This window comes from Nipponia nippon, unplaced genomic scaffold (genome assembly GCF_047370975.1).
Source record: "Nipponia nippon isolate SJK-2023a ecotype South Korea unplaced genomic scaffold, ASM4737097v1 scaffold_3, whole genome shotgun sequence".
NCBI classification, from domain to species: Eukaryota; Metazoa; Chordata; class Aves; order Pelecaniformes; family Threskiornithidae; genus Nipponia; species Nipponia nippon.
The window spans coordinates 106,294,497-106,561,403 of NW_028262347.1; the positions used below are offsets into that span (position 1 = coordinate 106,294,497).

The 266,907-nt window shown below is 41.3% G+C and overlaps 4 protein-coding genes across 14 annotated transcripts; 1 reads left to right on the plus strand and 3 right to left on the minus strand.

Annotated features, from left to right (window-relative positions):
• The first annotated feature begins 451 nt into the window (after positions 1-451).
• WDFY4 (WDFY family member 4) lies at positions 452-147,342 on the plus strand. 5 transcript variants are annotated; one of them, XM_087764449.1, is made up of 62 exons: positions 452-559; positions 5,392-5,665; positions 12,569-12,683; positions 13,291-13,394; positions 14,821-14,967; positions 15,352-15,541; positions 16,693-16,882; positions 18,964-19,124; positions 19,474-19,926; positions 21,552-21,656; positions 22,538-22,728; positions 25,343-25,953; positions 30,354-30,447; positions 36,891-37,105; positions 39,243-39,355; positions 40,312-40,519; positions 40,794-40,870; positions 41,583-41,801; positions 43,123-43,307; positions 45,805-46,036; positions 48,385-48,536; positions 49,077-49,188; positions 49,302-49,492; positions 51,140-51,292; positions 51,731-51,804; positions 52,642-52,803; positions 54,496-54,587; positions 55,612-55,711; positions 56,526-56,731; positions 57,346-57,515; positions 57,923-58,048; positions 58,518-58,679; positions 58,792-58,989; positions 60,520-60,637; positions 61,202-61,359; positions 61,807-62,045; positions 64,490-64,599; positions 65,555-65,746; positions 66,316-66,455; positions 83,715-83,792; positions 84,719-84,922; positions 85,746-85,797; positions 87,220-87,386; positions 96,984-97,132; positions 98,270-98,390; positions 100,808-100,893; positions 102,323-102,385; positions 116,208-116,250; positions 117,047-117,166; positions 117,735-117,852; positions 118,557-118,666; positions 123,988-124,141; positions 125,748-125,839; positions 132,074-132,286; positions 132,822-132,969; positions 133,838-133,995; positions 135,360-135,518; positions 139,447-139,626; positions 142,516-142,698; positions 143,327-143,414; positions 145,657-145,768; positions 146,854-147,342. In XM_087764449.1, the coding sequence occupies exons 2-62, from the start codon at positions 5,405-5,407 to the stop codon at positions 146,918-146,920; spliced, it is 9,591 nt and encodes a 3,196-aa protein (XP_087620575.1). In that variant the 5' UTR covers positions 452-559; positions 5,392-5,404; the 3' UTR covers positions 146,921-147,342. The 5 variants fall into 5 exon arrangements, with proteins under 5 accessions (XP_087620575.1, XP_087620577.1, XP_087620576.1 ...); XM_087764451.1 differs by having other exon boundaries at positions 472-559; positions 5,404-5,665; XM_087764450.1 differs by lacking the exon at positions 452-559 and adding an exon at positions 784-992.
• LRRC18 (leucine rich repeat containing 18) lies at positions 104,862-107,270 on the minus strand. Its single transcript, XM_087764461.1, has 2 exons — positions 107,171-107,270; positions 104,862-106,776 (listed from the first exon to the last, which is right to left on the minus strand). The coding sequence occupies exons 1-2, from the start codon at positions 107,209-107,211 to the stop codon at positions 105,897-105,899; spliced, it is 921 nt and encodes a 306-aa protein (XP_087620587.1). The 5' UTR covers positions 107,212-107,270; the 3' UTR covers positions 104,862-105,896.
• VSTM4 (V-set and transmembrane domain containing 4) lies at positions 120,253-196,522 on the minus strand. 7 transcript variants are annotated; one of them, XM_087764455.1, is made up of 9 exons: positions 196,390-196,522; positions 190,435-190,833; positions 182,590-182,655; positions 181,021-181,128; positions 176,823-176,856; positions 171,668-171,774; positions 170,771-170,832; positions 122,039-122,103; positions 120,253-120,274 (listed from the first exon to the last, which is right to left on the minus strand). In XM_087764455.1, exons 1-9 carry the CDS (start codon positions 196,442-196,444, stop codon positions 120,268-120,270), a joined length of 903 nt encoding a protein of 300 aa, XP_087620581.1. In that variant the 5' UTR covers positions 196,445-196,522; the 3' UTR covers positions 120,253-120,267. The 7 variants fall into 7 exon arrangements, with proteins under 7 accessions (XP_087620581.1, XP_087620584.1, XP_087620585.1 ...); XM_087764458.1 differs by lacking the exons at positions 120,253-120,274; positions 122,039-122,103 and adding an exon at positions 137,698-137,869; XM_087764459.1 differs by lacking the exons at positions 120,253-120,274; positions 122,039-122,103 and adding an exon at positions 155,023-155,911.
• Positions 196,523-216,258: 19,736 nt separating this feature from the next.
• TMEM273 (transmembrane protein 273) lies at positions 216,259-240,389 on the minus strand. The gene is made up of 6 exons (XM_087766067.1): positions 240,260-240,389; positions 234,840-234,890; positions 233,881-233,991; positions 231,643-231,667; positions 219,339-219,365; positions 216,259-218,561 (listed from the first exon to the last, which is right to left on the minus strand). The coding sequence occupies exons 1-6, from the start codon at positions 240,312-240,314 to the stop codon at positions 218,516-218,518; spliced, it is 315 nt and encodes a 104-aa protein (XP_087622193.1). The 5' UTR covers positions 240,315-240,389; the 3' UTR covers positions 216,259-218,515.
• Positions 240,390-266,907: the final 26,518 nt, after the last annotated feature.

The window sequence follows — 266,907 nt, forward strand, 5'->3', positions numbered from 1 at the left end:
CCTTGACCATTTTAGTAGAGAGGTCAAGGACTTAGCATTACCTCAGCATTCAAATATATTTATTTTAAGGGTACTGCATTTGAAAAAGGACTCCAACTGTTGTCTGTCCTTTGGGCACAGGTTGCACAGAGAGCATGAGCTTTGTGGTGCTGTATTCCTGTAGTAGTTTGGTAAACCTTAAATTTAAAAACAAAATGAAACAACAACCCCCATACACACACTCCTTTTCTTTATGAATATGGTATGGGGGAAAACACTTGGTTACTCTTGACCCAGGGAGAAGCACGCAATGCCTACCAGGTTTATGCGTAAGCTGAATTGTTCTAAGTTGCTTTGGGAGGTCGGCGGGTCCTAAGCATGTGCTTCTTTTGCTTTTCACTTCTGCTTTCCTCAGGAAATAAGTGCAGCAGCTAATCAGGTGATTCACAGTGGAAAGTTTAAAGAGCAGAGTGGGAGCCGCTGCACACACCAAGATTCCTAGTAGGGCAGAAGCAGTAACGCTTATTTCTCTGGATGTGGTTATTGACTGCAACAGGAGCTGCTGAATCTAGGAGCCCAGGTATGTCAAGAGATTTGCTGTGAAAGCAAAAGGAACAGACTGTTAACTGTTGAAGGAAACTGCAGTATTATCTGCAGCTGGTTTGTTATGGTAGGATCATTTTCAAATAGCAAAGGTTTCGGTCAAAGTTCATCCTAAACTGCAGTACAAGGAGGAAAAAGGACCAGCAGTTTGCTTGTATCCTTGAATCTAGGGGTGATAACAGTATTGCAGATGTGAGGAGTATATCTGTTGCTGCTGCTAGTGGAGACTTGCTAGATTTGGTTTAACTGCATGTCCTTACCTAATGAGCTGCTGTTGTGAGATGATCAGAATTGTCCTGGTCTTGTTCCTTTGAGTTTGCTGCAACTATATTGCCCATGACTGACCAGAAGCATTGTTCGCTCTAGAGATGGGGGCATTACTTCACTTCCAGGAGGACCACATCTCAAAAGCAAGTATAACCAATATCTGTGCTTCTCTCTTGGTTGCAGTAGGGGTATATGCAAGTCAGAGAAGAAACTGTTCCCAATTAGATATTTAGAAGCTTCTTTTTAAAACAGAAAAAATGAAGAGAGAGGGAGATGAGGGAGATGAGGGAGAGCCTAAGTCAGTTTTATAGCTACTTTTGGATTGCATGAAGATGCTTTTCAAACAAAAAGAGAGAGAAAATGCAGTTAACTGTTTGAAACTGAACTAATGATTTGTGAGGTTATACTGCAGAAATGCCTTGTCCTACTTAGATGTACTCAAAAAGTAAATATATACTTGGACAAATGAAGTCCTAGTGTAAATGAATGCAACTCTTTTGGTAGTAATAGTGTCACAGCTTCTTGAAACAAGCTGAAATGATATTTATATTGCTGAAAAAGTAGGAGGCGTGTCCTACTGAAATGCCACTTGTTCTTTGAACAGTATTCATCCTTCTCTAAGCTGACAAGTGTTTTAAACCCCCTCTGTTATTTGTGTTTTGTCAACTATTTGTATTTCAAGGGACCAGCCAGGTTGGGCTCTTATTGTATAAAGCGCTGTGCCAGAACTTAGGAAGAGAGAGTACCTTCCCTGTAGAATTTACAATTAAATGGACCTGGCAAGGGTGGGTAGGATATTGAATTTTGCAACTTGTTTTAATTCATTGCAGTCCTTGTATTGGAGAAGATAAATACAGTGGCATCAAAGTGTTTGATGGTGTTTTTAGGTTTACCTCATGAAATATGTCAAGTATGATTACTAGACATAGGACTGATAGGTGTAGATAATTTAAGAAAGGCAGAGGGAGCTCAGGGAGGAAGAACCGAGGTGATTAGGAGGGACAGAGGTAAGAAAGTATTAGATGGACAGTGTCTGGCACAGTGTTTATTCTGAGGTACTGTCATTTCCTGTGAGCACAGAGTGGTGTGAGCCACAAAGACGGAGGTCGTGATTGAATTGGGAGAGAACTAGAATTTGTGAAATAAGATGGTTCATAAAAGAAATAAGTGATGCCTCCTACTGCTTGGGTCTGTTATGGCATCAGACAGCTTTCCTGGGGAGGTAGTGGTGTCCGTGGTTTTAGTGTTTAAAATGATTGACTGGCATGACTGTTTAATGAACAGATTTATCTTGGCTGCCAAGGAAAGGAAGGGAGTATAAAGAGGTATCATACTGGGTTTTTGGGGTGCTGTGAGCCATGTGTTTCTGATAGCCACCAGAATCCTGGGTTTTAATAGTTAAGAAAGGGCTACTAGGAGAAGAAATATTTAAAGCAGGTAGTCCTAGTACTAGGGGTCTGATATTTAGTTTAATATGCCTCTTGTCATCTGGACAGTTGGAATAAATAAGGAGGGAAATTGTAGTCCTCATTTTGCTTTCATGTACTTTTGGTGATGAGAGATTTCCAGGTAGACTCAAATATCTGACATTTTTTGCTGATACTTACCATAAAAAGTGGATCAAACTCTGAAATTTGGTATGAGACTTGATTATGTTTTGGTCAACCATCTTGCCATGAGACCCTTCTCTGACAACAAATGATTTTTAGATGTATAAGTAAACTTCTTGATCTTGGTGCAAATTGGGATTTTGTAGCTGTATGGGATCATTCTTTGGACTGCTGGAGGAGTTAATCCCAGATAAATATAATTAAAATGTCATTTAAAAAATCATGCTTGTTCAGCCAGTAAGCTTTTAGTATCAGCGTTCTGCTTGTCTTCCTGCCAGCTTTGGTCAGGCCTTTCTTCCCTTTTTTCTTATCAGTCTGAAAAGGCGTAGCCACATTGCAGTGTGATTTCACACAAGCTTCATTTAGAACAAAAGGGAAAATACATGAATAAGTTCCACTTCCTCTCTGTTACCTGACGCTACTTGCTGAATGATGGCATCAGATTTATTTGATATATTTTCACTTTCATGTCTTTTAAAATCTTTATTACTTAGACTTTACTTTTTGTATCATTGTGATATTTATAACTTATCAAAACTGAAATAAGCCGTTAATTTACACTGAGGATAAGGACAAATGGTGGGATGTAGAAGAGAGCCAACATATAAGACCTTTTCAAAATATCTAAACTATCATTAATACCAAAGATACTTGAATGCTGGACCCTGTGATATTGTGATTGGTCTAGAAGAATCGTTATTGTCCAAGAGGAACAGACAACGCAAAGGATTTAGAAGTCCAAATGAAATTGTAGGTGCAAGAAAAGGCTGTTAGGAGGAGGAATATTTAAAGCAGATAGTGCAAGTGGAGACAACAGACTAATACTAGAGGTCTGATATTTAGTTTAATATGCCTCTTGTAGGCTAGACAGTTGGAGTAAATAAGGAGGCAAATCATAATCCTCATTTTGCTTTCATGTACTTCTGGAGATTAAAGATTTCCATGTACACTCAAATGCCTTACATAGTCTGTTACAATTAGGTCTTCATTAATGAAATTGTGTGTGCATATCTGGTTTTAATATTTTCTGTGGAGAGAGGAAGAATTCTTTTACTACATAGATTCATAGAGTGAGAATTTTTTGAGTGACCAGCCCTGCTTGCCTTAGCTGTGTCACCAGTAAGAAAGGCCTGCTAAGGAAATTATGAATAGAAAGAGAGAAAATTGGCAAACACATTTGCAGTGCCATTCAGTGCAGTGCAGTTCAAGCAGTGCTGTTGACTGGTCAGTCACTGACCTTGTGAGGCCAGTGTAAGCACTTCATTTCACCTCTCCATGCCTCAGTTTCACCATCTGTAAAATACCTGTGTACAAGATTTTGGGCTGCTCTATACAAATGACCAAGGTGAATGTAGGCACTGGGAGTGAGTTACTTGTTACTTAGCACTGATTTAGGCTTAGCAGAGTAGCTTCCAAGGTGAGAGATTTCCCTTAGGAAGAGAATGGTGCCATTTGGGATGCAAGAGCAGCCTCATTGAAAAAGTAACTCTCACTGAAGACCCTAGAACCATACCGAGGTTTTCTCAACACACTGTACAGCTTCACAATGACTCAAGTGGGCCGAAATCCCATACCAGGGTTAAGTATAACATATGACAAATGTAACTCCCACACAGTCATGAGGAACAGAGTCTTCCTGTTTACTCTGTGCAGACAGTCATCACACTTTTTCTGCTCACAGGGCTGTTGTCTTAACACAGATAATTAAGGAAAACAACAGCAGCGTAACACACAAAATGTTGTTGAGGTAGGAAGTTCCAGGTTGACATCGCTGGAGACTGATAAAAATTTCATAGTGTTTCATCTCCTAGTGAAGGACAGAGTATGGACTATGGTAGAATAAGGAATAAGTTACCCTCTGCTGTAGTGTGAAGGATCAGCATTTGCATCCAAGCGTAGGTGTCTGCTGGGACCATCAGCTTGCTGCAGGTGGTGTGGTGTACAGTGACAAGATAATGTCACCCTCTTCATCTCTGCAGTATGGAGCTACTGCATGAGTGTGGAAGTGAAACTGGTTCATCTGGCTTGCAGTGGGCAGGATGCAAACAGTAAGCAAGCTGCATAGCTGATGGATGGCAAAGGAAGAGAATCCCAAATATAGTATTAGTGTTGGCTCATAATTTCTAAACCAGGCTCGTAATAGTCCTTTTTAAAATGTATTTTAAGGGGTGTATGTATTGGTAGTGCAGGAGATCTGACTCAGTGTTTTAGTTACATTTGCTTTTTGGCATTTTTATTGACAGTCTAGAATGGCAATCAGAGATACTGTAGAGAACCTACTTCCTAGAAATGGAGGTACATTGGTCTTTTTCTTTGAGGGGGTATAATGATGTGTTAAAGATTCTTCTAGGCTCTTAAAGGACAATATACTTGGTAAGTAAAGTAATGAGCTACATTCATCTTGGTGACAACTCACCAGCTGCCTGCCCACACTATGATAATTTATGTGTGTCATATTTTGAGTAGTCAGACAATGTCCTAGACACCAATAAGCATTTGGATGATTTTGATGGAAACTGGAGAAGCCTCATTTCCATTGGTGTAAACATTGGATTATATTGGCTCTGGGTAGCAGAGCAAGCTCACAGAAGGCAAAGGAATAGCGTTGCTGTGGGATCAAGGCTGTGTTAGTGACTTCCCAGAAGACTATGGATGAAAACAGGGCTGGAAAGTAGATGAGAGGACTTGGGGTTGAGATGAGGGTACCAGAAGAATTCCTCTACCTATAGTGCAAGATTGACCCATTGTAGGTTCAATTTGATGAAAATGAGGCTGCTCATCAGAATTGGAAAAGAGCCAGTGGCTGCCAGCATTTCTATGCTTCTAAACTCCCCAACTCCAATAATTAAGACTGTCAGTGTCTAGTTTCATGGGACAGTTGGCTGGTAAGAGATGATGTTAACTGTAAATAACACAGTATCTTTAACTTCAGGTCTCATTTCAGCATGGACAAAGCAGCTGACCTCACGTGGCAGCTGGAGGATTCACCTGGCAAAGCAGGACAGCAAGAGCAAAGCCCTGATGATGGAGACAAAGCAGAAGTGCTGGGACAGCCTGCACACAGCAAGGACAAGCCACCTCAGAGCCATACCCTCCAGTGGGAGACTCTAGGCAGACAGTTTGTAGAGTATGAGCAGGTGGCTCCATTTCTCGTCCCAGAGGAGCAACAGAGAAGGCTGCTGGACTTTCTTCCCCTCTTCTTAGAGGTTTGTTCTCCTTGTTGCCTTTGGTGCAGATGCCAAGGATGTAAATTAGAGTTTCTGTTGCTCTATCTGTTCTGTGGTCACCCTAATTGCCAGTGGAGTTAATTGAAGCATGATCCCTTTGTCTAGGTGATAATTACTTTTATTCCACTGGGAGCCTGGGGAAACAGTTTCTTGTCCTTCTTTCATCTAACTAACCTGCTATGTTAGCATGAGAAAAGTGTATGGAGGAGCACTGCTCTGCTTTCATGAATGGCTAAATTCTATTCGTGAAGTCAAGGGATATATTGATGAGACAGGCATGTTTCAAAGTGAGTACCCTGTGAAGAGGTTACTTCATGTCTGCCTCATCTGTTTTATTACTCAGTTGGGGGCTGAGCACAGTTTCAGTCTGGGAAAATGTGGTTGTGGCACGCAGCCAGCTAGGGGAAATGCAGGGGTACAGTCTTAAGATGGAATTTTTGGGTTAATGGCAATGCTGTTGTCTACTTTTAGTGCTTGAGAGAGGAGCTGTGTTATAGATGGAGAAACTGTGGCATGAGGAGAGGAAGGTCATACTGTGGGTGACGGACACACCTGAGACCTAGAACATTTTAGTTTGCAGGCTGCCCTACCCCATGCCCTAGAGCTTCCATCAGCCAACAATTTCTGAGATGGCCATATTGAAAGGTGAGACTGGCAGAGCTCTGTAATGAATGGGTTGGGTTGGTTTTCTAGAGTGTATGAAACATACAGGGATCTGTTTGAGTGGACCATACTGCAAGAGAATGGCAGAGCTTAACGTTGAGAGGAGCAGAAAACCTGGCCTATCTTTAAATGTACTGTGGCCGTGTTGTAGTACAGAAGAATTGTTTTTCTTATGAATTACCTTGGGTATTTATGGGTATGGAATCTCCGTTTTTACACTCTCTCACTATGTAAGTCTTTCAGAAAGAAAATAAAAACTTCTTGGTGAAACCATATTTTAATGACGGAATATTTCAGCCATCTGTACTTGTGAGTTTTCAGTGCTTTTGAGTGACCAAACTCAGATCCATCTCTTCCTTACCTAGCTCATCTGGTTTTCTAAAAAGAAGTTAGTGGGTAGGTGAGGAAAAAAAAAGTCAATGACATGGTCACTCTGTTTATATGGAAGCATTATGGGACATAAAAAGCGATACTCTGTAGTGAGAGGGACATTTTGAACTGTGTGTTCAAGGAAATCACTGTGCTCAGGGCTATGAAATCTTTGGTGTCCATGACAGTAAAGGAGGTATAACTTCCAGATAGTCATAAACATTTCACTCAGCTGGATGGAGCACGAACATGTGAAGCTTGTAAGTCTTGCTGCAGAGCAGGACTTTGAAATTGCTGTAGATACTGGTGTCAGTTTACAGCACTGAAACAGGTCACCCGTTGGTGTCAGTGTGATGCAAACAACTGAGTTGCAAGTAGGATCTGGTGATGCCTGTGGTGAAGAGTTTGCTGTGTTTGAGTACAAGCTTGCCCTGGTGCAAGCCAGTGCAGACAAAATGAATGAAAGAGTCTGAAAAGGCAGTGAGTGTATAGCCTGGAATCTCAGAAGGGGCCTTCTCATTTAATCTAAATGGCCCTACAGATATTTTATGATTACTGAACAAAGCTTTCACTTTTCACCACTTCCTCTCAACGTCTGGATTTGTTTGCATAGAAGAGTGTCCTTTCTGAACCAAAGGCTATATTTGGACAGAAGAGCTGTTGCTCTCTGCATACGTGCCTGTCACTGGAAACGAATCTCTCTCTGCATATGGCACTACATGTGCTGGGGCAGAGTTCGCTCTCTTGGGAGCTCACCACCGCTTTATCATCTCACAAAAATTCTGGCGTTGCAAAGGGGCAGCGTTCCTTGCGCAGCCTTCAAAGAATGCTCTTCAAAGTCAGATAAGACTGATAATTTGGCAGTTTTCTGTAAAGAAGCACCTTCTTGTTCCATGGATCTGCTTTTTAAATGGCTTGCTGAAAATTGCACTGTTCTTTTTCTGAGACAGCATAGCAATAAGATGCAACCTTTTTGCTTGGAGCAAAAACCATCTGTTCTGCTTTTCCTAGAACTGTTTTCAGATTTCCTGTCTTCCTTCCTCCTGAAGCTTCATGGAAAACATACGTGCTTAATGCTTTGAGGGTATAAATTCATCCCAACAAAGATAAACTTTGTTGTGGAAGATAGTCTCTCCAAACTGCTCCCTCCTGCTCTTGTAAGCAATGTATTGCAGGATTTTTGTGAAATTCTTCTGCTAAGGTTTTCCTTCCTCAAATTTACAATGAAATTGAAAGTCCCAGATCTCAAGGTTTCTGAGTTCTCTTGCAACTTTAGCTTTTGAACACCATATAGTGAACCTGAAGTAAGCAAGTCTTGGTGAGATGAGATTATATAGAACAACTTCAGATTTGCTGATCATTAACTAAATATGAATAGCAAGAATGCCTTTCAAGCAAAGGTCATTTTTTGGAGTGAAACTTTCAAAGGACTAAGGAAATTGTTGTTACTGAACAAAGGTGACAAAACCTATAAACTCTAGAAATCTTAGGAATTAAAAATTGAACAGCAAAGCAGGAAATCACTTATTTGTCATGACAGAGGAGAACTAAACTTTAGTACCAGTGCATCAAAGGACAGCTATTCCCCAGGAGGCAAGCTGAGTATTGCTAAGGGACTGGCAATATTGTGCATATGCATATCCATCATGTGTTTCCCTTCTCTAGGGCTGAATGTCACATGCTTTAAGGTTGTAGAAAATGATTTCCTGAATTGCAGTAATGCTCACAAAGAGGGGATTTTAAATTCGTAAAGGGTATTTTGGCTACAGAATATATTCAGAATGGAGATGCGAATTTCTCATTAGCTTAACACTTGATTTTGTGCCCTAAGAGAGAGATTCTTCCCCTTCACTTTTCTTAGATATATCAGTGGAGCTTTGCAGTGCTTAGTGGGTCTTTAGGTGCAGATGTGTGGTTAGAGCATTTTGGCCTTGCATCATTGATTTAGGAGTACATTGTGGAGGATCTGGCCCTTTAGCTTTGAGTCATCATGTCCCTCCCCATATGACTTTTACTCCTTTCATGTACCAGCCTTCTGCTTTGTGCCAAGCCCCTGGGCTGGCTTGGGCAAATGCATAAGCCCTCTCCCTCCTTTGAGGATTTTCATCTCTTGCTTTTACTTTCTTTGTTTGATCATGCAGATGCCAGTGCATCTCTTTTTGTCTTACAGTGCTTTAGCTGTTACTCAGTTGGATGGAGAGAGAGGGCACTAACTAGGAGCCACCAGATGTGGGGGCTCATTACTCACTGATACTCCTTGATGTAGAAGGAAAAGATGGAGGAGGAAAATGTTAGTCATCTGCTTGTGATTCAGGCCTAGGCTGGGGGTTATTTTAATGTGCCCTCTGTATTTTCCCTCTTGGTGTCTCAGAAAGTATCAGAATGTACTATTACATGGCTGGCTTTTGAGCTAGCATCTCTCCATGAAGTATGGAATAGGAGGGACAGATGGCAACAGCAAACACAGGGAACTTGTGGCAGAATCTTAAACATGTAGAATCAGGCTTAAGAGAAAGAAAGAAAATCAGATTACATTGATAATGTATTATTTGAGTTTCCCCTGAAGGCAGATGTCCTGGAATGGAGTCAGGTTGGTATTCTTCCAGATACAGATCTTCTATAGGCTCAAAGATGAATATGGAACTGATTATGTCTGTTCTTAAAGGAGAGCGTATTCTAGAGGTTGGTGGCTGACCCACAGGAAGATCATCTGTAAAATCAAATCAGAACATTAGTGGCCTGGTCTGTAGTGAGATGGACTAGCTAAATTTTTGCACAATGGTGGCATTGCTATGAACCTTTGATTACTGCTCTCTGCTGTGTATGGTCTGAACTTCTAAAATGCGTCCTGCTCTTTCTGTTAGCAGAAGAGTGAGTATAACAAGTCCTTTCTGAATTGTTCAGAGGGTGTTCCTCTTTGAGGCAGAGGGATAGGAATCTATCACTGCTTTTTTTCTGAAAAAGGGTATAGCTTAATGACAAACATTGTATATTCTTAAGTGGCTGTGTGGATTTCTTGTCGTTGTGTTTGCCCAGCTGGCTTCTGGTCTTTACAGATCTTCACTCACTTCTGCATCAGAAGTGGAGGAATCAGTGGACCTTGCTCCTGCAACTGAGGGTCTCTGAAAATCATTTATGGTCAAAATCTGAAAAAACTAGCTTTTTTTTTTTAATATTGTTGATTGATTGAAAATTAATTGATAGGCACATTGTGCAATTTTATTTCTCTCTTGTAGCTGAGAAAAAAGAGTTGGGTGCAGTTCCAGACAGGTCAGTGCAGTAAAATGAAGCAAAAACCGGGTGCTTGCCTGATTGCTGACAGGCAACTGACACTTTGCGGGGAAAGAAATAGCTCGTCCACAAGCTCCCATCAGCAAAGAAAGAACAAGTAATTGAAAGCAATGGTAGGGAAGGAAATAATGTTTGTAGAGTATCTTCTTTCACAAAGAGTTGCACTGATTTCTTGGCAGACAGTATTATGGGTTGTCTGCTCCAATTATTTTAGGAGAACAGATGCGTTATTATTTTTGTTACCTTCCTTTCATCGTCTGTCCTTAACAGCTTGATTTTCCTGAACTTTTAGAAGGAGGAGACTTTTGTAAAGAAAATTTTCAAGGTTGCTGGGGACAGAGGTGTCTCAGCCTGGTATTTAGAGGTGAATGCTGCACTATTGCTAATACATTGATGTGTGTAGCATCGGATGTTCTATATAAAAGTAATGGTACCTTATTCTCGGAGGCCAGTTGGGTGTGACAGTATTAGTCTACTGGAATATTTTTTTAATTTGCTTTTGATTTTTTTTTTTTCTTCCCAAAGTCAAGGCAAGGAAACATTTGAGAGGGCATCTGTTTGTCAGACTCAGAGGAGGGAACCATCGAGTCCTGCTGTTGTTCCTCTTGTCAGTTTTGCATTTAATTGCTTGTCCATTCTTCAACATTCTTCTATATGGCACTAGGGAAGTGATCATCCCCCTGTACTTGGCACTGGTGAGGCCGCACCTCAAATACTGTGTTCAGTTTTGGGCCCCTCACTACAAGAAGGACATCGAGGTGCTGGAGCGTGTCCAGAGAAGGTCAACGAAGTTGGTGAAGGGTCTGGAGAACAAGTCTTATGAGGAGCGGCTGAGGGAACTGGGGTTGTTTAGTCTGGAGAAAATGAGGTTCAGGGGAGACCTTATTGCTCTCTACAAGTACCTGAAAGGAGGTTGTAGCGAGGTGGGGGTCGGTCTCTTCTCCCAGGTAGCAAGTGATAGGACAAGAGGAAATGGCCTCAAGTTTCTCCAGCGGAAGTTTAGATTGGCTGTTAGGCAAAATTTCTTCACTGAAAGGGTAGTCAGGCACTGGAACAGGCTGCCCAGGGAAGTGGTAGGGTTGCCATCCCTGGAGGTATTTCAAAGATGTGTAGATGTGGTGCTTAAGGATATGGTTTAGTGGTGGACTTGGCAGTGCTAGGTTAACAATTGGCCTTAATGATCTTAAAGGTCTTTTCCAACCTAAATGATTCTATGATAAACTTATTTATAAATTGTTTATAAACTTGTCTATAAATTTGTTTTCCTTGGGTAGCTATGCATTTAGGACTATGCCTTCCTATTTAGGGGTGCTTATTATAGCATAGGAAATGTTTAGAAATCCTGATCTGGTAAACATTTACTGTCATCATCTCAGCATTTTAGAAGTGCATTTTTTGCTACATAAGCACCAATCTGTACTCATGATGTAAGCTGTCTTGTAATGTTATAAATTCCTTGTCAGGCAAGGTTGTCACTCCAGGTCTGGCAGCCTACATCTTAACCTCATAGGCAGTTGGATTAGGCAATTCATATTGCTGCAAAATCACATCCAGTGCCTTTTCGGCTAGAATATTGCTGTATTTTCAGCTCCTTTCCCCATGTTTTCTTTTATTTCCTTAGTTTGCAACAAAGATTATTTCTGTCTGGCAAGAAATGCTGATTTTATGAGCCTTACTTTCCTCCCAAAATAGAGTAGAATGGAAAGGCAAAAACTTTATGAATGTGTTAAAAAACAACAACAAAAAAAACCAAAAAACCCACACAACAAAAAAACCACAACCCCAAATGAAAAAAAAAACAAAACAAAAAACCAAAGGATTTTGCTCGTTTGTTCTTTCTGTGATTTTTATAAATTTATTGACTTGAAAGAAATAGTTCAGTTTCAGGTGAATCTTGGCCAGTATACTGCTAACTGGGAGTAGTAGTCCTGTATTACCATGGTTTCTTTTTGACAGATAGGTTGCAAATGCTCCATGAGAGCAGCAGTTCCAATTCCATTTCAGTCTCTAAGTAGTTGAGACTGTGCAATGACTTGCTGAACAGAGAAAATACAATTTTTATTTTTAATTTTTATTCAATTAAATACTCAAGTTCTGTTTATGACTAACTTTCATTTTGGGGAGACCAGTTTTTGGAGAAGGATATACTTTTACTGAAAAATTCTTGGACAACTGTAGCTGTAACCTCTTCAGGGTACAGGGTGTTTATGTTGTATTTCGAAAGGGACTAGCATGCTTTTTGATACAAATAATTAATGGCGCAGGGGGTATGACAAACATTTACATTGTTTTGATTGTATTCAATGGAGAAAATAATGTCAATGCTCTCTAGTATGTGCGTTACATGATTCAAAAGGTAGTTCCAGGTTGAGTTCTGTATCTGTAGTGTTAGGCTCCTGCCTGCCTGGCAAATACTGCTTAATGGACTATGCTGTCTGGAGATGGAATTTTGCAGGGGAATGTTAGATTTATGTTTGTTTATTTATATTTATTAGTACTTCTCAATCTACCAAAGACATGCTGTATCAGAAAGACTTAACAGTTACACTTGGATTTCAGGCCTGGGAACAGTCTTCTGGAGTGATCATATTCCCCAACATTCAGCTGTTAGCCAGTGAGGTTTCCAAGCTTCTGACAAAAGAAATTAAGAGGAACCTCAGTGGCAAACCTGCAGGTAATGATCCCATACCATATTCACTGGATCCACTTATTCTGGGAATGTGCTGTCATTCAGCTGTCCTCTGTGCTTACCATGACAGGAATAAAGGGGGAACAAGAAAATACTAAATGTAGCAAGCCAGATCTTTTAGTAGGTGTGAGCTAGCACTGGTTTTGGATGATTGCACTGAAGATCTGGCCTTGTATGCCATGCTGACCTTGGTTTTGGAACTTTTGTATCTGGAAATGTATAATACTGCAGCTATGCAGTAAAAGAGTAGGCTACACACTATTCTGAGGAGCTTTCTTTAATGAGAAAAATACTTCTAGCCACACATAGCTTTCCTGGTGGCTGTTGTACATTCTTTCTTTGCCCTGATCAGCTGGCAGGCTTAATGAACTGTGCTGGTATTCCCAGTGAAGCTTGTCAGTTTGAAACATGTCCTTTATATAAACTGACCTGAGCCTGATGCTGGATCAAAATCCTTTTAAGTCCTTCTATTCACTTCAGTGGACTCCTGCTACTGTAAGTTTGTAGATTTGTCAGATCTGTTAAGAAAGGATCAATGCAGCATTTTCATCTTTCATTAAGGAATTAAAGTTTAATGTGTTTGTGGTAACAGAGGAAGCTCGTCTGGCTTTGGAGCAATTGCTACAACAGAAAGGGGAAGCAGAAGATGGCCGTTTGCTCCTGAAATCAGTGTATCTGCTCTCACAGACTGACTTGGTAAGAGAAATGAATACAAAGGGGTATTTTTTTTGTTTTGTCTTGTTTTTGTTTTTTCCTTTTTACTTTAGAGAAGCTGGGTAGCCACCCCAACAGTGGAACACCTAAGCCTCATAACATTTGCGTTATCCCCAATGCTTTGTGCTTCAGCATGCCCAGGGTATACAGTCAGATAGAGGACACATCACCAGGTTTATAGTCCAAGCTTTTCTAAAAGAGGGAAGTAAGTGCTCTGTGCTTTCAGATACCCTTTCTGTTTTGGTCATCAGGCAGCTGTTTTTTCTAGTGTTCCTCTGATTTATCTTTTTTTCCCATTGTGTATCACTGCTCTTCAACCTTTCTTTGTCACTCCAGCTTACATATCAAAAAGATGACTAGTGAGGATCTGTCTGTCTGGTAATGCAGTGGCTGAGTTTTCCATCTTGATAGCCTCTCACTTTGAAGCATTTCAAAGCATTTCACAAACTCTACTTGTACAGCCATCCTGAATGCAGACTGGCATCAGCAGCGCAGCCTGCTGATGGGCATCAGGGGTACGCTTATCCCTAACACTGAGCTCAGCAGTTTGTCTTATCATTATTCAGATACATGAAAATAAAATCTTACTGTCAGCTTCTAGTGGACATGTTCTATGTTGTAAGGAGCTCTATAAAATTATATATAGTTAGTCACAGCATGAAGTTCCTGATGAGGTTTGTGTTTTTCACAGATTGAAGACATTGCTAATTTTTGTAGCAAACACACTCACAAAACTTCATATCACAAGCCTCACTCTACAGTTTAATTTGCTGCTGATTTTTGTTTTGATTATTGTGTGCCAAGCAGGCACACTGGAACTGTTAAGTTGTACACAGCCGTAGTGAAGATGGGAAGAAGTGTTGAGAAACATTGTGGAGAAACAGTGTCTCTTTTATTTATAAAAGCTATAATTAGAAGTGTGTGTGCAGTTATTCAGTATGTTACAAAAGCAAAAGCATTATAGTTAAATTGCTGCTGTGCTGAGTCAAGGAGGGAATGCTTTTAATATACCAGGCCTCTATAGCTGCAGGGTGTCCTATGAACTAATGATAAAGGAGGCACTGTCTGCCCCTGGACTTACTGCTGTTTTAGCTGCTAGTTAGTTTGCAGGTTGTGTGCTTTGTCGACTGTAGGTCTCCTTATGCAGGACATAGTAAGTATCTCTGCCAAAGCTGGAGTGAGAAGTCCTGGAAATAGCTATGACAACACATGGTCAGTGTGTTTACTTCTGCCAAGTGGATTTGTACAGCCATGCTATATGACTGCCGTGCTTGTGTGCCATAGAGTACTTGTAAGGATAAAATGCTCAAGTAGCTCCTTCATCTGCCATGACTACACTCAGTGTGTAGAAATACAAGAAAACTCTGATCAGCTTCTGGAGGGGCTGATTTTTATTTTCCTTACTTAGAGAACTATGTGGAACATCATTGGATCTGGCCTTCCAGCTGCTCTGATGCAGTGCCTGTACCTTTTCTTTACTTTTCCTCTGAAGAAAACCAGTGATGATGGAGAGACAAGTGAGGATGACACTCAGACTCAGGAAATGCTTGTTAAGGTGAGATGCGCCTCTGGGAGTTCATTTGCCCTGACTACTCAGATGTTCACTTAGGCTTTTTGCTGGTGATTGATTCAAACTGCCAAAAAAGGAGTAAATTTGGACTGAAAATGATTGAACAAGCATCAGGAGCAGTATAAAACAATCTGAGATAATGCCACTATATCCCTTTTATCTTTTTGTTAAACAAAAGAACATGACTTTGTAAGTGGGGAAAAAAATCCATTGAGAGTATCCTAGTGATAGTTTTGCATGTTCATTTCACTGCATCCTTTCTCCTGGCATTAGTATCAAACTATAATGCCCCCCTCCAAATGAATTTTTCTTCATCTCCCAGATATTTGTAGAAGTGTTTATTGTAGCTAATGTTTGTTTGCCTTTCAGATAATGCTTAACATGTACAGAGAGGAACAAGGTGTAGAGGAACTTCTGGCAGCTGATAAGCTTCAATCATTAATTATAGCAACTGCTTCCCTCTGGGACCAGTGTAGCCACTCGTGGAAAGTACCTACAGGCCGTGTGCTGAGAACAATTTCAAAGGCTCAGACCAAAAACAGCATTGTGTACCTACAAGGTTTGGTTTAGTAATTTGGATTCTCCTTTCCTCGTAGCTCCGCTGAGAATGAATTCTCAAGAAGAGTCTCCCTGGGATAGATTTTTGTTTCTACATCATCTGGTAGTCAGTCAGTTGCAAAGTATGGGCTCTTGGCTTTCTAGACAGGAGCTTTATTTAGTACTGATAGCCATCTGGAAACTGAAGTTTTTTCTACATAAAAAATAAAATTACAGGCAAGAGCCAATCTCACCTGATCACACTGATGTAGGCAAGGACAAGATGTATTATGTTTTTTTTAAGTTGTGTGACTCAATGTATGAGCCTAAGGCTCATGCACACTCTAAATACAAGGTTGAGGGCACTGCCAAAGGAACAGTATCTTTTGGGACAACATCATGATTGGTTGAGTTACATCCTCATTTCTTCCTAGGCTTTATTAGAGTAAGCAATTTTTTTGTTATTAAGAATTGCAAAGGCCATGAGTCTCAATTTCTTAGAAGGAAAAAAAATAGTTTTATAATTCACACTTTACTGTCAGTATTCCTTGTTATGGAGTAACTGCATAGAGGTATTTTTATTTTTTAAAATAAAAATTTGGCTTCCTGGGTGAGATTGAAAGAATGGAGAATAATAATTCTAAGAGTACTGAACTGTTTAGATATTTTGAAGCTGTCCTGGAATGACTGGCCATCAGATTAGGCAAGAAAACTAGGCTTCATCGCTCACAGCAGGATGTGTATACCCCATTACATATGCCTCATTGAGCAAAGAATTAATCTGTGAACTCTGCACAGAATATGTGATTGACTTAGTACAAGACAATTAAATATGTCAGCCTCCACTTACCTTGTATTCAGGCAGCTGGATTCACTGTATATGAATCTTGGTGAGTGTGTGGATTGCAAGTTTGTACTCCTGAGACTGAATCAGCTTCTGGTGGTTAAGCAAAGAAATGCATGCATACTTTAAAACCAGAAATGTTCTTCATGTAGCTTCTGAGATGAGTGTGGTGTTCATATATCCTTTTGTCTTTTCTTTCTAGAAAAAGAGTGAAATGACTCCTATTTTATTGGGAAATAACTTTGAACTTCTTGTTCCATTTTTGTTAGCAACTTTGAACTTGTTTGACTGTCAGTTCTTAAATACCTGCTATTTTTTTTTCCCCACAGCTGTGGACTGCATTAAAATAGCTATTCAGAATCTCTTTAAACTGGCTGATACCCTGCCTGCTTGTGATGTGTGTGAAGCTGCTAGTATTGTCTTGTGCTTTGTGAAAGATTCCTATCCAATATCACCAGCTTTATTAACAGAATTTGAAAATAATGATGGCTACCAACTCCTACTAAAAATTTTACTCAGGTAAGTAGAGAGGTTTTTGGTGGGGTTCTAGAGGATGGTAAAACTTTGTTTTCAGAACGCTTGGTGGTCTGTTTTAAAATATGAATCATGTAGGTAATTCGGTGTGGATGCAAAGCCGGTAATACCCTGATACTGGGTCTTTCATTGCTGTTTTAAGAAGGGAAGCAGTACATAACTTCTTCTACTGAAACCATAATGGAAATTAATGGTAGAATAAGTTAGTCTACCATTAAGGTGGGATAGGGGCTTACCTAACACAAGACAAAGGTTCTTCATCAATTAATATTAGAGGGGATGTAGGTCAGAGACATTTGTCTCAGTTAACTCTTGATGCAAGAGTGCAGTCAGCTAGGGAGGGAAAGCTGATCTCCTTGCTGTGCAGAAAACAAACAAACAACCCCCCCCCCCCCCCCCAACTTATATCTGAAATGGTTATGTTCTTCAGAACTGAGAAGAATATGAACATATCAGGACAAATCCCCATTAGTTATCCTAATCAAACATACAAAGTAGAATCTTTTACTCTCCTTGTCTCCTTGCATTGGCTAACCAGGCTCTGAGTTGCTGTGTCAAAACAGTACATTATACCACTTCCCCAGAAGCACTGAGGGGCTTTTTTCTGGTTTTCTTTAATATCATATGAAGAGAGCATTTCCAGTTCTTCTCAATCTGTTGTTGTTTCCATTCTGGCTTTGCCTTTTCTTGTACTTCTCCAACACTTGCAAGAACTTTTGTCCCTGACCAGTATATTACACTGAGGGGGGGTATTTTGTAATGTGGATCTAGAGGATTATCATTTCAATCATGAATCCAAAGATATCCATAGATGAGTATGATTTCTGATTATTTTTGGATGGCACAAAATTATTAACCTACATTGGATGAAGTTTTGTCTTTTTCTGGCAGTGTTTTTTTTAGCTACCATAGATTGTCTCACTTTCCCTTATAAATAAGCTGTGTTGAGAGTATATTTCTGATTAAATTCTATCCATATAAGGGCAGAAACACCCAGTCTTTATCAGTAAGGGCTATGACTGCCCCCGTCCTTTTTGACTGATGTAACTAGGCTAGAGAGACAGAAATAACATACAGGTGCTCAGGGCTTCAGATTAGTCTCCCTTCCCTGACAGAAAGGGATAGACAGAGCGCCTCTTCCCTGAACGCTTTGTGTGACCAGGTTTCCTCTTCTCTGGTGTTTGGAATTTCTTTTTCAGGTAAAAAGAATGTTGCTGATTTCATTCTTTTCCACCAAAATGGATACTAGCATTTGCCCTGGCCCCTTTTTTTTTTCTTGTTTAGATCAAAACAGAACATATTTGTTTTGTTTTCTTCTGAGATTTTCCTAACTTCCAGTGTCAGTCTATTGCTCTGCTGCTAACCCATACCCAGATGCTGCAGTTTTCCTTAAGAACTGACCCCTCTAAGCAGTACAGAATAGGACAACACGACAAGCAGCTCTCTGCCCTTTGACAGACTCTCACTTCAGTCTAAACTATGGCAAATCTGGGGTTACAGTTCAAACTATTTCCTTATGTAGGACAGACATGCCATCTTCATGTCTGATTCACAAAGTACAGGCAATACAATATTTTTCCCTTCCTAATGACTAAGATTTTTCTGTTATTTATCTCAGTAAGGCAAGTCCCTTACCTTTCCAACCTTTATGCCTATCTTTTAATGTGAAGTATTAATTTTTTGATCTCTCACAAAATTTAAACTTTTACTCCCCAAAACAAGCATTCTTTTGGAGAGAATTACTTTTTTTTTTTTTTAAAGTACATGTAACTGGACTGAACTCCAACATTTATCTTCCTTTTCTTCAGAAGAATCTTACAGTGTCACTTCAGTTTTCTTCTTCAGTTTGTAAGTTTTGTTCTGATTCAGAATATGCCACCATGGTGTGGAGTTACTGTTTGTAAAGTAGTTAAACAAGTCACAGAAATAAGACAGACAGTAAAATAGACTGGGGAGGAGTGGGGAGTAAAATGGGTAGCTCATGTGTGCTCAGTACCTGGTGATATATCCAAAACGTTTGTATTACTAAGGCATGAAGATATGACTATGCCAAGTTTTGTTCCTAGATGTGAGGGGCTGCAGCAAAATGAAGGAGACCCCTATCTGGATGAGATCTTGGACATGCTGACTTGCCTTACAACCTGTGGAAAAACTGAACTGAAAGTTTCTGGCAATATTGTACACCCACAATTACCGCACTTTAATTTTGAACAGACACGGTCTTCTGGTACAGTATATATATATATATATATATATATATGTGGCTATGTAGACGGGTCATAGAAAAATGAAGTTCTGATCAATATGTGTTTTAAGATGGAGGAAGGAGTATGAGATGGCATCTTCTGATCTATGTGCTTAATGCTGCAGGAGCCTGAATGCTACTTACATCAAACTGAACTGACCGTGTCAGCTGTAGGGTCTGATCCAAGGTTGAGAACATGCCTCCCAATCACATCCCTCATGTCTGTGACTCCTATTTCCACTCTCAGAAATAATTTAACATTGTAGTTATGGTGCTTACAGTCTTAAATAGCATTGATGTAAAAATGATCTCATCTGGTTTTACCCCACAGGAATGACAGTGAAAAACCTCCAGGCTTTTCAGGTGTTGCAGTCCATTTTCCAGAAAAGTAATGATCAGCACCTGTGTGGAAGAATCTTGGCAGCAATTGGTACCATATGGGCCTGGGACACAGTGAACTTCTTTCTTCTGGAATGGACACTACAACCTATCAACCAGTTTACTGACATAATCCATTTCAAACCACACCCAGTCCAAGTCCAGTTCTTCAGACTGGTGGAGTCCATAGTGCTAGACCTGTCCTATGTCCCTCATGAAATTTTGAAGAAGGTTCAGTATTTGATAAAGGAAAATATAGTGCCATTCTGCACCTTAACAGCTCTCCGGTGCCTTCTCAGCATGACCAAGAAGGACCTGTTATTTAGCGACATATTCCGTGACTCTGGGCTCTTAGGCCTGCTGCTGGCACTTTTGAGGAAACAAGCCAAGATCCTGAGGAAATCAGGTACAACTTAATGTCATTCACAATGACTGTTGAAGTAGGCAGATCAATAGGAACGAATGAACCTCTTTCTACGGGCAATTTATAAATTTTATATGCTGAGTAGCTAGATTTTGTCTGCAAGCCAACTGGCCTAAGTTTATAACATACCAAGATGGGTCCTCTCTGAAATCTTAGCTGTTTATCATTCTGTTTGCTAGACTAAACATTTCTGGGCTATTCTTCACCATGAATTATTCTGGGGGGTACCATTCAGCCCACACTTTTAAACACGTCTGAACTTGGGGTTCTCTAGAATGCCAGCTTGAGAGTAGAGGAAGAAAGAGTTTTCCACAGTGCTTAGTTCCTCTGGAAATAACACTTAATCCTGAGGACTGATGATGGAAAGCAGTTTCTTGAATTTTGGCCATGTACTACCCACAATTACTACCACCCGTTGTCATCTGATGTCATCATCATATCTCCTATTATGAAAACAGGAAGGTGATAATCCTGGTGTGGTAACTGTGGGGTACAGCTGACTTAGGCGACAGGCTCACATATTTAAAAGTTTATAACTGCTATTTTAAAGAAAGAAAAATGCATAATAACATTTTCTGTGCTATATGAATTGGGAAAAACGTTTAAATTTCAGTGCAACAGTTGTTTAGTAAAGGAGGAGGGACCCAAAGTACTGGGTATAACTTCTGATGCAGCAAGCACAAATGAATTATTTATACACATTTATTTCAAGCAACAGAAGGAATATAAATTGCACCAGAAGTTCCAGAGTGCAGACATCCATTACCTGCAAGGATACTTAGATTTACATTCTTGATATCAGAGAACTAGAGTTTTGTACAAGAGTACTTGGATAAGGATTGTCAAGATAAACACCAAGGTTTTTGAAAACTTACATTCTGGTTATGAGCTGGTGCATAGGGGCTTTCTTCTGTCTTTGCATTAATTTCACTGCTTTAGGTCACTTGGTGATCTAAATGTTATAGAATGAGTGATTGAATAGCTATGTAATTTGTAAATTTAGACACACAGACGAAGAGGGACAGGTGGAAAGATACTGTGTGAAGTGATCACTACTTCCCTCTCTTGGTTTCCAGAAATTTAGCCTGCAAAATTCAAGACTTACATATAAAAATAACCTACCTTACGCTGTCGGGTCCTGGAAAGGTTTGCCTTTGAACCTGCCAGGGGTTTCTGCTCTTCACTTCTAGTTTAAGTATTTAAGTACTCCCTGTTGCTATAATATTTTACCACTTCATAGCTCATAATCTGTAAAGTTCTTTTATTTGTGTGTGTTCCTACCAGGTATCACTAAACAGGTAACTCTACGTCACTTGGGAAGTGGAAACACCACTGTTACCAGTATCGCCTATAGTTACGTGGGAGATCTGGGCTGCAGAGCATAGAATCAGACCTGTGTTTCCCAATCTCAGACTAGACCCTGATGACTAGACAATGCCCTATCTGTATTTTGTTGTTCATTTTAAGGTTCAAGTAGCCTGTAAGTAACATTTAAGAGAAAACTAGAACTTGCTGGAGAACTGGTTTTCCTTTTTGATTTAATATATTTTAGCTACAGTTAACCATGTCTTGTATAAATTGTATTATGACTTTTAATATACTGACAGCCGGAACCCATCTGCCCAGTCTGGAAGAAGGCACTGAGAAGGAATTAAATGCTGTGATGCTGAAGATGGTGGCTGCCCTTACAGTGGGGTCTGTGAGGAACACTGGTAAGAAATGACATATGACTGCATTACCTTTGTGATATTTGGTGGTAAGTGGCCGTGATGTCTTTTAAGGAGCAACAACAAATTTTCCAGCTTTTGTGCTTCAGTGAGAAGTGGAGGACAAAAGCTAGAAGTGTAGGCATAACAGTATTACACCAGGAAGAAATGTGGCAAATATATTCTCATCCTGCATAATGAGCCTTATCCCAGTAGTCACCCTGCTTCCCTCATCAGTGTGGATACTCCTGAAGTGTTTACATGGAAAACACAAACTTACCTTGTGGAAAACAAAACTCTTGTGTGTGAGTTTTGTATTGTTTGTTCATCCAGATTTTCTTTCATGATATCTATTATTTGAAATCTTGATGGGATCAGATGCATGCTGGGTAACACTCATATGTTTAGTATTGGCATACCTAAGAGGTGTATGTGTGGGAAATCTTGTGGAACATAGTAATACAGAAGTGAACTTTTCTGAATACTGGAATCCACTCACTTAATTCACTCTTGAATCCTAGAATCATCATGTTTGCAGCATCTTACACAGTGCAAACATATTGCCACAAATTATCAAATAGTCCCCTTCATAAACTAAAGAGATGTTTAAGCTGAAAGCTAATAAGGCGTCTTTTCCTTTTCATTCATTATTGTATTGGGAAGCTGTCATCTCTGATGATTACAAACCATGGTCGTCCAGTCATTTTATCCCTAGTTGTTCTTCTGCTGTTCAGTTTGTGTTGTCTTTAGCTTAACGAAGTCTTCTTCTTGCCTCTCCTGCTGTATTTGTAGAAATTTTGCACTTCACACCAACACTGAAAATCTGCCTGTGAAAACTACAAGTAAAGGATAGTTTAAGTAACAAATGATACCTTATTTGTTCCCAGTTGTTCTGAAGGACTACGGAATGGTGCCATATATCAAGATATTTTTGGATGATGAGTGCTACAGGACTGCTACTCTCAGCATCTTGGAGCAGCTCTCAGTCATCAACTATGAAGAATATATGAGCATTATTATTGGGGCCCTCTGTTCTTCTACTCAAGGGGAACTACAGCTGAAACGAGATCTGCTGAAGGTAATTAATGTGGTTTCTGACTTGGTTGTTGTTTTCTTGGAAACTGCTTGGCTTGTGGAAAATTACTCTTAATCTCATCCCTAGCACTGTGTTTTTTCCAAGAAGGTAAGCAGAAGAAAAAAGAGCCTTGGGACAGTTTTTGATTCTCGTAAATTGGGCGCTGTGATTTTTAACGATGTATGTATGGTCAACGCCTTCACTCAGTATCACATTGTGAAGCATTTTGAAGCCTTAAATAGTAATGCAGGACGGAGAAATGGAAATGGCAAAGGGCACAGTTGTATGAGCATTTCTATGTAACATGACAGAGAAAGGAGAAACAAATGTGAATGAAAGTGGAGGAGATGTGGAGAAGCATGTAAGAAGAGGTAAAGGAGTAAGATTGGAAGGGGTAGGGTAGGCATGAGATGAACAGCTTGATTCTGATTAAGTTTCCAAGGTTTAAACTTTACGGTCCTTAATTTTGTCATCTCTCACATACACCAGTGTCGTGGAAAAAGAGATGTGAGGTAATGGAAAGAAGGAGTCTTATGAATGCTTGGAGGAAGAAACTAAAACTATTCATAGCCTCTATTGTGTTTATAGAGGGTCTGATCCATAAGCAATGGAACGGGGTAAAGAATCAGTGTGCTTTATTTTGCTTTAGATCATAGGCATCAAATTGAAAAGCAACAGTGTTGTAAGCACTAATTTAGAGTTTCATTCTACCTTCTCTACCAAGCGTGAACTGAATCCACCTTTCAGCAGCTGCTTCTGTGATAAAAGAACCATGCTACTTTAAAAAAACAAAAATGTGAAAAAGTTTATAGCTTTGATTTGAAAAAGTAAACTTTAACAACATTTGTGTAAAAGTTGAGTACGGTGTCCAAACTAATATGAAAATAAATGCAGCTTCGGTGTCTAATTTTGACAAATGATAACTGTATTAAAGCATAATGTAAGCAAATGAATTTATTATCTGCATCCATTGGGACTGTGATTGTGTTACACACAAATTCAGATTGATTTGCTAATATATATTTAGCTGTTAAAGCCCGAGCCCAAATGCAATTAGCACTGCCGTATTCCAGTGTGGCACATGGGCAATTATGAGGAATAACAAATAATGGAATGTGAAATAAATTCTGTTAACGTTAACCGAGTTAGGGGGTTTCCAGCAGACATCAGTTTTATAGATTCAAGACAGAGGAATACTAACTCATAGGCGATTAAATTCTAACTGAGTTAGAGCTGGAGGAAACGTGGTTACTGTTGACCTTCTCTGAAATGTGTTAAAGCCATCCTGATAACTTCAACTCTGAGTTATTAAATTTACTCCCTGTTCAGAAGTCTCTGCCTGGTTTGATACATTATCATACAAAATTGAATGACAGTAATAGAGTTTTCCCCTCCCCCCCCCCCAGTTCTGGCAACCCTTTCTCACAATCCTAGATCCTGTTACGGGGAGATATACTTATGTTAGAAACTGTTCCTCTTCAGCAGGTTGTGAAGTGAACCTCTTTCATTGGATATCTGTTGGGAAACTTCATATGTAAAATTAGCCCTTTCCAATGTGAAAAGTCACAGCCTCAAATTTGAAAGTTCCCTGGTGCCAGAAAGAACATCATATTTACGAAATGAATTGTGTAACATCCAAAAAAACTGGGATGGATTACATTCAAATACAGTAGACTGTTTTCCTTGAAAGCTCTTTTTTCTCACTAATTTTACTTCCACCACTACAACTCTTAATAGCTTTTCTAGATTTGTTTTAAAATGGCAAGCCCATAGCATTCAAAATTTACAAGTGGCATAGGTTGGTTTTTATGCATGTGTAATAATTGTCAGGTGACATTCATTTATAACCTGCTTTAAGCCTACTGAAGTTAGAGAAAATCTAATGACTTTGTTATCTTGGGATCTGACTCTTTATGACTTTTTACCTCCAAAGTGTTGTGCAAACTTTTTAAAAATAACTCTACTGAGAAAGGAATTATTATTGCCTTCCTTAATGAGGAGAGCCTGCTGCTTGCAATATTCTTTGGACCATCCTGTGTCACTGCTTTTTTGGAAAGGGTCTGCTCAGTCCTATGAGCAAAAGTCTAGTGTGGCTGCTCATGTGTATTCAGGGCTGTAGGAAGATTGGCCTATAGAGAGCTGCGCCACCTTCTCAGTTTCTATATGAGGTTATTTACAATTGAATATCTGCTTTCATTTAATTAAGGCAAAGGCAGGTTTCTTGAGAGAGTCTGAGAAGACTGATGAAAGAATAGCCAAAGGTCTGAAACTACCTCTGGCCAAACTGACTAGGATATGTAATGTAGGAAATTCGATTTCTTTGCTTATTCCTGTGAGTACTATTCCCTACCTGTCAGGCTGACTGCATGGGTTGCTCCTGAGGGTGCATTCAAATCTTGGTTGTTTGACCCATTGGGTATAAGGGAGAAGGGAAGAAGAGAAAAGTTGTGCAGTAGTGACCTTTACTTTGACCAACTTTTTCTTTTTTGCTTCAAAATTTCACTGAAATTTCAGTGAAAGAATTTTGGTGCAAACTTGGAATTTTAAAATAGTCTGAAGCTTCTTTTTCCCTTGGTTTAAGCACTTCTTTTGTCTCCTTTCTTCCCGATGTTTGTAGTCACTGCTGAGGATACTGGAGAGTCCCAAGAGCCATTCAGCTTTCAGAACCTGCAGTGGATTCAATGGACTCCTGTCCCTTCTCTCAGACATGGAAGGTGCACTGCAGGACCCTCCATCTGGGCTGTGGACAGCAGTTGGGCAGAATTGCATATTGGAGCTTGTTTTCTACACACTTCAGGGGATAACAGCAGCCCTGCACCTGGACCCTGTCAACAGCAACTTCTTCCAGAGGAATGGTCTCTTTGAAAAGATGGCAGAAGATCTCGGGTCACTTGGATGCTTCTGGACACAAGGGGAATGGCAAATCCCTCTGAGCCTTGAGAAGACAAGGACGTTTGCAGAATTCTTGGATGCAGCTTTCTGCTCTTCAGAACCTTTCCCAATGTGGCTAAAGAACTGCATATGGATTCTAAATTTTCTTGATCACATGGTCAAAGGAACCCTCCATCTGGAGAGCTACTTCAAGGAGAGAAAGCCAGAGATGGGAGAGGCATCAAGAGATGATCAGGAGGCACTCCAAGCTCAAGAAGAGCACCCCGTTGTTTTCAAAAGACCAGGCAACAAATTACCTGCCTCTGCCTACAGGCTAAGGGATAACCCTGAAGAGAAGTAAGTCTTTACTTACTACAGGAAATATAGTGGTAAGACTGGTATCTGCATTTTATATGGTAGTAAACTGAGGTAAGGTGTGACATAACCTGCCTAGAACAAACAAATCAGTGCCACAGTTCCAACTCCCAGGCCTCCAGACAGCAGAAATCACCTCTTTTGAAAGGTAAATGATGGTAAACAGTGGGGCATAAGTGTTCAGTGGAGCAGTGGGACACAGAGCCTTGAGAGCTGCAGAGTTTGTGCTGAAGGTTCTGACACATGCAGTGTGGGAGCAGAACTGGGCTCTAAGGAAAGAGTTGCTGGGACTTGAAGCTTGCGTTTAGTCTCTGCTTGAATCTGCCCCGATCAATTTTGACTTTTTCAATTATGTGGAAAACTGTTTCCAGTCACCTGATACATTAAAAAATAAAAACTCTTTTAAGTTATTTTAAATTCTCCCTTGTGCTTTTGTGTCCAGGCACATGTGTACAGACACACACTCTCACTCATTTACTCATACAGCTGAAATCGAGAAAATTGGAAAAGGGATAGTAATGCTGCCTGCCTTATATAATGAAGGATTATATCAAAATATATATCCTTTGCAGGAAGGAAAGACTACACTAGAAATCAACGTAGCTGTCAGCTGTGAGTCAATTCTGAATAACTTAAATTTCATAACTTGTGAAATCTTCTGCCCCTTCATGTGTCTGTAGCTTTATCTTGGATCTCTCAGTCCTTTTCTCAAAAATGTTTCTGATTGGAGTTATGCTTAAAAACGCTAAGTTTATAACTGTGAGATTCCTTCAGCCCTTATTGTAGGTTATTCCACAGTCATCTTCCAGGTTTAAAGACCAAGTCATTAGGTCTGCCACTCGTAGCTAGCAGTCACTGAAGTCAGCAGAACTTTTTTCCCTGAGTACAGAGACAGGCTGAGTAAGTATTTCTGGTCATATTTGTACTTGTTCGAAGCAACTAGAAAAACCTGCAGTAGATTTCTTTGCTCCTGTGTAACTGATTTTAAAATAGTCATGGAGATGTTTGCTCCCTGTTACCACTCTTCAAATTACACTGGAAGCTTCTGGTTAGATACTCAGTGCTGGTGAGAGGACTTGATGGCTGAGGAGGAATGAATGCTCTTTTCGAAGTGGATCTTCCTAGCCCCATTTGGGAGAACGTCAGTCAGTGTGCAGAGAGCGTATGAATGGTGGTCGTTGTGAGAAGTCCATAGCCTGTAGCTTAAGTGTGTGTATAAGGGAGGCCCAGGGAAGATAAGGGAGAAAGAGTAGATCAGTGCAATGCTGGGAAGGGTATGGCTCTGTCTTCTGCTTGTTTTTCTTAAGTTACTAGATCTGAAACATAAAGCAAGGCTTCCTAGGTCCTTGTGTTGTTTTGCCGGCTAAGCTGTGAGGCTGTGCAGTAACTGAATGAATACCACTTATAGAGAAATTAATCATGTAAATTGGGATCCATTCAGTTCACAGTGTCTGGTTTGGGACAGTTTGGCTTTGGTTCTGGGATGTGAAGGCACAAAAGGAAGCCAGATTAGCTAGAGGTGGCTGAAGAGTGTCCAGGACAAGTGTATGCAAACACAGCAGGGGAACACGTACTGGTAAGCTGTCAGTCTTCAGGCCACACAGTCCGCATCCTTTTCCAGCAGTAAATTTTCTGAAAATAAAAATAAGAAACCAAGTTCCCAGAGTTCCTGCAAGCCTGTGGTTCCCCTGATGCAGCTTCCTCTTAGCTGTGCTCCATGCTCACACTTCCTCCTGAAGAAGGCTTCAGCTTGGGGCTCTGCATCTCGAAAGGAGGAACTTCAGTGCAGTCAGTGTAAGTGGACTGTGATGCCCCATCCTGCAACATGTATTTAACATTCCTGAAGAGGGGGAAAGGAGGTGATCCTATGGGAGCCTGTGACTGAGACACAGGAAAATCAGCATTTTAACTGGATAATATTCTAGCCCCTTACACTGTCCTGTGGTCAATGATGATGCAAGCTGCTGCGCCAAAGGGGAATCAACCCTTTCATTCACATCTAAAAAACAGCCCTCTGTGTTCGTGCTCCTGCATGAATGTTTGAAACACCTTCTGTGACAGATGGGGTCTCTGTTTTTCCTTTTCCTCCTGGTAATTAGAGGTAGCTTGTTGCAAGCTGTGTTAACTGAGGCTGATCTCTCTTTGGGAGAGAAGCCCCTGTTCGTGCCCACCCTAGCAGAATGGCTGCTGCAGCTGCTGTTACCACAGACTCACCATGCTAATGGCTCTTCAGGTTCTTTGCGGAGTCTCATTTTGTCCCCAAACCCTCTTATTTGTCTTATTTTTAAGTAGCAGCCAGTGCAGAGCAGATTTGGGATTCACACCATGATACTGGTGGGGTAGATGGAGTGGAATCATGGGGTTGACAGGATAGCCCTGAGACAGGAGTGTGAGAGATGGGATATTTGGAGGAGTGAGGAGTTGCTACATGGAAACAGCTTTTTGTACTAAGACAAGCCAGAAAATGAGGTCCTCTTGGAAAACCACAGAGAAGGCTGGAGATAAGGCTTATATAATATTCTTAGAGGGGAGCAAGTATGCATTGCTGGGAGGGAAGTTGAGGTGTAGTTTGATGCTGGTCAGGGACTCCGGGTTTTCCTTCTTTGTTCTTCCTTTTTAACAGCCCTGGAGAGTGCTAAACCTGCCAGGCAGTGCCCCAAAATAAGAAAACATCTCCTTATAGTTATGACGTCTTCACCATTTCATGATTCTATTTATTTTTTTAAAGGATCACTTTCTATTATTGTCTTCTGATATTCACATTTTGTTAGCTCACGTTTTACTTTTACTACACATCATATGGGTTATAAAAAAAAAATTGTCTATATGAAAGAAAAATTTTGAGGTTCGGAGGTAACCATATTTCTTCATTGCTTAAGTCTTTAGGAAGACTGCTGTGTGTTAGGAGAACTGGACACACTGCCTGGCAATGTATTTTTACAATGCTAGAGATGGAAGTTTGAATTGAATTGAAAGTTTGGGAAGTCAGTCCTTGAATACAGTGGCTTAGTTTAAAAATGAACTTGCTCTGGGGAGCACAGCCGCAGCAGGAAAACAGACTGAAATTTCAATGCTATTGATTCTAGTGGGCCTGGATTTCTCTCTTTAAAGGTGGTTAGGGTTTTTTGGGAGAGATGGGAGGAGAGCATATTTTCAGTCTGTGCTTTTTTCTTGTTTGGCATTTAAAAACTCACCCAAATTCATGTCAAGTACAGGTGTATGTGTCCACACTAGAGCCACTGCTGCAGTAAGTATTTTTACCAGATCCGATTTTGGTTCATTACACAGAAAATATTGCAAATGGGCAATTTCTTTGAAAGTATCTTTCTTGAGGGTGCAGTAAGAATTATTTGTCACTGTGTGGCAGTGTGCTACACATTACTCCCTGCTCTGATGTATCAGGTGAGCCTTTTTACAAGTGGCTAACATGTTAATTACAGCTTTTTTACCCTCCTTTCGGTCCCTTGTAAAAGCTTTTTTCTATATTCACTTTTACTTGTACCCTTTGTTTTATACACTCCATAAAGCATATCGTGCTTTATTTTTCCAGTGTAATTATGGCTGTTGGATATTGCCTTCGCTTTTCTCATGAAATCTGTTTGGGACAGATGTTTCTGATAGTGCACATCATAACTCCGGTTCAGAGGTGCACTCAGAAATGCTGATGATACTCTGAACATGTCGAGCCTGCAGTGCCTAAACTAGAGTTGGTGCTATGCTGTGGCTTCATTTTGAGATGTATCTGACCTCTAGCCTGCATCATGGCATAAGCAGATGATCTCTGTGGTAACTCTGATCTCTCAGTTCCTTCCTGTGCCTGAATGTACAAAGGTGATAAGTGGCAAAAATGAAAACTGGTGGGGAAGCACAGATATTTAATTTTCTTTTACTAGTTTAAGCAGGTTCTGGTGTTGGAAGGGAAGGGTGGCATACTGATTTCATCAAGATTGTCTCATCTTTGCTTATTGCTATTATGGTTTGAAAGTACTGAAGTTATTGTCTGATTAAAGTTACAGACTGCTTGAAAATAGAAAATATAACACTAGTTCTGGGCTGATGCATCAGAGAGATCCCTCTGGTTGTCTGTTCCCTGTGCTGCAAGTACCTTCAAAGGCAAAGTTTGTTTAAAGAGGCTGCTGCACATCTTTGAATGTACAGGTCTCTGAAATGTGAGCTCATGAGCAGGTTATGTCCTGTCTTTGTTACTCTAAGGAGGCTTCCACCTGTTCCAGGTCATCTGTATTGTTTGCTTAGTTTCAAATGCTGAGCCTGGTTACTGCTAGGAGGATTTAATGCTGCACTCTCCTGGAACATTGCTGGACCCTCTTTGCTACTGTTAATGATAATTATGGTGATAAGTCTTATGCGTCTTTTTCCTGCAGGTGGCAAATGGGAGACTGCGCCATTGTACATCCAGGTGCTGTCTGTGTTATGGTGAGGTTGCTGCCAAAGCTGTACAAAGAGGGACACTCTCAGGTGAGTCTAAACATATCAAAGTGTCATCTAAACAGTGTCTACTACTTTTCTGTAGCTTCATTTCCAAGAATTGCTTACTCTTTGCAGCTGTGGAAGTACTAAAATTTACCTAGAACACTGGCAGGAGGAACAGCACAAATTTCACTGAGTGAACAGATATAAGAAAAACAAAGGCTCTTGGCTATCAGTTTGACTAAGTGTTTCTATACCTGTCTGATGCAATGCATGGGTCTTGGTCCCAGAATACTTACTGCAAAGGCACAAGTGTAGAAGTCCCTTGAAAATTGTTTAAAAGACTGCTAATGGACCTAGCAACCAGAACAGTCTGGCTCTTGAGGCCTAACGGTCCATAAACTTTCAGTGAAGCTTAGAATCTGCTTTGCTTTGTCAAACCTTCCATACACACACCTGCTCTGAACAAGCATATTGTATCTGCTATCTGATCCAAAATACTTGAACACAGTTAAAGTACATACGGAGGGATTGAAATAAAAGCAGATTGTTCATCCGGAGCTATGGAAGGTGGGAATGCAACTAACTGCTGGCACATCCCAACACTGTGTAGCAGAACTAAGCCATCATCTAGTGAAATTTTGTTAATTACAGTAATTAATTTCTGAAAAACAAGTAGAAGAGTTAATTGGATGAGAGAAAATGTCATTAAGTAACTACTGGAGTTAGCTTTAGGGCTGAGCTCTACGAGAAAGTCTCTCAGACCCCCACTAGATGGCAGTGTTCTTAAAAATATGAAGTGCTAGAGCACAAATTCCAGCAATTTCAGTTCTGTATTTAATTGCGTTAGTCTTTTCTTCCTTTCTCACTCCTTTTTTCTTAGTCAACAAGAAATTATTACTGATGGTGGTTTTTTAGTATTTCTGTTGTGAATAGGATTGCCCCAGGTAAAATGGGACCACTGTCATGTGGGGTCCTGAGTCAGACTCCAGCTAGAAGTTAACACATGTCCTGAAGAGTTTTTCATCAAATGACCCACAGAAAGAATAGAGGAAAAATAGAATTTTTCTGACTAATTCTATTTAAAAGTGGGTGAGAGAATGAGTGTAACCTCATGTCCCATAGCTTGGGCAGCTCACTGATGCTGTCAGCTAGTGACAGAAAAGGCTGGACTTTAGTACCTTTAATCATAACATATACTACTGCATGAACCCTTGTGAAACAAGATGCTACTTGGCAGACGGGAGTCAGGCAAGATCTGATGCAAAAGGTAGACCTCAATGACGAGTGAAGGGGAGGTACTTCGTAGAAAGTAATAACTGAAGGAATTTCCCTTTGAATAGATATATTCTGTCCCAAACAGGGTACTGTTCTTTCTTTTAGTGCAACAGTGTTTGACAGCTATATGAGAGATGAAATAATTTCTTTGTGGATGGAGCTTTTTTACTGCAGACTTTCATTCAAGGGCATCTTGCTCTGAGTTTAATACTGAGTCAAATAGTACATTTTTTAGGAGCAATGGTGAAGAACAGACAGTAAGTCGTCTCTTTCTGCTTGTTTTAATGATATGACAGATCTTTTAGGCCAAGGTATTCAGGGGTAATCTGGAAAAATCTTCAGAATCAGTTCAGGTCACGTACAAATCCTTTGCTTTCACAGAAATGGCAAAGAGAGAGCACTGCTTTTACAGAAACATTAATAGAACTCAATAAAATTAATTTACTTTGATTCTTACCCTCAGAGATAATATCCATTTCCTGCCAAATTTGCTGCTTCTCAGTGACCTTTGTCAGAACCAAGAAGTGATGGGCTGAAGCAATGCTGAGCCTGTCAGCATAGAAAAAACATTAGCAGACAGTAAAACAGGTGGTCTTGCATTTCAGCCATTTCTTCTGAGTGTCTACAATGACAATTAAAAGCTGAGGAGAATAGATTTGTGATTGTATATTACTGTCATTGCTAGGTATGATCAAAAATCATTTGAATGTCATATGGGTATGAAAATTTGCTTAAAAGCCTTAAAACCCCCCAAGAGACAGTAAACTGTATTTAGAGGATATTGCTCGTGTTCATGCCTAGGACTGGTACTAAGCCAGTTCGCATCAAACTGCATACAGTTTGACCAAATACAAGGTGGATTTTCCTTTTATTAATATGCTGCCTGTTCAGTGATGAAAGATGAGCGTTGTCACGTGTTTCAAAAACTAAGTACAAGTGAGACAAGTTAACATGCACTTTAGATATGTGGCTCAAGATATTCACAGATTCCCCTTAGACACATCTCATTCTTGTCTGGCATTTTGGAACTGTGGCTTTTAAGACTCCAGGGTGTCGTGCCAGATCTATTCCATTTGCAATGTCAGACAAGGAGATCTCCTAGATCTGATGAGGTTGGGTAAGGAAAGAAAAGAACTTTTGAGAAGAGACTCAAAGCATGATTCAGTTCTCTAGCATCACCCTGACAGGTTTCTTGTGAGTACGGACAAAAAAATCCTCACATGATTCATTATGTAAATTATCTGTACTTTTGTTAAGTAATATTATTGCTGCTACAGTTGGATTTGTCATCTGTTTTTATCTGTGTCTCTCCTATGATGAACTGCTGTCATATTCACTGTTGTAAAACTAAAACATGCATCAATAAGTACTTTCCACCCTTTTAAAACACCTTTATCTCTGTTTTAAATTTAGCCTAAACTAGTTGTTCTCACTGCAGACGTTAACAGCATAACACTTTCCAAGTATTTGTACTTCTTAAAAATGTAAATTCTTTCTAAACTGAAAAGGTCTCTAACATAGTTAGATATGGCCCACAGAAGACCCCGTGACATTTGAGATTTGTCTGCCTTCAGACATATAGTACTAATATCACTGCTAATGTAACTGTTAATATCACAGTGAATTCCTAAATTACTGCACTGCATTATCTGCACGAGGAAATTCTTTGGGTATTTGGCCAGAGCTTAATTCTCCTTGGGTTGTGCAGCCAAGGCTTTGGGAGAAAGGAAAGGAGAATGGACAAGAACTCTGGTAGGAGGAAGGGAACTAGAAACACCCTGGCAGTGGGTCCTCCAGCCTGGGCTGGTAGCTGAAGGTCAGGTCTTTCCCCTGAGCACTTTCCTGCAGGCTTTGCTCCAGCCTTGTCTCCTGGGGGATTTTTCTTTGCTGAGCCTGTTCTGATTACAGCACAACTTTTTTTTTTTTAAAAGAAAATGCACAGCCTGTCTGCTTGTTCTTTTCCAAGGTTATTTTTGGGCTTTTAGTAAGAAGTTGGCTTGTTCATTGATCAATCAACTTCTGAAGCTTTCACTGTTTATACAGACCAAGCAATTTTCCTTCTGTGCTTCCAACTCCACAGCCTGCCCTTTTATTTGTCCTCTTTCTCTTGCTATTCACTTTCTCCTTAAAAAGCAGCCAGTGTCTCTGAAGTTGCACTAAAATCTTGGTAATGTACCCTGGGTTGAAGAGATAGGAACTCTGCCAAGAATCCGTGGCTAACTATACTGAAGATAATTTTCTACTTTGTCTTGTTTTTCATGCAATCGTATCATTTATAAGGTGGCACAAAGAGACAGCTTTGCCTTCCTCTCAGGTGTCTGATGAACATCATATTATAGTACTGCACAGTAGCTTAGAAAAAGGAGAAGGAGACACTACATTCAGCTAATACTGGGGAAAAAAAAATACTGCAACTAAATGTAATTTGGCAAGCAGACAAGAGGTCTGTCAGACCACAGAATTAACAAAAGGATTCTTAACGTTACAAAGAGATTTTGTTGCCTGGCTTCATATGGTCAAGACTTGCTAGTATATTTTCTCTAGAAGGCAATAGTAGCCCTGGTATTCATACGAGGAAAGCTCTGTAGCTTCTTTTACACATAAGCTGTACCAAGGGAAAATGTGAAAAGCCTCATGGAGATGACATAATTTATGTGAGGCATTTAACTAGGCCCTATCTAGGTCATGTTTTTGGAAAAGCAGAAACAGTTCACACAGTTCACAGTGCTTTTTTCCCTGTGTACTTGCAAGGAGTGCATGAACACAAGTTATTCTGTAACTCTGTAAAACCAGTTATACATACTGTCAGCAAAGTAAGTTTTGCTTGTTAAGGGCAGTGGCTGAGAGTTAATCAGCAAAATATTGTGACAGAATGGCAATGTGCTTGCAGCTGGGACCTATGCATCAGGAATTTGGGCCGTGATGAATTTATGAATTATTTATTTTTGATAACATTTTAAGGAAAAAAAATTGCACAGATGATTTTCAGAAGTGAGGCAAACTCTCTACAGACAGTGGGTTTTAAGCTGATGGATGTCTATGTTTTCTTTTGAAAGCATGATTTAAAATCCTGGGTCACTTGGAACTTTTTGAAAGTGCTACTTTCAATGCCTTGATTTCTTCATTAGTAAAATGAAATCTGTGTGGTATGTTAGGTTAATTCTAATTTTCTATGAAGGGCTGCTAGCTTTTCAAGTGAGAGGTGCTCCTGAGACTGAAAAGTAAGTTTGATTTTTGCAATTGCACACAGAATTATTATTATTATTATTATTATTATTATTATTATTATTATTATTATTATTAAACCCAAGAGAATTACATCCTTTTGAAATGAACCCACACTGCCAAAGGTTCAAAGTTCTTGCTCATCTTAAACATAGCATAAGCATTTTGAAGACTAATAACAGTGAATTAAATTCAGCTACCAAGTTTTGAAACTATGGGCTCTTAGGAGCAAGAATCTGGGAACTACGTAAACAGATTGGGTGAACTGCTAGGTGACATTTTGCCCTTAAGACTCTAATCTGAGGCAGAGCTGTGAGCCCAACTACATTATAACTGCACCTTCAATATCCTGACTCATGGTGCAAGTAATATGTGTTAGGAAAATCAATCCATGCATATAGAAACACACAGCCTGGTTTCCTGGCCACCATTAATATTTCCACTAAAATCTTATTTTACTGGAACTAAGATCCATGAAAACAGCACGTTTTATTCAAAACAAGGCAATACTGGTATTGACAAAGCTGCTAAGCTAATGAATATAATCAATTTTTTGTATGCCATTATGCTTTGATTTATTTTGGAGTAAACCAGTAGTTTCACTTAGTCAAGACCTATGTCTTTCTCTGTTTTCATGTGGTTTTATACACCCAGATACTTTCCTGCATCCAGTCAAAAATGGAGTAAAATACTAATTAAAAGATCCAAAAAGTTATAAGTGAGGGTTTGATACACTGTAGCAATAAGTGCCTCTCCCTGAAGAATAGTGTAGTTCATTCTGGTGGGTGATTTCTGTATGTAATGAGATGCACAGTGAAATTGTGTCACTGAGAATGATGTTATCCAAAGAACTCGCTCTTCAGATATCAAAAGTAGTAGTTGAGTTTACAAAAGTTTACAAAAGCAATTTGCATGTTACCTTGGATGTGCTAGTATTATTGTCTAAGTGTTGCAACTGGGGCTTTTGATTGCTATGCACTTTGAAAACAAATTGCTTGTTGGCTTTGAATTTGTCCTGTATTGGTTTTGAGTTTGGTCTGGATGCAAAAGAGCTGAATTCCTCTTTACACTTAATAAGCTAGCTTATTCTGAATCCAGTGAAGTTGCTTCTCATTCATGTTATAAAATCAAATCCCAATGTCCTAATCTGCATGTCTGCCACCATTGTTGTTCTTTTCTTTAAAAGTTTGCGTAGCTATTTCCTAGAAGATCATATGAGAAAGCCAAGGAGCTCTTGGGGGCGGGGAACATTTCATCTTTGTAAGATTTGTGTTTAAGTATATGAGGCACAGTTAGATTTATGTGAAATCTAGTTAGATCAATGGGGTAGGCTCCATTCCTAATTGGGAACAAATTGCTCTAAAGATAATTTTTGAGAATTGAAATATTTCTTTAAGACCATTAAGAAGCAATAATGAAGTAAAGCTTCAATTCAGCAAAACATAGAATCATAGAATCATTAAGGTTGGAAAGGACCTCTGAGATCATCGAGCCCAACCTGTTAACCTAACTGTCTGGTCCACCTCTAAACCATGTCCCTAAGCACCACATCCACACATTTTTTGAATACTTCCAGGGACTGTGATTGTACCACTTCCCTGGGCAGTCTGTTCCAATGCCTAACCAGTCTCCCCATGAAGACTTGTAGAGAAGTGTTTAAAAAAAAACCAAAACACTTTAAAAATAAGTGTTTCATGACATTGCTAGATACAGTTTTGTTTAAGAACAGTGCTTTTGGAATGAAGAGTAGATCATGTCAATATGACTCTCCACATGCTTAATGTTAAATATATTCTGAGTTACTGTGTTGGTCTTGGAGCTTATGCCTAATAACCTGCCCTTGGTGATGGTTCCTTCTTTTGAATGAGAGCCAATTGTTCTCTTCCTTCACTACTGTAGTGTTCTGGCAGGAAAGCTGAACTGGGGATGGTTGCACCATGTACAGTTTCAGTTCCAGCCCACTGACTTCAGTTCTGTGTCTGTTTCAGCTTTCACAGGAAATCCAATGTGCTGTCGTTGATCACATCCAGTCCCTGGTGAAGTCAGAGAAGAGCCGCCAGGTGACGTGTGGATCTGGCTTGCTGAGAACCATCATAACTTCCTGTCAGGATGCTTTCCGCAATGAGAGCCATCCACTGCATCTGCCCCTCACTAGAGTGTTTGAGAAGCTTGCATCGCAGGCTATTGAGCCAGATGTGTTAAGGTATCAGATTGTATCTAATGGAACCAATTTGCTTTAGCGGAGCAAGTTTTTTGCAAAGTTTGTGTAATAATCGGATACTTCATTTAGTGCTCTGATTCAGCAAGACTCTTAGCCTTTTGTTTCAAGTCTCAGTTAATACTACTCACATATTGATCACAGGTTATACGCTTAAATGACTTACTGAAGATGGTATGAGTCCGTAGTGTTCTGCTGCATCATCTCTGCAGGCATTGTAAAGCCATTTATGAATGGTAACTAATTAAGTAATTGCAAAACAACTAGGGTTATTCTTTCCTGGTATTCATATGGAGAAGCTGTTTCTTAAAGAGTAAAAGTGACTTTCCCTTAGCTCAGATCCATGTTAATGACAGATGCAGAAATAAGAAGTGTAGTCTTGTTTCTCAGTGTCTGTTGTTTCTACTTTGAGGATGTATTTTCTTCGTTAATGCTAACAAAAGCTAGGCATGAGAGTACCTAATAGAGATCAGTGCAGATGAAGTTGTGTAAAATTAAATTTATTTTACTCAAAAACAGAACAGAATTTCTTTAAAAAAAACCAAAACAAAACAAAAACAAAAAAACCCCACCCATAGATTTTTTCTGATAAATTATTAGCATTCAAAAGTATTGCTGAAGAAAATAAACCTTTGATTTTTTTCAACAGGAAAAAAACCACTCCCCTTGAAAGGTGAAGTGTAATGCAAAACAAATATTTGTAATGATACAATGGAAATCATTCCTTCTGGTTTATTTGAGGTGTCTTTAAAATTTGGTATCCAATAAGAAATCATATAATCATAGAATAGTTTGCGTTGCAAGGGACCTTTAAAGGTCATCTAGTCCAAGCCCCCCTGCTATGAGCTGGGACATCTTCAACTAGATCAGGTTGCTCAGAGCCCCATCCAACCTGACCTTGAATGTTTCCAGGGATGGGGCATCTACCACCTTTCTGGGCAACCCATTCCAGTGTTTTACTACCCTCATCATAAAAAATTTCTTCCTTATATCTAGTCTAAATCTACCCCCTTTTAGCTTAAAACCATTACCCCTTGTCCTGTCGTTACAGTCCCTGCTAAAAAGTCTGTCCCCATCTTTCTTATAAGCCCCCTTTAAGTATTGGAAGGCTGCAATAAGGTCTCCCCAGAGCCTTCTCCTCTCCAGGCTGAACAACCACAACTCTTTCAGCCTTTCCTCATAGCAGATGTGTTCCATCCCTCTGATCATTTTTGTGGCCCTCCTCTGGACCCTCTCCAACAGGTCCATGTCCTTCCTGTACTGAGGACTCCAGAGCTGGACACAGTACTCCAGGTGGGTTCTCACCAGAGCAGAGTAGAGGGGCAGAATCACCTCCCTTGACCTGCTGCCATGCTTCTTTTGATTCAGCCCAGGATATGGTTGACTTTCTGGCTGCAAGCACACATTGCTGGCTCATGTCTGGCTTTTCATCCACCAGTACCCCAAAGTCCTTCTTCTCAGGGCTACTTTCAATCCCTTCATGCCCCAGCCTGTACTGGTAACAGAGGTTGCCCTGACCCAGGTGCAGGACCTTGCACTTGTCCTTGTTGAACCTCATGAGGTTCACATGGGCCCACTTCTTGAGTTTGTCTAGGTCCCTCTGGATGGCATCCCATCCCTCAGGCGTGTCAAGTGCACCACTCAGCTTGGTGTCATCTGCAAACTGGCTGAGAGTGCACTCGATCCCACTGTCTATGTCATTGATGAAGATATTAAACAGTACCGGTCCCAATACGGACCCCCAAGGGACACCACTTGTCACTGAACTCCATCTGGACATCGAGCCGTTGACCACCACCCTCTGGATGCAACCATCTAACAAATTCCTCATCCATCAGTGACAGACTTGCCCATCAAATCCATATCTCTCCAATTTAGAGCGAAGGATGATGTGGGGGACCATGTCAAAGGCCTTACAGAAGTCCAGACAGATGACATCCGTAGCGCTTCCCTTGTCCACTGATGTAGTCACTCCATCATAGAAGGCCACTAGGTTGGTCAGGCATAGAAAGAAAGTTGGTCTCCAGAGAGCTGAGCTGTATTTGCGTGGTTGCTATGACTCCAAAGTGTCTGGCTTGATTGTTTTCCTTTTTTTGTTGCTTTCTTTCTTTTTTCATGTTAGGCAATTTCTTTGGTTGGGAGGTTCTCCACCCCTACCTTCCAGGACCAGCACAAACAGGACTGAGGCCCTTCCATGTCAGGGGAGTGATTCAGCTAACGCAGCTTGGAATGAAGGTAAGCACACAATGAACAGCCTGTTGCTGATACAGTGGCTGGGTTATAGATGTCTCTGTAATGACAGGAAACTGCTGTTGGAGTAGGTTGCTTCAGGACAGTCACAGTGAAAGTGGCATATGCCTGGATGTTTTAGACTGGGTATCGCCCAGGTTGGGTGGTACCTGACCAACACTGAGAGCTGATCATGGCCAGCAGAGATCAAATTATAATACGTGTGCTGAAACCAGATGCTGACATAGACTCAGACTTTGCTAGACCAGTCATGGCAGCAATCTATAAAAATACTAATCGTATTCCACAATAGTGTCTTCTGGATTTGCAGTGTGTTTTCCCTGTGGTTTATAGCTAGAAATAAAGATGTGAATAAAGAGCACTGCTTTTTGTAATCCCTAGGATATCCTAGTAGTCTGCCTTGCTTATACAGACCATTTTCCATCCAAGTCCTTTCTCTGTTCTAACGTATTTGGAAGTGATAGGCTATAGTAGTAGTATTTGGCACTTAACCTGTTCTCATGCCTATGAGACACCCAATACAGTGTGGTGCAAATTTGGGTCTTATGTTCTTTGCAGTCGTTCTTCAGATCCTCTCCCATGTGTTGGTTATAACTGTTCTGTTATGGCAGAATTGAATGGTCTGTGTATAAGAAAAATGGAACCAATGGGTCAGGAACCTTTTTTACTGGAGGTGAAGTTTGGAGCTGCCTGAAGATATGTGGGGAGAAAATATGACTATCTCTTCTGTAAGCTCATCTCTCCTGCCAGCCTCCTATTTTGAAATTCCTTCAGTGCAATATTTTTGTGTATTGCTGAGGATTTCTGCAGGCTGCTGAGGATGTTAGTTGAAGAGCATGCAGTGCTGTTCTTAGCAGTGATGAATTGAATACAGGCAAGGCCTGTGACTGAAAAAAGTATTTCAGACACTGATCTGGTTAGCCACTATGTTGATCTTGTAGGTTCAGAAGAGGATATGTTGGACAATAAAACTGATCCTCAGACAGTTGTGCCTGTCAGCAGCTCTCCTTGGGTGTCTAAGGGATCTGCATTGGCACTCCAGACTGCAATGAGTCTCGTCTCCATGACGTCACCTAGAAACTTCCAGCTCCGCAGCACTGCTTTGGCTCCATCATTTGTGGAGTTTGACATGTCTATGGAAGGATACGGGTATTACTGCTGTTGCTTTTCTCTTTAGCTGCTTTGCAGTCTCCAGGCCCTTATTCTGGACACAGCAACTAATCACTTCTCTTTCCATCTTAGTCAATCCTTGTGCCCTATCGCTGCTTTCCTTGCAGCAATGTTGCCAACCTATTTTGTTATTGTCCTATTGCTGACAGCCTAGACTCTGCCTTGCTACCATGATTCTGCAGTATTAAGTCACTGGTGACCTTCAGGGATGATTTTACGTTTCTGATGAATGTGTTCTTGCTTGCTTTTGTAGGTGTTTATACCTCCCTACCTTGGCCACTGTCATGGGACCGAGTGCAGAGCAATCTGTCTCAGGAGGAATTGGCGTGGGTAAGCACTTTGACTAACCTACAGCTTCCTGAAAGCACTGACTTTTCAGCCCCTGAAAACATTCAACATTTGTAAGAACTGGCAGCAAATAAGCTGTGTGTTTCAATACACTTCTGTCTCTGTGTCCCAGTCCAGCTCTGAGCTGTATAACTCGGACTGCTCACCAAAATGCAGTATCAGATGCAGCTTAATAGTGTGATGCATTAACATTAACATTAGCAATACAAATTTAAAGCAGGCTGCTAAGAAAACAGTCTTAACACATAAGAGCCACCAGATTTTAGGGTAGTCTCCCACAGAAGGAATAGAAACTGTCACTTAACATGAGAAGGGATTCTCCTACACATCAAAATCCTCTATTGGGTGAACACGGAAATGGCTGTACCTCTTGCTTACTAAATTTTGTGAACTCTGAGAAAACTTGTTTCTGGCTCAGTGCTTCCCAATTGATGAGCTCTGTGGCATGGGGATCTAGTAGTTATTTCTCATCAGTCAATTTTAGGTCGTTTATACATGTGCACACACTCAAATGTGCAGTCTCTATGTTATTGAAGATAGGCAGTGAAATCTAATAGAACAGAACAGAAATTAAACCTCATATTCTAATGTTGGTTCTTACATGGTTTGGGCTACAAATAAAATAGAAAGCAGTTTGCTAATGTCTGCACAGGGAAACCAACTTCCTTACTGCCTTTTTGTCTCCTGCCTGCAGGCACCAGAATATTCCCTCCCTCAAGCGGTCTGACTCTCTCATGCTGGTTTCTGGTTAGCAAGTTTGGTTTGGTGCACAGCAGTCACCCACTCCGTTTCTTCACAGTCGTGAGGCACATGTCAAGAACAGAGCAAGAATTTGTTTGCTTTTCAGTAAGCTTCTTCCCACAGGACCGTTCTTTGGTCATTTCCACAGAAGAAGTGGAATTCCAGCCACTTGGTAAGGCTCTTCTCAGTCAAGCTGCAGTGCTGTCTCCTCTGATTATCTGGAATTTTTCTTTAACAAATTTCCTTTTCTTCTAAGTACCCAGGACGTTAAAGAGACTTTTTATCTCTTCGGTTTTCTTCTGGCAGCCTGTTGTGATTGTAATTCTTGGTCATATTTCAGTTTTAAGTTTGCTGTAGGCATTGAGAATTATTTTGTGGCCTGCAACATACGGGAAGGGTCTGGAGCACAAGTCTTATGAGGAGCGGCTGAGGGAGCTGGGGTTGTTTAGTCTGGAGAAGAGGAGGCTGAGGGGAGACCTTATCACTCTCTACAACTACCTAAAAGGAGGCTGTAGCGAGGTGGGTGTCGGTCTCTTCTCCCAAGTAACAAGTGATAGGACAAGAGGAAATGGGCTCAAGTTGTGCCAGGGGAGGTTTAGATTAGATATTAGGAAAAATTTCTTCATGGAGAGAGTGGTTAGGCATTGGAACAGACTGCCCAGGGAAGTGGTACAATCACAGTCCCTGGAAGTATTCAAAAAACGTGTGGATGTGGTGCTTAGGGACATGGTTTAGAGGTGGACCAGACAGTTAGGTTAACAGGTTGGGCTCGATGATCTCAGAGGTCCTTTCCAACCTTAATGATTCTGTGATTCTATAAAACTTACAGATATTCTGAGGAAAACTTTTGAATGTCAGTTATATGTTTGTGTGCCCTTGTGGGGACTGGACTTGAACTGGACTGGTCCCTGACTGTTCTGTGTGGCAGTAGGCAGGTAGGTAATTCAAACGTGAATGTGATCAAACATTGCAGAGGAGGTTGGGAATGGAGTCAGAATAGTAGCTGGGATTTTTTCATGCACAGCTGACATTGTGTGAGCGCTCTGATTCCCTTACATGACGTTAAAAATCCCAGCTTGCCTGTTTTCATAAAAACAAATTAATGAAATTAATGTAGAGTTTTATCATTTCATGAATTCACTATGAATTTTTTTCTGTGTCAGCTAACTTAGTGAATATTCTGAGGGGTTCTCTTAGAGAATATGTTGGCTTTGTCCTCGTTCAGTCTAGTTTTTCAGCATTGAGGCAGCTAGCAGGTGTTATTTGGGAGTATGGTACGTTGTATGCTGGAGGGATCTTGAGAGTTGTGCAAGTCTCAGGTCCTGATAATAGACCATCAGGGAATGTTTTAAAGACATTGAACAGAATAGCACCAAATCACTCTATACCCACAGAGAGTCATGTTCTTTGTGTCACATTTGATAGCTGTGTTCCAGAGGCAGGGGAAAGTGGAGAGACTTTCTGTTGACTGCCCCCTGTTTTTGCTGTTACAGATATCATGGAACCTGAGGGTGAGGTCCTAAATCCCTCCCCGTTTCCAGGGCAAGTCCAGTTTGGCTGTGGCAAGCTGCTGGTCACTGGCCAGTGGCATCATCTCACAGTAACAGTTGCTAAGGAAGCAAAGAAAAACTGCATTGTGTCAGCTTATATAAATGGTCAGATGCTTGGCTCTGCAAAGGTAAACACTCTCTGCATAGATCTTGTGCCTGACATTTGCCTTTCATTGCTTTTCATTTTTCATCTCCCCGTGCACATACCATGACTTTTCAGTATTAACCCAAGAGACTCAAAGCATGGTGATTTACATACATAAGATGTGCCACTCTGCACTGTGTGTGAGTGGAGTCAGAAATCCATACAAACCAGGGTGCATTTGTGCTGCTTTTCAGAAGTATGTTATCAGCTTATACTGATGCTTTGAACTAGTTCCTCCCTCCCCCCTCAGCATGCAGATAACCAGGGCAATTTTGAGTGGTTACACTCTTCCGAGAGTTGGGGTTACCTAGTTTGCAGGTAGCTCAGGCTTATGTTGATGAAATTCAGTTGTACCCCTAGGCCAAAATTTTCTGAATTGACTAGTGATTTTGAGGATCTCTCAGTTTACACCCAAGATTTGCAGAAATTGTCAGCTATAAAAAGTACATCACATTAAGGTGTGACCAGAGAATGCTAAACCGAAGGTGCTTTGGATTTAGGCTAAAACCTGCAAAGGTGATGAGTTATGTAGGGACCCTCCATTTTTTAAGAAAGGCCTGGAAAAGGGAAAAGGTTGTAGAGAAATAAGCTTCTGTGACTGGCTAGCTCTTTGCAAGAATCCCAAGATGGATGGAACTTCCTCAGGCATCTTACACGGGCTTGTTTCAAGCTGTCCTCTTCCTGTTACACCTATTGAACAATCAGCTGATGAGTCAGTGGCCTTTTTCCACTGGCACTCTAAGCATTCAGGAACAGATAAATGTTCCTCCGGGTTAGTTGTTCAGCGTGTGAGATAGCTCTTGAATTAAAATAATACTTCTTTTTTGAGTTAATAGAAATGAAAGAAGTGTTTCAATTAGGAGAAATTTGTAAACTTCAATGATACCAACTCATGAGTTCATTGCAAATGTTGGTGTAGCTACTATTTCCCCTAATGTGCCATTTCTTGTGATCTTGTTGCATAGGTGTCAGTTTCAGGTTGCCTGAGGTATCACAAGAAAGCAATCCAAATGCACCTGAAGGGTTCATAATCTACAAGATAAATGAGAAGAGCCCCTGGTTTATATTATCATTATCATCATGCTCCTGGTTTTGAAGCCAATCTCAAATTATTTCTGAGATTTTATTTTTGGATTTTGAATGCTCCAGGCTGGCAATGTTGAAAATGCAGCCTGTTTCTACTGCAGCTCTGTTTGGTGTGGTGTTTTTTTGTTTCTGTTTTGGAATAGACTCCTTTTATTAGTTGAAACTTGTAACCTTGGTCGCTTCCCTCTTGTTCTCATATTTCAAATCAATCTCAACACATGCAAAGCTCACTTGTCTGCTTTATACTTCCCTTGTAAAAGCAACCTGTTTAATTCCAAATATTCTCTTTCCCATACTTGAGAAAAATGATCTGACTTCTAAATGCCTTTTGGGACCTATATCTATTTCAAGAATGAAAATTTAATTTAATTTGCCTTCCTTCAAATGAGACTGAAAGTCATCAATAAAACTAGGCCTAAGCACTGCACTTGATTAAAGAATTCACAGCAAATGTGTTTAACATACAGTGAAACAGTTCATAATAAATAAAACAAGCCTTTAGTAAATAAAAGATGGTCCCAGTGCTGGGGTCTCTGACGTGATGTAAGCCTTCATCCTGATGTGTACAGTGAAGAAAAGATTGTGTAAGAAATTAGAATTGCACAAAGGTTGTTAACAATGCCAAAAGCTATTTTTGGGTGGTGGAGCTGGGAGTGGAGGGGTAGGTTACTGTGTTGTCTCAAGCCTAATATTTGTTCACTGAAGTATCAAGTCCTGCCTGCTAATATTGACTAACCTTTTCTTCTATATCTCAGTAGTCAGAGATCAGTAAATGCTAGGAGTCTCTCATCCTAACAGCAAATTGTTAAAGGCAGGGCTAAGCCCTGAAGTACAACATAGTTTCTACCAAAAAAATTTCCAACTACTTCCTACTAGAGCTGTCCATATTTAAATAAAATAATACACTCAGTTTAGGATGCTGAATCCTTATTTTGACACCAAAAATAAATGGCCCAATTTCCTAAGCTATGTCACTTTCACTGAAGCTAACTGATGCACTTGGGCACTCGACACTCTTCAAAACCTGTTTATTCTCTAGGTGCCTAGTACAAGATGTAATCTGTAACTTGGCTTTCTGGGTTGAAAGTCACAGTCTGAGTTATGAAGTTAAGAACAGGAAAAATACATCTGGGGTCAAGATAGAGTTTTTTTGCCAACACTTGAAATTATTTTGACTGTGTTTTTTAAACAAAAAGTAGGCTTGAACTTTCCAAAATGCTTATGTTTGTGATACTTCTGAAAGTCCAATTTCTGAACAGTAGTTGATAATTGTGTCGCACAGCTAACTGAGACTTCATTGAGGAAAGAAGCAGCAGACAGTACCTTCCAGGGACAAGACCTTAAGGCACCCCGAGTGTATTGAGTCCCCTCAGTGAATTCTTCCTCTGTTGCAGATGCAGTATCTCCAGCCCTTACCAGGTAGCTGTATTTCCATGGAACCCTCTTCCTTTGTTGATGTCTATGGGTACATAGCTACTCCTCGAATTTGGAAACAGAATTCCTCCTTGACCTGGCGCCTTGGCCCTACATACTTGTTTGAAGAAGCCATCTCTGTGGAAACCATGGAGGTGATTAATAAGCTTGGTCCACAGTACTGTAGCAATTTCCAAGCAGTACAGCTTCAAGGTATGTGATAATTCTCATTTTCATCACTATTTGTTTGTCAGGGCAATGCTCTTTTTATTCTTATAATCTGCTATTAGTATTCCAGCTGTGCCTAGAACTCTGCGTTACTGAGTGTTGTACAAGATTGCAGTAAGACACCATGAGGGTCTTGTAACATACTGTAAATTGGGCAGAAAAAGAAGGGCAGGAATCAAGCAGCAGAGTTGGAGAGTAAAGAGGGATAACATGTCCTTGAGCAGATGTAAGATTGCAATTTCTGTTGGACAAGCATTAAAGCAGCAGCTTTGGAACTGAAACATTGTGCATTTATGGTGCTACAGGAAAAACACGGCAGAAAAAGAAGCATCATTTGTAATTTCAACTGCCTGCAGAGTAGGAGAGAGCACAGGGGAGAGAGGAGTAGGGGAATAAGTTACATTCCATTTAATGAAGAGGCTTTTTAACTAAAGTATACTGTTAGCTTCAATTATTAAACAGGCAGACAAAACATTTCAGTTATTGATTACAGTTTGTTCAACAAGTAGTGCATTCACCTCTGTACTAGCGCTTGGGATGAAATGGGATGGTCATCTCTGTTTGAAAAGAGCAGAATAATTCCACCTGGTGATGCTCCAGCCTAAAGCAAAGTGAAAAGACTGGCTTAAAGTACTCCTTCAGAATGCTGTCTATCTAGACCAAAAAAATCTCCAAGTCAAGCATGGGAAGGGGTTGTTGAAAGAGAAATTATGTCAAAATACAGCCCTAAAAATTATTACCAATAGAAGTCAGAAGGGTCTGATTTTTGAAGTGTTGAGTCTTTATAAAGTCTGGAGTGCTTGTTCTCTGCACACTGGTCTCCCCAGCTGGACTTTAGTACTAATCATGGATTGTGGCCATCTGACTCCAGTGATGCCCTGATGCAGGGAAATCACAGGGCACTATACAAGATGTGATCTCATCATTGTGAAATGATGTCTCTCTCTCTCTCTCTCCCCATCCCCCTTCCTCTCCTTTTTTTTTCGGGGGGGGGGGGGGCGGCGGGCAGGGAGGGGAGGTGGTACCTAACATCTCCCTATTCCATCAAAACACCCAAGGAAACTTTTCTAATGGAAATTTTGACTTTAAAAAAGTTTCAGCACAAAACCCCAAGATATTACGGTTTATTACTTAAAATGAATTTATGTCCTTGTTGCAAACAGCAGTTTAAATTGTTTCAGCAGTGTTATGTCCCATCTCACCAGTATCTTATTGCTTCTCACTAATCATCGGCAGCTGTCCGGAGGCTTAGCCATAAGTCCCTGTCCTATTGGAAGGAAAATAGGTGACATAGTCTTGGGGCATTTACTTCTAGTTAATCTTCATGTAGAATATGTGCTAATTCCTTTTGCCTCTAAGGGCTGTGTCACTAGCATTAGTAAACAGTTCCATAAATCAGCTATTTTCCCAGTCTATAGAATTGTCAAAAATACAAGATTTTTTTTTAAAAAAGGTACACATAGTTTTTCCAAGTGCAAACAGGAATAGAAAATTCTTTAAAGAAAAGCACGTGAGAATTTCATACAATCATTAAACTGCTGAACCTGGTAGTTTTTACGGGCTTCTCATATGTTGTGAGTTGGGAGCTCTTTTCATAGAATCATAGAATCATAGAATCATAGAATGCTTTGGGATGGAAGGGACCTTTAAAGGTCATCTAGTCCAGCTCCCCTGCAATTGGCAAGGACATCTACAACTAGATCAGGTTGCTCAGAGCCCCATACATCCTATCCCTGAATGTTTCCAAGGATGGGGCATCTACCACCTCTCTGGGCAACCCGTTCCAGTGTTTCACTGCCCTCATTGTAAAAAATTTCTTCCTTATATCTAGTCTGAATCCACCCTCTTTTAGTTTAAAACCATTACCCCTTGTGCTATTGCTATTGGCCCTGCTAAAAAGTCTGTCCCCAGAGCCTCTGTCCTTTTTCTTCCACATGAATCCTTGCTCCTAGTACCCTGAGAAAGCTCCCAGTAACACGGAAGGCCTCTGAAAAGTTTTCTCTGCCCAGAAAGTTTGTTTATCTTGTGTGGACAGAGAAGGGTTTATTCTGGGCTTTTCTGAGCTTCATGAGATACTGGGAGAGGATGTAGGATCTACACAAAGCAGTAACCAGAGGAGACAAGCCAAGCACGTCTCCTACTAATGCTTATGCTGGCAAGATGCCATGGACTGTTGCAAAGGGTGAGGGCTTTTTTTCTGATCATAGTTAAGTCAAAATCAAATTCCTATCTAAACGTTGGTTTCCTCCAGTTATTTTTCATCTGCCTCTCTCCTGTCTCACATGTTGAGCACGCAGAGTTCCTTCAGAGGTTTATAGTCTCTCTTGTTTTAGGGGAGGACCGGTACAGTGATCATAATCCTGCACCTCTGGTGGCAGAAGAGAAGATTTCTTTTGGAATCAATGCCATGTGCTCATCTGTCACTACGGTCCAAGATATAAAGAGCTCCTACAATGAAGTGGATGGCCGGCTGATTGCCAAAGAGGTCACAAATTTCCCTCATTTGTCTTAAACACCTTTCCTCGTTTCTAATTGGTTTCCTACAGCAAAGTTTGTGACTTTGTCTTAATTGCATACCTTCAGTGATTTTTCTTCCAGCTTCTCTTCCCATTCCTTAACTCCATTCTACTCGTGGTTTTGTTTTCATCTGTGGAGAGGAATATATTGGACAGTGTGAACACAATGTTAAAAGCCTTTCTTGAAACAGCAACAGAAGCCATAGTTTTCAGGTCTAGTGATAATTTGTTTCAGTCTGTGATTTATTAATGCCTTCACGATGACCTTTCACATGCTGTTCTAGCATTCTTGCCAATGCCAGGCTTACTGACATGTCAAAGTAATCCGGTTGTGTGGTATTTTAAGTGGGCGAATGTTTGTCCTACCAATCAACTTTGAAGGAAAAAAAGTTGTTTTCATAGTCAAAAAGTAATAAAATAATCTAAATTATTAGAGTGTCTGCTTATTACTTTTTGTCTCCCCAATATTACCATGTTTTTTCTTAGGATGTCTCTTTTATGTGTTTTAGATTGGGATTAGCTCTCGGGACAGTGCAACTCCAATATTCCTGGCTAAGAATATTGCTGGACACCTCTCAGGTTCCTTGCGGACTATTGGGTCAGTTGCTGTGGGCCAATATGGTAAATGCGCTATACCTTAACGTTTTATATTTTTTAAGAGTTGGGCCTTTCTCTGTCCAATAACAGATTTACTTCATGTAACTTCCTGGTAGACTAACTCTGCAATTTCCTAGGGGTAAGAGTGTTCCAGTCGTGTCCAGCAGCTACTAGCCTGAACTTTATTGGAGGCCCTGCCATTCTCCTGGGTCTCATTGCTATGGCCTGTGATGACCACACCATGTATGCAGCTGTCAAAGTCCTGAACTCCATCCTGAACAGTAGCCCAATGAGTGAAAAATTGATGAGGCATATGGGTGGATACCAGGTAGATACTCTTTTGTTCATTCATTCTGGATATAGTCTTATCCCAAAACCTGTCAATGACAATGAACCAAGCATATCCTGGCTATCAGCCCTTACAGTTGGAACTTTGTAAGTTATGAGATTTTTGAGAGGGGGATATAGGATAGTGCCCTAAATCCTGTGCTTACAATCTCTGGGAACCTCTGTAACAGTATATCTACTGATGGGAAGGTGAGGACAGATGCATCTTGGTCAGATGTGATCTAATAATGGAAGGTGTCATGCTGACCATATTAAGATGACTGTAGTTAGTAAAGTCAATGCAGCAGATTTGAGCTGACCCACCCTTCACCTTTTACCAACACACTTGATCCCTCCCACAAGAGACCACTTCTCAGGCAGGTCTGCTTCTTTCCCTTGGCTCATCCAGCCTAAGATTTCTCTTTACAGATGCCCAGTGCAGGGCTGGCAATGAATTCCTATGGCTCAGTCTTCACTTCAGCACTGAAATTGTGCTGATATAAATAAGTGCTGCCTGGATTTCAAACTGTATTGATTAGATCTGTCCTAAATACCTCTTTCAGACCTTAAAGTTGTGCAGACTGAAGAGTTTGGTTGTCTCAGGGCTTTGGGAGAACCAAGGCAAATTTTAAGCACTATATATGTAATATTGGATGGGTTAAGGCTCAAGTATGAAGTTTCAGTTCAGTATCATTTACTTTATGCTGCACAGGCTAAGCAGAGTCTTATGGAATAGAGAAGAGTCTTTTAACAGAGATGTTTCCAAGTGAGGCTCTTAACATTAGGGCTTCATGAATGATTTATTATAAACTTTCCATTTTCCCAATTTGTGAATTGTTCATAAATTGATCCTGATTCATATGAATCTATTTATCATACTTAGATATTGCTTGCCCGATCCTTTCTTCTAGGTGAATGCCAGCCTTTAGATTGTGTATGAGCTGTTCCTTTCAGCTTTGTGCTAAATAATGTTCTCTTCACGTGACTGATCATCATGTTGCAATGGAGTGGTTTTGCTCTTTGTTTGGATGTCTGAACCTTTTTTTTTTTTTTTTAAACAGGCAACTCATAAAAATGTGTCTTGATATGTATTTTCAAATGAATGTCTATTCCTCCCAACCTATTCAAAATGTAGTGGCTTTCTGAAGATTTTTCCTGCTATATCAGGAATTCATTGAATAAGCAAAGATAGACTCAGTTGAGAAACTGGCAATGTTTCACACAGATGTCTTTCATCTGAAGAAGGCAACATTAATTTTTTTTTTTAAACTAACACCATTTGCAAGCAGCTAAGAATACATCCATGAAGAATAGTGTCGAAAACCTACTGTAGTTATTTAAAAATATATTTGTATGTTGCATTTTGTAAATTCCATTCAACATAACATGGCATGTATTTTGCTCCTGTTCAATGCCACAGAGTTGTCAAACTCCTTCAAAAACTTATCTTTTCACTTACTGCACAAAATTTTATGCCTGGACTGAAATCTTCACTGTCTTCATAATGCTTATGTAAGATGTATGCATGCATGACCATTACAGCCAAATAAACTGTAAAAATAATGTTATACATTAAAAAATAATGTTATACGTTAGTTTATAAATACAGATTTATACTCAGTAGATACTTATTAAATCTTTTTTTCAGTTGCTGACCTATCTGTTGAAGAGGAAGACACAGCTGTTAAACAACAGGATTTTACAGTTAATGTTCTCCCTAGTGGGCACAGCTGAGCTTGGCTTTGAGTCTTCAGTCATCAAGAATTATAGTGCATTCCAGTATGTTCTGTGCAACTTTGAGGTAAAACTATTGATGTTGCCTTGTGGGTTTGGCCATATTAAAGATGTCTTTATAGTATGATGTTTGGTTTTTTCATAGCACCTCTTGGATCCAATATTTGGGATGGGCTGGTGTGTAGTCATTTTCCACACTGTAGCTCACTTGGGGAGGTGGTTTTGGAACAGCAGGTCCTCTGTCACCATGGCTCTCCACTGTGCCATGGTGCACTTTCTGGAGTGTTCCTGCAGATCCTGAAGACCTGCTCCTCAGGGCTTGCTCAGGAGCAGCAACTCCTCACACCAGCAGGGATTTCCCAGTGCCTGCGGGTTGTCATTGCAGAAATGACTGAGTTTATGATGTTATCCTCCCTGAACTACTTTTAATTTTTTTCTCTGCAACAGGTTACTGTCCCCTCAGCTCAGCAGAGCAGTAAAACCTCTGCTTTCCTTTGTCTTTCAGCTTTGGATGAAAGCACCAGAAAATCTTGACCTTGCTCTTTTTTCACATCTTGTGGAGATCTTGAAGTCCTCCAGGTACACAAGCTAGTGTTTGAATCAGAAACATGTGGGACAAGCTCATCTGTAACCTGAAGCTGGAACTGTGAGGTGGATATGAAGGGTCCAATCCTATTTGGAATCAGTGGACTCTGGGAGTGAATCATTCCTATATTGCTCTTTCAAGGCTAGAGTTAGTGATTTGATCAGCCCCTGCGATGACTGTGGGGCCAGACTGGGAAAACCTGTCTAGTGACCTCGTTCACGTGGAACCACTGCTGTACAATGAAAGTTTAAATGTCTGCTGGGGAGGGGAAATCTGAATGTTTGAATTGAGTATGAAATAATAAAAAAAATTATAAGTGAAGTTGTGTTTAAAACCAAAACACAACCCAGAAAGACTTTTTTTATAAGAGTATATTTCTTAATCAGCTGCACTACAGTTAAAGGTATCTGAAGAAATGGCAGAAGGGCTGAGTAGAACAGGATGAGTAGAAAAGATTCCTTCTTTTTAGTACCAGAAAGCTCTATGCAGAGCTGTCTGGTGTCCCTTGCTGAGTTTTATAAGAATATCATTTATTACCACCAACTCACTGCTTGAAAATTCAATAATGTTGTTTTCTTTGAACTCGTTGAAATGCAGAAGTTTCCGGGCGAGAGGGCAGATGGGAAGGGTAAAGAACACACAAAGAAGTCTTCAGATCTCCATTGCTGACACATATTCAATTTGTCTGACAGTGTTTGAAATGTTGCCAAGGCAACATTAGAAGCCAAAGGTGCAAAGTATCAGTGCAACCTGAGATCCTTTTAGCTGAAACCCAGCAAATTTGCTTCGTTCCAGTAAAAGCTTTTAATAGTGCCTGTGCTTTTTTACAGAGATGGATGTCAGAATGCTGCACTTGCCTACCAGGTGCAAATGGTGCCCAAGCTCATTTTCCTCTTCAATGATCCTGAAATCAGTAACTCCAGGATCACTGTGGCCTGCACTATTCTCTCCCATCTGTTGCAAGGATACTTTAACACAAGGGATGTTCTCAGGTAACCTTCAAGTCTATAGCTTTTTCTCAGTTTGCAGATGAACTATACTCCTGCCAGTGTTGGAGAGAGCTCTATAGCACAACTTCCCTCGCCTCATCTTTGGCAGGAGCCACCAGATCTTTGGCAACTGCAGGATGCTCACTGATGAAAAAACTCTTTCATGCTTTCAAAACAGAGTTTAGTCCAACCTTATATTTATGTGAGGATGGGTTCGGTGATGACCCTTACAATGATGGCACAAACAGCTCTGCTAGTATGACTGGCACTACTCAAAGTCTGTGCTTAATATTTGGCTTCATTAAAGCCTGCCCCTGAAGTTTTGCAATTGGTATAGTATTGCAACTTGGCCCCAGTCAACTACGTATCTAATCCTGTTGGCTTGGCTTATATCCCAGTAGCTATCCTTTTTGTTCTTGAATTTCAATCAGTTAACATATGTTAGTCAGGATTTGATGAAGCAAAGAACTTAAATACTTTATTTTCTTTCCATAAAATGTAAACATTGCTCCATTTTATATTCCCGGCCTAGTTGCATCAGCCTGTAGCCTATGAACTGAGGAAGGTCCACACAGTGCTGTCTACAGCCACCTAACTCCAGGGAAATGCACTGCACAGATGACAGCTCTGTTTTTAAAGCTATTTGTCCAAATAAAATGCAGAAACAGAGTTGCGTGTTGAATCTGTGGTCTCTGCAGTCAGCCTTTAGCTCTGTTGAAGAGTACGAGCACCTCAAGTAGTTACTGTGGAGTAAGCTAATACGTGAATTTACTGCTTGCAGTCCATTTTGTGGAATTACTTGTATGGATTTGTATGAGTTAGCCTATTCTTTTTTCATACAGGTGTGAGTAGTGGATTTAGTATATCAAATTTGCCATGTGGTAAGGAGCGTGAATGAGCATTTTTCTTAAAATATCATGATTTTTTTATTCCATGGTAATTTGATTGGTTGTTAGGCCCATGAGTGCTGAACGAGTGGATAAAGACAGTCCCTATCCTTTCAGATCCAGGAGAGCAGAGACTATAGCAGGCTCTCAGCAGCACTCAAACGTGCTGGGGTTTCTGCAGGTCCCAGACTTTTGACACATCTAATGGAAATTGCTGTGTGGACTGTTCCTGCAGAACAAGAAGTGTTCTGTCCCTTAAAAAATGCCCTTCTTGTGGGCAGGAGGAGGTTATGCACTTTCACTAAGTGTGTATGTCACATTAATCTATCTATCCTTAGAACCAGATAATGTGTTAAAGCAAACTATAGGTGAAAAGAGATTGCCAGTCCTCCTCCCTGAGTAGCTGCTGAGGTTTCTCTGCTCTCCTCTGTGTGCTTGGAAACCAAGTGGAGATAACAGTGATATCTGAATGCAACAGGGAGTTCAGAATCTTTTGTATGAACAGAGTGCTTAATTCAGTATTGCTTTCCTCATGGTGCAAGACCTTTAAAATCAAGAGACAAAGAGAAAAATGTTTCCATAGTAGAACAGATATTATTTGCATTTGTAGATAGATGTCCTTTTTATTTGCTTCCTAGTTTGTGAACTTTTACATTCCTATTTCAACCCTATTTCTGCAGCCATTAGAATTTCCAATGGTTGTTGTTAACAGCCATCATTAATTGGTATTGAGATTTGCATGTAATCTCAAAGTAAATGAATGTCTGTCTTTCTGCTGACCAAAACTGGTTCCCTCTTTCTCTGCAAGGATTGGATTGTTCCTTGTTTACACTTTGAAACCTTCTTCTGTGGATGAAAATCAGATTTGCCTGGGCGGTGTGGCTGAGATGCCCAGTGAAGGTGAGGAGCTGCCTTTGGTGTATGTGTTCTGATAGATAGCTAAAGTACTTCCCTTCTTCCCCAGGGCATGATGAACCCTAAATGCAACATAGTGCTTCTGCCTCCAGTGGCAGGAAGAGACACAATTCACGTGACTTCATCTGGAAAGGGACAGGCTGCACTGAGGTGACCTGAGATTGTGGGGAAAACTTATATTGCTGCAAAGGCATGATGTGAAGAATAGTGAAGTGACAGTCACTGTTTATATATCCAGGAAGGCCTGACCTACAGCAAGATCCTTCTCCTGCTAAGGGAGTTCCCCTTTTGTCCTCTCTCTGCTAATGAGCCAACAGTACTGCATTGTCCAGAGCCTACACAATGTTGGATTTCACAGATATACACAGAGATGAAGGACATAAAATTGAAATTTCCCCAAAACTAACGTACTGGGCTGTTATGAGGAATAAAATTTCACTTGGCATCCTGGATTTTCTGTGAACGCTTTGCTATGCTTACAGTTGTAGCAAATAATAATGTGGAGCTCTGCACCTTTTAAAGTATCTGTGTATTTATGTCAATTTTGTGTGTGTGAACTTCCAGTCAGCTGGCTTTTCCATTGTGATCTTTCAATTGAGACTATATTGGTTATTGCACCTCTAAACAATATATTATATTAAGGAGACACTGTTAACTGTAGTTTATATATATAGACATCACAGCTACGCAATACAAGTCAGATTGCCTATTAGCATTTCCCTCTCTAGTTAACCCGAGATTGCTTCCTGTGGATTATTATTCAACATGTAGTCTGGATGAGTTTCAGGTAACTCTAAAGAGAGGACTTTGACAATGTAAGCACTGGTCATTTCTGATGTTAGCAGGAATTCTTATGTCTAAAGTCTGATGTCTGCATCTTCTTACTTTACAAAAGACTAATATAAGTACTTCCATTGGGCTAATCTGGTGCAAACAAGATTGTTCATCAAAGCAAAGGAACATGTGTTTTGTCTCTTCATTACTCTTTATTACTTTCTGATATTTGTAGCCTTAAGCCAAACATCTGGAAATACAATCTGGCTTCGAAACCAGTTACTGAAGACGCTGTTAGATGTAATGCACTCAGACAAACTTCATCTGTCCTCTGAGTAAGTAGAAACAATTTAGGAAGGCGTGGGTGTCTCTGTCTTCTAGATTTCCTCTTTACTGGTGCTTGACCAGAACTGAACATACTAATAATATTTGAGTGTCAACAAAATAGTAAATAAGAGCAAACTGGATTCAGAGGGGTTTTTTTTGTCAGTGATTTATGTGGCATTCACACAGATGTATGATCAGATCACACATCTGATCTCCATTTTGAAAAATGTTTAAAGTTTTCAGAAAATGTCTCAAAGGAGGAACTTGAATATTGCTGTTTCTTCTGCATTGCAAGGGTTGAAGAAATCCCAGCTGCCTTTGAAAATCAATTCAATTTAATGTGGGATTACATGCAGCTCTCTATCGTAACCATGAACATGCAATTACTATAGTTCTGCCTTGTATAACTGAAAGGCAGAGTTCATAGTGCTGGGTGCTGTAACTGTGCATTTTCATTAGTTAACATATCTTGGACTTCAAAATTTAAACCGGAATTTTGGATTTCGTAGGTTGAAAGATCTAGTCTGGGATGTAGTTTACATCAGTTATTGATACACACTCTCAGAAGAGGCTTCGTGTTAATGAGCTTTTTTGTCTGACAGTAATATAAGGTTGGATTTAATGGGAATTAAGCGGCTTGAACTGTGTGGATGAGTCTGCTGTTAAATCTTTATAATTCTGTGTTGAAGTAAACCTTTAATCAGATTTTTTTCTAGAGAAACTTGAGCTTCTAAATCACTTAGAGATAATTTTAAATAAAATCTCCTTTCTGTCTTTCACCATGTCTCCTTTCATGTGCTTTAATTTCCCTGTTTGTCCTAGGGAACAGGTAGAGACATTTTTGGCACTGGGGCCAGACTGGTTTCTGCTGTTCACACAGAGCCACCTGCACTCTAGCACGGTTGTGCTAGGAATCAAGCTACTTCTGTGCTTCCTCCACAATCGTTTGCTGCTGAACAAATTCAAGGAGGGGACAGTGGCTGGGCGCTGGCTGGAAAACAGCTCTGTGGGTTTGAGTATTCTAATGGGTATGTGTTGGTTTAATGCTCCCAAAACAATCCCTTGATTCAGCTCAGTGACAGGAGATCACTGAAGTAGGTGATAGGAGAATTCCCACTGATCTCAGTAGACCAAGAATTAATATTACTTTCTAGGTCAAGCTTGTCCTAGTACTTCAGCTTTTCTGTGAAGAGTGGAAAGCATTGCTTCTCCCTTGCATGATAGTTGGCATTTCTGATTAGCAGTTGCAGGGAAATGGGCCTTTTTGTCTTGCATAAAATCAGGCTAGTTGATAAGCCTGTGAGGTGTTCAGATGTCAGCTTGTACCCTGAAACCTTCTGTTTCTTTAAGATTTGTTCAGCTAGCTTTTTAATAACTAGACCTGTGGTTCTGAGAAAGGGAAGAGAAAGGAAGAAGAATAATTCAGGGAGAATCTCCTGTAACAAAAGTGATAGTGGGAAAAATTGTTATCTGTTACTCTGAGGAGGCTTTGCGAACTGTTGATATTGCAGCCTAGCAGAGTACTGAGTGGCCTGGGACACAGACAAATGAGGACAGAGTTGGGTCAGTAATCCTTCCTCTGATATGGCATTTAATTTTTAGACACTTACTCAGAATATTTTCCTTTTCTTTTCTTTTAAAGATAATTTAAAAACTCATCCTCCAGTGCCTGACAACAGCTCCTTCTTGATTTTTGGGTTTTCTGTGTTGCAAAGATGTCTGACTGATCATGTCCACATCCCTGAGATCTACTTGCTCGTGGCAGAGCTCTTTCTGGCAACTCCACAGTCTGAACCACCTGAAGCAGCCAAGGTATGAAAAAAATAGTGAAATAAGGAAATTTGTGTTCATAACAAACTTGTTCATGCAGCTGTTTAATGATATTTAACCACAGCACTTTAGAAGGTAATTCAGATTAGCTTCCCTGTCCTTACATTGTCAAGACTCATTAAAAATCTCAGAATTAGTGGATTTGGGTACTGTCCCCCAGTGTCCTGAGAAGCCATAAGACATTTTTGCCCTGACAATGCCAAAGATATCTTTCAGAAGAGGGCAATTAATTAGTGCTATCCTGGGGAAATGCATTTAATAGGAGAGGGAGGAGCTGCTGGACGTGAAGATGTTTTGGGTTTTTACTGATTTAGAGAGAGCAGGCATTGCTCTTGATGTATCATCAATAATTCCCATCTCTTCTTGAAATATATCTCCTCCTGTTGTAGAAAGATCTTGAGTCTCTATTGCAGTGGATCTTGCAGCACCACGTTACGGAGAACGTGCTCAAAATTGGGTTGTGTGCAGAGGCAGCTGCTTTACTGCTGGAAATGGTTAGAGTTACTGTGGACAAGGTAAGTGTTTTGTTACAAGGACAGTGCAGTGTGAATGGCAGAATAAACTGCCTGAGAGTGTCAGATGTTAGTGGTAGTCTTTGCCTGTAACCCCTAGCCTTCCTCTGCCCTCACAGGGCATAATAGTGAGCAAGGACTTTGAAGTGTCAGCACAGCTATTGGCTTGGTTATGTTACATAGCAGATGATGTGATGGGCTCACGTTTAAGAACTTCTGAACACAGAGATGGATCTTACCCACAGCATTACCCATTTTGTTTGTTCTTAATGATGAGGATATGCCACCTTTCTGATTGTGGGCGTGTCTTCAGTCTACAAGCTGGGAGTTTGCTGCTTGTGCCTTGCCTGACTTCTCTGTGGCCATGTCATATTTGCTTAGCTGCTTAGGAATACCTAGAGAGGAGCAAAGACAAGCTTATATGAGTGAGAGGAATGCTGCCTTGACTAGATGCACATTTGTCTGTGTTCAGCCTATTGCAGATACAGAAGCCTCCTGGGAGATTGCCTATCCAGGGAACGTTATCCAGTTTCTGTGCTTGATCTATCACAGTTATACTCAGGACCCCGTGTGGCACTGTCCTGACTTCTTGAAAACTTTGGCTATGGTTGCTTTCCATTCTGGACCACCCAAGGTATGTGCATCTGAGCCAGCACAAGCCCTTCAGATCAGAGATGGATTGCTAGGAGGAAAAAACAATTTGAAAGGGATATTATGGTTAAAATGCATTGCTTCTGCTTCCACAGGGAGGCTCTGAAGGCCTTTTGTCTCCTGATGGTCCAGCCATTGCTGAAGGGAAAGGCTGTGTTGATTCCTCCTCTCTCCCGCTCCTACCACACCCTGCCAAGAAACAAGTGTGGGATTTTGTGCGAGTCCTCCTGATGGATAGTCTTCTCAACATCCCAGCAAACAAACAAGGGCACCCACTTGAGCTTCTTCTTGAGGTCTCTCTTGTAGTCATCAGGCTTTGCTGCTCTACCTTGCACTGGGGGTGGAAGGACAGGAGGTATCCTGGTAGTGGCCTGGTGAAAAAAGTGATGACAGTGATGAAGAGGTGTACTCAGTCAGCATTTTCAACAGTGTAGGATAAGGCTGGGATCACAGCTCTTAGAGAGCATGCACTACTTCCTGCCAGATCTGGACAGCCTGCTTAGTGGAATGGAATTTCTACCTTTTCAGCAAAGAAGACAGACCTTTTGTGCCTGCTCTGCATTGATGTGAACTAAGAAAATGCTGCCCCTAGACAACAACAAAGGCATTTTTCAGGCAACATTTAACATTGAAGTAAGGCATGAAAAAATTTCCGTTTTCCTTAGTAATACCTGCTTATCATTAGAGCAGCCCTTGAATTTGTTGAGAAGATTTCACATGGAGCATTCCTGTGTACTGATTTTTGAGACAACGATTTCTTTTCAATGCTCAAATAAACCAAAACCAACTGTCTTCACTTTTAGGACAGACTAATACAAGCTGTAACAGCTGAGTCTGGATTATGGATTTCAACCACTCAAAGCACTGGAAAGATTTAGAGTAGTCTGAAGAAAGGGAAAATTGGGAAATTTAGCCTTCAGCTCCAAATTGTCAGTAGTCCAGGTGTCCCAGGTGTGAGTTCTGATGCAGACTTTGCTTAGTAATACAAATAGTAATGGACATAAGCTTGACTGCAGCTGTCATGAGTTAAATCGTCTTGCAGAGCAGCAGTTCCCTAAAGGTTTATACAATAACATCTCAAGGCCTGATACAGTTTAAAATAGAGGATGGCTCTTCTGATTATCTGAATCCTGAGCCTGCTAAATGGAGCTAAAATTCCCTGAGGGCAAGATCTCTTGGGAGCCACCTGTGAACCTAGGTTCTGGCCCTGTGCAAAACCTTGTTTGTGTTCAGTGTGCAGAGGGCAGCTGTGCTGGCTGTCAGCTAGAGAGAGTAGACCTATGTAAGATTTCCTGTTTTCCCAGCTAGGGTATGAGGTTCTGCAGTCTCATCTGCTGTCCAGGAGCTGTCCACATGTACACTCTTGCTGAACTCTGTATGAGAGGTGCCTTGTTGCCTTTGCACAGAGGAGTACACCAGATCTCTGCATTTATGTGTTACTGTGGATTAGCTGTCACAGATAACTTCTCAGCTTGCAGCCGCTGTTTGATATGTCCACAAGAAGGGCTGAAGTGTGCAAATGAGGTGGAGTAGTTGTCCTTGCTCTTTTTGTGCTGTTTTTCCCCTCCTCTTCCTAACACAGCGCCTAGGTGTTTAAGGGAAATGTCAGGCATTTTGAGTGATCTCAGATAGTACTGAATGTCTCTTGGAATTTCTACTCACTTCTTTGAGAAAAACTTTTACTGGAGCTGAATCTTTGGCAGTCATAATCTTCCAAAGATCCAATTAAATCAAAGGCCTTTGAGTAAAGGCTGAAAATGAATTTGAGTCTGATTTCCTGGCTGTTTTCCTGCTGTACTAATATGTATACGGTCACTATATAGGCTTCTCCAGAGGGTGCCACCAGTGAGCAGAAGAGACATTTTCAGACAAAAGTTTTACTGTCTGCTATGGACATCTTCCATGTTACCAGCCAAGGCGAGGGGAAAACAAGACCAAGAGGTGAGTGGTGAGAATCAGATCATTAGCTAGCTGGTATTTAGCATGTAGCTGTAATTCCTAGAAAGGTTTGGAAACAGCAGCTAGGACTGTCCATTCACTCCTGCTGTAGGCCAGTTTGCATAAATTACTGTAGTTTTACCATTTTTCTAGAGAACCTCTTCACTTTTTTCTCTCTTTTTGAGAACAGATTCTGGACATTAAAAAGGGAGTACTTAGAAAGAAACCTAGGTTTATCTTTGAGTGCTTCTGGAAACAACCCTGATAACTTAGTTGTTGCTGCTCTCCTTTCTGAGTCATTAGTTGGACCAGTCCTTCATGACGGTATTTTAGTGAGATTGGTCCTGTCCTTAGGATGGAGCTGTTATTTCCAGTCTGAGTAAGGTATTTCTACTAGACCTAGAGTTTTCTTAGACACATCCCAACTTTGAGACATTATGGCATGAGAGTGTTCCTTCTCAGCTCTGGTAACCTCACATCTTGCATCTTTTTTTTTTTTTTTTTTTTTTTTTTTTTTTTGCATTTTAGCTTATTTTGGAATAATCAGCCCTCTTGTATACTCTACAGGGAGCAGGGATCCTCATGACACTTCAGAATCAACTGCACCTGTATCCATGATGAATATTGCTTATTGTGTTCAGAAGCTGATTGAGAAGCTGAACAGCAGAATGTTTGCTGCTGACCCCAAGCAAATTCTGATCTTCACTGCTAAACAGATTATGGGGGTGAGTCACATGAAATTTTTTTCCAACTGTTATAAACATGTTGTAATGTGCTTTGTTTCACACTGAGGTCGTGGTACTGCAATTCTCAAGAAGTTGGCTGTAATCCATTTGGTGATTGTGATTATTCCTGTTTTCTTGCATGAGCATATAATGGGTCTAAATGACAATCAGAACTAGATGGTGCAGTATAACGAAGGGATAGTTAGCTCTTTGGTGCCACTGTCTGTTGGCTATGTACGTGTTGCTGAACAGGAATAAATTAATCTCCTCCACAATTCCAGGGACTTCAGCAGAAATACAGGAAAATTGAATTTGTATCTAACACATAGTTCAGTGGAATTTTCCTGAAATAAGTTTGCAGCAGCTTAAATGAAGTGAGAGGAGTGGATCCTTGGGGAGAGAGTTCGTTGAGCAAGCCAAGTACTCTGCTGTTTTGTCTTTTCACAGGTCTTAGAAAGCTCCATTTCTCAAAAGGAAGTTTTCCTCAGTGCCCTATACAGCTGTCTAAACAGAGTCATCCTACACTGCTTATCCAGACCACAACAATCGCTGCCTGAACAGTTTAATGTCCTGAACACTCTCAATGTCCTGCAGGAGCAGTGGGACATTATTTTTGCAACTTACAACTCAAATAATAATTTCATCATCTGCCTAATGTACTGCCTTTGCCAGCTGAATTCAGGAAGGTACAAATGTTCATCTCAGTATAACATTTGTTTACATCTTTGTGCTGTTATCTACAGGAGTGGGTGCAGAGGGGGAGATTTCACAAAACTTAGGCAATATCCATTTGGGGGAATTGCTGGAAGCTGAGATTAAGCTGGATTCACCTACAGTAAGGACTCTGGATGTAGTATATGTACTGTATCCTAGCAAGCATTTGACCCATTGGGCTCAGTGCTCTGGGGGTTTAAAGCACCATTCTGCTTTAAATAGAGCAAACATTCCAGTCTGATTTGGTGTCTGTTGAAGTGGCAGAGTAAAGCCACTTGAGGAAAGATGGTTGTTTTCCTCATACACTTAAAAAGAAAGAAAAACAACAACAGAAATGTTTTCATGTAATTTTTTATCATTTAATTTGGAGTAGAAGAAGGTTACTAATGTGCTTAGTATTCTGGAGGCAATGGATTGTCTTTCAGCAAGAAAGCAGAAGAGATAAACTGTTCTTCAATCAGAAGGCTATTTTCTTCTTGAAACACTAGTAAGCAGAAAATTTCATACCACCTCTCTTGCTCAGAAGCAGGCTGGTATGTATGTTTGTGGGTGTAATAAGCAAGGCACAGTGGATGGTAATAATGTAGCACTTAATTCCATTTTTTTCATTTCGAAAAGGGTGTTTCATTTCAGATACACCCAGACAAGCTTGCATGTTTGTCTAAGCAGAACCCTTAAATTTGCACATAGGTTTAATTGCTACTCTTTATTAACCAAAACATCTGTGTGTACCTGTTTCACTCATCCAGCATTTCCAGCAGCTTACTCACTTCGGAGTAGTAACTGCAGTTAACAAGCTTGAACTGATTTCAGTGGAGTTGGCTCACAAGCCCATCATTAAAATGAGAATATGGAAAACTTCCTGGGATGTGGGCTAGAATCACTCCCCAAGCATGCAGGTGGCCATTCTCTGAGACATCTGCCTGGACTAATTTAGGGAGATGTTTCTTCTGATCCAGCAGCTATTCTTATGTGGGTACATTTAAAACATATATAAAACTGTGCATGGATCTTGTGAATCTTTCTGTTGTGGTTATTGTTACTTGCATCTGAGCTGCAAAGTCCTGGTTGTACTGAAGTTGTGAGTTTTGCCATTGACTTGGATAGGGCTAGAACATCCATGCACGCTCTGTTTGCTATTCTTACAGGTGATGTGTCAGAAGTACTCTTGCTAATGTAAGCTGGGGAGTTATTTTGGACAACTCTGTTTTGTCAAAAGAAGCAAATATTGGCTAGTGCTTTATTCACTATAATGATGTTCATTGTTTCAATGAAAACCGTCTGTGCTGCTTAGATGGTCTGAATTGAATCCATTAATACAGTATCACATCAGAAATGAGCGGCACTTCCTGAGGTCTTTTCTTGATTGTTCTTATTCCAGTCAGATAATAATTTCCAGGCCAAAACTGTTGAGATGGGGTAAGGATTGTTTGTATGTAGCAAGAGCATAAACATCAAAAAAACCCAAAGCAGAAATGTTGGTGTTATCCAAAAGCCAAACATAGCAGATCCAGGGAATCAGAATTGTGGTATTTAAAAGAAAATCAGAAATAAAAATGGCAGCTTTGCATACCCAAGAGATTTGACTCTCCCATGTAGTAGTGCCTGTTTACAATTGAAAGAACATAGTATGTTACTAGTGGCTGTATATAATATATATATTATTGACAGCATTTCTGTGACCAAGTATACATTGTCTGGATGTCTTAACTAAGCCTGTTGCATTTATTGTAAGTAGTATGCTGTGCTGAAATTCCTGGTGTCTTTTACCTACTGACTGGTAAATTATCTGACACACACCCCACACACACCCCCAAAGCAGCACTAACTCTTTTTGGCAGTGGTGATGTTCTCAATTATAATCACATCTACGTGATACTAACATCATGGTGCTAAAGTCTGCAGTTTTTTTGTGCTGAGTGGTTTATAAACTGAATGAACAATCATTGGTGCAAAGAACTTAGTCTAAGTAAGCGGTTCAGGTGCTTACCTGAATGGAAGATACCTCCAGTGAAGAAATTCAGAGCAATGAGATGGCATACAAGATGCTCAGGGGAGGTGCAAGAAAGCTGTATACAATCTGGCTACACCAGTACAGCCCTGTGTTCCAGGTAATTGAGATGAATGGTAGATACAAACGCACTGAGAACTACAGGGATAAGGCATGTACAACAGTGTGTTCCGTAGGATCTTGATGAGTGCTCCTTGATTTTGAAAACCAGACAGGCAGTGGTTTAGTTCCCACTTCCTGTAAATTCTTCAATATCGTGATTAGTGTAAGCCCTCGAGCCTGGGAATATTGGTCTACTAAATTAATCAAGTAGGAATGGACGTGTAGAAATACCTTTAGCTTTTTCACTATCCTCAGTTTGTTCAAGTCTGGTTTACTCATGTGCCCTCCTTTTTTTTGTCACAGCTATCCAGAAGGTTTTGGGGTGGATGCAAAACCAAAGTTGGCTTCGTATCACCAAATTTTCCTTGCACCCAGTGAAGAGGACAAAGGCAACCTGCCTACTCCAGATGATGGTAATTTATGGCACACTTTGCCTTTGGCTTACAGACCAGGAAAGTGCCTGGCCTAAACAGTTATCAGAGCAGTTTGTGCAAGTGCTACTGAATTGCCTCTTCGGTGTATAGGCACTGCAGGCACAGCATAGAGAAAGGAAGGTTGTGCTAAAAATTACTTCTGTTTGCATCATACCTTTTTATTCAAAATTCACACCCCGCATCCTCAGAAGTAATGGATATCAGTTTGGAGCTCTCTTCCCCATGTTGTGGCCAGTATCAGTGCCCAGCTACATACTATTTGTAGCTCTATTTCTTTTTTCAAGGCCTATACAGAGCTTGTGTCTGTCTGTTGTACACAGGAAGAAACATTTTGATCTTTTAAAAGAAACACTGGAAAAAATTTTGGGCAGGTTTCAGTGTGAGGGCTCTCAGCTGAACCCTACAGCAGAGTGATGCTCTTTTTTTTATTTTTTTTTAATATATATATTGGCTTGGATATGATGCAACCAGAGAAGTCTGATTTGCAGGGGAATACAGCAAAACAGCTCAGCACTTCCTTGTACAGCATCCTGTTGCTGTGTCAAATTGTTTCACGACTTGGTTACCTTCCCCCACTGTGTCTAATGATGTTTGGCAACAGGATGCTTTAGCACTCTCTGTATGATAATAAGATCATCAAAATTCTGATGAGATGGTTTTCCAAGGCAGAAAACAGTTAGAATAATCTGTCGCTCCTACTTGTTTCTTTCGGGGAGTTGAAACGTAGTAAAAGAAATGTCCTGCTGTTTTCTGTATTAGACTAGCCAGTCTGGCTTAGAACCTATGGAGGCAGTAGACAAAATGGAGCGACTCCACTGACTCCAGCAGTTACTCTTGACCAATGTTGTTACAAATGAGATGTTTCTACTTTATCTGCTGCTTGACTTGTTACACAAAAAATTATTCTTCATTTGTAGTTTCTTTTTTTTCTTAGTCCATCAGGAAATTCTGAGAACAGTAGAAATCATCTGGAAGCAGCTCATTTCTCAGAGGCGGCAGGCTCTGGAGGACACTTACAAGATGGATCTTTCTATAAAAGGAAATGACAAAGAAAGGGACATGAAGATAACAGAGATCACTCCTTTATGGGAAGAAATTATGACAAAAGCATGGCAACACTTGATAGGTCTCTGTTCTTTTATGGAGCACTCGTTGTAGTAAGCAAAAACATTGCAGTAAATGTAGCGCTTAATGGAAAGCCTCTGATTCCTTGGTTATACCCTTCCTCTGCACATCACCTGCTAGACAAAGCAGATTCTCAGTTTCTCTCATCCAGGATTGTGATTGCTTTCTGTGTCATGCCCCAGCCCTTCTGTAATCATCTGGTGATGTTGTAGGGCTCGTACGGTACTGCAAGAAAGAGAAATCTCCTTAGACAATTGTATCCCATTAGAGAATTTAAAAGGGAGGATATTTGAGTGACAAACAGCATCCCAATGTGTGTAGTGCTGCAGGGATTCAAAGTTCATGTCTGTATAATGACACTGGTCTATGGCAGACCTCTGTGAGGCTTTTAAATAAAGACTTGAGAAGTACATGTTAATTCAATGCTCTTCTTGCAAAAAGAAGGACAAGCCAGCTGGAGTGAGGCACTGCCATGTTCCTGTGTCTTGTGTGAAGTGGATACAAACCCTCTACCTTCCCACAGGCTCAACTTCAAGTCTTACAAGCTATTTTTTCTGTTCTGGCCCACAGCATCTGAAAAGAAGATTCTCCAGACTAAAGCAGGGCCAGGCCTGTCACAGAGCAAGCACAATTCCTGGAGTGAAAGCTTGTCTTCAGCTATTAGGTTGATGCCTGGCCGAAACACAAAGGAAATGGCATGCAAATCTGAGGTAAGTTCTGCTTTTTGTCTTTTCTGGCACTGTCACCAGCTCTGCCTTTGATATGGCTCTGGAGAGTTTGTCTGGACCTGGGAGGCTTCTGAGTATTTCTGTTGACATGTTCCATTGTAAACTAGACACCTATTGCTGTTAAGGTTCCTTTTCTAGACTGCTAGAAGTAATCACTAAGAAATAGTCATTGATCTGAAGAACTTCAATTGGCAGCCTTAAGGAATAGAATTGGATTGGAAAAGACCTTTAAAATCATTAAGTCCAATTGTTACTTTTTGCATGAGGCCTAATTATTGCACTTGAAAGGACAAACCTAAGCAACCCATGTGTGCTTGTGCTCATGGGGCTCTGCTTGGGTCAGAGCAAGGTGAGGAGATGCTGGTTTTGCTGCTGCTTTTGGCTTACATCGGTTATGTAAACCTTGTCCTTCGGACACTGAATTAATAGAAAGGATCAGGTATTACCATAGTACTGTCCTTTCATTTTCTACTCAATATGAAGTATTAAAGGTCCAAATTTTAGTTTAGCCTCAAGAGATAAGGAGACAAGTGCTTATATAAACCAGGGATAGGTCTGGAGGGTATGCAGCTTTGCTACTGCCAGCAATGCAGCTGGACTATCTTTTCCATGTGTAAGCTCCTCCTTTGCTGACAGGGCCATTTCCATGTTTTTGCTGGGCATATATGCTGAGAATACAAATAAAAAGCACCAGTTAGATGTTACTTGCTTAAGTGTGTTAGGGCTAGAGTAACCAGCTATATAGGGTAGGGCAGCAGTGCATTGACAGAATATTCAGAGCTTTGGACTGAGGTTGTGTTATTGCAGTGCTGAACATATTAAGGTCTTTTTTTCTCCTCATGAGAAGATAGTGAGTCTGTTACAGCTTCAGTTTAGGGAGTCAACCCTCTAGCTCAAGCTGTAGCAGGTTGCAGCTTTATCTCCAGTGATGACTGGTTCACTTCTAGGTGTGTTGATCAGGAAAGCTATGATACACAAGTAATGTGTCTGATAGTACCTTACTGAGCTGCAGGTTTTTTCTCAGCATGCCACAGCATCCTTCTAATTCCTTAAAATCACTTTGCTGCTTACAGAAGGAGCAAGTTCTTTCCAGGTACATAATGTAGACTGTGATGTCATACTACAAGAGCATCGACTATTTGCCCTGGGGTCTGTTTAATTATTTTTTAAAATTAATTTTGATTATTACAGCTGATTACACCTCAGTGAGCAATGTAATTGATATTTGTAAATGTATCCCAAGGAACATTTTGTACAACATGCTTTTTGCTGTTGAAGGTTAAAGACTCCGTTATTGGTTTTTCCCTAAATATGCCCACATCATTAGTTCCTCCAGTGAAAAGGTTGCCATCTGGAAAAGGCAGCACGGAGACATTATTCAGGCACAAGTGCATGAAATTGGTGTTTCTGCATCTTCTGTCTCTCTTCTGCAAGGAAGCGGCTTGTAATTAAAGGAGCTGGGTTTGGAGGAAACATTACTCATTTGGTGTTATTCCTTATCATGTCAAGGACTGACAGCTCCACAGCTCTGATAAATTGTTCCTCTCAATGACATGTGAAGCTACACTTCCAAATGTTCTCTACTCTCCCTCTCCCCCTTTCTCCCTCCAGCCTATCTTTGAAAGAGTTTGATGCACTTTTCAGAGAGATGAAATCTAAGGGGAAGAAAATTAATTTATTTGCTCCTCAGTGGCCCTCTTTCTTCATACACTTCACAAGCAAGGTATAAGGTGGGATTTTCAGCATCAAAGGAAGTTGGGAGCACAAGTTACATTAAAAGTAAATGGTATTTGTGCTTCTAACTTGTATTTTTGACCTCACTTTGGTAGTCAGTTTAAAGGTACCTTTAAAGGTGCTGTAACGTGATTTTGTATGATTTTTGGTGTCTCAGGTGCCTTCTGTATTCACTTGTGAAAAATCTTCAAATACTGGCCTCTGTCTTTACTACTGCTAGTTATAGACCTATGTCATACAGCAATAGGCACCTGGTTGAAACATTGAGATAAAAGGATAAGTAGCAGTACGAACTACATAGTGAGAGACAAAGCCTTTAAATCCCATAGTAAAATAAAAATCTTTGCATTTACTGAGAGCCAAGCATGGTTGTTCCTAACTCAGCAAAACTTATTAAATTTGAGAAAAGTGAAGAAATTTAGCCAGGATTTCAAAGCTTTGCTCAGCAGAAAGAAGAAATGGGTTGGCTACTGGGTTGTTAGTTTGATTCCTGTATAGACTGAAAATAAACAAAGAAATTGAAGCAGTAGTAGCATTTGCTGCAGATGAAAAAAAAAAAAAATACAAAACACCCCCCTCAAAACTATCAACTTTTTCCCTCTTGTCATTTACAAGATAGCAAGAGTGCTTTTGAGACCAAATCCTCAATCTGGGAAAAAAACAGCAAAATTAAAACTATTCACTCCAGCAAAGGATCAGGCCCCATGTTTCTGCTGTACTTTCACTCAGGATCTCCAGCATCGGTGACACCAATTCCATGCTCTTTGGTGGCAAATAAAATTGGCAATCCAACACAGCTGTGTTTTCCCCATATTTCTGAATCCACTTTGCTATCTCATGCTCTGCTCTGGGCTTTGTCTGGAACACATGGTCATTCAGCAAGGAGAGTGTGATCACATTTCTGGTAGTAGAAAGGCAATGATCTGCTATAGTAATTGTCATCTTGTGCTTTCTTGGAAGTCTGAGTAGCCACGCAGGAGCAAGAGGAGCACTGTACAAAGTTAGATTTTTTTAATGCTTACAGTTGAGAGAGTTGGGTAAGTTTGCCAGCAGGAGGGTCTATAAGACTCTGAATACAGTGCCAAAGATTTCAAAATCATTGACTTTCCTGTTTCAAAGTGAGCCTTTTGATCTCTTGCTCTTTCTTCTCCCTTCCTCCTCCCGTCCCCCTCTACCCCAATTTTGCTGTCAGAATCTAGAATATGTATTTAATTTTTAGGTTAGCAATGACTGATTGTTTTTGTCATCTTCAACAAGCTGCAAGAGCAGCAAGGGACCACTATAACAATCATATTTCAGTAAATTAGTCAACAGCTTCTACCATGCAGTGTCCTGAGGTTCTTCCTGAGGATGAGTGCCTGAGCAAGGTTATAAGCAGCATACTTCTAACTACTCTAAGACACACTGCCTCAAGGCTGTAGATATAGTTGTTATCCTTTACAAGAAATGCAGAGCCTCCTCAGTTTTACAGCAGGCCTGATCATGTCTGTCCTCTCCTGTTTTAGTTCATTAATTACATTCATCTATGCCAGAGACCCATATACCTTGAGAGAATGAAATAGAAAAGGTCTTTTTAATCCCAGTCTTTAGAATGAAGAGGTTAACAGAGGCCTCCTAACTTGTAATTGCAAACCCGGAAACCTTATGGTAGGATTTGAGTCAGCAAACGTACACTTGTGAAGACAGCTATAGATATAGAGCCAGCATCTGACCTCCTTTGTGCCCGTTTTGTCACTCTGTCCATTGCAACAGAATTCTTCCTAGTTAAGTGATAGGAGAACGCAGCTGTTGAACTCTAAGGATTTTTGAACAGTTTGATGAATATCTTGGTTTCTGCTCTGCTGCCCTCAGTGCATGCAAGGTCACTGCAGAGCTAATGGCAAAAAAAAAAAAAAGCATTTAATGGTGTAGCTCTACAAACCAGAAAATACAAGGTGCGAAGTTTGGATTGACTGGGAGTGATTCATTTTTCTTTAGTTGGCTTTGTAGTAAGAGCCCATCTCTTGTGCTTACTTTTGTAAGCAACAGGCAGATTGTTAAACCCACAGCAAATCTGTTAAAAATAACTCCATCAATGTGTCAGCGAGAGCCACCTTTGTCTCTGTGGATAACTTTCTGAAGTCAGGAGCTCCAAGAAAACACCTCTTAACTGAGACTTAAGTCACTGTCAAACAGAGAATCTACTTCAGTTCCTTTTGAAAATTCTTCCTCTTAAATTTTTACAATGTAATATTTTATTTATTTATACTGACGGCTAAGAAGTCTCGAGGTACCTGCTGCAAAGAAACTGCAAGCTCATTAACTCATTTAGGAAGGTGGGTTGTATGTCCTCATCTTATCACTGTGCAAGAAGATAGTCATATGACCAAGAACCACTTGAATTCTGCATAGTTTCCTAACAACAGATATCCTTGCTTAAAGTAATAACAAATGTCTCTTGGGCAAGCTCCACTGAAAGTTGTCTGTTGAGTCCTGCCTCTATAGTTAGATTCCCAAGAGGAAGAATCAAATCTTTTCTAGGAGTTAATGTTTCTTTTGAAGTCTGAGAAAACTGAGGCATGTTTCAAACAACATGTTATTTCAAAGTCTTTAAGACTTTCTTTAGTTTTAGATTTACAGGAAATTTTTTTTTTTTTTAGTTTTCTCATGTGTTTATTCACCAGCCTTTTCTCTTAGCTGAAAGTGTTGTTGCTACAGAAAATTATTCATTTGTTATACCAAGAACAAAAATCTTTTCAGATTTCACAGCCAGCAAAAAAGTTTAAAAAATTGTCTCACATGTAACACTCATTCTTAAGATAAATATGGCTAGTATACCTGGTATCTCTAGTGATTCACCTGTGGTGGTAATGCATTGTATTTTGAAAAGTATTTAAACATAGCATTCCATTGACTGCAGTGGGACTTTGAACTACAGACTTACATTCCTTCCTTCCTGGAAATTTAAATCTCTACATCAACACTTACAGGGTTTTTTTTAATGTGTTTTGTATAGTGCTAGAACTTACTTACCTAGTACAAATAGTAGCTGCACCACAGATACAGGATCAGTCCTGTCTGGGGCAGGGCTCTCACCCCACATGAAACCATCAGGAAAGAGCACTGTGGCTTCATTCGCTCCTGGCTGTCAGTCTTGCTTCACACTTTTTGCAGCCATCTTTACAGGTTTAGCATTAGGTGTGGGGGAAGAGGGAGAAATGACCTGTTTTAAATTAATATGTATAGGTCATACTCACAAATTCTTGGGTGAGATGTCTGTGTGCAAAAGTCTGTGTTTTAGAGGGTAGTTTGAAACAAGACTTTTCAAGCAGAAGTGTTTAATGTTGAACTGGCTGATGACGTAGGCTCTTGTCAGGGCACAGAAGACTCAACCCCAGGACATAAAATCGGTGTTAGCTCTAAGTGCTGTGTGTCAGTGGGCTTTGACTGCTGTAAGAAAGAAGCTTTATCTCAAGTTGACAGACATGAATTCACAGAGACTTGGCCATTATCACCCAAGATGTCAGTGGCAACACTAGCAGCTGAACCCAGAGCTAAATAGTGGACCAGTGCCTTCAAACACTAGCTGATACTTTCCTACATTGTTATAGCATCTTTCAAAAACTGACTGTAAAATCAAGGCTGATGCTGACCAGCCTGGGTTTTCAAACAATAGGAGAGCCACTGCATCAGAGAGTCGTTGTTTAAAGTGGGGAGGTATATGAGGTAGTGAAAAGGAGAACAAGGTTGAACAAAAAGAGCTTACTAATTTGGGATGAAGGAGGGACAAGCTCAACTTAGCAGTTGATGATAGGTGAAATGAAGAAGACAGAAATATTTGAAACATAGTCACAATTATTATTTAAACAAATATTTTTCTTACCAATCACTCAGTTGGTCTTTTATCAGCTTTTCAAGTTAACTGAGTTAAAAAAAAGCAAACATATAATGATATTTCTTTGAAAAGTGCATCATTTGTGTAACATCTTTATCTTCACAATAGAAGGATAATTAACATCACTAATTATCTAATTAAGTTCATTAACTATCCACCAACAGTGCACCGTGAAGTTGACATTATGTTCTTCTGTCAACAAATGCTTTGATTTCTTAGGAAGTAATTAAAATGTAAATTAGCATGTCATTAAATGCACAAGGGAAGTTTGGAATCAAATATTCATTTCAAAACTGCTCATAGCACACATTTTTTTTACTTCAATGAAAGCAGGCACTTTACTATTAATGATGTATATTAAACAATTTCTATTATAATATTATTGTCTTGTTTAATAACTGGCTCAAAGCTAAATTACAGTATGATGCAGCAAGCTGGAAAAAGTTTCTTTAACTTTGAACAAAGAAATTTTTATGTCCTTTTAAGCAGATATCTGACACACTGCTCATTTATCATTTTCAGATTGTTTACGAGATCATAAAGAAATAATTCAACAGGTCAATAAGTTAGATAAGAACTGCATGAAAACAAAAAATGCATAGCTATCTAATTTTATATAATACAAATCACTGAACTTTCTGAAATGTATGGGAATAATTTCCATGTTAATTGAAGATAACTGTTTAACAGAGAAGCTGGAATATAAAGGTTGTATGATGAGGAATACAAATTATTAGGCCGACTCAGATCCACAGGCCACTCACCCCACAGTCTGTCCCCTAAAAATCCAGTACTGGTTTGTACAGGAGATGGTGTGTGACAGCACAATGCACAGTAGAAAATCTATCCTAGCAAAGTTGTTCCTTTCTTGATTAATATCAGTTTCATCTTAACAGCTGAATACAAGAAATAATAACTCTTCCAAAACTTTTTGTGGGTAACTATTCGGAGGGAGTTTTTCTGTGTTTTTAAACTCAGTCGTGGCCTGTGGCAGTGAAGTCCCTTCATTTAATTACACATTGCATGAAAACATGTTTTCTTTTATGTTTCTTGTGTATTTTTTAAAAATATATTTTTGCCTTTCAACCTAGAGGTTGTGTCTGGTTCAGGTTTAAGCTTGGATATAGGATTTCAGTGAGTGGAGTTTAATGTTTAAAGCTGTTGGCATTGAAATCTCATTGTTCAAGAGCTGCTAGTTGCAGAGTTTTATTTTCACGTAACAGATGATGCCAAATGAGTTGAATGGTGTTAGTGTGGATGAAAGCAGAGTTTTGTTTGGTTGCAGAGAAACCCTAGAAACAAATGCTAGCCACTCAAATGGAATATGTTTTTTCGCTGCTGAACATATAGAAAGACAGACAATTTTTCATATTTCTTTGTTCAAATATGTCTGTTTTCTTCTGGAATTTTTATGCAATATTTTATTTATAATAATTTCAGACAGAAATTGTTTGAATTAAGTTGTTTTATATGGATTGTTTGAGTCAAAAGCCTTAAGTGGCAATTTAAACTGAATCAAACTTACATTTTTGTTTTAAAACTTTGTGGGGAATCAACATTCTCATCCACAGTTTCCCACAAGAAAATGATTTTTCATTATTCATTATTTTTTCAGTTCTATAGTTGTTCTATTTTTAAAGACAAATAATGGATTTTTTCAATTATGTTATTTATTATTAGAAATCTTTATAAGGAGAATTATGACCAAATTTGCTTATCAAGAAGTTGTCAGTTTATATATGGTTTCTTGTCTCATGCAGGGAGCAGTATAAAATGTACATAGGAGTCTGGGTGCCCAGAAAATTAAGGATGAGTTTCTATCAGACAGCAGGGACTGAAAATACCTAAGAGTATGAACTGAATGGTGGTGTGTGCAAGTAGAGAACAGGAAATTGGGAGGTCCTAGAAATCTCTGCAAGATGACCTTAAAGGTTTCACCTAAATGACGGTATAGGTTGCTAACCTGTGCTGAGGTCTGTGATCATTCATTTCTTGTTCTCATCCTTGCTAGCCAAATTAAAGATAAAGCTTGGTTGTGCCTATCTGTGTTCTATTCATGCCTTCTGCTGCAGAGTAGCCTGTAGAATCCAGGATTGTTCTACAGGCACTAAAAAATTCCAGAAGTAATCTTGTCACCTTTAAATGTGTGCCATTTTAGGAAAACGGATAATTTTAGGGGTCAGGAAAGAGATGTTTCTTTGTATTCTGTACTCTGAGCTCTAGCCATACACTAATATTTACAGAATTCTTTCTTCAGCTAAAGCATTAGAAGTGCACATTTTTCTTAAATAAAAGCCATAATTCAAATGTAATCAGAAAACACCAGCGCGTGAAGCTTTCAGATAAATGCATTGAGATACTACGTAATAAAGCCCTAAGTTACATACTCCTGTAGGACTTCACAGAAAATCACCATTTTAAATAGAAATAGGAAAATGGTGAGTAAGAACAAGTGAAGGAAAGAAGAGACCCCATTGCTATTCCCCATAATGCCAAAGTCTGACCTTTACCTTTCACTAGAGGTAAAAGCTAATACCTCTGCTGTAACAGGATGGAAACTGGGACCTCAAGAGGTTGAGTGAATTATCCATAAGTCACAGAAGTCATTCTCAGAAATAGGATTAAAGAACAAACGTGTCTCGCCTCCCGTTGTGTTTTTTTTGCTATTAGGAGACAAGTTATATGTTCTCCCAGGAATTCATCTCTTCATTAGTATCATCTGCTGAAGGAGTGTGTGTGTATGCACATATATATATAGTTGCTATAGAAGTAGAGCTGCTTCTGTGCCGCCTGAGTTTAGCTGATAAATACAGTGTGGAAGTCTCATCACATGTACACCATACTTTGGGTTTATCCTCTTGAAACCCACCCTTGTGTGTGGGTACATTTATGATGCACTGAAATATGGAGGTTTTTCTCATTAAGTTTGCTATTCCCCAACCAACTGGCGATGCCAGGAATCCATCCATGATCCTTAGGAGCAGTTGGCACTGTGCATTAGCCTCCTAGCGGGTTGAGGCACGAAGCTTCCATGCAACACTTAACTGCTGGAACTACAGTCTGTTGAAAAGCTAAATGAATTTTGGCAAAGTAACAATAAAATCCACATGGCAATAACAATTTTGTGATTCAAAAGAGCCTGCAAACAACCCTCAGTGTGGAGAGTATATGTTAAGGACTAGGACAAATTGCTCTTTCATCTGCTAAGGAAAACATTATCTGCCTTAGCTTAATGCTTGTTACCTGGTGACTAATGAAAAAATTTTTCCTCTTATGCAATGAACCTACTTGCTTCCTAGTGCATAGTCAATTACTTGAAATGTAGACTGGTCACAAGGTGGGTGGCTTATTGTTTGCACGGGGTAGCAGTGTACCTGGTCCCTGGTGCTAGATTTAATAGCAGTAGTAAACTTGGAGATGTTATGCACTTTGTCCCTGTATCTGAATACAACAGGGCTGGTCGATTGGAGACTTCACCCAGCTCTAGTAATTTACTATAACACTCCGATTCTTCTCTGTAAAACTGCTATGCTAGCTGTAGTACTATCCTCTGCCTGTGAGGCTGATGAAGAAGGGATTTATTCTCTGTGATTTAGCAGGAAAGGGCCAGAAGTATTGGGCTTTAATTGTGTATGTCGGGAGGGGAAATTCTGGTTAGATGTCTGGAAGAAGGAGGAGCATGAGAACTGAAGTGAATACAAGAAGATAGTTTTCCCACCTCAAAAGAGTTTAGGCTCAAAACTTAACTGCTGACAATCTAGCTCTGTACCTATGTAAGTCATAGCGGTTCAGGAATTTTCCATTAAAAAGATTATTGGCTTTAGATGCTGACTGCAAAAATCAATCGCTTTTTTGAGAAAGTGTCTCCTTCCTAAGTCACATCATCGGTGACAGGATATCCACACTGCTTAGGGCGTGCAGTCCAGAGGACAGAGCTGGGATATGGGGCTGCTGAGAGGAGCAATGCTGCACCACAGGTGGATGCCATTTAATGTTGAGCTGCTGGGAAATACATACTTAAGTAAAACTGAACAATTTGCTCTTTATAAAATGGTGTTTTCTTAGTGTTCCATTTAATGAAAAATGCAGCTTTTCTGTTTGATTCAAGGTGGGAAGCGTGTATCACATTAGTATCATGTCATTTTTCTCATTCTAATGATGCTAATTTCCTGTTTCCCCCTTTTGCAGTCATCACCCATAGAGGTTTTAAGCATGTTTAATTGCCACTTTTAAGGTCCAAGTGCTGCATATATATTATCTGTGCGTTTATATCTTAAATGCTTGGATTAAAGGCAAATCTGCCCCCCTTCAGTAGCAAACAACCTGTATATGAATGTTGCAAAGTATATGCCTAAACACATCCTAAAACACAGTGTTTTCTTGAATTAGGGTCATGAAATCTGTTTCTGTCATGCACAAACTCTTTGCCACTGTCACATATGCTATTTGCATGCAGTTTATTGTGTCCGTAAGAGCTCCTTACCTATTGTTCTGTTTTTCTATGCCCATGGAATACTTTCTAAAAACCTAGTGATTGCTTGAATAGCTGTAATTAGGTCAAAAAACCTTCCATGTAGAATTGTGAAAGCCCGGGTTCAAGGTATGTGCACTCTTTCTGTGATATAAGGTCTAATATCTGGTATATCAGCTATACTAGAATACGATCATACGATCTGACACTGGGAACATAAGAGCAGAAGGGATTTCCAAATTGGTTCGTCAAATTGTTTCCCCTTGCCGCTACTGCATGCTGTCACCATATACATTCTCTCTGTGGGCTTATCAGGCTTTCAAATTAATTCAGGTTGGGTTTGCCCCATCACCAATCCCCCTTCCCCTGCAACCAAGTCATAGTGGCAGGATGTTCCAGAAACTCACTTGTCTTAGTTACCCCATCTGTAAGCTAAAGACTTTGACCTCCTGCATAAAGACCTCTGAGACGTACTGGTGAAAAGCGCTGTACAAAACTAGATATTTTTGTTATAGCTGTGATGCTATATGAATGCTGCTCTTAGTGCGTGTGCTTATATATTTATAACATTTATTTTGCTCAGAAGAGCTAAAGTAGTAGACTAATATCACTAGTTCTAATCCTCACCAACAGATGACTAAAGCACATGCTTCAAAACAAGTATGTGGATATTCTCGCTGTCATGCATGGGAGTATTCACTTGGCACACTGAGGGATCTGGATATTTGGGCTTTCCTTTTGGCTTTTCTGAGTCCGAAATTATTTTGTCTTAAAGTTTATTTTTATTTATTAAGAGTTTTGGCACATACTTTTGTGTGCACATGTGTTCTGTAATAAAACACATAGCCTTTAATTCCCCAAAGAAAGCCTCAAAGCGCAGAGGTCCAATGACATAATGTTTCTTTATGAAAGAACTATGGCATATGTGGCGTCTGTATCATGCAATATGAGTTTATTATGGCAAGCCTGAATATTTATAGGGTGCAAGAGTGTTAAGTGATATATATATATATATAAAAACCACACAGACTTAAAACATACCAGAGCTCAGTAGAGAATTGTTAACTTAGAAGCTACACCTCAACCTTTTTTTTTTTTTTTTTCTTTTTAACTGTTTCTTATTACAAGCAGCCTTTCAGTTGCTTTATTTGAAAGAAATTATAGAACATCCACTCTCTGGGTTTTTTTGACATGTTAATTTCTCTGTTTGCCAGCATTTTCCTCCTTGCTGGTTTTACCTTTCCCCAACACTAATCATTTTCTCTCCTATTTGCATGAGGTCTCCATGCAGCAATAGGAGAAACGGGTTTTGATTCTGTGGTTTCTTTTTTTTAATAGGGAAATAGCTTGTAAATTCCATCACCTTTTCAAGCTCTAAATATTGGCTGGGGAATCTGAGGCAGCAAAATGACCTGATTCTACTTAGAATGTGATTGTCTAAGGCTGTGAAGTAGAGAAGTCTGTATAAAAAAGACTTAAAGCATGGTATTATACTCAGATTTTTAGGCCAGGATGGATCAATATGGCCTTTTAGTCTGCTCTTCCCTAGAATGCAGGTCATACTTCTTGCATTTACACCTGCTTTTCTGCATACAAAACTCAAACCTTATATTATGTTACACTATACTAATGATTATCAAAGCTGGCGTAGTGATTTTGTTCAAGATAGATATTACACTGTGGCACTGTTGTATTTAATCTACTGCACAAAGAGTTGCCATTTTAAAGGGTAACCACCTACAATTTTTAATAGAAACTATTTATTTGTTAGCAACTTCTTTGCACTAGTTGTTCATTAAGCATTACAGTGTAATTGTTCTGACTGAACACTGAATAAATAATAGCCTGGTCTATATTTTCCATGTTTATTGGATATCTTTTTCAGGTTTTGTTCTTGTTTGATTTGTTTTGAGGTTTTTTTTGTTTTGTTTTTGGTTTTGTTTTTTTTTTTCTTCAATCACAGTGATCTCCAATTTTGTTAAATGTTCATTTCATTTTACAACCAGCTGGTTTTCTTGTGGGGATGGTCATCAGGGACATATTCATCTGGCTGAAGACGGCTAGCTATAGCTCATTTGGAAGCCAAAGTGGTTAGTCTTCAGTTCACCAGACGTGGCTAGCAGAATTTTTCTTTCATAGGACCCTTCATAAGTTTCAAAGGCTAGGAGCTGGGTCAGTGAAGTCAGTGAGAATCTTTCCAATGTGGGCTTTGACCTAGGGGTCTGATTGGTGACCATGAGTGAAATACAGACTATGAGCAACTTTGAAACAGCTGCCAGTAGAACACTGACACAGCTGGAATAGCCTGTGGGTATCTGAAATGGTTGTTAATACTTGGAGGAATTGCTTGTCTATTCTGAATGGCTTTTACCCTATGTCCACATAGAGCTGGGATCTCAGCTCTTCTCCTGTATTGAGCCTGGCTCAACAGCACAGAGATGCTGTTGCTTTCTAGATCAGCCTTTATGGGAGTTTTATATGAATTATGGAATAGTTTTGTGAGGCCGCAACTGTGATTACAGGTTTAATGATGCTTTAAACAAACAAAAATGTAATGACTTTCATCAGTGTAAAACAGGAGCTTCCTGCAGGGAAACACCAATAAATGTGACTTCGCGGCAGGGGTACAGACCTGGCTGGCAGCCAGCAGTAATCGGCACACCACATAGACCTTGTGTGTTAACTTAATTATAGCACAGTGCAAGCAGCAGCTAGACAGTTTGCTGTGAGGAATCACTGCCAGCGTGGCACAGAGTCCATGCATTTAAAAGTTAGCCATCTGATCCATGGCTTTAGGTAGGGAGAGGCTGGGGCTTTTGCAGCCAGTTCAGCTTTGTGCTGTGACTCACAGCAGTCTCACCTTTGTCAGGGAACCTTGGGTGGGCATGAGAGCCTTTGCCTGGCACTGAGGGAACTCTAACCTCTCCCATATAATCCTGAACAGCTTCTGCCTTCTCTGCCACGACTAATCCTCAGGAATTTATCAAAGGACCAGATACTTCTGCTGCTCTCTATAATGCAGTTAATGGTCAGCCACTCTAATTGCCTTTTTTTTTTTTCCCCACATTTCATGGCTTTGGTGTACCTTTTGTAAGTTCCTGGGAAGGGCAAGCAATCTTATTTTGGCTTCAAAATAATATTGAAGTAAACCTGCATCCTTCCTAAACATATGGCTGGCACATGGAATAGATATTTATGATTTATTTGGATATTGTGACTTTTGGGATTCTGTTTCTTTCAGTAGTGATTAGGAGCATCATCCTGAGTCAGATCCCAAAGTGTTGTACCATTGACTTCAGGAAAAAAAAAAAGTTGGTCTTTCAGACAGCTTTCAGTTTGGAAAATTTTAAAGCAAGTATGCCTAGAACATCAGACATGCCATCATGTAGTTGTAACAGGATAGCTAGAATCTTTTTCTGGAAAATACATTGTCAAACAGGAGAACTTTTACCTGTGACTGTTACTAAGAAGTCTGTGATACTGAACTTTCCTCAGTAGCTACTTGTCAGCAGGCACACGAAGAGATACTGAGCAAGGAGAGAAATAGATGGAGCAGCTGTCCTTGTGTTTGCATAGAAAAGTTACAAGACTGTAGAAGAGTCTCATGAGTGTTGGACAGCCTGTTAAAGCAGAGTCCTGTGCTGGTTCTTCAGTTGCCTTCATGCAGATAAAACAAGCCAGTAGCTTACTCAGCAGTTGTTCAGTGCTTCAGCTATATGCAAAACCTTTCAGTATACTTTGTCTTTCTGATCAGGCAAAAAAATGTCATGAGAACAAATACTTCAAGTCTCTTTGGGACTCATAATTTCATAGATGACTAGGAGAAAGGGGTGAACAAACCTAGCATTTTCAAAGCTGGAAGCTTGTCTTTTATTAATGTATGTTTAACAGGTGAATTTGAGGAATTAGTATGATAGTGAATATCCTAGCTTGTATTTTGTTGTTATTTGCATGGTGCTAGTTTGGCACCTGAGGGATTCCGCTGAGTTTAATAATGTTTCTGCTGATCTTTTCAAAAGGGAGGCTCAGGTAGGAAGCGCTGTTTGAAATTTTCTGATTTGTGTTCTGTAAAGGTCTTGGCTATGTGAACCTTATGACCCAAAACCTGTGGGTTTTGGTGGAGTAGGTAAGAAAGAGTCCAGGAAGCCTGGACATTCTTCAAGAAGGAAATCTTCAAGGTGCAGGAGCAAGTCATCCTCATGTGCCGAAAGATGCGCCAGTGGGGAAGAAGACCAGCTTGGCTGAACAGAGAGATTTGGCTGGAACTCAAGAAAAAAGGGGAGTTTATGACCTTTGGAAGAAGGGGCAGGCAACTCAGGAGGACTGCAAGGATGTCTTGAGGTTATTCAGGGAGAAAATTAGAAGGGGCAAAGTCCAACTAGAACTTAATCTGGCTACTGCAGTATAAGACAATAAAAATGTTTCTATAAATACATTAGCAACAAAAGGAGAGCTAAGGAGAATCTCCATCCTTTATTGGATGCAGGGGGAAACATAGTGACAAAGGATGAGGAAAAGGCTGAGGTACTTAATGCTTCTTTGCCTCAGTCTTTAATAGTCAGACCAGTTGTTCGCGGGGTACTCAGCCCCATGAGCTGGAAGACAGAGATGGGGAGCAGAATGAAGTCCCCATAATACAAGGGGAAATGGTTAGCCACCTGCTACACTACTTAAACATACAAAAGTCTATGGGGCCAGATGAGGTCCACCCAGGGGTTCTGAGGGAGCTGGCAGAAGTGCTCACCAAGCCACTTTCAATCCTTTATCAGCAGTCCTGGCTAACGGGAGGTCCCAGTTAAGGGGGAGGTTAGCAAATGTGACATCCATTTACAAAAAGGGCCAGAAGGAGGATCCAGGGAACTACAGGCCTGTCAGTCTGACCTCGGTGCTGGAGAAGGTTATGGAGCAGATCATCGTGCCATCATGCAGCACGGTGGGACAGCCAGGCGATCAGGCCTGGTCAGCATGGGTTTATGAAAGGCAGGTCCTGCTTGACTAACCTGATCTCCTTCTATGACAAGGTGACGTGCTTAGTGGATGAGGGAAAGGCTGTGGATGTTGTCTACCTGGACTTTAGTAAGGCCTTTGACACGGGTTCCCACAGCATTCTCCTGGAGAAACTGGCTGCTCATGGCTGGGACTGGTGTACGCTTCTCTGGGTAAAAAACTGGCTGCATGGCCAGGCCCAACGAGTTGTGGTGAATGGAGTGAAATCCAGTTGGTGACCAGTCACAAGTGGTGTTCCCCAGGGCTCAGTACTGGGGCCAGTTCTGCTTAATATCTTTATCAGTGATCTGGATGAGGGGATCGAGTGCACCCTCAGTAAGTTTGCAGACGACACCAAGTTGGGTGGGAGTGTTGATCTGCTGGAGGGTAGAAGGGCTCTACAGAGGGATCTGGACAGGCTGGATCAATGGATCGAGGCCAATTGTATGAGGTTCAAGAAGGCTAAGTGCTGGGTCCTGCACTTGGGTCACAACAACCCCATGCAACACTACAGGCTTCGTGAAGAGTGGCTGGAGAGCTGCCTGGCAGAAAAGGACCTGGGGGTGTTGGTCGACAGCTGGCTAAATATGAGCCAGCAGTGTGCCCAGGTGGCCAAGAAGGCCAATAGCATCCTGGCTTGTATCAGAAATAGTGTGGCCAGCAGGACCAGCAAGGTGATAGTGTCCCTGTACTCGGCGCTGGTGAGGCTGCACCTCAAATACTGCGTTTGGTTTTGGGCCCCTCACTACAAGAAGGACATTGAGATGCTGGAGCGTGTCCAAAGAAGGGCAACGAAGTTGGTGAAGGGTCTAGAGAACAAGTTCCGTGAGGACCGGCTGGGAGAACTGGGGTTGTTTAGCCTGGAGAAAAGGAGGCTGAGGGGAGACCTTATCGCTCTCTACAAGTATGTGAAAGGAGGTTGTAGCGAGGTGGAGGTCGGTCTCTTCTGCCAAGTAACAAGTGATAGGACAAGAGGAAATGGCCTCAAGTTGCACCAGGGGAGGTTTAGGTTGGATATTAGGAAAAATTTCTTCACCAAAAGGGTTGTCAGGCATTGGAACAGGCTGCCCAGGGAAGGGGTTGAGTCCCCATTGCTGGAGGTATTTAAAAGACATGTAGATGTGGTGCTTAGGGACATGGGTTAGTGGTGAAGTTGGCAGTGCTAGGTTAACATTTGGACTTGATGATCTTAAAAGTCTTTTCCAATCTAAATGATCCTATGATTCTAAGAGAATGAAACCCATTTCATTTCCCTGCTCCCTGAGTTTCAGGATCCCACCACACCGGTCCATTGTTCATGTTCTTAGCCTGTGTAACTCTGAGGTTAGTATTATAGTCTCTGTTTTGTGGTGGGAGAGGTAGAGGTTTAGGGCAATTGCATGTCTTGCTGAAGATCACATAACAATCTGCTTGTGGAGTGGGGAATGCAACCTATAATCTCTTGACAGCAGTTCATCAGTCTTATACTTGCACAGACACCCTTAGCTTGAGAAGTTCATCCCAATAAAACAGCAGATGAAACGTATGACTGTTAATGCGGGTTCACTGTTCTGTGAGTCTAGTGCATTCTGGAAGGAAAGGTGGCCAGCTTTACAAGTTTCCAGTTCTAGAGCTAGCTCAGACATCTCTGCATCGCAATCCCATTAAGTAGTGTATTTATACTCCAAGTCACTTGTTGCCAGAGGACTTAGGCTCCTAAATCCCAAAAATGTTTTTGGGAACAGGTGGTTTCCTGTCTGCAAAAAGGGGACATGGACCATTCCTTTGTCTGCACTTTCTGTTTATGCAGCAAGGAGCAGGTGTATAGTTACAAATCCTGGATCCTTGCCTCAGATGGGGCCTCTACAACAGATAACTGTCTTTTATGCTACTTGCAGGACTAACTAATTCGGCTCCAAAAGGAGGAGCCTTAAATTTTATTTGCTGTTTTCTTTCTCATTCTGAGTAGTTCCACTAATGACCCTTGTTAAGATCATGAATATGTTTATCTTCCTGGTGTAAGTGTGCAACTTTCTTTCAGATGATTGCCTCATCACTATACTGTCTGGAGAGCTGTCAAACTCTCAGACGCAGGCCATATTCCCTAATTATTCTTGAAAAAGGCAGAGCAACTAATGCCTGCTTCTGCCTCTCAACTGCAGCACCTTGGTGTAATGTGGTCTGATGTTTCTTCTAGGGATTCGTGTCATGTATGGAACGGTACCGAAGAACTGGGCAGGAGCTGTACGCCTCTTTGTACAAGAACCATGTACAGGTAAACAACAGGAATATCATGCAACAGCTTCCTGTTGTTGAAAGGATGCTCTTGGACTACCCTGAGAAATAAGGCATTTCAGAAGTGAGATGAGTAGTATGCCCAAAGAAATGCTGAGAGTTGATGAGTCAATACTCTGTTCCTGACATGGCCACTGAAGTGTAATATAGCATCACTCACCAATCAGATTGCTGATCCTCACTTTATCTTCAGGAGCCTTTTTTCTTTTGTTTAAATTAATTATTCCACTCTCACAGTGCCAGAAATGGAAGTGAGGATTTTGACCTTTTTTTCTTAGCACCAGTAAAACTTTTCAAGAGGTCTCAAGCTCATAGCCAGTAAAATCTCACAGGTATGTTTCTGTTTCAGGACTGGCCATCAGAGACCAACAAGCTTTTCCTTCTTTGAAATTCTCACCTCTTCTCTCCTTTAAATTGATATTTTAGTGCCCCTCAACTCCCTGCACACACCTCCTAAGTAGAAATAATTAAATTTATGCAATGCTTGGAGGGAGCACAGTATACTTCTGACTGAAACTTTCAGACTGTGTTTTCAGTGAGTGTGGTTGTTGCCATTTGATACAAACATTCACCAGAAAAAAATGGAGTGAATAAAAGCTCTGTGATGCTGTTCTCCTGGCTCACTGATTTTGAGTTGGAAGTCTAATGAAAACAGCCATTTTCAAGGCGGTTGAACTTTGTGACATGCTTATATTTGTCACTGTATCTTTGTTTGACTAGTAGCATCTCCCACAGCACACTTTCAGTGGTCAGTCGGACCTGTGTTTGCTGGGTCTGAAGCGCTCCCCCTGCAGTGGTCCCATCCAGTAGGTTGGGTAGATCCCTCTGAATCACTGGGGTGGTGCCACTGCTGGACGAGAGGAGGGAAGTGTGCGAAACGTGGCACAAAGTTGTTCTGTCCCACAGATGCTGCAGTGTGGTTACAGCAAAGCAGCCAAGGACTGGATAATACTTGAGGAGCAACTTTTCCACAGAAGGGGCCTGTGGGGAGATGCATCACGATCCTTAAAGCCACGATGGATTCTTGATTGTTATGAAGGGCCTTCACGAATGAGGAGGAGGATTCAGCATGCGAACAGTCAAGCGACAATGATGCGAATGAAGAGTGAGGTAGAAAGCTGTTGCAGGAGGTGCACAGTTTCTGTAACAGTTGCTGGTGACTTTATACTCGCCTCTTTCCTCTGGTTCTCATTACCTCACTCATCAATATGCTGTGCCATACATAGAGAACCCACTGAATGTGTCTGATTTTGAGAGAGTAAGAGGGGCTGCAATGTGTTCAGCAGCAACAGAATGATTTTCCTTCTTTTCTGGTATAAGATCTCCCTAGGCAGATAAGAGTATAACCCGACGACACTTTTCTGCTTGTAATATCTCATGGGTATAGCATTTCCCAATGTATGCAACAGAGTCCAGTTAGAAGACTGCACTGTCCGGTTAGTCTTATGCTTATTAGGGCTGCTAGAACTGGTGGATGGCCAAAAGGGGAATTAGAGTGGTTTGAACTAAGCATTGAACTGCGTATGTTGGGTATTTACTACTGTCTGTCTCTATAGTGTCTAAGTGCCAAATCCTATCAACCAGAAATTGAAGCACTTTAGTATATCAGGAGGTTCCCATCTCTAGGACATTTTCAGCTTTTATGTGAAGCTTGGATTCCGGCTGTTTTATGTAGACTGGGTGGTATGGTTTTTATCCTATAACTGGCCTCATGCAGGGTCTTCTTTGAAAAGACAAAGTTCTCTGGCTTAATTGTTGACATTTGTTCCTACATTTAATTGTTCCTTTGGGTCCTTTCAAATGACTGTATTTGAATTTCCAAGGCATTTATTTGCAACATAGGTATAAATCTGTGGTTTTCTCTGCAGCAAGATTCTGAGTTACGTTTACCTGTCTGCATATTCCACTCTAGTCATACCTAGTCTCTTTTCAGATTCTCCTAGCAAACAGAAATGAGACAACCCCCACTGCTGAAGTGGATCCAGGTAACCTTTTAGGGCTAAATTAAATCATGAAGAGGGTGGACACAAACAGCCAAAAAGAACTGGAGTTAGTGTATTGAGTTCTAGGTCAGAATTTCATCTAGTGAAAAAAACTTATTTGCAGTGCTCCGGGCTAAAAAGTTACTTGAACATCTGGGAAAAGACTGATGCAATTATTAGAGGTAGTATATAAACTGTCTTCAGAATTTGTTGCTCTCTTGTTGCCACCAGAAAGATCTGAAAGCAAAAAAGCTATCTTGAAACGACAGCTTTGAGTGTTCTTGAGCACCTGGAAAGCTCCCAACTGCTTAAACTCAGAAGGAAAAGCACAGACTCTCCCCCTGCTTTTAGTAGACACTCCTATTATACTTGTGAAACAGTATTTAAAACCAGGTGATAGATGGCTCAGAGAAGTGGTAATAGGAATTGTAACTTTCCAAGAACGTGGACAAAATAATAGAGACTAGAAGGAAATCACCAAGAAAATTAACATGTCAAATTGTTTTTCAGTGTTCAAAATAGAACCAGATTTTTCAACATTTTTCATTTTCCAAGGCCAGGTTTTCTGCTACATGAGACATTAAAAGAATGGGGTGGGAGGGGAGTGAGATATGGTACAGAAGTCAATAGTTTTTCAGAGAGGGGGAAAAAAAAACATTGAGAAAGAACTGTAGTTTGGAAATGTCAGCCAAGTCTAAGGCTGTGGATTTCAGCCACCTGTATGGCTGTTCCAAGTCAAGTTTCTAGTGTACACTGTTGGAAATAGGCAGTATTGTTGTACACTTTTTAGTGTGATAGGGCCTAGAAATCAAGTGAGAGTGGAGCGCATTGTTCTAGACTCCAAACAAAATTGAAGTACTGCGTAGTTTATGTAGTTTCTGCATGAAAGTGGTTACAGTCTACCTCAATAAGAAGGCTGATCATGCCTCCCTTAACTGTGTGCACTGCATGAATTTGCAAAATTTGAGACACAGATTGGGCAAGGTACAAGCAGATTGTCTCTCCTTGGTTTCTCTTAAGATCCTGCTCAGTGCATGTCCCCAAAAGACTACTGTTTTCAGGTTTTTCTAATTTCATGTGGGTATGTGAACAAGATTCTTTTTTTAAAAAATTATTTTATTATCAGATGATTAGCTCAACACAGTGCAGAAATGAGAATAAATATATTTGTTCAATATGTTTGAATCTTCAGTGATTAGAGGAATTTAGTTTGAATTATGACTGAGTACAGCTACCTGTTTTTAGTTCCCTGAACTAAGCATCCTTCTTTAGCAGTCACAGATTTTACTTCCCTCTTGCCTGTTTTTTGCAGATAAATAACGCTATTTCCCAAGGTAGAACAGATTGGGTGAAAGTCTAAATTGCAAATGCTTTTGGTGTCATCCGGCTGCCACTAAAACTGCAATCTCTTTTATACTGATATAGGAGAGCTGACATTAAATGGAGCAGAAAGGGAGATGGATAAGAAGGGATCGGATTGTAACCAGCTAACGTTCTTCCCTGCTCTACACGAAAGTTTCCATTCAGAAGACTTCTTGGAACTGTGTGTGGAGAGACAAATTATACTGCAGGAGTTTGCAGAGACTGAAAAGGTAGGAAAAATGAACTAGAAGGTGTTCTCTGGGGAGATGGCATTCTTTTCCAGTGTACCTGTTTCTTCCAGCGGCATCATTCCCCCTGTTGGCCCAAGAGCTAGCATCCCATAGTGGAAGCCAAGGGTCAGACTTGGAGTATTTAAACTCAGCCCTCACAGTGCTGTGATACATAGGTATAGAAATAATTATTTTGTTTTTATGTCTCAGTACCATCGCTGAATTTTCTTGACGCTTTGCCAGTGGCTGGGGGTCACATTCGTGCTCTCCAACATGATGGTTTCCTTATGCTATTAGAGCTGTTGGTACACTGTCTGTCTATACAACATAATTCATTTCCCTGCCCCTCCTCCTTCCTGCCCCCCCATACCTCTCCCCAGCAGAAGGAGACAAGCATGAAAATGTGAGGCATGTTTTCCGTGTGCTGATCTCATTTTGAGCCTTCAGGCTGTCTGTCTCTTCTCCATGTAACTCTGCAGGAAGCCGTCAGAAACGCCAGGCATGTTTTCTTCCAGCAGCAGTCACCGTGTTGCCGAGCTGACAGAAGTATTAAAAAAAGCAGTAGGGGGTGACATTAGCTGTCCTGCGCTCACTTAGTGCGCTGTGGTCCTGCCTTGTAAATGGCTGCCTCGTGAGCTGTTTGCACTTTAAGCAGGCAACTGGAACCATCTTACCTACTGCACTGCACAGAAAAGTCATTGTGATGCTTTGGCAGATACTAGATTGATTTCTGTAACACAGGGATAGCCCTTCTCTGGAAAGTGGTCATTGTTTTATAATGTCACCCAGTGCTATTTTTTTGCATTACCATTAAACAGGCACTTTTGTACATACTCAGATATTTGAGATGGCTTTTTGCAGAAGCAGCAGATCAGATGCTATTGACATTGTTTGTTGGTTCAGAGTCTGTTCCTCAGCAAGTTAAATCAGGAGAATATGGGTGCAGGTGGAGTATTGTTATGCTAATATCATCTAGTCTTTTTTTTTTATCTTACTTGAAAAATAGAATAGAAAACACTTCCAGGCATTCCTGTGAAAATAATTCTAAGTATTTAAACAAGATAAATTTACCACTTGGACTGTGAGAGAAAGGGACTATAAAGGACAAAAATGGATATAGTTTGAGTGTAGGCTAAAGGAAGCTACTGAGAGTGGTTCGTCCCTGAGAGAGTGGAGACGAATCATATGAGGGAGCAGTCATGCTCTGTGTGTTTGAACAGCACACAGACCATGCAAAGTTCAGCCTTTAGATGTGTCCTTTTTTTGTTGCTGCTTTTATGCAATAAACTACCCACAGAGGAATGCATTTCCCATATTTCAAAGTCAAACACTCTGAATTTAGGAAATGCCAGAAATCAAGAAATGAATGCCAGATCTATGCAATTACAACCCTTAATGACATAATCACTTGCTGATTTTACCATAAGGCTATCCCTTCTGTTTTACCAGTACATAGGGAGGAAAGTATGTATATCCAAATCCATACCTTCAAAGTAGTATTTAGTTGTATTGACCATAAGTCTGTCTCTTCCAGTCAGGATCCTTGTAATACATATAACTCCACCTTCTATGTTCTGCAGCTAGCAGGAATGCTATAGACTCGAATCATCTTCCTTACACAGTGTTAATTTATCACTATGATATGTCCATCCTGAGCAAGCTCTATGAAAAAAGCAGTATTTAATCCTGTAGTTACATGGTAACATAATGCAAAGGGGCTAAATTCAGGCTGACTTTTGAGGATATAACTTTGCAATCATAATAACGCTTTCTTAAATTTTGTGTGACATTCCCAAAGCTTGAAAATGGAAGCCTCTGTCAGACCTCCCAAGAATAGCGGGCCAATGGCAGAATTGCTGAAAGTTGCAGGTATCACATTGACATCTGCTGGAGAAAGCACCTTCAGAGCCTTTCAGGCCTTTATAATGGCCTCTGCCAAAGTGGCAGCTGGAGGGGATAGTAGGAGCATGTTATGATCCTGTATAAGGTCCTGTCCTGTAGAGGGAGGAGGTTGCAAAGAATCACAAATCTCCTCCACCATGTGTCCCAGCCCTGCCTTTGGAAGGGAGAGTGTGTTGTGGTGAGCACTCTTTCTTTCCTGATTATTTGAAGTTTAGCTTCAGCTGTTTTGCCCCTCTCAGCTGCCCCTGCATTCCTCTTGTGTTTGAGCTATCTGTCCCATTCTCCTCACCTACATAGTCCATTTCTCAGGATTCTTGATCTCATCCTGTTTCCCTTACCCAGAGAGCCCTAGTCTCTCCTCTGCAGTCACCCTACCCTAGATGTAGTGTCATTTTCAATTATATGAAGCTCCTTGCTGTTGTTTCCCTGTTTCTTTCTATACTCGTCACCAGTTTCCCCTAGTCCATCAGCTTTCAGTGATCTGCTAGAGCCAGATCTAAAGGCCAAAAACCTCATATGCAGTGCTGGTGAAATGCAAGATACAGAGGGCCATTGTTGTGTTTTGGCTCTATGGAGGTACATGAAGAAGTAAGTGGGCATTCAGAGGGGTTGTAGATGTTTGTGTCTCGCCCACGCACTGAGAGTCTGGGCACAAGGGATGGAGGATCAGGGCAGTTGTGTGCAGACTAAAGGAGGATGGTGGGTTGGTAGCTGAGATCCCGTTGCTTCACCTCCTTCCTTACAGATGGCCCCAGCAGGGACCACTTGTGAAAGCTGGGCAAAAGGACTGCTCTTGGTGTGTTTGGGAAAAATGTGACTTTGAACTCAAAACTGGGAATTGGGTCACTTCATTGCTGAATGTTTGGAACTGGTGCTGTAATTCCAGTAGTGTAAAGTAGTATCTATGTGTATATGCCCAAAGCACAAGATGTTTTTTTCCTGTATGCAGAAGTCAATGTGTGTAATTCACTAGATGAATATATCAGACTGCAGGTGCAGATTTACAGGTGTTGCTGTCAGGGCTGTCCTCTCAGAAGTAACTGAACTGTCATACTCTGGGTCCTTGGTTATACATTTTGCTGAGGCTCCATTGTGGTTATAGTGTGTACAGGTGAAGATTCTGTTTTGCATGTATCTTCAGTATACTAAGACTGTGCACGCCATAGACATGGAAGGAGAGGTTATATGCAATGTGGGTGATGTTACACAACATGTGCTGCTGCAGAATTGTGCAAGAGAAATGCAAATAGGAACCTGTCCTGACCTAATCTATCAACTTGCTTATCAAAAGCCAGAGTCAACCCTTTAAATAACCCTGGCTTACCAGCAGACACAGGGAGATTGAATTCCTATATCCGCAACCTGAGCCCCTAACTGCAAGATTGCCTCCCTGATCTTTACAAGCCTAAAGTAGTCCTGCCAGGTTGTTAATGTGCGGTTAGCATGTAATAGATGAAGAAAGTGTTGTAAAGCTTGGGGAATGATTTTGGTGTAGAAATTCTGAATTTTGGAGAAAAGTAAACCTCTGTTTGCCAGCAAGTCATTTGAGATGGTAAGAAATCCAAACAGCTGGGGTAATGAATCTGAAGCTAACAAGAGGGCATGGCCTAGCAGAAATCTGGGCACAATGCCTTTCCTTGAAGGAGGGGCTGGAGAGAGCACAGGAGGTGCCAAGGACAATAATAGAAGGGACTAGCATAAATCAGCTAGAGGGAGCTGGATCCATGGTTGGGAGAAAAGAGCTAATTGAAGAATAGGCTCCGTTGAAAAGGGGAGCAGCTGTAAGGTTCAGCATCTAGGACCATAAGAACGGTGCAGCAGCTCTGCATCCACTTGGTGGAGCCAGTGTTTTTAGGGGCGTTGCACATACCTCACAGCTATGCAAGACGCCAAGGCAGCTTGTTTTCATGGCAGCACTGTTACACTTCATCCCAGTGTGAGGATGCAGCAGTGAAGAACTGTACGTGTGCTGATGTACAGTGGGAATAGGGACTAGCTATTGTGATCAAAGCAGAGAATTAGGAAGCCAGGTCCTTGGCACAAGCCATTTCCCTTTTTTGTGCCCCAGTTTCTCCTCTTCCCTCCCTGCTGCAGGAGCAGAGATTGTAATGGCTAGCTTACTGCAGGAAGGAGTGCTGAAACTCTTCCTGTGTTCAGATGGGAGTGCCTAAAGAAAGACAAGATGTTGTGGACGATTACTCCTCTGACTTTCCCTATCTGGGTTTCTGCTGCAGTAGAGAAGCTGCTGGGAGCCCCTTCCCCAGCCCATACTCCTCCACCCCCACCCCAGCTCAGTGAACAACTGTGCTACTAGGTGCAAAGGGCAGGATCTGAATCATGCTGTAAGTGTCACCAAAAAAACCTAGAGCAGCTTTAGCCAGATCTCTGCTCTTCTGGATGTGCTCCTTCACCATGCTACTTGTGCTCCATGGATACCTCCCAGTATTCCCCCTTCATATCTGCCTCTGGGTGGGTTTTTTTGGTGTTTGCCTGGATGAAAAACGTCATTCAATTGTAAGGCTGTAGCTGCTCCCTGGATCTCTGCAGAGCTCCTGACAAACCTCAGGGTCCTGACTACCACCTCAACCAAGCACAGCTGATTCCCTAACAGTTGCTTTCTGTAGAATGATGCAGCAGGGAAAGGTGCAGGCAGACTTTGCTGTGGTTATTCCTGAGAGAGTCATGGGAGCAGTGGGAAGGGCATGAACTTGAGTGAACTGACCTAAGGGGAAATTTAAGGGCTCATATTAGTTTTTGGCAGCATTTTCTGTTTGAGAGGAGCCTGGAGTGAGACAGAGACGTCTGGGTGTGCAAGAGGTATGAGCACAATCCTATTAGAACTGGCTTCCAGATGCTATCATCAACTAAGGGATGCCAGCTTCTCAGGCTGGGGATCGGCCAGGACAGATGGTAGCTTTCATCACAGAAAGCAAGGACAAAGAGCAGTTGCAGTGCCCATGACCATGTACAAGACAAGAACCTTCTTCTGCCACCCCCCCTTTCTCCCTTTTCCCCTATATCAGAGAATATCTGATATTCTTCCCTTGCAGCATTTGGGAAGTTGTTAAAACCTGAGAAGTGCAGGCTGAAGAAACACTTCCCACATGGGGTTTTTGCTCCAGTGGAATAAGGGAGGGAGGGTGAGTGAAGGCTACCTGCAAAAAAGGAATGTGTCCTGGGTCTTCCAAAGCAAAGTTGTGACCACAAAGCTTTCTTTCGCATGATTGCAGTTGTTTCACTCAAGTCTGAGCAGAAGAAATTTGATCCAATGTTCGTAACAGTTCAGATGTGACTGAACTTGAGCCTAGAGCCCCTACCACTAAAGACTAGGTCAAGTAGATTTAGTTTCCTTTGGTCATTGAGCAGGTGGAGAGAATGAAGCAACCTGTCATGTATTCTTAAGTTGTGATTAATGAGACGCATGTGTGACAGTTTCAAAGTAAGATGAGACTTCAACAACAAGCAAACTAACAATCATTGCAGGAAAGGTCTTGTGAGTGGCACAGAGAGGTGGACCTGTGTTGCTCTCACTTACCATGATAACACATATCTGTTTCCTTAGCGAAAATTGTGAAAGCAACGTATTTGATTTCATGTATTCCTATTCATTTTAAACTCTGTGGCCCTAAATAACATTGACCCTACTTTACTGACAGGTCCTTTGTAGCTGGTGTGCCCGTGGGTTCCTCAATACACAACAGAAAGGGCAGAAAGAGTGTATAACTACAGGTTTCATCTCTGTGATTCCTGATACAGTGCCACCTGAATGTGTTGCTTTTATGTGTATCATGCAAAGTTTTTGTACCTTTTGCTGAGCAAGTGATTAGAGACAGCTGTGAGTGTTTATAGAGAAACATGAGATGTAACAATGAGGAGGAGGAAGTGGCTTCAGGATGTCCCTAAGCCACTGGTTGCTGAGAAGGTATATGAAGATCAAGAATCACTCCATACCTAGCATGTTTCTTATACTCTTTCCTTAAGCTTCTGTTACTAAGACGGAGGATAGTTGTTAAGATGGACCTCTGAACAGACTTGGAGTAGCCATTCTTTTGTCCTTATTCTGTAAAAATTCTATGCTCAGGAGATGGTGTGACATGGGTCAGTGTGTTCCAGTGATACAGTTTTGTGACTTTAATTTCCTTGCATTGTATTTTATCCTGGAGGGGCCATGCTAACACTATTAGAGTCTGCAGGAATAGATGGCTAGCCTCCTCCAGTGTTATTGAAAACTGTAAAGACTGTTTGCATCTTCAGGCATGTAATTCCTTTGGAAATCTGGCTCTTGAACTCCAGAGCAGATATGCTTTTATGGCTATTTGCTTAAATGCAACTGGAACATTTACAAACAGCTCTTCTGAAAAACAAGAAAAAGAAAAAAACCCCATGTCTTTAGCTTTAATTCCCTCATACATCTGAATGAACAGAGCAATCAAGAGATGCAGGGCTTTGGGCAATACCTTAGAAGGTAATTATTCAATTATTTTATGTCATGTTTGCTTCATTGATTAATGATTCTAGTGGCTGGTGAACTGTATTCTGTTCTGTTTTGACAGAAAAGGAAAGTTTTTGTTTAATCTATGGTAATTTCAAGCTGCTTGGTGTTTCAGTGCAAGACTGTAGGTACAAGACTGTCCTGGTGGGGGTTCTCTAGTACACCTCTTTGTCAGATCTTTATTACTCACCTGGAATGGAATAAGCCCTGTTCTCCAAATGAGAATAACTGACTCAGCCCAAGGGCTCTAGAATTTCTAACAGTGCAGATGTGTCCAGTCCTGTTGGGGGTGATAACATAAAATTGAAGAAATGGATTTGGCACTGGTGACTGTTGCTGGTTGGATTGTACAGAAGACAGAATGTACTGGGGCTTAGAGTTTAAGGTTTGAGAGATACATGCTCTCTCCCCTCCCAAGGCCTGCTCATGTGCCCTGGTCTTGCCTTAGGTGGAATAACAGAGTGATTATTTGTGCCACACCATATTAATGATCATGAGCGGGCCTCCTTCACAATCCATGTGCCTCCCAAAACCACACACATGATCTCTGGCATATGGGCTGGGTTTGCTGAGGTAGATATCTTAGAAGTCTGGATTTCAACTTTGTGTCTATTTAGCTATTTTACACAACTGCCTGATGTTTCAATATTTAGTTACCTTCCTTTTGGAAAGAAGCGATCTTTCTGCTATTTAGTTACTTCAGGAAACCCTGTGGTTCACTAATGTGAGCAGAATTCCCCAGTATTCTCAGTGCAAGCATACATGCCTCTAACCATGTAATGGCATGCACAGACGCAGGCACTCCAGTTCAGAGAGTTTTGTGGTTGGCATATCCCCACAGAGACAGGTGTTCCTGTGGGATCTGCAGGAGAGGTGATGGAAAAATGCTAGCTTCCTCTTAGATATAGAGGGGAAAGAGAAAGAGAGCAAAGGTATTTTCATAAAATATTACCCACAGAAATCTTCCAGGGTTGTTTTTTTTAAATCCAGAATGAAAACAACCTTCTGTGCCCACTCAAGTGATTTCAAAATGAAACCCCCCATTTTGTTGGTAAAATAATTGCTTTTCAGTAAAAAAAATTAAATGTGGAAACAAGATTTTATTTCAATTATTTATGAATTTATTATTTATGTTATGTTGGCATCCAAGACGGAAAGCTTGTGTGTAGCAGTGCAGGTCTGTTTCAGCTGACCTGAGCTAGCCTATGTGTATTTTGGGATGGAGGCAAGGAAGGTTGTAGATTTGGTTCCAGAAATAGTGAGGTAGGAACAAAGGCAAAAAGCGAACTAGAACCATACTTAGTGTACATATCATCATGTAGACTTTACATGATCTAGTAGAACTAATGCTATTTCTGGGTTATTTTTGCATGCACAAAAAATAATACAAGACCCCTGTTCTTATGAAGTTTGGTAAGCTAAGAGCTCATTGAGATCTTAAGAGGAAAAATAGACTTTGTGATACTTCTCATACTTGTCAATCAGTTCTCTCAAGAACATTGCACTAGATTTCTGAACCAGCAAATTTCTGTTACTTAAGTACCTCTCAGACCTAATCCCTCTGTATGCAGCTCTCCGGTCCTTGCAGTTTCAGATGGACTCAGCTTGCAAAATTTTACACTCATTTCTGGATTGTATGTAGTTCAGGATTGTGTTGATTTACAGGAGAAGCTCAGCAGTGAGCAGTTTTCTTAGTGTGTAAGGTAGTATTAGTGTTTTAAGATTTGGGGAGCATTAGTGTTTTGCAGTATGAATGTTTGAAGGGATTTTTGCAAATAGAGGGTGCTTCATCTGAGACCGGGCTAATAGGCTGATGATTAGCTCCTGCCTCCTTCCCTGGGAATGTAGGAAGTACTGGTTCAAAGTTCTGGTCCAAACTGGGCACAGCAGTGAGTTGACCTTGATCCTCCCAGTTGACTGTGCTAACCAGTGGACTGCTCTTTTGGAGCTGAGTATATACAGAAGATTGAATCAACAGACAAGAAAAGTAAGGAACTTAATGAATCTAAATGTTAGGACAATTCTTCGCAATGAATTACTGCTTGATTCGAAATCAGAACTTTGTTTTCTGCAGCCCACACAATTTTCCACATCGTTGGGCTTTTCTGGTCTCTGTATTGGTCTATTTTCTTTCTGCGCCATCTCTCAGCCATAGAAACTGTTCCAGAAAAAAAGGCTTTTTTTACTTTATCAAAACTGGTCAATTCCCAAGAAAACTGTCTGTGAACTGACATATATGACTGAAGAACTACTCTGTTGAAAAATTCCCAATGATTCTAAACTATGGGTTAGAAATTCCTCTATTTTAAGGGCCAAGTTAATTTGCTCAGGAGAAAGAAAAAGAATGAGTCTTAGGATGCCAAGGGAGGTTTTTTAAACTATTCCAGAATGTTTAACTAAATCTTTAAGACAACTATAATCATAGATTCATATATTTTGATTGGCCTTCTGTATAATAAAAGAAGCAAAAGTGACAATGCAAGGAGTTTTGTGTTACTGAGATTTCAATCTATTGTATGCTGATTCAGCTGGCCATGGTGAGATAGATACCTAGAGTATGGTTTAGTGGTGGACTTGGCAGCGATAGGTTAACGGTTGGACTCGATGATCTTAAGGGTCTTTCTCAACCTTAATGATTCTATGATTCTATGATTTTATTATATCCTTTCCTTGCTCATTGCTCCCTGGGATCCCTTTGCAGGATTTTTTCAAGTATAGATTTCACTGGGATCTAAATAAAAGTATTTGCCTTTTCTCTGTATTCTGAATATACATATATTTATTATATGCCACTGGTTTTCTGTATGATGCTGTGTAAGTCACTTCTTTCCTCAGTGCTTCAACCCCCTGCCTGTGTAGTAAGTGTTGCTGTCTAACAAAGTTTTGCAGTGCTAACTCCTGCAACATTTGCAAGTTCTTCATGTTCTGTAGTGAAATTGCTAAATATAGCCACATATAGATGGGGAAGGAACAGATTTACTGGGGGGAAAAAGGCATCAGACCCTCCCACTACTAGTACCACAGAGGCATGCACTGTCAGTCATATGGTGATTTTGTGGCTGCATCCCTATAGACCTGCCAATCAAGATGGCAGCTGTTTTGGTACAAACATGTGTCCTTCTGCATCACTGGGTCTTGCTCCCTGCTGTCCCTGTTTCCTGTGTTACCCACTCCTGGCTTCATTATGCTTGCTTCCATACTAGGTCACATTCAAGTGCTCTGTGGCAGTTGTGCAGGGGCATACAGTGTTGGAAGGAGTGCTGCTCTTCGGCAAAGAGCACTTTTACATCTGCGAGTGCTTTGTGTTATCCCCTCTAGAAGAAGTCTACTGTACACGTCACTGCTTGTCCAGGTGAGCCATTCTTTCCTCCCAGAGATCTGCTTGGTTAACTTCAATATTGGTGCATGGATACCTGGAATTTGCACATACTTTGGGGGGATTTTAAGAGGGATATCAGCAAAGCAAGAAGTTTGCCATCCTTTCCATCTGTTAACAGAATGGTTTAACATAGCTAACATAGGTGCTTGTTCACAGGCTTTGGAGGTGCAACAAGGACTCCTAGCTCCAACAGATGGAGATGGTGGGCAGTCTAACACATACGTTGCTGTTTTTCAGTTCTTTTAAAGTGTTGTTAATGTTTCTTTCTGACTGGCTTCCATCTTTTATTCATATGGAACAGTCATTACAAGAGCCTTTAGCTTCATTGTCTCATAAGTTTTTATTTGTTTCTCCAAGACAGAATCGTAATTAATATTTGGCACACTGCTATCAGCTTTGACTCATGATTTATTGAAACTAATCAATATTGAAAATGAGTCTGTTAGACTTAGCTCTTTGCGCATACTGTGTGCTCATGTGCAAAGCCCAGTGGGACAGTGAGTAACTCAGTGTTTTTACTCCCTGACTGTCTGCTCTACATCCGATTCTTACTAAGTCCAATATCAGTCAATCTGATCAGGTGACATAAGGATTGATTGGACTGGTTCCGATAAAAGCTTAGGTTGTTTTTCTAAGGGATTTGCTATGGCCTAGGCTGTAGATAGCAATTGCAATACATGTACACAACTAAAGTAATAACGAATTAATTTCTTAATTATTAGTTCCAATTAACTGCTGTTTATAATAGCTGTGTGTCCATATGATGCTTGCCCTTGACCCAGGCTTTCAAGTTCTCCCACCCAGCCCCTTCCCTTGCTGCTTCTCAAACTTCAGTGTGTGCAAAACATTGCTGTCTGCCTATTTGCATGTGCTAAAATAATTCCAAACCTACCCTTAGCCTCCACAGGCTCTTAATTTTATTTTGGGAACTAATACAAAAATCTGCCTTCAGTAGTTAGCTTTGTTTTCAATTAATGCATATCACAGTTGATCTTGCTATCTCTTAGCATTTTTATTCTTCTTTAGGGAGGACTTGGATGGTCATGAGGGCTCTCCTGATCTTTATTTGTTTCAAATTAATTTTTCTTTCTTTATATTTTTCTCTTCCAGCATCAGTGATCCATTTATTTTCAACTTATGTCATAAAGATCATGCTGTGGGAGACCAGATGTGTTCCCGTTATTCATATAATGATATAAAAGAGATTCATCTGATGCGCTTTCTTCTGCAGGTAGGAACTAACATGCTTGGTCATTTGAGGGAAAGTTGCAACAGCAGTAACGACATGTGACTGAAAACTACTTGCACATTTTTTACTAAGACTGCTGATGTTTTTTTTCTTGAGTCCCAAAATGCTTTTGCTCCCATCATTGCTTCATTAGCCTTTGGTAATACAAACTCCTTCCTATATTCACCAGAGTGTTTAAGCACTCTCACTGGAGTGGTTGGCTCATTAGTTGTCAGGCTAACAATGTTCTTCACAGTTTATCTCAATGTTTTTGAAAATAAAACTTGAAGTCAATTTCCTGTGTTTTGATGGAAGCTCCCAGTAAGTGGCTGACTTTCAGTAGTGCTCAGCTCCCACAGACTTCAGTAATTTTGGACATCAGCGGACTATGGGTATGTGTAACACGTTTACCCTGGGCCTCTTGGAATAACTTTCAGGTTATGCATGTGAGTCAATACATGAATCATAAGTCAGAGCAGAGGATTTCATTCCTCTGTGCCTTTAGCTGCACTACCCAGAAGTGACTCATTACCAGTGGCCTGGTACCCTTTTAGTTTTTTCTGGTTTAGATGAGCCTGTGATGAGAATCATAGAAGAGTTGTAGCTAGAGCTTCTTGTGGCACTGGAGCCTGTGCTTGCTCTGAAGGGTTTTCGTACAGTCTAAAGAATAATTCACAGATTTAGTTTGTTTTGTTCCATAAAAAATATGGAGTTTTGAAGAAGCTGTAACTAGTTACCTGTTATTTTCAATCCATTTTTGGAAGGTTGAGATTCAACAGAAAATTAAGAAATCGTTCAGAAAATTCAAAAAATGGAGAAAATGGGGCTGATAATTGTCTTATGTCATGTGGTATGGCACTCATCCATGACTCAGCCCTGGTTTATTTTATATTTAATTACATATGCAAAATGAACAATTTTAGTAGGTGAGACTTGCTACAGGGTATAGCATATCTCAGTGGTTAGGTCACTCTCCAGGCATGTATAGGAATGTTAAGTCTTGTTCTGAGTAACTGCATAAAGCTTATTTTCTTACATCACTGGTGAGCAACCTGAGCAACAGAACTGTCACCTCTTTGTCTGTTTTCTGAATAGCATCAAAGTTGCCAGGGGAATCTTGCCGCCTTCTCGTATATTCACATCTGTGTATGCATGGATTTTTTTAAACAGGTGAAATGGAAATGTTTTGTGTGACCCAACGTGAAAAATGGAGATGAGTAAAAACGCTATTTGAATGGGCCAGGGGAGAGGTGGGGCTTCTTAGTTTGAGGGGGTTTTGTGGTTTTTTTTCATTGTGGGTTTTTTGTTTATTTTTGCTTTGTTTCAAATAGTGAACTGAAAACTCAGATATCTGTATCAGGCTCTCAAATTCTTGCACTGGGACTCCAGTGAAAAAATATTACGGAAAAAGAAGAAAACTGATTCCTCGTGCTTTCCCTACAGGACAGGTGGATCAGCTGTTTAGGCAGCTACTGTGCCTCGGAGAGCTGATCTCCTGTTCATGCACATAGCCCAGCTCAGAGCAAAGCACTGTGAAACCACATGGCCCAATTTTGTAATGGCGACACTTGAGCAGACTTGGTTTGGAAAGCTGAGCTTCAGAGCAAATGCTGCAAGCTGTTTATTGTCATAGCTGGTCTCATGTTACCTTTCTGCTTTGTACTTCATTTGTGAATCATGTATGGAGCAGTTGCCATTGTGGTGTTTTTCTAGGTTTGTATTGCACCTGCCGTATTTGGATTGAAACTCATGTCTGGGTTTCCAGACACTGCACGTTATTTATAGTTTTACTTGACTGACTTTGGGGAAAAAAGGACCACTCACTGAATAAATAATAGGATTATAAGCAAATGACCAACATAAGAATGTGTGGAGACATTGTGGAAATAAGGGGGTGAAGTTTTCAGCTTTGATTATAAAGCTTCAGTGAGAAATGTCATAAACTTCCTTTCCTCCTCTGCTGCTTCTAGTCAGGAGAAATTATTTTGGCATTTCTGTTGAGCTCACTATTCATTTAGAAAGCAGTATGGTTGCTTTCTAAAAGAAACTCTTACTTAGCATCCCCTCTTCGTGTTATCTTTCTCACCTAATGAGAAGTTAATGCTACTAGTGTCTTGTTAATTACACTGAGATTTCAAGATAAAAATGCTTCAGAAAAAGCAGGAGGAGGCGGGTGATGGAACCAATATCTGGAGTTTGGTTTTGCTTCAGAGAAGTCAACCCAGTAGGAGCATTCCTACATTTGGAGAAATTGGGGATATTAGGTATATTTTGCTACACTTCTTCACACTTGATACAAAGTCAAGGCCTTTTTTTTTTTTAAAGCCCTGAATAATTGGACAGGCCATGATGGACTCTTTGCAGCACTAGGTAGGCTTTGCTCTGCAGCTCTTCACACTGTAAATGATTTACCTTTCCAGGAGATCGCCTTGGAAATATTCTTCAAAAATGGTTACTCCAGATTTCTTGTCTTCCATGACAGTGACCGAAATAAGATATATAAGAGGTAACCACTACTTCATAATAATATGTGAGCACCCAGGTGACACTCCTGGTCTATTGCTCCTATTTATCTTGGCTTCAGATGTCTGTTGTGTGCTGTCCCAGGGGCTTTTTCTTCAATTGCAGCTCCCTGGTCTTTTATGGGTTACACTTAAGCAAAGCTATGAAATTTTCCTTTTGCTGACCTGTGAATTCTTCGGAGCATTGTATAGCCATTGATTTATCAAGGGCGCTAATGCATGTGTAGGACTCTTCTAGCACCCAGTGGTGAGTTTTATGTCCCTGCATCCCAGGAAATAGCAATTGTAGCTGTGCTGCTTCCTCTCACTGAGATGAGAGCGCCACCTCCATCTCACCTCACAGTACTGGGTGAAAGAAGGTTTCTTCTGTTCTTCCAGCACACCAAGTATCGTTAGATTATTTCATTTTAATAAAATGGTTTTGTCTCTCTGACTCTGACTGTATCTTTGGTGTGAAGGTAACTTCTAACAATGGAATATTTTTTTTTAAAAGATTTCTCCTTATGTGCTTGTCTTGTTTGATGGAACTTGAATGTAAGACTATGAAGTGATTAATTTGCACTTTGTTTTCTTGCTTTTTTTTTTCCTACTGCAGTTCTGGCTGTTATATCATGTTTACTTTCACTGTCCTTTGCACAGGAAAAATACTTCAATCCGTAGTACTTCCAGTGATAAATTCTGCAGCCTGGACTGAGGATTGGTACTGTTAATTTCTAAACAATCATAGCAGTTCTGTCTGCTCCCAAAATCTCTGAGCAGTTTCTAATGGAGCATTGCTTAAAAAGTCAATGCAGATTTGTCCAGTCTTCCATTCTAAATTGGCTGCATAATGTGGCTACTTAGAATCACCAGGTTCTGCCCCAGAGCCAGCTGCTTTGTTTAGCCCTTATCTTTGCTGTCTCTCAGCTCTGACAAACATCTCTTGGGGGAATCTTGCAGAGGCAGTTCAAGATAATGTTTTGATCCTCAGCTGCCTTTGTTGCCCCTCAGCTGAAAGTCACCAAATGTATGTATTTCAAGGGTTTAGTACATCTGACATGATAAACCCCCAGTGAAAGTAAATAGGAATAGCTGAGATGTGGGTTGGTATTCCTTTCTGCCATTTTTTGCTAGATAAATGTCTGAGTGAGTTCTCATTCTCTGGCTTAATTAATAGCAACTTAAACTGCCTGGTCATAAGTCCATAGCCCTATATATCAATTCAAGTAGCCCATAGGCAACTCTTTAATATTAAAAGGTATGCTTCTGCTGTGTTGTCTTGCAGCTTTGTCCTAGGTTACAGTCTCAGTGAAATGTTGTGGTGTCCTTCAGGAAGAAAGTTGCTGTCAGGGCATGACATAGATTATATACATATCTAATATGTACAGACAACCGTTTAAATGATTATAATGTGACCTTTCATATCTCCTATAGATTTTGCTCTTTCCAACCTGCTTTGAAGTCGAAGGGGATAACAGAAGAGTCCCTGAATATAAGGTAAAACATAGGAAACATTGGATAACTAGATAACAAGTGCAATTGTGTGAATAAGTTTCATCTTAAAAAAAGCATCTAGAAACATACCTATTTGTGCCCCCTGTTTTAAAGATTCAAAGGTGTCCCCAGAACTCCGAAAAGCATTCTAGTGTACAGCATCCACAGTATGAAGACATGAAGAATGTATTGAGTAGCTGACTGTGCATAGTTGATTATAATTATTACCTCCTTAGTATGACTTTATTGGTAAACTCTACACAGATAGTTAGTGTGGGAAAGAGACAGTGAGGTGAGGTTAGAGCTAATCCATAATGCTTCTGCATAATGGCCTCTTTATTGCGTGGTTAGGGCAGACAGTGATAGATGTACATGTTACATGTTTTGGCATGTGATAGTAACCGTGCAGTGGAGATTCCAACTTGTCCCTCAGATTCACCACTGCAGGGAAAAAAAGTTTTTTCCTAGTGGGAGGTGATTGAGAGCATGTTTCATACTGACCTTGAGTTACTTGCATACCTAGAACTCTTCTCAGTTTGGATATCTGAGGAACACAACCCTAAGTGCCTAATTAGTGTCCTTGGAAATGATTGCCTGGAGGCTGGAATACTCTTGAGACCTGAGGGGCAGATTGCCCCTATGAGTTGTTGTGGCCTGTGTCAGCTGTACTCTTCTTTTTAATTTTCACTCTACCTGTTGTAGATCATTACCTATCTTGTAAGTGAACATTTTCACCTCTGAGTACCAGCCATCAGCTTGCAAAAATTATCAGTGCAGTATGCAACCGGTTCTGGCTAGAGCCTAACCTATGCTAGAGGTGATGGTTGACTCTATGGAGCACGATGTGTGTTCTGTGTGCAGTAACCAATAATTCACCCTAGGGTTTCCTTTGCTTGTGCTTGTTGGGTGCTCAAGAGGTGGCAGTGTCTTGAGATAAGATGCACTACGGCTGCAGGAAGTCTGGGCTTTTAGCTGGGCTTGTGATTATTGTGAGAAACACTTGACTCATGTTTGGTCTCAGAGATTGAAGCAGGCTGTATGTCTAGGTCTAAAGTAGCCTGTCCTGGCTCTGCCTTCAGTTTTACTCCACTGGCTGAGAGAGGACCCTGTGCACCTTATTCACTCTGAAAATGTAAGGGGCTGTCATGGTTTAACCCCAGCCAGCAACTAAGCACCACACAGCTGCTTGCTCACTCCCCTGCACCAGTGGGGATGGGGAAGAGAATCAGAAGGGTAAAAGGGAGAAAACTCGTGGGTTGAGATAAGAACAGTTTAATAATTGAAGTAAAATAAAATAGAACAGTAGTAATAGTAGTAGTAGTAATAATAATAATAATAAAAACAAATAATAATAATACAATAATAATATACAAAGCAAGTGATACGCTGTACAATGCTCACCGCCCACTGACTGATGCCCAGCACATCTCCAAGCAGCGATCCCTGTCCCCTGGCCAACTCTCCCAGTTTATATACTGAGCATGACGTCATGTGGTATGGAATAGCCCTTTGGCCAGTTTGGGTCAGTTGTCCTGGCTGTGCCCCCTCCCAGCTTCTTGTGCACCTGGCAGAGCATGGGAAGCTGAAAAGCCCTTGACTACTCTAAGCACTACTTAGCAACTACTTAGCAACAACTTAGCACTACTTAGCAACAACTAAAACATCAGTGTATTATCAACATTATTCTCATCCTAAATCCAAAACACAGCACTATACCAGCTACTAGGAAGAAAATTAACTCTATCCCAGCTGAAACCAGGACAGGGGCCTTTGGCATAGCTTTGTCTGGGCCATGTTACAGCATGAGCTGAAATAGAATAAACATAAGATAGTGCCACTGCCTAAGTAATGATCCCGGAAAATTCTGCTTAAGTAGAAAGTTAGAGAAAATGATCACAGTAGGCATGCTTGCCTTTACCAATCTCTAGTCTGGGAACTGAAGTACTGAGGACTTCATGAGTTTACTTTTACCTCGTTGGAATTCTGGAGCTGCTTCTGAGTTAGAAAAATTCTCCTTCCCCATCTAGGGAGCAATGGCCATCTTCCATAGCATCTCAGCTTTTCCTGCCCTACCTGAGACAGTGAGGCAGGCCAGACTAAGCTCTTTGCCCAGACACACTATTAATAACTACACAGATGAAGCATGAAAGAAGAAATTACTGCTTTGATGTATCATATGATATTGAGGTAGTAGCATTTCTGGGAAACCCCATATCAGTTTTTCCACCTAGTCCATAGGAATAATACACAGGAGTTCTGACTCCCAGGCTTTACTGTAGCCATTTAAAAAATGATAATGGGCTGTTACTGGACAACTGAGGACATTGCCCCTGGCACTTTATTCTTCATTTAAATAAACTTAAATGTTTGCTGTCACCATATGTTACCATGGCCACAGCCAGCACCTCTTCTCGTGTTGTGCTTGACTGCCTTTATAATCTGCTCATTGCTTGTACCTGTATATTGCTGTTCGCAGGCTGTGAGCATTCTCTGCCCTAGGGATGTGATTTGAGCAAGTGAATGTGTGCACTCAGGTGCACACATGCATGCGCACATGTGAACAGAAAGCTAGAAGTACTGTGGGGACGCCAGACCCGATTTCATCAATTCACCAGCTGACTCTTGGATCATGGAAGCGGGTGACTCTTCTTCTCTTAGTCACTGCTTAAGTGATATGCCCAGGACCCTTAAAAAGACCAATCTTTTCCCTACCTCTTCTCCCTTCTGTACCTTCCTTGGAAGGAGACTCAGAGGCAGACAAAACACAGTGAAAATAGGTAGTGGTGCTGATTGTGTTGTGCAAGTTAGAGATCACTGCACCCAGATATAGCACCCAAAATCCCAGAGAACTTGCTTATGCAGTCTGGCCCCTTGATGGCAAACAGGATCACTGTTTGTTTAGCTCTAAGCATTGTGTTTGCACTGCTTAGTTACTCCTGAGCATAATATTTGTGTCTGCTGCCTCTGCTAAGTTGGAATGGGCTCATGGTTCCTACACTGACAGTGCCTGTCTGAGATTCTCTGAGGGGTTGGTGGCAGCCACCAGCAGCAAAGGGTTGCCAGGTCTGTTCCTTTTCCTCCAAATGGTATTTACTGAGACTAGTTTAACCGTGTGTCACCCTATGAAAACGAACAGAACTAGTGTTTGGGGCTCAGTGGTGGGAGTGGAGTTACTAGAAAAACCGATCTTTTTGAAGATAGGTTCACTGGACACATGCACACAGAAAAGACCAAAAAAAAAACCCCAAACAAACCCAAACATGGAGAACATGTTGTAGGAACAGGCCCAGATGGAAATAATCCTTCCTTTCCCAAATGCACCCTTTCCCAAATATACATCTGTTTTAGTTGTTTTGGATTTTGTTTTAGAGACCACACAGATCTGCTGCTTCTAAAACTGAGTAGATCTTTAAAGGAAGAGAACTGCAGGAAAAGGGAGGAGGAAGGAGGTCAGCTTTTTATTAGCTTAGGCTGGACTTCATGGCACATGGTCTGTGGAGTGCCTTGGTATATTTCAGGGATGTTTGCCTCTTAATCTCCATTCTTCTTGGTTATCCTTTGCAGAGGAATTGGGTGTAAGGAGTAAAGGGAAACTTGGCTTCTTTGAGGGGCTAGATGTCACGTTCCTTAACTTGTTCAGCTTGTTCCTCTCATCCTGACACGTCTTCAGGCAGGAACAGCACAGGTCTTTATCTTGTACTAAATAAAACGTTTCTATGCATTTGATGGAGTCGGCATGCTCTTCTTGATTTGTTGAATCTGGGAAAGGGTTTCTTTCTGCATTCAGTTTCATGAGCTTGGGGAGCTTTGTCACACTGTTTGGGATGGTGGTCAAGGCATTGTCAAAGAGACCTATCTCCTTAAGTTCCTTCAGAGCCCCAAGACTGGTGGGAATACTGTCAAGACAGTTCAAGCCAAGGTTGAGAATACGCAGGTTCTTGAGAAGGTTCAACTCTTCTGGCAGATTTCTGGTGGTCAGCTTGTTGTTGCATATATTCAGGTAGAAAAGGTTCTGAAGTGTACCTATTGCCTCGGGCAGCTCCTCAAGCTGATTACTATGCAGGTCCAACCAGCGCAGTTTCTGGAACTTCTGGATGCTGCTTGGAATCTTTTTCAACATGTTTCTGCTCAAATCAAGTTCATCCACATCAGCCAGTTTCAGAATACACTTGGGGAAGGTAGTGATACCCATCTTGCTTAAGTCAAGACGGCGCCCTCCATCAGAAGATATCCGGATGGAATTTTTGGCAATTTTCAAGGTGATCTTCTTACCTTTTTGACCTTTTGCTTTCCCCTTGGCCATCTCTCCACTGAGAGACAGACAGACACACCAGACTCTGTGGATGAAGTGTGGGAACTCCAGTAAAGTCTTTGAAAGCAGTGGCTGTTGCTCCCTAATTAAAAAAAAAAACAATCACATAGTTATAAATTAACATGTGACTGCTGGACTCTTCAGAAGTCTTTTTTTTAAGGTCAGGACTTTTCAACCCTGAAGCTGCAACTCTGGAAGTTCTTCCTGAAAGTATTTTGAGTAGGTGAAATTCTAATAATATACACTATTATTTTATTGCATTGTAACACCTATATTGCATTACAGGGTGAAATTACAAGTGGGAGAAATTTGCTGTCTTTCATCCCTAGATACTGATTTAAGCTCAGCATGTAATGAAACTGAATGAAATGTGTTATTATCCATCAGCCATTTGAGGACCAGAGGAAAACATATTGTGGGTCTCAATCCAGTCCTTAGGGACTGCACTAAAAGAAGCTATCCAAAATTGTACTTACTCTAACAGACCAACAGGTTGCCTTCTTAACAGGCCTGGCATCTGTTGAGGGGTTGGTTAAATATCCTGTTTAATGGACCTGAGATTTGGGCTCTGGATGCTGTTGAAAGATTAAATATTTAAAGCAAATGATTAAGAGTCTTGTTTTAACCAGGACCTCAGGAACATAGTGGGCTCCTAGATTTTCCAGAACTGCTTGCAGTTCACACATTACCTGCAGAGCTGACTGCAACAGGGGGTCTGTGTCAGTGCTGCTTAATGACATGGTAAACCAGGCCTCAGTAAGTGACTCCTGTGTTTTCAAGGACAGACTCTGGATACTCTAACCTTGTCTTTCCATCCATGCTGTGGGATAGATGGACTCCCACTGTGATGGTGCCCTGCCCTCGAAAAATGCGTGTAGGTGTTCTGGTCAGACTTTTGACTCATACTGATGCTCAGCATGTGCTATATGCTTTGTTGAATTGAAGCCTGTATGAGTAGTCGTCCACTGTAGTCTCAGGTTTCGTGAACTGTCTCTCTAATCGAAGGTCATCAAATACAGCTGCTAATTATGGCTAGTGACAAAGGAAATAGGCTGATTCCCTGGAAATGGATGACAATGTCCCACTCAGCCAGAGTGCAGAGAGGAGCATGGGTTACAGCTGGCTAATCTTAGGATGGTCCGGGTGCTCTGGCATTTAATTGTGAAGAGTCAAATCGCAGCTTTGATGAATGATTGTTTGGGACAAAATATGGATTTGTCTACAATACATTTTCCTATTAGAAAGGCTTCATTATAAACCCTTCAGGCTTTTTGGCTACTCATTAATCATGTGCAAATACATGAAGGGGAAGCTCAGGCTACAACTAAGGCATTTCAGCTCCTTTTCAATTACATGCCATAGCCAAAAATAATGCAAAAGCAAGGGGGATATCTGCCAGTTACCACCCACACTCCTGGGAGCTCTGTAATGAGGCAGATGCTTCAGAAAATCCTGAAAGCAGCACCGTGGGGTCAGTCTTGCCCTGAGGATATGTTCCAAAATTGAATCTTTGTTATTTTATATAAAAATATTTAAACACAGTTAAATCTTTCTGTGTCTGTCACTCCCACATTTCTGTCTCTCACCAGTACTTACAGGGCCATATTACCGTTATATCTGAAGGCCTCTCGATCTTTGCTATATTTGACCTTACTGTGCCCCAGGGCAATATCAATGCTATTCTTTCCATAGTGTAGACTGATAACTGAAGAAAAGTACTCTACAGTGGAAAATCAAGCACTTTTTCCACCTTTGTTGATGTTAGCTTCGATAATTTGCCCAGGAGTGGGTAGGAAGTTCTTGGAGATCAAAACAATAGTTGTTTTAATCATGGTTCACTCATTTTAAGGATTTGATGCGACATTCTTGTTAGCAATTCTGTGAAGATAAAGTTCAGCTACATGGGAAATGCCAGAGCCCTGCTGGTGGTACAGGACACCCTGAGTCCCTTACTGGTACACAGAAGGTGACTACCATGCTTCAGAAAAAGATCTGCAGGGCAGTTTCCTTACACTTTGTCAGGATGGAAAGAGGCTTCGTTTCCTGCAGTTGATGTGAACCTGGTGACTTTTGGGTCCAACTTTCTTTTTGTTTGAATTTTGTGTTGGATGAGTTGACCAAAACATTCAGCACATTTTGATCAGTGGAGTTTTTCAGCCAAGTATGCCATTAAAAAAAAATTAAAGGGAGCCTCAAGGAAAAATACATTTTTTTTTCAAAATTCAAAATGATAATTTCTTTTAAAATGCTTTTTAAAACATCTTTAAAACTCTCAGAAAGAAAACATTTTGTTCAGTTGCTAGTAATGTTTTCTACTACTTTTCATTTAAAATCCAAGGGGAAAACATTGATCCAAAACAGTTCCTTTCTTAAAAATACCAGCTAGCCAAAACATCAGCCTGTTCTGCAGCTGTCTGTTAATGCTGGTTCCCAGTGCTGGTGTCCCTCGGTGCTGTGCGCGCCTGGGAGCACTAGAGGGAGCCTAGTGTGGAAGGTTGAGCGCCGGAGGCTTGCTTGTCAGGAACAGTCCAGTTTAACCTTTTGGGTTTGGGTATTTCTCTGTCAATAATAACCCTTGACAACTTGTTACAAAGTTTGAACTTGAACCTTTCATATTTTTAAGAAGTCCAAACAAACAGATGAGTGTAATTTTTCCTGAAGGCAGATCTCTGTGTATGATGCATTGGATAATACCTAGACTTGAAACAGATTTAACCACCTGAAGGTAGGGTCAGGTCTCTTTTAGTTGGACTTTTTAAAATCCTACCGTGGACATCTCAGGTGGACTGATCAGGAAAACATGAGTCCCTAGGGAGTGCTCACACTTTCCAAGTACTATTTCCTTTGCGTTAAAAGTGGAAGCCATGTTTCAAACATACAAAAAGGTGATGGTCAATCCCAGAGATAGAGATTAGCATTAGAGTTCTGCATAACGCACCATAACGCACCAGACAGCTTGAAGGGGATGAATAGCTCTCTTGTCTCTGCATGCTTGTAAACTAATTATCAGTGTTTCACAGGGCTGTAGCTGGAGATAATGGAGCTTACTTAGCCACTTCTCATTTTCTTTAGCTCCACATAAGAGGGCTCCGGTTCTGTAGCCACTGATATTAAAAATTCAGGAGTCACAGGAGCCCTCCTTGCTGTAAATGTTAATTATGCCTGCTCAATCTCATGATCGCAGCGCATCTCCTGGGACAGCGGAGGGAGAGGTACATGTGTTGCCCTATTACCTAACAAATGATGATGACAAGAGGGAACTCTCTTTACTCATTTTCTCTAAACCCTCACCCCACTGCCAGGTTCACCCTCTGAGTTGCTGGCAAGCCTTTGCCCAAGGGTGAGGGTGCTGCATTTCGATGTGATAAGATCTTGCTAAAGAGGACCTTGACTAGAAAACTCTTTCCATTTTTATCCACACTTGGTAAAATCTTTGGTCTGGATTGGGCTTTTGAAAGCCCAGGGCTAACCCCAGAGCTTTAGAAGTGTTTCACAGGCCCAGAGCTGATCAAGCTGATCTCTATCAGGCTGATCTGATACAGAAATGAATAGAAAATGTGTGTCAAGGGCATCATGTTTTCTGTGGTGCTCTGTGTTGCTGGGAGCTGCAGGGAGGGAACAGACCTTGAGCATCAGGACTAGGACTGTCAGTGTCTCTCTGAGGCAAGGAAGGATTGCAGATTACTCCTTACCTGCACTTAAGCACCTGCACAGGGCCCAGTCATGACCCATTGTAGCTAAGCCTGTCCTAAGAAGGAGATCCGATCCTAGAAGAATACAGGTTTGGACCCTGATGATCTAGTCTCTTCTACCTGAACCCTTCTTCTTCCTTTCCAGCATAGGGCTGGCAGAAGCAGAACAGGCCTTCTGCATGTGACACTGTCTGGGTGTTTCAGGACCTCCTCCTCTGTGGTTCTGCCTGTTCTTTTCCTCCCATAGGTTGCTGCTTCCTACTTCACTGCACCCAAAACTGCACAGAACCATCTTGATCCCATCTTGAACTAGTCTGTGAGAAAAGTTCCCTGTCTTTCCTCCTGGAAGTCTGCGTACGGCAGAGCAGGCTTGCCAAGCCCAGCAGAGCTACGCATGCCCCGCACTTCTCTGGGGGCAGGAAGGCAGTGACATGTTCTAATTCACCCATGGATTAGCTTTATGGAAATAATTTCATATAAAACTTAAAACCAGCATTTGTACAGTGAATGCATGAAGCCAAGCAGTTCCAGCTAGGGTAGGTTTTTATTTCCCTGCTTACAAGCCTGTTACCATTTCTTTGTTGTTGGATACAACCTGTTGTGGAAGAGAGATTAACTCACTGACTATCTTAAATGCAGTCTCTAGCTAACAGGCAGGTTTAGACTAAATCCTGCCATGAGCAAATAGATAGAGAGAGGTTTCCTTCCTTAATTTTCTTACTTTTCTAGATCACTTCAGAGCCACTGTGCTATCACACAGTGCAAGGTCACTTATAAAACCAAGGTCCACGAAAAATAAACAAAAATATTGTTTCATCTCCACAATTCTGCCAGACTGCCCCCCTGCATAAGATCTTACCGGCTAGCAGCTAGGAAGACTCAGAAGGTGAGGTATAGATGTCACAAGCTGCTTGTTTTTTTCAGTAGTGTGGGATGAGCCTTCATGGTCTGTTACTGTGCAGTCGTCCTCTGTCTACTCTTCTTTGAGTAATGAATTAGTCTTTCAGTCTGTAAATAAACCCGTGAGCAGAGAGCACAGGACAATTTCGTTTTCAGTCCTGCAAATTCTGAATTGTACTTCCTCGATGGAAAATGGAAAATGGCAGCCCTTCAAGAAACTTGTGTATGTGAGTGTGCGGGGGGGGAGGAGGAGTGGCAAAAAGGGTCCCAGTTCCAGGGTCTCTCTATTGAATTCTCCTTCCACAGCCTGTGAGTCTTTTGTTCCTAAGCAACAGCAATGCTAGGTCCTTGGAGATCATTAGCATAATGTTTGATTCCAGCATGCAAGTTCAAGCTGGAGGGAAAAGAACTGAACTGCATGCAGTGCCTGGAAATGTTAGATTTCAAATTATGCAGAAAGAAAAAGCATCTGGACCTGGTTAGAAGCTGTTCATCAGCTTCTAATGTTACCTTAACTGTCCGTTTTAGTCATTTGGCTATTTCATTTTACTTGGCTGTAACACAGTGTGAGATACTTGTATGTGTGTGTTAAAACTCGCAACATTTGTGATACCATCCTTAGCACTTGCCAGATCGGATAGATATGGACACAGAAGGGAAGGCTCATTCAGCGGTGCAGCAGAGAGGGTATGAGCTGCACTTTATATTCATCTGTCTGTGACCCTTCAAAAGTGCAGCTGATACAACAGTTCCCCTTTGTAGCATGTGAATTTACTGGAATTTGTCTCTATGACTGGGGCTACCAAGCTCAAGCTTTTAGTAACTGGCCGCAATAATTTCAAAATAGTATCTAGAAAAGAACAACTATGGAAGAGAAATAGCTGTGTGTTTTGTGGCAGGTATTGTTCACAGGAGATGCAACATTGAGGTCCCTCTCTTGCTGATAATGGGACTGGGATATTATTGGCATAAAGAAGCTGATAATGTTGATGTACTTGGCTGATTCTAGGGTTGGAGATTGCATTCTGCTCACCTCAACAAATTAATTGAATTTACTTGATGTTTTTCTTCTACGACCTGAAATGTGCCTGCATGCAGCATTTCCACAGTTGAAATGTTATCCCTTTGTCTGGTTTAAACCTGTGAACACACATGGTGCAAACAGTGTTCTGTAAATGAGGGAGATTCCTTTCTACCTCCCCAGCCCCTTCAAGACATCCTACTTCAAGGAGCCCTACTTTAATATTATACTTATTTATAAATTTTGTATTATATCTCTATTCTTTGAGCACAGAGTTAGAATACCTAGAAGGGGGACTGGTACAATCAAGCAAGGAGGATCCTGTACCTTTTTTTCTAAAGTAGTCTACCTTAACACTTTTCTGAGTTTTGAGAGAGACTTGATTGTTTCACAGGGAAAGCTGACATTCCCTTTGACCTGTTCTTTCCTCTTTTAGTAGTAGGACTTGGACCTAGGTTGTGGCTTACCAGGAAGGGGATTTCCCTCACAATATTTTTGGTAATTGCAAAGATTCTTCAAGAAAAGTGGGTTTAGGAGAGCTTTGGCACTGTTTTGCAGACTTAAGGAGTCTGGAGGATGGAAGACAAAAAGAAAATGAAAGCAGCTTTGTGAAGTCTAAGAACCCAATTAAGTTTATTGGAATTTTAGTATTAATTTCAGTGGGGGCAAAATGTTATCCTTTGAGATTATCTCATCTGCAATGAATCTGCAAGTGGGTTGAGGTACACCTGTCTCTAGCAAATGGAGAGCATTGGCTATCACAAGAGTGAGATCATAGTCTGATGTTAATGCAAGAGGGATTAATAAATCACTTATGCATAGTGTAGCTAAAGGTGGATCATCATTAGTACACATCATGCTTAGATTCTGCCATGGCTAGTGCCTTACAAATGCCTTACAGATATAGATACAGATAGATATGTAGGCACTTCTCCTGTTTCTTTTTCAAACCAGCCTTTGATTATTTCTTTATTTTTAAATGCACTTACTGTGGTTGGATAGCTGCAGTTGGTCTACTTTGAGCTTTTGCTGTGCTGGCTAGAGAGGTGTTGGCTGGAGGAATGCTGATTGATTACCAAGAGAAGGGAGGAATAGGCTTGAGCTGCCTGTAATGCGATTCATGTTCTGACCTCCTGCGAGTTGACAAGGGAGAATGCAGAATTCCAGATCTCTGGAGACTTGGAGAGAGCATCCTGCCTGGTCCCCTGAGACCCAGAAGGATGACTCTTACAGGGGAGTGACTACATTTATCCTTGCATATTTTCATGACATGGTGAACTCATCAACCTCTTTGAGTTATATTGCAGCTTCCAAAGTCAGCAGAGAGAGGATTGTTTTGACCCTTGTAGAGTCCTTATTAGCTGTTTAGGGCTTGTGACAAGCAGAGCAAGAGTTGCACTGGAGGGTCATGGCACCCACAAGTCAACATATATTATGCATATTTGCATAACACACATAGGCTGGCCCAGTTTAGTTCTGTGTATGGTATTTTAGTTCCTTTATAATGCTCCCACTTTAAAATGTTGGAAGACTGATGGATTGAGCAGGTTTCCATGTTACATACTCCTTGCTTTCTAACTCAGCCATAAATCCAAAATAAACTTGGGCAGTTTTACAGAGTCTGTCTACCTTTGTGGAAAGGGAAGAACCTAACCTGATCCCTCTGTGACAAACACCCTAATCCACCCACACTTAAAATAATGCCAGTAATCCTGATCCTGTTCCATCCCTTTGAGATACTCTCTCTGAGTTCCAAATGTCTGTCGGAGACCTTACAAAGGCCAGCGGGGCAAAGCTCTGTGAAATCTACATATAGTGTGAGAGCGCTGAATTGTAAAGGGTAAGCGCTCATAATATCTGTTTTCTGCTTTAGAATTCCTACATTCTTGAGCTATGTGTGGCTCAAACTGGGGGTGCAAAACCACCATAACGCTACTCTAGTCAATGGACTTTCTTCTGATTTGCATTGTGTGAATTAGACCATCTTATAATCTATTAATTTTTTTGGACAAAGAGTGAAGATCCTATTTTCCCATATCGGATATGAACTACACCTTTTTGTGTTGCCTGGTTTCTGTAAACATAGCCTATCATTGGTAGGTTTCATATGCTTGGCAGGAGAACTAAACAAAGCTTAGGAGTTGTAGACCATGAGCTAGAATTGGTTGTGGGTTTCATGTTTGTTCACGGAATAGGTTATTACTTAGGCTATGCAAAATCCTTCCCTCAGATACACACTTTTTTCTGAAGAGAGTGCCTAAGCAAGGAATAAAATACTGTGTTGAGTAAACTGTTATGTTTTTCCTTTATGTACACTATTAACTGGTCCAGGAGTGAATAGGCAGTAAAATAATGATTCATTATCATGAGAGGTAGTTTACAAGAATTTACTACTGCAAATTTAATAAAACTGTAATGATCATAGACCATTCCAGTGTTTTATTTAGATCTTTGAGGATGCTTTAAGCCTAGCTTTGTGGATTTCTGGTGTGATCCAATACAGAGCATAAGAATGCAAAATAGCCGCTAGTTATACACGCAGCAGTTTTTTAATCTATGGCTGAACTGATTTCCTTACACTTCAGGAAGTTAGTAATCCTAATCTCTGAGCTGGCGCTTTAGGATTAAAGTTGCACACTCAAAGGGAAAAGTATCTCCTACCACCAGTTATATCATGTCATATCATGTCATATCATATCATATCATATCATATCATATCATATCGTATCGTATCATATCATATCATGTCAATAACCCTGTTTACTTTGGCAGATCAAAAGTTTCTTTAATCCAGAAGCTGTAACTTGTCTCAGTTTGGTTGCTAGGAATTAACAAGTGCAAATCCATGGCCTTCAGATAGCGACACACCTTCTAGCTCAGTGTAGTTGAAACTTACTTTTGCTTACTCAGAACCTTTGACCCTTTCACATTTTCAGGTGAATTCCCCTGTTTAGAATCTGTCTTCAAATGGTTTGTTTTTTATTTAAAGTTTCAGTAAAATGTTGCATTTTGAGAACAGAGACAGTGGAAGTCATATTTACTCTGTTACTTTAAAAAAACTATAAAAATGGCAACCCATTTTTTAAGCACCACGTTAGTTTCAAAGTGCTTTATGCAAAAAGGATATCTGTGATATGGAGATTGAGACACCTCTGTTTTCAAGCTGTTTTTTTCAGAATACTTCAGAAAAGCATGAGCCTTTGAGAATAAGGCTTCAGAATAGAAACAGACAGCCTTAATAGTACCTGTCACTAGCACTCTAGTTCTACAGTAGGATGAGACGGGGAGCACAGACTGGTTAGCAGTGTGGCTTAGCTCGGGAACAGCTGAGGAGGTTGCTGTCCCCAGCTGTCCATCTGCCTCTGCTGCAGGAGCATCTTCTCTGCCTGTGAGTCAGCTTCTGAATTCTTGCAGTTTACCATGTGGCACCACTGACGCAGTTTGCAGCTATATAGTAAGGCAAACAGAATCCAGCCTTAACACCACCACCCTATTTCTTTCTTTTTTCTTTATTAAATATCATACTGTAAGTGACACTTCATTCAGGAGCAGACTTGGCAAGTAACTTTGGGAAAGTCAGCGTGTCATAGAGGGAGTGACTGACAGTCATAAACTCTTCAGCCATCTGAAGCTGGGCCATCCCTGTTCATCAGGCAGAGCCTTCCTTCTTACTGAAAGCAGTAACGAATCTTGCATCCTGCAGCACTAACCTAACTGATGACACTCTGTGGTTTTGGAATGATTTGGTCAATGATGAAACTTCAACATTCTTCTAGTGCTGGTGTTCTCTTATTTCTGTGGGATGAGAGCAGGGGGCACAGGGAGCACAGATGTTAATGCATTGACTTTCTCTTATTGTTCCGAAGCAGATTATTTCAATCAAATGTTTGTTCCATACAGGAAACACTCAGGAGGGGAAAAGACAATGCTCCAGAAGTGGCAGGTAAGCTAAATCTCGGCTGCACATCGTTAAGTGAAGAATTTCAGCACCTGTCTGTGTGTCTGTGCATAGATATGTGTGTGTGTACTTCAAGGCCTAAGCTGCTCTTTCACTGCTGGAGGTGAGGTTATTGGCAAGAGGAGCAGCATATTTACACCAGGTTATTGCAGAGGTTTTGCTCCTCTTGCTGTGAAACATATGGTGCTACTGTCTGACAGATTAAGTGTGATTTTATGCACATTTTTAAACTGAGACCAAAGAGAGCCACCTAGTTGAATGGCTGTTCACAGATCATCTGTACATCTAAATCAGTGCACCTCTTATTTTCCCAGATGTTTTGCTGACCCGAGACAGGCATTTACTTTCCTGTATCCCTGATCTTGGTGACCTAAGACACGTTGAAGAAATCTGTATCTTCTTGTTTATATGTAGCACTTTGTGCAGCCGTTTCTGTACAGGCAGTTGTCCAGGATTTTCCAATATACAGATTGCATGCATTTGACTCACTTTTAAATTGGGAAAAAGTGCTCTATTATGCAAATGCAGCATAAAAGTAATGGGTGATTATAGGCAAATGCTCTATCTGAAGAAGAGCCAGAATGAAGACTCCGATTCTGTTGAATGGATTGTTGTATAAGAGATATTGTGCTGATATGAACGGCAACGGGTGATTGATTACACTATTTATAATTCTTGTCCCGGTGGACCGGGGAACCACAGGACTCCAAGGGTGCCTCTGAGGCATGGTTTTCAGGGGTGGAGTTAAGAGATTTTAATGCTTGTTTCCTTTCCCTGGCAGAAGAGGGAGATCAGCAACTTTGATTACCTCATGTACCTGAACACATTGGCTGGCCGCAGCTACAATGATTACATGCAGTATCCTGTGTTTCCATGGATCCTTGCTGACTATCACTCTGAGGTCAGTGCTTGCTGCAGCATTTTGTACTTTCTATGACAGCAACCATGCAAATGTTTGTTGAATGATGCCATTGAAGCAGAGGGGTCTAGACTAAGGGTTCAAAATTTGAGGTAGTTAATTTGGACTGTAGTGATTCTTTATCGATTAGCCTTATCTTCCAATAAGCATGCTGAGGATCATGTTCTGCCTCAGAAAGGTGGATGAACATCTGTTAAATACATAACCTAGTTAAGGGCAGGCTGCATTGGCTCAGCAGATAGGCAGGGACAGTCTTCTGTGACCCCTGACGAGGAAGTTTGGACAGAAAAGCCTTGAGAGCAATTTGCAACCTGCCAGGTCCTTTACTTGTGAAGCTTCTTGTACATACTGTCCTTTCAGCAGCACATGCTTCCACTCTTTCCAAGTCCCATCCCAGTTCTGGAGACAGGTGTTCTAGTACTGAGTCTGTGGCCTTGTATAGCTGAAACTTCCAACACAGCCTTGCTGCTATCCAGTGTCACTGAGCTAGTCATGATGTGTAAGACTCGGGGATCTAAAAATCTACATTTTTGCTGGTTTTGCTTTTCAGACTCTAAACCTTACTAATCCTCACACATTTCGGGACCTGTCAAAGCCCATGGGAGCTCAGACTGTGGAGAGGAAACGCAAGTTCATCCAGCGCTACAATGAGGTGGAGAACAGTGAGGGTGAGTGTTTTAGGAGAGTAACAGACAGCAGAGGCTTAAGTCCTCTCAGGCCTTTGGGGATGCTGGCGAATCCCTTGGAAAAGGTCACCCAAAAACTTTCCAGAGCTGTGGCTAAGGGAAGCACCATGTCAAGGAGATCCCCTCACTTCTGGATACAAATTGGTTGAGGATTCAAAGAGAAATTACTCCTGCAAGCACTTCCTTACATGCCTTGTACTGCTGCATTCTGCCCTCTTCCCTTGGGCAGCAAGAGATGCTACAGCAAAAAACAATATGTTCCCTAGAAAAGACTGTTCTGTTAACTAAGCTGCATGCATTAGTCTTGTCTGTTAGCTTAAGCTGCATGTAGAATACTGCTGCATGCAGCTTAGCTAACAGCTACTGTAAAAAAAGGAAACAGGATGTTGAGGCTGTTTACCTCTGGAGATCAAGATCTTTTTTAGTACTAATGGGGAAGGGGATGGTCTGGAAAGTTAAAGGCTGTATTCTTCAGAAAATGAAATGTGGAAGGCAAAAAAAGAACACGCAGAGATGGTAGTAACTGTGCACATTCAATGCAAATATGCAAGGTGTGCTTTTGCTCACAGATCCTTGAACACATCTGCCTCAAAGACCTGCTCCCTATTTAGTTGGGCTGTGGTAACTGGAAGCTATGGGCTTGAAATGGTGATATTTTGCACTGAAATTTTGTGTCCAATTTCCAGGAGACCTGTCAGCCCAGTGCCATTACTGTACTCACTATTCATCAGCAATTATAGTGGCATCTTACCTGGTCCGAATGGAGCCATTTACCCAGACCTTCTGTTCTCTGCAGGTAAGGGGGCAAGATAGCTTCCCTCCTACACCTCGTTATGAACCATGTAGCACATTGTAGTGGCTGTGTAATGAAGAGGGATTAATTCTTTTGACATTTTCTGTATACTCTGTGTGGACTCTGGGCTCACTGAAGGCTCTATGCTGTGTCTGTTGAATGCAATGAAAACATCTTAATGGGAGCATGATTGATGCCTGATGATTGTGTTTTTTTCTGAGGGAGAAGGATTATTTAATTTTGGTCCTGTGATGCCTTTTGTAAGACCTGAGGCATGTAAACACCTAGACAATGTTTTACTACCTGTCTGAACTGAGCTTCTCACTTTGGGGCATATGAGACCTTCATGCTAGGTATTCTAAGCCCAAATGCCCATACAGTAATGTGATTACAGGCAAGCACTTGGAGCTGGCTGTGGTGGCATAAAGAGCATTCCTGGGCCATATGAGGATGCACAGGTTCTGGTGGGTGGGGAATGACAGGGATCATGGGGTCAGCTCCCTGAAGGAGAAGTGGGGTGAGACTACATCCAGTACTCCAGAAGGAATATTTTGGTTTAGCTTGTTCCGAACTTGTTGCTGTTTTATGGTGCCAAAATCACTCCCTATGGAACTGAATTCCATGGAAACTGAGCTTTGTGCTTACCTTTCCCAGCTGGTCAGCATACAGGGGCACCAAATTTCCTGACAGCCTTCTTCAGCAGGCAGTTGGTGACACACAAGCACAGACACTTCGGCTGTAGCAGTTGTTACCCTTATTTCTGTAGTATGTGTTGCATTGTAGCAGGGTCTACCAGGAGGACAAGTCCTCAAGAGTATATTTTTTAAGGAGCATCTTGCTGAAATCTGCCCGTCCTTATGGAGCAATGTGAGGGAGACAGCTAGGCCAGAATATTCCACACTGAGAGATTGCTGTACATATGGTGAGGACTGGCCATGCTTCCTGCAGCTCTCCAAGTGCTTTGCTGTTGTGCTGGTCTTTTTTCTTTTTTTAAATGAACTAATACAAATAAAGCGCTGTGCTAATTAAGTAATAAGCCCTATGATATCGGCTGTTACCAGCAGTAGCTGATGGGTTAGTGAACCACCTGAGGCAATGGTTACCATCGCACTCTGTGAGCCATATGTTAGCTGCAGTCATCAGTGACTGTGGAGCAGTTATTTCTTGTTGTAAACAACAACGGCTGCTGTTTCTCACTGGCACACTTTTCACGCATAACAAGTTCCCAGTCTGAGTAGCTGCTTTGCAGCAGTGTTTATGTATGATTAGCAGGTAACCAGCATTTTTGTGGGGATAGTTATCTTCAAAGGCTGCTGAGATCTCAAGCACTCGAAGTTTTGTCTGGATGTGGATCCACTGCAACTGTCGAACTTCCATTCTCATTCTTTTGCTCTTACGTTACTGCATGTTCAGCTGAGCTCTTTGCTGTCATTTCCCCCAGGTGACTGGTCCTATAGTGGCTTAGGATATTGCTAAGTGTGAGATGCAGTCAGGCAAACAGCATACCTGAGAACTGTATGCTCAAGTCAAGAGCAGGTTGGAAAAGGAGTACTCCCAAACTTAAGACCTTGGAAGGGTGCTGAGTTGGGAGCTGTGAAGGCTTCTCAGCACCTTAAAAAGTGGAAAAGCTATGATTATAACTGCAAACTGCCAGTCTGAATGCACACGGCAAGGAAATGCAAAAACTTGGGTGCACCCCTTTTGAAAAACTGATGTTGATGTACCATCCTCTTTCTCAAGTCAAAGAACTGATTTGCACCTGACCACAGAAGGCAGCAGTGAGGAAGCATTGCCTCTAGTAAGGGAACTGTACAGGAGTTTACAAAACCTTATTATTTCACATTTTATTTAAGTGTATTGTGATCTGACTCTGGAGAAAAGTGTGCATGTGCTTTGGATATTGTATTGGAATGGATGAAAGACTGGCTCATCAGACAGGTGTTGGATGGTACCTTCCACTTCACCTTAGCCAAGTATCTCCCAGAATTCCTTTCAGGTGTTGGTTTCAGCACCACAAAAGAGCAGCAAAGGTTTCTGTGTTTAGCGTCTTCATTGGAAACGCATTCTAGGACTCCATGCTCTCAATAATTAGAAGCACTTGCTTTTGATTCAAGTCAGATTTTATCCCCTTTTATTCTTATCCTACCATTGCATTTCCGCTAGCAGGCTAATCTTCTTCCCTGGCGTTTACCTCTCAAAGAAAATAGGGTTCTTACTCTTCATTGTGTCACTGACTCTTGAGCAGTCATTTAAGCACTGTCTGCAGGTAATTACTTCTCAGCAACTCTGGGAGTGTGGTAAGTCTTTGCACCTTCGTAAGCATCTTCGTAAGCACCTCTTAGAAACACTTTGAGGTCTTTGGGTTTAAAGCACCACCAAGGATCTTTTAGCATGCTAAGTTTTAGAAACACGGGAAGTTCTAACTTCTCTCTAGAGATCACTTTGACTAGTCGCTTTATATATAGCCTGCTGAACTGTAGTTTTAAAAACCATATTTTTCCAATATTCCTGATGACAGTATAAGGCCTCTACTGAAAGGAAAGAAAACAGAGGCTTACTGTATCTAGCTATAGAAAAGCCATAAGAGTTTATGTTGACTTGCAATCTAAAGGCATAAAGCAATTCTTGATTCTCTTTTTCCCTTTCAGTGCAGTTTTTGCATTCATAGAGAGAGAAAACTCATTAATTCTGATATAAATATATGCAAATAAATTTATTAATATAGGAAATGGGAAAATCAGTTATTGCTTCCTTTATAAATAATACAGGCTTAAGTTTTAAAGATATTACTTTTCCCTAAAATGAATTAGACAGCCAGGGAAAAAATCACATTTTTTCGTGGTGGTAATATCTTTAACCAGATTTGTCGCGCTAACAGCATTTCCTATGTATATATTATTTTTATTTAATACAGGTAATCTTTTTATTACAAATCATATTGTTTCTCAGGAGATTACCATCAGCTCTCATAAAAGCTGCAAAAAAAGATGAAAAAGCATCAATCACCACCAGACACAGAGCGCTGTGTGCAGATTAAATATACAAAGCCCTTTAATATGCTTCAATGAGATACTTGTTAGCTGTTGATTTATTTATAGTCCTTCTTCTACTCTGTTTTAATTTCAATTTGAATTTGACCTCAAGGGTCCTTGCCTAATAATGATCAAGAACAAGATGACCTTGTGCATCAGATTAACTCCAGCTAGGCTTACTCATGTGATTAGCCACTTTTTCACTCAGTCCCTTGAGTGGGTGTGGGACGGCTTCACAATTGTCAGTGGTATAAGGAAGTAGGCCATAAAATAAAAGGAAGTAAAGCAGAACTATGCTGTCATTTAGAGATGAGGCTGGTCCAAAAACCTGGTCAGAATTCACCTCAGGGGAAACAGCGTCGGGGTCTTTCCATCTGGAATATGTGTTGGCTTTTGGTGGGAGTCTATCTGAAAAGACAAGCAAGGAGATGTGGCTTCAGAACTTAGGGTTTATTGACTTATGTGTTTTGGTTCCTTATTCATGAGGGTAGTTTCTCCCTAGCAAAAGATAGTGGCAAAAGTTATTTCTTGACTTGCTGTTCTCAGACTTAGCAGAGTTTGTAGATCCAAAGGAGATGCATTGTGCAGTGTGCAGGTACTTGAGGGGTCAAAAGGGCAGTGGTTCTTACCATCAGAAACCAATGTGGGAACTGCTGCTCAGGGTTCGTCTGGTCCGTGGGAGTGAGATCCCATCCTTACAGCATGAGCATGCTTAGGTGTTATTTTCCTATTTAATAGATTGCGAGTCAAAGCTTCAGCTGACTGTTATTGTGCAGAAGGACAGCATCCTCCTCATCTGGCACATGCAACAGTCTACAGGCAGAGAGAAAACTAACCAAAGCTAACAAATTTTCTCAAGAGGTCAGCCATAAACAGAACCTGACTGCATCTGATATTCATTAACAGATTCAGTCTTGCACCACCTCTGGGTTTTAGTGTCCTCATTCTGCAGTCCCACTGGCTTGTTCTTTTTGCCTAGTGAAGCAGCTCTGAGGATTGAATGGTTGAGGATGAGCAATCATTCATACATTTTCACTGCACTGCAGAACTGTTTAAAGATACTTGTTCTATCTCTGATAATCTCTCTTGAGCCCTGGCAGTGAGACGTAGTGTTATGTCGCATGACATATAGTCCAAATTAATTAACCCCAATGAGAAATACATATATTAGCCTGGGAGAATGTTGCAGTTGGGCAGCTATACTGCTGTCAGTACCTGAACTAGGTATTGAGAAGCAATTTGGTTCTGTCACTTTATACAGTTAAAAAGTCAGCATTCTTCTGAAACAGGTCATTTGTTCTGACAAACTCATTCAGATGATCTCCAAAAACTGGTTGTCTATTTGGTTATTTCCATTATTGTAGAAATTTTATGTTAAAATAAATCCTTTCATACTCAATGTAAAGATCCCTGTATAAAGGTGAACCTGGATTTTCACAAATGCATACGGTATCTGAAATCTCATTAGAAAATCCTGTAGGAATTATGGTTCCAATGTAAGGCATATACTCTTCATTCAGTGAGTGTTTGTTTTTTTTTAAATTTGTTCTTTCTTTCTTTCTTCTTAGGGCCTTAGTTCAGAGTAATGTCCAGGGCTACTAAGACTGCTTTTGTCTAGTGTTTGACTCTCATTAAACTTAACATGTTCAAATGCTCTCAAGATGTGAGGTAGTTTGTTTCTCCTTCCTTACATACTAATTAAGCTTCGGACCCAGACATTATTCCCTTTTTCCCCTCTTTATGCTATCCCTCCTTCCCATAAGGAATAAACAGTCCCTGCAGGCTCCTGCCCACTGGGCCTTTCCTGTTTACCTGGATCTGATGAATGTTAGCCCAGTGGTACCCCCTTTCCCCAAAGGCTCTTCTCTAGAGGACTGCATATAAGATTGTTCACAACTATTTGGGTCACAACTGAAGTGAAAACACTGAAGTTGTGTCCATGCTTGCAAATCACTTTGGGATGAAAGGAATGAATTGCCTTCAGAAGCATTAATAATGGGTATGCTGATATTCTCAGGCTGCCCATGATAATTTCTGCTTGCCTCTGTGTTATTGGAAGCTATGCTAAGACTCCAAGCTTTATGGTATTCTCAACCTACATACCTAACAAATCAGGACTAAGACAACCCCTAATACAAGGTCACAGTAAATAGAGCTGGGACAGATCTTGAGATATCACCTAATCAAACATGTGATGAGGTGATTATTGCAGAATTGGCTAAGATTCAGCATTTGCTTTTTATCTAACAGAATATTCACACTGCAGTCTTTTTGTCTGCCTCCATTTCACAGGGTGGGAGTTTTGATGTTGCAGACAGGATGTTTCACAGTGTCAAGAGCACGTGGGAATCGGCATCAAGGGACAACATGAGTGATGTCAGAGAACTCATCCCTGAATTCTTCTACTTGCCGGAGTTCCTAACCAATGCGAATCACTTTGAACTTGGTAAGTGCTAGAAGGGACTTCGGTGCCCCCCTTCCACTCTCCAGCATCCTGCCAAGGGAAAAGATCCAGATCACATGTTGGGAGTTGGTCCCTGGACTATGCTGACTGATGAGGTTCTCTAGCGATGACAGATCGATTTTTATTAAATAAGGCTACAAGAATACAAGCTTCTGATATCTGAATGATATCAGAAGAACCATGTTTCTAGCTCAGAAGGGATCGTAGTTCCTATTAGTTACTGTGCAAAGGAATTGCACATTTTGTCAGACAACAGTAGATTTCAATACAAGCAGTCTAGATCGCTGCTTTTGAAAATCTGGTTTGTACCATCACATCTATGTGGCTATGAACAAAAGATTAATTTGACTTTTGGAGATGTTAAATGGTTAAATTGTTAAATGGTGTTGGTGAAAGGTCTCTTTTTAAATCTCATGTCTCTGGTGATTAAAGTTGCCAAATGTCCTCCCTGTCATCTTGAGAGGGTCTGCAGAAGCCACATGAACGTGATATATCGTCCCTGGCCTCAAGCAGCATCACAATCTCTTCTGAATGTACACTGCCTCTAGACCTTTCTGCATGAGTGACGGAAGGTCAGACAGAATCCAGAAAAAATACTATTCAGAAATAGACATGGCAGTCCTGATTCACTTCGCTTTACAGGAAATTCACGTTATTTGCAATACAAAGATGCTTTTTGTAGTGGACTCAGGTTGGTTAAAGATTAAGGCAGAGGAAAAATACCTTAAGAATCATCCTAAATTGGTGACGGCAAAGGAAATGTAACCCATGTTGTTGAGGTCTGGCTATAATTGTATTTAAGATCTCAGTGAAATGAGACATGCTAAGAAAAGGGCAGAATGTGAAAAAGATGTTAGAAGATTGTTAAAAAATAAGAAAGAATTGGGGTAGTCTCATCCTGAGAGGAGGCCAAGAAACAGAGTCTGTCTGAAATCAAGATCCAGAGACTGACCTGAGTGAAATCAAGTGGAGGGATCTAAAAAAGACACCAGAGTCTTGCCAATAGAGAGAAAATATACAGGAAGATTTTACAATAGGCAAAGCCAAGAACCTGAATCTGTTCACTGCTACACTGTAAGGAAATTTGCAGTCCCAGACCTGAGCCTCAACTTAGATTTGAATTCATCCAGTTGCGCAACACTGTGCTCTGATTTAAGAACATATGCTCACCTTCTGAAAGGAATCGGATTGCAAAGGACTTGAGAACAAAATCCCTCCCAGTGGCTGCTTTAGTAGGAATATCTGGCAGTTAGGCCCATGGGGTTATGTATAAAGAGAAAGTTGTGCCAACAGGTTTGTCTTGTCGGAGTTTGCAGTCTGTGCTAAAATGGTTTGTGCTGAGGACGTGCATATTTTTACTGTATTAGCGACAGTACTAGAACATCTTCTTGGTGCTTTATTACTAGATCAGAAATCCCAGGAGAAATTGGTTCTGCAGTGTTCTATGGCACTATATTTTATGTAGAACCTGAAACAGCATGTGTGAAAATTGCCTCCATTTCCTTTGACTTCAGTGTTTTAGAAAAGCTGTTCCTATTTGCAGTGTGTTTGATTCTTGTTTTTAATTCTCCCTTTGTAATTCCTGCAGGCTGCATGCAGGATGGAACAGTGCTGGGAGATGTGCAACTTCCTCCTTGGGCAGATGGGGACCCCCATAAATTCATTCTCCTGCACAGACAGGTCAGTGAATATCAAGATTTGTGACAAAATGCTGAATGGGGTCCCACTGAAAATGAAACTCTGAAGGCCAGAGTGATAAACCAAAATGTTAGATCCAAATGCATCCTGCTTTTGCAGAGTTCATGCTGGGTTCTGAACTTTGCATGTCTCCTTGTCTGCCTAACGATTCACCCTGAATCAAGGCAAACCAGGTAAGGTTGGTATCTAAGCCTATGGCATGGACCTATCTCAGCCTGTACGTGTACGTGAACATAACATAAGGCATGCTCATGGCATTTATATGCATATAGTTCCATGTTGTTGCTAACCAGCTGTGTGTTTAGTTAAACTATCTACCTCCACCTCTGACTCATGCCAGGACTAGAATTATTTTTTTTATTTTGGGGGGGGGAACCTAATGTGATTTCCTGACTTTAATGAAGTCAGCCTTGGCAATTTGAAAGCAAATAGCTTTAAGGTCCTGAGACTTATTGCAATTAGTGCTGTCTATTAATAGTTAGAGTCTTCTGTATGATGTCACCTGCTACGTAGTAATGAGTGCAAGGACAATTCTGTATGTAGGTTATTGCATTGAACACAGACTTTGCTGCTAAATATCTTGGTGCAGGTCTCTCTTTTTGTTAGAGCTAAAAAGGGAATGGGCTGTACTATAGTCCCCCTGCATTATCTCTTCAGATTTCCTCTGGCAAAAGGAGTCCATCTGTATTTGTGAGTGGATGCAGATTGTTGCTGTATACAAGAAGCATGATGATTATATGTGTTAGCATTGGTGGGACTAAACAAATAGCCCATGATTTTCAAGGCATTGCATCATCCTGATTTGTCATGTGTACCTTCAGTTTCTGCCTCAGTGGGTTCTTCTCACATCTCCTATGCTATGCAGGCCTTGCCCTTGGTGGTTCAGCTTTCGCTTTCTATAATCTCTTTGTAAGTGATTGCATCCAAACCTGTGGCTACAACCATCTTCTCTATTCTGATATCTCCAAATAAGCCTCTCCTCAGTTGACCTCTCCAAATGCTGGTTCCTAAATCCTGTCTCTGACCTCCTTACTGACTGCCTTAAGTTTTTGTTCCTGTTTTGAACAAAACCAGAGTCATACTCTTACTTCATAAATATTCTTTTCTCCACTATTCCCTTAACCATTGACAGCAACGACCACGCTTCCATTAAGTTACCATTACTTTCATGTCCCTTGCTTTGCATTTCTGTGCTGCATTCAGAGTCCATACTTTTTGTGGTTGTCCATATTACCAAATCATTTTCATGCTTTTCTTGGGCGTTCTCTTGAATCTTCATCTCATTCTTTCTGATGTACTGATACCTTGTTTCAAGTCAGTACAGAGACAACTGGAAGGGGACCATCTTCATTGTCTGGTATTACGTACAAATCTCCTTCCTCATGCTCTTATACTTTGAATTTCTGTATGGCTCTGCTCCTCATACCTAAGGTGTCTCTCCTTTCCCTCTTGAGACCCTACACATCTGTTTGATTTATTTGTTCTGGCCTCTTCTTATATCTCCTTCTCCCTGCAGGCACCTGGGTGCTGTCAGTAATCTAGCCTTAGTCCCATATTTGGCAATGCCACTTTTATCTGTGTTTAAAAAAAAATCCTTTATAAGCTGGTCTATGGGCTGTGAATCCATTCTGAAGAAAATGTTCTTCTATTAAACCAGTTTTAAGAGAACAGGTTCCTGGTAGTGTGCATCATCTGCATATCTTGCAAAGAATTAATTGTTGTTAAAATATTATATTCCAAAGACAAGCCGATGCTTTGTATCACCTACGTCCCATGCTGTCTCTGTAGGCTCCTGATGCTTCAAATACTTTGGCTTGTGAATAACTCTGAGAATGAGCTTGTTCAACTCTGGATTCATTCACACGTGCTCAGGTTACTCCTGTGAGGGAACATGGATATGACCTGAGCCTGTGCTTGACTACTTTTTTGTGCAGTAGTCCTGCCTTTGTTTCTTTTTTAGGACTGTTGAGCATATAGTGAGATATTTCATTTTTTGGTTTAATTGATTAAGAGGCTCTCTTTAGTCTCTATTGTGACCTGAACACTTCACTTTAAATCTGTGTCAGAACAATAATGCTAAAAAAATACTTAAAAGAAGTTAAATTTCTATCTTGCTACTTTACCTATTTTGAAATGGTTAACTTTTGTATACACTTATTAAAAACGTTGGTTTCAATCACTTTATTATTATCACTATTATTAGCAGGTCACAAGTGTCTCCGTGCTAAGTAGCTTGACTCAGTGGTGTGCTGCCACACAGTTTAGTAACCTAAGCCAGTACATTGAATTCACAGCATATTCAGTAACCAATCAGTCCCTTTACAGAAGCTACATATTAATCTTCTTGTTCTTTGTTTTACCTTGTATTTCTGTAGCAGTTACATGTGTAACTCAGATCACAGCCCAGTATTACTGGGCTGACAAGCACACAGTGAGTAGACCTGTCTGGGAAAAAAATGTACAGAAGAGTTTTTCACCAGAAAACTGGCCAGGTTGAACTGGGAGTGTGTCAGTACTAACAAGAAAATGTGTCAATACACCATTTCAACTTTCTGTCTTTGTTATCAAAACATTTCAAAATGGTCTTTTCATTGCAATGTTTATATTAGATTACAGGCTGAACTGAAAATATTTTATGGTGTAGCTGTTATAACTAATATTGTATGGTATATAGCTTCATTATTAGTAAAATACAAGGATGTAATTTTTCCAAATATAGAATTGGGTGGGAAGGATTTTAATACATGAGAAAATTGAGAGTTGGGCTTTTTGTTCTGATTTGGAAAGAAAACAGTATTCAGTGTCTGAATTTCCCCCAAAATCTGACTTCCATTTTTCAATCAGACTCTGTCCCATGCCTGTTTGCAACCTATTAGCTTGAGGCTATAAGGAAAGAATGTTTTTGCCAAAGAACTGAGATGCAGAGAGACTAAGAGCCGCGTTCGGATTGCTTAAGCTCCTGTACATACACAATAACAGGTAGTACTGTCAGGCATCTCTGAAGGTGCCTAGAGAGTGGTTTAGAGGCTCAGAGCTCTAGTCACACTGAAAGGTAGTGGAAGGGAAGAGACACCTGAGTTTTTATCAGTGCCTGTAACCACATGGTGATACATCTACTACAAGGAAGGAGATCCTTGTGTAGGTAAGTGTTGTGTGCACTGCAGGTTTTCTGCCAAAGTACAGTCCTTGCTGAACTGAAGAGTTGAGCCTAGGGAGTGCCCAATCCCTCCCCTTGCAGGGAAGCAACTCAGCGCTACCCACCGCAAATAGGTTTTGGCCACTGAGGTGAAACATGCAACAGTTCCCTGGTGTTCCCCAGTGACTCCAATGAAGGCATGTAGGTTTTGGGATGCTCTGGTTCCTTTCTCTGCTCTGTCTCGTGCTCAGTCTGTGACCTTCCAAGGTGCTTAGTTTCTGTTCTCCCATTTCCCAAGCATGGGAAAGACAACACTGTCCTTCCTTAACAGAGGTGCTGCAAACAGAAATCTATGGATGCCTGAAAGCTGCTGCAATTTTACACTGATGTTTTTTTAAAGAAAAACATTTAGGAAGAAATGCTGTCTTTTATATTGTGGCTTGATTGGAGTGTAATGTACTGACCTGTGCTCCTTACTGCTTGTGAATGGTGGGCACTCCAAAGGCACTTAGATACAATGGGGAGCATCTGCTTTCACCTTGTACTTTGGAGTAAGGGTGCAGTTTGGAAATGAATCTATCAATCATCCCTGCATAGCATCATTTTCCTCTTATTGTAGAGTGATCTCAGATTGTGTGAATTAGATTTGTTTTGAATGAAACGAAACCAAAAGCTGCACTCCAGTTGTGCACTCCAGCTGCTGGTGACATTCAGCCTGTGGGAGCAGACTAGACCTAGTTTAAAGTAAAGCCCCCACAGTGCACATAATGTGGGTACTGGGCCCTCTCTACCATCTGTTCTGTTCTACAGATCTGCTTCCACTGAGCTGCACTATTTGATAACATTGGCACAACTGATAAAGTCACACAACTTTTACAAATTAATCCAAATCTCAAATAGGAGCAGTTTAGCAAATGAAAGATCGTGTTTATAAACTCGTGTTCTTAATGATTTGTGAGACCTCATCAGAGCTCACGTGCAGTCAGTCCAATATTCTCTCTCCAGCCATAGCTAGTATGAGATGTTACAGAGGAGGGTGCAAGAAATCTTGCTGTGGAAAGAAAGTTGATTAGTCTGCTTGGGAAAGTTCATCTAACCCTGAGGTGAAGAGTTAGAGATCTTGAATTCTGAAACATGATGGTTTCTGCCTCCTCTGAAATCATCCACAAGACTGAATGTACTTGTTACTGGTATCATGGTCATTTAGGAGGTTTCACAGTGAATTTGGTGCGTTAAACAGATCCAGGTCAACACTGTTCTAAGGTTTGGCTATTGCTTTAAAGAATATGAGAGCAAAGAATTTTCTTGACATAAAACTGTGAGTAGCTCCCTGTTTCATGTTTAATAAGTTAGGAATCTAGTCTACTAAAGAAATTTGCTTCCTCCTGAGACCACAAGTTCTCCCTCCCTGGCTTGGCTTGTCATAGTGCTCAGTGAAATACTGAGAGGCTGCACAGTTGCAGCTCTGTTGGTTGCTTTGTTTTGCTCTGGCCGTGATGCCAGGCAAAATTTGCAGTTTATAGTTCATGGACTAACTGCTTTTATTAATGAGGATGAGTTCTGAGTCTGTTCGTAAGTGTTTTCCTGTTGTTTGCAGGGGACAGATTGTATGCTGTGCTTGTTCTCTGAGCTGCCCTGTGATCGTTATAGCTGTGAGCAGGGTCATTTAAACCAGCTGCACTGGGCTAACTGTCTGCTCTGTGAAATGAGCCATTGTTCAGGATCCCATTAGCTTGTTTATTTCTGCTGTGCTTTGGGTGGGATAGTCTGCTTGGGAGACCTTTAACTGAGCATCAGGGAGCATTGCACAGTCAAATGATTTGGAGATAGGAAAGTATTTTTAATAATGCTTAACACTGCTGCTTGAATCATTGGGCAAGGCCGTTTTGGGAATGCACAAAACTTTGGTTAGGCAGGTGATGGCAGGGGCAGTAGCATTTAGTGAAGCCTCATGGGTAAGGCTGGCCAACCTGGATGTGGACAAAGGTTCAACTCAAACTTGTGTCCACAGCTTATGAATTTGCTGTCTGGGTCTTCCAAGCACAAGTTTTCCGCTATGATACACTGAGCTTTCTAGGGAGCCCACACTGGGGTGGATGTATTGCCTTGTAGCATCTCTCCCAGTCTTCTCCAGTAGTAATTGTTTCTTCCGGTTCCATTAATCCACACACCTGTCACTATGGGTGACAAACCTATTCAAAGTTAACCATTTCTTATTTTGGGGAAAAGAGTTCAGACCCTGAGTTTTTCCAGGATGAGGAAATCTGGTGCTGCGACTCTCTCTGCTTAAGCCCTGTGAGGGTAGCAAAATGTTTCTTTATCAAACCTGAGCAGTCTTGAAGCTTCTGTTATACAGCTGCCCTGCTGCACCCCAAATCTGCTATTCCAAAACCTCTTCCCTGTCTTGGCTTGCAACACCCCTTGCCATTTCAGTACAAACTCTACATTCTCTTTGCTGGTTCATGGGATGCAGCCTCTGCTGCTGTATCCTTCAGACCCAACTTAAAGCCCCTCTGCTAGTCATCTCCCTTTCCAATCTATATTTATATGTATCTTCTCAAATAAAGTCTCTGCTGCTCAGTGTAATTCATAACTAAGGCATATTTCTACAAATAGGCTAGTACCTTAATTCACCTGTGGTTTATCTATAGAGCAAAGTGGTGATACCAAATGCTAATAAACGTTTTGCTCATTTAGACCATCTTGTGTCAGTAATGGTATTGGTGAAGACATAATAGCGCAGGCTTTAATGTATGCCGGAAGCTGGCGGATGTGCCAAGATCTGTGGAGTGCTTGCACTCTGCTTAGTGGAATCTGCCTGTGTTGTCTCTGAGGATATTGCTCCTGGTGTCTGCTAAGTCAAGCATGCTGCACTCTGCCCTTCCTTTTCCTGTGGGGAACCACCCTCCATCTCGTTGATCGCATTTTGTCAGGATGTGCTGAGAATGATGGTACTGGAGGAACTGAAAGTGTGAAGATTCACTTGCAGAGAATTTAAGTCTCCAGCAGGAATTGGAAAGTCGTAATGCATTTGTAATGGATATACTCTGCTGAATTAATTAATTTTCTTTTGGTGTCAGGCACTGGAAAGTGACTATGTCAGTGCACACCTCCATCGCTGGATAGATCTGATTTTTGGCCACAAGCAACATGGCCCAGCTGCAGTGGAGGCAGTTAACACCTATCACCCTTACTTCTATGGAGACAAGATGGACCTCAACAACATTAAAGATCCTCTGATTAAGAGCACCATCCTGGGTTTTATCAGCAACTTCGGACAGATACCAAAGCAGGTACCACTTTATCCTGAGAGTAGAGAGCATAATTTATTTTGATTTCTACTGAAAAGCGAGAACAGAAACTTAAATCAGAGGCATTTTCTGATTTAAATCTGCTGAAAGATGAGGTATAGACTTCTCCATATTGTGTAGTACATCAGTATGCACCCACATACATGTGTGTGATTCCACTTTCTAATCATTCTGTTCCTGTTGTATGCCATACAGCTGTGGCATCAAATCTGAGTTCTGCTCCTTCAGTACAGTCACATGAGTAACCACTAGTCTGGGAATGGATACCATCAAATAAAAGCAGCTCAAAGTCTCCCCTATACTTTTCTCTCTTCTCCTGAATCGCTGGGATTAGCTTCCTGTCTCTGTGAGGAAGGGATGTAGTCTGGTGAAAATGTAATAAGGGTAAGATTTTATTTTTATGAAAAGGTTCATGTATGACAGTCCTGGAGTCTATGATTAAGGATTTAAACAGGTATCTCTCCTGCATGATCTGGCAAATTGAGGTTCATTTTTCAATGCTATTCCTTTGTTCTAGCTCTTCACAAAACCACATCCATCCAGGAATGCCCAAGGGAAAAGTTCATCAGGGAGAGAGACTGTGCTGTCCCTTCACTCAAGTGGAATTCTTCCCCCTTTTATGAGCAGCCTGCAAAATCTGAAGCTCTCACCAGTTACAATAAAAGGTGCCGCAGGGGCTGTGCTCCATTTTCTGAGCTAATAAGTGCACAATTCTTGGATGGGATGAATGTGGGTTTTCAAGGGCACGAAAATAGTCACACAGCTTTGTATGAGTCGGTACAATCAAGATCCCTTCTGCCAATTGTTTGTATATGTGTGTATTGTGAGTGGGCATTGAAAACACTCAAATACTCAGGAGAAATCTTGAAACTTCTGATGCAGAGTTCAGAACAGGTTTTTTTTGTAAAAGACACCTAAATCTTTTCTCTCTTCTACATTCCGAATATGTTAAATTGAAACATAAAGCTCCCTGTTTTCCATTCTCACTCTTTTTATATTCAACAGCAAAGTAAATACTGTCTGTCTTTCTCCACTTCTCAATCTTCAAACCTTTTCTTTTTCTTCATCTTTTTCTTAGTCTGTTGCTTTTTTTACTATGAAGAAGACTGGAAAATTTCAGCATATCTACTTTTTCATCCCATGATGGTGTTCTTTACATCACAGTTCTTTGTGGGGACAGTGGGCTCCCATAGCTGTACTACAGAGACTGTTGGTGATATGCCCAGCATCCTCTGTAGTGCATGGCATAAGGTAGTCTGCCAATGAAAAGGAGCTTAATGATACTGCTGTTAAAGCCCCTCCTTTGGAGCATGTCACTCTCTCTGCATGGATTTATGTGGTCCATTGGAGAGAAGTGTTTCCACTATTCTGTCTGGAATCTCAGTTGTAGAGTGGAATTCTGTTTGTGGGCTGGGCCACAGCACTGAGCCCAGTTGTGGGACTTGCCAGCCTCACCACACAAGCTGTGCAAGGAGGAAAGTTAACATAAGTGTCTAAAAACAACAGAATTAAATATGTTCTCTGTCTTGTCAGACTATCCCAAGGGAGCTATTGGGCACATTGTTCATACTGAGAAAGGCATTCTGGCTGTTGAAAAAAATAAAGTTTTGATTCCTCCTCTTTGGAGCAAAACCTTCTGCTGGGGATTTGAGGACTTCACCTGCTGCTTTGGCAACTATGGGTCTGAGAAGGTAAATAAGAAAAAGTGTAAGCATTCCAGAAGTGAATTATATGTGTGGTCTTTGGCTGGTTTGGGCATCCATTTCAGAGGCTGTCGGGAAGCTGATTTCAGAGGATGCTGTATAGGACTTTCTCATAGTCAAGCTTCTTGAGGAATCTCAAGTTGGATATCCCAATGAGTACAAGTCATTCTACACTGCTGAAAAATGAGGCATTTCCCCTCTAAATTATCTCAATTTTTCCTTCCAGTGACTGTGTTTTACATCAAAATGAAGGAGAAACCCCATTTCATAGGTTGTAAGGACAATACAAGGTCTCCTGGCCACTGATTAGAAATTTCATTGTGCAGAACTTTCTGCTGGAATTAAGATAGGACCATCTGTCAATTCCCCTCTGGCTCCCAAGCTTAGCCCAGTGCATTCATTCAAAATAATAATGTCTTCTATTCTAGAAAGTTAATACTCTTCTTTGCTGTTAAAAATCAACGGTCTATGTCATCACACTGCTTGTTGGGGCACTTGACAGATCCAGTTTCTTCCTCTACCACAAATAGACTGATTTTTTTATATTTTTGGGACAATGTTGAGACATGCAAAGGCATCTGAGTTAGTTTGGGTACCAGAATAGCAGAATACATCATTTAGCAAGATACTGACTTGGGTATTTGTGGAAGCCACATCATTATGTTTTTACAGATACACCCACAGTCAATGGAAGTGAAAAAGCCATGAGATGTATTTTACTTTCTGCTCCCTGTATAAAATTTTTGAGAGTTTTCTCCATTGATTTCAATTAGAATGTGAGCAGGAGGATGTTTGTGCTATAATTGTAGCAATGTGTAATAGACCTGACCTTGGTTTAGGTGCTGCTAACAGAGCCGCTGGCACAGAAGGGAATATAGTGCTTTGGCTTTTGGCTTTTCAATCCAAGTAAGAGGAAGGTTGCAGAGCCTGGCACTAACTCTGTTAGCAGTGGCTGCCACAGCCTGAGCCTTCTTTTTAATCTACATTGAACGTTTGCTTTCGTAAACTTTTCTGCCACTATATGGTGGCAGAATGAGTTTGCTTGAAGTTATGTAGGAAGTCTGTGGCACAAGAAGGATTGGGACTCAGGTCTCTTAAGACACAAGACACTGACCTTTGTCCAGCCTTCCTGTTTGGCCGAGGAGGATGGGACAGCTGCATGCAGCCACAGCCAGTGCATGCACATATTATGCAGCCGTGCTGTGGCCATAGAGACTGGTTAAGATGAGCTTTTCTTTCCTGGATTTGAGGAAATGGAGGCTCAGTTCTGAAAATTGAATCTGCCATTTGGTATTAATAAATGCATGGTATCACCAGATGAGCATTTGACTAACAATTGCTTTCTTGTACAGAACATGACTACATTTGAGTGCATGGCAGACTGGGGAAAGTGCCTTTGCGCTGTGTGTCCTTCAGCAACTACCATAATCACATCTGGAACAAGCTCAGTTGTGTGTGTCTGGGAACTTTCCTTGGTCAAGGACAAAGTGAAATGTCTAAACTTGAGACAGGTCAGTACTGTGGCCCTTTTGGTATAGAAATTTAATGAAAACCAAAAATTAGTTTCTTTCTTTCAAATGACTGGCAGAGGAAACACCTTTGGGTGAATCAAGAAGGCAGGAAAAAACCAATAATCAGTAGTATCATGTGACAGCCTGTTATCAGGTCAGGAGCTGATAATGTGCCTTATATAATTATAAACTCTGCTTTTTTTTTGGTTTTGGTTTTGGTTTTTTTTCCCCCCTTGCTAGTATTTCCAAAGTTTATCATGATCAAGGAAACAGGGAAGATAAGGCATATGCTCTCCTCACTTGAAGTGCAGCCAACCCTTGGATTATTTTCAAAAACCAGTATCACCTGGAGATGCTTATGGTTCTTTTTGGGCTGCTACAGCAATGGACAGGATCTCCAAAACACCCTGCGAACTTAGCTGATGGAGATGAAGGCTCAGCTAGGCAAAGCTCTTGATTCTTTTCTCTCTACCTGAATTCAGAACATAAAAGGTTTATCTGTCACTCCATGAGGTAGGGATGCATCCAGTAAGAATGACATAGTTTGTGTCCTCATTGTCCCAAGTCCTTTAGTGGTTGTCGATTTGGAGCTTATCTATAGTCATCAAACCTGTATAAATGCTATTTCTTTTACAAAAGTGAATTCTCATGCAAGATTTGTGTGGTTCAGCTACAGTGAGTTCTCAGCTTTACAAATAAAGCTAGAATACACCTCTATCATACCTGAAAGGCAGCATGGGACCCTTTTTCCCTAAGAAATCAAGAGACAGAAAATGCTGTGCTACTTTTAGGCAAACTAATAAAGGGTTCGCTGCTCAGCAAGGTCTTCGGGTGTTAGAAGCTGCTTCTGTTCATTTGCTCTGGAGGGGTATTCAGATGATATTTCAGTGCTTTCCATAGCCTGAGCCAAAACATATTCTATTTGTCATTAAAAGATGTAAAAACTTCAATGTCTGTTGGGATGCCAGAGAAGTATTTAGATCTTCATTTATCTGAAATTCTTGTGTGTTGAAATTAGGGAGGAAACTGTATTTAGAGCAGTGTCTCTTCTGAGGTTTATGATGTTTCCTGCTTGAGAAGAAGCCAGAAATATGAGACAAGATCTTCAGTGATGACCTTTTAATCCAGCTGGTTATTATTCCAAACCAGGACATGGACATAGAAATGGAAGAAATAGCAACAGAGAAAAGCATAAGCAGTAATCTTCATCAACATCAAAATGATAGAAGTCAGGGGGTCAGTCTGAGTTTCAGGCAACCGTTTGAAGAGGCTGTCTTTTATCTCCAATATAATGCCTTTCTCTTTAACAATCTAAAATCAGCTTTGCTGATGTGTTTCACTGTGATTAATCTAGTACTACCCAAAGTCCACAAAGTGGCATGAGATCATGCAATGACAAATTCTGTATTTTTTTCTTTCTCTTTGCCAGCAGAGGCTTTTTTTTTTAATGACTGTCTGGCATAGATGTAAATTTGAACTATGGTTCTAAATGTCTTCCAGTGAATTACTTGCTGCTTTCATGTAATTCACTGCTTCATGGTGGCTGCTTTTTCTGCTGAACAAAAAAATTGTATCATCTTTCCTGAGAGAGTGAGCTTTGCTTAAGTAAAGCTGATGTGCTATAAAGTGGATGCTATTCACTTACCAGCTGTCTCATGGGACTGACACATTCTGGTTTAGAATGTAGTAAAGTACAGAAACTATATTTCAGCAGAAAAAGTCACTTTTCCCTCTCTAGCAGGGACTGCTTCCACAGTTTTGTGGAACACTAAAGACTGAGCATAATAGCCTCAGTATTGATCCATGCAATTTACCAGTTCCCTCAGTGTTCATGAGCAGAGTGATCCATGCAATCCAGCCCCCAGAATTTCTGGGCCAAATGAAACACTAGACTGGGAGAAGCATCTGGGCAAGCTGTGCTGTCTGCCACACAGATCTCTCAGGGAGGTGTTAAGTGTAGCTGTGAAGTGTCTGTGTCCATGTCAGCCAGTTAAGTTGGATGGTTTAAACTTAAACCAAACTTGGTTTAAGTTTTCATGGACTAAGCATTCCTACACGGAAACTGGTCTTCTTTTTTGTCTTTTGATATTTGTGAATTTACTCTGGAGATAGGCCTCACCGTTCTTTCTGCAGATATGCTGCAGGACATTTCCCATTGAGGGAAAACCTGTCTATCTTTACAGAGCAATAATGAGAAGATGGTAGAGAGCTAAAAGTATGTGACTGTTTTTGCATGAATATGCATTGAGACACTGGTGGATTGAAGCTGAGATTATAACTGGGCTCAGGTCCAGCCCTCTCTTCCACTTTCAGCTTGTATTTAAATCACTTCATTGCCAGGTAGGATCTTTCTGGATTAAAAAAAAAGAAAAAAAGGGTTTTATTAAAACTTGTGCAGGAGCTTAGCTTGGCTTGACTTGGCAGTTTGGATGCTGTCATGGTGGGTACATTTTCTTTCGTGCTTTGGAGGAAGGAGAGGAAATTTGGAGCCCTTGAACCTGCCTTGTCCCAGCCCTTTTTGCAGAGGTCTGGTGCAGTTCTCGAGCACAGGCACAGGGTTATGCCCAGTCCTTTTTAAGGAGACTGTTCTACAGCCAGGGCAAAGCTATTGCTGAGCCTCCTTTTCTGTGCTTAGCTGAGAGTGTTTTTGACCTCTGAAAACCACTGTTGGAGACTCCATTTTGTGCCAGTATTTTTAATTGACAGTTTTTGTGAATGGAATAAATCACAAGCTGAAATTCATCCCTTGCAGTTGCAAGTCACCTTCAGTAGTACATAGCCTGCTGCAGCTTGACTTCTTCATCAGTAGATTAATGTTTGAATATTATTGTCCTAGTAACCTTGGCAAGTGGCAGCACGTTAGCCAGTGAGAGTTCAGTCTCGCAGTCACACGCTGGAAAAGAGTATGAGATGTGTTTGCAAAAATCATCCAGGACATGTGGCTCTCCTGCTCCATGCTGAACTGAGACAGACCCTGAAGATGTGCTAATTATGTCACATAGAGGAAGCCAGCAGGGAATATGCATTTACTGTTAAAACCAGGATTAAAACTGGTGGGTCTGATTTTTCACAGTAAGGCAGCTAAAAAATGAGCCCTGAAAGGCTTTTTAGGAAAGCTGTGAAGGACTTTTTCTCTATTACCCTACAGACTTCACTGTCATTGATGGTTATGCAGCAGAGATTTATATTGCTGTCATTTGAGAATGCTGCATTAAACAATTGTCATCAGTATATTTCTATTCATGATTTCTATCTGTGTGATTTAATTGCCTAAAGTGTAGTCTTTTTGTATGAAACTATTTAAGGCTAAATTAAACTGGGCACTCCTTACATCTCTAGAACCTATAAAACAACAACAACAAAAAAAGGATGTTGAATAATGATGAAAGAGAAAGGAATTCATATATGGCTTTATGCAAAAATTATCCCCAAATGCTGTTTTTCTTCTTAAGTAAAACTGGAAAAATATTAGTACTTGTTCAGGAAAACAGAAAGAAAAGACTGGGGAAGGTCACTGAAATACATCCTGATAAGTTTTGTTTCAAATTTTTTTTTTTAAATATTGAGAAATAGTAATTTCCAAGCATAAATTTTACTTAAAACTTCATGGACTGAAGTGAAAAATGATGGTTTGTTGCTAAACACAAAGCACTGTCACAGAGTCTAAAATGTATGCCAAGGGCCCTGAGTTAGTATGCAGCTTGGGGCAAATCATTTAATCTCTTGGAGACTCAGCTTTCCTCAACCACAAGTTGAGGACAAGGATGCTTCCATAGGATCCTTTGGGATTTCCCCCTCATACCTTTTTCAGCTATCCAAGGAATGACTATGTTGCTTGTTCTTACTAAGCAAATGACAGTAGGATTGTGGTTCCCTAGTAAATCAGCCACCCTCTGCTGTGGTTTATTGGTTGCTTTTTCCCCACCAGGCTTTATATGGGCACACTCAGGCAGTGACCTGCCTTGCTGCATCTATGACCTACAGCATCTTTGTGAGTGGATCCGATGACAGAACCTGCATCATTTGGGACCTGAACAAGCTGACGTACATAAACCAGCTTCCTGCCCACGAGGCAAGCCTCTGTTCTGTTGCCATCAACAATTCAACAGTAAGATCTTCATTTATCATCTTTCTTCTGATGTATCCATGAACATTTCATGATAATTTAATGGGTGCTCTTCCCAACATAAAAACATCCTGAGAGTCTGATACATTGATTTTTTTCTTTCTACAGAGATTGCTAATAGTGTTCTTAATGATGAGAGGCAAGCACTAAAAGCAACGTCTTAGACTGAGTAGCTAAGTAGAAGCATCTTTGGGTGGGTAGATAGCAGGATTAAACAAATTCTAGTTTATGGAGGATGAAGTATTACCCTAGTAGCTCCTGGATTTGGCTCACCCACAACCTTATTGCCTCCATTGTTTTCTTAATTTCTCCTGACATTCATGCAGCAGAGCCATGTTAGCTGAGACATGTTGGACCTCAGTCTGCCGCCTCAGCTGATAACTTCCTTACACCTTTGTGGTGATAATGTTGGCTTTACTTTCCCTTCTACTATCAGGTGGGGGGCAGGGGGGGGCTCTTGATAGCAGTGGGTATAAGTCTATGTGCCCAGCCAGAATTGCATGCATGTTGATAGGAAAATATTCTGTATTGGATTTTACTGTAAACACTCTGGATAAGATTTTTTTTCCAGCCTTCTACCTCCCAAAAATGTTGCTTGCACATTTGTATTTTCTGTCTCTGTTCATATACTGGAGCAGGATTCCAGCTACTCAGACAATTCAAGGTTGGATCCAGTACCAGAGCTTGTACAAAGAGAGGCAAAATTGAGTCCATAGCAGTAAGAAACCAGGCAGACACTCTCTACTTAGTCTGTGAAAAAATAGTCATCTCATATCAGAGCTTTATTAACCATGCAGTCTGATGGTTAGCAATTGAGGGTGGGAATTAGTCTGTTCAGTGCCAGCTCAGCTCCCAGCCCCAGGGATCCTGGTTAGTGTAAAATGGCCAGTGGCTTCAGCAGGCCAGTTCAGAACACCCTGGTGGTTCCCTATGAAGTCAGCTGAAGCAGTGCCATGCATTCAGAAATGAGTGGGTGAGCTGCCACAGACCATGGGCTTGAGACCCCAAGAGGATGGAGTCCTCTTCGTTCTATGTACCAGCCCACCACTGCTGGTAGCCTTTTTAGTTGGTAGCTCCTCTTCTGGAGCTATCCAAAACCAAGATGGTCTGTGCTAGGAACAGTCTGGTGATTGATCCAAGAGCAGTTCTCCAGCTTTTTGGCATGCAAATGGTTAAACTGATTGGACAAGAGCCTGCAGAAAGGTTCATTTAAAAGAGGAAAAACCTTAGGAAAGTATGACTGAAACTTCAAGGAAAAAAAGATGAAAGGGTCCATATGTTGTGGATGAGAAAAATTCTTTTTGACGTTAGCAAAACAGGATGTTTAATTCTGAAATGTGTTTTTGTTTAAATTTTCTATATATATTTATATATTATTACATGAAGATAGAAACAAAATGTTTCCATTGTGCTAAATTAAATATTTTGATTGACACAAAAGTACATGTTTGGTAACAAGGTTTTTTCCTGGAAAATTCAGAACGTTTTGAAGTAAAGTTTTGAAGGAAACAAATTTCTGAACTGCATACTTTTCTGTGAAATAAGAACCCTGTGCAGATCTTTGTTATGTGATTGTTGGTTTTTATATTTGCTTGAGGATCTAGAAGCTCCATTTATAGATCCAAACCTCATGGTGTTTGTATCACGTAGACACAAAATAAAAAGGCTGTCCCAAAAAGTTTATAGGCTAAGGAGGATTGTAAAAGCTTGCTGTAACAAATGATTTCAGTTAGTTTTAAATCCCTGACCTGAAAAACACTGTAGATCATTACCAAATGCCTGGACATTACGTACTCTCATGCAGATAACGTAGCTGAAATTTAATCTCTTTAATTATTGGCAACTCTGTTTTGAATGCACTATCCTTGTTTTATCTTCAGAATTCTGCCCTGCAGTGTGAAGAGCCCTGGCCCCAGATGAGGCAGGGGTGAAGTACTGTGTTAGTTGATTTAAACCAGGTGCATGCTGCTAATTTAAGGGCACACTGGCCTTTGCCAGAATCAGATGACTTTGCTGATAGTGTTCTGTTTAGCTGGTTCTTAGTAGGCAAAGGGTGGAAAGGTCAGGTGGAATTTCAATTAGTAACTTGATCAAAATGCACTTTTGATAAGATAATTTAAAATTGCACCATTGGCTCTTGGTTCTGTGTTTCTTGCCCCTAAGGGATTACCTGTGTATCTGCTCCTTACGTGCAGTCTGTGGTAAGACTATGCACCTGCACAGAAGGGAGAGGAGAGATTCAGTTGCAAAGGACGTTCTCTGCATCAGAAGTGCAGCTCACTGAATGCTGAGCTGGTCATTGGTCAAATGCAAAACACAGTCTAAAAATGCGATGACATTAAGCTCCCTGTGAGGGGCAGAGGAGGATTGTGAAATCACCAAAGGCTTTGCAGCTAAGCAGGTGAACACCATGTCCTTGTTTAAGAGAATGCTTATTTGTAAAACTTAAAAGAGCACTAGTCCTGGCCTAGAACCTGTGCTAGGCATTGCCTGTGCGCAGTGCCTGTCCCTGGCAGTATCCAGGTCAGTCTGTCAGTCTGCTTTTTTACTAAAAGCCTAAATTTTCTGGAAAAGAGAAAGGGAACATGTAAAGAAATGCTTTCTTTTACAAAATGCAAAAACCCCTTTGTTTCTGCATTATCTTGATAAATCTGAGACAGTTGGTTTGGGTTTCTACAATGTAAAAATGTCAGAATTTTTCATGAGAAAAAAATGTCATTTTTTACTCTCTCTGGTTTAAATCATCTGCTCAGAAGGAAAACAAAGGTCAGAATTTAAGTCAGAGCGACTCTGTAATGTAAAATCAGCACTTAGGAGCTATGAGGAGGATGAGTGTAGGATCTTGAAACATTGCCTCTTGCTTTGTTACAGGGTGCTATTATCTCTTGTGCTGGATCTTACCTATATCTGTGGACAGTCAATGGCCAGCTTCTTGCAAGCATTAACACCACCTGCAGACCTGAAAGCCATATTGTTTGCTGCTGCTTTGCTGAAGTGATGGACTGGGACACATGCAGCATCATCATCACAGGAAGCACAGATGGAGTGGTGAGGGTAGGTAGATGGGGGAGAGGAACAGGAATCCTGATTCACTGTAGACTAGAAGCAAACTTTTGCATCCTAAATGGAGTGACAGAGCTACTAAAAGCCCATGCCACTTTCTTTACAGGGCAGCACAGGGCAGAAGCTGAAAATCAGAGTAAAATGTTTGCATCCTATCAACTTTTATCCTCCTGAATGGAGGAGTCTTGGCCATTCAGGAAGAGTTTTGAAAATGTGCTTTTCATTCTGGTGTGATTTTGAAAACAAAAATTATATTGCCCATTGGAAATATGTTTGAGTCTGGTTTCTGAGAGTTGGCTGATAGCTCAGTTTATTAAGTCATACTTTCTAAGGAGCAGGAGGTCACTGCTGGTTCTGCCTCCAGTCTGGTGGGAGAGCTTCCTGGGTTATTGAGATCCTCGTTAGTGTGTCAGCCCCACAACCCCACCAGCTCCCTGCATACATTTCTCCAGTGTGACACCCTGCAGCACAGTGGTAGAGGGAGAGACAACTGTGAAATCCTGTTCTGATGTTAGAAGTCCAATTCCCGCCCCTTGCTGGGAAGCAGACAGGCACATCTCTCTCTTGTTGCATTGTTATAATCCATGCTTTTCCCATTTTTACCTTCTTGCTGGCACAGCTGTGGAAGACTGAATACACCAATACCCCAGGCAAAGCTGCTGGACTAAGACCGCAGAGAGGCGTGATGGAGGAGCCAGGCAACACAGGTATGACCACAGGGTGGGCTGTGAATTGCAGTGTGACTGTGTGCTGCAGGCCTTGTTTGGTTGTGAGCAAGAAGAGGGTGTGTGGGCACAGTGGTGTGAAGGGGAGATGGTGCGGGTAACTGGTGTGGTGTTACTGTAACCAGCAGCAGAAGTAGTGAGTAGCCACTGCCCTACCTTAGAGACAGAGAGGAGCCCTGAGCCACCAGTCTCAAGGGCACATCCTGCCTGGATGAAGCTGAAAGCTTCTTCATAGGCTCTGCCACGGGTTCTGTCAAGCTTGATAGACTACCTTTCTGCATAAACCTGTGAAACTAATGAACTATCCTGGCTCCAGAAAGCCCATTCCTTTGGCACTTCTGCTGATGGCCTGTACTAAAGTATCCTGGCATAATGTCAGAGTGGGCAGTGCCAGATCCTGCCCTGGGATGGAACAGGGAAGTTTGTTGCCTTTGCCACCTTAAATGAGGTCAGAGGCCCTTCAAACTGGTGGGAGGCCAGCAGCAGACCCTAGTGCATGGAGCTGTTTATTCAAGGCTGTGCCAAGCTGAAGCTGATACCTTGGAGTTCTCACAAAGCTGAGGTTAATAAGATGATGGGGCTACAGTGCTGACTGGTATTAAAAACAACTCAAGCTCACTTCTCTGTTCAAACAAATACAGGAGCTGAAACCTGCCAGGGAGCTTTAAAGGCACAGCCTAAATAGCACAGCTTGCTTCTTTTCACAGCACATTTTATAAGAGAAAGGAATTGTGCTGTTAGTATGTATAATTTACACCACTTATTTGCTGTGATCCTCATTACAGACATTCTCTATTACTTCAATTTTAGGCACACAATTTGCATAAATATAGAGCTATAGATGTAACATCTGCATAAAAAGATATTATACAGTAATTGGACATTACCACTGAGATCTTCAGAAGTGCTGTTCATGTAACTTAGCATCTACATTACTTAAATTGCTATGTGAAAATATTTATACATGCAGAGGCATACTGGAAATGCCAAACCAGATGCCCATCCGACCTTTTGTCATGTCTCTGAGAGTAGCTAGAGCCAGATGCTTCTAGGGAAGGTTCAAGAACACCAGAGATGCCAGATGTGAAATAGTCTGGCTGTGGTAGCTACATATTTGGTTTCATTGCAGTCTCTAATCAGATTGCTGTAAATCAAAGCAAAAGACTTAACATTCCTTCCAAAATCCTTGTAGTATTATGTAGTCATTTTGCAGATTCTTTTTACATGTACAAACATCCAATTTGTTTTAAGAATTTCCTCAATTCTTGCCTGTAACTTCCTGTGGAATTTATTTCCATGTCCTTTTTACTTAGGTACAATTGCATAGGAATGTCTTCGAGCAAACTGAGATTTTAGCTGTTTTTAAAATGTATGTCTTAAACAGTTCTCCAAACTAGGACTTAAAAGCTGCCCATGGGAGCACAGCAGAATACTCCTGTTTGTGCCTTTTTCAGAGAGGATCATAAAAGAAGACAAGCATTGACGAGGCATCTGGTGATGTGTTGACAGACACACCTGTTCACACATGAACATAAGGATGCATGTTCTCAGATGCATACAGCAACAGCATTCTTTATTAAAGAGTTGAGAGGTATAATCAAAGCAGTGACATGCTCCCTTAAACTATTCAGATGCCTTCAGAATTGTTTCAAATGGCCAAATATTCCCATATCTCATTCTACGCATTAAAGAAAATAAAATTAATACAAAACACAGTCATTAAAAAGACCAAAGTAACTATGATTGAGTTATGTTGTTGGGGGTGTGTGTATGTATGTGTGTGTATGTGAAATGTGCTCGGCATTTAATTATTGGTTCTGTTATGAGCAGATTTAGATAAGTTGATAATACCAGGGCTTTATGTAATTTCTTTTTACTAGGCAATTATGGGCTGTATTATATCCTGGCAGCAAGGTATTGTGGGGCATCTTATTAAGCATAGAGCCCGTGAAAACTGATGAACAATTTTGCTGAACTAGGCATGCAATTTAGAAAGCAATAATACACAAATCCAATTTAGCACACAATTGATACAGCCGCACGTCAGCACATGTAACTATCATAGCCACAAATTAAATTGGGATGGGCCTATTTTGCAACAGCACAGGCTGAGATTAAATATATTTGTTCTCAACTTAACAACTTGCTGACCGTAAATAATAACAATCCCATCCATGCTGCCCCCAGACACTTTCTAAATATTTATTTTTAAACCACGCAACAGGTAACAAGTGTGGAAAACATCTTGTTCTCTGTCGGGAACTGAATCCCAGCCTTGCCTTGACTGGAAAACCAAGCAAGACCAGCCCAGCAGTGACAGCGCTGGCAGTATCCAGGTACTGTCCTTCCCTTTGCATTGCAGCCGGTGTCCAGCAGAGGGCACCGCGCCAGCCTCGGGGTCTCTACCGCTCTGCCCTAAACTGGCAGGTTATGGTATTTTGTTCTGAACTTCGCTGGGTTTTTGTCTTTTGTTTTTTCTTGTTGTTGTTTTTTCTAAAATCGCAACCGAATCACGCTGTCTTAGCCAAATGCAGTCACTCTGGGAGCTGGCCTGGCTAACTCTTTTAAGTGAATGATGTGGGGATAGTCAGATAGGAGACAACCCAGGAGAAACATCAGCTTTCGGCCAGAATAGTTGTAGAGATCAGTAGCTGCTACACTGCCTCTGCACCACAGAAAAAACACTATTGTAGGAGTTGCTGGAGGTGCTATCTCCTTAAAATGTAAACAGGAAGTTTTTGGCCAAAGGTCAACTTTGTTGTTAAACTCAACTTAGTTTGCACAGCCAGCAGTACTTTAGTTTACTCAATCCCCCTCCTGCAGTTTCATCTGTCTGTAACATTTGTCATTATCTCCTACCTCAGGATGTTACCATGTACTGTAAAACAGTTGCTGTCTTTCTCTCCAAAAGTGTTGGCATTTTGATAGTTGCTAAAATGATTCCTATATTCTGCATGCTCAGATTTAGAGCACTTTGAGTGTGATGCTCATATGCATTGAAAGTGGGAAAGTTTGGTGGGGAGGGTTAGTTTCATTAGTGTTGATGGCACTGCATGCAGCAGAGATTTCAGTGGCTGAACCCATGACATTATGTGCTAACAAGTCTGAATTCTGAATCTGGCCAGCAGATTTAATTAATGTTTGTGAATTCTCAGGATCAGTGAAGGGTAAGAGCTCCTGATCTGTCTAGATCATCCACAAGTAACCCATTGAACTCCATAAAAGTCTGGATCTGATTCTAAATTCAGTCTTTGAAGTATGAATCTTTGTTTATATCATTGTTCTTCAAATTTAACATTAAAGACAACCTGCTCCCCTGAATGTTACATCCTCCTAATTGCTAGACATACAGGAGAAAGCCTTGACCCTATTTGCATCTTGTTCTTAAATGTTATTCTCTTCTTTTTCTTTCTTTCTCAAGAAATTCCTCCAAGCTCCTGGTCGGTGATGACTGGGGAAGAGTCTACTGCTGGTCTGTGGATGGGTAGGAAGAAATAGCCAAGAACTCTTGGTTTTCCAGCCTTTTGGATGGAGAGAAAATTACCCTTCAGAGCATGAAACAGTCAGAGAAACTGGAAGCCTACAGTGCGGGACTGAATCTGAAAGGAGTTGTTGGACTGACCCTGCAGTCAACCCTGATTGAAATTAGAGAATGGACTCCGAAGTTGTAAGAGAGACACTGACAGACATGCATGCAGGCAATGAGATGTTGCAGTATTTGTCCTGGGAAAACTTTTGTATTTTAAATGTTATTTTAGATACTGAATTTGGCATAATACTTTGTATTTCACAAATAGTAGCTAGCAAATAAAACTGCCTTGATTATGCCAAAGAGCAATGTAGCTTAATAAAATTAGCATATTCTAATTTTAATACCATGAGATCAGAAAATACTGAGGCTTCAAACAGATGTTAAGTGAGTTTGTTGCAGTATCTTTGTTCTTATTAACATATAAGTATGTTAATATCTCCGTTCCTGCTCTTCCTCCTTCCCTGAATCTGCATGAAAATGTATGCATGCTTTCTGAAAAGCTGTTTTGTTTGCAAAGTGAAGGTAGGAATTCTCAGGTTGACAGCGGTGCCTTTATCCAGCCCCACTGTGAACATGTGTTACGGTGCAATCTTTAGTTTCCTAATCCCTGACTTGCTTTTTTTCATAGTGAGCAAGGCAGGTAAAATGCATGGAATGGGTGAGGATGAAGATCTGACACAGCTGGTCAACATATTCTTCTATTCTCCTCCTTCACTGCCTTCTTTCCTAGCCTCATCCCGGTGTTCTCTGGAATATCAGTATATGAGACATACTTCAGGATTTACCTTCATAATCACCCTGCATGGTAGAAGTGGGTATTTGTGGCTGAGGCCATAGTGTAATAAATTTAAGTGCTATTTGTGTCCCTAGTGGAGATGGAGAAAGTGTGAAAAATGAAGCTCCTTAACATTTTATAAGAATTTGAAGGAGCTAAACTGATAACTTAACTCCCCCTCTCCCCTGCCCCTCCTTGACCTGGTAAAGAAATTGAGTATCTTATCTTACACACAGAAGGGCTGAGTAGCCACTTAGGCAGAGCAGCTTCCTGAACACCACAGGCTGGGTCAGGGCAAGTCAGGATGAACACGAAGGACATTGTGGCCATGAAGGCCCTTGTGTTCACACCAATAAACACATCCCTGAACGGACAGAGCCAGGAGAGCTCCCTGATTTCCACTGTACTGGGACTGGTTAGCACTGCAGGAGTGAAGCCCTGTGTGTGTTGCACTGGACAGCCAGAGATTGAGGAATGCAAGGAACTGCTATATGCCAAAATCTTGGTCCTAGAGACTTGCCAGCGTCATTAGAAGACTCTGGAGTGGAAGACAGGTTTTTACCCGTCTTCCTCTAACTACACCGTCAACTTTCTTCTTCCTGTAGGGCACTGCTTTGTTCATGATTCTTCTTTTGAATTACATTGCTGAATGAGCAAGATGTCCTATGGCAAACAGCTTCCTTCCTTACAGAGTGCTGAGACATGTCCCGCCCCCAACCCACCCTGCAGCTCGGTCTAACCTCCACACTGAGTGAGGTAATTGCCTGTGGAAAATGTAGTAATTAGAGGCTAGCTCATGATGCAGACATACAAGGAAGGCTGCATTATGTCTATACAGGTGACCTGGCTGGTTATCCTTTCTAACCTCCAAGTATGTGACTTGATGACTCAAATACTATCCTTTCTGTGCTCGTGAAACGTACACTGAAAACAGGCCAAAACGTACCAATGTTTTTGCAATCAAAGTAACCCTGTGGAGCAAAGGTGGACCATGCCCATCCTTCCTTTTCCTGAGGACTGGGGAAAGGTCACTTGTCATAGAATTCAACAAAATTAAGTACACTATTTCTTTTCTCTTCCCTCTCTGTGCGTTCCTTAAAAATAACCTGTGATTTGGATAGATGGACAGCAAGACTTGGACTCCAGTCAACTGTGAATACAGCTTTACTGAATCATGATAAAAGTGATTAAGAGCCATGAAAGAATCTCGCTACCTGTGTTTTCATTTACCTAGTAGGCATCTTAATAGCTTGCTAATTGCATTTCCTCCTTTAGACTTTTCATGCAGCCTGTCTGCCAGCAGATACTCCCTTTCCTAGAGCTGGCACTGGCACCTACTTTGCAGCCTGGGCAGCAGCACTAATGGTTCCAGTGCTCTGGACATCAACCTGACTTTGGTATAAGAAGAGACCAGCTGTAGGCTAGCCATGCATGGATTTGGCAGGCTCATCTCCTTGTGCCTAACATCAGTTCTCTTACACCTTCAAGAGAAGGACCAGGTACATCAGCTGTTGTTTTGGATCACAGAGGACAAATCCAGAGTGTGCATGTGTGAATGGAAGTCAGCAGGTTAAGAATTAATGTCTTCCTGAGTCAAGCTTGTTCTAATGTTCAGGGAGTTGTAATTTGGGAGAATATAAAAGGCAAATGGGTAGAAATGGGTCACAATTTCCTCCTGGTGAAAATTCTGATTAGGAATGATTTGGTGTACAACAGTGCTTGGTTGAGCAAGTTTTGGTTTCTTCTCTAGAGGATTTTTCCCCAGAGTTGTAAGTCATGGAAAGAAATGCATACTGTGAGTACGAAAAGCACCGCTCCTTGCTTGCAAAGTTAAGGTACAAATGTAAGCATGTTGCAGTCATCAAATTTCCTCGGTCTGATACAGCCAGTGTGTGCGACAGTAGTAGAATGCTACCTGGTCATTTTTCTGCAGGCAAGTCTGTGACATGAAGTTTTTGCTAGAGATTTGTAATATATGGTTGAACAATTAGCTGAAACCAACCCCCTCACAAGCACCTACTTTTATATTTGTGTTGGTCTCCTGTGCATTTGGTAAATTATGAATGTCCATTCTGTCAGCTCTAGATGTGGAGGTAGCTTTCACTGACTCATAGACAAGGCTTGGTGCTACCTCAGGGGCAGTAGTGGTGCCTACTCGGTGGGTATCCTGATGTGACACTGATTCTCGAATGGCCGCATGGGATGTAGGGGTAACAGCTCTAGAACACACTTGAAAAATTAAGCAAGTAGAGCAATTCCGCAGCAAATACTTTCAGCATAACTCCGTTGTTACTGTAAGTGGCACAGTGCAAACACCACCAGAGTGTTGTAATTATCTCAGAACCAACTTTTGCAAGGGGGTAAGTAGCTCAGGGTGAGAATTACCCTTAAAAGAAATCCAATCCCATTAGGATAAGAAATGCAGAAATAAGGCATAGTCTTAACTCTGCCCTGTGGGGAAACCAAGAAGAGAAATATGGAACAGCACAACCTTTATGTGACTTTAAAAACCAGTTTAATCTAATAGAGGACCATAAACCCTAAAATGCCTTAATCACACTTATTTGGTTATTGCACAGAGCATCTTGCTTCCTTTTTCGGTAATAGAAGTCTTATAAATGTTACAGTGAGCATTAAATACTGTCTGATTTCTGTAGCTTTTTGTTGGCTAATAAATGCTAGTGAAGCAATATTTGCAGAGCTGCCTGTGTACTGCAGGGCCTTTGCATCCTCATAAAAAAGAATTTGCTCAAACCTTTTTTGAGAAATCCATGCAAACCAATCTGTAACTCCCACAGGAAAGTTTCCCTGTGATCGTCACCATGTGCTACTGTTCCCAAGTCCTTTTCATACAGGGATCTCAGCTTGTTACAAGAGGGTATTGGTAAGAAGATCATCTCATTCAGGATTGCCTATGGCTATCATGAGGGAAGCTACCTGAGAGCCACATGAGCTAAAATAATTTGCAGCAATATGCTCCCTTCTGCATGAAAAAGCAGTCTGCCATGCTTGTCTTTCGGGAAAGACATCCCAAGGAAGCTGAAAAATAAGCCCAGAAAAGCTCTGGACCTGATTGCAGCTCTCTTGTCTGCTCCTGCTTGGTACGAAGCACCTCTGAGACAGGTAGCTGAAGTTACTTGTTTGCTTACGGTCTCACACATCACTTAAGGATCGGACTAGTTGTTTCATTACTGGTGTCACTCTTCAGACATGTGCATAGCAATTACTGTCATTGAAGTCAGCCAGGCTGATGGGGATGTGTGAGAGGGAACAGGGCTGGTGGAGGAATGCCAACCTTCCCTGTGCTTTTTGCCTTACAGACGAGTTGTCATGGGAGCTCTTCCCAAGGGTCAGGAGGCTCCTGGAAATTTGCCGCATGAAGTTTTTAAAAGGGAACCCCCATATTCCCTGCACTTGAGGTAAGTGTCTTATGGAAACCTGGTATCCAGAACCAGGCAGCCTTCAGCAGTGCATTGGGATCTTGGTGACCGTGAGTAGTATTTGCTGTAATGAGTACCGAGCAAATGTAGGCCTTGTGATGGGACCAGCTGCACCTGTGTTCAGTGATCACTTGATGTGTTTAATACTCAAATGTTGCAACCCTATGCATGTGGAGGGTTGGTGGGGTAGGGCAGTTACTGAGGGAGCAGCAGTGAGTGTGCTGGCTGGGTGGCTGGAGATGAGGGTGTCAGGTGAGTCTCTGCGGTGGAAAGAACATTGTGAGCTCTTACTGATGGGGGAGAAGCTGTCTCTGTGTGGGTGATTGCAACAGCAGCATAGGAACTTTCCCTGTTCAGGTCAGAAATTGTCTCCTTGTTCGGTTTGGGCAGGAGGCTCTAAAGATTTTGCTTCTCCCTCGTACATCTGTTCACTGGCCAGGAGGGACAATGAAGAGTCATGCTCCCATAGCTACTCCAGTTTTGGTGGGATGCTCAACTCCCATGGGGAGAGCACAGGGATTAAGCTACTGGAATGAACAGTGAGAGTGCTCTTTGGCCACTCCTGTGCTCAGTCCATTCCCCACAGTCTCCTGGCTGTGGCAGTCTCCAGCAAAGAGGTGGTAGCAAGTTAAATCTCCTCTGCCAATGTCTATGTTTCTATACCCCCTTATTTTACTGACACGGCTGGACTAACCAAAATAAAATGCAGTCAAGGTGTAGTCATTTAAGTTCCCATCTTTGACTGTCACAGTTGCAGAGCACCAGATCTGGTAAGCAAGCAAAAGGCATATCTTTATTGTGACAGTGCGACTATGCATGTTGTAAACAAGAGGTTCCAGTGGTGTTATTGAAATAACAGAGTTGCTGCCAGACTATGAGGTAATTTGGTTGGGAAGGGGAAATCCTGATTTGCTCCAAAGCCTTTGTCCGCCTGGCAGGCTGGTTTCTGCCTGTAACATGACATTTGTTGACTTTGGTTCTGTAAGGACTCAGTTGCCACCTTGCTGGGTGTAGCAGCCTGTGGTGTTCATGGTGGGTGTCTGTTGGAAGCTCTGGGCAGCTCCTGGCTCTTCAGAGCCTGATTATGAGCTGAATATATACTCAGTATTTGGGCTGTATATTTACAGGCCCTTCCCTGTGGCAGTGCTGGGACTGTGATAAGTGGGAGGAGGCCCACTAGAAATCTACTCAAGCAGGTCTAATTGTACCAAATAGAACGGCTCAGTAGAGTGGAAAATAGTCCTCATATATCTACCCGAAGATAATGACCTTTTAAATAACAGAAGCAATTTTATTTCAATACTCCAATTACTCTGAACTCTCAAATGTCAAAGTGCCGAGCACTTTCAAAATAACTTAATTTAGACATTTATAGCACTTAGACACTGCTAGTTTCTTATCTAACCTAATTATGGGTTGTACAGGAAATTGCAAAGCATCCCAATTAATGTTATTTTTTATAGTGATACATAGGAGTGGCCTTTGCCATTTGCCGTCGTCATGTGCACAGTGATTTACTAATTTTGGCTTTTGAGTTAGTTCCCTGGCAGAACAGAGTTCTTCTATCCTCTGGTTTCTCTTTGAGAGCAAGCAAGAAGGACGTAGAGGTAGAAGTGACCATAGCTGTGTTTGCCTGAGGGATTTGAAGGGCACGTGTTCCTGTGAGAGCAGAGTGCCATTGCAAGGCAGGAACATTTAAGGCATAGAGGTGCCATATAGAATAGTAAAGGCTGGCTGTCAGTCTTGTGGATCCTCTCTGATCTGAATGCTTAGGCCAGGATTCTCCACTTACTTGTCTCCCACAGGACTAGTGCAGGGGAATGAGATTTGTAAAGCTGCTTAACTGGGTGCCTGAAAAAACCCTTCACAGATGGTGCTGAGCAGTTTCCCTTCTAGTTCCTATGCACGCTCGGAGGTAGACGAAGTGGTGTAGCAGCACTGAGCAGTATCCAGTGACTCGTTGTTTGCTTTTATGGTAAGGGGAGGATGCATGTCCAGTTACCGTGTTGGAAAGTCATAACTGTTGCCCATCCTCATGTGTTTTTTTGCCCTGTATTTTCTACGTGATGTCCTGGTTCTGTGCTGTGCTCACCCCTGGTGTCAGGAGAGAACTGTTAGCAGTCAGAGAAGTTCCTGGGGGCCTTCTCTTTCCTGGGGATAATCCAAAAGGATCAACAGCTAATTTTGCAAAGAAAGATGTGGGGCTGTGGGTACCTACGTACTGTAGCTGCTGTCAGCTGTACCCAAAACCATGCCAGCCGAGAACAGGAAGGCAAAAGCCCCCAAAGGTGATCTTGTCTTGTGCAGCTCTATGTACAGAGCCCTAATGAACCGTTGTGTTCTTGTGTGCTTCCTTATGGTAAAATATTGCTGCAGACAAGGTAGATATAGGATTTTAACATGACTTAACAACTCAAATTAGATCCAAGAGGAAAAGTTTGAGTTCGACTCAACAGCTTGCATTCAAGAGGGGCACAGGGAACAGGCACACAGGGAGGTAAGAAGTCCCTTTCCCCGATGTTTTTCCCTAGCCAGGACAAGAACCCAAGTGAGCTTTCCTGGGCACCCTGTGCACATGACCTCCTACTTCCCTGGTGTGAGATGCAGAAGAATCCCAGGTCCTGCACAGCAGGGAGAAATGCAGTTGCAGTGACTAGCTGTGTTATGTACTAAAATGAAAACCTGAGCAGGTCTCAGCTGGAGGCTCGAAAACGGCTGCCAGGACATTTCTGACTGGGGTGGTCTAAGACTGAAAAGCCTCTTGTGGGGTTTGCAAACAACCCAGCAATGCTGGTGAGGAACAAGGGAGACAACACAATATGATGCCAAGACAGGTAGGATTCTTGCCCTACCTATTGCTATGCAGTCAGTAGAGCACATTGCTTCAGCATTTAGCCTCTGAGTGGAAATGCTGGAATATGAAACTGCTGTGAAGTTTGCTGAAAGACCTGGGGCAGACAGGGAGAAGGGTTGTTTGAGATCCACATGTTGGAGCTATGGTGTGTTTTGTGCAGGTGTTCCAGCAGGCATTTTCCTCTATGAGCTGTGCTCAGAATGGGATCTCGGAAGCCAGCTGAGAACCCAACCTAATCATTCCCTGAATTTCCAGGGCTGTTTTCTCTGGAATAATTTGTTAATCTTTTCCAGAGAAGCAGTATTGGGACTCATTTGTTCTTTACAAGAGGAAAGCCTGACAGAATTGAGGTTGTTAGTTCTTTTTTCAACCTTTCCTTCAATAGTCTTCAAATATAGAGAAGGCTGTTAAGAGGAAAGGGAGATGTTCTGTATGACTACTGGGGAAAAGGTAAGAAGATATAGCCTGTATGCTAAGAAACATTTTGAATGATTAGGGCTATGGAAACAGATGGTGAAAAGAGTATGGAGCCTTGTCACTGTAAGTTTCTAAGAAGAGGTTAGACCAACCTCTACCAGGTTAAGTCAGGCTGAGTTGGTCCAACCTTGAGATCAAGTGATAGACTAGCTGACATCTTAAAATCTGTTCCATCTCCGTTTTCTCTTTTTTTCTGAGAGGAATAACACAAACTCGGAGTATTCTATTGACATGCAGTCTTTCGATCTACCCTGCCTCCCAACGAAGGTAGTAAAATGGAGTCAAACCATGTGGTGGAACAAAGCACACCAAATGAGTGTATTTCAGATTAGTGCAGGGAACTCAGAAGAGCAGTTGTTATGCAGTGAAATTTAGGAATTTTGTTGGAGAAGCCCTCAAAAAGCAGTATTTGACCTACAAATCAAACATCAAATGAGACCTCATCTGGTCTGAGTCCTGCTATGCCAGCAGAACCTGCCCAAACCCTGGCTAAGGACACAAGTTTATTGAACTTCTTAATGAAGAGAACCCCACAATTATGTTACAGTTATTCTAAAACAAATAATTTGGTTGTAATTACAGAGATAATTACATTCTGACCACACCTACCAATTAGAAAGTTATAATAAATAGTAATAAAATACCTTTTCCTTGGGCTGCAGAATCAACCCCCACACAGCCAGCAACGCTAATATGATTTACTCCTATTTGCTCATGGAGGATTCTAGTAATAAAATTTAATGTGGAGGAACAAGGTGCATTTAACCAAAGCTGTAAACATCTCTAATTCTATTTAAAGCTATAGGGTGCAGTACATATTAACATTTAACAATCTGATACTAAATTGGTGTGAAGCTAATAGAGCTGTATTTATTAAAATTTCAGCACTAGGCCATGTTTTACCAATGACAACAGAAGGAGTAACCAAAATAGTATGACTCAGCAGACTCCAACTGCTGCTTAATAAGGTATTAAGAGTCTCCATGGGAGCCCCTGTCATAAAAGAACAGTGGACCACATTCAGCTCTGCTGGTGTTCTGCTGAAGCCAGAGGGAGTTAGTCCAGAGATTAATTCGGCCTTGTGGTTCCTGTTAGAAGGAGCTAAATCCAACCTATTCCGCATTTCTCCCACTAAAGCACATTATACTCCGTGAAATTTTCTTCTCTGTAGTTTTTCAAGTGACTTGCTTTGATACTTAAAGATGTACAATTAATTGCAAGGTAAAGGATGATGTTTTTCTTTCTCCAATGATATGATCTGACATTATTAAATCTGGGTGGACACTGCATAAGAAAAGGCATAGGAAATGTCTGCTCAGGAAGATGAGTGTTCTCCTAAGTAGTATTTCTTGGTCTCCTTTCACTCAGCTGGTCTGTTGCCTTTCAGGATTCTGCTGTCATCTGAATCACAAATGGAAAACATTTGAAAATCATGGGCTTTTCTGCAGAATGAAAAATTCAATTCCCACCTATTGGGATTGTCTAAATGCTGTTTATGAGATAAACACATATCCTCGAATCATTCTCTAGCAAGCAATAAATCCTACACAGACTTAGAGAACTTATCTCACCAAAAAAGGTAATTTATTTATCTCAATTAACTATTATTTTGGGGAATTAGATATCAAACATAAACAAGAATATATAGAATATTAATACACAAAGAATGGTATTCATTAAAATACTGGGCATAAACATACAGTAGAGGATTTTTCTGAACAATGGGCACAATGACCAGTTGAATGTAAAATGAATTTTTATCTACCAAACTTTAGAAAGTTTTCACAACTAAGTGGTCAACTCATTAATGTGTTAGGGTTTTATTTTTAATTCCAAAGGAATCACTGATAAGTTCTATACTTTTCTAAGGCCTTCCTTACAGCTGTCTGCATAAGGGATGTCCTCTCTGAAGAGTCAGTCAAACTCTGACTGTTCCAAAATTGATCCCTGAATGTTTGATCACTCTTTAGCACCAATTTCATTTTGGTCAATGAGTTGATTGCTGTTGTCATTGAAAGTCCATCACCCGATCAGAGAACAAGGAAAGATACCATGCCATTTTGGTGGATGATTAAACTCCTGGGATAATAAAAAGGTGAAACAAACTTTTTCTTGACAAGTCACAAATGCAAACATTAAAAATTCAAATAATTACTAGCAAACCTATTGCTAAAAGCTGGCCTTAGTTTGGAAAGAACTGTTTTGATGTGGAACTAGGGTTGGAATTAGTACTGTACATAATGGCCAGCCTGACAAGCTTTTCTTAAATTCTTTTTTTATACAAGAGATTTTTATCTAACATGGAAGCAGGTGACTGCGTTTTACATGTACACATCCTGGCTACACAGTAACAGATTATGTATGCTGCTAATCTATGCTGCCCATTCAAAAAAGTTAAAAAGCAGTTTATACAGACTTGCTTATTCTGGTGAAACCCTCCAAAAGGCAGTGATGTGCTCTTTCCCTTTGTCGTGTGTCCCCATCCCTACACTGTCACCCCTGCCCTCCTCTCCTGCACTCCCATGCAGTAACAGGAATAAGGGCATGAGTATTCCTGCGACGGTTCCCAGCTGTGCTCTGAGCCCTGGTGAGAAGTTGCTGTATCACTAAAAAGTCCTGACCTGTAAAGGAGGAAGCAACTTGGATCACCTTGGTTAGGATTTCAAAACCCAAGTCCTGCAAGTGCTACTCCAAAATCCACACTAAATACTTTTGAAAGAATGGCCTGTCAGGGTACTCCCTCCCAGACCTGGAGAGGATCTGGCACACACCAAGTATCAGTTCTCCATGGCCTGATGGTGAGCTAAAGAGCCCGTGCTTTTACATCTCCATTAACTCTGTGGTCATTCAAGGGCTAAAGCTTCCTAAGGGCTGAAACATGTTGGGTACCCAGTTCTCCCTGAGCTTTCGTGGAATTTCGGCATTAGAGATTTAGGAGCTTGAAAACATCAGTCCAGCTGTCTTTCATGACTGAAATGCCCAGGGTGCCACAGAACAGCCCATTTTCCATGAATGTGTATCAAAGGAAAAGGAAAAATCCCTTCTCAGTTATCAAGAGGTGAAGAAAGAGGAAGAGTATTTTGGGCTCTCACATTAGGCTCACTTCCCTATCTCCCGAGCCCTGGTCTTTCCAAAGAAATAACTTCAAAGTAAGTGAGCAGGGCGTTAACGGAGTCTGCTCCATACTAAAGGAGAAGCTGTGTGATTTTTTCCTCTAGATCAGCAGCTCAGTAATGCAGGCCACAGGAGGAAACTTTTGCAGGTTTGGGAGCACCAATCTAGACCAAGGACAAAAGTAGTGTCCTGGCTCTGTCAAAGTCTTTTACTCACTATCAAATTTTTCCTATTCCCAATCAGAATTAAAAAAAGATCAAATCCTGGAAAATGTTCCCAAGCTATAAATATTCTTCCTCAAATAATTGAGGTTTAACTACAAATGTTTCCTTTGGATTATTTTGAAATGTTTGATTTCAAGCACTTAAGAAGAACTTTACTAAAAGTAACATAAGTTTTTTAAAGGCAATGTCATTTAGAAAGGGAATTTGAAAATACAGAAACCAAACCTTTTTATAACAATTCTGGAGGGGGGAAAAAAAGCAGAAAAAATAATTTTAACTTTTCCTTTGCTATAGAAAAAAAGCCTCATCTTTACTGAGTTAATATTTTTCTGATGGGAAAAACAGCATTAAATTGACAAATTTCATGGTCAGTGGTCTTTGTCTTCAGAAGCAGGCTGATGTGCATGGATCCTGCCACTAGTCCTTCTGAGGCTTGCTAAGATGTTGATGTTTGCAGCTGGACTCATCACATTAACATCAAAGAAGGAATAATGCTTAGTACTGAAAATGCCCCAGGTGGACTTTCAGTCCATTTAAAACAGGAGGGCCGAACACTACGAAGGGTGTCTCTGGGATGTCACTTGTAGACCAGCTGCTTTTTCTATGATTACTTTCAACTACATTTTGTTTAAAGGACTCACAGAAAAATAGAAGTGCATGAATGGAAATAAAAAAATAAGGACATTTGTATGATTTTTATAAATAAACAGCACAGCAAGAATTAAATAGAACACAGACAAAGGACATTTATACAGGCATGAACTATTACAGCTTGTTCTCCTCAAAGAGTATCTGTGCATAGACTGTTGTACTGGGAATGCCTTTGGCTTCCTGAATCGGCTTCATAAGTTCAAGTTCAGCGTATGTTAAATTCTCCTCTGCAATTTTCGGCTAGGAAACAGAACCAACAAATTCAAGTTATAATGTCATTACCACTGAATGTAAGACGCCTTAAATATTCTATAGAATGGGCTATATTTCTTCTCTCACACATGCTATGCTGTTAATCAGTTAAGTCTGGACTAGGTAGTTCATAGAAGATGAAATAAAAATAATATTAAAAATAAGAAACAGGAAATAGTAAGATTTTCAGGTTAATTTCAAACTTCTCTTTGTTTCTCAAACACTGAACATTTTAATTTGACAATTCAAATATTGCAAATTTGAAAGATGTGTGTTAGCAAAACATTCAGCCTCCTTAATCCTAAATTTCCCAATTTAATTTTAATTATTGCAGATTTCACAATTTGAAATATATATGCTAGATTTGCTTCCCAGCTGTAAACTTTGGACCAGTTACATCTCTAATCACAGCCACTCACAGTACCTCTCATTATGTTTCTTAACAGAAACAGAAAACATGCTACAAATATGCAGATGGCAGCAAAAATGGATAGAATTGAGTTACTGTAATTCCAATGGGATTTCACCACTCTTGCCATGCTATAGATGAATTCAGAGTTCAGAACAAAGGCTATACCACCAAAGCTGTCTGATGTATTACACTGGTTGAGCTTTAGACTTAAAACTGTAAGACTTAGCTAAGAGAGACGTTATCAAGAAAATTTACTGAACAAATTTCACGTGGATGACAGAAGAGCTGCCTACTGCTATTGGAGACTTCATCCAGACCCAGAGTAGTGGCTTAGAGGAGGAAAGTCTTGTGTTCCTTTGCGTGTGTTGGCTCATCAGTTGGGAGCGGGTTGTTCGTATTGAGTTCACCTCGGAAAATGTAGCAACAAACAAAAGAGTTGCTGTGGAATTGTACATGGGGCCCTAGTGCTTGAAATGGATTTCAGTTCATCTCTAGAAGATTGAAGTCTGTGCTCCCTGAAGAAGGGAGAAGTGCTAAGACCCTGTGCAAGTGAAGAACTGGAGAATCTGTTCTTTTATTTTCTTGGGTACTGTGTTCTACCTGAATATAACTGGTGTCCTCAAGTTTGAGCCTAAAAAGGACAATTAAAACAAAACAAAAAACATTTCAGCCATGCAAATTTTTGCAGTCACAGGCCTATACCTTATGGAAAAGGTTGCATCTCTGAGACCAAGAAAGGCTTTGCCAGTTGTAAACTGAAAACTGACTCAAAGTTCGTTAACCAAGATTTTCCATACAGTATTTAGATGTTATAATGAAGAAATTGACAATATTTTCCAATGGCAAGAGTTTCCTTTATGTTTTATTTACTGCTATTTATTTCTTTCTGATTTAACATAAATGATTCCTGTTTCCTTGAAATGTGTTTGAATAATTATTATATTGTCTTCTGGCTAAAAAGATAAACATCTCATATCCTCTGAAATCAGTCCCTGTGCTCCCCTGCTTCCTGTCTTTTGCACTGCTCTGGAATCCTCTCATTTTGCCCTGACAGTTGCTCACACTGCATTTCAGATTGTTTCCCTCTGGGTGGATCAGTTTACACTTTTCCAGCATTAATTTAATCCTATTTCTTCTCTGCAGATCTGATCCTGAAATACTTTGCACAGCTGCTGCTGCAAGTGGTGTCACTGAAGTCAGTTGATCTGTGCATGTGAGTAAAGGCCATTTGCAGGGCTAACTGTCTGCAGGACTGCAATCTTTGCATTTGATTATTCACATGGTCTTCTCTCCCTCCCCTTCTTGCATAGGTAGTCCTATTTGATCTCAGCTTCTGGTCCTCATTCACTATCAAATGCTCCACTGTTGACTACAAAGAACATTTCCTGCTTTCGTTGAATTCTCTGGTGTAACCATGTAAAAGGACTTCCTGTGGATCCCAGCCTGATCTTGTATGTAAGAAAAATAAAATCACACATTTCTTTTCTTTGTTCATATATCGGGACTGAACTGAACCACAATGTTTAGAAAGGCATCTGTCCTATCCTGGCTTTGGCTTAAAGAGTTAGAAAAAACTCCTGGTCAATCTGATACTTAATTAATTTTTACCTTCCCCTCTTATTTCTAGCCTGAGAGTATTAACCTCAGTTTCTTGGCATTTAAGTTGTTTTTGTCTTTTATGATATGTTAGAAATTCCTTTTGAGATTTCAAAACTATATGTGCCCATCTGTTCAGTAGGTAGTAGAGAGGCTAAATACAGGAGTTAAGTTGAGGCTGGACATCGCAATAACACCAGCAAATGCTGAAGATTTTATTATCGGTGTATGATAGCACATCTAGTCTCTATTTGAAGGTACTGGGAGTTTTGCTGCCAACTTCAGTGGGTGTCACCTCAGACCCTCAATGCAGAATGATACACTGCATGTGAAAGGACTCCTAAAAATGAACCTGATAAAACTTTACAAACAAGCTGTTGGTCACTGCCAGAGAAAAACTCTACATTTCCTAAGACTGACCTAGTCCATCTTTTGAAGTAGAAATATTTTCATTGTTCTGTAGAAATCAGTTGCTCAGGGCAAGCTAAATCTGTATAGGCTTTCCCCTTTGCTGTTTAATTGTATTTCATGTTATGTTTCCATTTAGAAAATGCCACATGTCCTAAAATAGCCACCCCAACGCCCAGCTCATGTAAATTTTAGAACTAAGATTTATGAAATCATATTGTCCAGGTGTTTTATTATATTATCTCAAAATTGCATTGTTTTCCAGTGTAGATTATCTCTTTATTCTTACTTTATTCTATTATGTTTGGATATGAAAAATAACACTAGATTCCCCAAAACAGGTCATTGGGCAGTAGTGGCTGATGTGTTGCTTTCATACATTTTTATGATGTTCCTATAGTAAACATAATTTAATAAAGCCAAAACACACTAAATAAATAATTGCATCTAGAAAAGCAATAAAACCAAATAAAATTAGTACTTTCATAAGTGGAAAAGGTACTTCAATTACTGCTACAAGCAACAGCACACCATAAAATGTGTAGAATAATTTCCCTTATGCATATTTCTAGTATGTAATAATTTGATTGAAAATATGAGGAAACACACAGGAGGTTCAAAATTGTGAAGGGTATACAGTTTTCAGCAAAGGATGCGTAATAACAGTGCATGGAAGCCAACACTACGTTAAAGTACCTATGGTAGCCAGGGTTTTATTCCATACACTCTTCTGTACTTCATTTATCAACCACATGTTTAATTTAATTTTGCTGGTCTGTTTGTCCAAAACCAATTTTTTTTGAACAGGCAGGGAAAGAAAACTAATTCTACGATTCCATCTCTCATTTGGATTGGATAGCGTTTTGGCAGTGTAAACCTGGAATCCTGCCACCACCTCCTTTTTGGAACAATAACGTGACTTTAATAACTGATGTTATAGGTGGGACTGATACTAGGGCAGAAGAGGAAGAGACAATGAATGACTGGCCATTCACCTCCCTCTTTCCATCCTGGCTCTTCACTTAGGAGGTCATTGGGATTTCTATGGCTACAACATCCTTTCCTGAAAAATTACATCGTTGTTCTAAAATAACATGGAAATGATTTCTTCAAATTGAATTCTATTCCAATGTGACATTTCTAGATACAGTCTTTATCTTGTATCTCTGGTTTCTTGTCTTGGGATCACACACTTTGCAGAAATATAAATTAGGAAGAGTCATCATTTTCCAGTGTATCTTCTGGCAAATGCAAAATGATTTCTCTTCCAGATTTCTTCCAGTTTAATTTTAGTTTATTCCAGTCACAGGGCTTCCCATGGGCAACTATTCGAAAGAGTTCACTTACAGGAACATTTTTCTTAATAAACAATCTGCAAAGTCTATCATGTGAATATTTAAAAGAAACTAAAGTATGTGTATACATAGATTTGTTTTTATTGGGTTTGTCCAGTATATAAATGTATTATAAATGACCTAGAAGGGCTGGGTTTTTACTGAAAATTACTCTGATTTTTATGTCATAATTACCAGGAATGTCAATTTTGCTGTTCCTAGGCTTAGCTGGTTTGTTTCTTGGCAGCCTCAAGGATGTTTACTGTGAGCACTGTCAGACTGAAAGTTCTTGAAGTTTTAACTAAGGCCACTTTTATCCAAATTTGTAATTAGGTATGAAGAAAACAAGCAAATAATAACCTCATAAATTTAACTTGTCTGGAAAAACAACTGATGCCAACTTGCACTTACAGATTGCTGCAATCTCACTGTTCCATGACCACACCAGTCATCATGAAGATGACAAAATGAATGTGACTTTCTAATTAAAAAAAAAAATAAAAATCCCCTGATTCTAGTTTACTAGCAAAAATAAGCAGAAAAGGGCTCACTTCCTAGTTCACTTCGATCTTAAATATTTTAGTGACTACTTCTTCAGACATTTGCCTTGGAATTCAGTGTCTATATGATCACATGTGATGGAGTTTTTGTTTGGGATATGATGGAGAATGACTTTAATACAGGACCAGGGCAAGAAAATTATGTTTATAGACCAAATTGAATTTTCACCTCTGAGTTTTCTGTATTTAACAAGTATATGTCCCAAGTTCCAGTCAGAGCTTCAAAATATTTTTAGTAACTCAGATTTCGTGCAGCAACACTTGAAAATGAAACCCCACCCTCACTGGCATGCCCTGTGTTCATGGGTGAATGGATTAGGTCAGCAAGGATAAAACCTTGCCAATTATGCATAGGTTTGCTGGCCTAATTGCCAGTACATGGCAAATTGCCACGTATGGACTGGCCACGCTGTGCTGTTGGATGCACACTGCAGCGCCAGGGGGATGTTCTAGGAAATGCAAATGGGAAAGGTACAGAGTCAAGAGGTGGTGGTGAGGTTTGTTTGATCCAGTCTCTAGGAATTGCACTTCTCTCCAGGTTACTCCACAGCACAAAGCAAGCAGCCCTGCTATGAAGTAGCTCTTTCTTAGCAAGAACATGCTGGAACTACCATTTTTTCTCCCCCTTTCTCTTGCAAAGGCCAAACTCAGATCTTTGGCCTTTTGCCTTTCATATTTGAGAAACATCCTGTTTTGTATTCACACTTGGTAAAGAGTTCCACAGGAAAAATGCAGATACTGTCCAGATGGCACAGCTCAGGAGCATCCTGTGTCACTGCCTGAGCATACTCGGTCAGAAAGTGTCTAGACAGGACTCTCCAGGCCAACTGGATGGGCTTTGGCCACAAGGACAGTTTGTTGCTTCTCCCTGCATGAATGCCCAGATGGGAGGAAACTGCATACTGTGCACAACCTAAGGAAAAGGGGCTTAGCCCATCTTTTCCTCTGCATATCTCCTTTTCATAAGCATCTGGTTTTTTGAAGCTGTGGGAGGGGATGGTGTATGGCTGCCAGCTTGGCCATCACTGGAGGGTCAGCTAAGGAGGTGAAGGCAAGAGTGTGCTGAAGCAAAGATTCAGCATGTTTGATGGGCAGGCTGCAACTCCCTTGTCTGGGCCACCAGGACAGGGGAAGACAGCACATGCTAGCAATGGGGTTAGGCAGGATTTTGCAAAGTTAATAGTGAGAAAACCCACTGTAGCTTCAGAGAGAAAAGGATTAGCCTTTGACAGTCCTATTTTTTAATATACACTGGAAAACCACTCTCTCTAGAATGTGTGGTCTTTCTTGTGCTGAAGTCAGTAGTGCTCCTCAGGGCCATAGATACACTTTATGCTCAAACCCTATGAACTTCAGTGGGATGACTCCCTCATCAACATAGTAACTTAACTCAGGAGTCAGAAAGAGATTTTTTTTTTTTTTTTTTTCTCTTTAGAGCTTAGGGTGTTTACCAATGTCAGTGTCTTGATTGCAGGCAGAAAGCCAGAGATTCTCCTGGAAGAGAGGAGCTTCAAAAATTGCTTCTGCAGAACTTCAAGAAAAACTGAAGCTAGATCTGCAAGATGAGTTATCCCCTAGAAATGCAACTGCTGGCCAGTAAAAGCGCTGAAATACCAATGGAGCCATTGCCTTCTCAGTGCCAAAGCTGAGAAATATGACATTAGAAAATATTGGGAGTAGGAAGTATGACTTTTAGTGGCACTATCAATTAAAAAGGACAGGTTCTTTCCACTAAGATGCATATTTTTTACTCCCTAGAGTAAAAAATACTTCCGAGACTCCCTGGGAACAATATGTACAACAATTTGTGAAAAGTCTTTCAGCATTGCATCTAAATTTTGCTATTGAATTCCACAAAAGTTATGGTAACAAATTCAGGGACAAAGATGATTTACTTAAATCTCATTGAATGATTTTATTTTAAAGAAACAGAATCGCACAAATGTAGGGCAGGTAGTGACTCTAAGGGGTGAGCCAGTCCATCTTTTTTCATTAACAGAATTAAATATACCTGGCAGAGGTTTGTCCAGACTGTTTTAACAGCTTCTGGGGAAGCCTTTGCTAATGCTTTATTTCTTTTACAGTTGCAGCGTTATTCCTAGATTCTAAACCAACACTGCTTGAAATCAGGCTGACTTCTTATCCTTCAAAAAGACCCAAGGAAGTAATTAAAGGTTTTCAGTTTTCTGAGGACGCTTTTATTACTCCAAATGTGTCATCACACAAAAATCATCTGCTGTGGGATTTTGTAAATACACAAGCCTCGGCACAATTCCAGCAAGAGATTTTATGTATTTATGCAAACTGTTCCTTCTTGGGGGTAAAGATAGCAACCTGTGATCTGAATGGGAAAGCAGGCATAACTCAGCAGTTTTGAATATGTTGTGTTCTGAGTGTCATGTGTATGTGAATGTGTAAATTATATTCATGTTCCTATGGACATCTCACATCCTAAGGAGAGACTGCAAAAAAAACCCCACCAGTATTATTCATCTCACAGAGAGATAAATTATGTGGACTGGAATATTCAAGAATCACAGGGAGTCAAGGAAAAAAATGTTCACCACTTCTTTGTATATCATACGTACAATGTTACTTGAAGTCTGTGGAGATCAATAACGCCTTAAGAAATTGGGAACTTAAATCATCACCCATTGTTACACATTGTGGAGGAAACAACTCTTCTAACAGAGGGTGGCATAGCTTTTAATTTAAAACCATCCAGCAGAAAGGAAGGCCTGATTGTTCCCAGATCCAGAATTCACAAATTATTGAATAGCTGTATTTCACTTCCTTTTTCTTTCTCAAGGAAAGGGCCAATGGTACCTACAGGTTAAGACTAACGAGGAATCCTACTAGTTGTGCAAAAAAACTGACTAGCATACCTTTCCTAGCTAGCTTGATGCATATGGTATAAGACTGGTTTGAATGATGTAGTGCTTAACTGTAAGATGAAAAAGAAGATGGAAAAAAATCAGCTCTGTCCATCAAGTAGAATCTTGCAATGTGTAAATTTGTTCCCAGGTTGCAGTGAGGCTGAAGCTTCAGGACAGCAGGCTGGAGCACAGCTTAGAAGGCACAAATTCCCCAGCAATCAAAACCCAAAAGCAGCTCTTTACATTTGACAGCTCTGATGTGGTAATCAGACTGCAGATAATTCACTCACACATCTAGACCCCTTTCCCTAAAGGACTCCAAGGTCGCTGGTTCTAATATACAGTGGATCTTGTTGGTTTGTTGTACAATGGGAAATGCACTCCTGAAACATAAAAGTCAAAAGTATTTTTTAGGTGAAGGAACCTTAAGCTTCTGGGCAGCTTTAGGAGCACTCATCTTCATTGCTTGATTCAGGAGTATACACTGATGTAGAACACTGAGCTAAATGTAAAATGTTGAAAACTAGATTTTGCTGAGTACTTGCAGATGATGAGACCAAGTCACAGCCTTCTCAGTTCCACAGGTGTCAAACCTATGTCAAGTTCCTGCTCAAAACAACACCCTTCTGCTTTGCGAACATGGCAGTAGCAGGGAAGCTGTCCTTTGAATGAATACTTGCAAATTCCAGACTTTCAGACATGTTACTCATTACAGAGTCAGCACTTTCAGTGCAGGGACTGTCCTGACCTGCACTGGCTGGGACTCAACACATTGTCAGCACTTAGCCTATAATGATAAATAAGGATGGGATTTTCAAAGCTGCAGAAAGGAACCTGAGCTTCCCATTTCTGTTACATCTGTAAAAACCTGGGAATGCAGATCTCTGAGCTGGCTCAGCATAAAATATGTAAGCAGTGCCTGAAAAAGGCAGGCGGGCGGGCAGATGGAGAGCAAAAGATTATGCTTTCACTCAAACTTAACAAAATGACTTCCAGAAATTTCCCTCAGTCTTAGATAACCATAAGCCCTTCCTGTTTCTCAAGTAGCTTTTACATCATCATCATCAAAAGAAAATCTCAGTGATCATGTGGTGCCGGGCCACCGGTGATCCAATCCATGCCGAGATAAACAATGCTGTCTATGCTGTATGAGCTGAAGGTAGAAGGATGCTTCTCTTAAATAGCTCAGCTATGGTCACTGAAAGCACTCTGCTTCTGAAGTCACACAGGACCAATATGTATTCTGTGGTGGGGAACAAGAGAAGCCAGATACACTCCAATAAAGAACTTATTCAAGAGCTTAGTTAGTGTAGGAACAGCAGAAGCCAACTCTTATGTACTGTGTGCTTTACACATTGCAATGTGTTTGACGAACTAAGCCTGAGGGAATCATTTGTAATACAGGATGTATTTACCTGATTTCAAAGCGGGACGATTATATGACTTAGCAGAGGCCACGTAAGCCAGCAGCAGAATCAGGAAGATTCCCTATAGCCTGTCTTATCTATGCAGGTATTCTTCCCTGTAACATTTAGTGTGAAAATGATGAAGTCAACAAAAATTTTGCATAAGTAAAGATTGCAGGATTTGGTCTAACCAGAAGTCTCACATCCTTTCCATTGGCTCCAGTGAGTCACACAGGAGCTCCTAAGCTTGGTGGTGCAAACTTTCATGAAAAGACACTGAAACCTTTTCATTCAGATGATGTTCTATAACTGACACTCTTGGGCTATGACAACTAATCTCTAGGAGGCAATGAAAGGCTTACCAGAAAATTTGGTTGAGGAAGTATAAGATTTATCTCTACCAACTCAAAGGGCTAAGTACTTAAGGCTATAGCAGAACAGCCCTTAGAGAGCAGAATTTGTGGGCCCCTAGAATTTTCTTCTACCTAATGACTCTCTGTGCTTCTTACATGCTATAAAAAACATCCCTTTTTGCATTTCAGCATCTCTATTTCCTTTGATCTGTACGCATTTCTCATTGATGCTAATAGAGAATGACACTGATGGGGAATATTTTTGCAACAAGGGGAGCATAGAATTGTTATTCTGGCTAAAGCAAAGGCAATATGACTTAAGCAGAGTTTTTAAAAGGCTTTACTCAAGGCTGGCAATTGAGCATGATACTAGGCTTTCTCTTTTTTTTTTTTTTTTAATTTTCATTGAGATTACGTCCATAATTTATCCAGGTTATTGTATTCTTGTAAAATTATACTGCAACCCACTCTAGCATGTTAACAACAAAAGAAATTCTCTAGCTTATTATAAACATCTTTCAAGAAACCAGAAACACATGTCCTCTGGAAATAATTTTGCTGGTATTTAGGTTATTACAAAAAATTTCCCAAAACACTGGAATTATTTTGTAATGTTCCCTTATACTCTAGCTTGTTTGCTTAGGTTTTCTAGAATATTCTCCTGGTGCTCTGGTGTGGTACCTTCCTTGGGTTGCACAGGGAAGCTGCAGAAGAAGTCCAGAAACTCAGCAATTTGAGTCTGTTTTTGCAGTGATGATTACCTAGTAACTATGTGCCATCAATGAAAAAAAGACCTAGTGCAAACACCAGCTGTGCAATAATTACAGTTGGAAAGAAAAAATTATTTTATCCTGCAGAGATTTGGCAGGATGACAACAGTATTTTTTGCCCCAAAGCAGACTGAAAATTTAAAATCTGAGGAATTTTTAAGAATTAAAAAATTGGGGAGACAAGTATGCTGAAAATCAATAAAATGTTTCATTTAGATAAATTTTATATGTCTCTTTCTCTGTAATTATTACCATTTTGTATCTTTGTTGAAACTTCTTTTACTTCAATTACTTTAAGTTCCTCACTGATAAATCATTTAAATGCAGAAAAAATTGATTTTTTTTTCTTTTTTCTGAGAATACTAAAACATAGGGGTTTAAATAACTGTGTTGTAAAGGAGGGCAAGAGGAACAGAAATGGGAAACAGCTCTGGCATGTGTCCTGCTCAGCTTCTGAACATGCCTTATAGACTGACTTGGGTTTAGTTTACTTTGCCCTTTAAAGTACTAGTAGGTGAGTGTGGGTCTTGAGAATCCCTTGAATAATATTTGTTGTATTACTTTTTGACTTAAAACTAACTCATGTCCATAGATCATGTGTTTTCTGCAGGCTGCGATGTCTCTCCAGATGCCAAGGTGAAATATGAAAGGGAACAGAGCAGAGCCAGACACGCGTCCAACAGCAAGGCACTAAAACCGAGTCTCCTGGCTGCACGCAGCATACGGATCCTCAGTTATGCTAGGGAAAACAAAGCTGATTTCATTGTTTGAAAAGGCTTTATTCCTGCTCACCTCCAAACAGTTTGAACCTTGACTGGGGTTGCACAGCAGGAAGGGAAGAGCAAACAGCTATTTGTGGCCTACATCCTTGGATTTATTCCAGAAAGAAAAAGCATCTGGAAACAGATTTACCTCAAGTTCAGCATATGTTGATGTGCTTTATTGACCTGCAGGAAGAGCCTGAGTGCTTTAACTGATGAGAGCTTTTCCTCGGAGGACTGAAGACTAACTGATTTTTGATGGAGCCGTGTGCCTGGGCACAGTGATTAATGCAGCGTGTGCAGCAAAGGGTGGCTGTTATTCCCTGATGCCAAATGTGCTCATCTGTGTCTTTGTCCTCTCAGCATAGCTTTGGCCTGACACAATTACCTACATGGATATAAGGTTTTTTTCATGGACTTTTAAAGCATTACCTCTTCCTCTACTGAAACCTGACCTGTATGAGCAGAGCCTGCCAAGGTGCAACCCCTGCAGGACCAGCAGAGGAGAGATGCGCTCCATATCCAAGCAGCAGCATTGCCTAGGATTTTAGCTGAGATGTTCTGAAGTCACCTGGCAGGTATACTGGTATGTCCAGGTATCCTGGGTTCTACCCTGATCATGCTTCAAAGGGCAGTGGTTATTTGGGAAGGTTCCCAATTCTAAACCTCTTCTGAAAGTGAAGCCATCACAGAGTCGTTCAGGTTATTCACATGGCCTAATTTTAGGTACCCACCTTCACTTAAGTTAGGGAGTTACCACTCTGAGCTCTCTCTATTGCCAGAGAAGGGAGAAGGGATCCCCAAAAGGCAATTTAGAGCATCTAGTCTGAATTAGTAGGAGCATCAGGCTCCTACTCTAACTCATCTCTCTTTCTATTGACTATATAGGGAGCCTAGCAGACCAGCCTCTTTATATAGGCAGCTGAAAATAGTTCGTGTAAAACTCTGTGTTACCCCTGGATGTCTTGTCAGGCATTGTTATGCAGAGAAGCATCTCTCCATCTATTTGATTTGTCTGGTGAATATCTGCAGGGTTTTATCATACAGAAACTCATATCCAACAGAAACTGCCATGTGAGTTTTTCTTTTCCTTAGTATGAGCTGTATACGTACATCTCATTCCTGCAACTTCAGTTATTCCTGACTTACATCACTGTAGGGCAGAAACGGGTACCCTGTTTTTGACTTTAAAAGTCTCAAAATCAGTGTGACCAGTGCAGTTGTGATTCTGTCAGTAACTGGTATTTCTTCCAAAGCACCAGCTGCCAGGAGCATGTGAGAATCAATAGCAGGTTTCTTTTAAGAACAGGCTAAATTTGTCGACACGACAACTGCTAGAAAGCTGGAAAACATAATCCAGCATAACCTAATGCTCAAAATTAAAAGACAATTCATCACTTGAGCAAGTATTACTTAGAAAAAAAGGAATTGTATGATTTTTAAGCCAATTTATAGTTTCTGAACCTAGAGTTCTGGCAACATTACAACAATTTTATTGAGAGAGAAGAATATGGAGAAAATAACGTCATAGAAAATTACTTACCAGGATCAATTTTCTTTGAGGTTTCAAGAGCTTGGGCTTGGGAAAATTATTGGCTATTGGAGCTATGGAAATAAATATTAAGGGATCATTTCATATTATCATCATTCACTGTCATTTTTAGTATACGCATTAGCAATTTATAAATTACAGATTAATAGCAGATTAAGAGCAAATACATGTACTTATACCAGAGTTTAACTCTATTTCAGGTAAAATTTTACAATGAAACATAGGGCTTATGAATTAGAAAAATTCATAAGATTAAAGAATCTGATATGCAAAACATGCTGTTTGTGTGCGGAAGCCAGAGCAAATACACCTCTTGAGATCTGGTCACTTGTGATCTAATGCAACTAAGCCTTCAGGTCCTTCCCCTCCTCTCTGCCAGTGGCTCAACACTGGCAGTAGTGTTCAGAAAGTTCACCCAAGAGTTTGTGTGATTAGCCCTGAAGGCAATTGCAAATCCTCTTTGAAAGTGAGGTTCCCCAAGAGGTTGATCTTTGTCTGCTCAGCTTGTTTAACTTCTCAAGTGCACCTGCAATTTTAAGAGTGCAATGTGCTGGCTTCTCTCAGTGTAACTCCAACATGAAATTTCATCTTGCCTAATCTTCTCTTCGAGCAGTATGAATATTCCTCTCTCTTCTCTGATTAGTGGGAGCTGAGACCTCTCGCCTGGACTTGGTGACCAGCTTTTCAACAGCTAAAGCTGTAGGGAGGTGAGAGCCTGGTCCCAGCAGCAGGCACGGGCCATTTCTCCCCCCACTGACAGCAGCAAGCACAGGTCACCCCACAGGCACAGTCAGTGGCAGAGTGCAGGAGTCCTGACATCCCATGCTCTGCTGTCCCTCCATGGTTGTGCTTGGGATTTGAAATACATCTTCATCTCTGTTTTCATACCTTTTGCTGGGATGGCTGGTGGCTGCTCCACTTTCTCTTTCTTTTTCTTTACCTTCTTGGGCTGTAGAGGGGACGTGCTTGTCACACTGGTAACTGTCTCCCCTGAGCTGCAAACCAGAGACCCATAGGTGAGGGAAAAGTGAAGGCAATGTAGGGAAAGACAGTTTGTCCCAGTGAGTTCATGCAAACACATCACCTTCCACTTGTAAGAGTCCCTGCCTGACAACTTGCATTTTGACCTGGGGATATACTGAAAAACCTCTTACAGGGGTTGGAAATGCTCTGGGTCTCGCATTTTTTCAACCATACAGCCTGGCTCAGAAACTCAGGAGTCTGATCTGCCCTGGCACAGAAAATGCAAAGTGTCAGGTTTAAACGACTCATTTCATAGCACCTATTCCTTAAAAACATGTATGACCCCACTGCTGCACCCAGGATGAGCTTGTACCCTTCTGTCCTCAAGGGCCGGAGGCACAGATGGGTTAGGTGACTTGCGTAAGCTCACAGGGAAAGCGTACGGCAAAGCCAAATCTTCGATGTGGTTTCTGGGCTAAGACTGGCTGAGGGGCCAGCAGGCCAGGAGAGTGTGCAGCATGCCTTCAGATAGCTCACAAACCCACATTTGAAAAAGCTAGGTTTTTAAAAGAGGCTGGTGTGCTCAGTGAATCTAAAATGGAGAAACTGTGCCCTGATCTCTAAACTCAAACATTCTCCAGTACTTCCATGCTGAAAAAGCACTAGGAGGTATGAGGGAAGAGTACAAGCTATACAGTAAACAGACTCCTGTCCAAGAAAGCTTCTGTTTGGACTATTACAGTTTAACATCCTCTAAGTCTGGGTTTTTTACCCTCAGCATCTCCCAAAGTCTGAGGTAGTATATCCTGCTTTGAATATTTAGAGCTTGGATACGCAGTCAGGTTGCAGCGATTGTCACCATGTGTCAGCTGAGCTGTGGTAACTGACTGTGCAGGCGCTCCTAGCTTGCAGCTAACATGAAATGAAATTGTATGGACTTAACTGGTAATGAAAGAAATTTCAACTTACAGCTGGGGTGGGAGGAGAGTGTATAGCAGTTAGTTATGATGACTATGGTGGTGGAGGTGACTTGGTAAGCAGTTGTTGCTCAGATGCATCTGACCATGGGCTTGCCCTGGGAAAGATGAACGCGGTATGGTTGTGGGGACCTTTCTGTTCTGTGCTGGCGAGTTACACCACACAATGGGATCCAACCAGGGTCTCCATAGTCACAACACTGACAGCACTGAATTCACTGAATTTTAAATCATTTGTCCCAAGTTGCTGTTCCTTTCCAGGTTCTTCTGCATAATGAAACATTCCCTTTATATTAATAGAATAATATATTCAAACTGGGCCAAAGTCTTAATGAAAGTTAAGATGTCTCTGCTATTGCCCACACAAGAGTAACAAAATAACAGACATTATAATTTTACACAGCTGTAAATCCAAATGAATGTCACTACCATTGGTAAAATCACTCTGGATATACCCTTGCGTAGATTACAAAAAGCCTCTCATTTGCTGATTTTCCTGAGTTCTGTTCCATATACTCAGTCCAAAACATAGGTTTGCTGCCAAATGTTTTTTAAAGTGTTTAAAAGGTAAAATATTTTCATGATTTATAAATAAATCACATCAATTATGTAAACTAAGGGTTGTATTAAAATAATTTCCAAGTCTGCCTGCACTATTGTGAACCTATCCCACAACAACCATTTGTTTCTATGTTAAAATCAAAACATGAAATTGTTTAAAACCAACAGGAAATGAAACTGTCCTGCCTAGCTCCATTGCCCAAACACAACAAACTGCAGCAAACTACCAAAAAGGGGACGAGAATGATTTTCTAATGTTTTTTGTTTTAATAATCCAAGGTCATTAAGGCAGATGTGTAGCTTAAAGATACTATCATTCTGATACAGCTACTTTAAGCACGATATATGAAAAGGCTTAGTGTCAATTCATTGCATTAGTTATTGTCCTGCTTTGCTACTGAAAAAGTGAAGCTACAGAGAAATGTATTTGTAGCTTACACTTTTCTTTTAAATGCCAGGGCCATACAGGGTTAACTGATTCTGGGAGATACAATAACCATACTTGCTGTCTTAGAACTGAGCTCCTCAAACCAAACAAGGAGGCTCAGAAAAGACTCCTTGGCTCTGAAACACAGCCTCTTTGTAAGCTTGTCTTGTTCCATGTCTAAAAGGAAAGTTAGTTTTTTATCTCCAGCTCCTCCTTCAGCCTCCTGGCTTCTATTTCAACAGTGTCACATTGTGCATTTCTTGAATGATCTAATGAGTTTTTAGAGAAAAAGAAAAAGACAGGAGTTTGGGGGAAAAAACTGTGGAAGGTGTCTAACAATCATGGCACCAGGACAGCAGTTTCCCTAGAGGTCATGGCTGGTATTTCTGGAACATTTTGTCCCAAGAGCTGGCAAACTATTGCAATTTTGGGCTTTACTATCCCTATTAGAATCAAGGATGTGGGACTTTTCCTGTGGTTGTATAGGTCAGCTATTCCCTCTTGTCTGCAGGCGGATGACAAAAAATTCACCCGAGTGAACTGGGAGCTGCTTTGATATTTTCCAAATAGGGGAGCTGTGTGAGAAGGCACCAGGGGAGGACTGGGTAATTGGTTCTGGTTCAGCCTGGCAGAATTTGCTCCTACGCTGTTAGATCGGCACCGTGGAACCAAGGCATGAGATGGACAGCTTTCTCAAAGCTTTTCACTTTTTCACCTCAAATTATTTGCCTCCAGAAGAGCAGTCACTGAAGGACTGGAGAGTTCAGGCCAAAACAAATAAATAAAAGACAGAATTCCTATTTTGAAACCTACACCTCCTTGGGGTTTCTGGATCTGAAAACTGACAAAATGAGCTAATAACAAGGAAGATAATAATAAGGAGGATATTTAAAGAAAGAAAACCCCAGAAAATAGAATTAGGTGGTTTGGAAAGCCCAAAATAACTGTACTTTTTATTTAGGTATTTATTTTTAAAATGTGGGAAAGAAATAGTTTTTGGTAAACTCATTTTTTTTCCTTAATGTGTTATTGGTCAAGAAGCAAACCAAAACCCAAACATTTGCTTTGTTCTACTCAGGAAATCTGGATTTAATTTTCTTTTCTACCATGGCCATTTTGTGAGACCTGGGGCAAATCACTTAGCCCTTTGTGCTTCAGATTCCAATTAAGTAAAAACACCATTATGATGTCAAGACATGAAATATTTTAAGGTGCTTAGGTATTACTGCAGTGGGAGTACAGACATTTCTTAGACACCGGACTATTAATGTAATTTTGAAATCGGATTCTGCTCTGAGTTTGAAATACCACTAAGGGAGTTGGGGCTGAGCCTCTCTAATCAAGGCTGAGTTTTGCACAGCGTAGTCATTTTGACTGGTGGGAATCTCATGCAAATTAGTTCATCAGTTTGGCCTAATGGATATTTAGACACTGGGTTTGGGGTCTAAATATGTTGAACTAAGTTCCGAGACAAGGAATGCGCAGGTGAAGAGAAGTGAGTTCAAAGGAATTAATCGTTTGTGTTTTGAGCGGAGGGTGGAAAATAAATGGTACCAAGTGTGAAACATAACAAAAATTATGATACTGGTAATACTTTCACAGCTATTTAATTTTAAAGCCCTGAAGTCAATGCACCTCAGACATGCATTTGTGGGATCAGGGCTTTCATTAGCGTATCTTGCCACACTGAAATACATGAAAACTTATTTTTATCCATGTAGAGTCATGCATTTCTTTCACTTCCAGAGACTCCATTTTACAGTGAAAAAATCATGTTGGCTTGTTTTCCCCTGCTATTGAGCTTCCTAAGTTTAGTGCTTGCAGTAGTATCACTACCACATCATGTATTCCCAGACAGGCAGATTCTGTATTACAAGTCTTTTTATCTGACTGCCATGCTCCACTTTTTCAGTCAACTTTTCAATCGGGCCTTGTTTTTTTTCCTCCTCTTGTGTTCTCTACCAATCATCTACTTTGATTTCCTCCCCCTCCCGCTTCTTTTTTTTTGTTTTTGCACTTCCAACTTCCAGCAGCTAATGAAGAAGAAAGAGAAAACATTCAGGGAAAAATGAAAACTGCTGAGCTGTCTCTCTAAATTTTTGGTGTGGTGGAATGGCTGGTCAGGGTCACAGAACAAAGATCTTTCCATGAATAACATGAAAGTTTCAGTTTGTACTGGCCTCTCTTGAACCCTATTGCTTTGTTGTGACTTCACTTACATCCGAGTGTTGGTTAGATTGAACACAGCAATAATACCATGAGAATGCACTAAAAGTTACACTATTTGAGGATCTAGGATATGCTATACTTGGCATTGAATCTCATAGTATCTAAACAGAGAAATAGTATGAGAAATAGTATCTGTGATACCAAGTTGTACTGAATTTAAACTACAAGCTACAAACACATGTTTTATGTCACTGAAAACTGGGAAACAGCTGTTCTTCTGTGTTGTTATGAGGCATCCCTCTTTAATCTTTTTTGTTTGTAAAATACTTCTGTCATCTTTTTTTTACTGCAATTCCAGCACAATTTATATCTCGAGAAGATCATACAATGGAAATTAGTTTTATCACACCACACAATCAAAAACTTTTGGCAGCTGGTGGTATTTAAAGGGAAGGTGATTAATGACTGCAGCAGAAGTATAATTTTTCCCATCACTTGGAGTCTTCAGCTGGGAATAGACTGTGGGCCTAGAAAATCTGCTTTTGAGCCCCACTCCCTGTTCCTGGGTGCAGGAATCACTGGGTAACATTATGGTTTGTTGTATGTACATGGATGGTTTAAGTCATTACCATCTGCTGAGGTGTTTGGAAACCCTAGAAAGCCACGCAGGATGAAAGCAGGCTTCTCCAGAAAGCAATTCAGAGCCTCAAGGAGAGACTTGTCACTGAAGAACTTGCAGGACCTCCACCTAGATAGCCCAGGTATATCTCCCTTATCATGCACAGCAGATGCTGGCTTGCAGGCATGTTCATGAGTCATGGACTTGGGACTCCTTATCCTCCTGTATGCATTTTGGAAAACATTACTCATCTTCTTCAGCATACATAGCAAAACGAAACCAGAACTGGTGCCTTGGGTTACAGTAAAGAGAAGTGTAATCTCCTACCTGTTCTGGGGGCATTTCACCAGGTAATGCTTCACTGTTAAAGAAAAAAAAAAAAAAAGAAAGAAAACACGGCTTTACACCAACACAGTTTATGAGTTACAAATGGGCACTGCAGATAGACCTGTGTTGCTAAGACTGTGGAGTTGCCAGGTTGTTACACTGGGAGAGCTGCTAATCGTCACCATACATTATATTGTGCATTAAAATGTAGTCTGACTCGAAGACATAGCTAGGGTTGGGAGAGGGGAATGTACCAAACAACACCAAAAATCTGCTGTGGAAGTGTTGGGCAACACACATTCCAGTGGTCAGCCCAGCCAAAAGACAGCTTGCTAAGGAAAAGCACAGCAGGCCAGTAATTTTACTTTGAAGACTTTTATTTCCCTTGTGGTGCCTCTATTTATTTTCAGAAGCCTGAAATAAACCATTCACCCACAGGAGCCACTGCTGTTCCTAATGCAAACTAGACTGTGGCCTCAGGCATAAAGGGATTGCCTCCTGGGATCGGATCAGAGGTCCAGTCCAGCCACTATCCTGTCTCTGACAGCTGTGTGTGTGAGCCGTATAAATCTTTCTGCTTCGTATTTGTTTGAATCAGTAGTCCTGAGCAAGGGCAGCTCCCCCCGCTGCAGCCTTTTAGGAGCCAGGGTTATTAAGGTCCTCTTTTGTGGCTTAGTGGCTTCTGTGCCCTGCACAAGCTGTGCCATGTGCTGAGTGTGGAGACGTGCAGGCAGAAGGAGAGGCTCTGGCTCTTCTGGTCAACCTACTGCCAACTTATTTCTCAGAAGGAAAAGAGGGTGCATCCCTGGGCCATGATGTGAAGATTAATACAACACAGACATCCCCCTCGCTTCATGTTCTCTGTTCTTTAAAAGGCCATGAAAACCAGACAACAGTACACTTACATCATTATGCCCCTCTCTACAGGAAAGTTTTCATATTTGGTCTTACCTGAATTCTCCCATTCTAAGGAAGGTACGCAGCTCCTAGGGGGGTGCATTTTAGTCCTAAGGAAAGGGGAGCTGAGAGCACTAGGAACTGGGTCTAACACAGGGGGGCCATGTCTAAGCCAGCCAAGGCAGTCCTTCCATCTATCTGTCTGGCCTTTTTTAGATGTGCAGGAGAACAGTAGGCCTGACCCTTCGGGAGCAAGGAGATGCTCATGTACACTATTGACATGCTTTTGAGCATCTCTAGGTATGTATATTTTGGTTTGCCCTAAAGTAAATCCTCCAAGCCTTTGAACCAGGGATTGGGAAGAACAACCACTCCTTGTAACAAATGGGCATAGGCTTCTACCAAAACCACAGAGGGGTTGCCAGCTGCAACCATTGCCGCTTCCCACAGCATCCCATAGCTGCCCTGTGCTGTGGGCCAGCCCCAGCTGCAGTGCCAATCCAATCAAACTGAGGGAGCTCCTTTGATGGAACTGGGTTCAGCATCACCCTTCTCATGTCAGATCCCTGAGCTGAGCCAGGGTCTGCTCAGGTTTAACAGAAAGACACTCCAGAGGGTTCATCTATTGCAAATCCCAACTTTTAGTTCAGGTATGAGTTGCTCTTTGTCCCAGGCTGGACTGTTCTTGTACAGGATTAGGCAGAGTTTTCCCTCCCTCTTCTCCTAGTGCTTACTTGGGTGTCTGCCTCCACTCCCTAGTTGGGGTGGGTTGTTGTGGGGTGGGGCAGGGCGGGGCGGGGCAGGGCAGGGCAGGGCGGGGCAGGGCGGGGCAGGGCAGGGCAGGGCAGGGCAGGGCAGATGATCCTCCTCATGGTATTAGGGCTGAGGAACTGGGGGAGGAGGTTGGAGTGGTGGGAGAGTGGAGGGGGGTGTTGGTGTCCCTCTGACAGGGATGGGGTGATTGGAGAGGTTCAGGGAGAAGCCCTGATAGGAATTTGCCTAGCAAGGTGAGGTAAGGAGATAGTTTTGGTTGTCCTGGGCCCCTGACCTGGTCTCAAGGGGAAGAGCAGAGCTAGGCTTCTCTTGAAGGACCTCTAAGAAAGGTGATGTGGCAACACTGAAGGTGCGAGAAGGCTGTGCCTGGAGCCTGCCTGGAGGCTTGGGGTGATGCAAAGGGAGGATTGCTTTGCTGTCCCTGTCTTTTCTCCTTTCCTCAAGGAAGGATGGACTTCATGATTTCACTGCAGGCTCTTTTCACATGAATACTAGCATGTGCCTAGTCCAGCCCAGGATGGAGCTACAGAGTGCTGAGGATGGAGAGGAGGTAAGGTAATGCTTTTTGAGGAGTGATGCCTTATTCTGAGTCTGAATGAGAGAGCACTGCTGTTGGCTGACAGGGTGGGTATCTTGTGGTCAGACCCTAAACCCTGGAAGGTGCCTCTGGAGGGGGTAGAGGAGTGTTGAGGGAGGAGGGGGCTCTTTGTGCCCCATGCCCATATGGCTGAGTGGAAACAGCATCTCCCAGGGAACTGCTGCTCCCTGGGGCAGAGGTTCAGGCCTGAGCCTGCTGTGATGGCCCAGAGGCTGTGGGGAGAAAAAGCAATACAGGGCTGGTGGAGACTGTGTCCATCACTGATGCTTCTTCCACTGCTGCTTCAGAAATTTTAATTCCCTGGTGCTTGACTGGATGCTGAGCCAATTAATGTGGCTCCAGAAAATACTCTGATCAGGTGGTCCTAGCTGAATGACTTGCCTGAAAATCTTATCATTGTATACTGAGCGCCTGTCTGCTAAGCTTTATTCTGTTATATTTGCATTGAATCTATAAGTTTAATGCTGCCAGTGTTTACTGGATAATGTTCAAAATCTAAATAAAAACTTGGTGAAGCCTGCAATTATTCAGATATTAGGGTAGTGAAGAAAGGATTTAGCAGCTCAGAAGAAATTACTCTGTTGTATATGCTTATTTTATATTATATTCTATATTATTTCTATATTTAACTGATGTTGGCTCAATGTAAGGAGACCTTTTCTCCAAGCTGCTTGTATGCTTATACCGGTGTAAATCACGAAAAACAGAAGCAAAATCTAGCCCAATGTCTGCTCAAGAAAAAACAGGATACATCAGTGTGTCTAGTGCTTGTGGCTTCAGAGTGACTCACCGTGACCATCGCACTTAAGTGCGGGTACTCCCTTGGCACAAAACCTTTGTCATCACTTAACAGGGTAGGAAGAATAGCATTGATCTTGCTCCTTCCTTTTGGCAAGCAGACTTGTTGGGGTCAGTTAGAATCAGAGTTACTCTACTAAGCACACTACCGGGAAGACAGAGCCACAACCTGAAATGTGTTTGTGGTCAGGCAAGGACTTCTGTATACATCTATTTTTGGCTTACATGTCTTCTCCCTCATGTATCTGAGTCACTCATTCCTTCATGGTATGTGTGTAGTGCTGAAGAGGCAGCAAAGTCACAATTCTCTCCTGTTGTTAACAGGTCAAATCACTAACCAAGCTCTTTTTGAAAGCTTCTGTTCAGAGATGGTCCTTACGCTCTCCTCTAAGGTGGTGGCTGCTAAGCATGCTGGTATCATCCTCACAGCTTGTGTGAGGTCTCCAAATAAATCACTCTTAAACCAAAATGAAAGTAGAGTCTGCACTGGCTACTCTGCAGATCTGAAATGGCACTTTTGATTACAATAGGGCTGCTTTCATGCAGGTTTAGCCTCTCTGAGAAACCCTCTCTGAGGAAGAGAAGAATAAAATAGTAATCATTGATCTTGAAAGATTATTATGAAAATGCACATCTGAATGACAGAATGATGCTTTACTTTCAAAGAATACTACAAAGGAAAGAGTGTTAATAACAATCCCCATTTTCCTAATATTGACAGCTAGTCAGGAGGGCAGAAGAAAACGGAACAGAAGACGACCACTTTGAAAACCCTCTAAACTTGTCTACAGAAATGTCACTTATGCAAAATGTTAGCTAAATCTGGTCAGAATGCAATTTAATTTTATAGCACTTGGCCTTCTCTGAAAAAAGTTCCAACAACCTTCAATTTATATTTATGCAAAGCTGAAAAATTTTGAAAAGCCCAAAGCAAATTTAAAGTGAAATAGCTAGGGAGCAAAATGCCTTTGTTCTAGTTTTGCTGGCAGAAATGGTCTTTTCTAACAATTTCTTTTTATTAAAATCAAGGCAAGGAGATATTTGTCTTCCCTGTATTTTCTACATTCTCCTTCTCCCCCTCTCCCTCTTTGGTAAGGGCCTTGCAGTCAGCAAGAATGACATTTCACTCACCTGTGGATCTCCTCTTGTTCAGGAGTGACTGACAGAGAATGACAAGTGTAAAAAGGAGAACACTGATGATTCCTATTGAACACACGAAGACTGCATACACATACAGATCTGAAAGCCAAGCACAGATGAAGGTCAGTGTTGCAGCTGTATGCTTCATGCTTATAGGATAGAAAAAAGTTATGTCTACAAGATCTAAACAGACCCTGGCCCATAAGATTTAAGGTAACAATTCAGAAGTAATTTAACCCCCTTGAAACTTTCATACAGTATCCTGCTCAGTTTAAAATTTTGTTGAAGCCTCTATAAATGCAAATAGGTGTAGTTATGAGGGCTTGCTTTCAAGAGGGAGGAGAAAGCTTGTTTGAGGGGTTTTTTCCTCTTCTCTTTTTTCCTTTTTTTGAACGAGCAACCAAAAACTGAAAGGGCTTCAGTTGGAAGTTTGAACTCCCAGTTCAAACAGCTCTACTGGTTTAAAAAAAAAAGTGGCAGCGGGAGGAGTGCTGCGTGGCTGAGGAAGAAGGAAGAAAGTCTGTGATTGCTGCTTCTGGTGGCAGCACTAGCTTGAAATTTCTGTTTTGTTTTATTTTTCAGTCTACTGCTTCAGTCTCCCTTTATGGCTTTTATTCAGGTGCTATAACACATTCCCACTGGAGCTGACAGGAGTTGTATCATGGCAGATCAAGATGGAGTGTTTTGTTCAGAAGAAGAAGAAATCTTTAATGACTTATTTCTGCTTTTACTAGAACTTTAAATAGAGTACTTTAAGAATGCTCTACCCATTAATGTCTTGAAATGTCCTTAGAGAGGTATATTGGCTTCTTTACTGCTTCACAGAGAGGAAACTAAGCCTCAAAGGTCAAGTGTTCTTGTAGAAAATAGCGTTGCTGGAACTAGACCCCTGACCTGCAGTTCTGTGCTTCGTTCCCCTTACAGAGTACAGCAATATAGTTTGTAAATTGTGGTTTAAACAGTAAGGGTCCCCACAGAATCAAGGCCAGCCTGCGAGCAAGCACTACTGCCTGGCAGGCAGCACAGCAGAGTGGCTGTGAATGCCATGCTGGTGCTTCACTGATGCTCCGGATTGGGGCAGGGGGAGGGAATCCCAACTGCCTGCAAATTGTGGATTTCAGTCTCTTAGAACAGTTTTTTACTAATCTACACAGAAAATACTGCTTGCCTTGAAACTCAAGGGAGCTTTAGGCTGCTCTTGCAGTGCAGAGCATGTCTGGTGAACAGTTTCTAAAGCTAGTGGGAGTGTAGAGTGCTTGATACCTCTTCAGACACACTCAGCACCATCCTGGATAAGGGGGTTTATTTGCGTTGCGTGATTAGCCAGGCTTAGGTTATTTTCCCATTGACCATAACAGATGTATGAGAAACTGAAACTAGAGCCTTCCATTCTCTTTTCTCCAGCACCCCTAGTGCTCTGTGGGATGCTTTCTCAGGCAAGACCTGAGTTGGCACAGGAACTAGCAAAATTGGGCCTGATTGGGGCACTTTAGTTGTACTGTAGCATTGAACTAAAGTAACATCTTGTATACAACCGGTAGCAGTTAAATGTATCTTTACCTTCAAAAAACTTCCAAGCTTCATGGTTTTTCTTGAAAGTGGGATCATCAGAAGATTTTGAAATCACTGAGAAGAAAAAAAGACATAAGAACTGAAAATGTGTGGCATAAAATGCTGGGACCTCTTGAAGTAAATGCAGTTCTGCCTTAGGCTTCAGTGCACTAATATCTTGCCTTATCTCACAGGATAATTACTTTTCAATGAAACACTTCAGTTATACAACAGTATTATTAAAATGTCTTCCAGCAAATCTCATCTGGCTTGGCACCCCTCACAAGTGTTGTATGGCTTGTGAGACTGCCTCCCCGTTGTCATCTTATTCTGGGAAGATGCAATGTGTGGCTCTTCAATTGAAAGTTAAATGCAGTGAAGTACATCAAGAGGATAGAAACACACTTTAGAAGAGCCTAGCCCTTAGAATAGGACAGCCATGTGCTTGTAAGGTCTGTAATGGCATTGTGGGGATTGTCTGAGTATTCCAGGGAAAAAGCTGCTGTTAATGCTGTATGTAGCTGGTTTTATTCTGGCTCTGCATTCTCAGTTACCCAAACTTGTACCTCTAGGGTTGCAATTTGTGTTTCTGTCCCAAAGCAGGCTACTTCTGAGAGAGGAGATAAATAACTTTTGCTCAAGAGAATGGGAGTTTATTTTCCCCTGTAGTTAATATATTAAGAATTTTTAACAATATAGTCTATTTTGAAGTCTTAGAGGTTAAGAAAAAAAAAATTGTAAGAGCAGTAGGTTTACTGAAGGGCACACTTCTGAAGGCTTCCTGAGAATTGATTTGGAGCCAGCCACATTAGACACAGCTTTTTTAAATAAGGAAGTTGTTCCAGCAATGCTTGGCACTGAAGTAATCTCTGCCAATACGATAGTGTTTCCCCAGCTTCGAGACTGACTCCGTAGGCCCCTGATTTTGTCCAACTTGCCTTCTTTACAAAGCTCTTGTGGATGCCCCTTGGCGTGTTGAACTGCCCTGCAATTCCTACAACAGCACCCAAACAACCCATTAAAGTGGGATCACTGCTCATGAGTTCTTTTTCTTCTTCCTTCCTTCAAAAGTTGGCTTCTATGCTGTGCCTTTTAAAGATACATGGATATGACACCTGCCTATCGGCAAAAAAGCCACCCGTGCATGCTTGGACTTTCTGAAGCATGTCCAAATGCTTTAGAAAGTGTGTATCTGAGCGGGGAAGCAGAAAACATCTACTTAGCCTCAGTGTCCTTGGCTTAGATGTAGGAACGGATTAGTCTGAACATCTTAATTAATGTAAACTTTTCTGTCACTGCTGTATCAATGGTCATTGACTATTGAGTGTAGAACAGCTTAAATTCTCAGCTGGAGTAATTCCCCTGCCTATGGGTGGGGTGGTTTTCCCTGAGAAGGAAGACTGCTTGACCACAAATTGTATCAGCTCACCTTTATATCCTAGAAAAAGGGCTGACTGAATGACTGTGTTCTAATTGAAGTAAGAGGGGAAAATAGCTGCAGACTTTGCACGGAATTGCTCTCTCTGTTTCAGAAAGAGGAGCAGACTGCAGAGCTCTGGGCAAATGGATAAATGTCAATGTCATAACAGCTGCACAACCTAGTACCAGAATCCAAATGTTCTGACTGCTGGATCACTGTTCAAAACCCTCTCTGCTCTCCTCAGCCAGATTGTTTATGCATGCTGACATTTTTTGATGACATCAGATTAGATGATCTCACTTACGATAATCCATTACTTTTTTCTGCTAGCAATCAGTGCAATGGATCCCTCTAGGGATGTGAGGTGTGGGGCTAACTCAGTGGATATGGAACTGCTTTCAGGACTAAAGAAATCTTATGTTTAGTTGTGATAGGAAGCTCATCCTGAATATCTTAACAAATCTACTCATTTGTTACATGAAAACATCACACACAGATTTTTGGCAAGTATTTTAGAATACCTTCCCTGAAAAAGGGGGTTTGTTCATTTGGGGCAGGGGAATCTTGCATTCCTATATCTTGCAACATTTTTACTGGTAGAAAACACAACATGCAACTAATACTTAACAGAACTCGGACTCTGTTCTATGGGAGACTCTGACACATAAACTTCCTAACAGGACAGACTGTTGTGATCATCTCTACTTGTTTGTGTTGTCCATACCAGTAGGATTATAGTTGGACTGCCTAATTTTTTCTGTTTGTCCTCCCACATGTAGTCTCTTCTCTTGGATTGTAAACCATTTGGAAGACGTATTGCTCTTCCTAAGAGATGTGCAGTACCTTGCATAGTGGGCTTGAGGGATTACCCAACTGTAAATGATGGTTTGGAGGTGCTGCATATTGTTCTGAAAAGACTACTCACTATTTTGAGATTTCTGATAGGAAGGCAGTGGGAGAACCATCTTTCTGATTTTTTTTTTTCCCCCCCCCACCCTCAAATAAACTGTTTTCTGGTGTATTCTGTACTACAATGAAGATCACTAACTTGGTTTTAGGCTAACATTGACCACACAAGCCCAGGAAAAGAACAGATGTCTTTGATAAGAAGATGGAGGAAGGGGAAAAGGTTCACCTTAGCTTAGAGAGAAGATGTTGCATGACTGGAGTAGGAGACACTTCTTGGCAACATCAGGACATGGATTTCTCTTGGATTTAGTACCAAGATCTAACAGCAGCCTTTTTATAAATCCTATTTGATGTCTTGTATTCACTGCACCTAAAGGGGCAAACTGCAACAGTTCAAATTTTAGCTAGGGCTTCTGAAAACACTACAAAGTTGCTGTAGTTGACACACGATTCCATGAATGGAAGACTAATGATTTTATCCCCATCAGATGAGGCTTATTTTCTGAATACATGTATTCTGTCCCTAAAGGAGAAGCCAGATATGTAGCTAAACTTTTAACTGACATCATTACACATTAAGGAACTGTAGCCTGTAACTCAATTGTTTTTCCACAACTCCAGTATGTGTATCTGTATAAATTTATGTGTTGTAAGAAAATGCATTTGCAACTTCTTAATGGCCTACACAAATTCACACCTGCAAACTTGCTAGCAAATAAAAAAAGTCTGAATATGAGGTAGTAGCAGTAGATACTACAGACCCAGCCATAATCTGGTAAGGTCTTTTGCTTTGAATAGTGCTATGTTTGGTGGCTGACACAGGCTATGTACTGAATTGCCCCAGGTTTTTTCTGTTTCAAGAGCAAGTCAGATTTTGAAGAAGCAGAATGACCCTTTTCCATTCCCTCTGGAAATTTCTGTCTTACACAGTGACCTCTTCTTCCTGTGTGAACAAAAAAAGGGACCTAAATGCTATTTCCACATCCACTTGATGTGCAAGGTTGTAAGAAATTTTCCCGGTGCTTTAGCTTAAAGATACTACTTTGAATTTGGGCATAACTACAAACACATTAACTGGAACAAAATATTAGACAAGACAGCAACTGTGATTTGTTTGAATACTGTTACCTTATTTGATAAAGCACAAGCAGTACAATTTAAGTATCCAAATGCTTCGGGCAATCTGCATTGCTTCTTTTGTTGCATCCTGGATCTAACTGTAATATAAGTAAATCCCTTTGCAATAAAAAGTGTAACCGATCATAATATAAAATGCAAAATGTGTTTGGAAGAAAATTTCCTTGAAAAGTCCAACTGTTACCATTGGGGAAACTGGAGACTTTATCACCACTCTGAAATGAGTTGCCGTCCCTCCCGCGTCTAGCAAGCCCTGTACACTCACAGTGCGTTAACTGAACGCTAGCTAAGGCAGTCCTTTGTTTCCAGTGAAGAGGCCTTTAGCAGTAAAACAGTTGCTATGGCATTTAAAGATATGTCATTTTTCAGATGTCTTTTAGCATCTTTATTCTGGATTTAGAATTAGAATAAATATGCCTTTGGGATGGCTGGGGTGGTGGTGGTGGTGTCTGTCCTAGATCACCACAGGGTGTATTGTCAGTGTGTTTAGTCTATAGGTGGCCGTGCTTTCCTCCCTTGTCTCAGGTTTCCTGCTCTGCTTTCAGTTACGTTTGAAGCAGAGAGAAGCAATACAGCTGACCAGAGAGTGTGAGAAAGATGAAGTCATGAGTCTCAAATCCGCACCCTGATTATTCATAAATCATACTGAAAATCGGGGGGGGGGAGGAATAGTATTTAAGGGCTGGACTGAAAAGTTAGTTTTCCTTCTTTGCAAGAACTAAATTGATCTGAACCCCACACTTCAGCTAGGAAGAGCAATGAGAAGTTTCTGTGTTATAGTTAGCAATAGCCTGAGCAGCTATGAAGGATGCAGAGTGGCTTTTTGTGAGGAGGGGTATGACAGGTGGTCTAACAATATTTTTATATTGCTTTTTCATCTGCTGCCATTTACCTAGAACATGTCATTCCTTTTCCAAACACTCCTGACAAATCCATATGTTTCACTACAGGCATTTAAGAAATTCCATCATTCAGTGAATGAGAAAACACTTTAAAATGCTGACCTGCCCTATGAAATGACATTATCACAGGAAAATCCTAAAAATGTTTCTCCATCTGATTTTCTCTCTTTATTTTTCTTTTTTTTCTTTTTTCCCTTGCAAGCCTGCTACTTGTTCTGCACTCCTTGGGTATATCTATTGGTCTATCTTGCAAGTCCTTCATGCAAGAAACACATTACTTGTTATCCACTCTGTCTTTCAGTGTACTACTCTTGGAGACAGCGACCTGGTCTGGTGCAGAGGATTTGAGGGGAAGGGTCAGTATAGAGAAAGCCCCCACCTGAAACAGTACTTTCCTCCCTCACTGCTTCTCTCTGTGTCTTGACACCAGACCTGGCCCTCTCTAGCTCCCATCCCTCAAGTTATCCTCAGAATTTCTTCCCCAAAGCACTGGAAAAAGGTGTGGTCTATCCTCTAGGAGATTCTGGGATTGTATGGTGGCCTCCTAGCCCTGCTTGTAGGCCTGCAAGCTTCAGCCCTGGCCATCCATTCGAGGTGCTGCTGGAAGTAACACCACCTGCTAGTTGCTCTCAGCCTCTCTTCCTCTTCTCCCCCAGCACAGCAATTGAACCACTTGTTCTTTGCAGGGTGGGATGAGAGCCTTGGCTTCCCTTCCCCACACCAGTCACCAGCTTTGCCCCTTCCCAAAGGTGAGAGGCTGAGGCAGTTGGGGTTATCAGTCCTCCTGCTTGCCAGTTCCTTCTTGACAGTGGCTGAATTTCTCCTTTTCCCAAATCTAAAGGGGTGAAGGAAGAAGAGATAGGGAGAGGAGGAGGAGAGCCAGTTCCTAGCCAAGCATAGGAACAGCAGGGAAGAACAACTGCTGAGCATGAAGCAAGCTAATGCCTGAAGTCTGTAGGGCTAAATCATGCATGCAATAAAGTTTCAGTTCTTATCCCTGTGTGGTTACAAGACTAACCACTGTGTCTTGGCTCCAGCCACCCAACATGGGGTTAGCGCTTGTAAAACTTAATGCTCTCCAGAGGTTAAGATGACTGAGTTCAGGAGATGTTGGGCTCTAGTGTTTTTACTCTTCCCCATTCAAAAACAAAAGAGTGAAAACAGCAACAAAAAATCAAACAAGAAACTGTTCTTTGAGCTGTGAAGCTAATGAATTCTGTGTCCCATACCCTAATGGCTCCCCTCTCCACAACAACCTTAGTACTGGTCACCTCCTCCTGTGGTATGTCCAGGAGCCCCAACTACTGACTGTGATGTGGAAGGTCACTGGGCACATAGCAGCTCAAGAACAATAATTACCTTTTTTGTTCTTACAGCTTTCCTTCAGTGAGGAAGTTCTTGCAGATCTTCTCTCCCTCCCCCCAGCCAATTTCACATTACTTATACAGCCTTAATATCTTTAAGACTGTTGTCTCATTAAAATCAGCCCATGGATTCAAAAGGGTGCAGACTACTTGATAGTGTGATAATGTAGGCTTTGGTTTCTTTAGGATACCAGGTTATGGATTACAGATGACATTAGGCTGCAGGATTACATTTCTGACCCATGGTACTGAATGCTCTGGTGATTTGTATTTAGGAGTCTAATGAACTTTGGTGAAGTTTTCCTTTAAGTCCCGCTTCCCTGGTCTTCTGTGCAAAAGAAGCATGCCTGATGCACACAGCTGGGGTCTGGGTGCTGGAGGGGTGGGCTTTTCCCTGGTGGAGACAGGTAACGGGTTGGAGTTCCAGTTTGGACTTGTGTCCTGCTCTGTCATTATTTATATTTCTGACTGTCTGCAACCAGGAAGCAGAGGAAATCCCACATGACTGTCTTAGAGGCTTTCCAGACAACTTTTGCATACCCTATAAGACCAAATAGTTTAGACTAGGATTTTCTTGCTGTTGTTTAAAATTAATCCATGGTGTTTGCTGCTAATTTAAACAGAATTTCAGCTTTGCATTGTTAGTGTCTTTCATCATTGCTAGTAATAATCAGCTAATTATATTACGTTAATGCCATGATTTCTCAAGGCAGATTTAAACATTGCTGGTCAACATGAAGCTGCTCTCTATCTCTTGTTATATTGTGTTTTTCACATCTTTACTCTCATATTTCTCATAGATCAAAATGAAAGCTTGTGGTACCTGAGAGCTAGCCACAGGAGATCATACACTCACAAAGATTATTTTTTACTGTCACATTTGTCTCCCTGGTGTGTGTATAATCCAAAAGTGATATAGAAAGCTGAATGACACCAGTGAAGTTGGCATTGACAGAATATGCTTTGGATTAAGACTACATAAATGTGTTTGAATCCATCTTGAAAAGACCTGTAGTCAACAGAGTTCCCTCAGAGCAAAACTGGTTTCAGAGGAGAGCTAGTGCCACTTTCACCAAAAGGTAAATGGGATTAGGGTTTCCCAGCTACAGGAATAACCTTTGCAGTCTAAACACAACAATAAATTTAGCACCAACAGCAATGGCAGAAACTTCATGAAGTACAGTTTTCTCCCCCATTTTTCTGCGATTGCTGGATGAACCTCTTGAATTTCCAGACCAAGCAGTCACACTTGATTTTTAGCATTATCTTTAGAGTTGGCCCTGTGGGAAATCAACTTTTCTGTTTATAAAACCACAAGCAGGGGGTTAGTTTGCCAGCTAGAGCTAATGGCACAACTGCTGAGCTCAACCACTCCTTCAAAGGAGTCCGTTCTCGAAAAGCCAGTTTCACCCATCTCTGAAAGTGTGGGTGTGGTGGCGTTAGATTTGAGCTGACCCATCCTGAAGAGAAGGCCCATTTTCAACTTGGTTCAAAACCCTCACTCATTGCTGGTCATTTCTTTCTCTGAAGTTCAATACCAGCAGGCTGGTCACTACTTTTCTAGCTCTGCTTTTTGGCTACAAGTGGTATAAACAGAAGTACAGAAGTGATACTAGAAATGTTACTTACCAACTACTGCTAGACTAGAACTAAAAGCAATGAAAACACCAAGAGAGAGGCAAAACATAGATCTAAAATATAATGCTTCTATTTCTGGCTGACCCACTACGTATTCTTCAGAAAATAAGTTAATTTCTCTCTGTTTCTGTCTCTTTGTATTTAAATAATAATGCCATTTGTTTATTCCCCCTAGCAAAGTTGTAGAGACCTGTAGCTGAATGTAAAGGAGTTTTAATTACTGCTATTCTGGTAAAAGGCAATGGAAATAGACTATCTTCTACAAATCTACCAATCTTCTCACTTCTTTACATTTTAAAATGGACTGAATAATGTTTAAATTGTATAAGTAAAGAAGCTGAGTATTAGGTTTTCTTCTCATATCCACAGATAACACTTAAAAAATAACCTAACTTGAAATGTCTTATGGATGAACTTGCGAGAAAAGAAAAACAGGGATCACAGGACAAGAAAAATGATAGAATTTAAATCAGTAGTCTCTCACCTCTTATTTCAGTAGCTGCTGTGCCATTTGACCATGCTGTCCACTTATTCCTGTGTTTGCCGATTTCCTGGACTTTGCATATATAATGTCCTTGATCTGTTTGCTGGAGGCTTAGAATAAGAAATTTGTACAGAGTTCCATGTTTCTCTTTAAGAAGATGAAGTCTTTGCTTGTGGAAATGATGAGTATAATTTCCATAATATTGGACAGACCCAAACTTTGTCATTTTGATCATCAGATACTCCTGGGTAGGTGATGCAGCGAAGACCCACCGCACAGCCAGCAAATTGTCTGTCTTTCTCTTTTGAGAAATGTGGCAGTAAAGGGTAGCATTATCTCCCTCGGAGTATCGCACAGTTGGTCCTGGAGAGACTGTCACATTTAAAGCCTCACAAACATCTGCAAAGGAAAGAAGAGACGGTGAGAATCCTCCATACTGGCACAACAGCACCATAATCTGTCCCAGCGTGCAAGTTCACAGCAGGTAAACTGATGGCATCTGTTCAGTGTGCAGCAATTCAATGAGCTTTTAGAACCTGACATCTCCTGTCTCCCTGTGAATGTTAAATATGGTATGAGGCCCTCCTTCAGTGACTCTGCTCTAGTATTCTTGCTGTCAATAATAATAAGGCAGGGCTGAAGTGGACACCTTGCTGCTGCCATAGGCCCAACATCACATAATCTTTCGTCAGTCCGAACAAGCATTAATCTAAAACTAGCTTGGAGCAACAGCCGAGAATGTCTTTTGGAAAGCTGTTCCACAACCAGCTCCTCTGACAACTTGCATCCTTCTTAGAATATCCAGGCTAAATTGTTTCAATAGCCAGTTTATGCCTATTTGTTCCTGTGCCAACTTGAAGTTTAAATAGTGTTTTCTTCCCTAGCGCTTGCTTCCTGACTCCATATAGAAAGCAATTATCTGGTCTCTCAGCCTTTGGTTTGTTGAGCTAAAGAAGCCAAGCTCTGTTAGTCTTCTCTAGTAAAGTAGTGTCTCCACTTCCCTATTCACCTTAGTAGCCCTTCTCTGCATTGCTTCCAGTTTAAATTTTTATTTTGATTGTAGTTATTTTATTTTTTTTTTAATGTGGGTGACTGGAATTATAGGGAGTGTCTGGAAAGAAGTTCTCCAATGTCCTGTGAAATAGTCACGGTACTTCCCAGAGTTGACTGGGATATACCTTGCCTGGTATATCCCAGAATTATGTTGTCCTTCTTCATGATATTTTCACATGTGATTATATGTCAGTTCATAATTAAATAATATACTTCGGCATTTTCCTTTCTTTGTCATTTGTGGTTCAGTTCCTAGTGTACCAAAGAAACTCTTACTAATCCCCAAGTACGTGACTTTGCTTTACTAAGTTCTGCTCCACTTCTGTTGCTTGGTCCTGAGTTTTTCCTACGTGCTATCCCAATCTTATGCTAACTTGATAAGGTCATATAATTTCAATGTGCATGCTTCTGTCTACTTCTTTTAGATATAATTTGTGCAAACCTTACATGATACTGTTCCCTAGATGATCATTGAAAGACTACTAACCTCCCTATATGCCTGTAACCAGCTCCTCACTTTACAATTCCCCATGGCCTCTGTTTTAAGTAATATTCTCCTTGTCATAATCAAATGGTCATCTCAAGTCTGGGTTACATCTGTCAGATTAGTCCTTCTGAATACAAATTCAATTTAATCTGACATTATTTGCATGACAAAATATGACATGGGATTATACTGGGACAGATGATTATTCCGTTCACTTCTGACTCTTTTTTTTCCTGTTCTTCAGCATGAACCTAGCTTAGACCGGTTGTTTGTGTCTCTGCTTTATTTCTAACTATGGCCATTATAGGTGAAGGTTGAAAGAAGTCCATAGTTGCTCATTAGAGGAAGATTTTTCTTTTCTGACCTAACTGATTTATGCTGGACTGATTTTCTGAGGCATGGGAATCAACACTCATTCTATTTCCTTCCTAATGTATATAAAGAATGTTCATATTAGTCATATCAGAGACTGATCTATTTTTGACCAATAGTATATTGTGGCAATGTGTTCCCTAAATGACTTGTAATGTGTAATCTACTGGTCTGATGGCATCCACTAGAGAGAGAACCATATTTCAACAGTAAGCAAGCACTCCCTGAAATGCACTCTGCAAAGCATGAAAGGTCCTCTAAAATGTGAGTGTTAAGCTTCCTGTTATGTGACTATACTGTACTCAAATACTAATGAGAATTGCAGCTCTGGGAGAATGATTTTTTCATTTCTGGATACTTTTCTAGCACATCAGCTAGGAACATTTTAACAAAGGGGATGAGCGTTTTGGCAGAGACTTGTCTGACATCAGCTCCTGAAACACAAACATATATTTATCTTCAAAATAAGCAAGTAAAGTATTTCCATTCTATTTCTGAAGGAGTATTGGAGGCAGAGACACTGGGTTTATGGCCCCAGTGAAGCTGTAAAATCGAGTGGTGAATTGTATCACCTTACTTAAAGTAAATGCACCGAATTAAAGACATTACATTGCAGCTATTTGAGAAGAACCCTCTGAAAATTAATAGTATAATAATTATTTTGGGTCATTTCAATAGAAAGGTCTACTGAATGGTGTATTTTTTCAAGTAGCCATTATTTTTTCTTTATGAAGGAGAAAATAAGTTGTATAAAGAAAGTGGAGGTTTTTTAATTTCTTTAAGAAACTACAGCTAAGCATGGCCCAGATTATTGATATAATTACCTGTGCATGACGTTTGTGTGTGCAGTTCATGTAAGGGACAAAGCAAGAGATTACTTTGGATTGTAGAAAGCACACAAGTAGAACAGGAAGTTGAAATTTAAAATTAAAGCTGAATACCACCAAAAGCTTTCCAGGCCTGAAACTTCAGTTATTACTTGCTGGAGTTAACCTGACCTTCGTGCTTTACAAGCAGGTGTGAAGATGGCGGCTTCTGCCGTCAAAATAAGATTAGACTTTGAACGTTGTGCTGCTCAGTAAATGAGGAAAAAGTTTAAGGATTTCAACACTTTTCGGGGTTCTCATAATTACTTAGGCTATAAATGTTTAATAATTTATAAAAATGTGGTTTGGGTAAATGAAAAACAAACTTTTTCTACTGAAATTATGAACACGTCGTGAACGCTGTAAAGAAAAACAATTATGTCATTTTCCTGACATGTGAACTTCTTGTTTGAAAAAGCTGGCTAGGATTAATTGTGGAATAGAGTCCCAAAATAAAAGGCAAAAGAATCATTGCTTAATTCGAAACTAGGCAGAACACAGTGCCAAAAAGTACCCAAGAGAAAATACAGAAGAACTCAGATATGGTGATGATGGAAGCCTCTGCAAGAAGATAAAGCAGCATTGTACATGGAGTCTCTGATCCCTTTCTAGCTGTTTACACTCATACAAACATTGGTATTTTATAACTAAGGCTTCTATTTTTCCTCTGGGGACATGCCTTTTTATAAGGGGAATATCAAATTTTGCATCCTTCATGTTGTCTGATCAGTGGGAGGCCATCTCCTTATCCTTCTGTGGGTCCTATTGGTGCAGCTGTACAAATGCAACAATGGGGAGAGTTTTGGAAAGTTCCTGATGCTTTTACCATGATCTCATCTCATCTTATATTGAACAGGGTCAGGTGATGCTTTATATAAAACAGAAAAGCAGTGTCTATCTGGCTCTATCCTCCCACTGCCATTGGAGCAGGAACAGTGGTAGATTTTGGAAGAAAGAGGTCATTTACCTCTTATGTGGAAAGGAAAACCCTCGTTCTGGGCTCCCAGACACTAGTGGAAATGTTCCTCCTGTCTTTAGCAGGCACTGGATCAGCCCCAACATGAGGTTTACCCTGGTAATGGGCTCCTTGCCAAAACAGGAGACTCCTCCACAACTTGAGAGCGGGCTTGTATGCCAACAAAGCACTGAATTTCTAGACTTCAGATTGCTGCTTCAAGTGAGGAATCTCTGTTTTTCTTCTCCTGCCTTCCCAGTATAGCATGATGTAGATGCTCAGGTGGAGCTCACCACAAGAGTTTGTCTTGCTTCTGCTTGGAAAGGGAAATTATTTATAGAAAAGGGGAGGAGAGTGAGTCAAAGACTTGAGGATTCCTTTGCAGTGTTCTTAATCATCAAACATGTCTCTCCTATTTGCAACCAGCTCACTTAATTGCCCTCATCCCGATGTTTTAGCTGTTTGTTTCTGTGGTACCTTCCACCTGCATGTCTCACTAGCTTGTTGGGAGTCAGGGAAGGTTACTGCTGACTAAATTCTGTTTTGAAAAATCCTATTTTGAAAATAGTCCACTTCTGCTTACACCAGTTCAATTCCAAGTATTAGCTAGGTTTGGACTTTGTTGCCTGCCATATTACATAGCAAAACACATACACTGTCAGGATTAACAAATCATACTTTTAGCAGCCAGAAACCTGTCTATGCCAGGGCTGTCCCCTCTGTCTGTGCTGGAACAGTAGCAGAGGACCCACAGTCACTGCTGGGTCCTTACATTTGGTGACCACTTTCAGCGTAGCTGTGTTTTTGTGGAAGAACCCCAGCTACTTTGGTGGAGATACTCACAAGTAGCATTGCTCCTGTGCACTACTGCTCGCAATCCAGGTTTAGCATTATATATAGGGCCCTCTTCCTTCCTCCATGGAGACTGACAGGCAGAATCAACAACTCACCCTAAAGGGCTGAGAGGACTTTTTTCCTTAGCCCCTGCTGATAGTTAAGGGACTAGAGAGGCATACCATCAGGGTAGTTACCTTCTGATCTCGGATTTGCATGACCAGAAGCATATGGGATAGTTTTTATCCCTGTTGTAGTTTGTTCTGTGAAACAACGTTATTGTCAAAGCCTGCTTTATTTTGACTTCTCTACAATTAAAAAGTAAGAAGAGCAGATGAGCTGGCAAGAAGAAAAGCTCTTCGTTTAAATGAAAATAATTAGGAGCTGGCTAGCAAGATCACCAAAAGCAACCAGCTGTTTTCAGTTGAACGGATCTGTCCACAAGTTTCACAAGTCAGAGGCTTCTTCTCTGAGAAAGCTTCTGCAGTGACTAAAGATGGACTTGAACCAAACCTCTCTGCCTCTACCATCTCCTGCCCTTTTGAGGGAAGATCCAAATTCAGCTCTTTTATTAACCTTGAATGAGCAGGGCTTCCCTACCACCCAACTCTCACTGCACCTTGAAGTTCAGATCCAGGCTCTTTGTGCATTTTGCAGCTTTAGGACACAACGCTGGCCAACGGACCTTTGATTTGGAGGCAGAAAGGTCTTGATGGGGGAAGGTTTTTTACAAGCGACGTACGGGTTCCATTTCCACTGGATGCCTAGAGGCACCTGTGGAAAAAGCAATGCCAAATCTCCCTTTGCCTCAACTTGGCGTGTAATTCCTCGGTGCAGCTTAACGTTGTCCCGCCTGGCACAGAAGGTGGCAGAGGACACGTTCCATAAACTTCTGCATAGGGAGATGGTTTTTTTGGGGGTTGTTTTGGGTTTTTTTTGTCAAAACACAGCTGCGAGTCAGGTCTCTGTGCAGAAGCGCTGCTGCCGGGAGCCCAGAAAGGCAGCGGCAGAGCGGGGTGAGGGACCCCCGGGGCGGCGGGGGAGGACCCGGCCGGCTGCGGGGGTGCGGGGCGGCGGGGGCGCCCGCTCCTGACGGTGCCCGCTCCCGGCGGTGCCCGGGCGGCGGCCCCCCCAACCCCTCGCTAAGCCCCCTCTCCTGCTGCCCGAGCCCCGGGCGCTGCCGCGGCTGGGGGCCGCTGCCCCAGCCCCTACCGCGGTGCCCACGGTGCGGGGGGGACCCGGACCCTGCTCCGCGGCGCGAAGGGGCGGGCGGCAGCCCGAGGCGGAGCCCGGGGTCCCGTAGGCAGCCTAGGGGGCTGCCCCGTCCCGGCCGGGAACGGGCTGCCGGGGCTGGGCGCCGGCCGCTGCGCGCCCGCGGTGCCGCTTACCTGGGGCCGGGGCCGTGGCCAGCAGGGCGGCCAGCGCCGTGGCCAGGAGGCGCATGGCCCGCGGGGCGCCGGGTCCCGTCCCTTCCCTCTCTGCCGAGCTGCCTCCCTCCTCTTCTCCCCGGCCTCTCGCCTCCTCCCCGCCCGGTCCTCCCTTCTCCCCTTGCCTTTCATCTCCTCCCCTTTCTCCTCCTTTTTTTCCGCTTTCTTCCTTCCCTCCCTACTTCTCTGCTCTTCCCACCGTCCTGCCCCCTATTCAACTCTCCTCCTCTTTTTCTCGCCTTCTTTCCCTTTCTTTTCTTCCCACCGAGCTCAGGTCTGTGGGGCGGCCCTAGGGCTAGATAGGTCTGCTCCATCTGTAGTCTCTGTGATCCCCCCTGTGCACACACCCCATGCCCAAAGGACACGGATCCGTGCCGATGGTAAGCGGAGAGCTCCCCTCTCTGAGCACAGAAAGCCTCTTCGCGAGCGGCTGAGACAGCCTGGCAGCTAGGGGTTGTGGGGCAGGGTGGTGGGACAGGGAAGACTGTGTTATGCATCCTCTCTGCTTCCCTGGAAGTGTTTGAAATTTTGCAGGCCCTCATGCCCATTCCCTTCATCCCACTCCTTAACTAGAACAGGAGCACCATTTCCAGGCAGTTCCAGTTAACAGCTGCCTCCCTTTCTGTGGGCCCTGCTGGTGGCAGCCTGGGGATAAGGAGGTCTGGCAGGCAGGAGTGGCCCTTCAGCAGGTATGGGGATGGATGCTGTAGGCTGTTTGGACACCTGTGCTAGGATATTACACACGATGCTCCGGGGTTGGGAGGATTTTGCCCTCTGCTGTGGGAGCACTGACATTCACCCTCTCTCTTAAAAAGTCCTAAATTAATTGCTATAGCAGCTTAAGGTGCATTGCCTCAAGGTTACTGTGTTTGTTTTGCCAAATGGTACCAGAAAGGACAAGGGAAGGCACCTGGCAGTCTACTCCTGCCCTTCCCCTTTACTCCTTTTGAAAGTGTTTGTCATTTGAAAGCCCACAAATCTCCAGAGACATGGGTTTAACCCTTCTACTAGCAGGTATGATGGGTTATGCCTGGTTTTAGTATGCACGTTGCATGAAGTGTGGATGATACAAACACTTTGGCATTCCTGCTTCTGTGGAAAGGGCAATTAGTACCAATTTAGCTACTCCACCCCTCTCCTAGTAATCACTTAGGCAGGATAATACATGTCTGCTTTTAAGCATCACAGAAAATTTAGCGTGTGCTTCGTCTGATCCTTACGAGGCTGAACATTACCTTTAACACCGTACAATTCGTATCCGTACAGCAAACACTCCTCGCAAGAGAATGACAGGTCAGGATTATGCACAGAACAATCAGCAGACCTGAGGAAACAGAGGGCGTTCTTAAATTTGTACTGCCTGGGGAGCTAATTAATATTTGTCGATTCGAGTCTACTCCTTTAACGTAGCAAAAGGAAATCATATCAAAGAGATAAGCTAATTCAAAAATAAACAGACAAATTCACAAAAAAATGTACCAGCAATTATTTAATTTGATGGTCCTGATGGAAGCTCCAGCTCAGGAAGTCCTTGCGCTGTTAATTGAGAGGGAAACCAGGAATGACTGATCTTGCATACTCTTTTTCAAAGCATTCGCTGCTTGCCATTGTTGGAGAAAAGATATTAGGCTAGATGGACATTTTAGACCTTCTCATATAATTCTGCTAGGCTCAGTCATGCCTCACTCCATGTCTCTCATAAATTCCTTCAATCTACTAATCTTTTAATGGTGAGTACAAAATAGTGATGTAAAGATATCGATAAGGACTGCCTAAGCTCTCACGTGAGTGTCTGGACACTACAGAGCTTAAAGATGCACTATGAGAATCAGTATCAATATTTGTCATTGTTTATCAACCATTCCAGTTACTGATGGCACTAACAGTTCCTTTAATTGCATCAAGAACCCTAATGAGCTTTGGGGCAGAGCTAGATCGATCAATTGGTGAGAAGGCTTCATATGATGTATTTGCCTGTGACAGAAGATAGATAGAAGAAGAAGAGTCAGAGGTCCATCTGGGCTTCTCCAGTCTCACGTGCCTGATAGTTTACTGAAAACATATTCTTTCTGTTTTGCAGCTTGTGATCTCTGTACCTTTGACAGTTTCCTGTGTGTTGTGGGTTCTCTCTTTTGTGTAGAATTATTTAGTTCATTTCTCCCCTACTGAAAGATCTTCATTAACACAAGAACATAAAAAGTGTTCCTTATGCTTAAAGAGACATTTATTTTAAATTTCAAAATGTACTTTTAAAAGCAGTTTAGGCTGAAAGTCTTTTATACTTATTGCATAAATAAGCTCAGGTCATGCTGTGCTTTTAGGTTTTTTTTATCAAGGGAGAGCTTTTCTTTGCACAGCTAGGAACAGGGCCCATAAGCTTCTATGCACAGATCTCTCTCTTGCCACTAACGTACTGCCAGCAGCATTTGTTAGGCAACCCAGTGCCTAACATACCTAAATAAATCTACATTTTGCCAATCTCTTGGGATGTACTCAGGCTAGTGAGCTGTGGAGGAACATAGACTGCTGACCACCCATCTTCTCAGATTTGCTGCTGACTTGGATGATTTTACGCAAATGGGTTCCAACCTCTGGGCTGCAGCTGGGTGATCTGTAACCTTCCTTTGTGCCTGCATTGGAAGGGTTTGCTAACGGAACTGGGGCAACCTGCATGAAAGGTTGCAACTATGTGGTTTACATTATTTCACTGTTAAAACCTTTCATCCCTTCAACCCATTTGTAGCAGCTGTTTCTGCTTTTGTAAAATGTTTTTTCAAGCTTGTTGATGCCTCTTACCTGATACCATCAAAGTTTACCTGTGCACCAAAAATCCCAGAGACCAAATGAACGTGCAATACAATTCCCTTTTCTCTTTCACCCACAGGCCAGCCACACGGCTCTGTAAACCAGTGCACCTCCCTTAGCTTCTCTGGAAGTGTGCTGACGCACGCGAGTGGAGCCTCTGACCCGCAGGATATGGCTTGCTCGGCTTTGGCAGCACCTACGTGGCCTCGTTTCCTGCCGGAACGGGTCTGCTCTGACGCAGAAAGTGCCTACTCAGCACTCCGGTGCAGCTGACACAGCTCATGCTGCCTTTTCGCGCAGAGCTTGGAGCCCCTCACTCCCTGGGGGCAGTGTTATTGAAATCATCAGCCTCAGTCACTGTGGGTGAGACTTGCTATGCAAATCCCCTTTGCCTCGTTGCAAAGTCACATCTATCAGGAGAGGTAACCACAGCCTCTTGGCTTTTGCTGTCCCATCCTCCCTCCCTGGCTGCTATTCTTAACCTGCCTTCTTCTATTGAAAGGTCTTACCTTCTATTGAAAGATCTCCAAATCTGTCTCCAAAAACTCCTGCAGGATTCCTGTGAGCAGAATTGTGGCTTGCTCTGGTAGCAAAGGTGCAGCAGAGGGATACAGTAGCATCCACTGCAACTCACACAGGGCAGCTTTGCCTATGCTTTAGCACCGCGAGAAATGTCTCTGCAAGGCTGCAACTCTCACTGTGTGTAGATGGACTGGGGTGAGCTGCTTGTCTGCTTTCTTACCTGATACATTGTTAAGGAGAGTTATGCTTGTTCTGAGTGATGTGTGTGAGTTTGCTACCCACCTGCAGCAATAAACTGTCTCTCTGAACTTCTCTTCTTCACCTCGACTGATCAGGGCAGCTACAGCTTATCGTCCTCCCACACCTCATCCAGGCAGCATGCAAAGATTCTACCTGCCTGCCTGAACCTTATCATGGAGACATGAGTTACGGCCAGGTCTTCTTCAGAATCCAGCAGCTGGTATCTCCCCTGGCCCAACGAATCCTAATAACAAACGAATGTTCAGTGATTAGAAATGGATGAAATCCAAACTGATTCAGTGTTGCCAAGCATAGAGGGAGTTTGGATCTGTATCCAAACTTTCCCATCCCTTTAATGGGCCAAATTAACTTTGAACTGTAACAGTCCAGAGCTTCTGAACAACATGGCCTGGGGTTAAAAACTCTACCCTGGTATTTTTCCATGGCTACTTTGTGGGCTGGTGTGTGGGAAATACTGTTTTGTGGATCCAGCTCAATGTCAATGGGACAGACACTACATAAGAGCTTCCAAAATGTAAGCATCATGCTTTTTAGGTCTCCTCATGTTAAGCAATGTTTACACTGTGTTTGGGGCTTTAATGCTAGTTTACTTGTTGCTATTTATTTCTGACTGGTTGGCAAGTTGCTAAATAAGGTGATGTTGTTACTGAAGTTTTCCTTTCCTCCAGTGTAAGATGTCTTTCCTCCATTCTTTTTTCCTTTTTCTTTCAGGGTTATGAATGATACTGATGTATCTGGGTAGGATCTAATCTTTTGTGTGGTGCAGCCATACTTTTCTGGATAGGTGGAATCCTTCATATTGATGCTATAACATGTATTTTTCCATTTTCTCTTTCTTCAAATGAGAGCACATATTTTTAGTTCAGGAAACTTGCTTTTGTTACTACTTTTATCATTATGTTTGGGAGTGCATAAAAGTACAGGGGATTTATTATGTTTTTCTTAGCTCTTGCTTCAAGTTTGATCATTCCAATTTACAGGGCACTGCTAATCCTGAAAAAATATGATTCGTGGATGTTTTGCAAGTGTTTAGAGCCTCCATCATATGTACATTCTGCATCCTTAGGTGTGTGCAAGAGTTGAAACCTGATTAAATCTTACTGTGCATTATCATGCACAAAGACAGAATCTCAGCTTCACATCGTGGTACATAGCAGTATTATTTGAAGACCATTAAAAAGTCTATTGCAGTTCCAGTTCTGTTCTCCAAAGATATTAAAATGTTGCTTTTAGCTGTCCTTATTTCTGGCAGTAGGTGAGCAAATGTCATGCTAAGATGCATTTCAAAGCCTTTTCAGCGCATTAATATGTTTTGGCTATGCATTCTCATTAGATGCCTGTCCCAGTTAAAATGTTACTGACAGTACTTTGCTCTGAGCTACCCGCTGTGAACCTGCCAATCCCACTCTGCCCAGCTCAGAGAGCATTGACTCCAGAACAACACAGTCGGTGAGAGTGGCCCTGACAATGCACCGTGCTATCCCCTGTTTTGGCTTGCCTACCTCCCTTACGGCCAGGTTCGGGGAAGCACCAGCCTCTCCTGAAGACTGCAGGGACATGATTTATCTGTGAAGTCTCCTGTCATATGGAATTTCGTCTGTGCTTCCCACACAACCTGTGCTGGCACCATATTTAACTTTGTGTCCATAATTTGTCTCTGGATCTTCGGTCTAAGAGGTGTCCCACTGCCTCTTTGTCAACAGGAGATACAAGAATGAGTCTAGTAGGAAAGAGCAATAATTCATCTAGCTCAGTGCCCTCTTTCTGACTGTGGCTGATGATAGCAAATACCTAAAGAAGTGTAGTATGGGCAAGGCAAACACACAATACTGTGTTCCCAGGACACTTTTCCAGCTCCATATGGTTTGCAGCACTCGCTGCCTCAGCAAGGCATTGTGTCTCAGACCCTCACTGATCGGACACAACCACACTATGTGTTCCTTTGTCACTTTGTCCTGGGCTGAAGAGACAGAAGTTTGCCAGCATATCCCTCCTCCCTGGTCAGGGTGGCTCCATGGTTCCCATGGTACCGTATGTAGCCCTGAGAGGAATAAAACCTGGTGGTTACAGAGGGAAAGCTTTCTGAGGTGAAGCAGATCATGAAACAATCACTGAACCTGCATGGGGACACTCAAACAGCCACTGCTGTCAACTGACGCTACATGGCTCATGAAAAGTCACACTACAAAAGCAGTGAACTAACATCAGAAGGTATAATGTACTTGTCTAGCATTTGTCTGGTTAGATTTGGATTTAATGTCTTAAGTTTTCAAACATTTCTTCAACAAATTTCCCAAATTAGCAAATTTAGCCTGGATGTGTCTTAAGAATAAAGGCTTCCACATAAATTCCTTAGGCCTACGTGCTTCTGCTCAGGCCAAAAATATCACAAGAAACGCACCCCTTGCCTGCACCTGGTATTTCTGATCCATCCTTACCCAGCCACACGGGTTGAGGACAAAGATGGAGGTAGTGTTCAAGCAGAGAAAAGAATGGTTGTGGAATGCATGGTTTGGAGGAAGGTGAATTAAGGTGAAGAGGCGGCTGAGATATGAACCAAAACTGCTCCTAACTGATATTACATGCTTTTTTCTTATGCATTATTTATTATTCTTACCTGCAGAACTATGATACATGTAGAACCTGCCTTTTCCAGGAAGTCTGGAAAATTGACTGTGAAGCTTATACTAGGTCTGTTATCTAACAAGTGGAACCAAATTACTATCTGCACTTTAGAAATTGCTAACTCACCTTTGGAAAGAGCTGAAGTTCACGGCTGGAAAGCAACTACAAACTTGAAAAAACATGTGTGCCAGCTGGAGAGACCCTAAAGGAGAGCCCAGCAAGGAAGATCACAGCTCTAGAAAACATGGCCTGTGAGGAAACACTGAAAAGCTGGGATTGCTCAGTGAGGTCTGGGAAGCATAATAAATCTCCAGGTATTGTAAGGCTCTTGCAAAGAGAGGGAATAAACATCCATCCATGTCCACTGACAGTAGAATGAGAAACTGCAGATCTAAATTGCAGGAAAAAAGATTAGATATTAGAAAATGCTTTCTAACCGTAAGGTTAGGTAAGGGCTGGAATAGGGAGGTGAGGGGCCCTCATTATGAGAGGTTTTTAAATATAGATTAGACAAATATTTGTCAGAAATGGCCTAAGTATACCTGGTCAGCTTTTCAGAAGGATGTTAGACTAAATGAGATCTGAAGAGCTCTTCTAGCCTTATTTTCTTTGATAGTGTTTTATGCTCTCTCCCGTAGTAGAAATTAGTATGTCGTCTCCCTTAGTAGAAATACTAAATCCTTGAACACACCACAGAAAAGACATTTAAGCTCTTCATAACCCAAGGAATAACAACATTTTGTCTCTGACCTACTTTGTCCTACTCAGACATAGATAACATCTTGCTCTCTTATCTCTATTTTCTACCACATCCCCCAAGACTTTCTTCTGTTTCTGCTTTTCTTAAATTTGGATAATAAATCCTGCATCTCTGTGTTTTGCATTTTTTTAAAACATTGCAGGCTGGAAACAAAGTACCCACACACGTACCCACAGTACAGATTCTGTTGTCAGAAAAGCAGGGAATCCTTCCCTAACCTCAGGAATGTCCCTGGAAGACATGCTTGCCTTTTGCTCTGTTGTCAGGAATGGTGTTGCTACACTTTGGCAGCTGCTAACTTTAAAACAGATTCTTTAAACTTAAAAACAGAAGTAAAAACCTGCTGTTTCTTAAGGAATTCTCTCAGTAAAGATCTTTACCGGAGAAAGTTTAATCAGTAAACTCCGGTGAAATTTTGTATGCTATATAGGGTCGAATAGTGGTCAAACTTGGACCTCTGAGTTTCAGGAGGAGTTATGGATGAGACAAGTGGTTATGTTTCCTGCTGAGCAGTGAAATAATGAACAAATCCATTCAAATAATGAGCAGGTCCATGAACTGCTTAAAAAGTTACCTCACTTGTGTTTCTAAGATGATCTCTCTGAAGAATTTCTGGCATAGCTTTGAATAAACAAAATATTTGACTTTCATGTCCTTCAAATATTGAATATTTTAGGATATATTCTCTTTCATTTTGTAAATGAGGATGTATAATATCTGCCTTTAAGTGAAAAATAGGCTGATGCTGTAGCAAGTTAAAGGCATCTCCTTTGCATAGCTCTCAGGTGCTGAATATTGTGTGTTCTTCATCTTCTTTCCTTTAAAGGTAAAAATAAGGAGCAAAATAAATGTTTTATCTGTTCTTTTTTTAAACTACAGAAGTTCAGGTGCCATTTGTTAAATGATTCTTTTCGGAGAATATGAGAGAAGCCACATCTTGCATACCGTACATACCGTATGCTTGGATGCATCCTTTAACCAAACATAGATATTTTTCTGAGCAGTGTTGTGGCCATGTGGATAAGATGTAGGGTTGCCATATCACAAAACTAGCTTGTATTTCTTTTCTCTGAAAGTAACCTTGTATAAACTCTCAAATTTGCACTACTTATTAAAAAAAAACCCAACCTGATCTTTTTCTCCTGCATTCCTCTCCTTACGTGAGAAGGCAATAGACAAAGTTCCTCATGTATCTTCTAAAGCAGGTAGAAGATGACTGCTTCAACAGCGGCCCTTAGAAAGGCACCAAATTATTTTCACTGTTTGATGGGAGAGGGAAGGTCCTGTCCCATTAAAATTAGTGATTTTGATGTGGTGAAGTAGCAGCCAGATCCCTTTTGGCTGTGTCGTGTCTGATTTGCTGGCTCCATGGCTACATGGAACAATAGTCTGTGCAGGGCAGCAGGGACGTGGGCAGAATTACAAGTGAGCATCCGTGAAATTCCCCTGTGCAAGTACAAAAAGGGTTTTTCCTCTGCACTTTCTAAATGACAGAAAACCTGTATGAATGATTCTCTATGACGCGGGCAAGACAGCTTTGAACTCGGGATTGTGCCCTGGAAACATGACAAATGATTTTTCCCACCTATGAAGGTATTAAAAGTTTATTGTGTTGATTTTAAGTCAGTTGTTGACAAAGGTCCTTGTTTTGTTTTTTTTTCAAATGGATGACTAATATTTGCTTACTTTGAAAAAAAAAAACAAACCAACTCCTGGTGTAGAGCCTATGCATAGAACATTTCTACTCTGCTAGTTAAAGTCTAACAAAAGTTGTTAATAAGAGTACAGGGTTATGACGGGGATTGGTGATGAAGAATGCAAGTAAGCAGGGGCTGAGTGGAATAGCAGAGGCGGTACAGCAATGTGAACATTAAAATGTGAAATTTCTAAAAGGTCAGATATGAAAAACTTTGGGGAAATTGCCAGCAAGGGTTACAACAGCAGTGGTGAGAGCAGCAGCAGAGCTGACACCAGTCAGTTTATACCAACAGGCCAATTATCCATGGCTTCATGTCTCTGCTGAATCTCAGTAGTTGCAGCAGGTTGTGGGCTTTTCCTGCCACTTTGGGATTTGTTGGACAGCAGTTGGGAAAGACGGGTGTCATTCACTGATTTGCCACTATGGTTATTTACTACATCCTTGAGAAGATGGTCTATGACTATGCTTCATCCACTTTTTATTTTTGGGATCTGGCAGGAGAAAATGGAAGGGGGGATGTCAGAGGGTGAAATCTGTAATACCAAGATCAGTGCATCACTTTTAGGTGAAGCACTTCAGGCTTTCCAAAATAATCCTCCCTTGATCAGAGAAAAGATCACTCCACAGGCATAGTCAATATCTCTCTGTTGCATTTTATGGGTCTGTGGGATTATATTTAGACAAGCAATGCTGTTACTTAGAGCAGGAATTTTATCAAAATGTATGTTGTCCACAGCAGACATTGAGCAAAGGTCTTCCAGTTGGGAGTGTAATTGCTGAAGGGTGTAAACTGGGTGTCCCACACTTGGGGTTAGCTTCACCAGGCTGATGGAAGGGCTCAAAGGTTTGTCTGTGCCTTAGTGGCTATGCAGAGACACAAACAGAAAATGGGAGGACTCAGCTCCTTCTCTGGGACTCACAACAGACATCATGCTGATCTTTTAGGGAAGTCTGTATCTGAACTTAGGTAATGTCTAAAATTAAATAGGATAGATGGGTGAAAGCATCTAAATTCTGCCTGAATGGCACATGAGGTATGTTAGTACCTTTTTGAATGTCTGCTGGTGATTCTGCTCTTGAAATCTGATTTATTATTTTTTTTTATACAGACTCCTCTCTGACTGTCAATGCAAAGGCAGTCAACAATTTGATGGAAAAGAAAAGCTGGCCATACAGTAAATGACCACAGTGCTAAATGACCGTCATACAAGCCCTGGCATGTGCAAGTAATTTTCAAAAAGGAGTGTATTTGGACATTGCTCTAAAGAAAAAAGATTGTAGGGAAAAAAGGGAAGCAGGATACTATCTTTTAAAAGTAATAGCACACAATGCAGGCTCCAAAATGTTCCATAATTGTTTGTGGTATAGCCTCAGCGTAGGGAAATATTATCATTAAAAAGAAGTAATTTGAGTGAAGCTGGAGATCATAACATTCCACTTACCAGTTGTAAATGTCAAAACACAGGTTTCCAATAATACACAGAGACTTTCTCTGCTTCTTTTGATCTGTTCGCATGTAACAAATACACTTTCCTTCTCTGACACTGAACTTAGGAAAGTAAATAAAATCAAACCTATACTTAAAGCACTGACTCACAGAAAACATTATGCTTATATATATGTCTACAGCATATGTTGTATTAGTCATTATAATTAAAATAATACACACATCTGTTTTACAATGAAATGTGAGTAATGTGCCACTAATTACTAACATCTGTAGTTCTTTCTAGCTATGATATTTCCATTTTTAAATGCTGCACATTCTGTGGATTAATAAAATGTGCAAAAGCACACTTAAAATTTAAATTTAAAAATTATAATTCCCTGAGCTGTACTTTGATTTTGCTTATGTCAGCACACGTTGTCAGGGACTGCCTGGCTTTCCGTAAGTTGTCTGTTTTGCCCCCTACAGCAACCAGAACAGATGTTCAACAACTGGACTGGTACTTCTTCCCTGTGTTCCCAGAGAAACAGACCTAAGCTTGCCTCCTCTTTAGGACAAGGGTAGTTTTCCCGGGGGCCTGTGTCTTGGAGTAATTGTGTCCTTTCAACTCTGTTCAGCACTCTTTGAGAGCTTCCTTATTTCCTGAAAAATGTCTCTAAAGCTTTCTTTATTTGTTTTGGTCACTCCTTCTCTGATGAGTGCTCTGTCTTGATCAGACTTATCATGTTAAAATCAGCAATAAGATTTTCCTTCTTCACCAAGTCTTACAAAATTATCTTGTTTCCAGTTTGTTAACTGTCCATACATCTAATTCTTACAGTTCTTTAATGGGCTTTGCTTTTGACCTATTTTATCCTCAGTGTAGTGCTAATACTGTTCCTGGCATTACGTTGACTTGCGCATCAGAGGCAAAATCAGTCAGCATCCCACAGCTTGCAGCCAAATCATGTTTTGTAGCCATGCTGTCCAGACTTCCTCAGAAGTAGCAGTGTTGGTGTTACCATCGTTGAACTTGGCAGGCCTTGCTTGCCATCTCCTCAAGAATTATGGCTCTCACATTGTTTTAAACACTGGGCATGGTTTTGGGTTGTTTGCCGAGTCACGTACTGATGTTTTGGACTCTGAGCTCCACAGGCAGACCCTGTCTTGATTTCTTTACTTAAAATGTTTTTTTATGTACTATCATGGCCACAGTATCGGAGAAGCTTGCACTCTGTAAGCTTCAGTCGAGTCTGGGTGACTTCCTTTGCTTGGCAGATTCCAGATGTTTTGCCAGAGTTTATTTCTGAGTCTTTCATGAACCCGCCTCTGACTTCCATGTGCGTGTGTGTCTTAATGCCAGTGAAGAACTGTTCTTTTATCAGGGACCTGGATAGTCAACTCCCATCCTCCCCAACTGCCTTTCTCCCCCACACCAGAAAAAAAATGTTCATCTTTCAAATCTTAGATCTGTTACAAACTCTTTTGCATTTTATACTTCCCATTCCCCCTGCATTAACAAATCTTGTTCCATTTTTGCATGGAATGCAGTCCTCCTTAAGTTTCTGCAATCCATTTTCATTGTGAGCCTCTTGGCTGTCTTAATTGAAAACTATTAAAAACCTCAAGGGTATGAAATCCAACTTTTATCAGAAATAAATTGACTTTCTGCCCAGTATCCTTCTGATAGCATTCATTGTTTGTGGCTGTAGAAACTGTGCAGGTCTTCTCTAAGGGCTTTTTTTCACTAGTAGGGAGTTTACCCACTCTATTATTCATTCCTGCAGAATAGTTTGATTCTCCCCCGATACTGTACTTTGTCTTGAGATAACACCAAGTCTGGGAGCCTCACAGTCTGTAAATGTGATATCTGAACATGTCAGCATTGCTCTGCATGAACCTCCACCGAACTCAACATTTCCTTCTACGTGTCTCATACCAACATTTTTTAAAGGCACAGCTCCACACATGCTGTGAACACTCCTTTTTCCCCAGGACATTTACTGTTCCACCCCTCTTTTCTATGCCCCACGATGGCATTGAGGAGGAGGAAAATTAAGAGACCTTAATGCACCCTGCAGCCCACAGCTGTGAATTCCTCCCAGCTGCTTGCAGAGTGTTAATGGACACTGTACAGACCAAAAAGGGACAGAGGGAATCTGTCCCAATAGTTTTTAAAGCTTCACCTCTGTTGCTAATGACACCTTTGAGAGCTAATGAAATAGTTTTCAGATATGGGTCTGGGCTCTGCTGATGCTCATGAGTGTGAGCATACAAGTAGTATTGCATATTCCAATGTGAAGTTTACTTGGGCAAAATTCCCACTGAGGTCAGCTGGGCTTTCTCCAGAGCAATCCTTGCCTAATAAATCCCTTAATGGTAACAATTATTGAGTTTGGGGTTGTAGTTAAATATAGGAATATTTTAAATTGAAAAATATGTGGGCTGTGCTCTCCTCCTGTCTGCGCCGTTCTTTCCTGCAGTAATTCCATCAAATTACTCCCAGTCTTTGTTGGTATATAGCTGCATCCAGAATCATGCCTCCTATAATCACTTGAAATAATTCATGAAAAAGCCTCGGTTTTATACAATTTATTTCAAATATGAATTTATGGCTTTAAACTAGTGAACAGCATGGCATCTAATGAGTCCTGGAGTATCTTAACCATAAAATAAAATTAAGGAAAGTTCTTATTTTCCCTAAATGAGTGTGTGATGGCAGAGTGTTTACAACATCTGGCTTTTTGCCAGAGGTGTAAGTTCCCTTGTTGTGCTAGTGATGAGTGTTTTCAAGACAGGTAGAGAACCAGATCTCGCTTCTTTGAGGCTTTTCTTGGTCAACTGAGCTGTAAATGGGTACCAGTCATTCCAGCTGGGGAGTTGGAAAGGCAGCTGCCCATGACAAAAACCTTCCTATTCTCTTAAATGTGGTTTACCACAGAGTTGGCATGTATAGACTATGCCAGTCTGATGGGCTGAACTGGCTTGTCTTAAATTGTGGCCATTTTCCTACTACTTCTGCTGGAAGACATGTATTTCAAGTGTAAGCAGATACATCTTGTGAGCAGCAGAACTAATGAAGTCTGCTTCCCAACAGATTTGTGTTATGTGCTTGGTTGACTTAGTAGCTAAATAAGGCTATGGATATTATTAGGTGTCAGGTAATCTATAAACAGTGATCTAGAGAATGCCCCAGCCTTGGGAAAGGCTTCACATGGGGATTGCTGTCTTCTTAGGCACTAGGATCCACACTGTAGAGAGGACTAATAAGGTCTTTTTCTAACTGCTTGTCTTCATGAAACGTACTGGAATGTAACTGTCTTGGAGGCTTCTGCCCTTCTGTCAAGTTCTGATAGAAACTGGCCAATCTATTCAAACATTGGTGGGGGGAGGCTGCCTTGGCCTGAGCTCCAAAATTCTCCAAAAGAAAAGATTGCCCAAATCCTAGCACTTTATGGTGAATCCATGCAGTCAAACATGAACTCTGAAAGGATCTGCCATGTCTATATGACCCTGCTATGGTAAAGTAATTAACATTGCTTTAACACTGGATCTCTCCCCTTATGCCTTTTAACATCCACAAAACTCAATTGCTTTGATTTTCTCTTGACTTCCCCCAGCATGAAAGAGGTTGATTTTTACCCTCACTATGAAGTTGCATTGAATTCTTTAATGCCATTGCATTAGTATCAATTGCCAGTGTCCAAAAGGACTGAAAGGCGTAATCCCTCTTTAGGTTTTCCTCCAGAATGAAGCAGAGAAGAAATTCCCAGCTGACAGGCCACAATCAGATACTACTGTTAGATATTAGGATTTTCCCAGGAAATTGCTGTATGGAAAACAGGAACTTTAGGAACTGTGAAGAGAGTTAAATCCGTGTATACTATAAATTTTTGTAGTATGTAGAAATTCTGCAAATAAGTATGTAAATATTTCTCTTTCTTAATGAATTCCTAGAGTTCTTACCCACGTCAGAGAAAGCATCCTATTCTCCAGAGTCCTTAAGCATGTGCTTAACTCACGGAAGAAGGGATTTTAAGGAGAATTTCTGTAGAGCCCTGTGTACTTCCTATCAGCTGGTTCCATGTGGGAATCAAGCCATTTATGTATACAGTTCCTGACTCTGGGGCAATTAAAATCTCAGCCATAATGTTATATTAACACAGAATTCGGTGTGCCTAATGGCATATTAAATCTTCCTAAATTATAGCTAAATTACAAAAAGGACTAATTTACCAAAACCAGTTAATAAATGTTTAGAAAAGGAAGCTAATTGAATTATCCCTTGTTTGTCAGAGACAGATAATCTCCTTGTGAGAAATCTCATTTTTTCTGAAGCATGATTAATTGGCCTGACGAGTCAGAGATTATGACAAATTACGTAGCAGGAGATAATAAATAAGTCAGTAGGAAGGCTTGGGAGCAGAGAACTAGCAGCTGTTATTTGGTCTGAGGCTTGGTACTGCTTCTGGATTCACCCTGACCCTTGTGTGGTTTCCTTGCTCCTGCTGCAGACAAGCCATGCAGCAGTCACAGCCACCCTTTGCTCCTTTCCCTGACATGCTCTGAGCCTTAGCCCGATTCAGATTAATAACATCACCTCCCCAAGAAGGATGCCTGAAAAACCACATGCTTCTAGCCCAGTGACTGGTTTCTACTTACTGAATATTCAAAGACATGAGGTGAATTTTTTATTTTTCTTTAGTCATGGTGGGAAGGGATTTATGGCTCACACAGAAGGTCCAGTCACAGCTTCATCTTGTTGCCATTAAACTCAATGGAGTAATTAAAATCAGTTGTAGCTGTGCTTGACTCTGAATGCAAAGTGTGTCTAAGCTATTCAAGGTGGTGTACATAAGGGACTCCACTGCACAAGTCTATACTCCTTTAGAAGAAGGCTTCAGCATATGCACTGAGACTGCTCAATTTTAGTGCACATTGCCAGGTCATAGTGCTGTTGTGGCTCGAGCTCCACCAGTGAGAGAGAAGAGCCAAGGGTGAGATGTGTGCTGGTGCGCCAAGCTGCAGGCTGCTTCATCTGGGCACAGACCGGGGATGAGGCTGGTGCTGCAGTGCCAAGTAAGATCTTTTACTCTTTTTTGCACATACTCTCATGTATATCTGATCTGAGTGTCAGTCTAATTCATGAAAAGCACGGGCAAGGGTGTTGAAATTTGATCTTAATGTTTGAACTCTGTGTACAATGTTGCCTGCTTTCATCACCTTGTTTGAAAAGTCTGGCAGGTGGTACAACTGAATGAAAAGTTTATTAGTTTTGTCAATGTTATATCATATGGGCTTGAGAATAATTTTCCATTTGCACCCTCTTGTATGTGTAGACCACACCATTTAACAGGAACTAGATTTAAGTTATTGTCTCTAATGTTATTTGGAAAAATGTTATTAATTAGATCTAAATTATTTTTTAATGTGCTGCATTGGAATCTGGATGATAGCACTCAGGGAAACCGACTGTGGGAATCATCTCTGTGCAGGGGATGCAGGACTAAGGCAGTGATCTTGTTGGATAAGTGTAAGAGAGGTCTCAATATAGTGGGGGGAAAGGGAATGGAGATGGGCAAATTCATAACTATTGGCACTGCCTAGTAGTTGGATATACATGATATTTACATTTAAATGCCAACGCATACTTTTCCTTACTCTACACCTCTAACTCACCTCTGCCAGTCTCTAGTGGAAATCATTTGTACATGGGTTCCCAGCAATGTACAGTGGGCTTTTCCTGCGCTGCATCTTGGAGTAATTTTGAGAGGAGATGCAGGGCTAGGCTTCTGCCCTCTGTAAGCCAGGAACTTCTTGGACTTGGTGTGTGTCACAGAGAAAGAACTGCCTGGTAGCAAGCAGGTATGGGCCTGTTGTTTACTGAGGTTGTGTTCGTAATCCTAAGAATTAAAAAATCCGTAATCATGCTCAAAATAATCCTGACAATTTAGAGGGTTTTGGTTTTTTTAATTACTACTGTTGATCTCCCAGTTTCTGATCCTTTATGATGTAGCAGAGATCAGAGCTTCTAACTGTTCTCTACAGCCTCAAGAGCAAGGTATATTTTAAATTAAAGTGGGGGTTGCCACAGCTACATGATTTGAAGACCTAGTCTCTCAAGTAGAGTATCAGGTAGGGCAAAACTTTAAGTTAAATAACGACTGTTGGCAGCACTCTGCTTTTTCTGTTGTTCCTGGCTTTGCTAAAGTAGTGATTTGAGGTGATTGTAAGTTCACATATCCTGCCTTTTCCTGCACAATCACTTTTTCCCCCTTCCCAATATCAGTTAGTTCTCTCTTATATTTAGTTCTGCTGTATATCATCAGTTTGCTTATCTGAAAAAGGCATCCCCAGCCAAGTCCCTGCGAACCTGCCACTGTCCCCAGTCCTATTCCAAATGCATCCAGTCAGCTCCTCACACCAGGACCCCCTGAGGTACCTCAGAGCCTCTCCAGCTCTACTTTGGGCACTGCATCCCTTTGGCAGGAAGGAGCAGAAGCCTCCAGCAGGGACAGGCCCAAAGGAAACAGCTGAGTACCTGTAGCCTTTGAGACCTGAGGTCAGGGGCCCTCCCTCAAGACAAAAAGATGCCAGTGGCATCCCAAAGAGGAACCTGGGTTGGAACAGCAAGGTCCCAGAGCTGGCAGAGATGCCCGGTGTGTGAGGGGCAGATTCACCAACCAGCCTGCCCAGCCTTCACAGTTGCTTTGCCAGTCGCTGTTAGAACCGCTCGTCCTGCAAATATGCAGCAGCCTTTTCTTCTAAGTAGCTGTTTTGTATTTTGTATGCATTTCAAGGGAGCAACTCCTTTGAAGAGGTCCCTGCAGGTGCACTCACCACAGGTTTCCATTGCTTCCCTGGTGTCACTCTAATGAGTTTAAATATCAAGAAGCTTGAAACATACAGGGGTTGTTCCCAGTAGGGATGAATAGTCAGTGTTTTATATTCATTGGAGCATTTCAGCCAGTTTTAATCACAACAGAATATGTTTGCATCTGGTCCCAGCCCTGTGAGTCCTCCCTCAGTACTGTGGAGTAATTGAAGAATATGATTAAAGGTAATTATTTTAATTGCCCATTGACTCAGAAAGATTTCTGATAGCACTGAGTAGAATCTGATCTGTAAAGGAAAGGCCTTGTGGACTGTCTGCATTAGGACAGATCGCCATCAGCAGTGGTGTGAGGGATGCAAATGAAACATTGCTAGCCTCCTGCGAGCTCTGTGTGGATTACAGCAGGGGGAACACATTTTTTAACTGAATGCAGAAGACAGAATGTGTGCACTGTGCCAGTTTGCCTGTGAAGCATTTGGGCTTGTTATTAGTCCACACAGCATTCAACCCCAGTGTAATGTCACCAACTTTGCTGAGGCTCCTGTTTGATGCAGTTGTGAGTGAAAGCACAGGGTTCTTCTAGGGCTTAAAGCCTGAAATATGAGAATCAAGACCATATATATTCAGTAAGGTGAAATACTTAACACTTAGCCATTCCAAACCCAGCATTTTTATTGGAGGCAGCAGTAAAGAAGAATGATGGTCTAATAATTAGGTCACCCACATTGAATTTGGAAAGCATTGTCTGTATTCTCTGCTCTGCTGATCCTATATTGGCCTTTGGTGCAGCATTTGGGCTGCTCCATGTCTCATTTCCCCTCTCTGTAAAGAGTGGATGTGCCTTCTTAGGAGTACGTGAATTTCTTTCATGTTGTGTTAGTAGTGAACATGCAAATTCACTGATGTAGTGACAGGGAGGGCGAAGGCCTTTGTGATTTTTTAATGTATAAATACATAGTATCTATGGAATCAACCACTTCTGACTATGGAAGGAAAGTACATCAGAAGACATTAAATTCAACAGGACCACTTTTGGCTTAGTGATGCCAAGCAGAAGTTTACTGTAGGGTGGTAGGTTCTTCTAGGAGAGCATTCGCACATGCTTGCAATGCTCTTAGCCTTCATCTAGATGTTTGCTATTAGCCCCTGTGGCAACGAGACTAATGGAGAAAATGGACTTCAGTCAGACCTAGGCTGGCTTTTCTAATATTCCCCGTGTGTAATGAGTGCGATTTTCAGAAGTCTGAAGCCTCTATAGGTCCTATTTGTAGAGTATAAACAAACATCCTTTCTTTATCAGGTTTGCTAGGTAGGTACTTTGCTTTTGTTTTCCCATATTTGGTTGGTGAGTCAAAGCATTTTTAATACTCTTAGTCTTTTGTGTTTGATTAAGTGCAGTTACAAGAAACAGAAAAAATAATCTTGACTAAGATGATCTGATTTTTCACTTACAGGCATGAGAGAGGCCAAGAAAGATTTGGGTTGCAACTGTTTTGACTGTTATGACATTTGCTATCCTTTCTGTTTGGGAGGAGCTGAATCAGACTCTTCCTCACACTGCTCAGAGCAGATATATATCAGTGAGGTCTGATTTACAGGACTCCTCCCACAGGCACTTCTTTTCTACCCATGCAGTTGTACTGAGTCCAGTGAATTTTTGCCTGATTTATTACCATGTGAGTGAGTGCTGCACCAAGCTGTGTGACTCCTGCAGTTAGGCTCGATTTGCACTGACGCAGCTGATAGCAGGATTTGACCTGAATGATCCCACTGTTGCTGTGGAACATGCATTGTAACTAAAGTCAGTGCTGCATCGTTATCTCTTTAGAAATGCATGCTGTGTATGCACCTCTTACTTCTTGTGTCTATAACTGTCTCCTCTTCTGAATAACTCTATTCACAAGCATCATTGTGTTGCTGTGCATCTGCCATGAGGAGACTGCAAGTCCAGCATGACATAACTGGGGCTTGTGTCCAAACCCCGACTCTGAAGTCCTTCCCACAGTTATCCATTCAGGGGAACACCAGGGAGCTCAGGGAGAGCTCGGGGTGCTCAGCATGAGCAGGCGTAACCTGTGCTGGACAGGCAAATAGGCGAGCGCAGATGTCTATTGTGCTGGTTGTGGACTGCCTGGGCTACATCCTTGATCAAGAATTAGTGGAGCTAACAGTGACTTTTGTCTTTGAATGCCTACAAAATGCTCCCCTTTCATCTAGTTTTCCTTCACTGATTATTTCCAAACAGTGCTGTGCAGCTTGGCCCAAATTCAGGAGCTGCTGATGCTGCAAGCGGTGCTAGTAAAGCTGGTTGTAGGAATGGGCAAAACCAGCAACTCCTTGGCATGGCAAAATGGTTGCAGCAGCCTCATTTGTCTGTACAGAGTCAGGCTGGATGCTACAGTTGTGGGGTGGGAGAGTTAGGCTTTATGGGGCACTGATTGCTGCTGCCACGGCAGTCCCGTGCAGCAGTGGCAGTTAACTAGGTGTGCCCAAACCTCTCAGTGGCAGCAGAAGCAGCAGCTCCAGGGGCCCCTGTCCCCAGCTGTCTGTCTTGGTGCTGCCCATCCTTTTCCCATACTCACGGAGCCAAGGCACACATCAAATGTTTCGGGAACTTATAATCTATTCACCACCCCAGAGCATTTGCCTGATCAAGATTACTAACCTAAATTCTCCAGGTCTTTTTCCTCTACTGCTTGTAACTTACCATTTTTTGTTTGTTTTAATCTTTATTTCCCATAGTGTACTGAAATGATGTGAAAGAAACATTTGTTCACATAAATAAGGGAAGGTAATAACTTCCCTCCCTGACCACATGCTCGCTTCTGTTCCAAGTCTTAATTAAAATGGTACTAAAGGAAGCAAATCAATTAACAGATACCTTACACGATGGTTTATTCACTTACACATGTACACACACAATTACTTACAAGTATCACATTACTGCTTTAGTTTATCTCTTAGCAAACGCTGCTAATGAACTGCAGTGTTACTGAACTGGGTAACAGACACCTGGGAATCCAGGGAAATTATTCCAATATATCAATTTTCTCTGAAAATAAACCTTGCATTTTGTTGTTCAAAATATGTGGGAAAAATTACCATCCAGTTTCCTTTGCACATTTGGAAAATTACCTGCTTTGCGAAGGTCAGAACAAAGACATATTCAAATCATTTCAGTTACAGTTACAAGTAGTACAGTAGCTTATTCTTCATAGAGACAAAATACTGATATATCTGCTCTTGTGCTCTGACAGAGTATTGACTCTAAGTCCCTGACTCAGCACATCAGCTCTGCCTTTAATGCATGGGGTTAATTGCAGCTCTTCATGATCTGAAAGATGATCATTGGATGGGAGGCCCTGGTTTCCATGATTTTTTCAAGTGATATTGCTTAATAATACACAGAATTTCTAGGTTGAACTTCAGTCTAACATTCACCTTTTTTTTTTTTTTTTATGGTTGGATAACTTCTGTTATATTACAGTAGTGAAGAACTGGAAAGAACTTTATTTATTATGATCTGCTACATGGCATAACTGAGAGCAGACACTGGTTTAAAAGTTAACTTTAGGAATGTATGTTAGATGAGAGATTAAAAAAATCATTATGTCTATAGACATTGACCTGAGCCAAAAGTTTAGTCATGTACAATCTATTTACAGTTTGTGGTCTTTGGTTCTGGCTGGTGGCTATTTGTAAGCTGCAATAAAATAGTATAACGTCCTGCTTGGAGTCATTCTGTAATGCTATGACATAACAGCTATGCCTGTGAAATATTGTGATATTACTTAATGTGCGTGCCATCTACCTGAGGCTCTCAAGCCTTTGAGTCCTGCTGGGTTTCCTGAGAGGAGCTGTAGGAATAGCAGAGGATGCCCACCGTGGCACTGCTGCTAGCCAAGTGCTCCCAGAGCTCCCACAGCTGACATTTGCTGCCCTGTCTTCACAAGCTGAAAGGAAAGCCTGGCTTGAAACACAAAAAACCCCCCTGCTTTTCTTGCACCTTATGATGACAATATCTTTTATAAAAAAGCATTCTTGAAAGAAGTAGAATTAAACAAACAGAATAGGATCTGTAGCAATATTTTCTCAACTGAGACCGAAGCCACAGGCTCACAGCTTTGGTAAAAGCTGGGACATGTTTACAAAATAACTTTGGTTTAAGCCATTTAAAATTATTTGAACTGGTCTAAATGTTCTTAGACAAAGCTCTATTTTTTCTTGTTGTCACTCCCACTGTAAGAAGCTTGTAATTGGAGCCAGGCAAAGACATTTTGATGAAATCAAATTCAACAGAATGTATAAGGCTAGAACAAAAATGAAGGCACTGGGAGACTGAAATTATTCACAAATTCTGACTGAACTTAGTGCATTTTTTAATACTAAAAAAATAGGGATGGGTGAATTTTGGAAATGTCAGGTTAGCTTCTTTATAGAATGTTTATATGAAATGTTTTTTTTCAGATGTCCAGAAACTTTTTTTGAGTATACAAAACTGGTTTCATTTTAATTTTCTAAAAACAAAACATGAAAAACATTATTTCAAGAAGGAATTTTTCATTTTCAATTACCATATTTCATTTAAAATGGCGGAAATTAGCATTGCCACCAACAGTTAAAGATGTCCATCCTAAAGCTAAAAAAAAAAGATATAACTTCAGTGTAAATGAAATGTTTTCATATTAACACAAAACATGTATTTCCTGAAAAACCTGAGAAGCCTTGTTTTATTTCAAACTCAAATTAATGATTTTTGAAGTTACTTCAGTCCTTATTTACCTAACTTTAAATATGGGCATGATCATGAATTCTGCTGCTGAAATGTGTTGCTACCTTTTTGATTACCCTGTATTTAACTAATTTTAGAAATCAACCATATACTTATCACAGACTAAACAGGATCTATTAATGAGTAGAGCTCATCTATTTTATTTTCCTCATACATTTCCTTCATATCCATGTTGTTGGGGATTGCAGGCTTTTTGTGTGCAGGTGACTGAAGTTAGCATGCACTAGAAGCTCTTCCTGTAATCAATCAATCAGTCTTTCAATTAAAGAACAAAGAAAGGAATTGGTATTGGTGAGATTCCTGCCTGCGCACAGGAGACTTCTATTGATCCTCAGAGCAGGTAACTGTCGATGGCAAAAGGATTATTGATTATTTATACTTTGTTTTCCTAGTACATTGATGTCGTCTCTGAAAAGAAGGAAACATCAGAGGTTAACAATAACTTTCTGGCTTTGGTTTTACCTGGGATGGTGCATAGCGTCATTGTAAAAGCTGAGCTGGGAGATACCCAGATAAAAATTACAGGAATTCTAGAAAATTATTAATGGAGCTGCTGGAATTACATTCATGAAGTTCCTCCCACTTAACTTTTATTTTTCTAGATGTTTCTTCCTATCTTTGGAGGTATCTGGTTTTCCTAAGTGAATTAACAGAACAAACGTGTGATTCTGGCTGTTGCAGTGACTTCCAGATGCCCTCTTCACTGCCAGGTAGGAATCCACTAGCAGCAAACAATGCATTTTAGGGCAGCATCCTACTATAAGAACTGCTCCCCGTATTGCAGGCTCTGGATTATTGTCATTTGGGACTCTGCCTGTTGTTGCCTTGCCATGTGAGTGGGGCTCACTTTGCAGCATGTTTCCAAGAACTTACTACTTGGAGTACCTGCTAATGTGGGGGGCAGCTGCATAGGGCAGACAGCTTTGCAGTATGCCTGGGCCTTGCATTAGGGTATTCCAGGTATACAACTGGGAAGCTGGAGGACAAGGCAGTTAAATTATTTGCCTTAGGCCATGCAGAGTGTCTGACAGACTTGGCTGGACTCAGGGTAACCCCACAGCCTTTATTGCTGTGCGACTTTTCTCTTCGCCTAGGTAGATGTGCCTTTACAACTTCTAGGTGTCTGCCTTGTACTGTCACTCCACCTCCCTGCTCCACCAGACTCCTGCTTCCCCCAGGACATACCTGTTTTGGCTTGATCCCATATTTGACCTGCAAAGTATAGAGAGTGAGATAATTAATCATGACTTTCAGAGCAGTAATCAAGGACGAGCATTCAAAGAAGCAATACATTAGGAGCTAGGGAAATGCAGGAACTTTTCTTCCTTTCTCTTTTCTTCACTGCTCTTAATCTTTTATTCAGTTTTACTCCATCTAGCGTCAGTACTTGGAAATAAGACCTTGCCTTGCCTTGCAGCCGTCAACCTGTTTATATTAGATCTCATGACTCCACTGGTAAATGGTATTCATCGTAGTTCCTTTTCTTCAATACTACTTTGCTAAAGAAAGAACTTGCAGGAGATTTGGCAGGCAGGGATGTGCTTCTTGTAATTTGCCTCAGTCTTTTTTCCTTCTCTGAGAGAAACTTCGTCACACGTGTCTTTTAGAAAGCTGTGGTGAAATTTTCTGTTCATGTGAAATTCGCTGCACTAACCATTAGTGTCTGTAAGAAAGAGTTAAGACCTGATTCTTGTCTTTCTAGTTTGAACTGGACATACAGTCCACAGGAGACCATATGGTGAGGCATATATAGGCTGGAATCAGAGGGATATTTTCTGCTCTGCTGCAGTTCCTCCCTTATTTCTTTCTCCAGTTTGGGGCTGGGGTGAGTCAGCATAGCTCTATAAAGTGACAGCATCTGCACTGACCTGCAGTGCTTTCATAGCTAAGTTCCCATACTGCCTGCTTTGCCCACCCCTCAGGGAGCTTCCAGAGCATCCAGAGAAGGTGTCTGCTGAAGTGCAAGGAGGGAGGCTCGCCAGCACCTAGCCAGTACCTGCCTGCCAGCCCACTTCTCTGCAGCTTGGTGACCACACTGGAGGTACCTGGGGGTTGTCTCAGCCTTCCTTTGCCTGCACTGGTCTGGCACTTTGCAGACACAAGGAATTTCTCCTAGTGACACAGCTCTGAGATTACCCAGGATGTCATGGTTATGCAGCAATATTTTTCAGCTTGTTCCAAGCAGTTGTGGCAGCTCTTTCTCAGAAAGGAGAAGCATTTCAAAACATAATCAGGGGATCGGATATGGGCTGTGCTTGAACTTGTAAGAATTTCTTCACACAAACTAACACATATTTAAGCATGTGAACTAAGTTACACAAGTTTCTGCCTGACTGGAACTTTAGCCATTAAAAAAGACAACAATTCTCCCCTCTTCTTCTGACTATGACAACAGATTCATGCAGAATAAGGCCAGTGCAAAGTGGTTTGAGCTAACTAGGGTGAATCAGCAATGGATTAGGTTCAGGGATGCTCACTTGATCCTTCCCCTGCCTGTGTTGGAGGAGAAGAAGGTGGCAGGGAACTGCTGGGAAGGTCATTGTCTTTCAGCACTGTTCCTAAGTCAATGCCTTCCTGTGGCCTAACCCTAAGTAACTCAATTCTCTCTGTACAAAAAGAGCAAAGAAGAGACTGGTTGGGAGGCCAATGCACTTCTCCATGTAGCCCAATGTAATCAGTAAGTCGCCTAAAGAGAGTGCCTTTCTTGCTGATGCTTTCAGGCTGCCTTCCCACTCACTGTTGGCAATGCCAGTTGCTGCAAGAAAGGATGGTTCAGCCTTTCCCAGCACCTTGGCTGTAATATTTCACTACTTCCCTTGTGCCAGATGTCCTTGAACAGCCTGATCACTCTGAAAATTATTTTTATGTTATACTGCATAGATTTTTGGCAGGGCTGGTTCCCTGAGGCAGTGGAGATGCGTGACTGCCTGACCAGAACTTGTGGCTGTGCTGGGAAGGAGGGGGAAGCTGAGTAGGACTGTCTCTGGAGATGGGACACTCTGTTGGCCCATGCTTTGCTCTCCTCCAGGGAGTCATGGAAACTCACTCAAAGGAACCAGTTCCCAAACACTTTAACTACCCTTCTAGGTAGAAATGCTGTTTTTAATCTTCAGCACTTGCATTTCAATGTCTATGTAGTAAATCAGATTTGGGAGTGGGCCAGGTGTTGTTTTTAATACACAAAAAATAACCTAGTTACTTTGCAGCCAGTGGTTTTCTGTCTTTTTCCATTTACAAGTCTGTACAAATTTTCCATTAAAGCTGTGGGCCTCTCTGAAGCGTCTTTAAGCCTAATTTAAACGCATATGGAAAGCCTTTAAGCCCATAAACTTCTGTGAACCCATGAGAAATATTCCATGGATCCCCAAGCATTTGCAGCCTACAAGGCAGAAGTCAGCATCGCTTTGTGTGATACTAGCTCGTTTCTTGCAGCTTGCTATTTGCTCTCTGGCACCAGGCTATAAAGTACACATGGAATATGGAAGTGGGTGGGTATAAGCAACAACCAGAAGAAAAACAAACTTAGCTTTGCTGATACCTAGTACACGTCCTTCAAGGAAGAACTCTTGGAGAGTAAGAGATCAGGGAGCTGAAATAAAATGATCTGACAGACTATATGCATGGTCTTAAAAAGAGATCTATAAATAATCTTATTTTCTGAGAACTCAGTGAAAAAAGGCTCCTAGGAGTCCATCTGAAATTAGTGATTCCTTTTGCATATGTTTAGTGTGAACTTGTCCAGAAATTTAATACGATACAGGAAATTCTGTGAGTTGGAATACGCAGGAGCTCAGATTTGATGCTGTTCTTTTCTGGCTAAGACCTGTGGCACTCTGAGTCTCTTGCTTCAGGAGACCTTGTTTTGTTTTGTTTTGTTTTTAAGCTGTCCTTTAGCTATGATCGCAGCTTTCATGCCTAGCTAATCCCATGTTGTCACCTCTCTGACAAGCTCTAGTCAACATAAAGCTACTCAGTCTGGATGGCAGACAGGCGCTGCCTGGGAGCCGGAGGCTCTCTGCTTGGTGGCAACTAATATTTGCGTTACCCTGGGTGTCTGTTGACAGGAGTGAAGAGGGTACTCTTCCAGAAACATTTCTGATTTTTTTTATCCAGACTTGCAGCAGCTCCAGGGAAAGGTAGAGTTACGCATTTGTTGCTGGAATCAGTGGCACCTGCAAGTTTGCCAGCAGAGACCACGATAGCTGTGGAAGGAATTGCCTCTGACAGGTGTCTGAATATTACCAGGAAAGCATTCTCCTGACTCAGCAGGTTTGGGACCAACTCTTACAATCAAATGATTTAGAGCTATTCAAGACTAGCCTCAAACAGTTGTGCAGAGGGGTAGGAAGGACTAAGGATTCCTCCCAGTTTGGCAGCTGTGAAAAGGTCAACTGCAAATGCAGCCCCCAGATCTGAAGGGAGCACAGGCGTCCTGGGCCAGATGCTCTCCCAGGCAATGTGGAGAGTGGCCAGGGAGGAGCAAAAAATAGCCAGAAGTGTGGCTCTGCCCATCAGGCTGGTAGCTGGCATCACTGAAGTATGCTGTATCCTGGAAAGGGGTTTAATGAATTAATCTCACCCTAACAGTCTGGGCTATACATATGTGTATATATATAAAAAACTGTCTCTGTGTGCATATGTGTCTGTATATGAAGTATTCCCTCCATTCAGGAATGGTGCTAAGAGGAACTGAGAACCTGAAAGTGCCTAAAGAGTGTCTTAGTGCTGCTTTTTAATGTCTGGTGTCCCCAGCACAGTGCAAAGCTCAGTGTCCTTGGTTTTGAAGTGTGTGATATAAAGAGTAATTTCATTTTATGGAAAGGGTAACCTGAGCCAAAGTACCTTGTCCAAGGTTGTTCAGAAGAACAAGTTTGGCTAGACAGGACAGTGACAGAACCAGGTAGAAAAGCCAGTTTCTTGTTCTAGTCACTGGTGACCATTGCCTCAACACAGAATGGGTATTTACATTTTGTTTCTGCAAATGTATATGTGCAAGGAGTTGAGACAGCCATTTCTGCTGAGATCATTTCGTCATTTTTTAATATTTACAGAAGCACACATGGAGTTGTTTAGGCCCTCTCTGTTCACACTTATGTTTATTTGCAATAACATGTAGTATTATGGCATTTGTGCAGCTTTTAAATATTTTTCATTAAACTCTGTTCCCAGGATGCATACTGAGAAAACCTAAGGCAGTGAATGCAGACGTCAGTCTATCAGCCACCCACTAATCCCTACAGTGCTGAGCAAGGAATTAGGCCTGCTCTGGTATATTAGCAGGGCTAGACTCATCTTGTGCAGGTGGTGTCTGCTCCTTAGAAGTGCATTTGCGTTTCACTGCCTAAGAGGACTGTACACCTCCCAAGTTGTCTTCCACTCGCATTCTCCTGATAGTTGTTCACTACTGATATTTGGCCATGCTGGCAATGTGAAGGGAGGCTCTGCAGTCAAAGCAGACCACAAAGGAATAATTTTTGATTGATTTTGCAAGGCTTATGTAGATCATGGAGGGGACTAAGTGTCTTTTCTGGCTCTGTTTTTCCTTATTTGTAAACCTCTAACAACCTATGAAAACTTCATGTTGACCTCATGATTGGGTTGTTTGTAGAATATATTAGTTGACAGAATGAAAGACCTTGTGAAGGGCTGCTTGGAAAAAAAAAAGTGGCAAGTGAAAGAACAGCTTAGGATATAGCTGAGGGCTGTTAAAAAAAAAATTCAAGTCTCTGACCCCAGAGGTGTCAAAGATTCTGCTGAATCTGCATGACTGATTTTCTCCAGATCCAAGAAGATGACACTGACCGTCATAGTTTAAAAGGAATATGCCTGGGAGAGGAAAAGAAAAGAGGCTTGTTTTAGGAGAACAAAGACAGATGCAGGCAACTCCGTGGCTGTAAGGAAGTTGAGGATTACTGAAGAAATCCAGGAAGTTGTCTGGATTACTGGGGATTTAGAGAGAACAGGGGTGCGTGTAGGGTACAGCTAATTTTTTCCCTTTGATGCTTCACTTCTGTTGTTGCAAGATGCTTATGACCATGCATGAGAAGGCTACTTTGAACTGGTCACAGCTCCTGCAAGGAAGAACTATAGCACTGAAACTCAGTTTTGCCTCCTCCGCAAGTCTAGAAGATACTTGGGGCACACGGGAATGGAACTGTGGAAGATGAAGACTCAAGGCCAAAGAGTGCACTCGGACAGCCCAAAACAAGGACAGGGATGCAGTCAGTCTGTCCAAGAGCAGTGGTCTGCAAGGTATGGGGGGAGCTGTGGCATGCTCTGTATTGTATAAGCACCACCATTTCTAGTCTTCTACATGGGAAGAGACAGACACCTGCAGGCTACAGATGAGAGGTGAAGAAAGGCCAGTGGGCACTGGAAAAGATGGGAGAATAGATGGACTAGGAGGCAACATAGCTCTGCTATTTCCATCAGCTACAGTGATGGTCATAAGCAGGTGAAAGCTGGAGAGAGTTTGAAGCTTTTTGGTATGTTCTCCAGTGCTTTTTCTTCTCTGCTTTCCCATATCCCTCTGCCGAACCTTGCTCTTTCCAGCCCAGACAATGTTTTCTTTCTGTGGCAGAAATGCCATGGCTGCACACAACAAGGGCAAAACTGAGCTGAGTGGGGAAAGGGAGGTAACTGGTAGGCTGGGGCAGATCCACTGGGGTGTGTTTTTGTGGGACTGTATGAAGTGATTGTTGTGCCAGGGAGGCCCATCCGTGCTGTAGTGTGAGCTGCCTTCTGCCAGGTGTCTTTCTGGCAGCTCTAATTTCTGACAGCTGAAGCTCTTGTTTTTTATGTTTGCTGTTGAAAAGCATCTTGGAGGATTCGGTCTGTTCCAGGCACTGTTCTGCTAATACAGATATATGAGACGCCTCAGGAAGGACTGCCATGAGACACCCATCGTGTGCCAATAACTCTTCCATTTCATAAGTCACTGGTTTGGATTTTTTTCTTTCTTTCTTTTTTTTTTTGTTTTCTTTTTATCTTTTTTGCAAGGCTAGTGAGTTGAGTTTGCAATTTGAGTCAGTTGCAGTTTGAGTGAATGGTAGGCAGGGTCATATATTACATTTAAAGAAGAAAGTACTTTTTGAAAATTAGGATTTTTCATTGTTACATGTCCAAAGGCCAGGCTGGGAAGAACCTGAGCAGCTGGGACTCTGCGTGAAAGGCCAACTCACCTTTTCAAACCATTCCATATCAACACTTGCTCTTCTGATAAGGTTTGTAACACTCCAATGCTTTCCTCGGAATACCAGTGACTGTGTTTAACAAATTCCTTTCCTATGCCTGTATTTCTTGCATCCCATGTGTTGAAGAGGTGAATCAGAAAGATAAGAGACAGCTGGAATCAACTGAGGAAGCATGTTTAAGTAATAGGAAACTTGGAAGGTGAAGACTGTAATCTTGCAGGTAAAGATGGGATGGAATGCTATAGTGCCCATCTCCTGGGGACATATGACAGACATAGATCTATGTCTAGGAAAATGTGTGCTTCTTCATATCCATCTGCAGTTGAGAATGTTTGTTAGTGTTTTGTAGTGATAGACAATTCAGTGGTCACATATTTTGTGTAATGGGTCACTAATTTCATCTCCTTCTGCAAAAGTGTCCAAACAAATTCTATGTTAACTTTTTAATCGGGGTCTCAGCAGGAAGGCCACAGCTTGAATGAAATGTGGGGAATGAACTAGCCTCATTCCAGGTATCTCCAGGCTGAAAAGTGAGATACCTTACTGCTGGGAAAAATGTCCTCTTAAAGTCAGGTCAGTGCAAACAAAACATCTGTCTCCAAGTCTGACATATTTCCACAGGAGGTAATTACTTCATTGAAAAGTAATTAAAATTCCCAAAAGTTGCTGTAGCATGGCTTAAAACAACCAATACTAGTCCCTGTTTCCTGCTCTCTTTGTATAAAAATCTTCTGTGGAGAAGACATCTTAGTCACTCTGATTAGGAACTGGATAAATAGAATTCCTTTGCAGATTTATTTTTGGCATCATGCTATTTCAAGTACTTTTGCCATTGAACTTGCCTGTAGTATGCGCTTGCATCTTAAGCAGATATGATTTCAATGGGTAGTAGAGTGGCTGAGATGGTATCGCTCCCTGGCTGCAATCTGAATGTATAGTGTTACGTGTGAATAGCTGATGCAGTATCTGAGTCGCTGCAATGCATTTCAATGCCCAGCGTCCTGCACAAGCTCTGTTCTAGGTCTTGATCCTTTTTGCTTGTGCGCCACTCTTCCGGTGACATGTTCAGACACGGCCAAAGTCTATTTTCTTTCAATGTGTATTTACTTATGGATTTTGATTTCTAAATGTTGGGCCCATTTTCCGAAGGACTCCCACTTGTGGCTTTCTCAAGTAGTCTAGCATCAAAACTAGGTCTCCAGTTAAGTTTTTTTGTGAGCTCAGACTCCGGTGATTAGATAGGTTGTCTCTCATTTGCAGCTGATAGTATCAGTGATATGACTCATACCTACTCAGTTGGCTTCCTGTTTGGTAAACGACGCATTCTGCATTTCACAGTATTACAGACCAGTTTGGACTATTTAGATCAGACAGAATTTCTCTCCTCTCCAAAACAGGAGATTTTTCTGCCTATCTGACTTTAAACCTGTTTGAAGGATACAAAATTGTTAGATTAGCTCATGTTCACTATCTCCGCCTGTCAATGCAGCTGACTACAGACCTGAACATGACAAAAGGCTAGGAAAAAGGTTCTTGGCTCAAATGTTTAGGCTGAGACAGTTTTTCTATTGGAAGAAATTGTAGCTCAACATTCAAACTTCCATATGATTGCCCAAAACTAGTCTTTGCCATGCCATCCATCTCTGATGTTTATATTTTCCAAGTGGATGATTTCACCTCCTATATAGTGGGATTTGGTGCTGTTTTTAGTTAGACAATGAGGAGATTGTAGGCTTTCAAGGTGCAATAACATTCCAAGCCCTCCTCCATTTGCCTAAAGAATGCTCCGATTGTCAAGAGTACCTTGTGTTTCCCAAGCATAGTCTGGCAAAGGAAAGAGAAGTTGGTCCCTTAGAAGGGAAGTAGCAGTCAAGTGGGAAAATACAAGAGAACATCTAGATGCTGCTTTGGGTAACAAAAGAAAATCACTCCCAAGCTCCTCTTCTCCTCCATCAAACATCAGAATGACTTGTGTATTGCATTTAAAACCTGATTTCCTGCTGAGTGATTTACATGGGAGCCTGTAGAACCCAGTGAGTGGCATGGGGAGTTTTGGTGTGTGCTGTTGCACAGGATGTGTTGAGGCAACAGATTCCTTTTTGCTATTGCAGCAGGTTTAAAATATGTACCTCTTCCTTTTTAGTAAATGTTCTCTGTCTGTCCATCCTTCTCTTTGTCTCTGTATGTCTCTTTCTTTGTCTCCTTCTGTCAAAATAAATCTGACTGCCACACACTGTAGTTAACTCAAAATATTGCTAGCATTAAATGTGCCCAGACATTTTTATTAATACATTAAACTTGCATGAAATTTTTAGGCATTATAATTTACAAAGCTTACACCAAGATGGCATTTGAAACTGACATGAGCTATTAATTAAAAAAGAGGACATTAAATAATTGTCAGTTGACATCTAAATTACTGTTTTGTTAGCTGACAGAAGCTTGCCTCAAGCCTCTTTCTCTTCTCAAGTGTTAGTAAATATCCCATTGAGTTTAAGGGCATCCTGTTAGGAATTGATTGTTTAAATCTTAATGTTATATACCTGATTAAATAGAGTGGTAAATGCTGTTACTTATTTCACAATGAGCTTTCGGTGTCATGTGGGTGTAGAAACACTTCTAAGTATTTGGGAAAGTATCAAGGAGGACACATCAGAATGCTTCCAGATTTTAGTGGAAACCTGTTCTTGCAATGTGTTGGTTAGGTTCAGTACCAGCTAATCAGGGTTCTAGCACAAAAAATTATCTGCATCAAGGCCCTCAACTGGTATGAGGTTGAGCAACTCCATCAACTATGATGGTACTGTGCTGGGTGACACTCACTCAGAGTATGTCCCAGCTAGGGAGAGAAATTATTGAGCAGCTTGAGGCGCTCGTGGGAACAATGATGTGAAATTTAAAACAAAATTTGGCTGAAGGTGAATTTGGTGAGTGCTCTGTCAGTTGGATTAAGGTTTTTTCCTGAACAAACACTGATCATCATCACTGATCAAGCAGAAAATGAAGTTGTGTGCAGAAGATATGCCAGTTCTCCTCTCCATTCCTAAAGTGGGGGTGTCTTGATTATCCCTGAGGGTTTCAGGTTGCCTGTATCCCTGAGGGATTCAGGATGGCTGTATGATTGGTTGGAGTAAATCTAGAACTAGCTGATTTCAGATAGTGGACTTTGCTTTATCAAAGGGTTTTCCAGGACTAGCCACTGGGCCAAAAATGCCATGAATTAGAATCCCCAGGGAACTGAAGCAAGTAACTAAAATCAGTTTAGACCTAATTATCATGTCTCTCTGGTGACCTGAATAAATGGGAAACTATCCCTATGACCTATGGGGAAAAATAAATCAGATAAAAATGAACATACATCTTGGATTTTCTTGAGGAATCTCCTTGGTATTTTTAATACTGTAGCACTTACAGTGCAAGTACTCAGCATGAGTAATGTTTCAATGCTCTTTTCAGGAAATAAACTGGGGGGGATTGTGGTGACTTTCTGTTTGTGGGGTTTTGGGGGATTTTTGTTGGTTGCCGTTGTTAACGGCTACCTCCCATACATCTCCTTTCAGAGATACACAACCTCAACCAGTTAGATGAATAATGCTGGAATCCAAAACATGGTATATAACCCCATTCTTTGGGTCAAGTTTTGTCCTACAACGAAGACGTGCCAACATGGGTGAGAGTCCTATGGCTACCACATACTTCAGCTATTACTTGTGCTATAAAAGTCCAGTTCCAACATTTAAGATATTCCAATCAGGTATAGGTCAGTTTAACATGTCAACACAAACTCTACCATCTGGAAAGTCCCTACCCTGAAGAAGGTTAGGAGGAAAGATTAAAAAGTACATTGAATCCTGTATGATGTATTTCCTCTTGATTTTTCTGTGAGTAGATTGCTTGGGTTGCAGAATGATGGTGCAAAACCAACTAAGCTAGTTCTGCATTAACTAGCTGAGATATGGAGAAGTACAGCTTTGTTTATAAAACGAAGCACCATATATACTTCCTTGCTAAAAACTGATGCTATCTTGAGGATATCTGCATTTCACTAATCCTACTAAGGATTAGTTTATAGGGGCACTTTTAAATGTTTGCTATGGATTTGGTAGTATTTTTACTGTCAGAGGTTTCCTTGAGACCAGTAGAAGGGTATACTGTTTCCTCAGATTAACACCTGCATTATAGAATCCCTTAATGAGCCACCAAGGAGTAATACATAGATGTCCTGAAGTGAATAAGGACAAAGATTTGCTAGTAAATTATTCACTGCCACAGTAGAATTGAAAAGTACAACTGATTAAGAAGCAACAGTGGATTTCCAGTTGTTTACTTTTTTCAGTTAGGTAAAAATCTTTAACATACATAGTTTTGCCTCCAAACATTGTGGAATTACAGCTTCTCTCATTGGTCAGTGTCAGTGGCTCTAAGACAAAGTCTGTGTATTGTGTCACGTTTCCAGCCTTAAGACCAGAATTTTGACATGAGACTGGAAACCTCACTCTATCTTTTAGCAAACGCCTAGTAGACTGGGATGAGGAATCATCAAAGGGCTCAAAGTAAGGTCATCATTAAAGGTGTTAAATTTTGCTGCCATGATAAAGTCAATCACTTCCCCTAGAAAGATCGGAGGACAGTGTCATAGATGTTCAAACTGTCTCTGAAGGAAAATATCACACATAATAAACAGCAAGGGGAGGTAGAAAAGTCCAATGTGGAGCAGTTCATAGATCATACCACCTGAATTTCATCCAGGCAGTAAATCTATTGCCTTATGTGTCTCTTCTAGTCTTTGTCCCTCTTCTCCCTTTATTTCCTTTTCTCTTGACTCTGGTCTCTGGCTTTTCTGTTTTGGCTTAGCTCTTTTTCACGCCCTCCCTGTTCATTGCTCTGTCTATACTGTCCTTAATACATCAGAAAGTTTACTGGGTATTCTATGTTTATTCTTCTGGCCATATAATAGTCCTAATCTATTTTAGTTTTATACACGGAAATTGTCAGTGTCTTGTAAGGGAATCGTGTGTTACTAGAAAGGAAACATTTTGTGACAGTTAGCTGTGTTAGGCTGGGGAATTGTCTCCCTGGGAAAATAACAGATGCTTCACGGCTGGGACCCTTCTCTGTTGGACAGGCAAAACACTGAAGTACTTGCTGCAAGGGCTGCCCTTGCTTTGATCTTCAGTTGAGTGTTTACATATGCTGTGCTCTCTTTATGAGGAATGACTGTGATGGGGACATCCTTCTATTCAGCTCTCTGAGAGAGGCCAAAGGCCATTTCTTAGGTCATTGAGTACAGCTGTTGCCTTCAGTTCATGAGAATACTGATTAATTAATGTTTGGGTTTTTTTAGTCACTTATAAAATGTCTCAAAGGGACATAAAAAAAGTGTCCATGTCTGTACATTACCATGAGCTAACAGACAACTTGCAGTCCACAGTCCCTGCTCCTGTATACCTCTACCCTATTGCCTGTCCTTGGAGGAGATGAGGAGTCACCATTGCCTAAGCAGTCTAGCACTGCATCTTCTGCCTGTGAACCTGTCAGATGCTCAAAACCTAAAATGGTCTTGCTGTTTCTGGATAGCAGGGAGGAAGGTGAAGGGCAAAAATGCATCCCTTCCAGCAGGAATGATCACTGCATGACCTTGACCTGTAAGAGCCTGGAGTGAAGGGAGTTCTCAGAATTGAGATCCAGACATAGTAACTGGGAAATTTTTTATGAAGCCATTTACGCTGGCTTACATCTTTTTATTTTTCCTCCTGTCTTTTCTTTTCTTTTCTTAATCTAGGGCTTGTGAATACATGACAATACAGTAAAAACTTTGTTTTAGAAAGTAAAACTTTGTTTTAGAAAAAATGTGGAAAGGTTCTAGCAATGTCAAAGAACATCTAACTTCAGCACTTTTGAAACAAGGCCTTTGGCTTTCATCCCTTAAAAATGCTTTTTTTAAACGAGTTTGCTATTTTAATACATAGTACGAACTTAAAAAAAAGAAAGCTTAATCAAAAGTGTTTGAAGGATTTTCTTTTTAAAAAGAATCTCAGTCTGGTGGGATTTTTTTCCTATTTCTGAAATGTCAAAACGCTGTTACAAGGAATTTCCTTTTTCTATGCAGATCCACTAGGTACACTGCGTATCATACGGTCCTCTAGAGGCTTACATGTGTGTTAGTGTTATCATTGAAATCACAGTTGTGGGGAAGCATCATGCACAAAGAGAGAGAGAGAGAGAGAGAGAGGAGTTAAACATTACAGTTTGTGTATCACACTGCCTCAGAAAACGCAGGGAGCAATGACTCTTACCTTCTATCCATTTTGCCATCTGACTCTAAATAGAGAACAGAAAAATGTGGTTAGTTAAGAAACAAGGAACAGAGTGGTGATAGGCCTGCTCAGAAGTTGTGAGGATGCAACCAGCAGAACATAGTTACACCTGGTAAAGACCCATCCATCCTTTCTGAGGCAAAACTCTTTGATACTAGTAGTGTCATGCAACCTTCCTAAAGCCTTTCTTGATTCTTCCAGCTGGAATATCTCATGTCAATTTTCTCAGAGCTGTATCTTTTCTAACATCTTGACTATTTTGAGTTTGATTGTAGCACATCCCCAGAGTGTCATGAGAAACAACTTTGAGGGCAGATGTTTGATGAGAATGAGGTGGAAGCAGTTTCCCTTTAGGCCTGCTATGTAGTGCCACTGAAGAAAGCATCAGCCATATGTCTTTCAGAAAGTGGCATTACGTTGTCATTTGTATCATCATAAGGTACCTGGGAAACCTGTTTGCAAAATTATCCTTTGAAAGACCAGTGTTTACTGTAAATAGGATGGAATCAGGTTGTGATTGGTAGGCTGAGCTCACTGTAGCAGTACTGGGCCCAGAGAGCTCAGTCTACTTCGCTCCAAGCTTAATAGTTAAGACCACTCTGCTCTCCTTTTTACTAAGCAAAATTCTGTGACTACTCTAGAAGCGGTGTGTCATGGTGCACTGCTGACTTAGTAGAGTTAGACAGTTCTGGATAATGGGAAATTACCTCTTATTTGTCGCATGAAGGTTAATGCAAAGATCTGGCCACAGAAGCAAACATTTCTGGATACAGTGGATGGACAAGCAGCTTCTAGTCCTGTGCTGTAGCAATTTGACTGAGTTCTCTCACTGCGTTTTCCTTGTTTAATGTCTGGCTCTCTTTTGTGGTGGAAACTGGCTACATTTATGAGAATTTCTTTGTTTTTAAAAGTGGACTGCGAGAACTGGCAATTTGCATGCAACCAGAACTGCAAAAGTGCTTTTAGAAATTCACTATGGAGATGCCATACAGAGAGCAATGCTTTCAGTCCCAAAGCTCTCTTATTATAGTCCTTCTTCTTTCAGTAAGGATTATTTCCTCTCATATTTCATGAGATTACCTCACTGCTTCCATTTTTGATGTGGTTTCCTTCCAAGCCAAATTTTCATGTGCTACTAAGAGTACAGATCTCTCTTAACGAGCAAAACCTAGGTTGCAAAGATTTGCCCTAGCTAAGTCGCAGGATTCTTTTTTGTAAAAAAAGAACATCTTATACTGATGTTCTGGTCAACCTGTTAGGATTTTGCATTTCCTCATTTGCCCCTATCTGTTGCTATTGTATTGGCTATAATTTTTTATTTCTAGCTCTTAACCGCAGTTGAGTGTTACTGTGTGCTGTTACCTCGTTACACAGATGACAGTTGTATTTCAGCAGTGGAAGAAATCATCACAATATTTTCTCTACAGTGCTCTGTGAAGCACTTAGGAGTCCTGTCAAGTAAGAGAGGTTCTGTGGAGAGGATGGAGGGCCATGGACCAGCATTGCCTCTGGGGAGGCCCATGGAACAAATTCTGCCTGTCACTAACTTCTGTCTACTGAAATGATGGGCATTATTCAGTTTAACTTTAAGATTATGGATTTGAATCCAAAACCATGGGTTGTAAACTGCTGATCCAAAGTCAAAAGGAGCTGTTGCTATCAGCAGTTATGATCTTAGATCAAAGAGCTTTTGCCTGTTTCAGATGAAAAACATGCTTTCCTGTGGCAACTTGAAAATCAGTCACAGTGGAAAATTTGTAGGGAGTTTAGCTATGTACTCCAAAGGAAACTGCATATCTTAGTCAGTCAGTCACATTTGAAGGAAAAGTGCAGAATCGGTGAAATAAATACTAATTTTGGCTAGGAAGTGTAAGAAACACTCTTGCCCATCCTGCAAATCCAACAGGCTCTTTAACTTATGTTGAATAGACGAATTTTGTTTTAAAAATTAATTATTCTAAAAGAAACCCAGGCAGTAAGCTGAAGTGAATTCTGTTTCTCTTGTAAGACTAAAGAGCAGAGTTGATTATGCTGAAATGTGAATCTGCAGTTCTAGGGACTCCAACACTTCAGACACTTTTAAAATGGTTCTTCAAAGGAAAACCAGAGCTGTAGTACATACACAATTCCTAACACTGAAGCTCAGATTTGCTGTATCAGAACATAAGGAGATCTAGATATCTGGATAAGAAATAAGGAGTATTTTTTTTTTCTTACCTCCAAAGTCATTGTCAATCATTTGGTTTTTGATCATGCAGATTATTACTGCTACAAAACCAATTGCTAGAAATGCTCCCAGAGTAACTCCTATAATAACATATGTGAAATCTGCAAAAATTGAAAACAAGCCAGTGAGTGTACACCATTAAGTAATGAATACAGTCTTTGTTTTTCAGAAGTGACACAAAGTTTCCAAAGTTTAAATGTATGCCTAAAAAAAAAAAATCATATTTATTCTTCAGAAGAGGCTGGTAATGCTGAGCCAGACTAGGTAGCTGAGAAGAGTCTATTCTTTCAACTCATCATGAAACCATGTGAACCTGTGGCTAAGGGGCTCAATGCCATTCTATGGTAATGAACAAGTTTAGCCTTTGGTGTGTGCAGGTCTCAGCTGAGTTTTGGAGCTAGAGCTCTAGTTTCCTCCCCTGCCAAAGTGAAATTCCCCATCCCCACTCCCTTGCCGCTCTGTATCCTGCCAAACTCTTATTCCTGCTTTCCACAGCTGCACACGCACAGCTTCATCTCCACCGCCTAGTACTCAGCCTCCTGCCATGCCTGCTTATTCTGCCTCTATAAGTCTTTGCTGGTAGGAAGCAGGAAATTTTTTAAGTGTAAACTATGAACCATATCGTGATTTTTTGTTTGTTTGTTTGTTTTTTAATCACTGTGTGTACATAAGAGTCCACCTTCATCTGTCCGGCAGGAGGGTGCCTGTGTTCAGGATCTGTGTTCCAGGCTCTCTCCTCCCTATGCTCATTATGTTTACTAAAAAGTCATTTAAAGGCCCCAGTCACACGGCAGGGCTCTGCTGCACTAGGCAAAATACAAACACACAACCAGATGATTATCTTCTAGACATAAAAAGCACGTAAAGTCTTCTAAGCACATTCATTTTTGTTATATTTGCTTTGCCCCTAACTTCCTGCCTGGAAGTGAAAATCTCGCCATGAACTCACCTATTTCCTCCTCTGTGTTTCCAGAAGCATAGACCTTTGCTCTCCAAAAATCTGAAATGGAAATATTTTAGCCTGTTAGGACATCAAGGAGAATGCTCTATATTCAAGGAGAATGCTGTATCTGGCTATTTCCAAGGGAATAGTTGATCCTGGTAAAGCTTAAGAAAGGATCTGAGGCTTCCTGGAGTAGTGAAGTGTTATCAGTCAAGTTAATGAGGACATCCTAGGAATGTGGCCACCACATGCCAGTTTTTGGACAGAATAGAAAACACAATTTTAAAATTTTATGTTGTCTTAACACTGTTTCCATTCTAGTTTTCTCACTGCAAATCTCAGAGCTGTATGCAGGAGAAGTTGCTATAAATCAAGAAAAAGATTATGGATGCAGTAAAGCTAACAAGACATGTTAACAGGAAAGAATACGGCATGCCCCAGCACCCTTCTCCAGAAAATGTGAGTCCCAATCCTGCCTGTAGGTCCAGTCTCCAAAATGTGATTTATAAGAGGGTCTTTTCCTCTTGCAAGAAAATGTTATGGGCTGGAAGTAACCTTTTCAGAGACTTCCATGCCAAGTTCCCTGTTCATCAAAAGGACACCCTCCTGGCCCTTCCCTTTTCCATAAAGCCACTGAACTGTGCTGCCTGATGCTCAGAGTGTGCAGGCCCTCAGAATGGAGTGGCTTTGAAGAAAACAATTCATTCCCACACACTTTTTGAAGAAAATAGATTCAAAATTTTCCAAACAAAAAAAAAAGTCAAGAAAAAGGAGAGAAGTCATGTTTAGTTTTAGTGTTACCTACTTATTATAGGAAATTGTACATTTTTAGCAATCTAATGTTTTTTTCAGTGATGGGCATGCAAGAATATTTCCACCAAAGTCTGTTCAATCAGCTCCAAATGATGTAACTGATGTGTAGCTGCATGAGGTGCCCAGAGCATGAGAAGGCTTTAAAGGCAGATATCACTCCTGCATCTTAAAACAGCATGCTATGAAATTTCTGTCTCCTGTACATGCTTCAGGCAGAACATGAAGTCCTCTCCTATGGCTCTTGCTCTTTGGCAATCCACTGCCTGGGTGACAGTACATATGGGAGCTGGTGGGAAGATAGCTGTTTTGCACGCAGCATCATCTTTTCATAGGCATTGCCCACTGTAACGGGGAATTGTGAGGGAGTATCATCTGACTGAAACTGAAGTGGAATTTTAAGGTCTTAAATGCATTCAGTTTTCCTACTGCCAAGGTGTCCAACATTGTAAGTGCCAGCTCGCCTCTCCTCTCTTTCCTCCACTTCTTATGGAGAAATAATTCTGTCTTCTTGAGGTTTTGGGGGCTGTGCTTTCATTTCTTTTCCAGTAAAATGAATGCTAGAAGTATGATTCCTTTTAAACCTGCAGCATAGTTCTCCCACTCCAAAACCAGCCATTTTGGTACCTTTACAGAAATCCATCTTGAGTCTGCTTTTCAGACTGCTGAAACTCTCCCTTGAGCTGAGTGGGGGCTCTGGGGCTTGCACAGTTATGTCAGAAAAATATGATATATTGGGTGGCTCACAACAGCTTTGGTTTTACTTCCTGGTCTTAATCACATTTCTAATCTCAAATTTTCATGAGTTATGAACCAAGCTTCAAAAATTTGGAGATGAGCTTAAAAAAAATCTTGAGTTTTAAAGCAAATGTATTTTGGGAGCTATAATTCTGAGCTGAAGTCCTTTTTTGCCAAACTTTTCGGCATAATTAAAATGTCTGGAAACTTATTTTATACAAGCAGAAATGTTTTCTCTCCAAAAACCCCATGACACTCAGAGGAGGGAGTCAGGAGGGGTGGGGAATCCAATTGCAGACATGATCACAAAAGCTGGCTATTCTAAATGACCAAAATCAAAGTTACAAAGAAAAGGAAATGTGTGTGTGAAAAAAAAAAAAAAAAAAAAAAAAAAAAGTCTGAGACTACACAGTGAGTGTAAAAAGCTTAGCTACTGATTTTCCAGATTAAAAACCAGTCTCTTTGCTCTCGCCTGTGACTTTATTTCATTATAAATTTAAAAAAAAAAACCCTTTCTTCCATCTCCTTAATTATTTTTTGTGTTCATATGAAGAATGTTTTAAATTCAAACATAATAAAAGTGAAATTGTATTACTTTTATTATCCTAATGATCATAATACATAGACCTTAATGTATGCTTTCTAATGGAATTAAACCAGTGACAGATTATGTGTTTTATGGCAGAAATAATATTTTACATGGAATATTTTATGTAGGTCAGTTTAATATATTGAGATTAAATTATTAGTTTCCTTTTAAAAAGGGAGGGAGGGAAATCTCTGAAAACCCACAGGACTAGAGAGAACACTTTCAATTCATACTTTCAATATGGTTTTAATTAAGGTTTAATATAATTTACTGGATGCTCCTTAAATACTGTTTGCTTTTGAAGACTCTGTTAGATAGCCAGCCTCTGTTTCAGTTTCTCCTTAGGTGGAAAGAAGTGGATTGACCAAGTCAAATACATGTGTGTCGCTGTTTGACCTAGATCCCATCTTCAGTTTAGATTTTTTGGGGCTGTGCACAAACCTCCTGGTACAGAGGGGTTAGAAATGATGCCTCAGATTCTGCAGTGCTCCAGTCCCAGTGCTAGTTTTCTAACCCTTTACCTCTGTATACTGGATTTAGACTAACTCCCATGCCTTGAACAAACCTTCTGAACTTGGAGAATGTTTGCTTCTGGGTGGAAAACCCTTGCGGATTAATTTGATATCTATACTTGAGTGACTCGTGGATCATTTTTTGAAGTGTCTCAAAGCAACTGGCGGTGCTTTCTCACCTCTCCTGTTTGTCTGGCTTAGGCGTAGTGTGCAATTGGCACTATAATAGAGATGTGACCCCAGGGCTCTGGCAGCACCAGGAGGCTGGCAAGAGGCACAGGCTGTGTCTCCAACCAGAGGGGGAACATTTTTGTGCGTGTGTCTTTGGTAGAGAGTCTGGAGATGAGGCTGCAGACTAGACAGATCTTGCATTAGAGATGGGTGCAGATGGAGAAAGAGTAAGTGTGAATCTGCTGCAGCAGCCTGCCTGAGGAGCCAGGCTTGGTCTGGTATGCTGGAGCCAGGCATGCAGCTGAGGAAGCTTTTGCTTCTGGCTGCCCACTGCAGTCCTCTGCCAGTGTGGTTGTCTCCCCTGAGGTAGAGCTGCTGAGCAGGTGATGGACCCGCAAATAAATACACTGGGCTGGGAGTGGTCTGGGAGCCCCTGGTCTTTGATCTTGGTGTACCCCTGGGTGGGCTTAGCCCTCCTCAGACCTGCTGCGCGCAGAGCTGGGCTATGCAGAAAACAGCTTCTGAGCTGCACCAAGGGACATCCTATTCTCCCTGTGCCCTCTGCTACGTAACTCTGCTTGTGAAGTGCCTTGCCTGTAGGTCAGTGCAGTGAGGAAAGTGGTGCAGAGCATAATTTGGGCATGAGATCAGGGAGCAGGAATAGCTCACTTTCCCCACCTTACGAGGTATTATGAACAACTCCCAGCCATAACCTGCAGTGATAAACAGCAACATGTGCCTTGTCTTTCTCAGTGTACAGCACTTGCCTTAGTCCCTTTGCTTGTTTCCTCCTGCTTCCGTGTGACTTTCTTCTCCCTTCCTCCCCCAGCTCAGGTTTCTCCTCATTGCAACAGATAGTGGCTGGTCCTGTGGCATTGCAGCAGCCAGGGGTTCAGTGCCATTTATCTTTGAGGCAGAAAATGGGAAAGGAAGCAAGTACGTGGGAAACCCAGAGGTAGGGTGGAAAAAAAGGATGGCTCACAGTGGGTGTCTGAGCAACTCCAGAGTCAAATAAGGAATGCCCATGACAACAAAGAGGTTACAGACAATGATCCTGCCAGAAACCATTCCTGAAAACCACTATTAAAAAAGAAGTCTTTTGGCTGGGATTTAGTGTAGCAAAATTCCCAGCTACATGTAAATTTCATAGGATAGGCACTGTTGGCACCCAGGCAAATGGGGTCCTTCCTTGATCCTCAAGTTAGAGGCAAATTCCTTCTCTGTACTAATAGATGAGAACAGAATTCACTTCTACGTGAAGACAGGAATTTGTTGAGCTCTAGTCCTTGCCAGGCACCCCTTCATCCAAGGCCTATGGATTTGCCATTGCCTGCACCTTTCCATGGAAGTATATTAATGCCTTTTCCTTGTATCTATTGCAAAATGCCTTTTGCTGTAGAACATGTTCTGCTGCTCTTGAGTCTGCATCTCTTTGCTCTAGGCAGATGCTACTGTATTAATGGGATTCATGCCATTTGTTTGCTGAGCAATAACTAGTCAGGGAGCAATTATTGCTGACTTTCTCTTCACATCTATTAGAACAGTTAGTTATGCATGTCCTGCGTGGTGGACAGTCTCCATTTCTCTGGGCTCTTGGAAGCATCTATAGAAAGGTGCAGAGGGCTTGAAGGGCCAACAAAAAAGGACAGTGAGAGTGACAAATTCCTATGTATACCCTGAGAAGGATGACAAGAGGATAGTGCACTGCTGTAGATCTATGGATAGCTTTGCTTGCAGAAGCAGAGGCAGGAGAGGATATCCAGCGGATGCAAGCTGCAATAGCTAGTCTGCATGCCTCAGATGGGGCAAACTGTCCTTGTGGGATTCCCCAAGGGTAGATCATGATTTTCTATGGATTTCTGCACGAAGTAGGGTGGTGTGGGAGGTGTCCATTAGGTAAAGATCGGGCTTTTGCCACCAGAGGGTGCCTGCCCCTTTACCTAACGTCTTGCAGACCACAGTAACCCATGTAAACTTCTGTCTTTGTAGCTGCTGCCAGCACCATCCTCCCCATTAGTCCATATTAGTCACAATGTTAGTATGACCCCTGCTGACACTTCCTATCCATAAGCCCACTTCTTCGCTGCACAAAGTGGAGGTGAGTAACTGTGAAGTAAGAGGCAAGTTGTGAGGCTGAGAAAGTCCTGCTTTGGGCTGGCAGGAAGCGTTAGAAGCAGCCCGAGTCAGGAGCATCAAAGTCTTGTAAGTGAGAGTTGCAGAGACCAAAAGTGGCTTGCAGATAGCATACACAGAGATCAACTTTTTCTTTATACTCTACTGAAGTACCGTTTTCTACACGGTGCTAAACAAGGATGCTCAGCGGCTCTGCCATCTCATCTGCAAAGACGCAGGTATTTAACTTCATGGTGCCTTCTAGATTGCGCACAGCTGACCCCTTAGCACTCAGTCTAGGACATGTTAGCTAGAAAACTCAGCAAAATACCCCACTGTCTCAACAAATGTTCTTTCTCGAAGGAACAGAGTTCTAAACAAAGTTTTAAACAACATACATACAATTAGACTGGGAAATAAATAACCTCACCAAGCTCAGGAGAAAAAAAAAAGCTCCTAAAAAGGATGGAAAAGAAATATGATAGATCACTTACGTAAGAGAAGAAGAAATGCTGTTAGGACTGATATCCAGCTTGTTAGTAAGGTCATCACGAAGTTTTGACAACAGAGTGGTTTAATCCAAATTTTCTGAATTTAGCTCCTCTGCAGTGTCTTTAAAAAAAAAAAAAAGCTAAAGCAGGTCATGTGACTATATTGAGAAACTACAGTCACATCCTGGGTAGTTATATTTGCAAACAGAAGTTCCCTTTTTGGTGTTTAAGTTCAACATATAAATAAAATCCCCACTTGAAAATGTTCTGTGGAGAAGGTGGACAGCCAACAGTCACAGCCTAGTTCAGCTGTTTCACTCTCTAAGGGACGTTTAAACGCTAGCATTTATATTTACAAAATTGAAAAACGCTATTGCAATGAACTGGTGTCTGCTGAAGTCTTCTAAATCCATGGAGATGCAAGTGAGTTTTCTGTCCTAGAAGGAGAATCTTCTAAGACAATCTCTCTCAATGTTACCAGCTTTTTTTGAACTCAAATGAATGCCATCATAACATTTTGACGAGAGGAGTACTTGGCTGAACATTTCCCTCTTATAATCAGCTTTTTCAGGAGCAGAGTGGAAGAAACTCACCATGGCTGCAAAACCATTGCAAGCCAGTTCCTGGAAAAGAACTTCTACCTAAGAAAAGTGTCTTGACATAGTAGGAACTAAAAAGCAGGAACTTACTAGCAGATGATGCTTCTGATAGGAGTCAAGCTTATTCTTTGAACCACAGTGAAAAAAACAGATTTTTCTTTTCTTCAGAAAAATTCTTTTCAAACAGGTTAACCTGTTCCAAAACTGAATGACAGCAACACATACAAGTAAATATTAATGCTTTTTAATAAGTGAAACCATTCCTCCCAAATCATTTCAGGTTTGTCCTTCAGAGGTGGAAGGCACAAGAACATGGCCCTCATTTTTTTGCAGCAGAGGTCTCTAGACCTGCCTCTTGATGTATCTTTCTGCTTTAGTCCTTTGCTGTCTGGTATCTTTATCTAATGTAGATGCTTATATACTCCAATCAAAATAATCTGAAACACATCTTGAGTGAGAAGTTTTAAGAGAAAAAACTCTTGGATATTTCTTTTTCCTACTGTTGGTAAGGGAATGTCTGAGCAATCTGGTCTTAGCAGAATGTCACATCTTAACGCTGGATGAAACATCTGTCTTGCTGAGTACATTACAGTTGTAAAGCCCTCCTTCCAGAAGTCTGTTTTTAATGGGACCATTGTAGTCCATAAGGAATGCTGGTGACTACATGTGTATGGCCACCTTGGTGGAAAAATGACTGCAAATGGGCAAGATGTTCACAAATGTTTAGCTGCTCTGACAAGCTGTGAGTGAAAAATCATGTTTATGACTTCCAGGTGTTTGTGGAGGGATAAGCAAAACACAGTGTTAGCCAACAAGTAAGACTCTTGAGGTATTAAAAATATAAATAAAGATGACTGATGTACCCTCTGAGGTGGCCTTAATTCCTGGCCTATTTTGCTGTATGAAGCATAGGTAGAACTGACTGAGTGTAGTAGATGTGATAGAAAGTATTTGTTAATGCTTTGATCTATTGTGAGTGTTTGTGTGCACACACACGTGTGTATATGTATGTAATTCATTTTTGCTCTTTCATTGTTCCTGGTTCTCTCTGGGATCAGAGTTGAAAACACCAAAACGAAGCAAACAAAAATCTGTGCACCAGCTGGACAGAAAAGATCAGGATCCTTGTAAGAAACCCCCAATGTTTTTGTACCTCATGTGTTTCATCTGCAAATGATCCCATGCTCTAAGCTTCCTAAGAACCTCTTATGGAAGGAATAATGTGAATGTCAATTCTTTCTTTTTTTTTTTTTCTTTTTTTTTCTCTTGTTTTTGGTTTGGTGGTGGTTGTTGTTGTTTGTTTCCCCTGGCCCAGGTCAGTGGTCTCAGGGGGCTCTCGTATTCCAGAGAAGCAACTAAACATCTGAGTATTTGTCTGAACTCTCTAAAGCCGCTTGGTTTATTCTGTTGCTACTTCTCCACAAAATGCTTCAGATGACTAGCTGACTGTGCACTACTGACTACGTATGCTTCACTAGTCTCATTCACAGCATACCTCCAGTGAGGAAAAGCACTGATCAGAATAAGCCAGGTTTAATAAAATCCTGCTTTGTAGTGGGTTTATTCTGATTCTTGACCAAACTGGGAAATGTGGTTTCAAGCATAGTCATCATTATCAGCCTTCCTTCTATTATCCACTCTCCACCACCCGGCCACTGGGCAGGATATATATGTTTAATTAATTCTGCTTTTACCTTCGACCTGTTAATAGTGGGAGTAATGTCAGATTTATATGTTATATGAATAACAAGGATTTCTCAGGAGACCCTATCCTGGTGAAAGAGGCTAAGTGTAATTTTCAGCTGTGAGTAATTGTATATAATACAATCCTAAATGGTTTTTCTCCTGTAATTTCATTAGAGTTTAGAAATTTAATTAGATTTTGAATCACTCTGAAATAAAGTAGCAAAACACCCAGAGACTAAGAGCAGTGGTTATTTTGTCCTCTGAGGCCAGAATTCTTGGTCTCAAATTGGCATGTGTTCATTAGGAGGAAGTTTGCAGAAGTTCTTGATATATTATTGTCTTTCAGAATGGACTCTGAATAGGTCTTTGGAGAGCATTAGAAGAGCACACAATTATTATACAGACTCTTTTTGAGGTTTAAGATCATCTGCCTTGCATATACTTAATAAAAATCTGCCTCTAAAGTTGTTTAAGAAACTGTGGAGATAGGAAAGATGCTCCTCCAGTGCCTCAGTGCTCTTCCTGGTTTATTAGCAACTCCAGTACCTGTGCATGATGATACAGAGAGGAGTTGTTTGCTTTACTTTAATGATTAGGTAGGTTTATGGTTATTTTTATTGCTACACATATGAACTGTCATGGTGGCTGTAATTAGAAGCACACTAAAATGCTGTTTCTTCTCTTCCATCCAAGGTTCACAAGAAATCTGCCCTTCTGGCAAACTTTGATTCTCTGTGGAATTTGTCCCATGTGCAAAAAAATAGAATCAAACTGCACTAAACAGGACAAAGCAAAGACCAGTGCAGCAGCTTACGATTGTGTGGGGTGCCAGGATAATTGTAGTGAGTTCAGAAAGCGGATCCTCTTAAAAGATTCTGAGAGACAAGATATGCAAGTGCTTCTTCCCTTTTTGTTTTAACTGGTGTAAAACAGATTGTATTTGTGAAGATGGCCTGATTTATACTGCTTGACTAAAAAAGGGACTTGAGCACTTAGGAGCACATTCTCCAAAGCCTTTACCCACACAGCAGTGCCAGTTTTCTCATTGGGGTTAGTTGTTTGAACCAGGACTAGCCGCGTGATTTTGTGAGAGTAGGTCCTTAAAGCAAAAGCATATAACAAATCGAGGTATTAGATAGAGAGGAGAAAATTCAGATTACTTTCAGCATGGCAACAATATAAGGAACCACAACAGAGCCATAGACAGCATGAATTAAAGAATCTCACAGAAACGAGCAAGGGGAGAGAAAGCAAATGTGAAATGAAGAATTTCAGCAGGACAAATCAAACAAACAAACAAATGCTCTTTAAATAATGGCAATCCAACCTATTTGAAATGAAAGAGGAAACTCCAATGCAATGGGATGCATGTCAGTCCCAAAGTAAGAAGTCAAAAAAGAAACCTCCAGGCTGAGCAGGATGTTCTGTTACTGACTGACCTATGTGTAACCATTGCTAGTATCCTCTATTTTGGCCACTGCAGGCAGACATGGGGTGAAATGGTGCATTGGTCTGATTCAAGGGGCTGTTTTCTTTTGTTTCATTAACAGCTCTTGATGAGAACTCATTATCACACAAATCCAGTTCTCAGGCTCAAAATCTGCTTTCAGAGTGTGGCAAAGTAAGTCTTGGAGTCCAATTGAAAAAGATTCTTAGAAAAAGATTGAAAGTTTTTCTGCTGTTGGCTTGATGGATATTGATTGAGATTAGGCAACCTCAGGGCAGTCTGGTGTGCATGGAAATGTTGCCTTCTATTAACATGTCATGTCACGTCACATCACAGAATAAATTGAAGAAAACATGTTCAGGCTGGTTACTGCCAAAAATCAAGGTTCTTTTGCTATGGGCATCCAGAACAAATGGAAACTATGTTTGAAAACTCACAGCTGCTCTTCCTTTGCTATTTTCTCTGTCTCCTCCTCTGTCAGGATTCTGAGCTGCTGGGACAACTGGGAGGGATTCTACATCTCAGCAAACATCAGAATCACAGATGTGTTAACAAAGGGAAACATGCCTGCACCAGTTATTTAGTGCCTTCCTCCCTCAACATTAAGGAATACAATGGGAATCCATTCAACATTTCAGTCTTGCTTCTTCTTTTTTCCCCCATCTGTTTCCTTTTCAAAGTGAAGAAATATGTTATGTTACAGAGATGCTGCTACATTTTAAAAACATATTACCTTGATTTTACTTGAGGGACACTATGGCTTAGTGCTATTGCCAACTCAGAGAGGTGCAAGGAGACAAACTAAAAAGCCTTGGGACATGTGTACTCAAGTCTTTTTCACGCAACATCAAGAAAGAAAATGCTGAAGCAGTCCCTGCCTCATCTGAGTAGTTTATTCATTTGCAGATGTCCTGCCCCAGATCTTGCTCTGTTCTTAGGTTTATAAAATTGTGTAGTGTCCCTCACTGAAGTTATAATTTTTACTGAGCTTAATTTCTTCCATAATAGGTGTATTTGGATTATTTATTCAGGCAGTCTGCATCTATGTGTCATTATTCCTTGCTTCCCAATGAAGAAGATTTCTTGTGTTTCTAAACTAGACTGATTCTGTATTATGCTACTATAGGGAAAAATGGTATTACAACAGAAGGCAATTTCTTCCATGGTGAAGGAAAGCACCTGCGCATTACTTTGAGAAGTTGTATATCTTTTGGGTTAACACATAGCAATGAGCATATTAGGTGCTGGGGTGAAACACAAGTAGGTAGATATAAATTTGGATTGAAAAATATAGATTTTTGTAGGAAACCATGTGGCTAATCTTTCTGCTTGAAAGGTGCATATCTGGTATTTGCATGAAAACAGTCAAATTCATTCTAGGCTGAGTTTCAGAGTCCTGCCACTGTGCAGTAGGCATGGTCTGAGATCCTGGGGAACCTACTGATAGTGTTTCCTGATGACGCAGTTTATAGGTCAGACTCAAGTGCAGACAATGGAAGTGTTCATCGTTCCTCTTCTCCAGTGTGCTTTTCCATACTGACACCCTTCAGCTGGAGAGCTTTGGCACCTACACACAATGTAGCAGAGCTTTCAGTGAGGTGGTCTTATGGTCAGACTGGTATGTTTTTTCGCTCTTCGTGTGTGTGTGTGTGTTTGGCTGGGGGAGATCTGTTTAGAGCTAGCCACATTACAAGCCATAGAAAATCTTTCTTTCTTGTCTGGACCTTGCGCTTTATGGCCATTGCAACAAGTGTCTCTCTAGCATTTTCTTTGTGTCTCTTACTGTCATTTCCTACAGGCTGGGATTCCAGGTAGCATACAGAGGCAATGGCAGCATTTTTTCCCATCTTCCTCTGCTTTAGACCAGAGGATTTAAATTCCTTTCTGGTTTCAGCTAAAAATTTTCTAGGAGAGCTATCAATCTCCAGCTAGTGCATTTAAGCCTGTAGATATGTTCTTAAGATTACCTTTGCTGACCCTTAAGCATAGCCCACAGCCTCATATGTATTTGTAGACCACAGCTCAGAGGAATGGTTTGACAGAAACTTGTAATCTGACTTGTCTTGTCTTAGACAACCATAGCCTGATCTGTAGCCTTCTGTATAAAACGTTTATAAAAGTTGGAGACAAATTGTCCAGTACAAAATAGTTTATTTAGGTTAAAAAGATTAATAATAAAAATTCTTCCAGGCTTCTCAAAATCACCAGTTGGCCTGTCAATTAGCTGAGAGAGTCTAGAAGTAGGAGGATGTGTTCATGCTTGAGATGACTGGGAAGTGTTTCAGTTAGCTAAGGAAATAGGAAAGAGGTCAGGATCCTGCCTGAGACATCGTAGTCTGTGAGTCACTGGGAAGGATAAGTGTGGGACCACATGGAGTGAATGTTTAACTAGTCAAAGGAACTGAGAAGACCAAGAATTAGGTCTATGTTCCTCCAAAAGCAAGGTTGCAAATAATAGTCAACAGAGACAGAGGCTCTGTTTTGTTTTGTAGCTTGATCTTGTTTTATTATCAGTAGAAGCAGGTCAATTTTAGTAGCAACTTGAGACCATCTGATCTGACTTGCTTTTTTGCCTGAAAGGGATTATTTTTCCACTCTGATATCTTTCAGAGGGTTAGCAGGTGGGAAATTTCTTTTCAAATTACAAAAACTTCACCAACTGGAAAAGATCTTGACCCTCTCCCGAATTCATTTGAAAATGTTCAGTAAGTTCGGATGCCTTTGGGAGGACTGAGGAACACACACACACAGACAGTGTGATCATATGAGCTTTGTTACTGTAGGGAAACATGCCATAGGGAACCTATGGCTCCCTATTTCTTGCCCGCGTTGCCTCTTGGAAATATCCTGCAATATTTTTGGCTTGGTTGTCTAAAAAATGTGCGTACTCCCATGTGGATAACCCATTGTTTTTTCGACTGTGTGTCCTTCTTTATTGCATGGATGGATTTCTTGTGTTGAGTAGAAAATATCTATTACATTATGGAAAATTCAATAGACTAACTCTGCTGATGATGTCTGAACAGATGCTGTTACAAAGTCAGAGAACCAAATCTGGATTTATTTTTTTTTAATTTTTTTATTTAAAACCAAAATACACACCTAGGAAACACTACCAAAATAGCGTTAGAAGAACCGTATTGCACTAAGACGAGCTTTTTGGAAAAGTTATTTTGTGCTACTATGTGAAATTTCAGATAAAAGATATGTTAATTCAACCTGTTGCATATTTCCATGATAGTATGGACTTCAGTAACGTGGTCCCATGGCATGCAGTCCTCCCTGTCCTGTCTCCACCTGACTTCATGAACAGATCCTCACCTCATCTGAAATAGATGATGAATGAGGCAGAGTGAAGAAGGCAGTTGTTCAATATATCTCTTTATTTCCATCATTCAGTGGGACTAACGGGCCTTATTTATTATCTGTCTCCTGTGCCAAACACAGAACAAACTTGTATCAATCCCAGCAAAGCTGCTCATATGTGTCAGCAGGTGCCTTTCACCACTTGGTTCAACTCCATCAGAAAGCTAGGTTTGGCTGGGAAGGAGGTGTCTGCTTGTTTTCCTTGGCTCGCTTTGGCTAACAGCTCCTCTCTGTACAGGTCAGCTCCACGCTGGAGTTAAGAGTCTGCTCAGGGAGAGAAGAGACCCACTTTGCAGAGTATGTGGATTTCGGCGCATTCAGCATCCTGTGGGAAAACCTCTCTACATTGCATTTGTCTCATTGCTTACATCTATCTGAGTGAGCTACTGGAGGAGGAGATTCCTCCACATACTATATATTCTCTGAAGCACTGTAAGTCACAGTGGAGATACTGTAGCGTTTGGAAAGGTGCTAGAGGATCTGGGAGGCTGTGGGAGGAAGCAACAATCCCACAAAGCTGATTAAAGATGTCCTTGGGGAGAGTTTGGTTCTCTGAGCAACGAGTTTAGGACTGGGTGACCCTAAATGAAGGCTCCAGTACTCACTGGATGATATTGTCTACTCCTCTGATTATCAAGTGTCTCAGTCACTGGAGGGCTATGTGTAGATAAAGTTCCTTTACTGAGACAGCACTGCTGGAATTTTTCCTATGTAGGTTTTCATACGGCATGAACAAAACATCCCAGGCAGCCCGGCTTTGTCGTTGTTGCACATTCTGATACACTCAGCTGTGTCTTAAAATACCTTTGAAGTGTATGATGATAACTTAGGAAGTTCCTAAGCAGTCTCTGAAAATGGCTGGGTGTTTACTCTTTGAAGGTGGCATGTGTGGTCGTGGAACAAAATGCAGCGCCCAGGAAAATTCAGAGCAAGAGAAAGAAAGGGTAAAGTATGTCCAATTCCCATCCAATATTCTTGCTGCTGTCTATCTGTACTCTGTATAAGCATGTTGGGCTTTAACAAAGCGAAGCCACTGTGAGTAATTTATATCAGTAAAATGGGGTAAACGCTTCCAAGGGCATTGTGGTTATTGGGGGGGGGGGGAAATAACAAACAAAAAAACAAACAGCAGAGACACTGAAAATCTGGAGCTAGAGTTATACTTTAGAGGAAGTTAAACCGTCAGAAATTTTGAAGTAACTGCAAAGGCACAAGGTTTTACTTAGCCCTCTTCAGACAGTATCTGATTCTAATGCAAAGATTTGGTTTTGGCAGATGATTTGTTGTTGGATTTGTTTTTTGCAGATGATGTTTAAAGTTCTGCAATTCACAGAGGTTCAGGACTGGGAGGCATATCCCAGCCACTCTCGGGTTGTGTCCTGCTCACCTTAAATTCTTCCTGCTGCTGCTGCTGTCACAGTACAGAGCAGCATCATATTCTGCTCTGCAAGAGGTGCTCTGTACTTCTGAAAATCAGCCTGTTTATTATACTGCTAACTCAGGAGGTGGAGCACAATCTTTAGCCAGTGTTTGTAAGAATATGAACATAAATAGCTGTGTTACTGGTAAACCTAAGGGTGCCCAGGAAAGAAATGATGTAAGTCAAATATATGAAAGTAATAGCACCATAGCCAAATCGGAGTGTTTCTATTCTTGTTTTTCTAAAACAATTATGTTTTTATATATTAGTACTTACCTAATTTAAAGCAGGACATGAAATGAGCAAGACAGGACACCTGGTGTAGTCACAGTTCCTGTTTTTTATGTTTGCCTTTTCTTGATGTGTTTGCCTTGTAACTGTACAGCTTCTTAAGGAATTGAGATATTAACAGTTTTTAGAGGTATTAAGTATCCTTTTTTTAAGGGTGAACAGTAAAAGAATGGCAAAAATAAATTGCCCACCTGTAATAACACTTATTTTAAATGGATCAATTAGCCTTTGAAGGGAAGAATCAAGGGAGATGGATGAGAGGAGAAGGTGGCAGAGTTGACGGATTTGCTCGTGCTTTCAGTTGCTTTAGTGGAGGTGATCTGGTGCTTTGCTCTTGTCTGCATGTGTGTGTTGTCCTGTTTTAATTATGCTGGTGTCAGGAAAGTGAAATAGGTCCTTCAAGTCCTGCATAGGACAGGATGCAGTTTTGGAGGTGGTGGGAGAACTGGGAAACTTTAATTTAACCATTTTTGCTAATACAGACACGGAGACCATTTCTCTCCATGCAACAGCTGCAGTCTAGGAAGGTGTTTGAATGAACAGCCTCATTGTTTCACAGAGGAAGGGCAGGACACCAGCATTTCCTCTCTGGCTTCTCCCCACGTTGGTCCAGGAGAATCTATACTTGCTAGCCTCTGCAGGTAGCAAAAAGGTCACTTGCTGTGCTGGGTGTTGAATGTGGGGGAAGCAACACTTCACTTTGTAGCCATTTAAGTGGTTTATTACTATTTCAAGAATAATGGTGTCAAAGGCATGTCATCTGGCTCTGAAGATAGAGGATTTCGGGAGAGAATGTATCTTTCAATGAGATATTGCTGATTCCTCTCATACAAATTGTTCTGGCTGCAGTTCCCTTTAGTACCTAGGTAACTCTCAGAGAGCACAATTGTCCTTATGTCCCTCTAGTTTAGCAGGAAGAAAACTGTCTGTTGTTTGTCTGCCTACCTCATCTCAAATCCTGAACTTCATTAAGGTGAAAATAAGTGCAAGTGGTCATGGCTGACATGACCACTTGAGAGATTAAAACCAGTGATGTAGGAAATTCTGGGCCATATCTAAATATAAAAGTGACAAATGTATTCAGTAATACGTATTTTCAGGAAATAATAAGAGTATCATAACACAGTGCTCATAGCTAGTACCTGCTGCTACGGGTACAGAGCACTGTAAGTACATGATGTTCTTCCAAATTCACTTTGCAACTTTAGTGGCTAGGCAATGTATGGAAGGCTCAGGGTCCATTGCAGCTTTCCTCCTGGGCAGGAGAAGTGGGTTTCTTTATGGCCAAAGGTCTGCAGGTTGTTTCCTCCAAATGACCTACTGAGGAACGTGGGTGTTGGAATGGATGAAACTTTTTTTCTCTCTTCTGTTACTAGGTGTAAAATAGAGTTTTTAACAGAATAAATTTTTCAAGAAAATGTGTCATAAATATGTAAAGGTTAAGCTTCTATCAGGAATGAACTCCTGAAAAACACCAGTTATTCCTTTTTGAGAACGTAGATGCAGTCCCCCCTAAGAGTTGTAATTCGGGTAGTTCATGTCCCTGTTATCCTCTCTTGGCTGGGTGTTGTGGTTTAACCTGGCAGGCAGCTAAACACCACACAGCCGTTCGCTCACTCCCCCCAGTGGGATGGAGGAGAGAATCAGAAAAAAAAAAAAAAAAGAAAAAACAAAGGTAAAACTCATGGGTTAAGATAAAGACAATTTAATAGGACAGAAAAGAAAGGGAAAATATTAATAATGATAAAAGAATATATAAAGCAAGTGATGCACAATGTAATTGCTCAACACTTGCTGACCTATGCCCAGCCAGTTCCCAAGCAGCAGACCCCCAGCCAGCTTTTCCCCTAGTTTATATACTGAGCATGATGTCACATGGTATGGAATATCCCTTTGGTCAGTTGGGGTCAGCTGTCCCAGCCGTGTCCCCTCCCAACTTCTTGTGCATCCCCAGCCTGCTCGCTGGTGGGGAGGTGTCAGAAGCAGGAAAAGGCCTTGACTCGCTGTAAGCACTACTCAGCAGTAATGAAAACATCAGTGTGTTATCAACATTATTCTCATCCTAAATCCAAAACACAGCACTATACCAGCTACTAGAAAGAAAATTAACTCTGTCCCAGCTGAAACCAGGACACTGGGTCACCCACTGAATTGCATTCTAATGATGTGCTGTAACCAGAGGACAGAATGATCCATTGCACTGGCACAGCAAGAATTTGATGCATCCAGGGATTTTTTTTTTTTTTTGACTAGACAATTGAACCATCAAAAGAGGGGACGTGAAGTGTCAGATATGTAACTTCCACAAGAAAGCCTCGTAAGTTTCTGGGTAGAAATGTTCAGCTTGGATTTTTTTCTGTTTGTTGGTTGGTTTGTTTGTTTTAATGATAAGGGAGTCATTTGATGTCAGACTACTAGTCAAGGGCAGTGATGACTAGTGAGTAGTGGACAAATGGGCTCCTACAGCATGTTTATGTTATTCCTCGAATGTATGAAATGTCACGTTTTACTCTTGAAATCCTGTTGGAAGCAAATTTTCAATGCACATAAAGCAGAGCCGCTTGAACTAACTATCTAGTTCTGCCTCAAAGTAATTGCCACTTACTTTGTTTATAATATGAGCAATGCTGTGACATGCCCTCAAGTACTGTGTTCAGTTTTGGGCCCCTCGCTACAAGAAAGACATCGAGGTGCTGGAGCATGTCCAAAGAAGGGTAACGAAGTTGGTGAAGGGTCTAGAGAACAAGTCTTATGAGGAGCAGCTGAGGGAGCTGGGGTTGTTTAGTCTGGAGAAGAGGAGGCTGAGGGGAGACCTTATTGCTCTCTACAACTACCTGAAAGGAGGTTGTAGCGAGGTGGGTGTCGGCCTCTTCTCCCTAGTAACAAGTGATAGGACGAGAGGAAACGGCCTCAAGCCGCACCAGGGGAAGTTTAGGTTGGATATTAGAAAAAACTTCTTCACCAAAAGGGTAGTCATGCATTGGAACAGGCTGCCCAGGCAAGTGGTTGAGTCTCCATCCCTGGAGGTATTTATAAGAAGGGTAGACGTGGTGCTCGAGGACATGGTTTAGTGGTGAACTTGGCAATGATAGGTTAGCAGTTGGACTCAATGATCTTAAGGGTCTTTTCCAACCTTAACGATTCTATGATTCTATGATTTTATGACATTTGACTTAACTGCATCCCGTATTGGTGCTAACTAATATTTGTCCTTACACTAGGCATAAGTAAGCTGGGACTTCTCTTGTGATAAAAAGGTATTGCAACTTTAATGGAATATAATAGCCATAAACAAGCCAATTGCCCTGCTTTGAGATTAGAATTATGTGATTTTTCTCCTTTTACATTTAACAAACACTGAAAAGCACTAGAAGTTAACACCAAGTTAAAATAAAACAACCATTCATCATTCATTTCCACACAGATTTCCCCAAATACATTATCTGCCTGTGAAGACAGTCTTTTTGCTCTTGTGCATGATGCTGTGGAAAGCTGAAAGCTTTCAGCCCCTGACAGAGGCTTCTCAAAAATCTCAGTCTCTGCATGGTGCGGCTGTGCCTGCCTTGCTCTGGCATGCCAAGCAGAGTGAGTGGAGAGATGTTTATGGACAAATGAGGAAGAAGGGGACCAAAATCCAAATTTGGATGCCTGAAATGAGAGACTTAAATATGTTTCTAGTTACATCCCTGCTTTCTTTAAGCACTTATATGTAGATTTACATATGTAAACATCTGTTTTAGCTCCTTCAACAGGAATTTAAGCACCTACATTAGGGTTTAAGATACTTAAATTAGGTTAGAGAATCTAACCAATGTTGTCTTTCTGATAGATCAGGCCTGAGGTCTTTCCTATGAAGGCAGTGTTAAAGATGGGCAATCAGCAGAAACAGCATCTCAGTGCATAGTTACTTTGCTAGTAAAATCATCACTATGCATGATCAATGACAGTCAAGCCATTCAACTTTGACTACATTACTAACATCCACCTGCATCACAACACAAATTAATCTTATGGAAGGGATCTGAAACAAGACTGCCTTTCCCACTAAATCCTTGAAGTGCCACAGATTCAGGTAGATGCCATTCCCTTGCATTATCCATGTCTATCAAGCTTGCAGTCTCCCACTCCCCCGCTTCCCCTCATATGGAGCACTTTTTGTGAATTAGATTTATTTGAAGACGTCCTTAAAAGCCTGATGTGGTGGAGAACAAATGCAAGGTGGCCATTGATCACAGCTTATGTGAAGTTAATGTGTTCTCTGGTCTTCATTGCTCTGCAGAAATCAAGCCCTTGGCCATAATATGTTTCTTGATTTCCGTCCCCCTTGTTTGTCACTATCCTTGTTTGTCAATCAAAAGTGTATCAGATGGACCAGTTCAGGGGCAATACAGGATTGCTTAAAGGTGTTGATGTCTGGGGAGGAAGGAGCAGAACCAGCATGTGAAGTATTCAAAGGCTGACTTTGAACTATGTGAATTTGTACTATGCAAGCTGCACCAGAAAAGGGAATGTGAGGTTACTGCAGTCACTCAAGCCTGGGCAGATATTTGTCATTCCAAAACTATTCTGTTGAGGACTTTGGTTAAGGGGGAGCATCAGGGAGGGGAAAATAGAAAGTGGAATGTAGGTTCTCGGGATTGCAGTCTGTTAAGAGGCAGAAGTGCCATCATCACAAACTCACCTATTTCTCCCCCAGGGAAAAAGTGGAAACAGTACAGACAACATTACCTCAGGTCTCTTGGTGTGAATTTTGCAGGGTTTGTAAAAATCTGGTCCAGTGTACATCCATGCAACTAAATTCAGATTAAGTGTTCAAGGGCAATCTGAAGTACACTTTTGCCTCACTTGGGCTCTTGTTCTCTCTGTGGGCTTGCTGTAACCTGAGCCTGCCTATGGACACCAAGCCTGTTCATGGGCTCAGCAAAGCAAGAGTTTGCAGGGTGAGGAGTGAGAAAGAGATCACATCTACATATGCACGTGTTGGCCAGAGAAAATCAAAATCATCCCCCTTTGGTGATGAGTATCCTTAAATGCCACCATCCACTCCTGGGATGCCAGGGAAAGAGGTCTTCACAGAGGTGCCACTCCTCCAGCCTCTGGGGCTGTTTCTGTCTATAACATACAGCACTGGGTTCTGCCTGGCAGCCTTTCTGTAAAGCATTTCAGCTTGTTTTGTTACACAGTGCTAAACAAACAGGAGGCATCCGTCACCTCTTCAGTGCCTGCGTGGAAGTCCCTGCGCCCTGTGGCTGCCAGCACTGACTGGGGGTGTACAACTGGTTTGACTCTGCAGGGTGTGCAATATTCTTCATCGTCCAACAGCCTCACTCTGCCTCCCACCATGAAATGCTGCAGCAGAGGCATTTGCGAGGGTCTTCACTGGCATAGATTGAGTAGACTGGTGCTTAGATGTCACATTTGAAAATGAATTTTGTATCTCCAGTGATTTCTTTTTACTTTTACAACATTTTCCCATGTTTTTCTTCTCCTTGGCTATCTAGGGAAGTCCATGCTGTGATAACACCTGCCTGGAAATGCAGGCTGGGCTGGAGCTGATGTCTTGCTGAGTTGCTTGGATCCATTCTCATCTCTTGGGATCTTGAGTATTAATTGTCCATTTTTTCCTTTTCTGAGCTTTTTTCTTTTCCTGCCAAACCCTTTGGCTGTACTGTCTCCTAACAGTGAATGCAGCAGAGGGTTTTGTTCAAAATTTATTTACCTTATGCCCAAAGATGGAGAAAATTAATAAAATCTGAGTCAGCACCTCCTACAGTGGTGGGAAATTTCCGACTTGATAATGGGAGGGTTTTCAGTGATCTCCATGTTCAAACGGTCTAACACTGAGATTAAGGGAGGCAAGGGTTCATTTCCTATCATGTTTCTTTGGCATTCAGTTATCTAACTCACCAAGGAAAATTCTCATCTGAGTTACATGTGTACAGTTTAGCGTGTCACTGGTTTAGTATCTTATTTTTTTTTCTGTATGACTAAAGGATTTTTAAATTTCCCAGGTCACCAGCAAGACCCCAATCCAGCAATATTTAGGCAATGTTAGTAAAATTACAAGGTGTCTTTCATCTGTGAGGACCCTCCCCCCAACGAAGTCCTTTATGATCAACATTAAGAGGTCATTCTTTCATCCTCTCAACCTTTATTAGGGTGAAATGCAAGCACTGTTACCAGCACTCAGCACGGATAAGCAATGGCTTAGTTGGGGCTGCAATATTTACCTGAGGCTGCAAGGATGTCAGACTTAGGGAGGCCCAATCTGATCATTATTCACTCCTGAGGCAAATGTCTAAGGAAGAGGTTGATATAGTCCTGTATCACTGGACTTCTGTGTGGAGCTGCGAGCAAGGTTTTGTGGGGGTTGGGATGTAGGGAGGCCATGGAGGAGGGAAAGACAGTATCAGTGGTGAGAAGAGTTAAAAAGCTGTAGGAGAATGCTGATGTTCACAGAGCAAGAGGCAGGGACACCTTCTCTGGCTATAGCAAAAGTGGCATGGCATGGTATGGTAAAGAAAAAAGGAAATGCAAACCTGAGGGTCACATTAAAACTCTAGACTATGAAGTGCCATGGCCAGGGGCGGGCATAGAGGGATCAATGACATACAAGTAGATATATTTTGTAAAGCAGCTTTTGGGGATCTTTGGCTAAGGAAATTTTAGGTAAAGTTTCAAATGTCAAGTCAGACAAGGGGACAAAGTCATAACATTGCAGGAGGCAAGGCTAGAGTTGAAGGTGAAAGTAGAGAGCACAGGGATGTTAGTCCGAGCAAAGACCCAGTAAAAGGGTTTGGCTCATTCTACAGAGCTACAAAACTCACGGAGCATTTTCCAAAGAAGGCCTGTAGTAGTCAGGTACCTCTTGCAGTTGCATCCCCTGGCCTGGGCATCCATATCCTCTTGGCTCTTCAGAGTATCCTCTGTCTGCTCAGTGAACTCTTGCTATCCCACTTGGTGTGATAAAAGAAACTGCTAAAACTGGAGGCTGCTGAGTGCTGTGCTGCCTCAATTCAAATCTCTAATGAGCTCCTCCTTGTAGCTCTAGGTTTAATTAGTTTTCATTGCAATATTAATGATCCAAACAAACCATTTTAACTTTCCTGTTGCACAGCTGGAATCTTCTTATTTAGCATTCTGCTCTATGAGGGAATCGCACCAACTTCCTTTCCCCTCCCCCATTTGTCCCATTAATATGCATTAAAATCACAGTCTCATTGGCATAGAGTTTCAGACCTGCTATAAAACTCTAATAATTTCTAAAAATGGCAAGGTTGAACTAATGACAGAGCCTCATCCAAATAATGCAAAGATAGATTTCTCCCAGAGTTTGATGGCAGGGATGATTAATATTTCATTTATTTATTTACTATCTATCAGCATTTACAAAGATTTGCTCCTTCCTCTGAGCACACATACAATCTCTCTTGAACTCCATGGTATTACAGCAGAAATGTCTAATCTGTTAGTCTTCAACAAAAATGTCTTCTTTCTCCCTTTTTTTGCTCAGGAGAAGGGCATGCCCTGCCCTTCCCAGCATAGAGCTGAAGACTGTACATCTCAAAGTCTTCTCCTGCCACAATGGCATAGGTGCATCTCACATTTCCCTCTGAAATCCCTCTTAGGGAAGACTTAGAGGAGAGGGTTTTTTTTGTCACCTTCTGGTGTGTTTCAGCTCCTGGGCTCATTGTGATATGTGGAGACTGAAATAAATTGAGTTGTAGATAATCTGGGGATCTTCGTGTTGAAGGATGTTAGAGAAGACTAGACTCTCCCATGTTGAAGGACTGACACAGAGTCTTGCCAGCACCTTCTCCTTCCTGAGCTGTAGAAATCGTGGGAACATTGGTAGCAAGGAAGCTCCAGGGTCTCTTGCCCAATCTCATTCTCAGAGCTGGTCTATTGCTAATTCTAGATCTGATCAGTTTTGGCTTTGTCTTGTTTAGAAATTAACGTTTTCTAGGAGCCTGAGGAGCTGTGCTCTGCAGATAGGCTGTCAGCAGCTGGATAAAAGGGTTTGCCGGCCATGCTGCACAAGCAGAGGTCAAGATACAACTCTGAAAGTGCCAAAGAGATTTAGTGCCACTTGCAAAGTCATTTTCATTGGGACTTACTCTTCTAAGTGCTCACATTGTTTTTTGAAAATAGGACTTTGGAGTGTGAGCATGAAGATAAAGGGGTGAGGTCTGATTGCTTGCTTTGGCATTGCCTGCAGGGTCTAAGTTCAAGAGAGCAATGAGTGACTTGATTGCAGAGGACCAGCCCCATGACCCAGGCAGTGGAGAGCTGGAAGTGCCTTACCTGGAGCCCCTGCTCTGGGAGCCTGATGTAGGCAGGCTTTCTTCATGCACAACCCCCAACTCACCCCTTCTCAAAGAGGCGTGTCCTCACAGGGCGTTTTCCTTATGCAGTCATAGATCCAGATGTGAGCTGAACACACACTGCTATACCTAAATCAAGCATTTATGGTACCGCAGACTTACTTGAAAACCAAAGCAATTCAGTAAGTGCAGGAAAGAAGTTGCATCATCAAGGTCTCCCCTGGCTGCTGGTGGTGTTGGGAGAATCGTTCAGGAGATAGATTGGGTGCCGAAGTTCAAGACTTCACTCGGTGGTCCCAAGGCTCTCTCCAGCATGTAGGATTGTAAAAATAAAACTCCCTGCTTCCATCTATCTGTGTTTAAATATCATCATTTTTTTCTGTCTACCTAGCTGACTGAATAGAGACCTTTAGCAGGTGGGTATCTTGACTGACGGGATTCATGACCCACTTTTTTAACTTTTGTGATCTTGCAGGGGAAAGACTTCAATGTGTGGAGTTTTTTGCTGGAACATTTCTCTACAGCAGACGTTTCTTGAAGGTTTATATCAGTGATCTGGTTTTGGTAATGCTCTCGTGCTGGTTTCCTTCCTGTTTACGAGAGTTTGTCATTCATTTGTTGCGCTGGAGTGTAACTGTGAATGGTAACCTACAAAAGCACATTGTCAACAAGTTGAAACGTGTTTGTCCAAAGTGCTCCTGCTGGGAAGTTGTAGGTAACTAACTTGTTTGCTCCCAAGTGAGAAAAAGCAAGAGCATATGTTATCCCTTCAGAAATTGTGAGAGTAGAAGGGGGAGAGGAGACAAGGAAAGGGAGGTTGCTATCTCCTTGCTCATCTGCAAAAAGTGGAGATAAACCTTACATGAACTGAAAGCAGTATCAGAATCATATTCTGACAGTGTGACAGGGTTATGCAGCTTGTACCCACAGGTATGTGTGGCGTGATGGAGGACCCTTTCCCTGGTGTGGAAGCACAGCTCATTGCCGGACTGTGCCCCACTTGAGAAGGGCACCATCAAGAAAGGAACATACTGGCAACAGAAAAATAACTAACCCAAAGTTTCATGTAGCCAAAGTTGCAGCAAGGCAGCTGACAGCACCACAGCATGAAAATGAGCAGTTTAGACACATTTCTTACTCCAGATGCAACTGTTGTTTAAGATTAAAATCAGTAAGCTCTTTATCACTTTCAGCTAGCCACAGCTTACCACACAAATATCTCTCTTACTTGGTTTCCTTTCCCTATCAGTAGATATCTCTCTCTACATCTGGGAACATACGGGTGCCTCCCAAAAGGTCTAATTAAATGGTTCACTAAAAACATGTGCAATGGATATGTCTGGAATTTAAGCCAACACATTTTACATCATATTTGCTGCAGTGATGAGCCCATGGTTAGTTAGCATTGTTCAGCTGATATGTGGTGGTGGTGATAAACTTGTAACCTAGTTTGCCACAGAAGCACATCTGACTGCAGGTTTAGTGTGTTACACAAAGGTTTGTCATGAACAATTGAACCAAGTCAAACAATATGGCAAGTTTTAAGCAGTATAACTTAGGGCTTACGCTGCAGGAACTCAGACCTCAGTCTATGGGTTACCACATATCACTACTTACTTACCCAGGGGCTTATTGTCCTCTCTGGTCTGCCAACATAATTATGTGTGGTTTATCCCTAACCCAGTTCCATCAGAAAGATGCAGTTTAGTTTAAGTTCTCACTGGGAGGACTTTCAGTCTATGCTGTTTCTGCAGAGTCAGGCTTGGGGAATCCAAAGAGGCCAGTAAGATCTGGAGTGGGAAGATAGGGCAATAAGGTTAAGCCAGAAAACTGCTGGGCACTGGCCTCCTGACTGGCTTAACAGCAATCAGCACAGCATGTGTAATTGCAGCTTCAGTGACCTGCTTTGCTCTTTCTTCAGTCAGTCCCCTAGCCAAAATAGTGCTGTCAAGCTAAAATCAAAGTAACTATACCAAGGGACAGATCTGTTTTAACAAAATTGTTTTTTAAATTGATTTAAATTGGTGTTCAAACTGTGTGCGTGGCTTCCTTCAGTGACAGAAGTATGATTTTACCTCTTCCTATTCCTGATAGCTCTGCAGAGCTGAAGCACCTGAGAGGGGACGGGCTTGTGTCTCTCCATAGCTGGGCATTTCCACTAAAACCGAGCCAACTTTATATAACAAAATTGTAATTGTCAGTGATGTTTCAATTAAGAGCCTTGGGTGACTTTCTGCTCCCAGACTAAATCACGTGGCACTTAGAGAATCATCATTTTATCTTATACCAGAGCACATCTTTCATTACTGGTGGGGCTGACAGCATCTCTTAAAAACACAAGATTTCAGGAGAGCAGATGCTTCGTATTATTTCTATTTGCTTGGCACTTTGAACCTTTGCAACACCAGCCAGCTTCAGGTTTTTATTCTGCAGCTGTGAATGTGAACTTACATGTTTTTTGGAGGACTGAGGTCTGACTGCTTTATGCAGAAACCATTTAACTTCACTGTCCTCTCTTTAAATGAAAGAATCATTTCTTGTGGTAAAAGAAACATAAAAATTTATATGTTTTGGGGATAAGTTGGTGTGTCTGCATTAAGCACTGAATCTTTTGACTCTCAATAGAAGCATTAGGGCGAGCAACCTTGCCTTAGGTGCAGATGCAGTGAAAAAGAAAAACCCAGACACCTACTGGTGATTTCAGCAAGGGCATTTCCAAAGACATATGGTACTGCAGGAGCTAGGTGCATTTACAGTTGTTTATGAATAATTAATAATTATTTTAAAGGTGTAGGGTTGACTGGGCAGGCTTCCTCTTCTGGAATTGAAATCTCTTCTCAAAATCTTTAGCCATTTGGCTTGTGATTGAAAGCTGTGTGGCGTTTCCATGTTGGAACTCATTGCAGGGAAAGACTTGAAGCTGTCAATTGTTCCAAGAGCTAATGGAGGCATTAAAAATGTAGCAGCTTTCTGGGGAGAAAACAGGGTGGGTGGGGAACATGTGTTACTACCATATGCTGTAACTGGACTGTAAGTGGTCTCTACATATTCATGAATGATGGCTGACCTCTACTCTGCTAGGGCACACGTGTGCATGTCCATCATGACAACACACTCTGAACTTACTTGATCGGAGGCCCTTGGGAACATAACTCCTGTATCTCTCTCCAAACATAGCTCTGCTGGTCTGCTATATAAGGCAGTGGGGAGAGCTGCTGGATCTAGGAGCCATTTGGAAACTGTGCTGCAGTGATATCCACTGAGTACTCTGCCTGGTTGGTGACCTTCTTTGCTAAGAGGCAAATGTCTGCAGCTTGTAAAAGAAAAAGATGCCTCTGAATGCCTTTCCACTTTTAAAAGCTCCTCAGTGCCAGCTCAGCAGAGCAAGTGAACCTGCAAGTGGCAGCGCTTACTGTACTTGTACTGTATGAATATATGTAGCTATACATCTGGACAGGGAGGCATGTCCTGAGCAGGGGGCTAGGAATAATTCCGGGAGCTGCCTCTGACTTAGAGCTGGAGCTTTGACCTGAGCCAAACCACTAACTAGGAACCATTTCAAAGTCAGTTCCTGTGAAAATAAGGCCAGTAAGCCCTCTCTGCCTCAGTGTCCTCCTTTGTAACCCCTTTGTAAAATAAGACTATGTAACAGCTCACAGGGGATTAGGGAAGACTCATTCATTTGTATTTAAAGTACATCAGGATCCTTGGAGAAAAGTCCCTTATTAGAGCAATAATGAATACAATCAATAATAACAATTCTGTTATCACTGTGAAATTGCAGGGATTTGGTCAACATCACTTGACTACAGTTTTGTTTGTTCTGTAGATTACAACAAAGAACAAATCATCCTCTCTAAGTGTTTTTGAACATGGAGGATGAAAATGATATATTGCTGTCTTTTAAAAGAAAATTAAAACTTTAACTCTAAGGTGTGTGTAATAAAATGGCACTTTAATTCTCTAGTGTGCCATGCAGGCTTCTTCTGTTAATTTATTCTTTTCTTTTCTTTTTGTGCTTCATGTAATATTCTGAAGATATTAATGCGGCAATATATTTGACCACAAAAACCTGCCTTCTAATGTTGTTAAGACTGTGAATTAACTCCACAAATGGAAGGCATTTCTGACTTCAAGGCAAACAGATAATGCTTGGGATAAAATGATTAGCAACATGACAGATATGTAAGAACTTCTAGGGGAAGGTTTTCCCAGGTGTCTTGCCACCACGTATGGGCTTAGGTCTCACGAGCCCATGGGATTCTAGCTGTCAGAAGCATGTCTCTGAGGTGCAGTGTGTGGTGCAGACACGTGTGACCACCACCACCTCAGCTGCTGCAGGTGTCCCCCTGGGACGCAGCTGCTCAGTGCAGCTGATTCCCCCTGAACAGCACTGCCACTGCCATGCTTGGATACCTTCCTGTGCCAGAGTAAGGGTGCTAGGTGCCACGTTGAGGTCCCTTGCAACACACACCCCAGTGCACCACACACTGGCAAAATTCACTTCGTAAGGTGGCACTTCAGCCCTTAAATGACTTGGATGTCACCTGTCTTAGCTGGCTAACCCAAAACCCCACAGCAGCCAACAGAAAGGCATTCGGTGGGATTAAATTCTGTTCAGTGCAATCTAGACCAAATACTCATAACTGCAAACACTTTCAGGACTAAGATGTGGACCTAGAAACGCCCAATCAATTTCATCTTGTACATGCCAGCTAAGATATCAAAGGCTGGTAGAATGCTGCCCCTTGTAGTTAATTGTAGCATCAAGCCCTGAAATCACCAGTGCCAGCCTCTGTTGTAGGTGCTTGCAAATAACTTTCCTGATCTGACTCATTCCTTTATCCCTGTGCTTAGGCATTTGCAGGACTCATTCCACATCACTGGTACAGTTTCCACTGAATGCAAATTAATGGGCACAAGTTCAGTGCTCCCTGTCTGTGGGGCTTTGGCAATGAATGGCAAATTCATTGGAAAAAGAAACAGGTTTTTGTTAGTGCTAGTTGCCAGGATTAATATCAGGCATGGGGAATGGGTTTAGTTAAGGAGGTCATGGACAAGCTAAACTGGGTGGTATATTCCACACATGGCATCAGGAGTTACTGAGGCCTTGACTCTGCTGTGGATGCAGTACACACTCATGGGGTAGCCTCGAGAGGCTGTGTTGCCAGAGAGCTAAAAGGAGCAGGGTTTTCCAAGATGCTTTGCTAAAGTGTATTGCTGTGTTAGCTTTGATGTCTGTCTCTCTGTGCTGGTAGGCTACACACATGCCTCCAAAATGCCTGCGTCATGCTCAGCAGTCAGAAAGGCAAACAGAAGACTGGGAAAGGGATGAAGAATAGTATTGTGTCCCTATGTAAATCCATTCTGAATACCATCTGTGGTAATCGCTGTGACCTCAAAAACATCATAAGAGCAGCTTGGAGAAGGTACAGAGAGTAGAAGTGTGGAGAAGTGCAGAGTATCTTCTGCCATGAGAAGAGAATAAATAAGTAGGATTCTTCAGCCTAGAAGACAGACAACTGATAGGGATTTTTTTTTTTTACCATTTCCACAATCTAGGAACTACAGGCCACACAATGAATACCAGCAGAAAGATAATCCTGGCCACAGTCAGAGACAGGGTATTTTTTTCTGATGTTCTTGCAAGACACTGAATAATAGGGTTTGTGTGGGGGAGAGTGTTTGGGTTTACGCTGATCACCTGGCACAAAGACAAATTGAATGAGTACACAAAGGATCTCCCTCCGTCTTTTTCTCTGGCTAACCTGCTGAGACACATCCTGACAGATGCCAGACTGCTATGAGGAAGGCTGGGCTGAACCATGGCACCTGCATCCACCTGGATTTGGTGGCCTGTCCTACTGTGTGGACAGTGCAGCCCCTACAGAGGGCTGCAAAAAAATCTGACTCTTTGATAGAGGCTGCACAAATAGTTTCCATCCTGGCATTTTTACTAGGCAGTAGATGTCTAGCTCTAGGTGGGCAGGGATTCTTGTCTTTAGTAGTATTAATCAAAGATCTTCTAACCAGCAGCATTTCTCAGAAGCCTAACTGCTAATGGCCGCTTCTCATGGCTACTGATTTTCCACATTCTTTTCAGGCCTTGCTGGTCAGACCATTGACTCCAGCACTGTTGTGTGAGTGTTTATCCTATACCTGAGGTCCCTGACTCTTGGCACAAGCAAGAGAGAGGTCATTTGATGTTGTCTTTGCTAGTGGCTGGGCAGAGGCAGGTTGCATTGCCCTTTGTTGGACTTCTGGAGAAGAATAAGGTATGGTTAAGGCAAATTTTTCATTTGATGAATGAAGAGTTGAACTGTAACTACTCATCCCCCTCACTACTTCCAGGCAGAGAGCTGCTGAATTGGAGTCAAGCCACTGCCACCCTCTCCTCCGCCCTCCAGTCCTTGTGCTCAGCACACTGAGAGCTGAGGACATGCACTTTTTCCAGGGCTGTCAAATGAACAGTGAAAGGAAACAGACTTAAAGGCTCCTTTAACTGGAAAACATCACCTGTCTTTTTAGGCAAAGGCTGTGTTTGCTCGTCACTCCTGTCAGCAGCATGGGCTCTTCCCGAAAGGCCCTTTAGGCACCTGATTATGTAGGAGGGGGAGCTATGTTGTCATGCTGCAACCCCAGCAGTGCCAGCGGGCCGTGGGGCGAGGGGAGGCGGGCTAGGTGTCAGTCCTGGGGGATATCGCTGCCAGCACTGCTCAGAATCCCTCACTGGCGCAGGGCGCGCTGCCACAGCCCAGCCGTTTCACACTGTCCTAGCCTCAGGGGAAGGAGGGCATTGGCACGGGCAGATTTTCTCTGTGAGGATGACTGGGTACATATCTCTTTAGTTCATCTTTCTGGGTGAAGCACTGTCTCCTAACTGATTTTGAAGTGAAATGTAACACCCTTCACTTACGTGAACTCGTTGCTGGCGAGAGATGGCACCCTGTCTTGCTCAAATTTGCCAGTGGTTTCAGTGTCTACCCTCCCTGTTCTTAGCCTAGGTCTAAAATCCCATTGCATTGCAGTGGTCAAGAATGACACTTGGATCTGAAAGCAAAAGCTTATGCCAAAGGCAGCCCAGGGGTACGGTGCTTGCCCGGCACTGAGAGCACAGCAGGGCTGCTCACAGGGCTTCTTGGGCAGACTGACAGCTTAGTGAGGTTTGCTTAGGAAGGCTGAAATGAAGGGACTTAGAGGAGAATGCTTAATTCCTTTAGGCGCCTTTGATCTGATCTTATAAAATCTTAATCTGCTCATATTTCCCACTGGAAAATTCACAAGGAGTCAACAGAAATAGGATCAGACCCTCAAAGTTTAGAAGAAAAACAATGACTTTGGTTTTTTTGTTGCTCTTAGTTTTCCCTTTATTCATTCCTTGTTTTTGAAGGACTTTCCCAGTATCCCTGCTCCCTTTACATCTCCTCTTGTGCATATTTCATTTGTATTTTCTCGCTCTGAGGATCTCGGCCATTGCTGGGTTTCAGTCCCCTTTCTGGGGGCCAGAGTCCTGTCACCTCTCTTCAGCTGTCTCAGCACTCAGTACCTAGGCTAAGCTGGTCAGAAAGGCTTCCTTCCTCATCCATGGGGAGGACCGTGTCCTGAGACCATGATTGTTCCTGCAGGAAGAAAGGCATTTCAAGCCTCCCAGAGGTGTCTGCTACCCTCCATTGATGAGAAAGGGAGCCTAGATGGCCAGTCTAAACTTGTAGAAGGCCAGCATTGGGCATGACAGATTCCATCCACTGGATCTCATCTTCTTGCTCATACAGGATATTTTGCAGTAGAGCTTTTCTCTCCCTCACATCACCGATTGTGAACCATCTATGCATTGAAATGCTGAAACAAGTGTTCTTGAGTGTCTCTGTCCCCTGAGGGTGAATTGTTGCATTCCTGCCCCCTCCCAATAATAATAATAATAATTTCTATTTATAGAGCTTCAAAGTTTCCCGAAGAGCCACCTTTGGGATGGAACATACCAACACTTAGATGGTACATAACAACCCTAGACAACAACTTAAGACAGATGAATGTATCCAGTTGAAGCTGAAGATGAGATTTCATTTGGCAGAAGATAATTGCAAAAGTTATTAATTATTATTGTTGTTGTTTATGCAGCTCTAGACCCAAGAGCAATAGACACTTTCTAAATACTACCAGTAGGTAGACAAAAGCGCAAAGGCATTATGATCATACCATAATAATTTGCAGAAGGCAGAATGTGCTAATAAAAATCCTCCCTTGGAGGTTTTCCCATCTAGGACTAAGCATAAGCTGATGAATAGTCCATAATGCTAGAAGAGGAGAGAGAGCTGGATTCTCTTACTGGCTTTTCTATAGATTCCCAGTGTAACCTTGAGCATGTAGTTTAGTTACTCTGAATCTAACAACATGTCCACACAGCATGTTGTAGATGTTTAACTAAACGTGAGACCTGGAAAGCATTCCAATAGAAGTATTTGATATGAATCTCTATGTGTTTTGCAGCATGATTTTATTCAAATTGACAGTTGCTGGTTTTTTTGTCTTAAGCAACAGGACTGAGTGTACATGGGACCTGGATTTATAGCTCATCTTCTCTGAGTGCAAGGTTAGGTGCTTGCTTACTCTGGCACTGGCCACAGTGGAAACCTCTAGTATACTTTATGGCTACTATTAAAATCTCATGGACTTCACAAACTAATGTAACTCAAATAGTAAACATAAAGACTGTGTGATTATATCTGAAGTATCCTGTGGAAACAGTGAGTCTGCAAATGATTTTTGAAGGCAACTATGAGAATTTGGTGACTATCATGTTTTACATTGATGTAAAAATAAATGGTAAAGCTGTGAAAGGTAAAATGTGAATCAGGACACTGGAATTAACTATACATCAGAGCATCTAATGTTGAACAATGTAAAAATATTGTTGTTTAAATAACACTTAATTTTTGCTCATTTCTATTTACGCCACCAGTTCCTTGCTTTCTTTGTATTTTCTGGTCTTGTATTACTAACACAGAAGTTTTTTATTTGTTTCTTCAATTGTTCTCCTAGAAGTCTGTAGACTTTCAGAATTTGTAGAGATATTTTTTTCTGCTGAGGTGTTTCATGCTTGTTGTGCTTAACTAGGCTGGAAAAAGACTAGTCCAAGGTGTCATTAGCACCCCTTCTGTGAGGACAACACAAACTCAGTCTTTAAAGCAATAAGCAAACAGAGCGTGTTCCAGCTCCCGCTCATGTCTCTGGAAGGGTTTCTGTTGATTGGAGCTGGCTCAGCCGTATCTGCCAGGCTGCTTCTGCAGTCAACATCAATTTCCAAAATATTCAGCTTCCGTGCGTCACATTGAAATGTCTGAGCGGCTATTGTCCTTCAGCAGGGTTGGAATATTGAAATCAATGGGACTTGTGATCTCAAACGACATGGACGCTGTTGAAAGTGTCATCAGAGGAGACATCAAACCTTGCCTCCTTGTTCAGGCCTGCCTGCATACACAGTCATTTTCTTAATGGATTTCAGACACACCTTGGATTTG

Excerpts from the sequence above, each read along its gene's own strand:
- WDFY4 (XM_087764449.1), top strand. The coding sequence starts at position 5,405 with ATGGACAAAGCAGCTGACCTCACGTGGCAGCTGGAGGATTCACCTGGC. Across the intron at positions 40,871-41,582 it reads CTCAGGAGGAATTGGCGTGG|GCACCAGAATATTCCCTCCC; the intron begins GTAAGCACTTTG and ends TCCTGCCTGCAG. Across the intron at positions 56,732-57,345 it reads GGGTTTGAGTATTCTAATGG|ATAATTTAAAAACTCATCCT; the intron begins GTATGTGTTGGT and ends TTTCTTTTAAAG.
- LRRC18 (XM_087764461.1), bottom strand. The coding sequence starts at position 107,211 with ATGCCAGGCCTGTTAAGAAGGCAACCTGTTGGTCTGTTAGA. Across the intron at positions 106,777-107,170 it reads CAACCTGTTGGTCTGTTAGA|GGAGCAACAGCCACTGCTTT; the intron begins GTAAGTACAATT and ends TTTTTTAATTAG.
- VSTM4 (XM_009465696.2), bottom strand. The coding sequence starts at position 196,444 with ATGCGCCTCCTGGCCACGGCGCTGGCCGCCCTGCTGGCCACGGCCCCG. Across the intron at positions 181,129-182,589 it reads AGCTTGGAAGTTTTTTGAAG|ATCTGTATGTGTATGCAGTC; the intron begins GTAAAGATACAT and ends CTTGGCTTTCAG. Across the intron at positions 170,833-171,667 it reads ACCAGCCATCCCAGCAAAAG|CTCCAATAGCCAATAATTTT; the intron begins GTATGAAAACAG and ends TTATTTCCATAG.
- TMEM273 (XM_087766067.1), bottom strand. The coding sequence starts at position 240,314 with ATGACCTTACTAACAAGCTGGATATCAGTCCTAACAGCATTTCTTCTT. Across the intron at positions 234,891-240,259 it reads AGCATTTCTTCTTCTCTTAC|ATTTTTGGAGAGCAAAGGTC; the intron begins GTAAGTGATCTA and ends TTTCCATTTCAG. Across the intron at positions 219,366-231,642 it reads GATGGCAAAATGGATAGAAG|GTCAAATATGGGATCAAGCC; the intron begins GTAAGAGTCATT and ends TATACTTTGCAG.